The 243,145-nt window shown below is 42.4% G+C and overlaps 5 protein-coding genes across 21 annotated transcripts; 2 read left to right on the top strand and 3 right to left on the bottom strand.

Moving 5' to 3' along the window:
* Nucleotides 1-31,367: 31,367 nt before the first annotated feature.
* c1qtnf6b (C1q and TNF related 6b) lies at nucleotides 31,368-47,829 on the top strand. 2 transcript variants are annotated; one of them, XM_086294939.1, is made up of 3 exons: nucleotides 31,368-31,641; nucleotides 36,809-37,001; nucleotides 45,435-47,829. In XM_086294939.1, exons 2-3 carry the CDS (start codon nucleotides 36,821-36,823, stop codon nucleotides 45,980-45,982), a joined length of 729 nt encoding a protein of 242 aa, XP_086151065.1. In that variant the 5' UTR covers nucleotides 31,368-31,641; nucleotides 36,809-36,820; the 3' UTR covers nucleotides 45,983-47,829. The 2 variants fall into 2 exon arrangements, with proteins under 2 accessions (XP_086151065.1, XP_086151064.1); XM_086294938.1 differs by lacking the exon at nucleotides 31,368-31,641 and adding an exon at nucleotides 31,647-31,754.
* Nucleotides 47,830-90,671: 42,842 nt separating this feature from the next.
* mgat3b (beta-1,4-mannosyl-glycoprotein 4-beta-N-acetylglucosaminyltransferase b) lies at nucleotides 90,672-146,348 on the bottom strand. 6 transcript variants are annotated; one of them, XM_086294933.1, is made up of 7 exons: nucleotides 146,186-146,348; nucleotides 140,051-140,780; nucleotides 101,750-101,910; nucleotides 97,515-97,944; nucleotides 94,413-95,050; nucleotides 91,976-92,258; nucleotides 90,672-91,813 (listed from the first exon to the last, which is right to left on the bottom strand). In XM_086294933.1, the coding sequence occupies exons 3-7, from the start codon at nucleotides 101,824-101,826 to the stop codon at nucleotides 91,316-91,318; spliced, it is 1,926 nt and encodes a 641-aa protein (XP_086151059.1). In that variant the 5' UTR covers nucleotides 101,827-101,910; nucleotides 140,051-140,780; nucleotides 146,186-146,348; the 3' UTR covers nucleotides 90,672-91,315. The 6 variants fall into 6 exon arrangements, with proteins under 6 accessions (XP_086151059.1, XP_086151061.1, XP_086151057.1 ...); XM_086294935.1 differs by lacking the exon at nucleotides 140,051-140,780; XM_086294931.1 differs by lacking the exon at nucleotides 146,186-146,348 and having other exon boundaries at nucleotides 140,051-141,668.
* A 5,563-nt stretch (nucleotides 146,349-151,911) lies between these two features.
* Nucleotides 151,912-177,941, bottom strand: tab1 (TGF-beta activated kinase 1/MAP3K7 binding protein 1). Of its 9 annotated transcripts, none has more exons than XM_086294922.1 (11): nucleotides 177,818-177,941; nucleotides 175,257-175,390; nucleotides 174,465-174,618; nucleotides 172,051-172,146; nucleotides 171,619-171,757; nucleotides 166,132-166,248; nucleotides 163,419-163,530; nucleotides 158,070-158,214; nucleotides 157,618-157,831; nucleotides 156,573-156,726; nucleotides 151,912-154,234 (listed from the first exon to the last, which is right to left on the bottom strand). In XM_086294922.1, the coding sequence occupies exons 1-11, from the start codon at nucleotides 177,848-177,850 to the stop codon at nucleotides 153,670-153,672; spliced, it is 1,863 nt and encodes a 620-aa protein (XP_086151048.1). In that variant the 5' UTR covers nucleotides 177,851-177,941; the 3' UTR covers nucleotides 151,912-153,669. The 9 variants fall into 9 exon arrangements, with proteins under 9 accessions (XP_086151048.1, XP_086151050.1, XP_086151051.1 ...); XM_086294924.1 differs by having other exon boundaries at nucleotides 151,912-153,895; XM_086294925.1 differs by having other exon boundaries at nucleotides 151,912-153,892.
* Nucleotides 177,942-179,616: 1,675 nt separating this feature from the next.
* Nucleotides 179,617-211,002, bottom strand: syngr1b (synaptogyrin 1b). Of its 2 annotated transcripts, none has more exons than XM_086294917.1 (4): nucleotides 210,284-210,992; nucleotides 186,602-186,839; nucleotides 184,615-184,754; nucleotides 179,617-182,542 (listed from the first exon to the last, which is right to left on the bottom strand). In XM_086294917.1, exons 1-4 carry the CDS (start codon nucleotides 210,383-210,385, stop codon nucleotides 182,327-182,329), a joined length of 696 nt encoding a protein of 231 aa, XP_086151043.1. In that variant the 5' UTR covers nucleotides 210,386-210,992; the 3' UTR covers nucleotides 179,617-182,326. The 2 variants fall into 2 exon arrangements, with proteins under 2 accessions (XP_086151043.1, XP_086151045.1); XM_086294919.1 differs by lacking the exon at nucleotides 179,617-182,542 and adding an exon at nucleotides 182,553-184,411 and having other exon boundaries at nucleotides 210,284-211,002.
* A 375-nt stretch (nucleotides 211,003-211,377) lies between these two features.
* On the top strand, nucleotides 211,378-226,514 carry ift27 (intraflagellar transport 27 homolog (Chlamydomonas)). Of its 2 annotated transcripts, none has more exons than XM_086294920.1 (7): nucleotides 211,378-211,562; nucleotides 212,007-212,086; nucleotides 221,875-221,934; nucleotides 222,436-222,495; nucleotides 222,717-222,834; nucleotides 224,136-224,245; nucleotides 224,379-226,514. In XM_086294920.1, the coding sequence occupies exons 1-7, from the start codon at nucleotides 211,529-211,531 to the stop codon at nucleotides 224,481-224,483; spliced, it is 567 nt and encodes a 188-aa protein (XP_086151046.1). In that variant the 5' UTR covers nucleotides 211,378-211,528; the 3' UTR covers nucleotides 224,484-226,514. The 2 variants fall into 2 exon arrangements, with proteins under 2 accessions (XP_086151046.1, XP_086151047.1); XM_086294921.1 differs by having other exon boundaries at nucleotides 211,396-211,585.
* The last annotated feature ends 16,631 nt before the right edge of the window (nucleotides 226,515-243,145 follow it).

Below are 243,145 nucleotides of genomic sequence, written 5' to 3'. Positions count from 1 at the left end.
TTAAGCTGGTTTCAGTGCCCTACAGTTTGCCATTATTCTACACTACAGAAAACTCTGTCAGCACAACTCTTTCAGCTTAAACTGTGAGAGATAAATGTTTAAAATTACAGAAATGTTTTGGTAGATCATTGCAAAGACCACTCTGTAAGTATAAAACTGAAAGTTTTTTTGGTTAATTAACAGAAGTCCAGTGTTTTTGCTATTTTTGGGAGGACATAGGAGTGTTTTTACTGTGGATCCACTGGTAAGAAACAGAAATTTCTATAGTAGATAGATTACTTTGGTGTGACCTTGGGAGCATAACAGTCAGGAAAAAAAATTAAAACTTGTGACAATACAGTTAAAATCTATGACTTCTTTCAGATTTTCTAAAGATGTCCTCCACGCCTTATGTGTGACACCCCTGATCTAAACTTCATAGTGTCTAAAGTATCTTAAGAGACACAATTACAATAACAAGCAGGTGGGTTACGGTTGCCTTCTTAATTAGGACACAGAAAAGTGAGTTTTTGGTTAAACGATGGATCATTCTGGAGAAAAAGTGGGGGGAAGCCATAGCAATCATGTAGGAGTTGCATATACAAAAAATGTTAATATTTTTTTCAAGCCATTTGTGACAAATACATAATGCACACTTCACACAGTGCACATGTCTGTGAGCAACATTTACCTCCATGCAGCTCCTGCTGAGGTAAAACTTCATGCTTTGGAGGTACAAGATACAATATCATACGTTACACTTTGGATGTTGGTTTACACCAGGACTATTTTATGAGCTGCCATAAGCAACATTCGTAAGTGTTAAAAATATGACTTTATCAGAAAGTTATTTTGACAGAGATGGAATAGTTACGTATTTTAACACAGTATTAAAATAAGGTACAAAGAGGTATTTGTGTTGGGGTGGCTGTAGCTCGGTGGTAGAGCAGGTCAGCCACTAATCAGAAGATCCGTGGTTTGATCCCAGTCTGCTCCAGTCTGTATGCCAAATATCCTTGGGAAAGATGCTAATCCCATGTTGCTCTCCGATGCATGCATCGTATAGTGTCAATGTGTGAATGGTAGATAGAGCTTTGAAGAAGTGAATGAATTAGTTGTGTAAAGTGCTTTGAGTGCTCAGACAGAGTAGGAAAGCGCCGTTTACGTTTACCTTGTTTTGAGCAGACAACTGTCCCACATGGTGATATAACACATGGGATTATGCAGACATGACAATGTCGTGTGGCTAACTCCTCAGCTTAAGACAAGATGACGGCTCAAAAATATTCAGAAAACAAAGTAAATTAAAATGCACCAAATTTCAAACCACCCCTAATTGTGTGGCATCATTAAATGTACTGAAACTACTCCATGCAAAAAAGGAAAATTCTGCTGATTAGAGGAGCTCAGGTGGCAACTTGTTTCAGATTGGGTTGATTTTATTTGGAGTGACCCAGGTGCAAGGTTTAATGGGCTCTCACATGACAGACGGTTTTTCTTTTCAATTGATTTTATCATGTATAACAACAACATTCTCAAAGGGACTGGGAGCAGGTGTTTGGCATAACTCCCTGTTCTTGGATTCTCATGAGTCACTGTGATCTTTTCTTTTTAATCGGATGAAGGGCGATGTTCTCAAAAGGTAGATTTGATTACAGATATTAACATCTATCTGTCTATTGGTAATTGTGCTCACTCCAAAGAAACCAACCATCTCTCCTAAAACACACATTACATAAAAGTTATAAATTGATTTTCAAATAAGTATTTTGACTCCATAGCAAAACACAGCTTAGTACTTGGTGGAAAGATCTTTGTTGGTAAGCACAGCAGGGTATCTATCTATCTATCTATCTATCTATCTATCTATCTATCTATCTATCTATCTATCTATCTATCTATCTATCTATCTGTCTATCTGTCTATCTATCTATCTATCTATCTATCTATCTATCTATCTATCTATCTATCTGTCTATCTGTCTATCTGTCTATCTGTCTATCTATCTATCTATCTATCTATCTATCTGTCTATCTGTCTATCTGTCTATCTATCTATCTATCTATCTATCTATCTATCTATCTATCTATCTGTCTATCTGTCTATCTATCTATCTATCTATCTATCTATCTATCTATCTGTCTATCTGTCTATCTATCTATCTATCTATCTATCTATCTATCTGTCTATCTGTCTATCTATCTATCTATCTATCTATCTATCTATCTATCTATCTATCTATCTGTCTATCTGTCTATCTATCTATCTATCTATCTATCTATCTATCTGTCTATCTGTCTGTCTGTCTACCTTGTCCTCTGTGTCTCTTGCCCATCTGAGAAATGAGCCCTGATCCTCGGGGGATATTTCAATATTTTGAAGTTTCCATTTTCAGTGTAATTTCTCTTTTATCAGGTTGTAAACTATAATAGCAGTTCTGCTCTATCAAGCATAACTACAGTGCTCAAACAGGCCTTTGGGGGCCACGAAGAACAATCCATCAGTGGTGTGTTGCCTGCCCCATAATGTATAATGTTTATAATTGACCTTCACAGATTTTGTTTATTTTAATTTATTTATTTTGTAGCCCATGCATTAAAGGGTGACTGCCAATCATGTCTGATGTCTTGAATGTATAAAACAGGTTTAATTTCACTTTTGTACAGCATTAAAAATGACACCAGTTTGCGTGATTCTTAGATCATGATATTTCAATCATTCCATCCTGGCCACCATTAGGGGGAGACATTACACACAAGTGGCAAATAGAGATTTAATTGATGAATAAAAAAATGACTCATAATTGATACCCATTTTCATCAGATGTTTGTGATGACACATGTCACTAACATGACTGACAAACTCCAGACGCTGAGGCCGCTGAGATGCTGACTCACAGTGATGTGTCATAGAAAGAGACTAACAGAAGGACAGTTAGACAAGATAATCAAAATTCAAGACTGTCTCCTGTTTATGTTTGCAAATTTTACACACTACTGAGAAAACAAAGACTTTTTTCCTCAGCTGCTACCTTTGGAAATACCAAATCTAGTGAGCTGTGTACACCAGATAAAACATAAAAAGCCTGTAGACTTTCCTACTTTCCCACATAACACAACACAAACTCCCCGAGGTCCCAAAATAAGATCCTTGTGTCTGTTAATGTTCTTAAAATATGTTTATTCTCATAAAACAAAAGTCTGAATTTGTAGAAAAAGAAGCTGAGGAACTTTCAGGTGTGAACTGATGCTTAGCTCATCATTATCAAACAGTTAAGCATATACCGTATACAGGAACAAGAAACCAGTACATTCATTCAAAAGTAGAAGGACATAAATCAGATGAGAGAGCCTGAAAGAACAGGCCAGCTCGCTTGGCCTGAGATGTTGATTAAGTTATGGACATCGGCCATCTCGCTGCTCTTATGTTTTGCTTTCCCTGCGAAAACAGTCAGAGGAGGACAGATGGGGTTCGTTTCATTCCAACTACGATACCACCATACTGTGTGTCCTGTCTGTACTGAGCCTTTTTGAGACATTAGCAACAATATTTACATTACAGTTTTTCTCAGTCGCTTTGGTGCATTTCTCACAACAGAATTAAACATTGCACAACAGTTAGTTCAACCACCACAACATGTAGTCGTTTTGGCACAACCCTGTGGCGGTTTCACGTTCACTGCGTCCAAAGGCAAATGCCTTTGGACATGAAGCAGTTGAGTGAGTACAAATATCTAAAGAATGGTCACGTTTGACTTCCTATTCATCACTATCTCCTTTCTTTCATCATGAATGTCACAATTATTCATACTTGTACCGGCTGTCATTGTCCTTACAACTAATAGTCTTCATTGCATTGCTTGTGTCAGTGCACTCAAAATTGCTGAACAGCTTGTCAAACGATTCATACACCCATTTTGAAAACCCTATTTTGGAGGAGTTCCCATGAAAATCTCCATAAACTACATGTCTCAGGTGAACCTTATCTCACACTAATGAAAATTGGTGTGTGTCACTCCTACTTGCAACCAATGAAAAGCCTCTCCTACCCAGTCACAGGTGAACCGCGGCACAGCATCCCCCACTCCACAAGTACATATATACTGTAATGTAAACCAACAGACAGGATTGGCATGAGGTGCATACTGAATCTACAAAACAGCAGAACATGGAACGTCAGCCTCGTGGAAGAGGAGTGAGGATCGGTGGAGGACGAGGACAAAACCGGGTGAGAAGAGGCCAACCACATAGACACGTTCCTGACGAAATCAGGGCAACACTTGTGGATCATGTGATAAACCATGGCCTCACAATGGCCGAGGCTGGTCGAAGGGTGCAGCCAAATGTTGGGAGAACTACTGTAAGTTCTATCATCCAGACATTTCGTCGGGAAAACAGGTGAGCACACCGTAATCTAGTTACAGTATGCAGCACAAACTAATTTGCTCTGCACTTTCATAGTCATACAGGAGACTTGCATTAGGACATGACCTTACAGATCCTTACACATAGACGTACTGTAACTGAAGCGCAGACTTGGCCCAGGTGTGGCATAGTGTGCTGTGGTACAATACAGTAATGCTGTAAAGAAAGGAGTTTTGAATGATAGTCCTGTGACAATCACTGTAAGCATGTTTGCGCTTACATGTGTGTGTTTTCCCATCTGCATCCCAAAAAGGACTGCCAGACAACCTAGAGGAGGTGGAAGAGGTCCACTTATGACTCCGCAGCAAGAGGAAAGAATTTGTGCAATGGTGGCTGCAAACAACGCTTTGAGACTGAGAGAAATACAAAGAACTGTCGTAAACGATGACACCATCTTCGGAAATATTCAGTCAATATCAATTTCCACCATAGACAGAGTCCTCAGACGGAATGAAATGTCCATGAAGCAATTGTACAGAGTGCCATTTGAACGGAACAGTGATCGAGTGAAGGAGCTCCGTCACCAGTATGTACAGGTAACACATGTTCGCATATGTACCTCTGTTCACTGTAACAGTTTAGGCCATGTACTCAACCTACATTTATGCATGTTACTGTAATCCTATGTACAATTCCAACTGTACAATCTGTTCTGCCAAATGCACCATTACAGACCTGTCTGATTCTCATCCTTTGTAAAGAATATCCTGGAGTTGGAGGCCAGGGAACCCCTGCACATGTTTGTATATCTTGACGAAGCGGGATTCAATCTCGCAAAAGGCAGACGGCGTGGACGGAATCACATTGGAGAAAGAGCCACCATTGATGTCCCAGGCCAACGAGGAGGGAATATTACAATGTGTGCCGCAATCTCAGAGAATGGTGTTCACACCCATATTCCTCGTATTGGTGCATACAATTCACAACACCTGTTGGCTTTTCTGGATGCTCTTCATAGGGACCTGATCCCACAAAATGGAAGGGATGATCCTGGTGACAATCGGACAATGTATGTAGTGGTTTGGGATAATGTAAGCTTCCATCACTCTGCTGTAGTCAGGCAGTGGTTTGCAGCACACGACAGGATGCTTATGGAGTTTCTTCCTCCTTACAGTCCATTCCTGAATCCAATTGAGGAGTTTTTCTCTTCCTGGAGGTGGAAGGTATATGACAGGCATCCACATACCCAAATGACCCTGCTAGCAGCTATGGATGCAGCTTGTGATGACATCACAGCAGAGTCCTGCAGAGGGTGGATTCGACACTCCAGAAGATACTTTCCCCGATGCATCGATAGAGCTGACATACGCTGTGATGTTGATGCAAATATGTGGGCAGACAGACGGGAGCGTCTAGATATCAATGATTGATATGCAGCAGTGTCTGTTTTTCAGTTTGTTTTTTTTGAGTCGTAACTACTGCAGTGAGGTTTACTGTCTAGGTGAGTTTGTTTGCTGTAAAATGTTTGATTTACTGTATTTCCCCAGTTTGCACAATGCTGTGAACAGTTTCAATTAAATATTATCAAGAGTGCATATGGAGTGTCTTGATTGTCCTTTACAATTTATGGTTTTCAACATGCCATGCATGCGGTCCGGACTTGACATGTCATTGGGAAGCACCTACAAAGACATCCGTCACAATGGGAACATGTTCAGACCATGTGATTTTGTGACCAAAGGTGCTGGTGTAATGACTTGTAATTGTGACAGCCCTGACACTTTGTTTGGTATCAGTACTTGCTTTTGATGAATGTATTGTCTGTTTTGCTCAAGGGATTTGTTGTTGATGCATTGACAACTTATTTTGGACACCTGACTTTTCTTTTTGATGGAGTGACTCACTTTTGCAAGTTATCCACCATGTTTTGCAGTTTGCACTAATTGTTTTGAGAAGTGCCTTAGTAGTGGTGGAGAGTTCAATTCTGTTGTGAGAAATGCACCAAAGCGACTGAGAAAAACTGTAAATATAAACACACATGTAGGGATGGGTACCGGTGTCCGGTGCGTTCTGACATAAACGGTAGTAACCAGACCGAAAAGCAGCGCACATTTTGGTGCTTTATTTCGGTGCTTTTTTTTCCTGAGCTGTGATACACTTCTAGCCAATCATTTTATGTTTCCGAGGATAGTAGGGGGGCCCAGGTACGTAGTTCTTTTAGAGCAGAGCTACAGATTAAAAATGCCCAAGGCGAAGCGGTCAAAAGTCAGGCTGTACTTCACAGCAAAATATGCAAACTCAGCAGCCTGCAACAAGTGCTTTAAGCTGATACTGTGATACTGTCAAAGGAGGTAACACCTCGAATCCGATGAAACACCTGGCGACGCATAGCGTTTTTTTTTTTTTTAAGCCAAGAAATGCGCTGTATTTGATAGCTTGCTGCGAGACCTCACACCGAGCGCATCTACTGCGGGTGTGGTGCCTGTTATCAGACCCGGAGTTAGCAACATCCCCAAAAACCAGGTAAAGGGCCTCCTTGACGAGCTCAAACCAGCGTTGCTCCTCATCATTGAAAGATTGTCCACTGGCCTGCAGGTCTGAATAGACTCCGAGGTCTTTGCCCTGATGAGTTAGCTCTTCTGTGTTGTGCCATCCACTTCGCCAGAGGTCATTTGGTTTCCCCAATGTATAAATCATGGCAATCCTCCTGGCACTTCCTATATTCTGTTGCCCTCTCTTGCTACATCACACCACACTCTTCTCTTCCTTTTCTGTGAGCAGGCTCCTCCACGTCCACATATTTTTCTCATTCTGTCATGCTCAATCTCTCTGAATACACTTTGCAAAACTAACACTCAGCACTTCTACCCGTTGCTTCAGCAAGTTATGATAATCAAAGTGTTCTGGGTGTGATAATTTATGCAATTGTGTTTTTTGTAATGTTCAAATGCTGGAGACATTGGTACAAGACGCAGTCACCGAACTTTACCGGTGTGTAGTTGGGATCAAAATGAATACTGAGTATGAAAATAGGTGTGATGCAACAACTCCTTGCTGTTGTGCCAATGTCAATATAAGATGTTTTTTTAATAACATAATGTGAAGTTTGCAGTTGGCTAACAAAAAGAGTAACTTGGGTCTGCAACAAAGAGCTGAGTTTAACTGTGATAGATTCCAGCTGTTTGGTTTATGATTTATAAATTACCACTTACATTCGCCAATCTCTTTGCCAGTTACATCTTGCTTGTACCAAATTAAACCCTCTTTTCCCTTCAGAACTATTTTAATTATTCTTTACAGAGATTCAGAAAGGTTGCTGCAGTAAGGTCATTCATGAGAGACTTTGGTCCATACTGACATGATAGCTGCAGACTTGTTGACTGCACATCGATAATGCAAAACTGTGTGTTTTACTGCTGAAAGCAGCCCAGATGGATGCACTGTGGTCATAAAGGGATGGACATGGTCAGCAACAATACCCAGGTAGGCTGTGGCAGTCAAACAATGCTCAGTTGGTACTAAATGACTCAAACATTTTCAAACAATGATTATTACACCACCAGAATCCCGAACTGTTGATTTAAGGTAGGGTGGATACATACTTTTTTTTTTTTTTCTTTTTTTTTTTTGGCCTGTCCCGTTTGGCTCTTTTGCCATCAGAATTGTTGTCTAAAGGCAAAGAAAGATGCCCAACGGATTTACTTTACCAAATTGACCATCCCAGCCTTGCCGTAATGGTCCATTTGATTCACCTTTTATTGTTCATTTTATTTTCACTTACTGAATACGGGACAGACTTGACTGGGGGAAAGAAGGGGAGAAAGAAAGAGGGAAAGAGAAACAGCTGAGAAGAGGGACAGGGGAGAAGGGCAAAAGACAAAAACCAACAGAACGGGCAGAGAAAAAAAATGCATATATCAATCACCTGGATCACCTGCTGAGAAAGAAAAAAGAAAACAAGCAGAGGAGAACAAGAGTAATAGAATAAACAACATCACAATGATATATGGGAATATGACAGTAAATACTAAATATTAAACATTATTGTGCAGCACATAAGATCAACAGAACACAGTGTGCTTTGAGGTAGGAGCCAAAAAGGGTGTAGTTTGTGGGTGTGATCACCCGTGTGTACACCTGTGAGCATGGACGCGCTTGTTTTTTTTTTTGTTTTTTTTTTAAAGGTTCCTTCATGTAATAATCTGCTAGAGGGTGTGGGGGGGCCACAGCCCCGTCCTCCAGGGCATGAAGCAGGTATGGAGAGATCAAAACTCCGGACATCCAGAGGCCCCCAGAACACAAGAGACCAAGGAAGACCAACAGAGGGGCAGCTGCGCCACTGTCCCAGAAAGAGCTGAGGAGAGTCCCAGATGAGGGCTCACTCAGCAGCCGCGGAGCAGAAGCCAGAGGAAGTTGCAGTGACGCGCCCGTGAGCTCCGCCGGCAGCCAGCCGTGCCTGAGTGACCGAGCCCCAGGCCGAGAGGCCGGGGGCACCCCACCTCCGAAGTGGCCCGAGCGAGCCCCAGGCTCCAGGCCCCGATAAGCGGCCGCCAAGGAGTGAGCCGGTGTGTACCTGGACCCCCATCCCCGGACACAAAGAACCACCAACGCACCGATGTCTGAGGGAGTCCGCCACTGGCAGGGGAAGTGGTGGTAGGGGGAGATAGGCCTCCAAACCTTGGAGGGCCTGAGGTGTCCCCAGAGAGGTGGCGCCTGACACCCAACCTGACATATAGACACAGACATACAGGCACACACAGATACAAACATCCATTCCCACCCTCATGCTCTCATATGCACTTACTCCACACTCAACCAACGTGGAGACAGACATAAAGAGACGCTGTACACACGATCACACTCCCCAAGCGTACTCTACAAACCGGGTCTAGGTACCCTTGCCCCTGGAGGGGGGAACTGCACCCAGGGTGGATACATACTTTCATTTCGACTCTACAGTCTGAATGTTGCAGCAGAAATTAAGACTTATCAGACCAGGCTATGTTTCCATTCTTCTATTGAGTGGATTGTAATCTCAGTTTCCTGTGGTGACAGAAGGTGCTAACAGGGTGATCTGTCTTTCTTCTGACCTCTGGGATTAACAAGGTAATTTCACCCAGAGAACTGAAACTCACTTGATACGTTCTTCTTTTTGGACCATTTTCTGTAAACCCCAGAGACGGCTGTGTGGGAAAATCCCAGCAGATTAGCAGTTTCTGAATTACTCAGACCAGCACCAGGGACACCAACAATCATGTCACGTTCAATGTCAGTTAAATCACCTTTTTTCTCCATTCTGATTCTCAGTTTGAACGTCAGCACGCCACATCTACATTTCTAAATGCATTGAGTTGCTGCCATGTGACTGGCTGATACTACATATAGAGATTTGCTTTAAGGAGAAGTTGAACACATATATTTAAGTAAGTGGCCAATAAATGTAGTAAAACCTCTAATATTGTCTTTGTCTTCCAAAGAAATGCTGCTGGATGGAGATTTTGAGTATTTAGGCCAAGTATGAAAACGCCCTGTGACAGAATTAAATGACTCAGCAATTCCAGTGAACCCCCCTGACTTCAACATGAGCTAATAGCTCTCATTTTACATTGCACAGCTGAACAACCATGTCAAACTCTGACCAGCTGGCCAATTTTCACAAAAGCACAAGTAGAGCAGAGAAAACTAAGACCTGATATTTACATAGTTGTCTCGAATACATGGACATTCCAACAAAACACTCTTTGGAAGCTTTTATATGTGCCAACACGCAAACCACAAACCACTAAGATAAGATAAGATAGAACTTTATTAATCCCTCGGGTGGGTTCCTCTGGGAAATTCGACTTCCAAAAAGCACAGCAACGACCGAAGTTACAGTTACAGAATTGTTATATATATATATATATATATATATATATATATATATATATATATATATATATATATATATACATACACACACACACACACACATATATAAATACAGAGACAAATATAAATAAAATATACAAAGGGGATAAATAGAATAAATAGGAATAAAAAATAAAAATACAAGTGAATTGCACATTTCAAGTATTGAGTCTATTGCACTGTTGACTATTTACAAAAAGTATTGCACAAGGTATTGTACAGTGAGGTGAAGAGGCACTACAGCTTAGTTGTTCCCCCCTCCTTTGTCCTCCTGTTTCCCCTCCCTCTCCCCTCCAGAGAGGAGTTAAACAGTTTGATGGCGTGTGGGACAAAGGAGTTTTTAAGTCTGTTAGTTCTTGTTAGTTCTATTGCTGGCTGCAGTATCAAATGCCACTTAAAAATGGGGTCAAACCCAAAATAAATCTATACTAAATAGCGTAGGTATAACTAAAGGCTCGTGTGGGTGTGTGTGTGCAGTAATAACATTGTCCATAGCAACATGAAATCCACTTAATCTCAATCCAGTAGTTAACTTGCTGTCCTCGGGGCTGCTACATTAAAACATCTTCACTGCGCTCACTCAGCCGTGAATACTGGCTTTGCAGCAGTGTGAGAAGCGTCATCATGCACAATAGGATTTATTTACAAACCAATTTTTCACAGTTAAGGAAAGAACTGAGTAGATGCCATGGATGCAGGCTAAGATGCAGTGTATTTATCTTCATTTAAAAAAGAGCATCAAAGAAAACCATGAAGGAAACTGCTCGGCAAAGACAGCGAGACGGTGAGAAAGTTGTGTATGTCCTGCTCAACAATCAGTTTTCAGATACTTTGATCACTGTTTCTGTCATGGTACCCAAATTGTTTACACACTTGCCATGAACTGAGTGACACAATGTGAAGCTGGGGACTTAGCTTCACTTTCCTACCCATGGACAAGTGCACAGACTGGGAACCAAAACGCCAAACCTGTGATTGAACAACCAACATTGCTCCCAGAGCCACAGCTGCCAACCTTTTGTTGTGAAATTCTGGTAAATTAGAGTCTTAAAAGTAGAAATGTGAAAAATCGTAAACTTGATAGACTGACAGATGGCTACAGTGAGTCTTTACATGCAATGAAAATGATCATGAGTCTCACCCAAGGAGATATTTGCAGATTAAAGCAGACTAGTTATGCTCATTTCAAACTCCAAATGTTTCATCTTTTTATTTTGGACACTACTTGAGCAGCTCAATAGTTTCCTCCCTTTTAAACCTGCTTTCTTCTGATTGGCTGCCCCTTGCAAACTGAAGGTTTAAACAACAAGTGGGTGGGGCTGCTCAGAATGACCATGTCTGCTCTCACTTATATCATACAGAGATTAAAAACCTGAAGCCTAGCGCTTGACCTTTTGTACAGTGGCCCTGAAAGGTCAAATGTCCCCGCCACCCCACTATCAGTCACTCTTCCTGTTGAAAGGGAGTTTTTCTGTTCCATATACGCACACACACACACACACACACACACATATATATATATATATATATATATATATATATATATATATATATATATATATATATATATATGTAAACAAAATGAAATTGAAAAAGTCTGCAAAAGCACACAAGACACTATCAATGACAGTGGTATTGGAAGGTGTTATGTCAATCAGAATAAGACCTTCTTGGTCACACAGTTTACTTTGGGTCCCGCCCACTTTTGGTCAGCAGCAGTTTTTTTGCCCACAGTGCTTGAAATTGTCAAATATCTTTCTATGGTCTCTGGTCACTCTAGTCTCTGCAAATCACTTCCAGTGTGTGTATCTACACAGCTTTAGTGATTAGTGTGCAGTTTGACCATGATGATCCATTGTAATGGACCACCGTAACAGGAAAATATGAAAGAAAAAAGAGTGGAAAAACAACAGGTCATATATGGTTTTCATCACTGAGCATCATGTTGTTATTCAATCATAGCTTCACATGAGTTCCTTCCACCTCTGTTCATGTTTGGGTTATTGCCAGAAATGATTCAGAATCTACTGCATCTGAAGTGTCTTTTACTTAGAAAGTGGAGAGCAAGGAGAAAGCCAGTGTCTGTGGATTTATGTGGATAACAGATTTCACAATTCACAATTACTGAGCTGTGATCCATTTACTAATAATGACATGCACTCTCTCTGAAAACAAACTGACCAATATTTCCATGGAAACTAGTGGATAAAGACAGCTGCATTTTTCACTTCTTCTGTATTGCCAAATTTAAAAACTGTCTCCAAAACTCAAAGCTCTAAAACCTTATCCATCAAATAATTTTCTGCCTTATCCATTAAAATGATAATAATAATAATAATCAAAGCATTGTTTAAGATCGGTCCCGCACACGAGCAGTTCTGTTAAATTAATGGAATACAACAAAGTAAATGGTAATACAGCTTTCTTGGAACTCATTTACTTCACTCTTGTGTCTCAATGAATACAAAATATTGAGCAATGAAAAAGCAAAAGAAATAAAGTGTTGAATAATTACTGTAATTTTAAACCAAACTTGTCATAAATCTTGGTTTTAATTATTGTTATGGGGTATAAGGCTGTTATTCAGTTGATCTCTCCATTGTTGCCCTTAGCTTCTTTCTCAATGGTTTGAACATCTTAAGGCTTTGTGTGTTTAGACAGGAAGAGAAGGGTAGTCTGGGAGGAGAACACTTGTGCGGAAATCAATCAGGAAACACGAAAGGGAGCAAAAACACAAAAATAAAAGACTGGTAGCTAAGGCAAAAATCTTTTTAATAGAGTTAAAATCCTGCCCTCTCTGGCTGCATGCACAATATTCCAGTTTTATTCTCTTCACCTTTTGTTGTTGAGATTCATATAATGTTGTCACGCTAATAAAAAAGCTAAAAGTAATGTAGCTAATGTAATAATAACTGGTCTGCTACCAATGCATCTTGTTTAACTAACATTATATGACATTAATTTCAGTCAGAAGATATCCTAGAGCTGCTACCCATGGTCAGAACAATCATACAAAAATCAGTTTATGAGGTGGTTCTAACATTACAAGTCACTAGCTTGATGGCTAGCAAGAATATAAAATATATGACGCCATTAACGAGGGACCAAATGAAATGAAATTGAATAAAATTACAGATTTCTGTAGATTTGTTAGAAATATTTAGGTTATTGTAAAAGTATAGGACAATAAGAGAAATTGAATTAAAGTCAAATGAAAAATAATGTGGCAGGATGAATAATCAAAAAGTCCAATCAGTCCAGTATAGTTACTTACAATGAAAGTAACTGTACTTACAAAGGAAGCGGAGGCTGATACCCAAGCTTTGCAGTGAACTGAGAAGATGAGAAACAGGTGTGCAGAAGACTCACTGCTGTGGTCCTCATTCAGGGTGAGCAAGAGGAGGTAAGAGAGACAGAGACGCAAAAGCTGCAATGGAGATGTCAAGACCAGGACAAGCCTAGCTTTAAAAAAATGACCAACTCAGTATTACGTTTGATGAGAAACTGTAATAATTTCTAAACTAGACACCTTAGACACCAAGCAAATTTCCAAGTTCATAGAATATGCTAACATTAAGTATCGACAAAAAGTGTTTAGGATATAACTACAGCCAACTAAGTACCAACATTAGCATATTGGCTGTCTCCATGTTTTGTTTTGTTTTTTAAGACAAAAGTTACCGTCTGTAGATTAAAGTGTGGAGTAGTGATTTATCAGCTAACGCAAGCTGGATTGATAAACCGCACAGGTGCAGTGCAGACACACACATATGAGCTAAATAACGAACAAGTAAAATACTAGAATTTTACTTTTTAAACAACACTGTAATTATTTATGCTTCAAATAATAATAATTATAAATAATAATAATAAAATACTTTATTGCCATTGTCCAAGAATGTACAATGAAATTATACATTTTATTATATATACATTGAATGCTATAAGTTGAACATTTGAACACTGGAGTATGTAGGGTTTTTAACATGTGACCATAATAATTAGCAGGGCACATAATGCTGTAATTCCATCCAGTTGTAAAGTTGGTGTCTAACCAGTTATGTAATGGAAAAAAGACGTTGGTATTTCTGGGAACCATGTGGGGTCCCTGGCATGAATCATCCTAATCCTCCTAAAGCTATTATGACATGTTTTAGCCTTAACATTATGACTTTGAAGTAAGTTGCTGTGATGGGATGCAGTATGTTTGTATACATAAATGAGCTCACATGTGTGTCAGTTTCAAGCTGGGGTGCCCACAGTCTTTCGTGCTGTTGGCCGTCACTAATTTCATTTAGGATTTTTCTTTACTTTTTTTTTTTTTACAGAAAAATGTTGACAGTTTTACAGCTTCAGTGTTTTTAGCTTTCATGTGAAAAATAAAGTTTTATAAGAGGAGTCCTGTGAAAAACTACACCCCATGATTCAGCTGCTTGTAGACTCACCTGTACAAGTAACAATGTGAAGTAATTATTTCCTGTATGACTTTATCAGTTTTTCCACATCATTATGGATGAATTTTGGCCCATCTTCTTTCCACCGTTGCTTCAGTTCATTGTGGGCATCCATTAGCATTCTTCACAAAATTTTAATTGGGTTAAGTTCTGGACCTTTACAAGGTTTGTTGCAGCAATGTGATTGAACAAGTATGGCAGCTACAAAATAAGACAATATGAAGCCTTCCATTCAGTAAGGTCAGCTTGGCACAGAGGAGCAGCAGAGTCTCAAAAGTTTCCACTCTGAGTCTGGTGTACACTGAACCAACTGTATCAGCCTCAGACATGGTGCTACAAAACAGAGAAACAGGGCTGGAATGATAAGCACGATTATCATTGGAGTGGAGAGCCAGCCTCGAAACAAAGAATCTAACAGGGGGTTTGTGTTAGAACTGAGTTTTAGAGACTAAGACCAAACTCCAGACTGCAGCCCTGCTACGATTCTATCAAAAGAGTCATGCTCAGAGTGAATGCTGAGGCTTTTCACAGAGTCACGGTTTCCACCGCTGGGCCGAGTCGCTACATTTCTGCATGTCTCCACACCTGCTGGTAATTGAGCTGCCAGTACTTAGACCAGCACGCAACACTACTCTTTGCCAAGTCATCAGCTAATAGCAATTAGTGCTGACCGTCATAGTGTTTCACAGAAAGAGTTTTGTTTATAGTAATATTTATTCACCTTGTGTTTTCCTACCCTCAGCCATCCTGTCACTTCCCTCTGGCAATACACTCTTTTATCCAGACACTGGTTTGTACTCGGCAGCTCTTTGCATCACAGCACCTTTTGGATTCACTCACCTGCCTGTCCTCCTGTCACAGTACTCGACTGATCCCCTCTTCCTGTAGCCCACACTGCCTCACTCAGACCACTTATCCCTCTCTTGCCATTGCTCCACCTGCTAAAGTAAGATAAAATCTGTTTATGGTTCATACTCACCAGGACTTCACAGACCCAGCCACTAAACCTTGTCTTCTCTCTTTCTAGTGTTCAGAGCGTCCTGATCGTGTTTCCTGTTCCTATTCCCTTGTCACAGTCCCCAAGTGCCTTTTTGTAAATCTAGTATTTCACATAGTTTAGTATCACTTGTGTTTGCTAATGTTGTTAGAGTCTCATGTTATTTGTCATAGTTCACAGTTTACAGTCGAATCACCTTCGTTATTATCTTGGGCTTGTAAATAAAGTTCTGTAAATGACGCTCACAAGTGCCTCCGTGTGTGATCAGCAGAATCTCAAAAGTTTCCACTCTGAGTCTGGTGTACACTGAACCAACTGTATCAGCCTCAGACATGGTGCTACAAAACAGAGAAACAGGGCTGGAATGATAAGCACGATTATCACTGGAGTGGAGACCCAGCCTCGAAATAAAGAATCTAATCAGAGGGTTTGTGTTAGAACTGAGTTGATCAGCCAATGTTTCCAATTTATCATCAGTGACGAGGATTGTCAAGAGAAAACAGGAGAAAACGATCATGACAGCGTGGCTTAGGTGACAGCATGGCTTAGGAACAAGGTGGTGATGTTTGCCCACAATGCTCAGTTTCACATTTGATGAAAACCACAGCATATCAGCACAAACACCTCATACTAACTGTCAAACATGGTGGTGGAGGTGTGATGATTCAGGTTTGTTTTATAGTCACAGGACCTGAGGACCCTGCAGTCAGTGAGTCAACTGTGAACTCCTCTGTATACCACAGTATTCTAGAGCAAATGTGTGGCTGAAACTGAGTCATGAAACAGGGCAGTCTACAACAGAATGGCTGAAAAAGAAACGAATGAAGGTGTTTTAGTGACTAAGACCAAACTCCAGACTTCAGCATTGCTAGGATTCTATCAAAAGCTGTGATGGGACCTTAAGAGAGACCTTATGAAATATGTAGCACTGGAACAGAGAGGTGATGGGTTGCACGTTTTACCACAGAACAAGGCCTCAAACTCAAAAGTCAAACGTGGGCAGTTGTGAGTCATACAAATGTGTTGCAAAGCCTAGGCACAAGATTTCCAAATATATCTAGATTTTATCAGTGTTGGTCATTTATAGAATATGATGACTTTAGTTTATATAGGTGTAATGTTTGTGAAAGGGAAATATTAGCTAATGGTAGCAAAGAAAAATAACATTTTCATGTCCAGATTCTTAATGATTGATGGTTTCAGAAGTAAACTTTCTAAGCTAGTATTATTCAGTAAACTTATGGAAATGATTAATGTAATGGTGACATAATACTATGCACTATGGAAAGGAGAGGAAGAATATGAATTATCAGAGGAACATAGGCTAAAGTTCAATAAATGAGCTGAGGGAACAGCTCAACTAAAGGGAGAGGGAAGACAGGGCACAGAAAGATATAAAAAAGGAAGGAAAACAGTTCAAAAAAAGATGGGAAATGAGGAATATAGTAGGAGGATAGACAGATAGAAAATGACCCCAAAGCTAAAGAATGAAATTCCATAAAGGCAAGCTCCAATCAAATAGACAGCATGACCGAGAGATGAAAAGACCTAAATGATGTGAGGGAGTGGGGGCGGACAGTGAGGAGGACAAGGGATGACAGAATGGAGGAAGAGGAGAAAATTGGATTGAAAGAGTGAGGGAGATATTAGGGTGGAAAGAAGAAGATATGGAGGAGGAGGTGAATGAGGGGGCGTTGCAAGCAGAAAAGTTTGGCAATATCTCTGATTAGTTTGATACAAGACATATTAAAGTTTTCCAATACAAAAGTGAACTTCAATGTAGAGCATGGGAAAAAAACAAGCCACTGCATGTGACTTGGAATTTAAAATCCTTCTCATCACATACACGGTCTTGAATAATCAGGCCCCATCTTATCTTAATGATGCCATAGTACCGTATCACCCTATTAGAGCACTTTGTTCTCAGACTGCAGGCTTACTTGTGGTTTGTAGCATATTAAAAAGAATGGGAGGTAGAGCCTTTTGGTTTCCAGACCCATCTTCTGTGGAAACAGCTTCCAGCTTTGATTTGGGAGACAGATAAAGTCTCAATTTTTAAGATTAGGCTTAAAGCTTTCCTTTTTGATAAACCATAGAGTTATAGGACCCTGAATTCTTCCCTAGTTACACTGCAGTAGGTCTAGGCTGCAGGTTGTTTCTTCTTCACTTACTTTTTTCACTCACTCATGTGTTTATACACCCCTCTGCATTTAATCAGTACTTATTATTAATCTCTGGTTCTGTTCCACAGTGGGTCTTTGCCATCTTCTTTCCCTCACCCCCAACTGGATGTGTCAGATGGCTGTCCCTCCCTGAGCCTGGTTCCGCTGCAGGTTTCTGGTAGAGGGAGTTTTTCCTTCCCACTGTCACCAAAGCATTTGCTGATAGGGGGTCATATGATTGTTTGGATTTTCTCTGTTACCTGTATTACTGTAGGGTCTTTACCTTACGATGTAAAGTGCCTTGAACTGTTGGATTAATGTATATAAACAAAACTGAATTGAATTGAACTCATTCAAGGCAACACAATCACATTTAGTCCTTTTTCATTAATATCTACTCTGATTGGCTCAGCGTGACTCATTTTTGAGTTATGGTGAGTAATGTGCGTTGGGTTATTACCCAAAAGTCCCGTGATGTCATTTGTATGCAACACGAGGCGATGGTATAGCAGCTGCTCAGTCTGTGGCTTTTGTCAGACTCAGGGACCTTTCTCTGCTTGTCCATCACTACTATGTGCAACCCTTATATTGTCATTAAAAATTGTGTCTTAATGGGCTACAGACAAGTTTGCTTCCCAGATATCATTAGATGATGAATAAATATGTTAACATATAGATCCACATTCATATTCAAAGTTAACATAGACTGTATATCGAACCTTTGTGTCAGTATAGGTTTTGGAGACAGTTACAAAACATTGTTCTCCATTGTTTGAGGTAAAAACCTGTCATATAGAGAGGAAACTGTAATCCCATAGACACGTATCCAGACTGACAGAAACGAGACATTTCTGCAGCGAGCAGATTGCGGTTTGATTTAATTGATTTGGATTTACAAATGATGACTAGAAACCATTTTAAAGCCTATCTTAAATAGATTTTAAATAGAACCTTAAATAAGCACTAAAACATACTGACATATTTCCCACAATGAATACACAAATCCATTTTTTTTCCAACGCCCAAGAATTACACATGAAAGTTTGGCAGGTTTGACAAATCTTTTTTTTTTTTTTTCATATTTTTTCTGCATCGAAGCATCTGAACGGAACGGAAATCAAATTTGCGAGTGACACAGAAACTAAAGAAAAGCACAGAGAGAGAGAAAGAGTGAAGTGTAAAAATTTTGGCCCAGCTCTGCAACTGTAGCAATAAATCATCTCGGTGCTAAGTTCACTAACTGGAGCTCAGCTGTAGCAGTGAAACAGTATTTTAAAGGGACAGAGCAGGATGCAAAATTGAGCAAACTTTCAAAACTTTTAAGGTGACATAACTTTAACATCTGATAAATCTCCAAAAGCTGTGCACACACATTGCACGGGTAACGTTGCAGTTATTAACTTTGCACAAGAACACACAGCTGGCTGCTGCAGCAAAGAACATAACCTAATGTATTATGTATCATGGTGGTGTCTAGCTGTGTGCCTGAGGTAAAAAAAATATTACTTTACCATTTCCATGTGATTGTATATTCAGTGAACTACGAGGACACTTCTTGGCAAATGCAGTGGTCTGATTGGTTCGATCTGTTTATTCACACACGAAATGGAAATTATTCATTGTCAGTATGGATGGCTGCATCAACAATAGGTGGGTCAAAATATTATGAACGTGCAAATTTTACTTTACACGTCTGCTGCTAAAAGAGTCTTACAGCCAACACTCATGCTGGATGTGGGAGGTAAACACAGGAGAGATAAATAAAAATTAGTGGAACAACAGAATTACTTTTTGACAGAAACCATTGTGTCAAGGTTCAAGGTTCAAGGTTCTTTATTTGTCACATGCATAGTTATACAAGTATAACACACAGTGAAATGTAGCCTGACACGCTCCTCGACATGTGCAAAAATGGGGGAGGGGGGGGGGGGGTGTAGAGGAAGAACATTATATATATATATATACATACACTGGGTGAATGTGCAGTAGTAGCAGCAAGCAGGTGAATTCTGTACATTAATATGAATAGACATCTGACTATTTTACAGGATAGACAATATAAACATATTTAAAATTAAAGGAATTGAAATGTACATTGTGCCTTGGTTTAGAGTGTCTGGAGTGTCTGGAGTGTCATCTCTAATTACTCAGAACTTTAGGTTATATGGAGCTCCTAGAATTATTACTGTCAACTAACCAACATAAAGAGATACATCCACATAGAGAGACTGCAGAAACTGCAGTCCAGATTACATTCTCACTCTCACACACACACACACACACACACACATAATGTTAAGTCCCCCTGTCTGCCCCACCATCTGTTTAATTTTCTTCCATGCTGAGTGTCCACAGATGGGACCCGAGGAATCATGCAGAGCTGGGAAATAACATAACTCGATGCAAGAAAGAAAATCGCTGGTAAAGCTATCGACAGATACAGACACAGACCAAAGGATAAAAATAAAGTAGCAGAAAGAAAGGAAGTGTTATATTCATGCAGGTGACCAGAGGAAATGGATTGTGGATGATTTTGAGAAGTGGAGTCGAGTGGAAAAACACTTATCACCAGCCTGAAGTGGAATATAATACTTACACTGAATGTCTCCACAAAGATCACAGCTACACTAAGTACGATCTTGGAGGAGAGTGCAGCGGTTTGTGGGGGTGTGTTTCACCTTTTCAAATTAGTGTGAGCTTTGATTTACGCTGGTGTTGGCTGTAATTTATTTGGCGTCACTGAGCAAAATAACCTTTCAGTGTACTGTCTGCAGTCTGCGAGAGAAATAAGCCGCTCCTTTTCATTTTGACTTTGTTTTCTAGGCTTTAGAAAATGTATCCCACAATGAGAGATTTTAAACCAACTGCAGCTATAGGCATCTTTTTTTTTTTGACCATGGAGGTCCGGTGGGAGAGAAAGAACTACGTGATCTCTGAAACTGATACTCACCATCTCTCCCCTGCAAAATCGAGATTTTTAGATATTTCGAAAAGACTCTTAGAAACAAATCATGTTCAGCCAACATATATTCACCTATTTGAAAATCTGGATTCATTAATACTCTTGTCTGGTTATAGATGGCATCACATCTGTTAAAAAAGACCTCAAGACACCCCAACCTCCAGGCTAACTATAACTATTTTCTCCAAGGTCACTGTTTGTCATAAGCTGAACAGCTAAACAGGCTTCATAGAAAGGCACATCTGCAGCCAAGTCATGGAGCACTCCTCTGTTAATAGTAATTATGTAAACCAGATAATGTAGCTGGAAGGCGATGAATGGATGGAAATCTGAGAAGATTAACTTTAACATTAAAGAGAAAGTGAAAATGAAAGACCGACTTTGCCAAACATACTTGTTTTGTTAAGATTATGTACCAAAATACCTGCTCTGAAGATTGGAAGATGGTTGGTTATCTGGCCCCTCGTGCTGAAGGTCCCAAAAGACTGAGATTGTGTTTACTGCATGTGATACTGTGACATGGATCTAATCATTTTGTTTATTAAATAAACTTTATGTATACTGTATAATGATAAAACCAGTGACTGTATAAAAGACCCCAAGTCTGTTTTTTATCGACTATGACAGTTGTGCTAATCATGCAAACATTTTTTTCTTGGCTGGAAGCCCCCCAATTTATTTTTTCTGGGTTTGATTCTTTCTCTCAGAATTTTGTCCCAAGTTATCGTTGGACTGTTACAATGGCCAACTTTAAGCTTTCTCACAGGTCAACCGAGGACTCTCACCATGAAACCACAGTCCCAGTCTTATACTAGAGCATCTCAAATGATTTCAGTATAATGAGAATGCAATTTTTCTGGGTAATTCATTTTGTTTTAATGGCTCATGAAAATCAGAAAAAAATTGAAACATTATTAGAATATTTCATTTTGAGTTTGAGTACTAGTGCTAGTAGTACTATTCAAAGAGTGTAAATGCAGTCTTTTTGGTCCAGTGCAGTATATGTAACCATGGACAGTGGGAAGTTGTCCAAATTCAATTCAGTTCAGATCACAGTTCAAATTTAGGTTTATTTATATAGCGCATTGACCGTTATTGTGATTAGGAAATGATAATAACAGTACTGCAAGGTACAGACCCTAAAGTATTTTGCAGAAAAGAATCACACGATCCCCTTTCAGCAAGCAGTTGGCAACAGTGGGAAGGAAAAACTCCTTTTTAAGAGGAAGAAAACTCCTGCAGAGCCAGGCTCAGAGGGGAAGCTATGTGGTATGAAGGGTTGGTGGCGTGATGGAAAAGTGAAAAGAAGAGCATGAAGAAGATGATCATCAACATGGAAGGAAGAAGCATGGTAAATTAAAAAAAAAGATGCTAAAGCAGTAGGGATGACTTGGGAGGATTGTCATGAAAAGTTAATTCAAGAACTTGGGAGAGTTTTGCAAGGAGTGGACTGAAGCTGCTGCCAGTGCATCAAGAAGTCTTCCAAAAAACAGCTACAACTGTCACTTATATGAAGCCATTCTGAATCAGAAACAAGTAGAGTTACATCAGATGCGTCTTACCTGGGCTACAGAAAAAAAAAAAGAAGTGGAGCATCAGTCAGTGGTTTAAAATACTCTTTTCAGATTAAAGTAAATTCTTCATTTCATTTGTAAATCAAAGTCCTGGATTCTGTAGGAAGAGGCTCAATCCAAGGTTTCTGAAGTCCAGTGTGACGTTTTGGTATCTGTGATGATTTAAGGTTTCATCTGTTGCTGTTGGTGGTGGTTGGTCTGCTCTGCTTTGTCAAGTCCAAAGTCAACACTGCCATCTGCATGGAGACTTCATAGCACTTCATGCTTCCATCTGTTGACACACTCTGAGTGCCAAAACTAATACCAAATCGTTCGCTGACCATCTTCTCACACTGCTTGATTGGCCAGTCATCTCCTCCGACCTGAGAGCCACGGAGAATCTTCTGGATTGATGAAAAACACCTGAACCAAAAATAAAAAGAGCTGAAGGCTGCTATCAAAGCAGACGGTGCTTCAACAATATCTCAGCAACCCAAAACAAGTATCAGTTGTATAAAAAAGATTATTGTCAGCAGCTGGAAGTACTGTACCTAACTCTCATCTTCTTCCTCTTCTGCTCCCCCTTTCTTACATCTTTCTCCATCTTGGAAAGTTGCATTTGAAATTGCCTGGCACTTAAAAAAGCTTTACTCTATTTATGCCACCCTCCTTTGTAGATCCTCAAGTACTGTGACCAACTCTATTTGACTGCATCATAGGGATTAGAAAAAAACGATGCGAGCGAGCCACAGGATGTCATTATTTTCATTATTGTCTTATTACTCAACTCCAAGCCATCATTGGAAGCAACGCCAGGCTGCAGGACACAAAAAATGAACTCACTCGACAGTAATCTTCATTAGCTGCAGATCAGATTTAAATGCTCATTAACTGAATGCTGTTTAACCCCTGGGCTTGTCATTTTGATTGCAGCGGAGTTGTTGCACAAACAGAAGACAGCCTCTGTAGTTCATTTAGTCACAAACTGAATTCCTCAGTTGTGTTCCTGTCGATATTAATGTCAACATGGCTCTTCGTGAGCCAACAAAATGTGGATAACTCTAACAATAAATTAAGACTGAAAAAAGAAAGAAGAAAAAGAGCTTTTATAAGTAAACAGTCCCCCTGACTTGAGAGAACATGAGCCCACTTCTTTCACAGTTTAAGGCAACTAAAACCACTGCTAAAAATGTGATGTGGTTCAGAAAAGTCAAACAGCACGGACTGAAACGGGTCAAAAGTTGATCAAAGTTTGCAAATGAGCTGAGAAGAGCCAACTAAAAATGGAGTTCTACAATAACAAGCAGAAATAAAAGGCAAGCAACAACAACTTAACAACTCACTCACACACAAAGAGTAAAGAGGCAGAAAAGCACAGGCGTCATTCTCAGACACAAGCTATGAGTGAATGGAGGTGAGTAGGAAAGTGGAAAAGAAATGAGCTGCTTTTGTCTCCAACAAAACAAAGCAAAACATTTGATCAAAGCAAGCGATGCTACATTGGACACACTGTTATATTACCCGAGTGTTGCACCAGAGGCCGCTGATTCATTGGGCCAATTTAACCCTGGCCCTGCGTTCCCAAAGCACACAAAGGGAACAATTCATTTGTGCTTTCAAATGTTGAGTCTGGTCCGAGCCAAACCAGATCTTCTTTGCACAGTGAGATTTATATACATGTTGCTGCTGACTCTATAACACTTCTGAGAGAGAACAGGTTCCTCAAAGACCACTCCCCACTCCTGTTGCACATTCTTACTGTAATAACCAAGCAGCAGCCTGTTGGCTGGCACCAACACAACAGAGCCAAATTGTTCATTTCCTGGAGGCGTCACTTGAGACTGACTTCAAAACAAAGTCGGCACCCATACGTGTTCAAATGACCAATATAACTGCAATAAAAAGCATTTCTACAGCCTGCATAAAAATAGTTTTGGTCTAAATGGATCACTTTTATTTCAGTCAATTCCATAAATCAGTAAGTGACATAAATGTGGCCACATAAACGTTTCACATCATTTTTTATTATTTTATATTATAAAGAGAACATTGCACGTGATCATCTGTTTGAATGGCTTGACTGAGAAAATGTAACCCAGGCAACCAAAACAAAATGAATACTGAGACGTAAAACCGTGACTCTTGTTTACGTGACTGCAGTGTGAGGTTTTATATCTTTATGTATCATTATGCATTCACATTTACAGTCTTGAACTTCTGAACTAGTGTGCTCTGCAGAGCTGCCAAAACAAACATGTCTAAATGACGTTTTTCAGAAATACTTTTTTTTCCTCAGAAGTGCTGATGGCTGTGTTACATTTTTAAAATAAACATATAATAATGGAGTGAATTTATATAGCGCTTTTCAAGGCACCCAAAGCGCTTTACAATACCACTATTCATTCACTCTCACATTCACACACTGATGGAGGCAGCTACAGTTGTAGCCACAGCTGCCCTGGGGCAGACTGACAGAAGCCAGGCTGCCATATCGCGCCATCGGCCCCTCTGGCCAACACCAGTAGGCAAGTAGGGTAAAGTGTCTTGCCCAAGGACACAACGACCAGGACAGAGAGCCCAGGGATCGAACTGGCGACCTTCCGGTTACAGATGCGATTCCCAACCCCCTGAGCCACGGTCGCCCATTAAATATGACAGAGAGTAATTTATTGGTAGGGAACCCAACTTCCACTCCTTTCTCCCAGCATACAGCACGGTCCTACATGCTCAAGGCCATCACCGTTTGGGTCAGTCAGAAGCTCTTGACACAGATTTCATGAGTATTCTCTGTGTTTTTGCTTTGTTTTCTACTTTCACTTCTGTGGCGTCTGGTTGGCTGAGGGCTCAGCACTGACCTGGACAGGAAGCAAAACATGAAGGACCCAATCAAAAACCCCGGAGAATAGACGAAAGCCCGTGTGATGGAATGCTAGAAGGAGGAGGAGGGGGAGGAGGAAGCAGGGCTGTGAGTTTAGACAAAGATAGATCATGGGAAGTTTTGGGAGGTAACTCTTTTTTTTTTTTTGGCCTGTCCCGTTTGGCTCTTTTGCCATCAGAATTGTTGTCTAAAGGCAAAGAAAGATGCCCAACGGATTTACTTTACCAAACTGACCATCCCAGCCTTGCCGTGGGAGGTAACTCTAACGAAACACAGTTTGATTTTTCTAAACCCTGTTGCTGTCTTGCTTCTAGACTAGAAAAGTAAAAAAAATGACCAAATTAGTGTCTAAACCCCAAAACCCATGACATCATCACTAAGCCTGTAAGCTGGGTGTACTTAGGGTTTTAAAAGCCTCTGACCGCGTTTGCTGCTGAAGCGTCATGAAGACTTCAGTGAAGCAGGGACCTGGTAAAAGAGAACGGATCAAAGGCAAAGGATCTTTATAAAACAGCACCTGGGTACGCTTGCTTTATAATTAGCTGTTTTTACCATCACAGCTATCCTTTTGTGTGGGTGTTATCCAAAGAATGTGCTAAGTAAGTACTAGCTGGTTGATCTGATATCCTCGTGTTGGTGTTGTTCCCAGATCATCATACTAAATGTTGTTCCAGGATCAACATTGCAAGTGACCAATCAGAATGTTGTGACGTCATACTTTTGCGACTTCGGGAAAAACTGGCGTAAAACAAAAACCTGTACTAAAGCTGCGTGAAACCGCCTCTGTCCGCCGATCAACGGACCCTGACACTAACCCTAACCGTAACCCTTTAATAAACAGTAAGCAGAATTGATATTGTCCTTGCAACATTGGAATTTCATAAATGCACGAATGGCTTGGCGCGCAAAAGAATAACGTCACAACAATGTGATAGGTCTGTACTTCACAATTTCCACCGTAATGTGAAGTGTGCTACCAGAGGAGATAGAACGTTGGACCAGGTGTACACCAACATGGCGAATGCATACAGAGCCCAGGCTTATCCCCACCTGGGTCTGTCAGACCATCTCTCCCTTCTGCTACACCCAATATACACACAAAAGATCAAGAGCACTGGGATTACAACCAAAACCGTGAGAACATGGCCGCAGGATGCTATTCCGATGCTTCAGGACTGTTTCCACTGCACAGACTGGGATGTATTCAAGGTGCAGGACACTGACAATCGTGTCGCATTGGACAGTTACACCTCCACTGTCTTGGACTACATCTGTTTCTGTGTGGACAATGTAACAACTTGGAAACGATTCCGTGTGTTCCCTAATAATCCACCCTGGATGACACACGGAGTTCAACAACTTATTCGAACAAGGAACAACGCTTTCAAATCCGGGGACCAGGAAGCATACAGTGCTGCCAGGGCCAACCTGAGAAGAGGCATCAAGACTGCCAAGCAGCAGCACAGGAGGCGTATCGAGGCCAGGTTTGAGAACAACACAAACCCAAGGCAGGTCTGGGAGGGCATCAGGGCTATCACGGACTACAAAAGGAGAACACCCTCAGCCGACAGTTCTACTCTGGCTGAGGATCTAAATCTCTTTTATGCCCGTTTTGACAGGGAGAACACCGACCCTGTCCTGTCCCCTCTCCCCTCAACCGACCCTGCTCCGGTCCTGAGCACTTATGAGCTGAGGCGTGTGTTCCGGAGCATTAACACCAGGAAGGCGGCCGGGCCGGATGGAGTGCTGGGCTGGGTGCTAAAAGACTGTGCTGCGGACCTGGCGGACGTCTTCACCTCTATATATAACACCTCGTTGTCCTGTTCACTGGTACCATCCTGTTTCAAAGCAGCAACCATCGTTCCCATCCCAAAACAGTCAAATGTCACATGTCTGAACGATTTCAGACCTGTGGCACTCACCCCCATTCCCGCCAAATGCCTGGAGAGACTGGTCATTAAACACATCAGAGCTGCTTTTCCACCATCCCTGGACTCGCACCAGTTTGCATACAGGGAGAACCGGTCAACCGAGGATGCGATCGCCACAGTGCTGCACACATTACTGAAGCACTTGGAACACAGGAACACCTATGCACGGCTCCTCTTTGTAGACTACAGCTCGGCTTTTAATACCATCCGGCCATACAAACTCCGTCCCAAACTCCACCAACTGGGACTTAACTCCTCTCTGTGCAACTGGATTGTGGACTTCCTCACTAACCGTAGACAGAGTGTCAGAGTGGGTAAGAACACCTCTTCCACCCTTGTGGTCAACACCGGTGCCCCTCAGGGGTGTGTTCTGAGCCCTCTGCTATACACTCTCTTCACCCATGACTGTATTTCCTCCTGCGCGTCCAATCTCATTGTTAAGTTTGCAGATGACACTACAGTGCTCGGACTTATATCCAACAACGATGAGACAAACTACAGGACAGAGGTGCAACAACTAGAGTCATGGTGCCACGACAATAACTTGGTCTTAAACACCAAAAAGACCAAGGAGATCATTGTAGATTTCCGGAAGAGGGGTCATAACAACCATCTGCCTCTCTTCATTGGCAGTGAGGCGGTGGAGAGGGTGAGCAGTTTTAAATTCTTGGGGGTAACTGTGACCGAGGACCTGTCCTGGGGCAACCATATCACCTCAGTTGTACGGAAAGCCCAACAGCGCCTCTACTACCTGAGGAGACTGCGGAGCGCACACATTCCCAGATCTCTGATGTTGAACTTCTACAACTGTGCCATCAGCAGCGTTCTGACGTATGGATTTCTAGTGTGGTTCCCCAGCTGCACCAAGGCCGATCAGCAAGCACTCCAGCGGGTGGTGAAAGAAGCTGGCAGAATTATTGGAACAAGTCTGCCAGAGATCAGTAATATCTTCCCCACTCGCTGTCTGAGGAGGGTGCACAGTATCCTGCGGGACCAACATCACCCTGCGCGCCACCTTTTCCATCTGCTGCCCTCAGGGAGAAGGTACAGGTCTATACAGGCCAGAACATCCAGACTGGCCAACAGCCTGTATCCACAGGCTGTGAGGCTCCTGAACTCTCTGCCCCCCTCTCACGGACAATAACCATATCCAACTTCTTAATAGCAATGAACTGGTCTGCATTGGTGCATCATATCTTTATTCTCTTCCCCCTCCTGCCCCCCCCCCCCTCTTTCTTAAATAGATAACTATCATATCTGATATCATATCTCACAGTACAATAATATTGAATGGGTTGCATTGTTGTATTTTGTCATGTTTCTCAGGTCTTTGTCTGAATTTCTACGAACATTATTGCTAAGGATTGTCTTATTGCATTGGAGTCACACTGGGTTAAATATGTACACTTGGGTTTTAAGGGGTATTTATTATTTTCTTCTTTTTTCTTTTTTTTTTTTTTTTTTGGGTTGTATGGAAGCCCCAAACGCAATTTCATTGTTCTTGACAATGACAATAAATAAATAAATACTAAATACTAAATACTAAATAGGTCACTTGCAATGTTGAACCTGGAACAACATTTTCATGATGGTCTGGGAACAACACCAACACGAGGATATCAGATCATCCGTACTAGCTGGCTTCAGGTAGAGGCAACTAAAAAGTGACTTTATTACTTACTTACTTTCACTTTTGACTCTAATCAGTGCTAATAGCAGGGAATTTCCCCTCTGTTGATCTTACAGAGATAGCCTAAATGAATGCTTCTCTGAGTACAGATGCACTAGGCTAATTTATTTTTCCCAAAAAACAAAAACACCCAAACTAATCATGTCTGTTAATGATTCTAGCCAGACTAGCAAAGGCAGAGGATCTTTTTTCCAAAGTAAAGGTGTTACCACTTGAGAATGAAAGCAAGATAACTGACAAACAGAAAACTGTAGAGTAGACCTGGGGAAATAAAAGCTCCATAATGCTTTCATGTATTTGGCTTGAAGGAAGGTGCCTAATCAGGTGGCCTAAATGGTGGGGCAGTGGATTCATTCAAATGGACTTATTTGAGGAAATCCCAAAAAGTTGATTCTGTTGATCTGGATGCAGCGTTTTCAGTGAAAAAAACGTTTTGTCACTCATCCAAGTGACTTCTCCAGTCTCCAGAGACTTAAGAAGTTTGAAGAAGTCACTTGGATGAGTGACATCTGCATCCAGATGAACAGAATCAATTTTTTGGCATGGTTTGCATCATGGTTCCTAGTTAATACTCATCCATCCTTCCATCCATTTTCTTCCACTTAGCCAGTTCTGGGTTGTATGGGGCAAGAGGTACACCCTGAACAGGTTGCCAGTCTGTAGGGCTAAGACAAGGAGACAGCCAACCCTTAACACTCACATTCAATCCTATGGCTAATTTAGAATCACCATTTAACCAAACTCTGTCACCCTTTCCTCCAGGAGAAAGGTAATTTGAGGCCTTGGACAAAAAAGCTGCAGGGTATCTATCTTCCCTTTACCAGAGTCACTGTGCTTCACCCCTGATGGATTTGAAACACCAGTTTATACCTATCTCAAGAGAAGAAAGCTCATCTGAGACCACTGTCATGGCAGTAACTGATAAGGCACACACAAAGATCATATCTGGAAGGTGAACATTATTAACAGTTAAAGTGAGGGAAGACACGGAGGATACAGATGTCCACTGTGGCCCCTGTGATAGACTGGCGAGCTGTCCATGCTGTAACCCGCCTCTCGCTCTGTGACATCTGGTCACAGCTTCCAGTTTACAAAAGAGATGGATCGATAGTTTGGCATCCAATGAACTTAGCTCTCAGTTTGTAGAAATCTACACAACACCATCCAGGCCTCAGCATGAGCAAAATGTTCTTTTGAGAAACAGGAATGACCTTGTTTGTACAGGTGAAGAGCTAAATTATTAGCTAATGATAGCAATAGCGATTTGAACTACAGAGACCAGCATTTTGTACCAGGATGTAAATACGTTATTTTCATAGCTAAAGACGTGAGATGGGGACAGAGTCCTGTGTGTGCAGCCGGCCTCAGCTGGCTTTTGGAGGAACTATAATTTTTGGTAGGTCTGCACTGGCTTCATTTTTCTGCCATTCGGGTTGCTGCTTAGTTAAGAGCTCACTTTCACTGCTATCAGCTCTTTTTCAGTCTTTGCACTGCAATATCAGCTGACTGAAATCTCTGAGAACAGTGGTTTCTCACTGGGCATGGAAGCCACCCATTTGGTGTTTCAGAATGTGTTTACTTTATGATCCCTAAGGAGGAGTTTTGGACTTTTGGACTTCAAATCCAAGTTTACAGTACAGCCTTTAAAACTACCAAGAATACCAATCACAACAAATCACATTTTAATAACACTAATCAACATGAACAATAATTGTACGTGTAACTGATAGGTTGCTCTCACCCAATGACCTCCACACTACACAGTGCTGTTCAGAGCATCAATTGAACAAGCAACTGATGACTTTCAGTCTGTCAAACTTACAGTGTGGAACTTTGTATCTTCTGCCAGAAAGTACAAAGTTCATATTGTGAGAACAGGATGTGAGTTGGGTCACACGAAATTCCCCAGGCTTATTGTAACACACTGTCCATAAAGGGACTGAGGTCTTTGATGAGCTGTCTGACCTATGATTTTCATGGCTGCCTGCCACTTTTAGTAATGTTGTTTTTTAAAGACACCAAGAAAATGTCAATAACATTTTTGTTAAGAACTAGAACAATTTGATATACCAATAAAACAAAATAAACAGAATCTAAATTGGCTAAATTATTTATTTTGTGCACACATGCGCTTGGACCACCAGGACACCCAGATGATAGATACTCCCATGCCTGCTGAATTCATTCTGATATTCTGCAGCACATGTTTTAGAAAAGAAAATGCTGGTTATGCATTTTCACAGTCTTAACAGCAGCTACAGCAGGACTTTATGACGGTGATAGTTTTGAAATGGAACAAATTAAATGAAAGTATGTTGCTGCAGTCCAGAATCTGAGTCATGGGCATCTGCGCTGCCTGAACAGAGGAGAGCGATGACCTATATTAGAGTTTGGGTGGTGACAGCTCCTCGTGCCACTTTGAGCTCCCTGTTATAAAACTCCTGGATGGAAACGCAGCTATCTTGACTCTCTGTTAAGTAAGAATGATGGATCTGGAGTTTAAGGAGAGAGAGATTGTGTGGAGGAGGGGCTGCAGGAAATGAACACACCAGGGAGAAGGGAGTAACACTGACTTTATGTTATTTGATGAAAGAGGAGGATTTGTTGTGCTGTGTGTGTGTGAGGGTAGGTTATATACAGGAGTGGGAGGGAGGAATGTGTGTGTATAGGAGAGAGAGTGAGAGAGGTTTCTTCTCAGTTGTTCCTCCTCTCAGTCTGACACCAGCAGTCTGCTTTTCCTCCTCGTCTGAGACTCCTGCAGGTAAGAAAAGCGACCAGACACTCTGACAAGATGTGACAGCGACTTTATGACAATCGACCGACTCTGCATCGTAATGCTGTACAAAAAAAAAGGAAAAGAAACGGTGAATGAAGGTAAAGAAAAAAGCAGCCGGCGGTGCGCTTGCAGAGACGTGCAGAGGCTGAAGAAGTTATTCACAAGTCGCCAACTCAGCAGTAGCTTTTTTTTTCTTTTGCAAACTTACCCCGGCAGCTATATCACCGCGCACGCTCTCACGCGCCGGCCTACTGCCCGACATTGAGTGCGTGTGCGCGCGTATGTGCTTTATCCGGAGTGCAGATGCATGCCAAGTTGATGCTCTGGCGTTGTAGACGTGGCTTCTTAAACCAATTCATTATAACAGCTGCATGAGTGCAGTGTGTGTTGATCAGCTGATTAGTGGTTGTTACTTGTTATGATTCACAGACACACACGCGCGCACACACACGCAGGCACGCATTGGGGTGATGTTTGTTGGTAGAGTATGATGTAAGAGATTAATTTTTGTTCCCGTTTGATGATATTAAACCAGCTATAAAATCTGACTAATTGTTATTGCCTTTGTAGTTGCACAGCTTTCAGTAACTTTAAAACGTCTGTTGCACACTTTCTTTTCCTGCCTTAAAGCAAGCTGAACGTGTGGCCTAATCAATTTGACAGCATGTTGCATAATAAAATAAGGCCAAGGGTGTGTCAGCCTGCTGTGTGTTTGCCCGAAATCTTCAAGTGTAACTCATGTTTCTGTTTATCCCCCTTAACATTTCTGCAGTATTTTCAAATTTTGCCAAAATGCAGAAACACACTGAATGGAAGGTTACCACATAGTCTTCAGTAAGGCAGGTCATTAATGTGGTCATTAGTTTTCAAAAACCTAAGCATGTAAATGTAGAACTTATTAAAGACAGGTGGAGATTTGATTCTGAAACTGCAACAAGCAATTTAGTAAGAACTGGCTGCATCCTCTGCCACGGAGATCTGTGACAAATGTTACGGTCATGCCAAGACGTGTTACCAAAAGCCACAAAAGGATAACACATGGTGCTGGAGGAAATGTCACTTCATTTTTTGGAGACCATGATATTAATTATTAAAAATCAATCAATCAGTAAATAAATAAATATTCTTGCCAATCGGGTGAGTACTGGATGGGATATACCAGGTTAGACCAACGTGGAGGACCTCAAGTGGTACTTTTAGGGGCAAATCCTAAACAATACCTTTAAATGCACTCATGCATCAAATAATGTTGCTACCCATGCTCGACCCTCACCTTTGCCATTTACAATGATTGGCCTGAAGCCACATGATCACATTTCCAACCCATCCTTTGAAGCAGAATTGATATAACCTTGTTGGTGTTCATTTGTGTTGATATTCAGCTATCAGGGTGAAGGATGTGAGATATGCATCCTATACGTATGTGGTTGCATGCAGTCCTACAAAAAGCAACAGTGCTGGCCTGAAGGTGAGGATGGCATACATGGGTCAAAAGCTGATTGGTTTAATAGTGAGCCCCACAGACACTGCCCCCTGGTGATAGTTAATAGCTACAATATGTGGACATGGTCTGAAAAGCTATGCATAGGCGCTACGTAGGACACACGCATGACACCATGATAGTCCCTCTAGTTGGTTCGCTGATATGCATGTAGGCATTTGTACAGTATTTTTATATGGCACAAATATTGCTGAAGTTTTGACCTGTTCAGGCTGTTTTCATGAACACGCTGGAGCCCTGAACTGTTTTAGGACTTGTTAAGACAGAGGTACACACGTTCTCCTCCTGCCTGTGTTGGTCCTTTCTGGTAACTTTGGTTTTCGCTCACAGTGCAAACACATGCTTGTTACAGGTGAAATGCTAATTCTAAATGGATGTATCTGATATCCCCGTGTTGGTGTTGTTCCCATCATAATAATGTTGGTCCAGGATCAACATTGTAATTGTAATTTTTGTAATGTCATAACTTTGAGTTTTATATAAAACTCTCTTTAAGAACAAATGGTCAACATTTTAAGCATTTTCTTCATTCATTTATACAACGAACAAATATTTTATTTAGTTTGCTTTGTTGTTGGCCAAATGTAGGTTTGCTAGCGATAGTTTTTAAGTACGTTAGCTAACTTCTTGGCTGCTGCCAGTTGATCCTTGACCAGTGCTAGTGTCATAATATAAGAGCAACACCAACACAGAGATATCAGCTCATGCTTCTGAATGAGCCATAGGTGTGAGTGAGTGTCCTTGTCTCTGTGTTCAGTCCTACATTAGTGAGAACACATATGTTTCCTTCTGCACGCCACATGAGAGAAAGGACATCAGAATGACACGATTCTTCTCAATATCTAAGGTTGAGGTGCAAAAGCTGCTTCAGAAAACCCAAGAAGATGCATCTTTTCTTCATCTCGGTGCACAGCGGCTGGGCACTGCCTCCACTGACCAAAACCTATAATTTCAACAAGTGTTTCCTATCTTGGGACTGTAGAAATATTACTTCCTGTCACTAAGGGTTGGCTTTTTATAAGCTGACAGGTTGCCAGTCAGTCAAGCAGAGTGCCTGCTGAGCGCTTCCCTGTCCTGTGCACTGCGTTCCTGTGACACTGTAAAAATAAGCCACCCATTCAGGGACACTCTGGTAACTGGAGAGCAAATATACAGTAGCATGTGGGATTCTTTGAAGTCTGCAAAATATTTTTTGTGTGTCAACTGCAGTGAATCCACAGTTGACAGCTTTCCAAGAAAAAAATCCAAATAATCACTTGGATTTTCCACACCAGCTCAACGTTCCAACGTAAGCACTTTCAAGCTGCACCACTCATCCTCTTCTTATGGTTACTGCTTTGTGACAGAAATACAGCTTTAGTCTGGATTGTCTTTAAAAGGAACCGAAGGCCATTTCTTGTTGCATTTGCCGCTGAATATTGCCAAAATGACAGAAATACAAATTCATATGATAAATCTGAGCCTAATTTTTCAGACATGTTGGAGAACAGAGCAGAGATGCGTTGCGTGACATCTGACAGGCTGTAATAGCGAGGCAGATAATAACTGTTATATTTTACTATCAGTAGTCAGATAAAAACGTTGGGGCAGCGCTCCAGTTATTTCATTTTTCTCACAGTCATGCGCCATCTGTCATCTCAAATCCTTTTAACATTCATCCATCACTGTAAAAACCTCAGGGAATCTCTCATCTGTCTCTTCCCTGTTTATTTCATTTCCTCAGTTTTCTCCTTTCTCACACAAACATTTCCTCTCGTTCTGTTATGCTTTTCCTTTTCAGAGGCGTTGCGTTTGAGGATGAAAATGAAATAGATAAGAGCGAATGAGAGGAAAAGGTGAAAAATGCAGACCAGACAAGCACATGCAGTTTTGTTTTTATGGCCTAAGAATACAACTCTCATGGGCTTCATTTCCTGCAGCAGCAGGCCTCTAATTCTATCAAATAAAGTTTTTTATTAAGACTTTTTTCAGAGACTTAGATGCTTCTCTGAGAAAACAGAAAATTACAACACATGTAAATGGAAAAATATTAGATCAATATTCAGATTTTTATTGATTAATTGTTGATGGACTATTTTCTGTTGCTGGTCATGTTAGGGAAAACGAGCACTCAAAGCACTTTATACAACATGTGTCATTCAGAAGCAAATCAGGGTTCAGTATCAAGGATACTTTGGCATGCAGACTGGAACAGCCAGGGATCAATCAACCAACCTTTAAGTATGTAGATGGCCTGCTCTAATTCCTGAGCCACAGGCGCCAATATGTAGTTAACAACAAACTGGGCAATTGTTTCCAGTTCAATTTAATTTTTTATAGTGCCAAATCACAACAACAGCTGCCTCGAGCAAAGCAAAGATAATACAATAATAAAGACAAAAGCCAGATGACCCCCTATGAGCTAGCACTTGGTGATGGTGGGAAGGAAAATCTCCCTTTTAACAGGAAGAAACCTTGAGCAGAACCAGGCTGAGGGCAGCAGAAAACAAAATGTGCTGAGATCCATCATGAGGGGTGCTCACTGTCCACCAGTCAGTTGGTCAGTGTTACATCCCCTGCTCCTTAGGGCTCACTGTAGAACCCAATGTAGACTAATCTTGAGATTTTTATTTAATATAACATCAAAGTTTGTGTCTCTAGTTGTGTAAGGAAGCTCAAAGGAAAAGATTGTAGCATTCCCCTTTTAACCAGATGGATTTTATGGTCTTGTGTTTCTCAGTGGTTACAGTTTCGGGGTGGGAGGGTCTGGCTGACTCTGGGTTGTGCATCTTGGAAACATATGTACTCACGTTACCATAAAGCACTCTGGGTAAAGCATCAATCAAGTGTCATATTGTCTGTGCTATGGTTACTGTTACACAGGCACATAATGATGGACACATTTGGGTCTTTTTCTTCATAACCTTCAATTATGTAGTCAAGTTTCATTTGTAGTGAACAGCTTTGAAAAGATTCTCAACCAAAATATTAATTTTGTTTTATATTGTGATCAAAGTTCCAGCCTCAGAAAACTTTCTCACTCTTGTTTTTAGTCTATAGAAAGGCTTATATTTCACTTCTTGATCCTCTGGATACTATACGATAATCCTAAAATAACATAATCTGGTCTGTCAAGTTGACCTTAAGTTCTTACATTTCAAAATGCCAAACATACTTTTAAGAAGTAGTACGGTTTTTTCAAGCCTTTGTTTTTGAATACTTCTTGCTGCAACTCTAAAACCACAATGTCATGGTAAAATTGCATTGTAGTATATTACATCTTGTATAGATCACTAGATGTAGGTGCACAATGGCTAATAAGGGCTGCAAGAGAAACCTGAGAAATACTGTCAATATCATTGTCTCCTGAGAAGATGCAGTTACAGTCCAGATTTATAGACCAGATTTCCACAGGAATGTGAAAAATACGGCACACCAACAAACAACATAACTAACCAAAAAATGTTGGTTTGGGGGCTGATCGTTTTTCACTTTCAAATTCCTCTTTATCAGAGAGTAAAAACACCATTATTATTATATGAGCCATAAAGTTGCATGCATCTGTAAACATCTGCCATCACTGTGGCCTCATATGGACATACAGTTTAACATTGTCCTGGAGCATTACCATTATTTTGATTGCTTATTTCTTTTCTTTCCTTCCATCCTCAGGTTGAGACAGCCATGTTGTCGGGGTGTTTTGGGCTGCTGTTGCTCCTTCCCTTGGTTTGCTGTGTCCCCTCCCCCTCCAGGTCTCCTTCCAGACTCTGCAGACGATGCTGCGACCAGCAAGATTCTCCCGCAGCCACGGCTCAGTATCAAATGCCTGAAGTCCGAACTGTCATTAACATGACCATCCTCAAAGGTACCAGGGACTTGAAAAGCATCTGTTAAGCTCTGAAACACTGCTGATTACAGACTGCGTTCAGTTGATAATTGCAGCTTCACTTTGATGGTCAATCATGCAAATGATACCATGACTGGAGAATCGTTGCTTGTTAATTTACTAAAAAAAAATCATTCACTCTTTAAAGTGTGTACTACGAGGGCTCTATTTTAAGCTGCATTTACAAAGTCTGCGCTTTTCCTTTTCCAGGTGTGTGTGTGTGTGTGTGTGTGTGTGTGTGTGTGTGTGTGTGTGTGTGTGTGTGTGTGTGTGTGTGTGTGTGTGTGTGTGTGTGTGTGTGTGTGTGTGTGTACTCCTTAATCAGGAGAGTAATCACATATCTATAATAATGGAATAGAGCTACTAAGTGTAGCCATGCAGTGATGGCTAAGTGGAACTGAGAGTAAAATGAGAGATTGTCAGTGAAAAGGAAATTAGATACTCGCGCAACAGAAGGAATCTGGAACCACTTCAAAAATCAGCCGCTTTTTAACATTTTGTAAAGCAGCAGGCAGCCAAATACTAGTGACAATGGTGGCTTTTCACAGTATCTGTGGTAGGAAATGTATATCAGCATCAAAATATGAATGTATGCAAGGATTTCATTAAGGTGGAATGACATTTTGTTATAATAAATGCATCAGTCAACAAGCCAAAGCCCAAAGGCCAAACGAGGGAAGTTTGCAGTTTGTTAAAAAGCACGTCACAATAATATATACAGCTATAAACTGTATAGTAAAGTCTCCTGTCTTCTGCCACATAGAGGCCTCTCTGATAGATAGTCAGGAATCCAGGCAACATACTGGCCATCACAGACTTCTTGGATATTCTGTTCGGTAACTGGGCAAATAATATTACTTTTAATACAGTTGCAAATATTTAATAAAAGCACCAACACCACAAACATCAAAGAGGTCCAGTTCACTGATTTAAACAGACCGAGGGGTATTGTTGCCAACGTGCCAGCTGGATGGGTGGGTAGCATGAACACCCGACTTCGTATCTACTGAGGACCAGCACTGGTGGCTGCTAGTATTTTTTATGTATCTTCCTCTAAACATGTTTGTTTCTGCAGTAAAGACATTTTAACTTGGAGTCTACATAAACAGACTGTTCCCTGTCTGTTACCTCTGACTTACATGGTACTGTGTTACTGGAGGTTACTAAGAGTCTTCATGGGGTTCAGAGTTTGAACCAATGGCAGGTTGACCATACATCCAATTCTGGACTGCATCTAACCTGAACCTGATATTCGTGCAATGAGTTTTAAGAGAATGGGCAACTTCATTTGAAACGGGCTGCAGGATACTCAGACTTGGTCTAAACTAAACTCAAAGATAATTACACTACAAAATGACCCATTTAGAGAGAGAAAAACAATGCTTGCCACAGTATAATTCACCAGGCTCTAGACTGCATTGCCAAATAAGCAGGCAGTTACTTTGGTGTCCCAGATTTTCAGTGGTCCAAAAAGTCCTAGGTTGTCTTGTTGCACTAGCTTCTACTAATACTTACCAATTACAGGGCAATATTAAAATAAATGTGAGAAACCTTAAAGCTTACCTGATCTTAAAGCTCTTTGTCACAACCCACTTTCAACATCACAAATATTTCCGAGCAAATTGTTCCTACATTGTGTATTTTCTTTAAAAAACCAAAACCGTGGTTACTTCAATAACCACAAATTAACACCAGTAAACGTGGGCTCGGTTACACAGCTATAGACACACATCAAGCAGAACGTGGGGGAAAAGGACCAACAAAACATGTCCTACTAACCTCAGGCCCACTTTAAATTAAAAAGAAGCAGATTAAATAAAACTTGGAAGTGGTCCAGTTTGACTCCTTAATCTGCCGTCCTATAAACACTGTGGATCCTGTGCTTACTACACCTGCTTACACAGTCAAATCCATGACAGCTTGTTTGAGTTACTGTTACTGCAGGCAGTGAGGAAGGCCAACAGTGAAGACTTTGAGTGTCAGTGTTTGTGCATCTGTGTGGCTTTATCTGTGCGTGCACATACTAGTACATATATATATATATATATATATATATATATATATATATATATATATACAATGAAGGTAAGAGAAAGAGGGGGAAGTGTTGTGAGAGAATCAGTGGGGTTAAAAAGTGGGAATCAGTGGGATTTCCCAATGCAAGAGATCGAGTTGGAGAGGGATTTGCAAGAACATGTGTGTTTAATATGATAAGTCAGTCAGCCAACTCAGCCAGAGCGATCCAGATGATGTGTCATCACTCTGTTGTTTTATCTGTTGGTTCTTTGATTACCGGACGTGCCAAGTCTGTTCTGACCCGTAAACCAGTCCAACCATTGAACCACAAAAATGTCTCTGCTGGTCTATCATTAAGCTTCTCACATGCAAACACAGTTCAAGTGTTTTTGTGCCATGTCACAACTTTCCTCATCGAAGTCCAACTGTAATTTCATGGACTCAGTGGGAAGTCAAAATGTGAAGCAACTTTGCGTTGCACAGCAAGCAAACTGAACTAAGTGCATGATCAAAAATGCAGCAGTATGTGCTGTTGGTTTTACTCAAACAGTGTAACCATAGTCAGTAAGTCAATCTCAGTTTGCCAAATTTCTCAAAAGAAACACGAACCTTCAGTCACGGGCAAATCAGAATTTACACCCACACATTTTCCTTTAGTAGCATTACATTGAAAAGTTAATTTGGTGTCTTGATCCATCCTCAAAATCCCAGAAACCTGATTCTGTTCATCTGGACATTGTGTTTTTATTGGTAGAAACAAGGAGGGGGCCTAATGGTGCATTTTGAAACGTCTTACAACTGCAGCATTTAACCAGCTCTCTGTGAATGGTACTCATGGCCATTCATCAAAGGTCATGACAATTTGTATATTAATGATCATAATACTGAACTCACGGCCTATAATGTACTTTTTATAAGGTTGGGGAAACCTGCAGTCAACTGACACTGAAGAAATCACCTGGATGACTGACTGAAAATGCAACATTCAGGTGATTTCTTCAGTGTCAGTTGACTGCACTCGGGGAAAAAGTTCTGTTGTTCACCTTTAGGGCTGTGCATGGTGAATCGCCCACCTATATTAGCAAACGTTTGTATCCATATGTCACCAGCAGGACTCACAGGTCTTCTGATCAGGGCTTGTCACTCATCCTAACATATTAGCCATCATAATAATTACTTTGTGCCTCTGACGGCTTCTTCAAGGTCAAATAAGACCAAACTTTCATAAAATGTCTTTTATCTCTAAAACTATGCTTAAAAATCTGTTGCCTTAGTTTGTATTTGCAACATTTAGGTATTGTTTAAATACACGTTATAGTTTCCATCCAATTATCAGGTCACATTTGACCTCTGACCTTTCATGTCTGCCTTTCTGTCAAGTTGATTCCAAAATGCATGACTTTGGAGTTAAGTCTTGGTGTCGTGCAATGTTGCTTAATTTTAGTAATAGGATCTTATGTTTGTTTCTATGAAACCCTGCAGTTTAACGTTTGCTGCTTTCAGTGTCAGTGTACTTTCAGTTCCCAAATTAACATGTTTATCTAAAATTTATCTTTTAAGTTGCTCAACTTGTGGGTCTTGATCCACTTTCGGACTCTAGATTCATCCCAAGTAAATCAAAAGCAAATAAAAAGAAGTGTTGCTTGATGTACTTGATACATGGAACAGCAGTGTCCACATTCCAGCTGCATAGTTGTAAAGAAAAGCAACAATACCATTGGCTAATTGGTGCTTTTTTAAGTGCATGTGACTCTCTTTGATAACAAGTTTATTGTTGCAGTCATTCCTGAATCTGTGCAGCAATTCTCATCTCTTTAACTTTCCACTTGTAACTGCTGTTACAATCTCCGCCCATACCGCCATGTATACTACTTTTGAGGCCTCGGGCCTGGGAAAGGAGCAACGTCTGTGATCTTTTTCCAGACATTCAGTGACTCATAACCATCTGATCGTAATATCCTAAACCTACAGTGTCATAGACCTATATTTGCCTACAAGAAGAGCAACAGCAAGTCTTAGTGATATTTAAAATACTATTCTATGTTGTATATAGTGTATGTATTAAAATGAGCACATGAAAGTTAGTAATTAAATTAAAACCCATGACGTAAACGTGTATATTTCACACTTAGAACCATTTCCTTGTTTGCCATTATATTTTTTTATATTTTTATTTTTTGTTAAAAATAGGTTAAAAAACATGTAAAGGTTTCCAAACCAAAGAAACAATGGGTTTTTTCTCATCTAAGTATTTTGCAACATGTAACAGTAACTGTGTATTATTGCCGGATAAGTCACTCACTGTAGGTCATTGTGACCAGATGTGCTGCTAAGCTACTGTTTGTGGAAACTGCTGTAACTCTGCTCGGGACTTTTTTGCTTGGACGCTGGTCACAGCTGGAGACGTCACTGTGGCTCTGTGGAGAGGATGAGCAGTGCTTACCTCTACAGGAAGTGTTGGTCATGGTTAAAGAGGGAAGCACTGTGGCTTCTTCCTGTGGGGTTTAGCGATCCCAGAGGTGTTTAACTCATAACTGAAGTTTTAGTTGCCTAAAATAATGCAGAGCAAGCTCAGCAAGACTTCGCAAGAAAGTCATATTTACAGGTTTCTTTTTATCACCCTATAACCTCAGAGCCTCTCAAAACTGACGAAACTATCATACACCAGTTTTTTTTCTAAAAGCTATAGTGTAATCTCTTTGTACAGGCACTACAGTATTTAGGAGAAAACCCAACCAATAATATGATCCCCAGTATCTTCCAAACAGTTAACACCACTAGCCTGAACTCTTGATCATGAACTCTTGGCATGTGGTCCTAAACTTTTGATAAACAGCCTGTTTCCGTTTAAACGTTGTTTCTAATAAATTGCATGCTCAAAATATGTTTTGTCTCACTCCCATTTCTTCTTGTTGCATGTTGAAGCTCTGCTTGGAACCTTGTCAAGATCCAACAATGCAAAATATGATTTTCTGCCATTTTTTAAGTGGTCTTAAATTTTTGATTGGGACAGTACAAGGCAGGATGGAGCCATAGTTTCATGTTGTTTACGCCAAGTTCTGACCATCTGAAAGTTGCATCAGAAATTGAGATTGAGGTTCATCAGACCAGGCAACATTTTTTCAATCTTCTATTGACCGATTTTGGTGAGCCTGTGTCAAAAATTGTAGTCCTTTGCTGCTGTAGCCATTCTGCTGCAAGGGAGAAGCATCTCTGCATTCCTTGGTTGTGATTAATGTTTTTTTGAGTTACTGTTGCCTTCTTATCAGCTCAAAGCTGTGTGGCCATTTCCCGCTGACCTCTGACATTAACAAGTCAGTTTCACCCAGAGAACTGCTGTTCACTGGATATTTTCTCTGTTTTGGACCATTCTCTGTAAACCCTACAGATGGTTGTTTTGGAAAATCCCAGAAGATCATCAGTTTCTGCAATAATCAGCCCATCTAGAACTAATGCCAGTTTTAGAGTCACGTAAATCATCTTTCTTCTCCATTCTGATTCTCAGTTTTAAACTCAGCAGGTTGTCTCGACCACGTCTACATTCCTAAATGCACTAGGCTTCCTCCATGTGACAGGCTGATTAGATATTTGCATTAACGAGCAGTTGAATAGGTGTAATGAAGCGGCCAGTCAGTATGTATGGCAGAAAATAGGGAGCACAAGTGCTTGCCTTTAGGCTTGTCAAGCCATCTTCGAATTGGCCTAGAATATTGCTGTAATAAAGTTGCACGTAGATCCTTGATGATAGATAGATTTGAGCCAACTCTGCTGTCAGCTGAAAGTGAAAATGGTCACCCACTTTTCATCCCATAATTTCAGTAAGCTGCACTGCTCCTAAATTAGCTTCTGTTTATGTATTCCTGAGCCTTTTCTTGGCTCACATCTTTTTACAGCTGTTCCACAGCGATATGGTGATGGCATGTAGGAAGGCTTACCGAATAAGCAGTGTCACTTGACATGCAAATGTACAATCAGCTCAAAAGTATTCTCTTGTGTTTCAGGAATAATAGCACCATTCAAAATGTTCGCTTAAATAGAGACATTTCAGTCAGTAGTCACAAAATCGCATTAATCATTTTTAGAGCTTGTTGTCACATCGCATTTAAATTTAAAATCAAGAGGACGTTTTGGTGGCGTGTGGTGGCAGCTTAGCAGAATCCAGGGAAGACAGATATAAACAAGAAAAGAGCAAATAAAAACTAGGAAAACATATCCAAGTAATTTTTTTAAAAACATATTTTAAGCTGAACATGCACCAATCAGGTAAAGTGATGAAGTGAATAAAACTGATTATCTTTTCACCTGCTAGTGGCTGGGATATATTAGGGAGCAAGAAAACATTGTGTTCTCACAGTTCATGTGCTTGATAGAAGGGCCATACTGCGATGACTTGGTCAGAGCATCTTCAAAATTGCAGCTCTTGTGTGGTGTTCCTGGTCTGCAGTGGTCAGTCTATCAATCTATCAAAAGTGTTCTAGTAGTGAACCAGCGACACGGTCGTGGGCAGCCAAGGCTCACTGATGCACGTGGGGAGCGAAGGCTGGTCCTTTTGATCCAATCCAACCGATGAGCTACTGTAGCTTAAAAATGTAATGCTGTTTTTGATAGAAAGATGTCAGTGCATCGCAGGCTGTTATGTAGAAGACTGTACAGCCACCAATCAGGGTGACCATGCTGACTCCTGGAAACAATGGGTATGTGAGCAACAGAACTGGATACCAGAGCAATGGAAGAAGATGACCTGGTCTCATGAATCACGTTTTCTTTTAAATCAAGCAGATGGCAGTGTGAGAGTGATGCACTATGGGAAGAAGACAAGCTGGCAGAGGCAGTGTGATGGGCAATGTTCTGCTGAGAAACCTTGTACCACCTACCTAAGCACTGCTACAGACCATGTACACCCTTTCATGGAAATGGTGTTCCCTGATGACTGGAGGCTCATCCAGCAGGATAATGCTCCCTGCCACAAAGCAAAAGTTCTTCATGAATGGTTTGAGGAGCACAACAACGAGTTTGGGGTGTTGGCTTGAACTCCAAATTCCCCAGATCTCAATTTAATTGAGCGACTGTGTGATGTGCTGGACAAACAAGGCCAATCCACGGAGGTCGCACCTAGCAACTTCCAGGACATAAAGTGTCTGCTGCTAACATTTTGGCGCCAGATACCACAGCACACCTTCAGGAGTCTAGTGGAGTCCGTGCCTTGATGGGTCAGGGAAGATTTAGCAGCAAAAGGGGGGCCAACACAATATTAGACAGGTGGTGTTGTTATGTTATGACTGATTGGTGCATTTAATTCATACACCAATCAGTTTGTATGGCCAAAAGGGAGGCAATTTGAAGGAAGCAAGGCTAGATGACCATTTTGATACCTTTGGATTGCACCAACCCCTACTTGTTCTTTTAAGGGAGATTTTATGAAACAGTGCGTCATCACGAAAGCTCCAAGTCAGTTTTAGAAGAATGATGCTCATTCCTCCAGTAGAGCTCATGTGCTGTCTCAGGGTGTCAGCAGTAGTAGTTCACCTTCAGATGCCTAGAACAGCAGCAGAAAAAGGAGAAATAAATGTGTTTAACTGAAATGATTACAGTTCCTTCTGGTCTTTGGCTGTGATTACTTCAAATTTAATGAGGCAGTAGATTCTGGAAACAAACTGCTTTTTACAGACATGCTGTCCTCACAAGGTCTACCCGAACATTTCGTCTTAAAGTCCACGAGGAGGTCAAGTTTAAAATAAGCACTACTTTGAATGAAAGAGTTCCTTTAGATTTATAAGCAGGATTTGAAATGTCAGATATAAAAGGTTTACTGGAATTTGTTGCTGCTTCTAGATTTGTAGCCACTATGAAAAAGTTCAGGCAGGTACTGTGCGCACAATAAAACGGAGACCTGAAAATGGAAGAGTTGAGAGAAAATCTTTGAATCCAACTAAATGCTGCACTTTGCTAAATGGCAAGATCACTTTGAGTTCTTGGAAGAAAGAAACATCTGGTGCAGCCAGCTGGGAATAAATTAATGTGGTCTTGACATGCCTTTGCTATTAATGGGTACAGTGAGCAGTAGTATATCTCATTTTGCAAAAGCTAACCTCTTCTTTATTAAAATGTCTGTTAAGAGCTTTACTTTTAACCCTGTTAAGCCAAGTGTATCACATTTGATACATGTGTTGAGCCTGTGAGTTTTTGAGACTTCTACTCATATAAAATCATTTATGAAATTTAAAAATGAAAGATTTCATCAGAAGGTTTACTAAACACTATATTTTCAAGAATATAGAATTTTCTGGCAATTATTTCATGGTTCAGGCTTTAAAGGGTTAAAATATTCAAACATGCAAGTCACGCGTGTGGGTTTTCTGTCTTCCTCCCTGTTCATGTTTCATTTTGTCCCTTTAGGTGATAAAGGAGACAAAGGAGACAAAGGTACACCCGGAAAACCAGGTCTGGAGGGCGCTCCTGGCTACCGAGGCCCCATGGGCCCTAAAGGCAGCAAAGGCCAAGCAGGTGCACCCGGAGACGCCTGCAAGATCCCTCACTCTTCTTTCTCTGTGGGACGCCGCAAATCCCTGCACAGCCTGGACTACTACCAGGCGCTGGTGTTTGACACTGTGTTTGTCAACCTCTACGAGCACTTTAACATGTTCAAAGGCAAGTTCTACTGCTACGTGCCCGGGATCTACTTCTTCAACGTCAATATCCACACGTGGAACTTTAAGGAGACATACCTCCACCTGATGCACAACGACAAGGAGCAGGTGATCCTGTACGCTCAGCCCAGCGAGCGGTCCATCATGCAGAGTCAGAGCGTCATGCTGGATCTGGCTCTGAATGACGAGGTCTGGGTGCGGCTCTACAAAAGGGAGCGGGACAACGCCATTTACAGCGACGACGTGGATGTTTACATCACCTTCAACGGATACCTGGTGGCTCCCAGCATCCAGTGAGGAGAAGGCAGGATGGAGAGGCTGTGTGGGTCCAATTACTAAGTCTTTTTCCCAGGGATATTACTTTGTGCCAAGAAACAGGTACTTATTAGCGCACAAAACAATTTAGGTGCTTAAATATTCCTTTCAACCCAGAGAGGAAAATGCTGTTTTGTTAAATAAAGACTGCCCAAAATGCTTAAATCTAAACCTTAAAAAGAAAAAGGAAATAGGAGGCACAACTGGTACAGCATAGGGGAAAAAAGTTTAAATAATTACTTTGTACTAGAAATACTTTATCGTACAAAGATCTTACTTTTTGTGCCATTTCCCATGATCACCTGCTTTCAGGTACTTTTTAATCAGACGTCACACCAATTTTTCAGGAGTTTAAAATCTGTGCAATCAGTTTTACGTGACATTTATGGTGCGATGCCTCTTAGCAACATAGAATCTGTCAGAGTGAAATGTATTGTGGCAGTCGGCTATTCATTAAACAAATGTCCTCTTTCACAGAAGCAATTTAAAATGTCAGTTCATCCAAATTACAAAAATGTCCCACAGCCGCCACCATTCCACCATCTGTATGGAGCCATGCAGAAATGGAAATGCTGAATCTAAAAGATCCACTGTCCTAATATAAAATGATTGCATACACATTATGCAACTCCACGAAACACCAGCTAACAGACAACAGGGTCGATTTTAAGCATTGCATATCCTCAGGTGCTTTACAGGAAATTATTACATTATGGAGGGACTTAAACACATTTGACTTCCAGGCTTTACACATTATACTGTAATTTACTCAAAGTATAATTTACTCACTGCAAGTAACCGAATACTTAAAATTACTTTACAGGTTTCTTGCAAAAGCCTGACTTGTTACCCTCTTATGTACCTGCCGGTAAATATAATTACATTGTAATTTCATATAAAATACATTGAATTACACCCTTAGTTGTGAGTTTTATTACAAAAATGCTACCAAATATTTGCAGAATTTTTGTGGAACAAATTCTACAGGGATGCACCCAAACACAAGACATCAGGTAAAAGTCCAAACATCCCAATCTTTAATGCAAAACACTGTCAGAGATCACACTGTCAGAATCAGACAGCACAGCAAACGATCCAAATGAGGTGCAGGGAAAAGGCAAAGATCATGGAGCAGTTCAGAGGTCATGCATGAGAATGCAAAATACGAACATCGGGGACAAGGCACAGGGAAGATGAGCAATAATAAAACAAATACAAAAGAAATCAGAGTGGGTCGTTCAATCTCAAAAGAAGAAGAAAAATAATACAGATAAATATTTGCATACATCATAATTTGTTTGTCAAAACAAAACAAGCAGTTGTAATTATATTTACCTACAAATACTTAACGGCAGTGAGATCGTTGAGGTCGAGTCATTCTCATTCTCACTCCTTCACATTTCTTCTTTGCTAGTGAGCTCCAGCCCGTTTTTTTTTTTTTCAAGTGGATCACAATGGCTGTGAGCATCTGCTCTCATACATAACGAAAATCATAATCCAACTCGAGTGCTTATATTTGCAGTGACGTGGCAGGAAAATATTGCACAACTGGATTTACATTATTGTCTTTTTGTAATTTTGGTGAGCTGACCACTTTCCCAGCATATGAAAATACATACGGTGCTTTTATCAAATTCAGGAATGTATTTGACAGTTATTGTTTATTGTTTTAGGGACTTGAGGCTGCAGAGCAGTTTATGTAAATGTCTGTAAATGAGCTTTCTATAATAGCTTTAATATGTTTTACCACTTAAGCTGTTGGGTCTGGACTGTGTATGTCTACGTGTGTTTGTTTATATAACATATAAAAACAGTATTCCCTTCACAAACCAAGTCTCTCCTCATTTGTATTAGTGAGCAACAAAAGGGCTTGTAGTTTTATATCAAATGAAGAGCTCTATACTGTGTCAAGATTCAAAAGAGCTTTTTTGTGTGTTAACAATTCTGGAAGATTTTCCTCACCTGTCTAATTCTCTTCATGTTGCACCCTCCAGATTAGTGCTTGGCCACTCAACCTTATGAGGGGAATGACACTTGTGATCAAGTCTGAAAACTGGCCAGATTTCTAAAATAAACAAACAAACTAGCAAACAAAAACCCATCTCAAACTCTGAGAGACAGCGGATGAGTCCACAGCATGCCAGCTCCATCTGTTTGGCCATATATCTCCCATTAGCTGTAATGCCGTCCTCAGGGAGGCTCGGGGAGGAAGCCTTCGATGGAGATCTGAAAACTGTGATGGGAAACAAAGCAGGACAGCTTTCCTGGATCATTTGCCCAGACTAGTGGAGCCTGTTCCAACATGCACAGCAGGCAAGCTGTTAGTTCAAATGAGTACTTTAGGGGTTTAATTTGGTTTGGTTTAGCTTTTCCTACTATGTTTTGCCATTACAGACAGAATATTTACGTGCAAATAAATGGGTCAAAATATATATTTGAGTAAAAGATACTCTTTACATCAAAGGCAATTAAATGCACCATTAGAGAGAGAAATAAATCAGCAGTGAACCAGTGGCAAAACCAGCAAAACTATTGGCAATAAGAAGTCTAATGGGAAAAGCTTTACACATAGTGTGTAAACTGGCTCACTATGTTGCCCATTAACAACAACAGCACTTAAAATAAATACTCTCACAGTCGGTTAAAGCGATAAGCTCAATTAACTTCAAGTTTACAGGATTCATGAAAACAACCGTCCGGTTCAGGCTGTTTCAACTAATCCCATTAAACTTAAACAATGAACAAGCAACTGAGACACATTTTCCTTCCAATTATCCCCGATGAGTGAAAAACACCAGCTATCACTGCAGTAATGAAATTCTCATTTTGCGTCTGGCAGCATTCTTCAGGTAGAAAGGTGGGCTACAGATTCATTTAGATGATCTATAATAATCATCGCACACAGTACAAACTCCACTTTACCCCCTGCTCTTTGAAGCACCTGAAGACTATTACAAACTAACCAGTTATCGGACTCATCTCGGACGGGGTTGAGTCTGCCCACAGCAGGGGTGTCAAACTCCAGGCCTCGAGGGCTGGTGTCCTGCTGGTTTTAGATGTCACCCTGGGTCAACACACCTGAATCAAATGATTAGTTCATTACCAGGCCTCTGGGGAACTTCAGGACATGTTGAGGAGGTAATTTAGCCATTTAAATCAGCTGTGTTGGATCAAGGACGCATCTAAAAGCTGCAGGACACCGGCTCTCGAGGCCTGGAGTTCGACACCTGTGGCCCAACAGGATGGAGGCTGAACGTCTGGTGTGCTGAATGCCCAGAAGACAGTGGAGATTACTGTGGACTTCAGGAAGCACGCAGCCCCACTCCCCCCCCCCATCATCCTGACTGCCACCCTCATCACCACTGTGGACTCATTCCACTTCCATGGTACCACCATCACACAGGACCTGAAGTGGGAGCCCACCATCACCTCTGTCATAAAGAAAGCCCAGCAGAGGATGTACTTCCTGAGGCAGCTGAAGAAATTCAACCTGCCGGCCCAGACGATGATGCAATTCTACATTTTTTTGTAAACAGAGTTTTTGGTTGACTCAGTGACTCCAAGGTGCCCAGGTCCTGTGACTGCAAAACAAGCCCAAACCATCACCTCTCCACCATTGTGCTGATAGTTGGTGTGAGGTGTTTGCGTTGATCTGTGGTGTTTAGATTTCATCAAGTGTGTGCATTATGGCCAAATATCGCCACTTGGTCCAAATGTCCAAAGTGGAGACATGCAAAAGACATTGTTCTTCTAGAAGAACTTTGCAAACTAAAGAGCATAGAGATGAGACGTAACTCTTGGTTTGTTTGTTTTTTCAGTTTCTGTGAGCACTGCACAGCCTGACCTTGGGCTGAATTTGCTGGTACCATGAGAGACATTCAAAATAAACAGATGATGCTAAAAACACCCTTTGTGTGTTTTGGCAGTTGTAGATGATGCTAACTGCTTCAGCTCAATTTGAGTCATTTAATGACATCAATGACTTCATTTATTGCATACAAGAATTACACCAGTCCTCAGTGGAGAGGAAAATAGTACCATTTTGTGTAAAGTTGTAAAAAAAGACAAAGAAGAGAGCTACTCATTAGATATCGTCGTCCATTTTTATTTGTTTGCGCTCGAATAATAATCAAAAAGAAAAAAATTCCCATATAACGTAAATCCGTTGATGAACTGCTTCTGTCACGGCTGATGTTGGTTCCCTAGATTAAACGTTTTTTTATGCTGACAGACTTAGAAGAAATAAACCACTGAAGGCTGGAAAAATCCACAAAGACTAAACCAGCGTAATAAGAACCACCTGAAGAGCAAAGTGAGTTGGAAACAGGCCCAAAGATGCTGGAAATAGTTAATCTATAAAAAAAAAGAAGCAAAGGACATAAAAAATGGGGCTTGTTATCAGTATGAGTGTATCATTTCTGAAGCCTTGAGCATTCCTGTGTCTTAGTCGTTCTGCAGTTATGTAACAGGCAAAGCAAAAGGAAGTCAGTGTGTGGAGCCGGTGTGGTGGAGGACAAGGTTTTGATAAATGTTATGAGACTGAAGACAGGTTAAAGACAGTTTTATTTAAGTTGTGGCATTTGAAGGCTGAGCCTGAGGCTAACAGCTGTTTTCAGGGCTGATTGAACTGCAGTCTGTTCCCCCTGTAGATTAGAAACAGGAAACAGGGCCGAGTGCTGAGGCAGGGCTCACCTAATTACAAACACATGACCTCTGACCACACTCATCTGTCACAAGGAGATGGGAAAGAAAGAGGAGCTGGAAGGAGGAAAAGGAAACAAGGCAGAAGCAAGGAGCCTCATGGAAAGAAAATAATAATAATTAACTGGACGTTGAAAAAAAAATAAGTATGGATCAAAAGACAGCCCAGTTCCTGACAGATTCTTGAAATCACAAAATTACAGCTCACTGAAACAGAAAACCCCAGGATATAAATCTCGAAAATGTAGAATTTCTAGCTCTACAATCCACCACTGCAGCATAAATAGAGCAGACAGGAAGGCATGCTGACAGAGCCAACTGCCCTTTCATACTCACTCCAAAGTAAGCAACATAATTTCAGAGTGGCCGAGAGTTATGCCGCTTGTAGATGGAGTGTGCATGCAATACCAGTGAGCTACACAGTGTCAGTGTGTGCGTGTGCTCCTTAACGGAGACACATTGAGGTCATTCAGAGTCTCATGTTGGCAACAGTCTGCAGCTGCATTTGCTTTTTGTTACTGACAGATGGAAGTAAAGGAATCACCCAAAAAACAAGTGCCTCAGCAGGTTTATGTTGGTGGGCTTTAGCATAAACACGTGAGAATAAATACAGAAAGAAACAATAATTTACAAACTTTCCACTGTTTGCTAGCTGGTTTGTGCTTGTTTTGCTTTACAGTCATGGTTACGGTCATAGGGAGGAAACTTTTTTTTCAATAATAATGTACAAAGACTGCAAAAAGGGGGGGAAAGTGCAACATATAAAATTATGTAGGACATTACAAATGCTTGACAGCTTTCTGCCCATAACAGTTTGATCAGAGTTGCAATAACGTCAACACTAGCATGAAAGGTTTAGGTATGTTCACTGAAATAAACAAAAAAACATGAGATTATTTGGAAATGTAGCTAATTCTGTTAAGGTGAAAGTTAAAGGTCAAATAAAAAGTCTGTACTTCTGCTTTCTCCAAAGTACAGGTTTAGACCACAGTACCAGCTGTGATGGCTTAAGTTAGAGGGCTGTCAGTCCTCCTGCAGGCAGATAACCAACATACTGACAAACTGTTTTACATCTGTACTGTTATAGAGCTACTTTTACAGCAAATCATCCTGTTTAATGTTTAATCTCAAACATCTCAGAAGCATTGAAGAAAGTAGAAATTTGGACCTGAGGATGACGCTATAATTAACAGTAACTGAATGTTTGTACTGTTTGTATCTCGCTGAACGCTTATCGGCGTGATTTTGCACTGCTGTCAGGAGCTCTGCATACTCGTTGCATATTCAGGCTGACAGTAGTCTGTTTACTGGATTATAATAATCTTCTTGCTAATTTGTTGTTTTGTTCCGATTTGTTTTGGTATTTATTCCCATCAGTTCTTCATTTCTTCTTGGATTTCAAAAGCAGATCTTTTTATATTAGTGTAACCTACAAGAGTTTATTTTAATAGTTATGGTAAAAAAGAAGTTTACTCTCTTTCACTTACAAGGTTTTACCTATCAGGAGTTGATGACAATAGCCTGGTCCTTGGCAGGTTTAAAATGAGGTAAACACGACCTCAGAAATGAAATCAAAAATACAGAAAGTAGCAGCCAGACGCTGCTAATCGAATGCACTTTATTGACCTCGTCGTCAGCAGGTGTGGCCAGTGTGTAAAGTGGGATTTCAGATGTAGCAGGGCAGTGCAGTCAGCTACATTTTGCATTTGTAATTATGGTTTCATCCCAACTCCACATCAGTGTGAAGCAAAAATTTGGCAGCTGTTACTAAACAACACAATTTTAAATGAAAACTAATCACATCTTCTAGAAGGAGATCCTGTGATATTGAAAAGCATCTGAGCATTTATAGTTACAATTATTTTTGAAGCATTATATAAATTGTCTTTCATTTCAAAGACCAACAGGATGTAAAAACTTTATGTACAGAATATTCTGCCAAAGTTTATTGGCTTTGCACACAAAGATGATTTTAAAAGTTTCTCCACTATTGTTTCATCTAAAATTCTCATACATTTCTGTTGAATGAGTGCCATATCTCTCTTTTAAAGGTTTCGACTTCTACCTAGGTCAGGGTTGGGCTCGAGGGCCGGTGTCCTGCAGGGTTTAGATGTGTCCTTGATCCAACACAGCTGATTTAAATGGCTAAATTACCTCCTCAACATGTCTTGTAGTTCTCCAGAGGCCTGGTAATGAACTAATCGTTTAATTCAGGTGTGTTGACCCAGGGTGAGATCTAAAACCTGCAGGACACCAGCCCTCGAGGCCTGGAGTTGCCCACCCCTGACCTAGGACCTAAGCTAGCAGTGACCCAGGGTATAACAGTCCATATGTGAAAAACACTGTATGTATGTTTTTCACACTTAAATGTTTCAGGTCATCAAAGAAATGTAATTTATTTAAAAAAATTTGACAAAGATAAGGTAAGCAAACACAAAATGCAGTTTCTAAATGAAGGTATTTATTATTATATAAGGGGGAAAAAATCTACATGGCCCTGTGTAAAAAAGCAATTGGCCTCTAGACCTAAAAACTGATTCTGCAGCAACAACTGCAATCGAGCGTTTGCAGTAACTGGCAATTAGTCTTTTAGAGTGCAGTGGAGGAATTTGTCGCACTTATCTTTTCAAAATGTTAGGGTTTTCAAGCATGAACCACCTTTTGTCATGCCACAGCATCTCCAAAGCTTCATTTTGTTTTCCTTAAGCCATTCAGAGGTGGCCTTGCTGGCGTGTTTTAGATCCTTGTCCTGCTGCAGAACCCAAATGCACTTCAGCTTGAGGTCACAAACAGGTAGCCGAACATTTTCCTTCAGGATGTTTTGGTAAACAGCAGAATTCACGGTTCCATTGACCACAGCAAGTCATCCTGGTCTCGAGGCAGCAAAACAGCCCCGGACCATCACACTACCACAACCATGTTTTACTGTTGGTATCATGTCTCTATTCTGAAATGCTGCGGTAGTTTTGTGCCAGATGCAATGGGACACATCAACCTTTCAAAGAAATTAAACTTTTGTCACATCAGTCCACGAGCCTTCATGTTCCTCTTGCTCAGCAGTGGTTTTCATCTTGGATACAGGCCATCTTAGCTGAGTCTCTTTCTTATGGTGGAGTCATGAAGAGACAAATGAGATTTGCAGCTCTTTGGCTGTTGTTCTGGGGTCTTTTGTGACCTCTTCGGTGAGTCATGGCTGGGCTTTTGGGGTAATTTCAGTCGGCCAGCCACTCCTGCCCATGGGAGACTGTTCCATGTTTTCTTTGTGGTAATGTCTCTCACGGTGGTTCGCTGGAGTCCCACAGCTTTAGAAATGGCTCTATAACCTTTTCCAGACTGAGAGATCTCAATTACCTTCTTTCTCATTTGTACCTGAATTTCCTTGGCTGACGGCATGATGTCTGGCTTTGGAGGATCTTTTGGTCTACTCTACTTTGTCAGGCAGGTTGCATTTAAGTGATTTCTTGACTGAGAACAGGTGTGGCAGTAATCAGTCCGGGATGTGGCTGCAGAAATTGAACTCAGCTTTCCAAAGATGCGATACACCACATTAATAATAAACACCTTCAGTTAGAAACTGCATTTTGTGTTTACTTGTGTTATTGTTTGTTGAATATTTACGTTTGTTTGATGATCTGTGAAAAACATACAAAAAAATAAATCAGGAAACTGAACCACAACACTGCAACCTTTGAATAACATGCGGTTTAATTTGCTGTCAAAATTGCTTTCAAAAACATTTTATAATTTTTAATGTAAACACTGAGATGACTTCATGTCAGGGTTCCAGTGTTTTGTGTTTACTGTGTTTTGGTGTCTTGTCTTCATTTTGTTCTCTGTGCATCTTACATTTCCCAGTTTAGTTTGCTTACACTCTTGTGTTCATCCAGTGTTTCTAGTCTTAGTTAGTATTCCCAGTGTAGTTTTCTATTCCTCCATCCATCACTAAAGCTGAGTTTTGAGTTCAGTTCTGCCTGATGAGTCTGGATTTTGGGTCCAATCTCCTTCCCTCTTCTCACCATGCACGACACTTCAGTAAGCAGTCATACATAGATCCAATTTTTACTCTAAAATGAATTTTTAACATTACATGTAAATGACCTGTATTTGTTTAGCGCTTTTACTAGTCCCCCAAAGCGCTTTACACACTCAGTCATCCACCCACAGGTAGAGGCAAGCTACAGTTGTAGCCACAGCTGCCCTGGGGCAGACTGACAGAAGCAAGGCTGCCATATCGCATCATTGGCCCTTCTGGCCAACACCAGTAGGCGGTAGGTGAAGTGTCTTGCCCAAGGACACAATGACCAAGACTGTCCGAGCCGGGGCTCGAACCAGCAACCTTCCGATTACAAGGCAAACTCCCAACTCTTGAGCCACGATCGCCCCAGATTTGCGGGGCGTGTACATGGAAACAGGAGTCATTTCACCAACTTTTGTTCCAACTTTGGCAACCACCAGAGCAGATTTCAAATCAAATAATTAACACGAACATTAATTAAGTTCGTCTTGCGCCGAACTTGATTAATGAAAACATTCTTGGCAAATGCTTTCGCTTTCGTCCGTCTTGCGCCGGTCCAAGAATTTCACCTCTAGCGGCACAATACGAATGTACGCTTTAATTTTCTAGTTTATCTGATGGCACATGATGAGCATCTACCTTAGAAAATAATCTCTCATCTTCCTCTTTTTACATCGTTAGACATCTCAGAGAGCAGAATTCCCTTTTTTAGGGACATACAGCCGCAATATCCTTAACTAGCAAAGAAATGTTGTGCCCAGTGGCACAGGATATGGTTTGTGTGCCATTTATATTGAGCTACTTGAAACATTGAATTTGCCTCTCGTTTCTATAAAATTACACTGAATGTTCTCACTTTTCTGCGGCACAAGCTAGAAGTTTAAGTACCTCGAACACACACCGTCACAAATGTAGCGTGCGAAAGCCACCGAGTAACCGCTAAGGGCCTCTATACTACTTGTGCAAACTTTCAGGCCCAAAGCTCTCACAGGAACGAGCCCAGAATAAACAGGACAAGAGGGTCAATATCAGTCAGGTATGTTAAAATTTATTATTTTAAAAGAACAAAGGGTTTGCAAAAGGCCTAAAACATCAAAATGGTAAAGGTCACTAACGACCACAAGATAGTGTTATTGGTGCAACCTGCCAGCAATGCAACCATCACCTGAGGGCTTGCTCTCCCTTGGCGGTCCCAGATGCTCGTTGCTTTAAAAGAAACAAATCCACCCCAAATAAATACGAGCCCAACAGAACACTTATCGCATGCACTAAGTGCTAGTTCAGGCAATAATCGGTGGCACTAAAAATCACTCTTAATAAAAACTTATTCACTGCAAATCCACACAGAGCACCTCTAAAGATCCTAATTCCCCTAAGGTAAGAGCCCCACTCAGGGATTGCACATTGCCCGACTAATATTGCACCAGCCCAGTAGAAATAAAAACAAACCCGGCATAAAAAAACAGTTTTAAAAGGTGACCCTACCAAAACCAAAAACACAACAACAAGGAGAAGGAGGAGAAAACAGTGACAAATTCACATGTGCAGCCTGCCCTCCAGCAAACAACTGTGTTTGCTGCACACCTGGCTTATCTTGTAAAAATCACTACTAAAACATAAAATACAATAAACATCAAATACATTTCAACAAATTTAAAAAAAACACTAAAAGAAAAACGGCCTGTACCTCAAACCTCTGCTGTAGAGGTTTAAAACAACTGTTTGTGTAGCAGACAATTAAAACTTCTCAGGCTCTTCACCTACTCACACAACCATTGTTCACAGCCGCTCGTCAGTGGAAATGAAGAGCACCTGCTGCTACTTCCTCTTTTATACCCTCCATTGGGTCCCCTGGGTCCTAAAGACTTCCCCATTACACAAAGACAAGAAGGAAAAAGCATGCGTGCAAGTGGGATCTCTGGGATTCTAGAGTCCTAAAATACAGAAAGTTAATGATGTAGTGTATTTTAACTAAAATCATCTCTCCCTAACCTTAACCAGCTGAGGTACTTAAACCCAGCCAAGCAGCCAATGACAAGAAAACTTGTCAGTGATTGAAACTGATGACTGATCTCCCAGAACAGTATTCAACACCCTGGAATGAGATGACAGTCATCCTCATAGAGCCGCAGTCTGAGCAAGACTTAAAAGTGCAATTGTTTGCAAGTGGCCTGCTCAGTGTTGATCTAGCAGAAAGCTTCCACAATTCTCAAATGTATTGCTCTCTACAGCACAGACCTAAATACTGTCAGCTAACTTCTGAGAAACTCCATAAAATCTCAAATCAAGAAAGTAGTGAGAGTAAAGGGAAAAATGTTGGCAAGAAATTGAGAGTGATGGATGCAGCTGAATGGAGAAGGATCGTTGCTTTGCTCAGCTGCAGTAAAATATAGCAGATTTTTTCCCCCTTCAAAAATAGAAACAGTGACGTATTGCACACCCAGTTGTGTTAACCAAGGCTCACCCCAGTGGCGTGTCTAGAAAATTTTTGTTGGGGGGGCCAGGTAGGGGCACAGATTTGGAGAAGGGTGGCAGATTTAATTGGCAGATAATGTTTTAAAAAAAAAATTCTACCAACCCTTAACCATAATTCAATAATCCTATAAACCTAATAACCAAATGCACTTTTAACTCTTATTAGAATGAGATTTTAACCACTACGGTGCAAAGTTTTTAGATACTGCGTTGATAAAGTACAAGAGATACAATCAGTGCTTTGTCAGTGTTTACTCAGCATTCAAGGACAGCAATATTTGCATAGTATTTTTACTGACATATACTGCACATATGTTTTGGGCAAAAACATTTTTGAATATTAAAATACGAACATTTGTAGCAAACAATTGACAAATTAGCCAATGCCAATGCAAAACTTTATCTGCCTGTTAAAAAAAGAAGATAATCTTCTCACAAACTGGTGTTTGATTTTGAAACAGGAAAAAAGTGGAGAAACAACTGAAAAGACTAATATTTGAATAAAACCTGAAAGCAAGTAAATACTTTCTATGCTGCCTTATGGTAAACTTTGGTAATATTGATAAAGAACAACACTGGCTGATGATGAAATACATTCAGCTGGCATGGTGACACTGCCAGTATAACCTGCAGGGCTGGACTGGGACAGAAAATCGGGCATTTTGACTACAGACCGACCCACCAGGTATTAAAGCCATAAAGCCTTTGAATGAAAACAAACCCTGTTGTGACAGTGATGTACAGTCTTTTTGGTATATGTATGATTTCTATACATTTTACGTCAGATAAAAACTTTGGTTGTAAGATTTAGATAATTATTTAATAAAAGCTAGATATTTTAAATGAGAATAGGAAAGAAAAGTATTTCTTTGTGCCCCCTTTCCCTGTTAATGCCCTACCTGGCCCCCTGGCAAAACTTTGCTAGACCCGCCCCTGCACAGTTACCAGCTGTCAGCTACATAAAAAAGGATCCTGGTGGGTGGTCTTCACGTTTCCCTCTCACCAGATATCCAAACCGACATCATGACCAGCAGCTTTACAGCTGTGGCTCCAGCAAACATCAGCTGATACTAGAAATTAATATTAAATAAATTCTAACAACAGCCGATCAAGCTTAAACGTGCTGCTGTTGTTTAGCGCGACATCTGCTGGTTTCGTCTTTCTGGCGCAAAGTGGGCGATAAACAAACAAGAGAGAAAAGCCGATCAGCTGATCATTGATCAGTTTCATGATTGAAGTAGCAACAGGAGAGGGAGGATGAGAGAAGAGGCAGCTGTGCAGCGTAAAGACAGAATAAATCCAGCTTTGTGTCTTTTTCCATTCTAGCTGAAGTTCGGGACAAACTGCGTCTCTTCTCAGCTCAATACGAAACGTGTAATATTTTCTCTGATTGAGGGACCATTCCATTTTTTTAAGGAGCCGTTGGCAACTCTACTAACCTTATGAATAAAATAAAGTTCACTATCAGTAACATCATAGCAACCGAACAGCTGTATAAAAACTCCAAGCTGGCTAGAACGCAGTATGAGTTATTGCAACTGACAGTAAAAAGTCAGCACAACGAAAATAAACTCCACCTAAACTTAGTTCATATCTGACCCAGAGAGACTGCAGGTCATAACTTCTTACCTGAAGTTCAGTTCACCTGACACTCGGACTGGCGGCTGCCTCGGGGCTCTCCTCCTGCCTCCCCTTCCCTCATCCACCTGCTGGCCTCTGTGGAAGCCCCGCCATAGCCACCACCAAACAACGGAGTTATTTCTACACATCGACCTGCATCTGGCCAATCCACCACCTCTCATTGTTCATGCCGTTACAAAAAAAATAAAAAATAAGTCAAATAAGCCCGATGGCCAGTCCAGCTATGTTAACCTGCAACCAAATCTGCAGCTCCATACAGCAATGTTACGACTTAGATTACATCTTATAACTCATAACTCTTATGTTAGCTGCCCTCTGTAGCATACTGTCTGAAATATTCCACGGCTGCAATAATTCTTTAAGTGTTATTTTTTCCTTGGTATTCTAATTTCGCCGAAGTTTACTAAACTCAACAAACTTAATATTACTTACCAGGACATTTATTCTGTCCTCATTTTCTTTCACCGAAAAATTGTTTCCTGCAGTGACGTCTTTCGTGCTTGGCTCTCCTACCTTTGCTAACATGATGCACATAGCGCAGAAGCCGATGCTGCATTCACTTACACTCGGATATCTGAGCGTCACCGTGAAAACATAATCGGACATTTGATATTTGATTGAATTTTATTGTTTTGCCTTTGGGGTGGCACCTGGGGTGGCCAGTCTGGTTGGGGGGGTGGCCTGTGCCCCCCCAGGCCACCCCGCTGGACACGCCATTGGCTCACCCCTCTGACAGCTCATTTATTGAGTGCACTGGCTTTTTAATACAGCAGGGCTTATATACACATCACTGCAGACAGGATAACTCTTCTGACATACCTGCCAAATGAGAGAAAATGCATTTCAAACCCCAATGGACACAGTTTCTTGGAAATATGCTGTTCGACTGTAAAATGCAACAAATTGCCCTGAGGTTTCAGACTCAATGTGCCCCACGTGATGTTACTAGCGAGGAGGGTGGGAGTGACAGGGCCTGTAATGACAGGACAGTTAGTCTTGGGAACCAACTAGACTAAACATGGAGGCAGAACACTGTACTGTGACAATAACACATGGTAACATATTCAGAAAGAATAATAAAGAAGATCATCTGTCACTAGCCTAATGTTTAAGCCTTACTGTCATGTATTTGCTTCCTTTCAGTGGTTCCCAGTTTGTTATTCACTGCTATGACTTGGCTTCTTGTGTTATTGTATGACAGAGAAGGATAAGACCATCACAGTGTTTACTGGTAGTAAAACCACAATAAAATTCAGAGCCTTGAAAACAAAAGCATTAAAAGTGGAAGTCTGGAAGCTCAAGCACCTTGTAACCTTTTATGTGAAAATATTAAAGACGCTTTAAGGTAGTGGGTTGAGTGATGCTTGAGCTCATGGTTTCAAACTTTTATGGATGTTGATCATACTTGATTGTTATCAAGAGACACCACAGTGCACCGTGAGGGTTCACAGAAACTCTTGATGTGCATTATACTCCATGCATAATGCATGCGAAATTGCTCCAGTCAGCTACAGAGTCTGGATTCTTACACAGTTAAGGTAAAGTTTGGAATATTAGTTGATGTTGGGATTTTCCAAGTGTTGTCGGGAATAAACATTAACCGTTCAAGCGTTATAGGAAATGACTGTAGAGGCTACAGTTCCACTGATTCTCTAGTCTTTTAAAGATGGCCTCTTTCTGTAGTTTATTGGTTTTGTTTAAAAGAAAGACTGCAGTCAAACTGCATTATTGTTTCTGACTAATCAAACAAGCGTCCACTTACATTTAACTTAAAGTGAATTTAGCCATTAAGACGCAAGACTGACTAAAGTTTTTCAGGCTCTAACTGCCGTCTCGCTGTCTCCATTATATATTTTCTGTCTGTCCTTCCATCATCCCTCACTCCTCTCCATTCAGCTTGTAAAAGCATCACTTCTTAATAATTGGGTAATGGCTCTTAGGAGAGCACTGCCAGAGCGCTGCTGCATGAGTCAGATACGAGACAGGGGAGGGGGGTATATGGCACTGCCAGACAGGCTCCGCTGGCTTTATTTTATCTTGCTGTGAAGGTCATGAGTTGAGCAAAGACAAGCAGATTCAGGTCTGTGCAAATGAGGTAAAGTCTTGTTCAACTGAGCTGGCGAGTCAAGTGAGGACAGCGGCAGCAGGAGTTCTTCAAAACGCCATTTAAACTTTTAATGACAAACTCCAGCGTCTATGCACACTCAGTTTAAGTCTGAGAAGTTGGTGCCATTCGGTTCATGTGGGGGACATTTAGCAGAAAGATTGCAAGGAAGTCAACAGAGCCATTTGACTGTGTGCATGTTTTTGTTGATGAAAATAGGCTTCTGTAAGTTCCCTTTTCCAACTGCTGGTGGGTTGCATGTGTAGAATACTAATGGTATCATCAGGAAGAGCACAGTACCGGAGCTGAAATAACATTTGTTTTCAGTCCTTGTAAATTTTAATGTTTTCCTTTGAACATTTACTAGGAAGTAAAGTGTTATAGCTAAAAAGGCAACACTGATCAGTGCCAAAGAAAATGCTTCACCAGGTAGAACTCTAGAGTTTGTCTGAAATTCTATACCTTTATTGTATTTTGTATGCAAAAATATTAGTTTTTTCATTACCTCACAAACCTTGGTATGTGGCGAGGTTTTAGAAATAACTTTCAAGGATCCAGCTGTCTTAGGGCGAGAGGCAGGGTACGGTACACCCTGGACAGGTCACCAGTCTGTCGCAGGGCCAACACATAGAGACAGACATTCACACCAATTTAGACTTACCCCACTAACCACATGTCGTTGGACTGTGGGAGGAAGTCGGAGTACCCACACATGGAGAACAGGCAAACTCCACATAGCAAGACCTCAGCCTGATGGTGGAATTGAACTCAGGACCTTCTTGCTGAATTTGTAAGTAAATATAATTACATTGTAACTTAAAATAAACTCAAAATAAACACTTCTTTCTTTGGCTCTCGGAGGAGGTGGACGCACTTTTTCTCCTCTCCCTTATCTTCCCTGCTTAGTTCTTCTGTCCTTGTCTAGTCTCGTGTCTTTTTTGTATTGCTTTCCCTGGAACAGTCTCTCACAGTCTGTGTCTAAAACCTAAAAGAGAATTATGGATTTGATCAACTGGTCTCTGAATGCTATTGACACCCTTTAACGAGAAGTCTGGGCTCGGGAGAGCCCAAGCGTCCTGGAGGGACTTTCCCTGCCGGATACACGATGGACGGGTGGCAGAGGATCGTGTGCCTGGCGGGATTGTCGATCGAGGACTCTGAAGATATCTACCCATTCGGAACCATGATAACAGGGTTCTTGCTGATCGGAGCTGGCTTGGCCCTGGCTTATCGGAGAATTAAGAGAGCAGAACCGGCTGTTCAACCCCCCACAAGGCTGCCCGCTGGGATTGGAACGACAAGTGCGACTTCTCAGAAAGGGCTCACTGAAGGCAGCATGGTTAAGAGCTTGGAGGCGCTTACAACTGCAGTGAATGCTCAGAATAACACCTCTGAGCGTATGTATGTTGGATTACATCAGGAAAGAATCCACTCGGAGCAACGCCTCTGGGCGGAAGCTGGATTACATCGCGGATCAGTTGGCTGCGGTCGTGAGGTCTCAGAATCTGCTCTGTGAGCAAAAGCCTGAAAAGACCACAGAATTGAAGGTAAATAACATCATGGAGAGACTCGCAGCTGTTAACAGGAGATTGAGAGACCAGTGTCGCTGTCGGAGTGTTAAAAACAGCTTGAAATTCTCATGAGTTGTTTGTAAAAGAAAAATCACCATCATAATGCGGCTACCCCTTCGGCGCCAGCTGTGAGCTCAAGGCCGGAGCCGAACAAAAACTCCCTGATAACGACTGTGTTGAGTCTGTTCCTTCCCATTCCATGCAAGGCCACCTGGGTTGGCTGGGAGACTGTTTACTTAGCCTGGCAGGGCGAAGGACACTGTCTCAGCTGAACTATGGACACGCACACACATACATATACTGATACTGATAAGCACTCACTGACGCATCACCCTCCCTACCCCGGATCCAACGCCACCTCCAACGCTTACCTCCCCTCTGATGTGGACACCGGGTCAGCTGGAGGCGCAGTCGAAAGATTGCAGCGGTCCCAGATCAGATGTACACACTGGAACACTTTCCCATGTTGCTGTCTGTGTTTATTGTGTTATGGTGTGATGATATCTGTGCATTCCTGTATTATCCTTCTGTGTTGCACATTTCGATGTTTTTTTCCTCACTACCTAGCCTGACCTGTCTCCCCAATGTGATGTTTGTGTATTGTATGTACTGTCGGCAAGGTCTGTCATCACAGTTGTGGGCAAAAGACCTGCAACTGCTAATAAAGGCTATCTCATCTCATCTATCTCTCTCAATTTAATTATAGTGGAATTACACCCTGAGTTATAAAGTGTTGCAAAAAAACCTCCTGGAGGTGCATAGACATTGCTAGATATTGATCAATGCTAACGTCATGTGGGATTCAAAAGGCCTGTGATTGTAGGCTTGATGCTCTAAAGCCTCACACGTTGTTCAGTCACAACGTGCTAAAATGTTTTGTGTCCTCTGACAACAAAACGCATTCAGCAGCTGTAGTTTTTAAGACATACATGGATTTTTTTAAAACATATTTATGTAAATACTTTTTTGTATGTTAGGGTATGATCCTACAAGTATGAGTTCTACTAAAAATCTTTTACTTTTTCACAATCCCACACTCTGAGTTTCTGAAGTTTGTAAAATATCATCCCAGTAAAACCAACGGTGCTTTCTCTGCTGCATTTGTAGAGGCAGAAAAAAGTGCGTCTGTGTTTGACTCATCTTTTTATCAGAGGCTAATTTAATCGTTTGGTTGTCTAAGCCAGGGAAGCCAACTGACAGGGGGATCCTAGAGGCGACAGATAAGGTTCCCCCTCTGATCCAGATCCATCTCTCTTGTCCTAAACATCTGCCCCAGGTCAGAGCTCTTATCTGCTACCTACACAGTGTCTGGTGTTGAGCTGGGAAAGAGAAAACAGATTCTCTGGGTCAGTATAGATACTTCTGTGTCAGTGCATTTGGGAGGTATGTGTATGTTGCGCTGCCAAAGAGCTCCAGTGCATGTAAAGGTTATCTATGCTTGAAAAGAAGATATGTCTCATTTGTCAAAGACTAAAAGAATGCTTTGCACAGGAAGGTCTTAACCAGGTGTTCATTTGAAGTCAAGAACTCCCTTTCAATCACAGATTTTATTCATCTGAGAACATCCTGAGGTCTTCTGAGGCCCTGGCATGTTTTGGGTCTTCCCCTACGTTTAAAGGAATGATCAGATGCCTGAACTGTCTCAGCAGGCTATACATGAAGGAGCAATAGAGCAGCTTCTCCTGAATGCTATTTCTGCAGCAATAAACAGTTTGGTTCATAGCTGTAACGAGGGGGTAAATATAAACAGTCTTTATTAGAGGTAAGTCAAATGAAATCTCAGGTTCTGCTTTAAAGTAGGCTACTCGTTAAGTTTCTGTGTTGATTACTCTCGTGTGCATTCATCTAAATACTGAATGCAAACTAAAGGTTTCATAGTAAAAACAATAATAAGCAGCTTTTCTCTTTCAGGTAGCCCAGTGAGCCTCAGGCGGCTACATGTCGATCGCAGCCGAGCAATTTGCAACCATGACAGGCCGCTAACAAACCATCTCCCTGCTGCTGTTGCTTGAGGGCTGGAGGCTGGTGTGGAGTATAAAGAACAGCTTAAAACCGACGACACAATATCAATGTCTGACTTTGGCCATAAATCCTTGATGCCTGAGACACGCCCCAACAGCTGCTTTGATTTTAAAGTTATGATGCAAACTTTAAAGGCAGTTTGTAGTTGGAACTTGTCATCTGTAAGATGACACCTGGTTTTTCCCAAGGTCTCCATCAGTACTGACAGCTTCACCTCCCAGATACTGGATCAGCTTACCAAAACAGACTTGGCATCTTCAGTAATAGTTTATTTTTATACCAACATTTAAAACATGTCAGTAGTGCAGTCTTAACTACCATTTTACGTTGTTGTTGTTTTTAAATAGGTTTTGTGGCTGCAGCTGCCGTTGTAGCTCCTTCTTTCTGCAGCACCACCTGCAATTACATGTGCATTTTAGATAAAGTTTGTTTGCTTTTGTAGTCCTCATTTACAGAAGTGTAGAGATCAGTCAGCGACGTGCTGACAACTACCAGATTTCTGATTTCGCCATGATACAGATACAGTTATGTGAACAATGAAATAAATGTTATTTGTTGCTCTGAATTGCTAAACAAAAACACAGATGAACAGAAACACAGACACACAAAGAAGGATCAACTGTAGACCTGCCCTAGAAGACAGATAGCACTATCAGCTCAAGAAAACACCAGCAAATAAAAAATAGCTACAAAGGTGATTAACACGGACACTAACCTGCATCGTTGTCTGCCTCAAAACACTCATGAAATCTCCACATTATTTCCGCAGCATCACGTGCTGCATCACGTTTTGTGCGATTTTGTTTTTTTCAACTTCAGTTGTGCTTTGTGTGCTTTTTCCCCCCATTTTCCCAGTGTTTTCTTAAGATGCAGTTCATTTGACCTTTCAGAGCCACCGTACATCTATCCTGTTGTTGAGTTGTACGCAAGGCTGACCCTAAGCCTTGTTCTGCATGTGTCTGTATTGACTCTCTCGAGGTACTCTGATTCCTCCCACCTTCCAAGGACATGGAGTTAGCAGAGCTAGGTTAATTGGGGATTCCAGATTACCAGTAGGTGTAAAAGTGATTGTGAATGGATGTCTGTCTCTCTAGTTTGCTGTATGACTGACCTATCCATGATGTATCCAGCCTCTTCTCTAATAGCAGCTGCGATAGGCCCCCACATGATCCTGAATTGGATAAAAAAGGATGGATGGAAGTTGCTGAGCACAAAGCCTTTTTCTTCTTTTCACACGTTTTCTTTACAACCTGTAGTTTTTATAGTTAAAGTTAGTAAGACGCTCTTTAGAAATCATGCAAAGTTTCTCTGAAAACCTAATAATGTGCTCAAAATGTCCTCATTATCTTACAAACCTAAACAACCATAACAACAGCTGCATACGAAGTCAGCAAAGACACAAACACATACAGTACACGTATACACAGTAGTCTGCAGGTACTCCTTCAGTCATGCACGTGCGCGCACTCACACACACACACACACGCTCACACAAAATGACGGGCTGTCTGGCTTCAGTTTTGGGTTCCGAATTAAAGACTTTCGCTTGCCCTACTTGCCTGACTCCACCCTGTTCTTTTCTGAGAAGCTGCACACACACACACACACACACACACACACACACACACACACACACACACAAACATGCCTCCACTGCCACCACCATGCAATACAGGCGCAATACAGATTCATTCAGCCTCAGGCCTTCTGTAATTTCTGTCATCCGGTGCTGCAGCAGCTATCTAGAGTCTTCCATCTGCAGGAGGTTTATAGAAGTTACTGTCATAAATGCTGACACGCACAGGGCCCTCTGGCTCTAGTCTGCTTGATTTTCCTGTAATTATTGTGACTTTTCCACTTAATGTAGTACACTGTCGAGAATTTCAGGAAAAGTACTGCAGGACTGAGGGACTACATAATATACACTAAATGTAACCCGCTGAATGCTGTGGAGGATGTGTGTGTGGGTCCATCGCTGAAGGGATACATACTACATGTTTCTAAACCTAGCAACAAGTGAAACTGTGGCTGAGTGATATATTGAAGCAACAGAAATATTTGTTCTAATTTTAACTTGGTGAAAAACTAAAATTTCAAAAGGAATTTGTGCTTTGTTGTTAGAAAAAAACAAGAAATATTAGATTCCTGAAGATCCACCCATAAAGCAAAAAAAAGAGACGACTAGTCAACAAGTTCACTCAGTCCAAGTTTTAAAAGCAGCACATCAGGTCAGGAGTCTAACCAGGTGCTTTCTAAGCATTTATGGGGTTCCACACAGAGAAATCATCCCAAAGGTGACTGTGAAGAGATCGATTGTTGATATTGTTGATACATTTTTGAGAGTTGCTGAAAACCACAAAAACTGTATGGAATCCCAAAGTCCTTCGGAAATGAATCAGGAGCTCTGTGAATGTTGCAAGTGAGGTGAAGATGTGAACAAATCAGGGTTTTGGTTTTTATGGGTAGAACTGCAGAATCTGGACAAGTGGGGATTTGCTTGGAGTCACTTGCACAGTGAGCTTTGCCAGTCAAGCACACTTTGGTCCTGCTCGCGTACAATTTGTGGGATCATGATAAACTTGTTCCTGCACCTGATCTGCAGTAAGATGTGAACAATAGGGAGCTTTTTGAGATTCTGTTCAGATTCTGTTCTAAAACCACAACTGAACTGGAGTTAGGATTAGTTGCCTCACTTATTTAGTTTATTAGTTTTAATCTTTTAACTTTATGCACATTGCATTAAGCAAAAGTGCAACAGTCTTTGACTTGAAAAAAATTATTTAACATTTAAACCTAGTTTCCGCCTATTCCAGCATATCAAATAAAACATTTTTTTAGTGTTTACACTCACTCTTTCAAATAGTTGCAAGTAAAACACAACAAAAAATAAATAAAATCAAAGAGTCCTGTCGCTCTTAAATCTATTTTTACCTGTTTAGCAGGAGTGGGGCGGGTGGAGGTTTGCCACAGCAGTCATGTCAGTGGGGGGCTCCGGGGGTTTCTCTGTGAATTTCAGATTTGAAGTGTAATTTTCGCTGTGGAAAGAAGTTGTTTCCCATACAGAGTGAACAGTGGACGCTAATGTTTTAGTCACTTTTTACAGAATTGATCAGCTCGTACATCAATTGTCATGAGACACTCTCACAAACAACATGACTGTTTAGTAACACAGTAACGCAGCGTGCTTACGGGAAAGTAACAGTAATCTAATTACTTTTTTGCATCAGTAATCGCTTACTTTACTCGTTACTTGAAAAAAGTCATCGGATTACAGTTACTTCCCACCTCTGCTAGTGGGGCTTTTCTTCTGCTGTTCCTGCAAATATCTTCAGTTACTCAGCTACTCTTTTCAGGCATGTCTTGAGTTTCTTTTGCAAGAAATATGATTGAAATATTCATCGTGTTTTCTGCATATTTTGACATATTACTTTTTGGTAATTGTGTGGTGTCTAACCGTGTGTACTTACACTGTTTGTGCTTTGGTCCTTAAGTAGAACAAAGGCAATGTGCAATTGCCACTAAACAATAGAGCCTATGAAGCAGCCTGATTATTAAGCAGAACATGTGCACGTACTCTAGTTTTAAGTATCCTGGTTATAATTCTGTATTGTTTTCAGCAAAGCTGGTTTCTATGTGTCATTTTTTTCTTTCCTATTCTCTACATGTAAACACTGTGAGGCAGCAGACTTGAGTCATAATACATTTCCTTGCAAATTGTTTTCATTCCTTTAAAACGTTCATTTCTGTGATTATCCGGTGCTTGGTATTGCAAAGCAAAACACACATAACAGATAAACGATGTAGAATCTAACAAGGCTTTTAAATATTTGCTGTTCTGCTTCATCGTTTCTGTGGGAAAAATCACAGTTTTTCCTGTTGATTTTTTTACCTTCTTTTTTCTTGCACTTGGGGCCGTGCATTTCCTGCTTCATAATTCATTTTCGCACTACAGCACATTTAATTATCCATCTTGGCTCCAGATATATAGCGTGTCTACTGTAATTCTGGAGAAAGAGCTATTTAATTGAAAGGTCATTAAGTGCTGGGACAGAAGTGCAAGTCATTAGCAATTAGGGAAAACACAAAAGGATATTACAAGATGATGAGTGGAACTTTATCGCTTGGAAAATGAGGGATGTGGTAAATAAAGACAACAAAGGACCAATAAACAGAAACGCAAACCTTGTAAGGATATGACTCAAATCCTGTGTTTTTATGTTTAGTGAAGTGTGGCGTCCATTGTTTCTCTCTGATAGTCAAAGATTAAGAGCTTTAACTGTGGATCACTAATGATTTGAAGGCAAAATGGGAGCAGAGCTGTGCTTTGTGTGAGTTATGACACAGCGCTGTGCCTATGGCTATTCAGATGTGAATTACCTCTGTGAGTTATTATTCAGATTTCAATTTTAATAATGTACCTCTGCTGATTTCTGCTATTATTCAAATGCAACCTGTGAAGGAAACCGCAGAGAAGTTCTCCCCTGACAGGAACACCACCTCAGCATGTAGCCCGTATCAATAATGGAAGATGGATTATAGCTTTGGACCGATGACCATGTCTGTCAGGAGACCAGATGTGGAGAGGGGGTTTCACAATAAAGGCCCAGCTTAGATTTAAAGACTGCAATCTGACTTTTGTTTATACAGTACACCTGACATGCTGCACAAACAGAGATCTGTTAAGTGCAGAAGTAAAGAGAAAACTCGGACTTCTAATCAAATACCAAATCTTAATTGAGAAGATTGTTAAAAAAAATGAAATAAAAATGAAGGTTTCATCAGTTGTGTTGACCCAGGTAGGGCTCCCTTATTTCTTAGGGCTCACCACAGTGGATGGATTCACATATTTGATTTGGCGCTCCTCTTATTTATCTGGGCTCTGAGTGTTATCACAGTAGCTTGTGACTCCCCTGAGGCTGAGCTCTGTGTCTCCTCGTGCATCTTTTTGATCTTCATCACTTAGGCCTACAGCAGGCAAAAATCCAGGAAAGCCTGGGTCTGCCTCTCCTGCAGTTCTTAGCCCCGCCCACTAAGCAAACCATGCTATATGCCTCTTAAATGGATTTTAAAAAAATTAAACTCCCTGCTGACTTTTGGTTCCTCACTGGACCATATTCCAACTTCTATGTGAAATTATTTTACTTTCCCAGTATGAGATTTTTGTGGACCAAGTCATATTCAGGAGTTTACTATGATTCGAGTTCCATTTTTAAGTTGCATTGTAGTAATAAATGATAAAGGCACAGCTATGTATGTCTAAATTGAGTTATTTTACAATCATTTTGCTTCACTTGAAACAACAGGTCAAGAAATAAACATACGCATATGAAAATCCAGGGCACTGAGTGTGCTGTGCGTGTACAGTTGTAATATAACTTATGTGAGTGCAAGTGCAGTTTTTCGTGATTTGAGCCAAACACCGCCATCAAGCTTATACAGTGTTCAGCCAACCCTGCATACAGGTACCTAAACTCTGCCTACAGTAAAACTGGCGATCTTGGACGGATGTTTTGGGTGATGACTCAGAAAATTATTATACACCCTAACAGATATTTGTATCCTGTGCTGCTTAAAAAAATGTTTTTCTCTATAAACCTAATAAAAGTCCTTGTCAACTGATAGCTGATGGCTTTGAGTTTGTGCTTCATGAATCTGTTCCCTCATTTGTTCCTTCACAGACTGCTAGGAAAGTTCAGGTTGTCAGAACGTTTGTCTGAAAGTGTAAATCTCGGTAACATCAAGAAAGTGTTTGAATCACTTGATATTTAGAATTTTCAGGGCTACAGTGGAAATAGGAAAGCTTTCTGAATAATGCTGCATATTCATATACAGATACCTATCTATAGAGATTCCTGATCAGCTCATTGGGACTGGAAAAATCCCTGGTGAGGTCAGCTTCTGTCAGACCACTTTAAATACAACACGCTGACAGTTCTGAATGTGTAATAATACAGAAAAATATGTTACCTTCTTCAGCTTTGAACTGATGTATTCATTTGGGATGCAGAGAATACTGTTGGTATAAGATAATACTACTACAAACAGTTTAGGTAATGTTTTAGTGGAAACACGCTGCAAACACAACACTAGACATCAAGTAAACTGTTTAAAGTCCAGATGAAAAAAGTAAGGCCAGCATGTGCTGCCCTTTCACCTCTGTGTCTCGTCCACATTAACATGATAAATATAATAGCTGATAGATCAGCGGCTGTTCTGGCCCCAAAGTGCTTCAGAAAGCTGAAAGAGAAACACAAAGCTGACTCATCCTCTGACTTCTATCATATTACACATAAAAAAAAATCACATATTTACCCCCAACCCTGGTTCTGCCAGAGATTTCTTCCTGTTAAACGAGAGTTTTTCCTTTCCACTGTTGTCAAGTGCTTGCTTATTATTATTGTAGGGCCTTTACCTCACAGTGTGTGTGTGTATATATATATATATATATATATATAGCGTAGTGGTTAAACTACACGCCTTTGGAACAGAGGATCGCAAGTTCGATTCCTGCCTGGGGCGTCTGTATCCAGTAAGGGTCCTAAGGCTAGACCCCCTATGCTAAGCAAGCCTACCGCAGACATGAGCGAGACAGATAAATATGAAGGCATGCCGGCTCGGACGTCGCCCGGATCAACAAGGTCCGCGTCAGGTGTTGAGGAACCAGGGCACCCTGACGAAAAGTGGGCTACTGGAACAAGAAGGCATCGGTGGGCAAGGGACGAAAACAGGGCGTTGTTGGAATGCTACTACGCAAGTAACCCCGGCGGAAGGGGCTACATGAATAGGATGAGGGACCTATGGATTCTTCGATACCCAACATCCACAATGACGGCGAAACAACTAGTAGCTCAGTGTTCCAACATTCGAAAGAAGGGACTGCTCTCACAGCTAGAGATTGACGAGGTACAACACAAATGCTACGGCAAGGAGGAGTCAGGACGCCAGGTCAGGGGGGAGATTACGTGAAGTTCCCTCAGAAGGTCTGCTAGATGATGTTAATGCAGCACTACGGGCAATACCTACAACCACGATTACCGACACTAACAAGCTGATCTACAATACGGCAACAGTGATCAGTGAGATGCTTGGCTACAAGTTGAACAGCGACAAGGGGCAGTACCCTCCATGGAGAAGGAGGCTAGAGGGCAAGATCAAAGTAGCACGGAGGGAGGTTAGCCAACTAACGGAGTTGCAGAAAGGTGCGACAAATAAGGTGCCTAAGAAATACAGCAAGCTGTCCATACCTGAGGCCTTGGAAACTGCCAAGCAAAGACTCACAGCCTTGGCCAGCCGCTTGAGGAGGTACACCAGAGAGATAGAAGGCAGGAGAATAAACCAGCTGTTCTCCACAGAACCAGCAAAGGTGTACTCTCAGTGGCAAGGGAACAATAAGAGAACAGCACCACCAAGGCTGGAGACGGAGCAATACTGGAAGAGCATATGGGAGAAGGATGCAACCCATAACGGCAATGCTCAGTGGCTAGAGGATCTGAGGGCTGACCACAGCGACCTCCCTGAACAGGGTCCAGTAACCATCACAGTGGCAGATATCCAAGAAAGGGTCTCCAGTATGAAGAGTTGGACAGCACCAGGGCCCGACATGGTTCACGCCTACTGGCTGAAGAAGCTGACTGCACTCCACGAGCGTCTGGCAGCACAAATGAACCAGCTGCTAGTTAACGAGAGACACCCGGAATGGCTAACTGAAGGCCGGACGGTCCTGATCCCCAAGGACCCCAAGAAGGGACCGGTCCCCTCCAACTACCGACCAATAACCTGCCTCAGTACTACATGGAAGCTCCTGTCAGGCATCATATCGGCTAAGATGAACAGGCACATGGGTCAATACATGAGCGGGACACAGAAAGGAATTGGCAAGAATACCAGAGGCGCAAAACACCAGCTACTGGTAGACAGAACAATCAGCCGAGACTGCAAGACCAGACTGACCAACCTGTGCACTGCCTGGATTGATTACAAGAAGGCCTATGACTCAATGCCCCACAGCTGGATACTGGAATGCCTAGAATTGTACAAGATCAATGGGACCCTAAGAGCCTTCATCAGGAACTCAATGGGGATGTGGCGTACAACACTAGAGGCCAACTCCAAGCCCATAGCACAAGTCACCATCAAGTGCGGGATCTACCAAGGAGATGCTCTGTCCCCACTGCTGTTCTGCATAGGCCTGAACCCCCTCAGTGAGATCATTAACAAGACTGGCTACGGATACCGACTACGGAACGGAGCAGTTGTCAGCCACCTCCTGTACATGGATGACATCAAGCTGTATGCCAAGAGTGAACGAGACATCGATTCACTGATCCACACTACCAGGCTATACAGCAATGACATTGGAATGTCGTTCGGACTGGAGAAGTGTAGTCGGATGGTAACAAAGAGAGGGAAGGTAGTCAGAACTGAGGGGATTGAACTACCAGAAGGCAACATTGCAGACATAGAGGACAGTTACAAGTACCTGGGGATCCCGCAGGCGAATGGGAACCATGAAGAGGCCGCTAGAAAGGCTGCAACCACCAAGTACCTGCAGAGGGTCAGGCAAGTCCTGAGGAGTCAGCTGAATGGTAAGAACAAGATCCGGGCCATCAACACGTACGCCCTGCCCGTGATCAGGTACCCTGCTGGGGTAATAGGCTGGCCAAAGGAGGAGATAGAAGCCACTGACATAAAGACAAGAAAGCTCCTGACCATGCATGGAGGGTTTCACCCCAAGTCCAGCACCCTGAGGCTGTACGCTAAGCGGAAGGAAGGGGGCCGGGGACTGGTGAGTGTCAGCACCACAGTCCAGGATGAGACAAGGAACATCCAAGAATACATTGGGAAGATGGCCCCAACTGACCGAGTGCTCAGTGAATACCTCAGGCAGCAGAAACCCAAGAATGAGGAGGGAGACGAGGAACCATCATGGAAGGACAGGCCCCTGCACGGTATGTACCACCGGCAGATAGAGGAGGTGGCTGATATCCAGAAATCCTACCAGTGGCTGGACAAAGCTGGACTGAAAGACAGCACAGAGGCACTAATCATGGCAGCACAAGAACAAGCTCTGAGTACAAGATCCATAGAGGCTGGGGTCTATCACACCAGGCAAGACCCCAGGTGCAGGCTGTGTAAAGATGCCCCAGAGACTATCCAGCACATAACAGCAGGGTGCAAGATGCTAGCAGGCAAGGCATACATGGAACGCCATAACCAAGTGGCCGGCATAGTGTACAGGAACATCTGTGTCGAGTATAACCTAGAAGTCCCGAGGTCAAAATGGGAGATGCCCCCAAGGGTGGTGGAGAATGACCGAGCTAAGATCCTGTGGGACTTCCAGATACAGACGGACAAAATGGTGGTGGGTAACCAACCGGACATAGTGGTGGTAGACAAACAGAAGAAGACGGCCGTAGTGATCGATGTAGCGGTTCCCAATGACAGCAATATCAGGAAGAAGGAACACGAGAAGCTGGAGAAATACCAAGGGCTCAGAGAAGAGCTCGAGAGGATGTGGAGGGTGAAGGTAACGGTGGTCCCCGTGGTAATCGGAGCACTAGGTGCGGTGACTCCCAAGCTAGGCGAGTGGCTCCAGCAGATCCCGGGAAAAACATCGGAGATCTCTGTCCAGAAGAGCGCAGTCCTGGGAACAGCTAAGATACTGCGCAGGACCCTCAAGCTCCCAGGCCTCTGGTAGAGGACCCGAGCTTGAAGGATAAACCGCCCGCAGGGGCGTGCTGGGTGTTTTTTTTTTTTTTTTTATTGTAACGATGGTTAAGTGTTACTGGACAGTGACATGTTGGTTTTCTCTGCACACTTTTGTTGTTCCTTTAAGATTCATGTTTGGTTGGGCTGCAGGAAGTAGTGAGGGTGGTGTACAGGAAGGGGTGGGGGGACCTGGTTGTTCTGTGTGTGTGCCAGGCTGAAGAGAGGTGTAGTTCGAGAGCGCTTCCCCCTGAGTTAACAACCCGCTGGCTTATGTGCCGAATAAACGGACAAACTGAGACCCCAACCGTCTGGTTCTTGTGAACGTTACATTGGTGTCAGAAGTGAAGAAAGAAAAAAGAACCCCAGAACGCCCGAGACCCTGTTGCCGGCGACGCTTGCCGTTACGAGACGAGGATGTTGCTGGGCAGGATTAAGAAGGAGACGGAGGAGAGGGAGGTTCGTCCGCGCTCGCCCGCCCATGGAGTGAGGGAAACGGCGCTGCGGCTGTCTGCCGAGGCTGGATTTTCTCCAGGTTTGACTAGGCTCGGGAACTGTTCGCACAGCGGCCGCGATTCCGGCGGGAAGGAGTCGACCTCGCTTGGCGCGCCGTCACGTGATGTAAACAAACATGGCGGCGCCCAGCAAGCTGCAGCGAATATAAAAACGCCTAAGTTCAGCGGCAAGACGCCATGGGAAGTGTTTATCGCACAGTTCGAGCTGTTAGCTGTTGCAGCTGGCTGGTCTGAGGAACATAAAGCTCTCCAATTGGCTTTGTGCCTGTGTGAGGATGCAGCTGCATGCCTGCTGCTGCTGACCGAGGAGCAGAGGGGAGATTATAATGCTCTGGTCGGAGCACTTCAGAGGCACTTCGGGCAGTATAACCAACCAGTGCTGCTGAGGTCGGAGTTCCACAACAGACGCAGATTGCCAGGTGAGCCCCTCCGCATTTTGGCCCATGAAGTCGAGTGCCTTTGCCGGAGGGCATATGACAGCATGCCACCATCAGTGCAGGCAGAGTTAGCTCGGGACCAGTTCCTGCAGGCCCTGAGCCCTAAAGAGCTCCGCATGCAAACTCAGCTTGCTCGGCCGGCCACACTCAGTGCAGCCCTGGAGCTAGCGTTGGAGAGGGAGATGCTTGCAGGATCCTCTGGGGGCGCTGACGACGCACACGTGGTGAGGGCTGTGTCAGCACCTGTGGAACAGATGGAGACGCCAGCGGGCCTGTGCAGTTTGGTGCAGACAGCTTCGCTGCAGTCGCCTTCCCCTCGGGCTGGCCCACACCGCCGACCTCAGAGCTGCTGGGGATGTGGACAAGTCGGACATCTCATCAGGCAGTGCCCCAAGCTTGCAGCGGTTCAGGGAAACGCCCACGGGCCCGTGTAGGCGGGAGTACACGGGCCTGGGAGAACGACATCCCCACACCACCGCCACCTCCACCCGGTGCGGCCATCACTGTGGGCTGGACCCAGGTTGGCGGCTTTTGCCATGTTCCAGTGACGATTGCGGGGGTGTCCTGTACGGCCCTGCTGGACACGGGATCCAATGCAACGCTGGTCCGACCCGATATTGTCCCAACCGGAGCTGCTGTACAACCGACTAACGTGCAACTTAAGACTGTGACCGGTGATCTGGCCCCAATGAGAGGGAAGGGAGTGTTCCAGTTCAAGGTGGGGGACCTCGGTGTGTCTTATGCTGCCTGGGTGGCTGACGTGCAGGACGCCTGCATCCTTGGGCTGGATTTTTTACGAGCCATTGGTGGTGTACTGGACTTAGGCAAAGGCCTCCTCGTACTCCCTGATGGGAAGAAGGTGCCGCTTATTCCTCCCCCGGTCTGCACAGCATCTGCCACGGCGTCCACCTCCACCGCAGAGACCCCTGCAGACCCGCCAGCAGAACAGCGAGCGGAGGAGGAGGAGGAGGAGAGGCTCTCAGCAGTGAGGAGTATCTGGTCAAAGAACTGTGAGGGGCTGACTCCACAGCAGCAAGAGAGTCTATGGCAGGTACTAAAAGAGTTTAGTGACATTTTTGCCCTGAAAGAAAGTGATGTTGGCTTGACACACTTGGTAGAGCACGTCATTGAGACCGGGGATGCCCAGCCTATTAAAGTGCGCCCCCGCCGCCTGCCCCTGGCTCATCAGGAGGCTGCAGACAGGGAGCTGTGTGAAATGATGAAGGCGGGCATCATAGAACCATCTGATAGCCCGTGGGCCTCCGCGGTGGTGATGGTGCCTAAGAAAAAAAGTCCTAGGATGCGTTTCTGTGTGGACTACAGACCACTCAACAAAGTGACGAAGAAAGACTCTTACCCCCTTCCCAGGATTGATGAGTCCCTCGACTTAGTAGCCGGGTCCTCCTGGTTTTCCACCCTGGACCTGCGGAGTGGCTACTGGCAGGTGCCACTGTCCCCGGAATCCAGACCGAAGACAGCCTTCTGCACTAACAGGGGACTATGGCAGTTCAAAGTCCTGAGTTTTGGCCTTTGCAACGCTCCTGCGACCTTCGAGAGGCTCATGGACAGTGTGCTGGCTGGCGTCCCACGGCAACGGTGTCTGGTTTACCTGGATGATCTTCTAGTGCACGGGAGCTCCTTTGATGCTGCCCTGGATGCCCTGAGACAAGTGTTGGAGAGGGTGGCGGCTGCAGGCCTGAAGCTGCATCCCGACAAGTGCCACTTCATGAGGAGGGAGGTGGAGTTTCTGGGCCACAAGCTGGGTCGTGAGGGCATCAGCACTTTGGAGGAAAAAATTCACACCATTACCGAGTGGCCCACACCAGCAGACCAGAAACAGCTCAAAAGCTTCCTAGGACTGGCGTCTTATTACAGGAGGTTTGTGAAGGGCTTTTCCTCCATAGCCGCACCACTCTTCCACCTGCTGCAGAAGGACCGTGACTTCATCTGGACCCAGGACTGTCAGCAGGCGTTCGACACCCTCCGCAGATCGCTGACAGAGTCCCCAGTCCTTGCCCCCCCTGACCCCGCCCTGCCTTTTGTCCTGGACACTGACGCAAGTAATGTGGGGCTGGGAGCGGTGTTGTCGCAGGTTGGACCGGAAGGGGAGAAGGTGGTGGCGTACTTCAGCCGGGTCCTGAACAGGAGCGAGCGGCGCTACTGTGTCACACGACGAGAGCTGTTGGCTGTGGTGGCGGGGGTGAGACACTTTAAGTACTACCTGTGCGGCACAGCATTTGTTGTCAGAACTGATCATGCTGCCCTTCAGTGGCTGATGTCTTTCAGGGAGCCAGAGGGACAGGTGGCTCGCTGGCTGGAGGAGCTCCAAGCCTTCAATTTCACCGTGGAGCACAGAGCAGGGACGCACCATTCTAACGCAGACGCCCTCTCTCGCCGCCCATGTGCTGCAGCTGGCTGCCGTTACTGTGAGAAGCGAGAGGAAATAGAGCGGGAACTCACGACAATAGACGGAGCAGCACAGCTCGCCTGCAGGGTTCTTCTGGTGGTGGATGCAGCGGAGTGGAGGGCACGGCAGGAACAAGACACAGACCTGCTGCCGGTCCTGCAGTGGCTGGAGAAGGGGGAGCAACCCCTTTGGGATGAGGTCACTGGGTTTTCCATCTGTACCAGGGGGCTGTGGGCCAAGTTTGCAGCTCTCAGGCTGAAGGAGGGGGTGTTGGAGCGTGCCTGGAAGGATCCTGCCACGGGGGAGGAGAGGTGGCAGGTTGTGGTGCCAAGGTCGCTGAGGTCAGCTGTGCTGGGAGCCTGCCATGGGAGCACTGGCTCTGGCCACTTTGGGGTCTCCAAGACTCTTCGCCGCCTCCGCCAGGGCTATTACTGGGGTCAACAGCGGAGGGATGTGGAGGACTTTTGCCGCAGCTGTGATGCATGTTCCTCACACAAAGGGCCACAAGACCAGTCCCGGGCTCAGCTTCAGCAGCAACCAGCAGGAGCCCCAATGGAGCGAGTAGCTGTGGACGTCATGGGCCCATTTCCTCGCACAGACAGAGGAAACCGCTATGTTCTTGTGGCCATGGACTATTTTACCAAGTGGCCGGAAGCATACGCCATCCCAGATCAGGAGGCTGAGACGGTCGCTGATGTATTAGTGGAGGGGATGTTCAGCCGCTTTGGAACAGCAGAGACCCTCCACAGTGACCAGGGGCGTAACTTTGAGTCCAAGGTATTTGCTGCCATGTGTGAACGCCTTGGGACTAAGAAAACCCGCACCACCCCACTTCACCCCCAAAGCGATGGGCTGGTGGAAAGGTTTAACAGGACGCTGGCCCAGCAGCTAGCCATCCTTACCTCAGAACACCAACGGGACTGGGATTACCATCTTCCCCTTACCCTCATGGCCTACAGGTCGGCAGTGCAGGACTCCACCCAATGTACGCCTGCCCTGCTCATGTTAGGGAGAGAGCTGAGAACTCCTGCAGAGTTGGCTTTTGGGAAACCCCCGGACGCGCCAGAGGCACCACCGGGCCGGGACTACGCAAGGAAGCTGCAGGACCGGCTGGATTCTGCACATTCCTACGCCCGAGAGCAGCTGGCGAAGGCAGGCCTGCGCCAAAAGAGGAAGTACGACATCACCACTAAAGGGAGGCACTTCCGTGCTGGGGAGCTGGTGTGGGTCTACAGCCCAAAGAGGAAGAAGGGACGGTGTCCTAAACTGGATAGCAGCTGGGTGGGGCCTTGCAGCGTCCTAGAGCGAGTGGGGGAGGTTGTTTACAGGGTGCAGTTGCCTCCTAGGGGGAGGATAGTAGCGCTGCACAGAGACCGGATGGCCCCCTACAGAGGACAGTCCCTCCCCTCCTTTCCAGAGGGACGTGTACAGAGCGTCCATGACCCTGCTCAGAGGGGCCCCTGACCGGGGCTGCGTTCCCCCCCCTCGGACTCTTCACCCCAAAGCCCCGAAGCTCCGCGTCCTCCTCAGGGGCTCAGGAGGTCAAGGAGGGAACGTAGGCTACCGCCCCGCCTCAGAGACTGTGTCGTTCCCTCGGGGACGAGGAACTTATTGCTGGGGGGGCAGTGTAACGATGGTTAAGTGTTACTGGACAGTGACATGTTGGTTTTCTCTGCACACTGTTGTTGTTCCTTTAAGATTCATGTTTGGTTGGGCTGCAGGAAGTAGTGAGGGTGGTGTACAGGAAGGGGTGGGGGGACCTGGTTGTTCTGTGTGTGTGCCAGGCTGAAGAGAGGTGTAGTTCGAGAGCGCTTCCCCCTGAGTTAACAACCCGCTGGCTTATGTGCCGAATAAACGGACAAACTGAGACCCCAACCGTCTGGTTCTTGTGAACGTTACAATATATATATATATATATATAGTAGCTTTAAGGAGGGAAAAGTTCATAGCATATTAGAAACTGTGGATATGTTCTTGGAGGCTGTGTAACAGCCAGTGGTTTGTGCCTTTGATTTGAATGTCCTATTTGTTTTACAGTGACATTTGTTGTTCTCGATTACTCTCGTGCAGCACATCCACGGTTGTTGATGTCAGTGTGTGTTTTCATGCATCCTGCTGGCTGAAAGTATTAATGTTTATTTTAAGTCCGTACTGTGCCTGCAGCTGTTGGCGTCAGTGTGCCTGCGTGTGTGTGAGTGTCTTCAGATATTTAAAGACCTTTTGTTTGTGGTTGCCTCCACTTCAGATTGAGAAAAACAGCAGCAGTACATTCCTTGGTGTGTGTGGTTGGGCTGGGAGCCGTTACACCCTGGTCCACTGTGGCTGATCTGGCACTTAAACTCAACATTAACCAAAGATTTAGACATAAAGTGGCTCCCTCTGTCCAGCTGAATGCATCGTGACCTCAAAGCTTTTTGTTTTCGTCTCTTTTGTTTTCAAAAATGAACACCCTTAACTGATGTGGTAGAGGTTTAGGGCTTTGAGTAGTTTGCCAGCCTTTTATTGCTGTTGTTGTTTTTGTTTTATAACTTTGAACTTTTTACACATGAAAATGAGTTTTGTGGGTTCTGTTCTGTTTTCGGAGCAGGTCATAATCCCAGTGGAGGTGTGAGACTATTAGAAGTGGAGCAAAAATGAACCAACAGGTGATACAAATATAAATATAGTGCCAAACGACTATGTTGCAGCGTAGCACAGGTTAATCCCTCTCCTTAAAACTGTCAGGCCTCTCTGCATTTATAGAAACTAGCAAACGACCCTCACCCCGCTATAAAAGGGAGCTGGCAGTAACCCATCAATAACTTGGTGAAGTGAACACTTCATCGGTCAGGTACTAATAGTATCTCTTCATCATGGCACCTGTTAGTGGGTGGGATATATTAGGGAACAAGAGAACGTTTTGTCTTTAAAGTTGGTGAGTTAGAAGCAGAAAACTGGGCAAGCATGAGGATAACAGCTAGTTTGATGATGACCCAGTCTGTGATGGCTAGATGACTGGGTCATCTCCAAACCTGCAGCTTTCCCTGTCATGGAAACCGTATTCCCTGATGGCTGTGGCCTCTTTCAGCAGGATAATGCTGAACAAAACAAAGGTTCAGGAATCATTTGAGGATCACAACAAGTTTGAGGTGTTGACTTGGTGAAACTCCCCATATATCAACCTAGTTGTGGATCTGTGGGATGTGCTGGACAAACAATTCCAATGCATGGAGGCCCCACTTCAAAACGTCCACTACATATAGGATCTGCTGCTAGCGTCTTGGTGCAGATACCACAGCACACCTTCAGGGGTCCAGCGGAGTCTTCAGCAGGTCCGGGCTGTTTTGGCAGCAAAAAAGGGGGGCAACACAATATTAGGCAGGTGGTCATAATGTTATGTCTGATCAGAGCTCCCTATTTATTACATGTTATGATGCAATCATTTGCACATTTAAACTAAAGATGCTTAATAACCTGCATTGTTCCTTGAGCTCCAACCCTAAAGTGTTTACTCTGTCAAAATCTTTGTGATTTAAGACTTCTAGTTAAAAGTAACTGGAACACTTTAAATGATAGATTTGTTAATGATCGTTGCAGAGGTGCACAAATGTTCATTCTGCAGCACTTAGAATTTCTCATCATTAAAAGTTTGCTATTAAAATGTGTCCAGAGCCTCTAAAGTGATGCATCCTAATGAGATGTAATGATGTGTGTTGCAGTGCTGCCCTCTAGTGAGATGATGCAAGTCGCCGTAATTTATTAAACACACTTCCCATCAGCCAAACACCTTCAACCAAAGCCTCGAAGAACTCAGAGTTAAAATTTTAAAATTAATTTATTATATGTCTTTGTCATAGAAGTCATTACTTTTTGTTCATGGTTAACATAGTCATTCATATAGAGAACAAATGATTTTTTTTTTTATTCATCATTTTCAGTTAATTTAAAAATTTACACTCTTCATTGTGACCCAGCAGAGGAGAAAAATATCTTTTTTTCTTCTCTCAAAAGTATGTTCTCTTGGTTGTTTTTTCCCCCCCTTTCTGAGGGGAAAAGCCCCTCTGCACTCTCCTCTTCCACATCCTCCATCTCCTGTTCTCTCCCTCGCTCTTCTTTTGGATGAATGGACGCAGAGGCGTGGGAACACCTGAACACACTGGAACGATGATGAACACGGGCAAAGGGGCCGATGTGCAGCGGGAGCCACGAAACAACGTACACCCTGCATCATCCCTCGCACGCATACAGTAAGACACGTAACTACACGCACGCACACACACACTTTCCCCACAGACACCCATTAACTGTTCTAAAACAAAAAGATAAAAAGAAGAAACTAAATTTAAGCCCCAACAATGATATAAAAAATAAAACTATGTGAACATTTACAATCATCATCAGTGCTCGGGGACAGGAAGAGGCAGGGGCGGCAGTAATTCTGTAATTATATTACATACGTCCCAGGTGGTAAAGTCATATGATGCCACTGCACAACAAAGAAAAACCTTACAGTCTCTGCAAACATGTTTTGAGTTCTTAAACAATGCAATCATTTAGCAAAAGACTAATAATAATATTAAAAAAAAGAAAACAAAACAAAAAAAACCCAAAAAAACAAAACAAAGTGCTGAAACCCAGACATTTCACTGGGATCTTTCCAACAAAAACACCCCTCAAAAACATTTTCAGTATCCCTGTCATGTAGCGTTTTAAATTCCTTTCTTATTAACCAAACGCAGTCTGTGTAAACAGGGGAAAGCTAAATCTGGCACACTGGCAGGAGGTTGGTGAGCATCAGATGGGTATGGATGTGGCTGACTGCCCTGTTGATTAATTGGCTGCAGACATGACTCTGCCCCTGGGGACACGAGGCCGGGTGGCAACGCCGTGGTGAGTGCCAATCATCTGCTGACGCTCCACTGTAGATATGTGCACGTGTGTGTTGTGTATGCTAGCGTAATTTTTAAATTTTCACAAGGACAAGATGGACGGCAGGTAGATGTGCTTTATGACAGGGATGAGCAGAAAACCTCTTAACGGTCACCGTGTGAGGCCAGGCCAATGAAAGCAGATGCAGATGTTACTTTGTTGATAACTTGTTGGATTAATGCTGTGTTAAGTTTTTAGGCCACTGACTGTATATAGAAGATGGATAGCCACATTTCTTCTGATGGCCAGCAGGGGGCGAACCATCTGGCAGCAAAAAGAATCATCTTTTAAATACAGTCTGTTTTTTTTTTGAATAAAATCAATTTTTATAAAAACCCGTAAGCACTGATTATTGTTTTGTTTGAAAAAAGCATGTTCTGAAGCTGCTTATTGAAGCCATCGTGCCCCAAACACCGGTGACTGAATCAATTACAGTGAAATCTGGCATTGATAAGCACAACAAAACAACCCTGTTTTACGATATACAGATTTCCTGACACGCTGACAATTACGTGTTTTATCTCAGAAGTACACAAACAGTTCACGCTCCCCCCCCCCCCCATGCATTTATTTGTGTGTATGCAAAAAAAAAACAACAAAAACAAACCAAAAAAAAAACACCTAAAAGAAAAACACATCCCTCCAGTTAAGGTGCAATTCATAGTTTTGTAGGCAGAAGTAGTCTCTGTGTTTCAGCATGCAATTCAAAATTTAAAAAAAGCTATTCTTCCAAATATGTTTTGATCATTTTTGACATCTTTGTCTGTTTGAAGGAAAAAAAAAAAAAAAAAGCAAAAAAAAAGCAAACACCACACACAAAGCAGGAAGGAAAGCATCAAATCAGCACCACACTGCTGTGTGACAGACACAGGAACACCAAACATGAGGAGATAAATGGCATTTGGGTTGTTCTTGGGTCAAGACTCTGGCCCAAACCGGTTCTGAGTGGCTGAGCAACGACAAAAATGCTTTTTGGTCACACAATGGCGAGCCTTCATAGCGATCGCATAAAAGCGAGGGCACAAACAGAGCGCCTACAGTAGTCTGACTGTTCGACCAGCAGAGGACTCGGACACAATCAGAGCACAGTAAGAATACAACAAAAAAACAGAGGCTGGACTGTGTGCGTCTCTGTGAGCATGTACGTAGACTGTGAGTGTGTGTGAATGAGTGCGAGTGTGTCGGTCCTACTATGGGAACATAAATCAACATAGTAAGGAAAAAAAGATTTAAACACACATACATGAATCAGGTGGTTATGTTGTGCTGTCACAAGGAAAGGATGATGTCATAAAATTTAAAAAAAGCCCAAAAAATAAACAATCCCAGAGAAAACAACAACAAAAAAAGATGGCCGCCACAGTGCGACGTCCCCTTTATGGCATCAAAAGAGGTAAAAGATCTGTGAGGTTGAGAGGGAAGTTAATCTAGAATCTAGCAGTAGACTAAGACAGTGCTATTGAGCAGACACACACACACACACACACACACACACACACACAGCCTTTAAAAGACATTAAATATCAAGCTGCCAAGAGGATGAAATTACAAAAAAAAAAAAAAAAGTACAAAAACAAAGTCAAATAGAAAAACAGAGACACTCGTCATCTCTGCATTTCTCAGATGTTCACAAAACCCCCGAAAACAATATAAGAACTTAAAAAGCAAAAACTCCACAAGGACAAACACACTGATTGACTTCACATGAAGGGGGAGGGGGGGGGGGTGTTAATGTGGAAATGATGTGTCTGATTGTAAGGCTCTCTCTTTCCCTCGTTCTTGTTTTAGCGGCATACACCGCTACTCCACCAAAGCTCCCATGAGCGCCCTCGAGGTGAACTGCAGCCATTTTCAGTGTGGCAGCATTGCTGAAAAGCAAAGAGGCTCTTTTAAGACGGACTCCAGTTAAACCAAACCCGGAGTTATTTTTGTTGTAAACTCGGAATAAATAGTGCTTTTAATTTTAGTATTCTAGTCCCAGGTATTTAATTTATTTATTTCCAAAACCAGGCTGCGAGAAAAACCTCCCTGCGAGCAGCAAGCATAAACGCATAAACGCACTGACGAGGGGATGTCGTCGTACTTTTGGCCACAGAGTGTCGTCAATGGCACACAAACGCGTACGCGCCAACCTCCGCCTCAGTTTCTGACTGCGTTTGATCTGCAGCCAGGTGTCGGCCTGTCTGCTTGCCCGACTTTTCTCGCACGTACAGTATGTGTCACCGCGTCCATCTGTCTCCGCGGTGCTCCGCTGACTTTCATCTTTTTGATCTGCAGTGTCACAACATATGGACGCCTGGACTTGCCAACAATCTGTCCTGGAACACATTCACAAGTGTTATGACTCCTGACTTACAAGCATGTACACTCGCGCACCCGCACATACACACACCCAGACACGCTCACCTGTCCTATAAATTCCAGGCACATTCCTTTGATAAAGCCCGTTATGTTTACAGAGGTTGAATTTGCCAGCCAATTCCACTATTTCACATTCAACAGAGCTTCTAAACTGCTGGTTAATATGTTAATGTGCTTCTTTGTTGATGTGACATTGTGTGACAGAGCAATTTATTTTCTTTTACACCAGTCGGCTGCTCTGCTTAACTGCAGCGAGTGCGTCCACTCGATGAACTGTAAACAAAAAAAAAAGGGAGCTTTTACTTGACAGTGAATGCAACTTTTGAATGCTTTAAAGGACTCGTTCACTGAAATAGTCTTGCTTGCAACTAGTTTCCGTTGTCGTTGCGTGTGTGGGATATCGTAAAAATAGAGATTGCTGTTGATTCTCCATCAGAAATCAGTGCTTGCTCCAGCTAATCCACAGGACTCACTGTCAATAGTTGTCGTAAGGACCGGTTCTTTGGTATTTCCAAGCAAAACTGAAGTGACACTAATCTTTAAATGCTGTAAGCACCAAAAACGATACATGAAATCCCGTTCACAGCTAATCCCGCATTAAGGGGGCGGCAGAAATCTCACGTCACGAAATGTGGGCAAATAAAACCATATTTAAAACACAGCATCGTCACATAGAAGTGGAAAAAGCTCCTTTTTTTTCTTGTTTGAGTGAGCCGGCCATTTATTGGTTTGGATTACAAATTGGTGCATCACTGACAAATCAAAGCTAACTGCAGAAACACTGGGGTAGAGACTGGTTTCCCTGTAGCGCTTGTGGTTTAACACAGAGTTCTTTCCAATTAGCGACACATCGAAGTGCAGCTGCCAGAGTGAATCCGATTGCTCAGTTTGTGGAATGTGAACGCTTCCGTCTATTACATGGGGAGAATAATTATGTGTTTACAGCTGAGACGACAGCAGCTCGATGGCAGGCATGTTCCTCTCTCTACAGAGCACACGTGTTTCCATACATTCCATCCATGCTTCCCAGATTTGTGTAGGAGGCATTAATGAGACATGAATAAAGTTTGACTTAAAAAAAAAAAAAAAAAAAGACCTCTCTAAAAGGAGCACTACTTTCCCCACTTACCCCTCCTCTCTTTCTGGCCTACTTCCTGCTAATGTTTCTCGGAAAACATCAATCGGTGGGGGCCACGGGCCTGGCGGGGGGCCAGAGCCATGATGGCATGTTAGCCCGTTCGGGCAGTCGGTCGGCTACTCTGTGAGCACAACAGCAGATGGGTGTGGGTGGTGCAGAAACACATCTGTGCACGATACACACGAAAGCCAAATGCTACAAAACATATGTGGATGATTAGCATACATGCACTGAAAAGAGGGCGGAGCCGACACGTTTACTCTGGCGATGTCACGGTAACAGGATCATCACCTCTCTTAACCCGGGCCTTGGAGATGTCTTTTAACAAGGTTGTGGTGTAAACTGGCAGCACTGAATGTGAAAGACATGAATATTTAACATGGAAGCAAAAAGAAGTCACAGAGGTGCGTTATGGGAAATGTAGGATCTGTAAGCTTGGAGGCTATCTCAACACCTCCAACAGCAGTCGTGTGTACGGGAAAGGAAGCGGTGGAAGTGCAGAGCACACACACACACACACACACCCTCAGCAAACAGCCCTGACAGCACTTACAGCCAATGTTCAGACTTCTCCAGTTCAAAACAGAGTTTTTCTCAGTGGTTATTTCCTGTCATTAATATCAATAACTGAAAGCAAAAAAAGAGATGACACCGAGCTCTTTCCTACTAATAACCCCAAAGCGGACTGGACAGTGCTGCGGTGTTACTGCAGGTTATTTGTTGTCAGACTGCCAAAAAACAAAAACCTGATCAGAGTAAAATTCAAACTTTTTATCTTTGGTAAAACGCCCGTCACAGATATTGAAAATGTTCACATTCTTAAGGTCAGGCGAGATTGGGAGTTATAGATCGGCTATTCCAAAAATAATAACGTAAGCGCACAACATCCAAGGCAGGAAAAGGGCAGCCTGTGGGCCAAAAACAAGCTAACAACAATGGAAAAGAAAAAACAAATGGCAAGGATCCAGTTCTCTCATTTATAGAAAAGGAAAAAAAAGAAAAACTGAGGGAGGGGTTGAGGGTTAAAAACTTTAGAGCCGAAATAAACAAGTGTGACACATAAATTTATCATTAAGGCTTTTAAGTGTGGCTGCTTTGAGTGGAAAGGTGAGTGCTGACTGGGCTTCATCTCATCTAATCCAAGCCAGTGAACTGGACCTCCACTGTATTTATATTGGAGGTTTCTGTGGGAACATTTTTAAATGTCATTTCCAGAGAAATAAGCTTGCTGTGCAGTTATTTAACTAACCAAGTAACAACTATGTCTAAAAAGATGGCTTCAAAAGCACACTACGTCAAAGGCTGAGGCCACAATGGCTGTGCCCGTTCTTTTATACGAGTCTGCACTTCAACTACAGCCGCTGTTACTGCTTTAAAGGCTTTACGTTTGACGGTGTCTAAAAAAACCCAAGAGAAAGCAACAGGCCAGAGCTGTCCAAAAACATAAGTGCCTCAGTGCTTTAATGCCTGCTGAGTGGTCACAATCAAGTGTCCTTGAGCAAGAAAGACACCCCTATTTGGCACTCCTGCCAGCCTCTTTAAAAATCACCGCAAGTCCCGGGAGGCAGCGTGGACAACACACGAGCCAGTCAGCCTCATCTTCACTTAAACTGTCACTGCTTTATAGATTTGTCTTTTTACGGGGAGGATGAGGCGCTCCCTTCATTTGGAATGGTTTTTATTTCATCGCCATGATGACTCCCTCTCCCTCATCAAAGTGGAAAAACCGAAGCCGTTCCGTCAAGCGTATTACCTCCCTCCTCCGCACTCATCCAATGAGTCCGTCACTGGGACCAGCAGCGGAAGGATTATTTCCAAAATGTCTCTTTCTGGATTCCAGTCTCCATTCATCAAGCTTCGACTTTGTATACTGGGAAAAACCCACTGCTGCTGCTTCTTCGTTTCTTTGTCTTTTTTATATTTTCCTGTTTCTGCTCAGTCTGAAATATGTTTCCCTTCTTGGTTCTTCTCTGGCTTGTACTTACAAAAAACACAAACTGATTAATTTAGGGACATTTCTGCCTCTCATGCAAACTGGCATACTTTGATGAACCAGGGAAAACACAAAAGATATAAAAGAAAACCCACGGGTGTGTGCTGGGTAATGGTGAGTATGTGTGTGTGTGTGACACTGTGCCCAGCTCTGCAGCGCTGTGACATTTAGTGATAAGGATTGAGTGATGAGAGGCTCTGCATTTTTCTTTCTTACTCACGTCTGGTTCTGCATGAGGAATTAAGGGGAAAACTGCATGCGCATTCCCTCACCTGTTATTACACTGGCCGGCCGGCCATCTTGGCCGGTGACCTCAGCCTGTTGTAGATCTCAGGAGCGTGTCGTGGCGACCTAAGTGATAACAGTTCAACAGGCCAAGCGAGGTAAACCTGACTCGTCTTTCAGCAGTCCACACATCCTTATCTGTCAGCCGACACGCAGATATGCAAGATGTGCAAAGTGATTGCAGCAGTGAGTCTTCCTATGAGTGCAGTCTGAGGCCCTGAAATCAGAGGCTGGCAGGTTTTGTTTGTTTAAAGTGAGTCACATTAGAAACTTTAGTCAGATCTAGTCTCAAATGAAAACATCAGTCAGTGCTTTTTGCAAGAAGACTGAAGAAAATGAGAGCTTTAGTACAAAAATGTGACACCTCATTCATTACTTGACCTAGAGTCGTACTATGAGTATGTTACCCACGTTCTATTTAAAAAATAAATAAAAATAAATAAATCTCATTTTGAGACAAAGGGCGTTGAATCTCGCATTATCGTCGCTTCCTCTCCCATCAAATCCTGCTTAAAGCTCTTTTTCTCGCCGCAGCCCCTCTGGGTTTGGATCAGGATTTGGCTCCCAGCATCAAAACCAAAACCCTAACAGATGCCGGCACAGACTGCGCTGCCATCGAGGCAGCGACACGGGCCCTGACACAACTGTCGGCGGCCTGCTGGCTAATCTAATTTTCCCCACCAAGTGGTCTCCCAGCTCTGAGAAGGGAACCAATTTATGGAAATAAGTCCCCAAAAACATATTAATGGCATTGGAACTGTATGATTGAGGAGTTTGGAGGTGAAAATAATGGGGACAAAAAGCATTTGAGGCATTCGATGCATGGCTGTGTCAGCGTCTGATGAAATTAAAGCCACAAAATAATGTTTGATATGATCTCAGGCGGCGTCAGCGACAGGCGGTGTTTACTACAAGAAAAGTGGTTTTTATACCTCTAGAGGTCTTAACCTCGAAAGAAGCCAGAAGCTAAAGTAAAGCCCAGACAGGTTTGAAGAGTAGATGGTGGATATGGTCAATCTGCAGTTAAAACAAAAATCAATGTGCTCATAATTTCTTGATCGCTGCTCGTCTGCCCGGCGCACATCTTTAACTGCTCCGCAGCACGGTAAATATTCCAGCTACGACTTCCACGCCCTCAACAAGAACTAATCCTTGTCCCACTGGGCTACCCATGTACTCATACCAAGGCTCTACATCATCATCAACTTCTGCCAGACAACTTGGGCGGATGGGTGGGTGTCTGTGTGTGTTGGGGTGGGGGTGATCTAGGCATCCATTCCACATCGACAGCTGTTTACGACAGAAAGAAGGCAAGAGGCATGAGCGCTCCTGCCTAAATGTTTATGATGATAATCATCTGTAGGGCATCAGAAAAGGCATCGCCATGGCAACTTCTGCCCCAAAACAAAGGGAAAGAAACGAGGCAGAGAGAAGATAAACAGACCCCTGTTATTGAAATGGTGCATTCCTGTGAGGATAACAGAAAACACACAGAATAGATAGGATCCACAGTGTGTGTGTGTGTGTGTGTGTGTGTGTGTGTGTGTGTGTGTGTGTGTGTGTGTGTGTGTGTGTGTGTGTGTGTTGGAGGATGACTTGGGAGATTTTGCAAAATAGAGAAAGCTGAAAACACAGACTTGAGGAGGGGGAGGAAAAAAAATCAGGATGATAAGTGAAAGAAAAAGACGATCTGTGATTGGCAGCTGAGCAGAAAGCTGAGTATCTAACCGAAGGGACTCAACGTCGGGGTCGACCTCATCCGAATGCTGCAGCTCCTTGCCTGATATGAACCCACCCACTCGTCTTAACAACACCCATCCCCATTTCCTCTTTTCCACATAGTTTCCAAGGAAACAAAGTTATCTGAGGCGCTAGATGGAGAGAGAAAGAGAGGGAGAGAGAGAGATGAAAAACTGAAGGGTGATATTCTTCCAGCTGCTATCGGACTGGACGAACAATAATGGCAGTAACTGCCGTAGATGCCATAGACGGGGCATGATTTATTCAGAGCTGCCTGTAAGCTCTGGGAAACGCACTCTCTTGCTCGCTCTCTCACTCACACACACACACACACACACACACACACACACACACTCTCCTCACTCATTATACTCCCCTCACACTCTCTCCTGCCTTCTCTCTCAGGTTCTCATCCCAGTTTCATCCTCCTTTCCTGTTCCCATCAGTTTCTTTCTTCCTTTCCATTTTCTCAAAATATGATACAAATAAAAACCCCATATAGCCCACCCCCAATCCCGCGCTTCCTTTTTCAAGCACACACAGACAACTCTAAGGCGCATGTAGATGAACGTGAGCATATGTATGAGCTGAAACATCTCTACTGAGTCATTCCCTTTCATTTGGCTGTCGGTGCTCCAGTGAGAGGGGGGGGGGGGGGGGGGGGGGGGGGTTCTGTAATGTCCTACCGACACTCGGGAGCAATGAAAGTATCTGAGCAGGAGTTTATGTCTGGAAGGAGGTCACCAAATATGACAGGAAGACATCTGGAGGTGGAGAGTGAAGTGGGAACATCGGTCAATCTGTAAACTTCAGTAAACACAGACAAAACCAAAACGGTCCTTCCCTTCAGAGTTTGTCAGATCCATGGAGGGGTTTCACCTGCCGGCGATAGACCCCTGGCTTTTTCTTGCTGCCATTTTCTCTCAGAGAACAGGCGCGTCGAATCGGTGGGTGACAAAAGGAAGGACGGGTGACAAATAGAGAGATAGCGCGGGGCCTCCCGGAAAAGGGGAGGAATGAGGAAATCTAAGATTCAGTGGTTATTATCCTCTCATCTCAAAGCTCCCTCTCAAAATCCATGGATGTGATTCAGTGTTCCCTTTTTTCTGACCCCAATGTAATGACTTTAAAGAGCAGCATCAGTGCTGCCTGGTGGAGATACATTTAGTTTCACTCCAATGAGAGAAGCAGTTCATCAGTATCGTTCCACCCCCCAAAATCACTTGGGCCCTACGAGCGTTTTGTTTTTTTTTTTTCACATATGTTTTTCATTTAAATTTTTTTGGCCACCTGACACCTAGCCTTCATTCGCTCTGGACTCTTTTCTGTAAGGGTTTTCCAAGAGGTAGCGATACCTGTCGTAGTTCTCCAGCATGTACTTGGGGGCGTACATGTGCTCTTTGGGGTCCACTGGGGGATACTCCTGCAGCGAGCCGTCAAACCAGCCGCCAGTCCGGATGAGATCGCGGATGTAGTTGAGGTCGCGTTTGTCCTCGTAGTCGCCCCACCGCGGGAAGTCTCCGTTCTGCGCCGACACCAGCTTAAAGTAGATCCCCTCGGGTGTGAAGCACCAGGAGCAGTGCCACCCTGCGAAGTGGAACGGGCTTCCCACCGACCACTGCACCAGGATGTGGCCGGTGTCATTCTCGTATTTGCGGAAACCCGGCATAGTGTAATATTCGCGACGACGCAGTTTGATGCCGTCGCCATCGTACACGTCGTGCAGCATCCTCAACGTGCAGCCCGACACCACCTCCAGAGACCCGAACTGCTTCCAGAAAAAGCCATACAACGACTGCACACACAGAGAAAAGAGTACAGGAGAATTGCAAGAAGAATGAGATACTGTTACCACATTTATTCTTCCCTTAATCTTACATGGTGAAAAAGATCTTAATTTCACGTAACAAACTGGCTGCTTGTAGAAAACACACGAAAGCTGAGATACTTCTGTTACCTTGCGCATGTGGATGGCGAAAGGCTCTGTCCACCCGTCGAACAGCTTGAGGAAAAGTAGTCCTTCGTGTGCTGGGATTTCGTCGGCATCGTTGATGACGAAAACATCGTCTGATCGCGCACCGACCACCCTGGACATGCCATTGCGCGTCAGGAAGGTACGCAGGTAGTCATCGGCGATCCAGCCATCCTGCCGACCCCCATCCGGAAAGTGGTTGAGGAACACGTACAGGATCTTGTGACGTATGTAGTCATAGGTACCGTTTAGAAGGAGCCGCAGGAAACTGAGGGAGGGATTACAAAAATGTAATTACGTGGATTCTTTGATCCAAACGAAAATTAACAGGATTTTTTTTTTAAGCTCAGCATTTTAAGTAACACAGTTGCATTTAGATTAATTTTACCTACTGTTCCAGGCAGCCATTGCTTTCCTTTACTGACATGTAGCAGACATAAGTTAGCAAGAGCGTAGATTCTTCTTGTCAAAGTAAGGCTGCCACTTGCAATTTTAGTTTTCCTAAACTTCGAACACTGAGAATTTTCAGTTTCAATAACACCTACTTACACTTTCTACATTTTGAGCTAGCAAGTGCACACCAAAGTTAGCTTGACTATTAGCAGTTACCCGTTAGCCACATTAGCCAATCTGCTATTATAAGGGTAGCTATTATTAGCTATGGCTAATATTAATAAGGCTAACAATGTTGGTAATGTTATTAACAAGAGCAGCAAAAGTTACAAGACATGTCCGTCTGTGACGTTAGGATTGTGTTAAAGGGTAACACAAATGCTTATTATTTAGAATTATTAATAATTATTCAACAATTAGTCCCCCTGTGAAAATTTCCCTTTTAAAACTATTATTGAACTGAGAAGTGAATAGCAGTTTTAAATTTCTTGATGATACTTCTTACTCCAGTTCTTGACACTTGAAACACTATTTTAAATTTGTATATCCATCTCCTGTGTTTGTGATTGAAAACCGTTATTCTCTACTCTAAACAGATGTTTTTTTTTAGTGTGATGCTTTCTCCAGTGACAGCTAAAGAGTTTTCACGGTTTGTAAATTGTAAGGTTGTCCTCCGTTTTAGATTTTACAAGCTATGAACATTAAAAATAAATATGCTACAGCTAAAAAAAACAAAAAAACAAAAAGACAGTTTTTCAGTTTCTAATAATGACTCTGGTCTTTTTTCTGAAATAATTTGATCTCTACAGAAACTTAGTATGCTGTCTTGGGAAGATTTGGACAAAAACTTTAAATTTCATAGGGGTACTAATCATTTGTGTATTAGCATGTTGCTGACACAGTCTACAGTTGTGCCGAGTTTCCCCATCTCTGAGTGGCATTAGGTGACTGTGCCAAGAAACAAAATTAATGAAGGAAACTGATTCACTGCATTTATTACACGATGCCTTCTGGTGGGAAACACACCAACAGAACTGCAGTATCATGCATCCATAATGTGACGTTCCCTGTAATGGATTTCACAAATTTAAAAGGCTTATAATTATAATTTTTTGCCCCTCTGAAGAAAAATAAAAAATAAAAAATTGCAAACCAATATCGCATTAAACGGTCAACAAAATACATTCCAGCTGTGGCCCATTTATAAAAGGTTGTCAAAATGTGGCAGAAGAGATAAAGAAACAGTTCAGAAAGGCACTTGTTTGACAAATGGCACCTTTCAGCAGAGAAAAGCCGTTCTCCTCACGCCAAACTGTCCAGAAGAACAACTCAATTAACCTGTTGATATGCATAGCGAAAGACGGCGATCGCAGAACATAGCCGCTTTCATGCAGTGTCACATCCGATGATTGAACACACCGATCTCTCCCTTCAAGGCTACACGCAGAGTCAATCATGCTGCTCTTGTCATAATCTGCTGTAAAATTTGCCCTCGAGGCGTTTCATGTCGTCGCCACAGGAAGCTAACTGTAATTGTTATTCCGCACGCGGATACTCGAGGAGCACGAGTAGGGCTGGCTGTAAACAAAGAGGGTAAGCTGCAAACAATAACGACTCATTGAAACGGCGCCGTCACAACTTGGATAAAGGAGAAAAAAAAAGGGGGAAGTATGTGTGTGTGTGTGTTTGTAACCAAGCAGCTGGGAGAAAAAAAAAAATGAGCACAAATGGAGCTTCTATTGTTTAGCAGTGTGTCCTCATGTGAGCTCATTTATCATTATAAAGACATAAAGATGACATAACATGGCCTTTGTAACATATACACACTGTTCTTGTGACTTAATCCAGTTTAAAGTTTGCCGAGTTTGCACTTTATTTCACAATGCGTACTGTCGGGCACTACAGAGTCATAAACTGAAGGCCACAGAGGACTACACATCTCACACAAATACACCTTGACCGCGGGGGGTTGGGCGGTTTTTATAATCCCTTCACATGCACCTGTCCAAAAAACAACTTTGAATCATACCTGAGAGGCCGTTTCTCTCCGTAGGCGGTGAAGTTCGATTCGCACACGAGGAACAAATCCACGGCCTCTGAGAGCTCATGAAAGCGTGCGTGCAGCAGATCAAACTCGTGGTTGACGTTGATGGCGTTGATCACCCTCCGCGGGGTTTCTCTGGGCGTCAGCCGCTCCTTAGTTGGCAGATTGGAGTGGTACACCATTGTGGGAACCCCGCAGTAAGGTCCGTGCCACCCAGGCCGACAAACGCACTTGACCAGCCGCTTCCCGTTGCCCTTGGCCCGAGCTTTGACCTTTGGCACAATGGTGGGCTGCTGCTGGAGCTCCAGAGGTTTCCGTTGCCCGGCAGCAACAGCCCGACCAACTGCTCCGTTAGCCGCAGACCCCCCTGATTTTCCATAGTACTCTTTAGGAGTAGCTACCTCTGTCCCCTGCCTGAAGCAAAGGGCTCCAGCTTTGGTGCGCACAAAGTAAGGGGTTTTGTCATCTTGAAGCTGGAAAGTGCGAGTATGGAGGTCTCCCATGGATTCTATGGGATCCCTGAAATGATGCTCTTTTCTTGCTGGTTCCTGTGGAGGGTCTAGCCTATCGGGCGGTGCAGGGTGGGCGGGATTCCACCGCTTTAAGCGGTCCTCAGCTCTAATCTGGATAAAAGAGAGTAACGGGAAACAGTTACACAACTCTGCCTTGAAATAAAAACACCAGCTTTACTCATTATACTCTTCACTGTAAGATTCACATTAAAGCGAAATTGTATTTAACAAACACGACAAACCCGTGTCCTGTCAGGTACAAGCAGGAGACTAATTAGTTTCTTCTAATTTTGGTGGTTACGCAAATTGTGTAGTGCGGTGTATTTCAGGTTTTCCTGCCTGATTTACACCCAGTCTGTCCATTTTGGCAACCAAAAAAGATCCACAGTGATAGTGAGTCCGAATTACATGCTCTCCATAGCATCTAGGAAAACTCAAAGACTAATATGAGTCATTCTTTTTTGACAGCACCATTTGTGTCCAGGTGCCTGGGAACAGCAGGTACAATTTAAACTTCAGAGACCCAAGTCTTAAAGTCTAAACACAACGGTTAGCCAATATAAATTAGGGCAAATTAATATTAATGTTTAGCATTGAATTCTTTTTACTGTTTCTTGCAGTAAATCACTGCATGAACACTAAATATTCCCTCCTTATTACAAAACAAATGGATTTGGTGATGTTGAGCATGCATTTGGTAGCTGTTCACCTGAACTCTCGTTATGAAGAATGCCATGAGTGACAGCAAAAAACATGGTTAAGATAAAACCCTTCACAACATGTAATCAGAGTCACGTACAGAGAGTTTCCAACGAGGTGCACACCCCTGGGAACACTCAAGGGCGAGACGGTCAGATGAACTGAAGTGTACATGGCTATACCTCCTGCTCAGATTCAGCCAAATGCTGCAATGATCAGATGACACTGCACAGTGGAAACAGATAATGACCCGCAGCATACTGCAAAAGCAACCCTAGAGTTTCTCAAGGCAAAGAAATAAGATATTCTTGGGTGGCCAAGTCAGTTACATTAGTGCAATAGAGCATGTTATTCAGTAATTGAACGAAAAACTGAAGCAGAGAGTCAGAAAAACAGGCAGCAACTGTAGGTGGCAGCAGTAAAGGTCTGGAAGAGCATCTCAAGGAAGGAAACGCAACATTTGCTGCTCTCCACGAGCTCTCGACTTCAGGCAGTCTGCCTGAATCAAAGCTAAAAGTCCGCACTTCATTTACATCTTGATTGTTTGGTTTAAAACCCTCCGTGGGGGTATATAGAGGTAACACTATAAAGACAGTGTTGAGATAAGCCGCTTTGAAAGTACTAACCTCACATTACATGAGGCTAAATTGCATGAGCACACATTCAGTGAAGCACCAGACATGCTGCAATTTGTTTATGGCACAAGTGATACTGTAATGCTGTTGAGACATGCTGGTGCAGTAGGCAAGCAAGGTAAACATGAGCAGAAACATTTAGAGATGCTTATGCTTCAACTTGTTCAGCAGCTGCTGGAGAAACATGTTGCATGTATGGCTTTAAATAGATTTTGTTGATTTGAGTCAGCTCTGTGTGCATGCGTGTGTGTAGTGAATCACCACTCTGAGTCTGGATTTAAGTGATGTTATTAGCTCACAGCATGCTCTGCAAGATTTCATTTCACATTAAATTATTTTAGGTACCTAAGTGCAACCCCCCTTTAAATGATGTCACTTCCTGTTTCGGGCAGGACATGGCAGACATGCGATAGTTCGCGCTGATGGACGTAGGAAGTGTTACAAACAGCTGATCGGATAAGCGTGTTTCTGGAATATTGTGTGTGTGTGTGTGTGTGTGTGTGTGTGTGTGTGTGTGTGTGTGTGTGTGTGTGTATATATATATATATATATATATATATAGCTGCAAGTGCTTTTGTACAGTTTTTGCAAAGCTATATGTGGAAGGAAACCGTGACGTAGGACAAGCTGATGGCATAAGATGTAAGTACAACTCCTCCGGTTTCATATGCAAAAAACATTATTGCGCTAGCTCACGTGGTTGCAGTGCTACCAGGATTTAAAAATAGTTACCCAAAACGGAGCGTGCTGCTCTGACCAGCTTTAAAGGGTTAAGATCCCCAGGTAAAGAAGCACAGGATTACACCAACACATTTTAATATACTGGAGGTCTGGGGAAATCTCATCTGGTTGCACAATGCATCACATCAGTCTTGGAGAAAAGTCAAATACTGCTGCCTTGGCTGGTTGCTTGCTTGCCCTGCCATGTGACTCTGACGTTTTAACACAACAGTTGTGATGCAAACTAACATCTTAAAAGAAACAGAGTCACCCGGGTCTAGAAAAACAAACCCAGGTGCGCTGTGAGGTAAAATTTGCATTTTTAATAGCGCACGTTTGGTGGCTTTAGAGAGAAAGCAAAACAACAGTCCTGGGAATGGATGAGAAACAGGGCTCAGATCCAGGGATCTGTGTGGGAGTTTGAGCTGAAAGCTTGAAATACATAAACATAAATTTGTCTGAAGGTGTAAATTGTGAGGCGTTCGACACCGCGCTGTTGCGTTCGGGTTTACCCATCTTACCTCATTTGCTGCGTCTCCCAGCTGGTTTTCCTTTGGTTTCTCCCAGGGATGTGGTGGTGCTGGCTCCTCTCGTTGCCTCATCTCCTCATCTCCACCTCCAGCTATGGCCTCTGGGATCCCTGGGCCAAATCCTTGCCCTCCGCCTCCTCCCCCGAGACCCGGCACGCCTCTAGCTTTGGCATCTGACTGCCGGAGACCGGGTAGAGGGGGGGCCTCTTCAGGAGAAGCTGGGCTGAGCGGGGTGGTGGCCATACCCTTCTCCCTCCAGAAGAAGCCGGTCACCATGATGAAGGACTTGATGTTGGGGTATGGAGCCGAGAGCTCCCGCAGCAGGGAGACGTAATGGAGGGCCTTGTAGTAGTGGAGGAAGGAGATGACACACAGGCCCACCGTGCACAGCAAGAACACCCTGTGCCGCCGCATTTTCATCCTGGAACAAATGGAAAAGGAAGAGACATCAGTGCACCATTTACCTCCACCGGTGAGGCACAAGTCATGAGAAGCAACAAGCTTTCAAGTTAAAAACAGAGCCACAAACCTGCCTTTTCTCCCTCTAATATTACACACACTTGCCAATGTTCACTTTGTGGAGTCATCTTAGAGCCCTTTCTTCCCTTAGCTGAATGCTTGTAGTATAAAGATATAGAAAAAAAACAAAAACAATCTTGGGGATCCGTGGTCTTTGTACATTGAGGTTCGCTTAAAAGGATTGTGCATGATTTGACGAGATGTGTTTCCAAAGAGTAAAATATGGGAGAGAAAAAAAAAAAAAACACTTTTCAAACAGAACAGAAAATAGCGGAAATAAAAACTGCTTATTTAGCAGCTAAAGAGCCATAAATGTCAACAAAGACCAAAGTGGAGCTCAAATTTAAAAAAACAAACCCCAACAGGCTTCTTCACGGCAGCGCTTTGGCCTCACTCAGTCCAGTGAACTGTGGATAATTCATGCTGATAATCGTGCAGAGTTAACGTGAATTAATTTCAATCCTGTAGCTTTTTTCTTCTTTTTTAATTAACACACACAAACAACCAGGCATCCAGTGTGTATCATTAATAATCCTGACGTAGCTGCTAATGGACGATTTTCCTAATATGGATGAGATGAGAACAAAAATAAGAAAGTGTCCCTACTAATGGATGATTATGACGTCCAAAGCTACAAAGCATAACAGAAAAGTTGCTTTCAAGTTCAAACACACTCCTTTATGTCCACGTCCACTTGATATTAAGCATTTCACCCAGATTTCCATGTTTGAGCCAAAAAAAGCAGCTCTGAAGCAGGATTTCTCAGTCGAGTAACGGTGACGGCCCGTGCTTACACGGCAAAATTTATTCTTACATTTAAGCCAGTCTTTAAAAAATAGTGTTGGCCAGAAAATGTTAAGCTCAGATGAATAAGGGATAAAGTACTGAGGAAGGAAAAGAAAGACATTTCCCAGCAGTGCATGAAATGAACTTGAAGCTTGCTCAGCACAGCTCTTCCACTGGATGTGAAACGAATGTGAAGAGGAGCAGGAAGAAGTGAGGTCCAGCTGGGCGGACGAGAGGATGTGATGTCGTGGGATGCAGATTTGTTTTACTCAAATGAGGAGGACAATGATTGAAGAACTTTTTTCCAACAGTCAGGTTAAAGTTGGAAACTTTGTGTTTCAAAAAGCTGCTAAGGTGTTTGCAAGCAGCTTAGCATTAAATAAAAAAAAAAATCCAGGTAACTTCTGCATTAACTCGAGTTTGTTACCAGGGTGCATCGCCATGGTAACCCATGCTGCAGCTCTAACCTGTTGCAGAGCAGGTTAATGTTGTCGCCGTCTACGGCACAAACAGAGCTTCTGCAATCCTAGAAGGTTTCTTAAACCTCTGGGTGTGACACCGCAGGCTGCACACAGCCCACTTCGATCTTAAGTGGGTGAGATTATAGATGACTGGAATAATCATTAAATATGAAATAAAGCAAGCGACACAAACAAAGAGCTTGTCATTGTGAGGTTTGCAAAGGGCTCAAACAACAATAGAGCTCAATTGCAGTCTGCACCACTGTTTCACAACAAGAAGCACAAAATTATAGCAACAAGTTATCTCCCTGCCGCGGTCACACGACACAATCTGATCTCCAGCTTGCACAGAGGCTCATATGAAGGGAAAAACATGACACTACAGAGCCTTCCATTCAGCCCCATCCACAAAAATACTGAGAAGGTCAAAATCTTGAAATGTCCCATCAGAGGGGGCAGTTTGGCATGTTAGCGTTTACACTGACGAATTGGATATTAGAGTGCAGATAAGCATCTACGGATCGCGGGTTAATACCAGGTACAAACAGAGCACATTTACAGGCAAACAGCCTTTCCACCTGCCACATATCAGTTTAAGTGTACATGACAGAACACAAAAAAGGATTATTTAATTCAAGTAACTGAATGCAGAGCCGCAAAAGTTAAAAAAAATTCATAATTTAATAGTAAATAACAGATAACAAGCGCCGCACCTTTTCAATTTGCATGCTAATGAACACAATTCTCCTCAAACTTAATCGCAGCGACACCAGGTTAATGAAATACGCTGCTAACTAAAAGGTCACATGAGACTGTAACGAGTAACTTCCAGCCCAACAACAAGAAGATAAAAGCGATCCTCAAATAAGACGTCGGTGCCGTTTTGGGGGAATGCTGTGAGAAAGCATCCTCCGGCACATCGCGCCGTTAACGAGCCCCGATACTGCAGAAACTCGGAGAAATACGCAACTACTGTCTTTTCCCATTTTAGATGACAGCACAAAAGATCTCAGTGAATTGGGCCTACGGGTGGAGAAAGGGGGAAGAGGTCAAAGGTAAAGCAGGCATATGATGAGGTCAAAGCTGGTGCTGCTTGGTTTATTACTGAAGCGCCGCCGCTCCACATCCTCCCTCCAAACCCTTTCAATTCCCGACTTTATTTATCATCTCTAATTCCCCTTCACATTCACTCCCTCTCCCCGTTCAGCTCGTCTCCGTTTCCCACACAACTTGACATGAAACGAAATGCAAGAAAGGAGGAAGTGAGGACTGAAAGCCCCCCCACCACACACACACACACACACACACACACACGCAGAGAAATTGAAAGAAGCAGTTACAGAGAGGGAAGTAAACATGATTTCTTTCCTCCTTTTTTGAGCACTTTGGTTTCACATGAGCACAGATTCCACTTGAAGATTCGCAGATGACCAGATAAAGAGTCGGCTTAACGCACACTAATCGTCCTGGGTGGCATCAGCAGAGTCAAGACTCAAGAGGACTGCAGGCAGGAAGCGAACATTAAAGTTAACAGTGTGTGTGGATAAGGTGTGTCTCGGGTTTTTTTGTTTTGTGTTTTTTTGCCTAGACACTCTGGCCTCTTGGAACTGATTCAATTAGCATCCGAATAATGACTAAAGACTTTAGGGGCAAGAAGGCATCTCTTGAATCTTTTCTGCACCAGCACTTGTTGACCTTGTGTCCCAGCACGAGTCTAGACTTCAGTTTTGCCTACAATGACAACCTTTGCATAGCTTCAACTTGCAAATAAAAGAAATTGAAATGACGACTATATAAATGTCGTGCTGTTACTCCTCTTACTTTTATCCACCGTCTGACACGAGCCATTTTACCTTCCTTTTAGGCCGCTTTGCAAGCCCGGCTGCTCTTCGCAGACAAAAGATATAAAGGGCAGGTCGGTGGGTGGGGTGTGCAGACCAAGCCCAAACATTAGAGAAAAACAAAAGCTGTCTGAAGTGTTTGGAGCACTGAAGCCAGAGCTTCAGGCAGTATTAGTGAAAACAAGAAAAATGGTTTTGCACCATTATCTGAGCTTTTCAGTGTGTGTGGATGAGGAGTGAGTGTGAGGATTTCACATCCTGCTGCTGTGGCTTTCATTGTCTGAGAAGAAGGTGCTGCAACAGGACAAGACGTATAACACAGAGCTGACATCAACAGGCACTCCTTTCCACTAATCTGACGAGGTTTCATTTTAACAAACAGAGCGAGCACAACCATACTGTACGATTCTAGCAACATCACTGGATCCGAGCTATGAAGAGAGGTTAATTCACTAAGAGACTAACAGCTACCTTCATTTAAGAGCTCACATCTCTGCTTTTAGGGATATTTTATTTTACATTTCATTTCACAGAGAAATCACAGAAAGAACGTTTGTACTGATTTAGCCCATCACCAGTTTGCACAGCCCACCACCAATCCATATACAAAAGCACTTACAAACACAGCAACCGCCCGCATCGTGCCGGGATTTTGTGCAGATTCGTGGATGCCCTGGTACCTCTAAGCCAAGACATCAGTGCAGAACTTATTCCAGTGTGCTCATGCCAGCGCTCGCTGTCAGTCTGCTGTTGCAACCTTCCTTGCCCCGGAGGTGCCGCCTGTCAGATAGTGCAATGCAAAAGGTTGAAGCTTACAGGGCACAGAGTCTGTCCACCTGTAACACATGTAATTCTACTTTTAATGACCTGAAAAATAATCTTTCTGGTTTGTGTTTACCACAAACCAGAAAAATATATATTTTTTAAATAGTCAGTGGTGCCTCAAGATAAGAGGGTTTAAATATTATAAAAGCAATTCATTAATATATATGTAAATTTCTTATATTATTAAAATATCTTATTGCGGGTCACCATAACACTCGTGACTAGTTAAAGAGGTTATATCTGTCAATGTAAGACGCTTCCAGCAACAGAAAAAATGCTGAAGTTAAGACAAAGAAAAAAAAAGCATAAAAACAAAGCCAAGAAGAGAAAAAGTCACATGCTTCAGCTAAACTTGTCTGAATGTCTTTAAGGCGTGAGTGGGAAAACACTGCTCACTGGGAAAACTGGGGAGAATTCACTGCAACCAGAACGTGCTGAAGTGAAGGAAAAGGGAAACTTCAGCCAAAACATTTATCAGACGACAATCTGATAACAGTGAAGGTGGAGAGAACGTAGCTCCTCCCTGTAACACCGCCTGTGTAAATTTCACACTTTGTAAAATTTAACTTTTGGAATCTCTAATTTTCTCTCTTTAATGGAGCTCTGTGGGATGTTTTTAAGAGTAAAACCTAAAAGGTTTAGAAAAACCCAAACTGCCGGCTGACGAAAGCAGCACAAACATTTGGTTTGTGCTGCTTGAAAGCCAAGCCAAGAGATAAACAGTTGCAGATATGAGGTCTGTGTGCTGGGAGGAGGAGGAGGAATTCCCCCTGTAAACTAATCTTAATTATACGTAGTATGCGTGTCACTATGGCAAAAAAGTAAAAGAAACAAAACAAGTCCTGTGACACCCACTGACCCACAGAAGTGCTCTGTGGAGAACTCTGTGTTTACACAGTCCCGTCTGGATGTCTGAGGACAGACTTCATCAGTGCAATAGTGTAACTAAAGAACAACAGTGTTACTCAGTCTGATTTATGAGAATTCAAGTACACAAAATTATTTTGCCCGATGACAAACGCACCCTTTGTGTAGTACGCGAAGCGAGGATCAGTGAGGCGCTTTGTGCCGTTTGTGTTTGAACATTACCGTAGACGCTTTTGTCTGAGCATTCTGGCTTTGTAAATATTTGAAATACCTCTCAAAATGCAGTATTGTGCACAAGTCTAGAGCTACCTCTCATTTCTTTATACTCTGAGAAAATATTTGTTATGACCATCTTCATTCTTCAACAGTCTGAACTCTCTTAGGCAGCTTTCTTTTCATTTCCTTAAGTGTTCTTCAAGAACAGGATAGTTCTGCAGGCTGTTCGAAGGACATTCAAAGCTTTCTTCTGTTCTTGTCAACATGAAATTAAACTGCTGAGCTCATGGGAGGCCAATCTATGATTGATAGAAAAACACACAATGGGACACCGAGTGTTTCACTACTGGCAGCGTCATACTGAAAAGCCGTTTCCAAACAGATGCTTTCTCGATGGAATTGCACGGTGCATCTGTATTCCATCAATTTGAAAAGATGCCCAACACCACTGACTGAAATGCAGCCAAAAACCATGACAGAGCCTCCACTGTGCTTTAGAAGTCTTCGTGCATCGTCCAGTTTCCTCTATTTTTTTAAGGACATGCTGCACACTGTGCCAAGTTTTTAAGCTAATAGCTCTTTAGGAATCACTTTGAAAGACCTTCAAAAACCCAAAGTCTGACTCCTTAGAAGCAAATTATAAAAAAATGTGAGCTGGCTCAAGACTTCTGTCACAGTTCTGCACATCAATTAAGCCATTCAAACAACTGTTAACATTCTCGCCCGTCCAAACAGTGTTTAGACGCCTCATTCTTGCATTAGACTTGCTCATTACACTTCCCATCGCCACTTAAAAACAATGACAAAATTGCATGAATCACACACTAAAGACCGTTTTACACACATGATTGTTTCCGTACTCAAACAGATCAAGAGCTGGACTTGTGTGAACCCTGAACAAACATGGACAAGTGGCTATGAAAATGTTACCACATCAGCAAAATATTTCATAGGTCGAATGATAAATGAGATCCAGATTCTCCGAAAGGCTCACAGGCTTTCTGCGGTGTGTGTGTGCAGCCTCGAAATCCACTTTTCTTATCTTTGATCACACACACAGACGCACAGGCACACAAATATTTTTCCACATGGGAAAGTCTCTCGCATTGTCTCATCTGGACAAAGAATTTCTCAGCTTATTCAGCACCACACTAAGTCTCTGAGCAGTCTGCTGGCCTCACCTAACAAGCTCTCTGGGGAGACATCAAAACAAAACAAAGCACCTTGGGTGCAGCAGTTAGTGAGACCAGCTCCCAACCAAACAATCAGAAGCACAGCCCAATCAGAGGGTCTTTAGTTAAGGGTCTCAACTGTCAGCCGCAGACGTGCTTCTCACAAAAAACAAACACCTAATTGCGCCGAACTGGAATTGCCAAACTTCTTAATTGTGTCCTTGGGCAATATTTGCAATACAAAGTTATTGGCTGAAGAGCTGTCAGTATCAAAATAGTGCATCAGTATCATGTGGGTGGACGGGGGATTATCAAGATGCTGAAAATGACACCAAGCAGATTCACATAAGGAATGCTCGAGCTATCAAGACAGTCCTGTTTTAAGTCTTGTGACCACATTATCAGTGGGAGTAATGGCAGAAAAACTGAAACAGAATAGTAAAAATACTTGTAATGATGTGGATTTTCAAGCATCAGGCAGCGACTTCTTCCTAAATGGAAGAGTTTTAAAATGAAACAGCACCCATAAAGTTTTATTGGCCTCACTCTTACTCCCAGAGTATCGCAGTAAATCTGTCGCCGCGCACCGCTGATCACAGCTTCTCTTGATCCTGCTTTTAATGCCTGCTGAGGCGCCTATCGTACAGGTAGCTCCTCCATTAGCAAACAAGTGTCCTGCACTAGAGGGATTCTGAGCAAGTCCAAGGTTTAAGTCAATACTTTTGCATTTCTTTACTCACTTGATGCACGGGGAATGACTGAAGCTGTTGCTCAGTCATTTCGTTGCTTTGAGTCTCTAATTTTAGATGAAAGGCACAGTTTTCATGTGCAAGAGCAGAATCTGAGAAAAGTACTTCTCTTTGCACAAGTTGTTTCAAATGCACGCTGCAGGTAATCTGATGGTGCAGATACGCCCTTGTCTTAACTCGATCCATTTCAGTCTACACATGAAGCATAACAGTACGTGTTGTACTCGTGCTGTAAACGCCAGTTTTTGTACTTTCTGCACAGCGACTCCAAAAAAATGAGCTCTGAAGCCCTTCTGGAACACAGCTCACCTGCAGCTCCAGATTGTGCTTAAAAAGTGTTGTCTAGACCAGTGAGGGACTGCTGGCCAGTAGAGTCACCTCTCCGACAAAGTGGCTTTCTGCCAGTTCCTCTTACATTTACAAATAAAACACGAATCCTGGACCAAAACGCAGAGCGCTCTACCCCGATCTCTTGCTTGATTCAATTGCTCCGAGCTAACGGTCGATGGACAAAGATGTTACTTATGGATCATCATTTTGTGGAATTGCCTGCCATTTTCCAAGAATCATAGTTCTGCGTAACAAACCATCTGGCTTAACAACCATCCGGAGCATCATTTCAGGGTAGGTGGGATCATAAAACTGAATCATGAGATTATCACAAGGTCGTAAAACCTGAAGTTCGTCACCATCACACTATGTGAGTCCATATCAGTTTTGAGGTTGACTGTGGTATTGAAAACATCCATGTGCGTCATGGAAACCAAAAACTATTTTTAATAGCTCCCATTGGTTAGCTTAACACAGGTTTCGATCACCACAAATGACTTTCAGCATACTTACCCATATGGGAAAGATATATATAAATCTTATAAAGTTTGTATCTGTCTTGTATGAAAAGCATATAAGTGTGAAAACAGATATAAGATCCCTTGAAAAATTATATAATGAAACTTGTATGTTTTGGATACTTCCTAAAACAATATATGAAAGTAATGCGAAAGTGGCCACTTTCATGAGTAAATCATGTAAGTTTTTACTATTTCTTTTCCGTATGGGTGATTTTGCCACTTTTGTACACTTGTGGTTAAAAATGGTTAATATTTGGAAACTGCTTCACCCATATTGCCATACATTATACTTCGTTCCTCGTTCAAACTTCCTACATAGGCACACGCTGGCAGGTAGCTAAATGCAGCCCCTCTTCGCTCGTCTCTTTGGCAGCAGAATCAGGAAATCCCACTCGTCTCCTCTCGGCTCACGGGTCACTGCTTTGGTGAGCGAGACTTCAGGAGAAAGCCAGAGTGCTAAATGGATTTCAATAATGCAAGCCCAGTGAGAGCCTCAGAAAGGTTGTGTGCATGTGCCGACTGCATGTTATGATGGAGCTGGGGTTTAGGTGGACATGAATATTGGGAAGCGAGCTGCGGTGTGAATGCGTGCTGCCTCTGAGGGGACCTGATAGGTGAGTGATAAGAATTACCGCTTCAGGTGCAGCAGACGTGAACGTGCATGCATGCGTGCGTGACTGAGCACGGATTGAGGTGAGAGGATGGGAAAAGCCTGCAGAGTGCCTCTATTCCTCCGATCTCATCTATAATTCAGCACTGTAGCGGTCTGTGAGGTCTTTTTCTCGATCCTCTGCTGTTTACCTTCAGTAATGAAGGTGGAGACGAGTGTTCTACGGTACATCTCACCATTTCTCCCCATCTACCGCCAACTCTCTGGAGGCCATACAGCTGTGAGCAGCAGCTCAGCGCGTTTCACTGAATGAAGTCCTTCTGAATCCAGAGAATGTGTTGAACTGGGTAAGGCCTGCCTGCTTCAGCCTTAAAGCCATCTAGAGCAGGGGTGTCAAACATAAGGTTCGGGGTCCAGAATCGGCCCCGCCAAGACTCTAATCCGGCCCACTGGACAGATTTGAATAATGTGAAGGAGGGCATCAATTTTTGGATTTTTTTTTTTTTTTTTTTTTTTTATGTATTTAAAACGGTTTTGCAGTTTTTCCTGGCGATAAAGCGTTAACCCAGAGTCATTCATATTACACCACAGTTATATCTTAGTGGAAAAACAAACAAAAAAAACCAACCAAAAAACCCCAAAAAAAACAAAAACCAGGAACTTTTCTATTGTTTAATTATTTATCTATTCACCTTTTTTAAACAAATGTGTCCACACATGAAAAAGACCATTTTCTGCAAATGAACAGAAACGTTCTGTTTTATAATTACAGCGCTCTCTCGGCAAGGAGCTAACAGAACTACTTTTTCTGTAATTTTACACATTTATTTCTTACAATTTAAGCCCAAACAGTCATGCAAAACATTTATTTCCTTTAATACAGCAGCATTTATTTAACAGATGGGAAAAATCTGAGACATACTGTTGAGACTGCATGTCTTTTTCTTATATGAAGATATCTCAGGGCTGGTCCGGACCACTTAAGATCAAAGTGAGCATTACTTTGCCCACAAAGTAAAAGGACATCTTTTACCTAGAATATTTCTAAAATGCTCTTGACTCAACATTTATGGATAATCTGAGTTCATCATAACAAAGCATGTGTCCCTGAGGTTATGGTAGCTCAGTCGATTGTGCATCTTTGCAGTGGCCATCCCCACAGTAGAGGTTTGGGACAAAACTATTTTTACTGAAGGAGAAACAGCACAAAACCACCTCCTGCTTTTCAACTACACGTGTAAAAAACAAAGAAACGCAATTTGTTTAAAAAAGGAAGCGGCTGCTAAATCTGAATGAATCGCGATTAAGTTATAGATACATTTCCACTCCTTTCATGCAGCAACCCTTCCTTATCTTTAAAGTTGAAACAAGGATTCAAGTCGATTTTGGCTCCACTGTATGGTTCAAGATCTGAAAACGCTGGATCCCACATTTCCTATAACATAACTCATTGGTTCCTTTCAGAGAGACGTTCTCTGCCCAAATACTTGCTCCTCCAAAAAAAAAAAAAAAAAAAAAAAAAGAGGGGGGGGGGGGGGGGGGGGGGGGGGAATAAACAGTTTTTTTTTTCATTTTGTATAAAATAAAAAAAAAAAAGGAACATTTTACATATTATGCTGTACATATTTAAATGGTTGTAACAAAATCATAGTTATTTATATTCCTATATGTTGTCAATACAAACAACAGTAAGAAACGTGAAGACGTCAGAGGTCAAATGTGACATGATATACAAGCCTTTATTTTTAAGGCCATTTGTCAATTTCTGACTAATAAACCATCAAGTGATCCTTGAAGACCTTGATGGAAGACCTAAGCTAAATTTGAAGGCATTGTTAACACGACTCCGCTCTACATTCATTCAAAACTATGATGTTTACAGACAGAATAACGCCACCAGAAACACGACCCCCTTGGCAGAACGTGATAAACATCAAAGTCTGTTAAATTAAACCTGAACATGACAACCAAGATCACAAAGTCATCAGGAAAAGCGTAGCCAAAGTTGACGTTTCCCATACAACCAGCTGCCTTTTGGAAACCAGATGTTTGCCCCCTGCTGGCAATTAAAAAGAACTCCGTGTTAAGGCCCTTTTAGGACCTGGTAGTTGCATCCATCCTTCAAATACAGTCATGTGTAACAAAGATCTGTCATGTGGGAGACTGAAAAAAACAAAACTAAGGTTTCAGTTGATCGCATCAGTAAAAGCTCATCAGAAACAGAAGAGCCGTGTTTCCCCCGCCCCCCACAGCCCACGCTGCACCGCTCTTTCCTTTGTTTTGAACCACTGGAGGAAGTTTACACTAGAAATTTGTTATTATTAATCTAAGGAAGTACATGGCACTGTATATTGTTTCAGTGTTATTAATGTGTGTTGTACTTCTGTATACTTGTAGATCCTCTTTTCTGTTTGTAACTGGAATAAGTGCACAGTGACTCCACCTCAGGGACAATCAAGCATCGCTCGGCTGAACTCTCCCCCCTCGCAGCTGATTCAGTCTCTTCTCACGCACGTCTTTCCTTCTATTCATTTCAGCTTTCTCTTAATGGATTTCTCAGCTAGGACCATCCGACCCCGGCGGTTTACAGAGACAGGTTGTGATCTCGTAGAGCCCCTCAGCCATGCCGAAACATTTTCCTCTGTTTTTAAGGTTCTTTCGCTCCGTTTCTACAAACGTCTCATTCCTGTCGAGGATGTGGCTCTGACTGTAATGGCGTTCTGTCCTCCTCGCACTTCCTCCGGTCACACTTGTAAAGGTCACATGTTCCTGTAGCCTGGAATGATTCAGATGCTGTCAGAAAATCTGTCAAGCTGTGCGAAACGCTGATTTAATACGGGGCCATTTATTTTCAGTAACAGACGTGACCGTGGTAACAACTGTACTTCATACGGCTTAGATCAGCAGTGTTCAAGTTACGTTTAATGGCTGTCAAGTACAATTTAACATCAGAATCACACAGACGACGGATCTGTGCGACTCCCGTGTACATACACTGACTATCGTAAAGACAGGAAAAGGCTGCGCAGATTAACCTCACCTTACCGTAAATATGAGAAAAGTTGCTCAGAGTAAAACACAAACAGACCATCAATGCCCACTAACAGATCTGAGTATGTAACAAACAGCATCTGGGTTCAGATCCGGACTGCAGTCTGCCTATTGGTGACCTAGAGACACTCCAGGCCTCAAAGGCCGGCGTCCTGCAGGTTGTAGATCGCACCCTGGGTCAACACACCTGAATCAAATGATTAGTTCATTACCAGCCTCTGGAGAACTTCAAGACATGTTGAGGAGGTCATTTAGCCATTTAAATCAGCTGTGTTGGATCAAGGACACGTGTTACTGTGTCGGCGGTCTTTAGCCAGGCAGACTGTGCCTGCGAAGTCCTGTTATCTGAAAACTGCAGTTTACAAATCGTCCATCAAAAGAATTTCCTCTTCAAAAACTTATTCGAAGATCAAATCTATTTTTATTTCGCTCTACAGTTCGTCTATCCAGAATTAGAATAGAACAGACAGCTACATGTACCCTTCAGGTACTGACGACATATCACATTTACGAGGAGGCAGATCAGACATCACTGTGACCTTCAGGTTAGACCTTTCTTTGTGATAAAAGCAAAATCCTACAAACACAATGCCACAGCTAGTGCTGGCTTCAAAGCACTAAAAAGGAGATAAATAGTTTGGTTTCTCCCAGGAAAACAATGACCTGCTGAAGGAGTGAGGGGAATATTGAGAGTGTGAACCTCGGGCTGAAGAGGTCACTGAAGCGTCTGAGCAGCTTGGCGCACAGAGAAGAAGGTTCACTATACAAACTTTGTATTTCTAGGCGTTACCATCACCTTAGTTCCCACCAGTTCCGACTTGCTAAATCTGTCACTTCTTCTCAGTTTCCTCTAACCTCCCACATCGCCGTGCTTCACTGTGCGGCGTCACCAACGACCGCAGTTCTCGCTGCAGTGATTCACCCCTTTAGTCACTTGCAGCATCCACCCCGTCTTTTGTTATCCGCGCCCACTCGCTTCCATTCTATTAGAGGTTAAAAGGCCAACTGCGAGATCTAGGCTGCTGCCGGCCCGTTACCGCCGCGCGTCGTGATTGCAGGGCGGGCTAAGCTGACTCACGCTAATGTTTTTGTATAATATCGGTGCGATAACGACAGGGCTCCGCAAATCAGCTTGACAACAAACAAAGATGTCTGGCTTGCAGCAAGGCTTATCCCCAAGGCGTGTGATTATAGGCGAGACAGAATTAAAACACCAAATCTCCTGTCAGGTTTTTCCCACCTTCCCCTCCTCCCCCTCGTCCCCACGCAGCCTGGTCTGAGACCCATTGCCTGTCGCTCTGCTTTCTGCCTGAAATACCGACGTGATTATTATTGTTTGGGGGGGCGGATGCTGGAGAGCAAGTGGATCTGTGTGTGCACGGGCTCGACTTGGAGAACACAACAGGTCCCATCGTGGGAGAAAACCAGCGGGTTTTCCTCGATCACCATCTCGCTCTCCTACTCGCCACACGCCTTCAGCTTTTTCCCGCCATCTTAAAGCGAAGCGTCAAGACAGCAGCCTTTAAAATTGCTTACTTGTAAATTGAGCCTAACATTGCAGGCGTGTGCACAGAGCTGGGATTAACTGAAGTAGGTCAACACCCAAAGAAAGGAAAAGAAAAAAAAAAAAAAAAAAAACCCAAAAAGCCCAACAACAACAAGGCTGGAAAATTCACTGACACGCTGCTATTGTCTGCACAGCTAACATTGTTATTATGGAAACAGGAAGATGGAGCCCATTAGAAAGCCTCCATTTCAGCTCCAGTTAAGCCTGATGGGTCTTTGCATTAGTCCACGGGGCAGGTGGTAATAGCTGAACGCAAAGAATCAGGCCCGATGGACCCAGAGAGCGTTCTGCTGCATTATGCATAACTGAAAAAGGCCACATCGGTTTAAAAAGCAGCCAAATCAACATCCAATATTTTGGGGGGGGCAGGCGTTGCTCAATTAAACTTTTCCCCCCTGTCTTGCATGACAGAGGCTAACGAAAGCAGCTCGTTCAACTGCTTTTAATCACCGAGCACTCGTTTGAGAAAGCCTGATCAGGGACAGGAATGAGATAAAGAAAAAAAAAGAAGCACGTAGAGGGAGAAACGGAGGCAGTTTGAAGCGAAAGCATGAGGGCGAGGAAAGAGGAAGATTAGCGCTAGAAGTGGTGCAGCAGGACGCTATGCGGCTTCAGATGTGAGCGAGGGAAGGAAGAGAGAGAAGCAGAGAAAGAGATGTGGGGGAGGAAAGCAACGGCAGAGCTGAACAAAATAAAGCCAGAGGTCATGTGTGATTTAGATCACAGGGAGGAGGAGAGCCAGGTCGAGGAACTCGTTTTGAGGGGGACACAGTTGAAACAGTGGGCACGTTTGCGAGCACATACATTAGCTAAGGTGGATATACACGTTCAAAATAGCAGCCCGGCTGAGGAGGCATTTTTTAAAAATAATATCACAGCAGCTGGATGATAAAACAGCTAAACCAAAAAAGTCCAACATGGTGTAATTTCTTTGCTGCTTCTCTCACCAGATGTTAACACAACTGCAGTCACTCGCAGCCTTAAAAATAGGCCTGTTTTTCTGCCACCGTGCAAAATACTGTTTTTCTTTCCCATCGCTGTTAGCAATGACAGTTTTTTTTTCCCCCACAGAAGGAACTCGCTAAGCTGTATAGGTGCCAAGAGGAATTTGAGTAATCCAGCTGGGTTAATCGAGTTCTGCTTCTGCGATTACAACCTTAATGCGAGTAAGATAACTCTTAAGGGGTTTATCTGACAGTTGCAATATTACCCCGCTGGTTCTAATCAAATTATTAAAATATGTGTAAACACAGCAAGTGACAGAGGAGCAGACGGTGAGGTAGACTGGTGCATGAGAAAAGGAAGTGAGATGCCCACAAAGATGAAAGAGGATCAGGTGATCACTGTCAGCTGTGTGAAAACGAAAAAGTAGAAAGCTGCTATCAGTCCTTACGCTCTATCAGGCTCAGTTCAAAAGCACAAGCAGTGAAAAAGTCTTTAAAAAAAAAAAAAGAAAAAAAGAAGAGCACTTGGCATCTGTACCGGTCCTTCGCGTGCCTTCAGACGTACTTAAAACCTTCGTGAGCATTTCCTGAAAAGGGGGGACGCAGGAGGGTGTAAAAAAGGTGAGATGTGCAGTGTGACACGGGTTATAGATGAGATGTGACTTCCTGTCAGACTCACAAATTCTTCATTTAAGGGCTTTGGTGGATTCTGTCTTGTGTTATAAAGTACATATATAAGAGATTCAGTTTGTCTGGGATAAACAGGAGGAGCATCTGCTCCCACAGCCGCCTCCTAACCTTCATCAACTAAAAAGCCAACAAGTGAGTGATTAGCACACAGGCAGAAATGTTACATATAGGACTTTAAAAACTGATACAGTGGCAATCTCTGATTATTTAAAATTAGGGACAAGGAAGATAAACAGATTTGCCATCATTTGTTAGGCTTCCTTGTTTATCCTCTTTCTGATTGCTCTGTAATCAGCTGTTTTTGTGTTTGTGGGGATCCAAACACTCTTGCCGGTATGCCTAACATGGCTCAAGGGTGTTTTTTTTCCTTAATTTTCCATTTATTAGCCATTATACACACACACACACACACACACACACACACACACACCAATATCCATAGATCAGCTAGTTGCTAATAAGTTGAGTAAGTAGAATACTGTCACTCCCCAGGAAAAAAGGGAGTTAATGTATAAATAAGTGCTGTGACAGCCACACATACACACTTTACAGTAAGAAATGAATAATACTGCAAACCAACAGTTGGCAATACTTTACTGTAAAGTCTGTATGCCAAACTGTTTCTATGTTGCCAGTAAATTCCTTGCTGGCAACATAAATCCTGCAGATAATCAAAGGTGGTTTCAAAGGTGATTAATATGTTGCTCGACTTGGCTGACCAACCTAAGCATCGGCATAGTGAAAGTATATTTTAGCTATTAGCACTGTCCACATCTATAACGTAGGCCTGAGCACATGAAGGGTGGGAGGTTGATGCTTTGAAAATATAAACTCATCCATCTCCACGGTGATATAAGCACAACAATAAAATGGTCAAATACAGAGAGAGAAACAAATAGCGGAAAAAATGAGTCAACTAAGACGAGTGTAAAATATAGGGCTGAACGATATATCGCATTTGCGATAATATCGCGACATGATCAAGTGCAATTTTCTAACCGCAAAGGCTGCGATTATAAGGCTGTCCAAATTACTACCATATCCCAGAATTCATAGCGCGGCCCAGCCAAACTCCAGTTTCCAACAATGGCGGCCGCTACTAAGTTTTAAAATTACTCATACTAATCTTTCTGGGTCACAAAATAAACTTTTAACATATTTTCAGGCGAGAAAGTAGTTGTGTAAACATCAAATATCTGCTCGGTTTATCAAGATATCCCATATTTGCAAAAGTGCTTCGACGTTTTCAGAGGCGTCTGCTACCCACCAGCTCGACAGCTAGCCGGGAGCTCGAGGGTTACTGATGCGGCCGAGAACGGCACAACTCCCGGCACATCATTTTCAGATCACCGCGGAGTTTCGCTGCTCGGGTTAAACGTAATATATAAGTCACTTAGACAACCTAAAAATGTTATTGTTGGGCTTTTTTCAGTGTTTTGTTTGTTCGTGAGTAAATCGGTTTGGCTGAGATTAAAGTTATTAGATTAGATAAAATAAAACTTTATTAATCCCCCGGGTGGGTTCCTCCTTGGTTTTCACACAGCTGACTAAACGTCAAACAGAAAACTTATTAAACAGAAGTATGAGACAGTCGAGAATTTACACCAGTGTCTGGTTATATTTTAGATAGCAAGAAGCAGACGGCCGAGTTTATTAAACTCCACCGAGACAGCGGTGACGCTAATCAGAACTAGCCTTCTGATTCAGAAGGCTAGACCGTCCAGTTTCACGCCTTTAAACTTTAAAGGCGTGTTTGTGTGTGTGTTTATACAATTGCTATTATGTTTGCACTTTATGTGTAATGTTACTGACTGCAGAGATCAGTAAGATGTGTGTATTTTTTATTTATTAGTTTTATTTATTTAATATTATTTTTTAATTGAATGACTGTCTAGTAGTTCACAGATGTCGAAAAACTGAGTGTGGTAAAGCCACTGATTTTGTTTATGTATATTTCTGCAATCTGCACATTGTACTGACTTTCATTTTAATGTTTACACCAGGGTTCCTTGTCAGCACTTTATGCTCAGATGTTTGTAAGCTAAAAATAAACTATTGTGTATGTTCAAATATACTGTTGTGATTGAAGAAGTTAAATAAAAATGTCAGTCATCAATTCATGCATCACCTCATGTCATCATAACAGAGGTCTGTCTTCCAGGAAAGAACAGTTTAAAATTAATGTAATATAGTATTGGCCATACTATATGATGTATTGCTTGTCTTTGTTTAATAATACAGAAGACAAAGACCTTAAAAAATAATCGCATATCGCATCGCAATCGCAATATTGGGGCAAAAAAATCGCAATTAGATTTTCCATAATCGTTCAGCCCTAGTAAAATAGATTCTGATATTAGCAGTTTGCAGAAAAGGACTGTAGTTTAAGTCTAAATGTCACTTTAAACACTACACTGGACGTATACAGGCTCATCTTCACTGCTGGATAAAGCACAATTCTGCACACAAACAGTGACTAAACTGTTGCTGGAGCCACTACAAAGCTGCAAATCTGGACTTGTTTACATTCAGAGCAATTTTCCAGCTAATGGTTGTCAGAGTGCTGCACAGACACAGCTCTGTCACAGCGGTGAACAGCTGGCAACATTTTAAAACCAAATGAAATCCTCATCAGGATTTTTCCCCCCAGATTCCACTCAGTTGGTCATTTGAGACTTATATTATAATAATAATAATAATAATAATAATAATAATAATAATAATAATAATAATAATAATAATAAAAAATGTCCTTCTCTTGTTCGGCTGGGCACCTGTAATTAAAACCCCCAGATTTCTTTGAAAGCTTTTCATTTGTCATGCACAGCTTTGAAAAAGTTGCTTGTAAAAGTTGACACGAGCTTTAAATTGCTTTAAAGTGCAGTCATCCCCCCGTATTTATATGAAACTGTCGATACATATGAGAGAGTGTAAGCCTGCCAGCTTAACCCATTTGTTGACTCATACCATAACCAGATGCCTCACCTTGTGCAACCCCGGGGTAAAAATAAGAAAAAACCTTTGTTTCCTGTCTCTCACCCTTACCACGGTTCTTTTTCCAGCCTGAGGCACAGTTTTCAAGCAGAGTGACAGATTGATCAGCAGTTGCTGTCGCACATGTGAGAGAGCAAGTGTCCGATTGAGTTTGGCACAATTTGGCACATCTATAACGTAGGCCTGAGCACATGAAGGGTGGGAGGTTGATGCATTGTGCAGACTTGTAGCAAGACCAGTGCCAACTGCAACCACAAGGCCTGTGTGTGCACGCCGCAGCTCACTTATCTGTTACAGGCACAGTTCAGGAAGTGCGCCGTGCACGGTGGGAATTCAAAGCTTCTGGGTTCCGTGTGTGTATTTGGAAAGTTGACCGCGTATCATCGCGGCAGGAGGAAAACCCCCACACCGCTTTCCTGCACTAGAGAGCACGATTTGGTTAAAAGAGACTTCGGCTCTTTGTCCGTTGCAGTTATCTCGCCAACACACCGTTCTTAACGCCACACCCTCTTTCATATTCAGGCTTGACATTTAGGCAGTTAATTTTAGGAACCGCACAGGGAAGCAGAGTCTGGAAGAAGCACTACGCCACAGTAAAAATGTCAGTGGAACTCTGTTTTAAGAACTCATATATGTTATATGAGTTCTTAAAACAGAGTTCCACTGCCTTTTCCCTGATCCATGACCGCCCTGTGGATTAAAGTCCCGCTTTAACCTCTCTGTGAACCATCCAAGAATGAAAAGGATCGTTTTAAAGAAAACAGCCAGGGAACTAGCTCGAGGCTTTTGTGATACTTCCAACAGCACCACGAGCGCTGTGCTCTGTTCCTAATTATGCCGATTCAACAGTGGCTCTAAAAGGTTGGGCAGATTTCTGAAAAAATGCACTGACCTTTGATCCATTTCCACTTCCAGAAACTTCCTGATTCGTGAATAGTGACAATGGACATCCCACCTATTGCCACTGTACTTACAATTGCAAAATACTGCTGACATGTTGCCATTCTGTGAGCTGGGAAACGGAAAGAGGGGAAAAAGAAAAGAAAGCAAACCACGAGAAAAGCTTGTGAAACAAGAGAAAAGACCTTGCAAGACACTGGTGCAACTCAAGAGCCACACTTATGACACCTCAGATCCGCCTCCAGCGGTGTTGCCATAGAAGCGTCACATTCGACAATAATAATAATGGATTGGATTTATATAGCGCTTTTCAAGGCACCCAAAGTGCTTTACAATACCACTATTCATTCACTCTCACATTCACACACTGGTGGAGGCAGCTACAGTTGTAGCCACAGCTGCCCTGGGGCAGACTGACAGAAGCGAGGCTGCCATATCGCGCCATCGGCCCCTCTGGCCAACACCAGTAGGCAAGTAGGGTAAAGTGTCTTGCCCAGGGACACAACGACCAGGACAGAGCCCAGGGATCGAACCGGCGACCTTCCGGTTACAGATGCGATTCCCAACCCCCTGAGCCACGGTCGCCCACGACGAGGCCTCTGAGGTGCATCAGTTTCTTCTTTGAGCGGATTTTGGTGATTTGATTTCACCTGAATAAGAAGTGCGCAGGCTCCAACCCTCCAGAGCAACAGTTAAGTGTTTTGCACATACTTCTGCTGGATGGCACCTCTGTGTGTAAGGAGCTGGTCACCTGCCCTGAAAATTACTGGTGAACTGCCAGTGCTACCCCTCAGCCTGCTAAGTAGGCATACCTATGGTATCAATTTCAAAATCCCACAGCACCTGGTTCTCTAGTTATCACTTTCACAAGATTTTCAGAAAACGTACTCTGATCTCGAGGTCAAGCACCGAGATTGGACCTGGTCCAAGATTTTTAATAGTTGAGCCTCTGGTATCAATATGAAGCTCCTACGTCACCTTGTTTTCACGTTATCACTTTTGCAAACTTTGGTGTTGCAACGATAATACCCGATTAGAATATGAGCGCTTCATTATTTACCCACTGATATTTCTCATGTCGTGCTGTTGTTCTATCATATTAAAAAAAAAAAACAAAAAAAAAAAAACATGTTCTTTCTCGATGCCTCTTTTTTCCCCCAATTTTCTTGTAGCAGCAGACGTGAGGACAAGCATCCATTCAATCCTTTTAGCTCTACATCTGGCTCACGTTTCCCTGCCAGCGTCCACCTTGACCATCTGGAGAGAGGAGCAAACCGACTTGCATCTCAAGTGCTCTTATCTCTGACGACCCCTTCTTCCCTTTCGTCAGCCCAAAAGCACCAACTGGAAAGGTCAGGAATGTAGAGGCAGAACGGTGTGTGTGTGTGTGTGTGTGTGTGTGTGTGTGTGTGTGTGGGGGAGGAAAATGTCAGGCAACCTGAGCTTCTTGTCAGCTGGATGTGCTTTTGTGCCGTGCTCCTTCGCCTGCTAGCGCTCATGCTACTCTTCCCAGAGATGAGAGCGCGCACACACACACACACACACACACACACACACACACACACCAACTACTATGAACATTTTTAAAGTTCCCCCAGCTGATACCTCATTGTCATTCTCCTTCCTTCCATCCTCTACCACCTCTGTCTTCCTCTTTCAGCTCTGTTTCAGGCCTTTAAACATAAAGTCTCCACTAGTTTCTGCTTCCCATGGCGGCTGGGGCAAAAGAGAGAAAAAAAAAAGGTTTGCAAAGCTTAACACATCAGCAGCTAAATCCTCAGAGCTCCCTGCGAAGCCATTCAGCACATCAACTCAACATGGCACATTTTTCATTATCGTTACCCTGACAAATCACCAGACAACACAACAATGAACTCCAAGGTGCGAGTGCTCCTGGAACACATTTTATTAATAGGTAATGTGCAAACAAAGTCAAATGATAATAATATATTGCAAGGAAGGAAATTATGACTGGTTCAGTCATCGGCTTGAAACCAAGTAGCAGCAGATCATGATGATGTGTCAGATTAGCTCCAAATTCACAAAGAGTTTCTGCTACATTTTCACTCTAGACCTCTACATGAACCTGGAAATGACTTATTGAAGACTGAAAACCTGGTCAAGTCACAACATGAAGGTATGAATACAGCTGTTGTGCATGAGCTCAGTGGAAACAGCCAGGTCACCTGGTTCGAGTTTGCACTCCGGAGCGCCATGACGAAGGGAAATAACTTTGTTTTACACATCTTTATCGAAATATGTCAACTAATATTTTGCCATGTGACTCGGGCCTCATCACACCTAGGCAACGAAATCGAGTTTTATTCTGTCGGCAGATGGAGGTGGCACAGCTTTCCTTCTTTAAACTATTGTCCACATAAAGACCGGTGCTGACCTTTTAAAATTCCCCTAGTTTGTCTCCGCCCTTTCACCGTTTGTGACATCTTCATTTGGAGAAACTAAATTCTTCAAACATCACAGTGTTGAATGAGCATCTACTCTCAGTGTTTCCCACACATTTAGATCCTTCCAGCGCCTTTCCAGTGCCCTTACCCTGCGGACTGTCCCCAACTCTTTGTTCTGCTCTCCGGCCCACGAATGACTTCTCCACCTGCTGTAGGTTTGCTGCAGTCCAAGAAGGTGGAGTTTGGAACACGTCTGACCAGAGGATGAGATCCTTCTGGGATAACGTCACAACAGCGATGCAGCCAAAAGCTGACTAGTAAGGAACTCGAGAGGGGGAATCATTGCAGAGATGGCAACATTCCCACAAGCACATATATACTTAACAAAAAGCTAAGCCCTGTCATATATAAGGACATACACAGATTAAAAACAAACACTAGCTCTACATCTACTTGGCTGCTGCTTCTTTTTTGGCTCATTCTACAAAATCAAACTGGAGCAGATGGCTGTCAGGGGTTTGATGAACCACTTAAGGCTTCTGCCTTGCTTTGCTTGATTGAAGGCAAATGGAACATTTTATTTTGAAATGCAAATGATCTCACTCTCTCTCTGCTTTTTTCCTGCTTTAATGGAGTGATTGCATTAGAAGAGGGAAGATGAAACTCACTTCTCTCAAGCATTCCCTGTGCTGGAGCACCGACAGTTTCACGAACCCATGTAAGTCTGGTCTCGCAAGAACTTTAATGTTTTTGTTGTTTTGTGGTTGTTTTTTGAGCACAGGCTAATTAATAACTACAAAATAGATTTTGCTATTCGTGACTGTACATTGAAAGCTTTAATCTCGTGAAACTGTGACATGAATTGTAAGTGTGCGTCTGTTCGCTGGAGCAACATAAAAAATGTTTTGTTTGAGGGTTTTTGGGTTCCTAACTCCACCGTAAAACATCAGCTTTGCATAAATTGCACGCAGAAGCAAGAACATAGGCAAATGATATATCCAGCCAATCCTGGCAACACACGTTGGGTGCTATATTTTTAATGCCAAATTACTGAGAGAGAATAAAACAAGCATGTGCAATTTGTGCCCACAAGCCACCACAATCCAGAAGTGATGACCTGCCACTGATAAGTCCTGAAAACCCTTTCTGTTGAGGTAAATATAGCCCCTCGTTGATAGACGCAGAATGTCACTTGGGTACAACCCTGAGTGACGGGAGACAAATTTAAAAAATAAAATAAGCAAATAAGCAAACGGTCCATCAGGCTTCTCCACCTGCCTCTGGAGAGAAAAGTGAAAGGAGGGAGAGGTGACTGGCAGCTCATTATACTCTGCAAGACAACCTGTTAATGATACAGGCAGTGGGTGAATGTGACACTCAGCTAGCGCCTTACCCCTACTAAGATGGGAGAAGATGTAATTACGCACACACAGGCAACTAAAGCAGACAAAAATAACACTGGAAATTTGGTCATTTTCTTAAGTAACCATCAGACTAGTTTCTGTGAAGGCGTAGCTGCTTTGGGACAGATGCTGCAGGCAGCGCTGAGAGCATAAATTAGAGATACTCGACTGACCGGCAGAAAACTCACGTGAAGTATATTTAGGCACAGATGCACTGCTCACACCTGATAAACAAATGAAGTCCAAGTTCCTGCAAATCGAGCTGTTGTATAGTTGCATGTGTGCCGTTTTGCATACATAAAAGCCACTGAAACTGAAAACTGAGAATTGGTAGTTTTGCTCAGCAGAAAGTTTGATTTTTAGAACGCTCGAGCCTAACGATAGCTGGCATACAGTTAGCCAGTAGCGTCCCTTTGCCGATTGGACGATAAAACCTCAACTTGATCTTTCATATCTTGAAACTGGAGGTTCAGGCATGAATTTCGATGTCTCTCCACAGCACGTGAACACCCATGACTCCTTTTCTCCTCCACTTTGTAAAATGCAGTTAGTGAGAAGGGAGATGCCATTCCCAGCAACTGTATAGAAACACAGTGGGTGAACATGGCGGCTTCCGAAAATCCCCAAACCCACTTCTAATTTTATCAGCTTGTTGGAACATATATAATTATGTAATTAAACACTATTCTGCGTATATCCACAAGTACAATATCCAACTTTACCTTTAAAAGAAACATTCTCCGACGGGTGACCATGAACAAAATAGATTTTCTCTCTCAGCTCTCTCCGTGGATGGACTGGATGTTTCTATAGTGACATCACCAGATATCATTTTTCAGTACATTTGCTGGGCTGGGATAAGCAGCCAAATCTGATTAAACCCTGGATGACCGTCCTCTGGGATTTGCGATTTCTAAATCATCCATCAGCTCGAGCTACCTGTTCCCAAAACCAAACACCTGCTTCTGACTCTATTCTTAGTTTAATAATAACATTTGTTGCTCCCAGTTCTTTTTTGTTTGCCATCTGCGTCCCATCTGACTATTTATGCCCGGAGGTTTCATGAACTGAGCCTCACTTAGAGTTAAAGCCAGTCTATAGCCTCGCTGATATGAGAACCTCTACAGCTACCCCAGTTGGAAACCCACTGTATGATAAATCATTCAAATAAAACCATCAGAGAAGTTGAATTACCTTCTTTAGTCGACGTACTCGCAGCCCACTGAACTCTATACGCTGACAACAGTTCACAAACCAAAGCCTGTGACTTATGCTTGCCGACAACAGTGTGCTGCAAAGTTTCACCTCTGAAACACACCAGCAGCCCTCCACTTCACTGCTCATTCAATTTCCTGCTCCTTTGCATTGCTTACATTTTACATTTTCTGGCACGAGGAGAAGAATAAGGTTCATTTCCTGGATCACTTCTGTTTCAATCAACCAGCTGTATTAAATGCAGAAGGAAAAGCTTCTGCTCCCCAGCAACCAAGAAGGAAAACAACATTCCTTTAACCTTAAAAAGGTTCGTGGCAGAAAGGACTCATGTGTGAAGAGTGAAGTAAGAGGGGTGGGTGGACTTCTTTAATGAGATTAATTAGCGCGAGTAGGAGGGGGACAATGTAGGAGACAAAACGTGATTCAGTGGGGTGAAATGAGTGCATTCTTAACATGATGAGTTTTCTGCATATAGCAACTCTCGCTTTGACGAAGGTCAACCCACCTCCATTGTTCATTTTAATGTGTCGCATTCATGTATATGTTATTGAGTGAGTGTGCATTGTGTTCATTGATTCGCTGCAAATGAAGTTTCCCGTTAAGGCACAAAGAAAGTTTTGAACTGACAACGCGACAACAAATTCTTGAATTAAGCTGACAATGGCGAGACAGTCCATCTGGTTGAATTGCAATTCGGTCTGAACACACACACACACACACACACACACACACACACACACACACACACACACACACACTCCGATAGATAAACTGGATCGTTTATACACACAGCCAGCCTCTCTCTTTTTGGATAAATGCAGCATTATGTGCCTGAAACAGTGAGGGGTACATAACAGTCGGGGCTTTCCTCCAACTTCATGCCCAGTCAATGAGTCTTTAAGAGCAAATTATGGACATTCAAATGTAACACACATCACTTTGAATACACAAACACACACAGTTCCTGTTTCTCATCAAGTCAAATTGCTCATAGATAAGCAGCAATAGCCAGAACGGTTTAAAAGTATGTTTTAAATACATCCTCTGTCATAAGGCATCTCAGTACAATCTTTTATTTTATGCTTAAAACTCGAGTCCGATTGACCGAAAGCTTCAGACTGAGGTTGACATTCAGCTTTCTAAATGTGTTGCCAACAAGAAGGAGAGTAGAGTTTCCTCTGGTAGGCAAACATCATCAACACCACGACCAGGCTGAAAGGCGTTTCTCCCACGTGATATTTTTTGCCAATACTGATAGCAAATAGCTAATATCAGTCAATGTTAGCTTCCAAATATATCAGTCAAAGGACCATTATTCAAACAGAAGAGTACATGCACGTTTTAATGTAAGAGATGTATTACTGCGGAACAGGAGTTGGGGAGCGAAAGTTGTGCGATGATCACTCCAGCTTTTAATCCAACATATCCTATTATTGGGAAATGTTCGTCGGGGAAGTGCTTTCTTACTTCAGCAAGACAATGCTAAGACACATTCGGAGGTAATCTGAAAGCATGAGTGCGTATTAAAGAGCTCAACAGCCAAGTGCAGATGCAAGAAATCATTTGCTGATTAATGAAAAATACAATCCTTCACTGACAAAAAACAGTGATGGCAGCTTGATAATGACGACCTGCAGAGTCAGCACAAGCTGTACCTCAGTCAGGGAAAAGGACAAACAAAAAAGGGGAAGCAGCTTGTGACAGGAAATAAGACGAGAAAGGAAATTTTGAATACATGTGTCACAACAAGTTTCTGATCAGACGCGCGGCCCTGTGATCGGAGAACAACTGCGCTTCTCAATTTAATATGCCAAACGTCCTCACAGGTCACGAGCAATACTTATCAAAAAAAAGAAACAAGCTTGTATGTTTCTGGTGTGATTAAGTCGAGCGGGTTGGCTTGACCCAGGCGACCACAGAGCAAGATCCTTCATAGCAGAGCCTCAGTGGAATAAACAGCTCAGTAAGCATCTGCTAATGACTGCGGTAATCTTGAAACTAAGAATCAATGCTTGTTAGCAAAAGCCTCTGCAAGAAGTTGAGTGAGCTTCGTTGAGATGTTATGGTTGATGTCAGAGATGTGAACGGCTGCTGTTATTCCTACTTTTTGTGTTTCAGGTATTCCGTACTGGGAAGCCTCTTTTTAGATATTCAGATAAAGAGCAAAGACATCATGAAAGTGAGTGTTGCTGGGAAACAGGTAGTGGGTCCTTTGTTGAAGAGGAAGCTTCCACCTGTTTCACCCCAGCTCAGATCCATCTCGTGCAGGTTGCATGTGTACAACACCAGAAAAAGCAGATATTTTCTTAAGCGAACTGTGCACAGCACGATTGCATACATGTAGTTATTTACGACCACTTCTACCACCTATGTGCAGCTTTATGTTTTGCAAGCTAATTTATATTGTTGTTTCCGTGTGGGTCAGAAACCCACAGATTGTGCTTCACAGTATCAAAGAACGACAGCAAAAAGAGGTCGCATTTCTGCATGACACGAATATAGACGTGTCAGAGCATATGTGAGTGTGAACAACAACACATCTAAAAGCATGTGTCCGCTTAAGAGTGTGTGTGTGTGTGCCCCCAACCTCAGTGTACTTTTTCCATCACACCTCTATTAACTCTTTTTGCCATCAGCGTAGATCCATAATATCTCCATGTCTCCTGCTCACAGCCATCAGCAGTTCAATAACACAGTCAAAATTAAGGTTGTTTTAAAAAAAAAAAAAAAAAAAGATTCTCAGATACTAATAAATATAAATTTTACCATCAGATTAGACACTTATTTGGAACAGCCGATATTAAATCGGACGATTCTTTTCAGAAAGGATGGACGTTCATATTACCAGCTACACGTGAAGCCAATCAGTTGCTTTTATTACTGATATAATCTTTATTCACGTACTTTTCTAAAGGAGAATGCTCAAACAGCGCTACAAAGACAGACATGCAGTGGATTAATTAGTTTCATTTAAAGTACGTCATATCTACGTCAAGTGCAGCATATCTGTGGTGATCAGAGGTCATGCGCTTTTCCTTTGTGCCATCTAAGTAAGCAGTGAGGGGCTGCATTAGTTTGACTACATTTGTTTGACAAATCTTATGTAAAGGAGATTGTGACAAATGAGTTGATATGCGTGATGTTATTTTACCAGTTTGAAATGAAAACAACAAAAACTAGGAAGGAATCAGTTCCCTGGAACACATTTATACTATTTTTAACCTTAAAAACTTCCAGATGCTCAACTTCCTCATCAGAATTCTTCACTTCCAAATGAGACGAGTGCTGACTTCTTGCTTTCATTTATGATAAGAAAACTTTGTCGGTTGAACATTATCATGTGTGTAGAACATTGACTGTAGTTCAAAATTCAGGCTTTTTATACCTGCAATAAAACAAAACAAATGACCTTTGTCAAATATTGCAACTGCTGTTAGTTACGCCTCTGTTTAAAAGGAAGGTAGGAGGTCAACAAGCTGAGAGATCATTAATAGATAACACAATCATTACTGGGTAATACAGTCAGCCCTTTAGCTTCAAGTTAAATTCTAATATCAGCACTGATAAGCCTGGGACACTTTACTATCAGGTTAGCCACTTATGTGGAGCTGCCAGCATAGAATTGTACATGTTATAACAAACAGTGTTAATTTATTGGGATAAAACTATTTTTTGTAACTAAAAAGTGTTAACAGTTCTCTTAAAGTTAGACGCTCAGGTCTCATCTGGACAGAAACAGTGGCAGTTTACATTACCAGCTACGCATGAAGCCAATCAGTCGCTGGTAAAATCTTTATCTTAGTTATATTTTTTAACGTTTTTCCAATAGAGACACATGCTAACAAGCCTGAGACAAACTGAAAGGCAGTTTCATGAAGATTGGTCCAGTAATCTAGGAGGAGATAAGGACCATAGATACACCAAGGCCACTCTAAATGAGGCTTTATTTATCAAGCACAAATTCACAACAGTTGCCTCGAGGTGCTATAAAGACCCTCCAATACTGGAGAGAAACCCCAACAATCAGATGATTCTCTATGATCGAACTCCTGGGTAAAGCAAGAAGGAAGAATTCCCTTTAACCAGGAAGACGCCTCCAGCAGAACGAGGCTCAGGGAAGGTCAGATGTCTACCGTGTATGTGAGGTGACGAAGAAAGGAAAGGGGGGGAAGGAGAGCATTGAGAAGAAGGTGAAATCTCAGTTAGATTTCCTCAGTAGACTCAAAGATAGATCAAGTTTAGCTAAATGGCTCTAAGAAACCAAAGCACATTTTTCCTGTGCATGATTTATTTTTCCTCCAGAAATAGCAACACAAGTAAAAACGAGTCCTTGTCTCCAACTCTAAACGAGCTCTTGATGCTAAACTACTGTCAAAACAACAGACTTCCACCAGGACACCAAGAAAACTGACTGCATTCCACGTTGTGCTTATGTGTCAAATGTCATATGAAGAATCTTAGACATAGGCAGACGCTGTGTGTGTGTGTGTGTGTGTGTGTGTGTGTGTGTGTGTGTCTCTTGACTCAAAGACAATAAAGCCCATTCAACTCTGGAACCACCTCCTGTCTCTGAAATAGTGCTGTGTCACAGCTGCTGGTGGGGAGGGACTGTGTGTGTCCGAACAGCCACAAACACATACACAGAAAACTTAAAAAGCCATCTTTGAATTTAAATTACATCAATGTAACCAGCTCCAATAAAAAAAAAGTAATGTGACTGCATCAGTACATGTAAGATTTTTCTAACATAATCTCTGTGTAGCTTAACGATCCTAAAATAACAATAGGTTGACGTGCACATTCAGGCATGTCACACAGAGGCTGAAACTCAGTTTGACTGATAGAAATCATTTGCTAAAAAAAAAATTTGTTTAACTTAAAAATAGATATTTTATCATAAGGCATGGTGTGCGACCTGGACACGCAAACCCCCGAACACACTGGGTCTCTCGCACAGCCTTTCTGCACAATCTGTCCTCCCTTAGCTGCTGATAGATAATAGTTGTGGTCCTGTGACACCCATTTCAGCTTTGTAGGTATGTGAAATCCAGTGCAAATGGGAGTGGTGTCAGTTTACGCAACCTTGACTGCACTTTGTGCGGTAAGCATTAAGAAGCATTATAAAAAAATAATAACTTAAAAAAGGAGACAGGAAGCGCATGATTGTTGCGCGGGGGGTTGCTGTTTCGCTGGAAACGTGCATCGCACTGTATAAAATCCATGGGGACAAAAAAAGTTTAGCATAACTGTAAGACTGATGCTGTACATGTCACTTAATCTGACTTTGCTGCATTTCCTCTTTTTGTAATTCTTAGGAAATGAATTTAAGAATGTCACAATCGCAGGACAAAGCTCTTCTGCAAAGGTATTAGCTGACATAAGCCAAAAAATAAAGTCATAAAACAATGTATTTAAGCTCTATTTATGCACGCATAATATGTACCATTGTTAAGGTTTTCTCTCGTATCCTGTGTTGGGATTCCCAGAAGATCATGTCACACTGAGATTGTCTGCGCTGTCAAATTTCCCAATTTTGAACATATGGACGCCAGATCAGTTTTACATTGAAGTGTTTTAATTTTGGTCCAAAATACAAAAAAACAGTCCTGGTCAAGACCAAAGCTTACTTTAAAAAACATTACATTTCAAATTAAATGTATGAATATTTGTATGGATATAAACATCTGGAGCAGCCTTTATAGTGCAGCTCAAATATTGGCTGATAATTTACCGAAGTGACTGTTTCAGAAGGGCAGGAGTCAACTGTGAATACGTAGTTTCCAGTTTTTAGCTTTACTTTTCTTTAGGGAGGAAGCAAACAGCTAAATGGGAAGCAAACAGCAGAGTTTATGGTTTTATAAATTACTCCAAAATTAAACGCAATTTAAGAAGAACAGTTTCTTAATACACCTTTTTGAATTCATTTAAGTGTCTCGCTAGAACATGGTTTAAAAGGGTAATGCAATATCTTAAGGCAAATTTTGTCAAATTACTTTTTAATTTTAGTTAACCTCAGTCTCCGTAACGTGTGTGCATTTGAATACAAGGCTTTTCATTTCTACGTAATGCTACTTTTAAAAATAGTGTCAAGAAAACTCTCTACAGGTGTAGAGCAGCAACAATATTTATAAGAAAAACCCAAAAAGTGAAATACACAAACCAAGAGCAGCTTGAGAGGCTGCCTGGGTGTACGGGGGGAGAAAATACATTTCCTAGAAGTGGATTAAAAATATTAACAGAAAAGATTTTGTTCCCAGTAAAACCACAGAAACCTTTAGCCAACAGTAGTGAAACTCATACAGACTACTATACAGCCAACTACCTTCAGAAAAATAAATAAATAAAAAAAATTGCTACACAAGGTTATAATAAAACTTTCAGAGTATGTTTATGCTGAAATTAATGATAAATGAATAAAAAAAATGAAGGTAGAGTTTATGGTGAACTGCTAATGTCAGTGAAGTTCAGATTGCATAGCTAGCTAACACTAGCAGGCTAAGGCTCAGCGGCTAAATTACATCAACTATGAGCAACACAGGGAAATTTAACAGTAAAGGGTGAAATGGGCTTTCAATTCTGAATGTTAAGATCTTTACAGCGTGGAGAGTATTGATAAAACAAAAAGGAGTTTTGTTTAAGTTTATCAAAAAACAAAACAAGCACGTTTCAGTTGTACGACTTCATCAACGCTACCAAAGTAGACTCATTAGTGAGTTCCAATATTTTGCTAGTAGCAGTAACATGAATGACCAGAGTTACAACAAAAATGACCACACGTATAAGCCACATTCAACCGGGTGGTACCACTAAATGCTGTAAACCCTTGTGTACCCCTGCTGCTGTCACTACCAGCGGTCAGCGGTGAATACTATGGTTAAAGCCACGGATGAAACTTTATTAAAACATAGACAGCTTCTATTTTTCAGGTAATTAATTAGGTGACTGGATAAGTTGTTGTCTCAAAGATTGTCAGACACTGATCTATGTGCTATGATATGGAAAATGTTATAAATACATAAATTCATGTTTTAATTGAGAACTAATTATTTACTTTGTAAGACAAATTTTTGAATATAATCATTAAAAATGCTTAGAGTACCAAAAAAGAAAAGGTACCGCTGGGTATCGATACCAAATTCCAGGTAACGACATCAGTTCAATTGTGAACAGTACCAAACCCTAGTAATGTCACTACCACTTACAAAGCAATAATGACTGTGCTGCTAAATGGTACAAGATACATTTGGCCATTAGGTCTATACATCACAGAATCATGATTCTTCAGACATGCATGAGAGGGGTTTTTATGCTCCGTACTGGATGTAAGAACACTGCCAGGATTTAACCAAAGACTAAGTTTAAGTACAGGATCTAAGAACTTTTTTAATGAGGCCCCTGGCCTCGAGCTTCCACGTGTAGCTACAGAATACAAAGCAGCAAGCTGCTATCAAGGCTTTCCTCCTGGCTGCGGTGCACCGAGGGTGGGCAGGAGTTTGGAGATACACAATGAATAAACAGTAAAATCAGGTAGGAGGAAATCCACTGAGATTCAGTGAGGATAACAAACAAATGACCTGTGCACACACACACAGTCACAACATCCAGCAACATTTCTTGAGGGGCGTGTAGCAAGCAGCTTTAAAGAGGGGCTTTCCTGGGCAAACTGAGGTGAAGTACAGCTTTTCCAGTTTTTGCAGCCTCCTGCGGCATTGTGTCTGTGTGTGTCTGTGTCTGCGCGTTTGTGTGATCGGTAAGCACTGGGCCACTTTCCCAGATGAGATTCTGGGCTGGAGGATAATCCTGATGAAAATGTCTTTGCTTGTCCTCTCCCTCTCATTCTCTCCATCCATTCAGCCGGCCGTCCATCCGCAGACAAAGAGTTGGCCTTCATCTTCCTCTCCCACCCTCGTGTTCACGTCTCACCTCCCTCACATTACTGGTGACAGCCTCCTCATTGACGTACGCATCTCTCAACAGCCAAAATGATGTGATGTGATAGCCATGCGTCACCCTTACAAATCTCATTGAATCACCGGACTGCTTTATTTGTTGGTGAATATGAATCATAATCCCCTCCTCCATCTCATATCTGTGGCTCTAATAGCCTTTTTTCTTCTTTGTTTCCAGTCCAGCTAGGGCTGTGCGATATGACCAAAATCTCATATCCCGATATAAGACGTTCCGACGACGATATAAATCACAAAAATGTAACATTTTCTGTAAATTCTGTGAATCTCGGGCAGCTCGACTTGCGTGAAGTGTTTGCAGCTGGGCCTCGTGTACCTGGAGTCGAGTGTTTTAACCGATGCATGAAACTATACATTTTTAGACGCAAGTTGTAACGGCCGGCGTTTTCTTTGTGAGTATTTATTACACGTCGTGCTGCGGGGAAGAGCCTGTTCTAACGTTTGAGTCTAAGGTTGATTTTTTTTAGCACCTGACGGCTCTTTTTTACTTCTCATCCGTAAACACTCTGCATCCTCTTTCACGTGATTCAGTTTATTTTAATAAACAAGCGGACACGCAGTGGTTTTACCGTCGTTGTTGCTAACAACAACGCATAAAAACAGGCGCTTGTCCGTCTGTAGTGTGGTTATATTAAATATAAGAGAAAGAGAGAACTTTAAGAAATTAATATAACCACTACAGTGACTTTCAAAACGATGAAAAAAATATTGCCGTAAACAGTTTATTTTGCGACACCACGCAACAAACAATAGCGTCAAATGAAACGATAGACGTTTTTATATCGTCATCCGATATATATCGTTATATCGAACAGCCCTAAGTCCAGCCTAAAGCCTCATCTGTGGTCACCGCATCCACTGTTATATGTGACAACTGTCATCGCAGCCCTGTGACGATTTGTCAGATTTGCGTCAGAGTGGCTGCGGCCTTCGCCTGAATAGCAGGTGTCGCCACCCACAGAAAATCCTTTTCAACCTCAGTCTGTTGTAGCATCTCGGTTATCTTTATATATTATGAAAATCTGACTTCCTGAATCACTGAGTCGTTAAGTGAATGGCTAATTTGCAAAGTAGATAATGACAAGGCAAGCTACAAACAAAAAGCAAGTGATGAGGAGCATAAAGTCAGAGGCTTCGCCCTGACAGACCTAAGGCATGTTTCGGTTGAATTTACTGTTCATTAGGGCTGCCACAAACGATTATTTTGATAGTCGACTAGTCACCGATTATTTTTGCGATTAGTCGACTAATCAGATCATCATCCATTGGACGTACAGCGTACAGCTTATTGCACCAGCAGCATCTGGTCTTATATAACTATCATTAGCTTACAGCTTGAAGTGTTTGTGCTAACTAAAAATAAAGACAAGATGGTAGTTTATTAATTTTTAATGAAATTTGCAGATTGTTTCGGTGAAGTTTAATAAACTCCTTGCTTTCTAAAATATAACAGGACACCGGAGTATATTCTCCAGCGTCTCACACTTCTGATAATCAGCTGTCTGCTTGACAGTTTTAGCTGTGCAAAAAACTATAACTTTAATCTCAGCCAAACCGATTTACTCAGGAACAAATAAAATACTAAAGAAAGCCAAACAATAACATTTTTAAGTTATCTAAGTGACTTATATATATGTTTAACCTGACTAGCGAAAGACGGCGGTGGGTTTGAAAACGATTTGCCGGGAGTCCGGTGTTCTCACGGCTCTAGTTAGCCTAGCCCCCGCCTAGCTAACGAGCTAGTGGGTAACAGACGTCTCCGAAAACGTCGGAGCGCTTTTGAAAATATGTGGTGTCCTGATAAACTGAGCAGATATTTGAGGTTTACACAGCTACATTCAAGCCTGAAAATATGTTAAACGTTTATTTTGTGACCCAGAAAGAATAATAAGAGTAAAGTTAAAACTAACTAGCTGCCGCCATTGTTGACAGCTCCGCTATGAATTCTGGGACACAGCTTCTTCTTCTTCGGGGTTTAACGGCAGCTGGCATCCTTGTACATGCAGTGCTGCCATCTTCTGTTTCAGTCCGTTATTACACTCTTAAATCCTACTATTATTATTCCTGCGTCCTTTGTGATCTTACAAAGCTTCAAACGATGCGTCGACTATTAAATTAGTCGTCGACGATTTTAATAGTCGACATAATCGTGACTAGTCGACTAATCGTGGCAGCCCTACTGTTCATGTACCCATGCTCAAACATTCCAAGTCGTAACTGAGCCTACGTTTTCTATATTTTCCTCTATATAAAATGGTAAGTGGGACTAGTAGGAATGCATACACTGCAGCGCAACGACACACGTAAAGATTGGAAACCCACTCGAAGAATTTTGACACATAATTATTACGTGTGGTTTTCTCTGTAATGCAAATGTGCACATATGCATATTTGACCTGCATGACATTAGGGAACAAAAGTGACCCCAAGGGTCAAAATAAAGTCACTGAAATGATGAAACAGTGTTTGCACACAAAGTGAGTTTTTCACCTAAATACACAGATGTCGTTTAATCTGCAAAACCGCCAAAACTGTGCTTACCCAGCAGAGAACTCGATACTTTATCTCAACTTCCTCTTTTTTGTTCTGGATAGCCAAATGCAAACCATCTGGGTCCACAGCACAGGCAAAACACACAGAGACATCTCTGCATATTCATTTCTGACCCAGGCATGAACTGTGCGTCATTTCCAGCTGGCATACAACTGACACCCACCCCCATAAAACGAGTGGCAGTGGTACATTCCGGCACTGCAGCCTTAATAAACACACATGCCAGGCTGAGGGCAGGTCAGGACCATTTCCTCACCTAGGTGGGTCTCCTGTCTCCACAGCGTAGACGTGGCTGTAAGGTGACACTAAGGTGACCGAGCATGGAAGAGGGTAGGGGAAAAAAAAAAAAAAAAAAAAAAAAACAAAAACAAGAAAAACAGAGAGGGCGAGAAGTGGGTGAGAGAGAAAATGGGGCGATGAAGAAAAAAAAAAAAAAAAAAGGAAGCGATACATGCTCAGGGACAAACAACTTCTATTTTGGCCTGCCGTGTGTGTCTGTGTGCAAGAGGAGGGGTGAGGACATGAGGGGAGAAAGTGCCTTTTTTTAGAACGGGGGAGTACCAACCAAACAGTGTGAGGTAAGGGACAGACAGGGGAGAGAGGGAGAGCAAGCAAGAGAAGGGAAATGTTGCTCCTTTGATGGTCAGTACCATCCGTGACAAGGAGCAGCGGTACGAGGAGTGCTCTTCATACACCCACACATACAGCCCAGCCGCACTCAAGTTTGACCTGCCAGAGCAGAAATCCATATTTAATCATCACAACAAGCACCCTAAAGACCCTGCCTGGGAGACAGAGTGTGTGTGTGTTTGTCTGTGTGTGTGTGCTTTTGAAGGAGGATTTATTAACTAGAACCAGCACTGTATTATAAGTCTGAGCTTTAAAATACAGCATGAATAATATCTCAGACTCTGTGAGAGATGCCCGTTGGTACAATATTGATTAACACACTTGAGAAGAACAAGTTGTTTTTTTTAATTAATCCGAAGATTTGTTCAGGACGAAAGCACCTTCAGCTTCTCGTAAAACTATTTGCATCGGAAATGAGTCCGACAGCAATCTTTATAGGCTAGCAGATGTCACAAGACAAAGACTGCTGAATGCTGCTGTAAGCCAAAGCAAACAAAGGCAGAGTAAGCGCACATACGACAGCGAGCAATAGTCGGGTCTCGGTAAACACAAAGCTCAGAAGGCTGATACGTCAAGCCTTCAAATTTTCATAACCGGTGAGCAAGACTCATATATGCTTGAGAGACCTTTGTACATGCATACAACATATCATTATGATATTTTGTGTGGTAACATTGTATCGATACAGGGACACCAAATATCACTATTAATGATAACAAGAGGGCTCGTTTTACCTGCTAGGAAGCAACCTGTCTGCAAACAGTTGCATTCTTATTTGGACTGATTGCAATCACTCTCAGAGAGATGGTCCAGTGTTTGCAAATAATCCACCAAATTGTAAACACAGATTGCCAACATGTTGCCATCAGTGTGAATGAGTCTGTCAATGAGTACAAGTTGGACTCTACTTAACTGTCCGCATGCTGGTTGTATTCTGGTTATATTTCTATTAGTGCTGTCAGCGTTAATCTCGTTAAAGTCAAGTTAACACCATAACCGCATTAACGCGGCAAATCCCAGTTAGCGAGTTACTGCAGATTGCCCCGTGCGTGGGGTTGCATGGCGCCACAAAGTTTAACTTTGTGGACAATCTGTAGTTGGAAAAAAGCTGATAAATTGTAATATATGTTTTGCAATACACAGTATAATCACAGATTATTAAAAACTGCAATAATATCGTGAAGTATGTAACAATTGTGCGGTGTCTAATCTAATGAACTGGAAAAGAAAGACTTGCAGAGCCTGCAAAGCATTTGATGAACTCTAAATAAACCAAGTGATCAAAAATCATCTGACAATACATAAAAAAAAAACTTTTGCAAAATGACAACTAAAGCAAACTAAGGCTGTGTGTGAACGTCCCATCCTGCACTCGCTATCATGAACCTATCACCATCAGGAAACACTGCCTTCTCTGTACGAGGTGTGAAAGTTACCACATTAACACTTGCTCGTCACTTTCAGCACAGCAAATTTACTGCACGCGTAAATTAACAGTGGCACGCAAAACAACCACCGCGTGTCTTTCGTGGCGAGTGAGCTCTTTTTCTAGTTTGCAATGAGATTAAAACAGACACACTGTGGGGGATCCAGAGAACCGAACATTCATGATCCGTAATTAGATACTGACAATACTCGTTGCCATGAGCGCAAATATGGCGTGCAAACACACAAACACACAAAAAAAAACAGAAAGAGAGAAGAACAAATATTGTATTATGACTGTCTCTGTCACTGTGGAGAGTTTCTGTGAATGAACCTGTAAGAATTACTAATATAAAAGTGACCACTGAAAGAAGGCCGCGCGACAGGCCTACATCAGGGATGGCAAACTTGTTTGACATCGTGGGCCACACACAGCCCACTTTGATCTTAAGTGGGTCAGATGAGTGAAAACGCTTCCTTCTGTTATTGTAAAGATGTTTAGCTACTCAATGAGTCCCTAAAATAACATTAAAGAAGATTTCAGCAGCGCATCTCACTTTTTCTACATGACAAATGCAGAAAATTACAGCAGTAGTTCTGGCAGCTCAGCGCCCAGATTGTCCTGTATTTATGAAACAAAGTTTTTAGTGATTCATCAACAGACGGTGAAAAAACAGAATCCTCTGCGTCATTTAAATGTCACGTTGCTGCTTGTTGCCCATTATTTATTTCCTGTCAGTGTGCATTAACGGCCACGGTGCAGCTCTTTATCAACAGGAAACGCTGTAAAACGGATTCAAATGCAGCAAAAACTCCACAAATTTAAAACCACCAGTGTTTTTATTTAATAGACCTGGCCTCGAACACACACACACACACACACACACACACACACACACCTGACATGATAGCTTCTCAGCTCTCAGCATAGAACACCAGAGCGCCACCTTTCACCTGTTGAGCGGCGAGATGTTATTTTTATCAGCGCAGCTCGTCGCGTGACAGCGACAGTGGCGGGAAAACTCTGTAGCTGTTCGTTCATCCAGGCATCAAACACTCCCCGACCGTCTAATGAGGACTGGGAACACTCAAGCCTAAGGCGAGGTGGGGGGGTGCACCTTCCCACTTCCCCCAAATACCCCTTCCCGAGTGCTGTCTTTAAACACTTGATCCTGCAGCACATGTGGGCAGAAGGGGCTGATCGTGATGCAGGTATGTGCAGGAGATCTGGATTAGATTACACTGGATAAACACATGAGAGGGATTCCAAATCAGCACTCTCCTTTTTTATCCACGTTTCATGCAACGCTCAGTCTTTTCTAGGGCAGGGTCTGTATGCACATGGCGTGAAATAAGATGTCAAACAAGGAAAGAGATGTATGTGTTTGTCAGACTGACTCTCCAGGAATAGTGGGAGCACAGCCAGCAGGCCCAGCCCAGTGAGTGAGTGTGCGCGTTTGTCTACAGATGCCAGATCAGAGGTGGAACACAGCTCAATTCCCCCAGCAGCAGCAGAGGCAAGCTGTGCACGTAACCTGCTAGTGGGGTGAGCTCAGTACGATCTTCACATCCTGGAAGCTGGGACGACTCCAGCTTGTGCACAGCACAGATTACAGCCATGGCGGTAATGATGCAACATAGATATTGTATGATCCAGGTACATTTACACTGATTATTTTGAAGCTTTTCCTGTCGTGTTGCTGAGTCGTTTACCCGCCGGCTGGAGGAGACAATGGCTTCTAACTGCTTTAGTGCTCGCCCTGTGCCTCAGCACTGAAAACAACGCACTCACAACAAACGGAATAAAGATCATGTTAGCAGTAACTGCTGGGACCAACGTGGCCTCCAGGATAATTCGGCTTCCCTCAGCTCCAGTTTCATCAGCAGCACTCCTCAGTGTGGAGGTGAGCTAGAGTTACTCTAAGCAGGAGCCAGTCATCCTTTACATTCCCTTCAACATCGTTCTCCATTTTAAACCCGCTCAGCAGGAAACTTGCTTCCCCCAAACGAGTGATGGCGACCGGGATCCATTTACATTCATCCAGCAGCTGCTGAACCGGGCTACAACTGTTCCACTTCAGGAGCGTGCAGAAAATGTGGCACGGGCTAAAACTGCATGCTCCAGAATCAGAACTAGTTTCAGTTGCAACACTTTTTGGTTACCACTTTTGACACTTCTCACTTCATCCCTCACTGCACATGCACGCGTTTCTCAAAGATCCCTTCAAGACCCGTTTCAGATCACTTTGAAAACAGCTCTGCTTAAACGGCGCAACATTCTGGACCCCGGTCCACCTTGCAGGCCACTTTAAAAAGGGGGCCTGAGGAGGCATTCACACAAACATTTTTCAGGCTTCTTACCTCAACCCGCTCTGTGCCCTCACACACGGTCACGCTGAACTGTGAATTTGTCACTTTTTGCTTTCACTTCTTAGGCTGAAACCCAAGAAAAGCGGAACTTTTCAAGCAATCTGTGAAAAAAAACAAAACAAGAGGTCGAAGCAGCTGCATGTGCAGCCAGCTGTTGGGCATCAGGAAGTGACGATGGTGGCGGCGAGTTAGCGCATGAACAGAGCTGGCAGCAGGCAGCTGGCCTGCTTCATGCTGAGTGCTAATCAAAGCTCTGTTAACTTGGTGAGCGACTGATTGGCACTAACATGATCACACCTGTTGGGCACACCCACTGCCAGCAGCTAAAGCAACACATGCAGGTGGCTCCACCCTAATTCTGAAAATAGTATTCCTTTGTGTGTGTTTTGTGGGTTGTTGCACAACCCGTGTTTACATCCACTCTACTGCAATACTAGAAAGCCAATCCTAGTGAACAAAAGTCAGCCAGCTCTTGCTTTGTTTGGGATTTTCCTTCGTTCATGCAAATCTGTCTTCACTGCCCTTTTGCTGTCCTTCAGTGGCGTTCACACACTGCAGGATATCAGATGTCCGCCTCCATCTGCTTATAACAACAAGACTGGTTTGTGGCCGTTTCCTGCACACATTCTCGCTTTTTAAAAAAAATTCTTATTACAAATTTCAGCGCATTTGACTCAAGAAGCAACGGAGAGGCTGCCGTTTCCTTCTGAGATTCGAGAGCGTCAAAATCCTTCTCGAACTTGATCTGCAGTCAATGCAATATTATCATTACAAGACATTTGACTCTTGGGCGAGTTGGCACTAACAGCTGATTTCCTAACAAAAAAAGGAAGAACAAAGAAGAAAAGAAAAGGGAGAGCCTGCGAAACAGGATGTAGTGCAACAGGAAAAAGGCTGCTGATCTGGGCGCGTAAACCCAGATCACCCCTGGCAATTTTAACTGACAGCCTCTCTGTGTGCCAGCAAAGCCATTTGTTTCGGCCTTGCAACCTGAGTCGCAGGCTGGGGGGGGTGGCGGCGGGGGAAGATAGAGGGCACACATTAAGGAAAAAACTGTATGAGAGGAGAAAAGGATGAAAGAATGCATGCTGATTGAACTACAGAGAAGAGGTTTTGTGTATACTATAACCTAAAATTTGATCACGTTTTGAAAAAGCTTCAGCATTCCTCGTATTAGAAACCGGGCGGATGATGGGACCAGCAGCGAAGTTTGTTTTCTGCTGCCGCTGGGAAAAACAGACAGAGGACAAATCATCTGTCGGTCTGCGTTTCGCGGCCTTAAACGACAGGTTCAACGCTTATTCGCCTCTTTGTCAGGAGTTAGACACAAGTCAGGGGTTCCTGCATTTGCAGGGTAAAAAAAAACAAAACGTGAGATTTGGCAGATTAGGATTTACCCGTAACGGTCGCGGCACGCTTCACGTTTTCGACTCCCTTATCTGAGGTTTCCTCTCTCTTATACGTGCCAGTAAAGCAGACCTGAAGAGAAACTCACAGCGTATGAGCGACAGCGGGAGAAATCTCTTGAGTGTGCTCTTAATCAAATCTGGCAAATGATGCGAGCTTCAGCTGTGGGGCTCAGGTGGATCTGCCGAGTCCAGGCAGTTTTTAAGGGCCCCCCTCTCTCCACCCAGGCCTACCGAGTACTAATCCCTCATCCTCACTAGTCATCCAGTGCATCCGTTCGCTCCCTGTCTTGCTCGCTGCACGTCTTCATTCTGACTACAGTGTGTTTCAAACCCTTTCAGTTTCTGCTCCTCCTCCTGCAAACACTACCACCGTTACCACACACACACACACCTCACAGACTCTTGCACGAGGCCCTGTCTCTCAGCATCAGCATCAACTGTGAAGTTAAAAGGCCAGCATTCCCGTGAGAGACGGTCTTTGTTGATGCTGCTGTTTGAAACGTGGGGCTGTGGGATGTTTGTTAGGACATCGGTGGACCATTTGAACGCACGTCGTGATAACTGCAGACAACCGCAGCAGCAGAAATCCTTCTGTAAGCTGTAAGCATGGTGAGAAACTTCCTGCTGCCCTCTAGCTCAAATTCATTTCCTGCCTGCTCTCTTTACACCCTGCCAGGTACTGATCTGGTACCAAACAGCTGCCAGGAAAAGTCGAAGTGTTAGCCCACTATCTCACTGTGGATTCAACTTAGACCTGCTTAGACCAACTTAGAACTTCTCAAATTTGTGTCGTTACTAAACAGACATTGTAAAAAAGAAAAAGCCCAAAAGAAGCATCTTTATCCTCGGAGAACTGAATGAGCGCGCTCATCACTGACGCACCGCTTCGTGTAGTCGCACCTGGGATCTGCCAGGTAGTGCAGTCTGCTATTGTTGCACCACAGAGCCTCTCTAATGGAGCTACAGCCGATTAATTGTTATGCTCCAGAGTAACGGCTGACGTATTGAAACAGGAAGAGGTTTACTGTTTTCTTTCCACAGAACTCTAATAGTCAAAACCTTCGATCAAGCTCACGCAAAGCCTGCTCAATGGTGGATCAGCTTATTCAACCCCGTAGTACTCGCACCCCCACCGCAGCAGGGTTGGATATCCCAAAGCACCAGTCAGGGAGCAGCAGACTCACTCCTGTGGGAAATTAGAAAAGAATTCAGCTAGCAGAGGTTGTGTTCTGGTTTTGGTTTCACTTTGACGAGACATGGAAAGTAGAGTTATTCAGTGAAGGCCTCAGCTGTCGCAAACAGAAGTCAGCTGCTTGGAAAAGGATGATTCAGACCTCTAAGGTCATGTGCTGGGAGAACTTTACGCTGAGCTGTGAGCAGCGGTGACAAGACTCACGGCTTCCATCGTTTCAGGTGTTTGAAACGGCTGAAATTAGCCTCTACGGAGGTTCTGCTCTCATTCTTCCTGTTAAGAGGAGTTCTTCTGTTGCCAGCTGATTGCCAATTGGTTCCTTCCGTTATGCTGCCCGATCTTTACCTCACAATTTAGACAGCCTGAAGAAGAGTACTGTTGGGAATCTAATGGATGTATCTTAATGAGAATTAAATGCCAAAACCTTAAAGTTCCAGTGCACCGTCAACCCACTGAGTGACGTGAAACATGAGCACGATTAGCCTCAGCTTTAGTCTTTAGCATCTTGTATCGCTGCTTCTTTGAGGCTGATACATCTCTGCACATATTTCGCATCTCCTTCCAGTGCCCAGAATGGCCAGCAGACTAGCCTGTCATGGTGCTTGAACATCAAGTCTAACATACACAGGACAAAACATTTCCAATGAACCCAGTAAGGAACAATCATGTCTACACATCTGCTCCTGTCTTCTTCTGTTTTCAGCAACTTCCACAACCTGACTCGGGCACAAACACACCTTCTTACATTGCAGTCTTATACCCTGGGCTCAGTGCAATGGCAGGGGTCTTCTACACGTCACAACCTGCCCCTGCCCACCCCACCCATGCACACTCCCCGCCCAACCTCCACATCCCGGAATCAACATAAAGGGAAAAGACAACAGGAAAGAAAAAAAAGAGTGGAGCATCTCTTACCCATCTGTGCCGGATGTCTTTCAGAGGGTCATGGTGGATGAGAGCCCTGCTGATCGGAGTCGAGCCTGTCGGTTGCACTGCAGAAGCCACTATGCCATCGCATCGGTGATGCTGGAGACTGGCTGATAACTGGGGCCGGGGTCTCTCTCTCTCACTCTGCTGAAGGCGGGTTACTGTGCGGTTATCTCGCCTTCGCTGTTTTTGTTTTTTTCCTTTATCCGCCGGATCGGATGTGCAGATAATCGTCCCAAGCTGGACCCGACTGGGGGTGGGCGGGGGGATCCTATGGGTGATGGCTCACAGCCTCCTCTCCTAGCTCAGCCCCTGATGCTGCTCCTCCGACAGACACGAGCAGCGGTTCGCCCCACAGATACTCACAGCAGAGGCACGGAAAGCAAAAGCCAAACAGCAATAACGTACAAAAATAGGATGGAGACGGAATGATGCGAAGGGACTCGGGGGTGTCACTAGTGTCGATGGTGCTGGTGGTGCCAGGCGGGAGATAGAGGGGGTGATAGCTGCTTTCTGCCGCGCTGATTGCCGTTTTCCGTCGTGTTTACGAGCCGCTGTCGCCTCCTCCCTCCGTCTCCTCGGTCTCTGTCCACGATGCGTCCCTCTCTCTCCCGTCCTCCGCGACGCCTTTTCCGCTCACAGGAGGAGAAGAACCCCCGCTACTCCTCGGCGTTCACGTATATTCTCATAATCTGCCCTCTATTCCTCTCGATCGGAGCTGCGAAGAGCAGGAGGAGGTGCAGATGAGTGTGCGTGCGTGCGTGTGTGTGTGTGTGTAGGGGGGGTGGGTGGCGTTGGGGGGAGCAAGTGGAAGAAAACTAAGGGAGCGGAAGGAGGAGCCCCGTGAGGAGAGAGCTCCTCCCCCCGTTATGCTGCTTATCAGCGGGACGGAGGGGGCGCCCATCATGAGATTTGAAAAATGAGATATGACCGTGCAGCGGCTGGAACATATAAGACTGTTATTGCTGTGACCTCACCTGTGATCCACGCAGAGCTCGCCTGTAAACGCTGCCTGTATTTAAGACACCCCACCCCCTTTTTTTCTGCAGAACTGCAAGAAAACTGTATGTCCATATAGCAGGGACCCCGTGAGGCACACCAGACCCTGTTGTTGGATACAGTGTGAGGAGACACACACACCGACTGCTGTCAGGCAATGTGATGTATGTCCTGAAGGGGGCGCCAGAGAAACAGCAGGTTGTAACTCGGAGCTCACCTCGGGCAATGTTGCCCTTCAGTTAAACGCAAACGGTGCAGCTCTTATATTCGTTCAGTGTTATTGAACTAGGAGCTGGTTATGTGTAAATAGTGGAAAAAGTGGAACATAGGGAATTTTTCTCTCAGTTTTAGTATTTTTTTAAAGTAATAACATGTGATTTTCAGTCATGAGCGGGTTAAAATGATGGCCCAGTTCAGTATAATACTATCCATTACACATGTGTTTAGATAGCTGAACGGCCGCTTTGCTGCTATGACAAATCCATATTTGGCTCTTTAGGCACCATTAAGTGCAGAGCTGGATGTAAACCTGCACCTTTCCCAAACAAATCCAACACATATACACTACACTGCCCAGTGTCACCTGCCTTTACACACACACACACACACACACACACACACACACACACACACACACACACACACACACACACACACACACACCATTTTTAATCCGTAACTATTCCTACTCTGTTTTTTTAATTCCTGCCTTCGCCCTGGCTTGTTTTCTTTTCATTTCTAATCCTACTGCCTTTTATTATTATAATGTTTACTATTAGTAGTAGTAGAAGGAGTAGCAGCAATCTCCCCATTGCTTCCAATTGTCCCTCTTTGTCTCCAAAGTTATTCTATCAGTCTCTTTTGTTGGCTTCCTGTTTTATTTTGGAGGTTACTGTTACTGGTACTTCCTGTCTGGCCCCTGATTCCCTCATTCCTTCCACCTGTTGCTCATTGCATGCACCTGTGTTTCGTGTGTTTAGCATGTGTGCGTGCGTGCATCCTGAATTCCCTTCCCCATGTGTTTGTCGTGCTCTTCCTTTCTTCTGGCTGATCGTTGCCTCTGTGCTCATTCTGCCTGTTTAGATTGCACATTTCTGTTGGTCTTCTTGTTTGTTTTTTCTTTGTTTTGGCAATGTTTAGATATTATGTAGACTTTGTGTATTTTTTTTTTTTGGGGGTATATCTATCAGCTACAACAAAGGCTCACTTCTGATTTAGTGTTCTGCGTCCTGTATCTGGGTCCTCTATACGCCACAGCTTGCACATATGCAGACTTCAAAACTTCAAATTTGATGTATGCAGTAAACGAGGAAGAGCTGAAGGCGTGGGACGATGTATTTCTTTTTCTAAAAATCCCTTTAATAATGATGCTTCAGGTCAGATTTAATGTAAGTGTGCTGATTATGTTTCTTTATCCCTTTATGGCAAATGAATTACACTCAGGATATGAGCGTAGGTAGGAGGAGAGAGTGTCTGCTACCATGACTATCAGCAGGCAAACAAATGCAATGTTTAGCATCTGCTGAGAGCTGGAGTGTGCAAACACATTTGTGTATCATTAACATTTTTTTAAATGACACGATTATGTTCTACGCTAGTATGTAACAAAAGCATGTCTATCTGGTTTTGTGATTACTCTGTGCCACGCAAGAGAGTCCAGGCAGAAGCTAAAGTTGGTTCATCCTGAGTTATTCTGCACCAAGAAATGACAGATGTAGTCAGAATAAGCACACAAAGTGTGAGTCTGTATCTCCATTGTTATCGTCAGCTACAGTCTTCATAGTTTGTACTTTACTAACATCATGGCTCTGGTACCGAACAAGTGTGGACAAGCGTTGCACGTCGAGCCCCTCCCTTATCCCCACGTCTCTATTAAGACGCATTACATGCAAAATAAATAAATAAATAAATAAATCAGAGAAAGAATTTAAAACTAATAAAAAAATAAAATATCTAAAGTTTCCATTGGTTTAATTAGCTTACCAAAGTAAATCTCAAACAAACACAAATGTTTTTTTGGAGAAAAAGTCAAATTCCTGCATGCACACAGTGTGAAGCGTAAGAGTTAATCTAGCAAAAATTAATGGCTATCTGTAATAAGCTGGTTATTGTTCTAACATGTCTACCAACTTGTGTCCTCCTCCTGCCTGTGGCAAAGGGTGGAGGACTATTCATGCTATTTGTGGCTATGCATGCTTGAATAAACTGGAACAATAAACTGCACCGACCCTTAAAAGGAAACAACCTCCGAGGGGTGAATGTTCCTCTTTGTCACATTGCTTAACTTAACTCAGGGTTTCACTGAAGTCATGCAGTGAGACCAGGCCCGAAAGCCTCTTGCTTAAAGAAGAAAGAACATCTCTGCTTGTTCTTTTCAAGACTGACAGAAACAGGGGAAGTGATTCCTAATGCACCTAATGTGCACATTACAAGCTCACGTTGCACAAGTTTGCCTCAGTACCCGAGACCGCCATCGCTTCAATGTAGATCTGTAGCCTAAAGACCTTCACACGCCGAGCGCGTTTAGAAAGAGACGTAAATCAGAATGTCAGTGAGGTAGTTTGAGCTGTTGTTATCAGAGTTAGCACCAGAGCAGGTAGAGAGCTGATTGTCCAGAGAGCAGCGCCTGGTAAAACAGTATTATTTTGTGTCTATATAAGTAGCAGTGCGCACTTTGATCTACGAGTCCACTTGTTGCCAGTCACTGCCAGATTGCAGTGATCTGATTGGTCAGATCTTTTTATTTGCATGTGAAAAATTGGAAACGTTTACTCAGTGGGTGTAAACAGCTGCATTAACAACAGGTGAGTCAGAAAAACATTTTGAACCCATGAATTTTCTCATGAATCTTACACGTCCGGTGTGTAGATGCCTTACAGCAATCGAAGCTGTGAGTTACAATAATAAGAGGCTCAATGAGTTGATCACGCAAACGTTTTTATACAAACCGATGCTGTCAAGCATCAGAAGCTGCCCTCTGGTTTCTACTTCATGTGGATAAACAAAGCCCGCTGTCCTTCACAAATTTAGTCCAGGGTTTTTGAAAGGAACACCTGAGAGATCTAAAGTCAGCTAGTATTTCATCCTTTGTACATCTGCCTGGCGCTAGCAGGTGTAACAAAGGATTTACATATCTCCCCAACTTTGTGTGACTTCACCCGTTTCCATTTTAGTTTCAGGTTACACTTGAGTCCCTTTTTCTGAGACTCGGGTCTCGAGGGAGCTCAAGGAGTCTAGATGCTCATTATTTGGCAGCTGTGATATGGTTCAGATTTTAAATAGCCTGTGATCCATTGCTTTTTAACAAGTGTCTGTATCAGTAAGCCAGTGAAGTTGGCAACATCTCTGCTTATTAGTGATACAGTAAATACAGCTGGATGCTAAGCCCCCTAGAGCGTAACATCCCTCATAACAGCCTGAGATCTTCAACCTCAAAGCCTCACTTTGTTCGCCCTCTGAGCAATCAGCAGCCACTGTGGGGTGGGGGGAGGGGGGTTAGAGACCTACACTGTGTCTGCACTTTAAATATTGATATCAGCCTGTCAGCAGTCTGAGTGCGACACTTTTTTTTTTTATGGCTCACACCAGAAGTCTGTCCTGTCTCACGAAGCAGGATTATGAAGATGCTTTTAATGATAGCTAGAGCCAAAGCAGATCTGACACATACTGTCACTCTGCTGTCGGGGTCATAGCTTCTGTTAAAGTACCCAAAGCTACACCCTCTGATTCATCTGGGTCAATCATGGGTACGTTGGCTGATTTCAGGGATTATTTTATGCTCACTGCACTAAAACTGTCTCTGGAAAAACATATATATGTCTTGACCCTTGTGCCTTACCATGTAACATCAGCAAAACTGTGTTAACCTGGTTACTTTCTGCAAGTCGCTGGAAAAACTGGTATGGTTAGGGTTAGGCTCTGTTTTAAGCCATGAATGAAACAAGTGTTTTCAGGAACTATGAGATGTTATCTTTTGGCCTTATAGTTGTTAATAATTCCTTTCAGCTTTCCGAAAATAAGTGAGAAGTCTGAACCAAACCAGGTCACTGCTATCCTGGTCGATGTTAGGAAGTTCTGCATGTAACAGAACGCGTTCAGGGCTCTAACATGAGCACAGAACAGGAGAAACACCAGCGTGCCTTTCCAGAGGAAAATCTACCGGGTGAACCAGATAGTCATTTAATCTCCATCTCACATCCAGAACACAATCACACCTTTATACCAGCAGATTTAAACGGTTCATGAAACTGGAACAAAACAGTCTCTGTAAATATAGAAAAGCCAGAAAAGTCTCAGTTTAAAAGAAACGGGACAAACAAAGATCCAGTTCTCAACACGCATCTCATTTTCACAGAAGTTTCCTAGAATGTCTGCACCCAAGGCAACACACACAGGATAAAATATTCAGCAAAAGACTCTTCTCAGATGACACCTTTGTTCCAAGTTTTCCTTGGATACAATTTTAGGGCGACAGGAATCTGGATATGGAGACAGAGCGAGAGCACTGGACTTTCCAGACGGATATAGTGTGTAAACCAAATACAAGGGAAAGATCAATGCTTTATGAGACAGGAAGAGAAGCATTTAATTGCTTCTGTTTTTTTCATGGAGCCAGGGTGTGGTTAGGGTCCCGTAAAACCTGGAAGTCAGTCATCTGTAGGTGGATTTGTAATGTGTTCAATGTGTAGGAGATTACTGCTGACTGGGAAACGCTTCCTGCGCTTGCTTATCACTATTGCTCGGGGCTGTTTGATTACGAGGGAAACGTTACGAGTGGGGAGACAAAAGGGCGGAAAGAGAAACTGAGGACTAATTTCTGCTCTTCCATACTTCCAGTGACTTTTTCCCCCTTTGTGTTCATCAGCACACTCTGAACGAGCAGGTTTTGCTGTGTCGTTTACTCTGAGAGACAAAAGTGTCAGACTTCATTACAGCACACAGGAAGCATTTCAAAACGCTTGACAGAATAAAAACCACAGAACTTTCTCACGCTATCAAAATAGTGGCAGACGTGCTGTCACGGCTGCATCTTTTTAAACACACGGACTAACAGCTCTCCGCTTTTCCTCCACATAGATATTTCAGTTTGCGGCGTTTTTAAATATTAAAGTGGTGCATGTTTACCTTTCCCAGTTTTCTCCTGCCTCTCGCAGCCACAGTCAGCGGTCCAGGATCAGGTAGACAGCGTCCTGTCTGTTGTGCTCTCTTTTTTTTTTTTCCAGGCAGGTAATGAGCTCTTCCATTAAAGGTGAGAAGTATCAGGTGAGCGTGGGCTGAACAAACACAGCATTCTGCAATCTCCTTGGTCACAAAGTACAGCAAATATTACACTCCAGTGGTTTTGCTTACGCCCTAAACACACCCACGTGGTGATGGTCTATCAAGTCACTGTTTAACACCATGCCTGAGAATGTTAACAAAACCTGAGGACACGGTATGATGTGCTGTGGTGACAGTTACTGCTCTTCTATTTTTTTTTAAATGCTGAATTACAGAAAGAAGAGGGTTGAAAACATATTTGATCTACTGCACAATGGTTAATGGTTATCAACCGACTCACACTATAACCAGGGTTTGCCTCTTAACTTCATTTAATTTTACAGTACTCTGTTTTTGAACAGATGGGGTAGCCTGACCTCATTTTTATCTGTAGTTAAATCAACGTTAAGCTACTGCTGCAGGAATCATAAAAACAACAACACAAAAATAACACAAAACTATCGATTGTCACGTATTTTGATTCAAAAACATGTCAACACCTTGTTTTTTTTTTACAGCACTTTTGACTGACTTTTATCAGATGATCTTGAAAAGGTTTGTTTCTAAGATAACTGCGTAAGCACTGCACATATCTTTATGTCGAATTGCTGAGACTACTTGAAGTAAAACTTGTATGCAGACACCTGTTCACACTGACAGTTTAAAAAGAATAAACCTCCAAAAACTCTGTATGTAAAGGATGGAGGGAAAAATGGAGCCAGTGCAGAAATGACTGACTTGCCTACCTTACCTCATAAAAAGGGAGTCAAAGGCTTGTTTTACCATAAATGTCTATAAAACCTTTTTCTTTATTATCCAGAGGAATCGCCTCCCTCTTGGTATAAAAAAGAATGCAGACTACAGTCGTTTCCTCACTGGCTCCACTTTTTACACACAGAGCTTTCAATAGAAACAAGGTGTTGACAATGATGAATCATGGCTCAATGTTCTACACGTTTTTCCTGTTTTTTGTGACCTGCTGCTTCATAGTTTAAAGTTGATTTAACTACAGATTAAAACGAGGTCCAGTTACACCATCTGTTCATGTACATCTGTGTTTTAACACGTTATGCGTTTCCTTAATAAGGTTTCTGTGCCTTTAAAAGCATTTTTATAAACTTTAATAGAATTCAGCTTTGAAACATCGATTTCTCTTCGCTTTCTTAAGCGTCCGCACATTCTGCTGCTCTCTGGCTTTAATGTTGCTACACAAGCGTAATTAGGTTCTTAGTCAATCACATGATTGGGTATAAAAAGAGCATCTAAGAGAAGGACAGTTTCTCAGAAGTAAAGATGGGAAGAGGTTCACCTCTGTTCAAAACTCTCTACAAAGGGTGGGACATATTTCTTCTGCAAGTGAAGACACTGAATATCATCTGCAATACATAACGTCATCAAAAGATTCACAGAATGTGGAGAAATCTCTGTGAAAGAGACAAATAGTGCCAAAATACGATCTCTGCCTGTGATCTTTGTAAAAACAGGCATTATTCTGTGACAAAGTTTGTGGTGCCACCACAAGGTTAAAGCTCTGTGATGCAAAGAAGCAGCCCTATGTTAATACGATGCAGTAACCCCGCTGTCTCCTCTGGGCCAAAGCTCATCTAAAATGGACTGAAGCAAAGGGGAAAACTCTAGTTAGATGAATAAATTGTGAAATTATTTCCTGGGAACATGGAAATTGGGCTTGTTATCAGAGGTCAGTTCTGAAACGCTTCCATCAGCTTGTATATCTGGAAAGGCACCATCATTGCTGAAAGGCATAAACAGGTTTTAGAGCAACATTTGCTCCCATCCAGATAATGTCTCTTACAGGGTGGGCCTTGTGAAGTCTTAAGCAAGACAATAACAAAACCACATGCTGCATCTCATATAAAAGCATGGCTTTGGACTAGAAGAGTCCTGGGGTTAACTTTCAACAATTTGGCCCACCATCAAATGAAAAATTTGACAAATTTGTTCTATTATAGTCGACAATTAATAAAACATGGGTGTATGAGACCCTGCTACTGTCACCCCAAGACTCACAGGTACAGCTGGGCTAAGACCTAGACATTAGAAACTCGACAACAAGGAGCTAACCTTGGGTCACTAAAGCAGACAAATATTGCTTATATATGCTGAGAAAAAAGTGGATGAATTATTTCAGAAAGGAACAGCTGTCATCCTCCAAGGCCACACATGCCTACATCTGGCTCATCCTGCAACCGCATCAAACAACACAGTCGGTCATATTTTACACGACACAGTACGTTGCTTCTTCAGCAAAGCAGCGGCAGCAAAAGGGACACAGTATGCACTGTGATGTGGGTCTGACATTCAAAAAATAAATAAAAATGGTTGATTGTATAGTAAAGTAGCAAAATGCCAATAACACTCATGGCATGAAATGAAGAATGAAGCTCGTCCAGAGTCCGAAAGTCCACACGAGGAATCTATTGAGATCCACAAAGAAACTGAAATTTGTTTGGATTACATTCGCTGAGCTAATTGTGATTGAAGATGGAAGAAAAACAAGAGCCAAGAAGAGGAAAATTATTCAGAAAAAGCATGCAAGTTTTTTTTTCCCCACCAAAGATATCAGCATGCACTCCTCCGGCGAAGAAAATCAATAACTTTATTAGCATTAACAAATTAAAATGTGCAAGTACAGGGAGTGTAAGAATCATCTGGAAGACAAAGCAAGAGTTTTAAAGGTTGGCTGCAAAGTAATCAATGTACATAATCAATATATGTCTGCGGTTTGATTCATAATTTTAAGTGGTGAATCGGGAAAGCTTGTTTTCTAATCTATAACGGTGTGTAAAAACCTGCGGACCAGAAGGTTGTGTTACAGGAATTTGACATGTGACCATTAGTCAGATATGAATTCATGAAGTGGGTCTTTGTTGTAACCTTATACATAAATTTAGAAAACCACTTTTTTTGTCAGAGATATATGATAGGAAGAAGAAATGGCCACTTCATTAGGTGCACCTCACTAGTGCCTTCAGAACTGCCTCGGTTCTTGGAAACAGTCCTGGAAACATCTCTTAGAGACTTTCATCCATATTGACATGATAGGATCACACAGTTGCTGCAGATGTGAATCTCCTGTTCCATCCCATCGGTGCTCTGTTGTACTGGGATATGGTGATTGTGGAGGTCATTTGAGCACAGTGAACTCAGCGTCATGTTTAAGAAACCACTCAGAGATGATTTGAGCTTTGTGACAACGGTGTGTTATCCTGCTGAAAGCAGCCATCAGAAGATGGTCAGTAGCAACACTCAGATAGGCTGTGGTGTTCAAATGATGTAGCATTAAGAGGCCCACAGTGTACCACGAAAATATCCCCCAGACCATTACAGCCTGAATTACTGATACAAAACAGGCTGGATTAATGCCTTTATGTTATTTACACCTAATTCTGCTCCTGATATCTGAGGGTTGCAGCAGCTCAGGAGACTCATAAGACCAGACGACATTTTTCTGATCTGTTGTTCAATTTTGGTGAGGCTGTGTGAATCGTAGCGCCAGTTTTCTGCTGCTCTACATGTATAAATGCACTGAGTTGATGCTATGTAATTGCCACCGGGTTGTGGTCTTCAGCTGTTGTAAAAAGTGGTCATTTGAGTTACTGTTCCTTCCTCTCTAGCTATTCTCCTCTGACCTCTGCCATCAACAAAACATTCTTACTAAGAGAAATGCCCCTTGCTGCATATTTCCAGAATTATTTACTATTCTCTGTAAACTCTAGATACAGCTGTGATTGGAAATCCCAGTTCCTGAAATACTCAGACTCTGGCACCAACAACCATGTCAGATGCAAAATCACTTAAATCACTTTTTTTCTGATGCTTGGTCTGATCCAACATTGGCCAGTGAGTTTATATTTAACTACTCACTAGTCAAAGCCAAAACACTTTTCATACAATAGGTATGGCAGCTGTATAACTATATTTAACATGGAAGTAAATAATATTTGTTAAAGAGTTCCTAAAGTCAGTCAGCACTTCATTAGCGAGGCGTGTACACCTGCTTAGTTTTGCACTGATATGGCCCCTCCAGTCAGGATTTCATTTAATGTTAGCGTCCGAATCACCTCTCTGACGAGGACCCAAACCAGTCGTGGCACATGGCTGCCCTTGAGGCGACTGTTGATGTGATTTGGCTTTATACACATAAAACCGGACCCTCCTACAGGACTTTTGGGGCTTTGATCGACATGAATGGAAAGCTGAGCAGATATTTGTTGACTGCTATGTGAGCAAAGCTTTCAAAGTGCATCCATAAGAACAAACAGAGGCTTCAAGCAGAGTGCAGTGAAGATCATTTAGAAGTCTCATTGCCAGCTTGAACTTTTTACATTTCCATGAAAATGAGCTTTTAAACGAGCAATTAGCAACATTCCTGCGTTGGCTTTGATACCGAGCACTCTGCTGCGGTACAGTTTGAACTTGTGACTTGAGGGTTTAATGCGACACGATTCTTCTTCCATTTATTGCTTCTTCGTGTTCTAATCACTTCTCTGATTAAACCAATTAGAGCTTCATAACAGTGTGAAGTTAATTTAGGCAGAGATAACATCCTGACTTCCAAGAAGGGGGGCTGTGCAAAATAAGCTGCATGATGATAAATGTACTAACGTTTTTAATTCTATCAGACTCGCACAACGACACGTTAAGACATTTCAAGTCTCCTAGCTGGAGAATTTTCAGCTATTAGGTAAGACTCTCTGGGAAAGGGTTCACGGCCTCAGTACCCCAGAGTGCCGCGCAGTTACAGTTTGCATATTTGTACATCTGACACTGACAGAATATGTGAAAGAATGTGAAGCTTTTCTCGGCTCGAAGAGCCCCTCCTGCTCTCTGAAAGTAATTTTGTAAAACAGGAAATCAGAGGCACGCAGAGTTGCAGTCAGCCAAGTGTCTGTATTTCTTGAAATACAAAGCAGATGGAGAGAAAAAAAAGATTTCCAACAGTGTTGGATTAAGATGAACATTTTAATTTTAAACTTTCAGGTTTGCAAGCAACGTCTTATTGTTTAGTCTGACATCATGGCGACACGGGACAATAAAGCAAAGAGCAATGGCTCAGTTTGACTTTTATGGATGGCTCCATTTACTCCACTAATCTCACTAAGCTCTTCTTCTAGATCCTCCCCAGCCTTACCCATCACACCGCTGCACATCAGTGTTTACTTCAATGCACTGCGAGCACAGTGTGCTGCTTCTACAGTCACTATGCCCACCATCTATCAATGTCCCACGAAGCTGCTGGAGAGTCAGGGATCTTCCTGTTCCTTGTCATGTTGATGGAGCGGCCCACACTTCGTATCCGAGACTCAAAACTGTAATTATGGTCCAGCTTACCTATTTCTCATACGTAAAGCGTGTCTTAAAATACATCACCACTAAATGTGCTCATGGCTGATGCTAAAGAGCTTTGGTTGTTAGCAACAGTTGTCAGTAACTTACACATACAGGGGCCTCATTATCAGAAACTCGTGTATCCTGCATTTTAAAAATGTGCATATATACACACACAAACCCAAAAAGTTGGGATACTGTCTGTAATGTAAACAATAACAGAAAGCAATGTTTAGCAAATCTCATAAACCAGTATTTTTATTAACCACAGAACACAGAAAACAAATTAAATGTTTGAACTGAGGAAAAACAACCTTTTATATATATCTAAAAAAAACTCTATTAGCTTAGTTTAAATTGATTGCAGCAAAAAGGTTAAAAAGGTTGGGCAACAAACGTCAAAGTGAGAGTAAAAAGCTTGGAGGAATATTTTACAGCTAATTTGGTTATTTGCCAACAGGTCAGAAACACTGTTTGGTACAAAGAGTCTTAGAGAGGCAGAGGTTCACCTGCATTTGCATCATCTTGAGAAAAAGATTTCAGATGATCGTCAACCTGTGAGGATTTTTAGTATCTCATGATTTATAGTACATAATATCATCACAAGAATCAGAACACCTTGAGAAATCTCTGTGTGTAAGGGACAAGGCCAAAAACGATACCAGATGTCTGATGTTTGGGCCATCAGGCGGCACTGCATTAAAACTAGCACGAGCTGAGGTCAGATACAATATCTAGCTTGTTACCAGTGCTCAGTTCTAGAGCACCATATGGTCCCATCCAGACCCCCTTTTTCAGGGAAGGACTGTGTGGCTCAGAAAGACAATGCAAAACTGCAGCCATTGGAACGGTATGGCTTTGTAGTAGACGAGTTTGGGTGCTGACCTTTCATCAACAATCAAGTGGCACATGATCAAACAAAACAGAACAAAGCAGACCCGAGCTGGAATCCTCCATCAGACAAGAATGGGACAATATTCGTCTGCCAGAAGTCCAGCTGCTCTCCTCAGTTTTCCAAAATTTAGGGTCTGCTGTCAAAAGAACAGATGCTACACAGTGGTGAACATGGCCCTGCCATCAAATCCAAATTGAGCTAAGATTTTTTCTAAAATGGTAATTATCTTTTTTCAGTTGAAACAGTTGCTATTTTTTACTGTGTTCTATTGTGATAAAATATGGGTCTATGACATTTCCAAATTCATTCATCTTTATTTACATCTTACACAGCGTCACAACTTTAAGTACTCGTGGTAGATAAAAAAACATCATAGGTCCACTTTAAAGCAAGTTATTTATTACCAGCTTCAGTCCCAGCTGGTAGCTGGTTGTAATATCATAATGAAATCCCTAATAAGCCCTGCTGTACATGTTGTGTTTATATTCTAAACTGTCAATCCCTGAATAGACCTCTGAGCTGTGTAGAAATGACAACACAATGATGCAGTGTGACCGCTAGTTACATTACTTGCTGCCATAACAACCATATAAGCAGACCGTTGAGGTCTTTAACGAAGGTCAGGACGTCAAAGCAACGAATTATTGAAGAACTCTTTGGGAAAATGAAAGCTGATGGGAATTAATCTGGAGATATACTGTCATTACAACTTAAACAGTACTTTATAAAGCATTCATTTATTCAGTTTTAAGGCCTTACAGTATATAATAACTCACAGCTCCACAAGCTCCCCAGTCCATGAGATTCCCCTTTTGGTGCCTTTACATCTGAAAATAATTTTGTCAATCTGGATTACATGGATTCACTCACTCACCTTTGTCTTTTACAAATGACCAAACATCAATTTGGAGTGAAGTGACAATGTTTTCCCAGCATTTCATTGTCTTCAACTTCTGTTGAGAAGTTCATCCCCATGCACCTTTAGGTCACTTATATGTAGTAACATTACATTAACAGCATATTATAAGACGTCCCATCACGTCCCTAAATCTTTGTCCCTTTAAAAAAATCCATGTGTCAGCTTTGCTGGGAACTCCAGTGGGTCTCACTGCGGTCCCAGGCCTCCTTGCATGCTCTGGCCATCGCCATGGTCGCTCCCCCACAGTCGGTAAAACTGACTGAAGTCCACGTAGGGTGGGACCCTGCCCGTCTCGTCAGGCTGCGCCGCTTGACTCCCTCTCTGGCGGAACAGGCTTCCATCTCCTGAGCTGGAGCTGGAGCTCTGCGTCTGGGTGTTGGTGGACTGCAGAGTGGCTGTGGGGCTCTGACTGCTGGGGAGCGTGGAGGAGCAGAAGGAGGAGGAGAAAGGTGGGTGGTTGGAGAGGATGAGGGAAGAGGAAGACACAGGTATGAGGGTTGGAATAGAGGAGGAAGAGGATGAGAAGCACCAAGAGGAGGGGAAGAGGTCCATGTCACGAGTGGAGAGACAAAGGAGAGAGGTGGATGAAGGGAGAGGCCGAGCAGGACGAGGCATGGTGGAAAGAGAAAGGAGGGAGGTGGAGGAGGGGAGGGGGGGAAGGGGCGAGAGGGGAAAAAGAGGGGAAAGAGGGAGTTCAATTATGGGCTGTAGGATGTTGACGGAAGCTTGGCTGGTAGTGGGGTGAAACGTGCTGCAGGAGCGGAAAACGGAGAGGCAAGGACACAGTGAAGGGCACAGGATGGATATTGGCAAGTTGGGAACCAAGAGGAAGAGAAATATGGCTGTGAGTCAGACGGCGAGTGACAGACGGGAGCAGAGTGGAAATCATAGAGGAAGAAGAGCTGAAGAAACAATCTTGGAGGACGACGATGCAAAGGGAAGAATCAAAACGTGCACTTGTATCAATCAAAGCAGCGGGAACGTTTAGGAAATGCACTCGCACACAGAGAGCTCTTCATGCTCGCTCACTTTATAAAGCAGGCGGTTTTGAGCAAGTAGTCTGACAAGGCAAGTGCACACTTCAGGTATGCTAGGAGAGGCTGTCAATCATCCGTGCATTCCAGTAAGCACATATATAATTAACAAAGCACAATTACCACCTATGCACACAGCAAAAGAGTTTTACATGAGGAGAAAAAATAGCCTCTGTGGCTCAACAAGAACGTTTTAGGGCAGAGTGCAGCTCTAAGTCATAAACGTCAATAACATGTATTACCACTGTAAATCAGTTATAAATGGCTGTTGTTTCTGACACTATATGTTGACCTTGACTATAAATATGTCATAATGAGTGTGCCGATGATGGATGACGGGATCCGAGAAGGTGCTAAGAAATGATGGAACTGAAGCATCAAGTTTGGTAGAGGAAACAAGATCTAGTGCACTGACATCCTGATCCAAGTAAATATGTGTAAGCACATCTAAATATGCAACTTTAAAAAAAGAAAGAAAAAGATTTGGACAAAAATTGGAAAATAATTGCAGTTAAAATTAAAGGCATCAAACTCTGCTCTTCTAGAGTGATGTTTCCACCCCAAGTGTTTTGGTTCTAACTAGGTTTTTAAAAATAAGTCAGCCACCAAAAGAAGCTGAGCAAATCCTTTAAATTTACAACCTGACAAAGGCCGCGGTCAGACCAAAGTTATTGGAGTTAACTAAAACTAAACTACAAAATAAAACTACATGTCGGGAAAAACATTTTAGTTCACTAACATTTACACACACACACACACACACATATATGTGTGTGTGTGTGTGTGTGTAAATGTTAGTGAACTAAAATGTTTTTCCCGACATGTAGTTTTATTTTGTAGTTTAGTTATATATATATATATATATATATATATATATATATATATTTTTTTTTTTTTTGCCTAATTAGAATAAAAAAGCGCTATATAAAAGTTGTAAAAACTACATTAAATTATCAAACTCCCTCAGGAAAACAACTGAAACTGAAAGAAAACCAAAAACAGCAAAAAGTCCAAACAAAATAAATCTAATTTGAAATTACAGAACTATAATTCTTATTCAGACTGTTCAGCACGCTGTTGCATGTGCAGCACATGTACTAACGCATGAGTCCCAAAAAGAAGAAGGAAACTGCTTCATCATGCTACGTTACAGTGAGGTGCAGGTACAGGTTACAGGTATTTTGTTGGCTGATCAAGTCCACATAGACTGCTCTGGAACATAAATATAAGCATTATTATAAATTCTGTCTGTCAGTATTCCCAAATTGGTATGCAGTTCCAGCTGTTCCACCTGACATGATCCAGATCTATATTCCTATAGTCTGTACCCGTATTCAGTCTCTCAGCAGTGCAACCCCTCTGCGCTGGTGCAACACAACTCTTTTCCGTCTGCATCTCATTCATCTCTGCTGCACAGCTTGTGCGGGACTGCTTGTCCCCGTCAGCCAGCAGTGGCAGCAGGACTGAGGACATTTAAGCAGCTTTTGTTCTACAACACTCAATTTCTTGGAAAAAGTATTAACAGGCACCTGCATTATCTCTATCTCTACACTGACATTTAAAAATAAAGAAAAGCAAAACAAAAGAAACAAGCTGTGGAATGAGGAAGTGGAGTTTTAAAATACATTTTATCTGCACGTGTTATCTTCTGAGTTTCAAGTGAAATTAATCATGGCGTGCCATCCCAACAGCAACAGCAGAGCGAAAGCCATGCTAACATATAAATAAGCATAGCAGTGCAGGAACACAAGGGTGTGTGAAAATAAGACCTAAAGACTCAAAATAAGTATAGCATGTGAGGGAGGACTTTCTGCTTATTTAAAAGACAGCAAAAATAAACCTAACAGCAGGGAGTGAAGAGTGAAAGCAGAACAAAGCTCGCACAGAGGATCTGCCCCACAGCAGTGCAAACAAGGGAGTTAAAATTGAGCTTATGAAACAAAAACAGGGCAGAGGTGCGTCAAAGTGAAAAAGAGGCTAATTCAAAGTATGCCCAGCAGGGGAGAAGGAGTGAGGACCCAGAGCAGGCAGGGACTCAAGACAATGCAGGCTTACCCAGGTGTCGGGGTGCCTTCCTCCAGGGTGGAGGCCGTGTTGGTTCCATTGGTCAGGGTGCTTTGTGAGGGCATGACCAGCGAGAGGGTGACACTGGTTTTACTGGTGCTCTGGCTGTTTGAGTAGGGCACAGACACGGGACAGATACGGCCGCCTGAAAGATGAAGTAGAAGAAAGCTGAGTCATGTATATTTGTGAGCCGCCAACTAATTTCAACAAGGACTTTAGAAAAGCAAAGGTCCTGGCTCTGGGAGTAAACCCGATATTCTTCTCAAAAGCCTGATTGTTTAGGCTCTATTTGATATTCTTTTTAACAGCTCGACTCAAGGATCAGATGTTATTTTCTGATTATTTTCCAGGAAACCGGTCTGAGTTTAAACTGGGTATCTAATAACTGTGATCCGATGCTTTGGGATCACACTGATACACTGCTCCCTCTTCTGATACAAATGCCAATGCACAATCGTCAAATATAAAAATTTTATCTGATCTTCGGTTAAAATTTTTATTTAACATTCAATGAACCTCGTAAGGACAAGAACAAGATGTCCGGCATCAACCTTGCACGGCGGCTGAAACCAGATCCTACCAAAGAACGCCTGCAGAAGCACAGGAAGGACAAGCCAAGTGCACAAACACAAACAAGGACCCTAGATAGTCTTGCTTCAAAGAGACTGGCCTGGGGCATGAGCCACTTCATGCCACCTCATGATGTTGCTTTTCAAACACATGAGGGTAAAGTAAACAGAAGTTAATATGTTTATAGCAACAAAGACAGACACCTGCACAGGAAAGCGGCAGACAACCAGGGAAGTAAACCGGAGATATTCCTTGTATGGGGAATCATGCAAAATCCTTCGCCTGACACTTGTGCCTGAGGTCAGGAGCCTTTTTTTAACGGTACAGTATGAATAATGCATTCTAATGTGACTAACTCGCTAAAGTTTTAAATGAGGTAACTGTGTTGGTGTAGCTACAGCAGAAGGCCGCTTCTTAGACGTGCTTTCCTTGAGATATGAATCAATGCCTAAATGCCAGATCCTACCCTGCGTGGGCGTGAGCGCTGCATCAGCCAGTGGGTAGTTGAGCGTGCGGATGAGCAGGGTCATGTCTTCGTGTCGAGAGCAGTAAGTCGCCCTCTGACGGCCGGACACGAACACATCGTGGTGAAGCCGCTTGACCCGATCAACCACAGACTGAGCCACCGCCTCCAGACTGGTCTGCTGGGCTAGCTCTGCTGCTACCATGGCAACAATTTCCTACAATAGACAGCGGGGTCAGAGAAAGAAAAGGTTAATGTAAGAGTGGAAGAAGTAAGGAAAGGATTAGACCTAAGGACAGAAAAAGGAGCCTAGGAGAATAAAGGAAACAGAAATAGACTCAAACTAGGCAAGAAAACAAAACTCGAAAGAAAAAAATATTAGTGAAAGTAAGGAAGAAGAGGAAGGAATGAGGATAAATGAGGTGAAAGTAGCTTATCAGAATGAATCTGCTAACCTGATTAGCCTGTTCGGGACCATGGGCGGACTCGAGGGCATTTATCAGTCCCTCTGACATCAGCAACAAGAAGCCTGTGACGCCTTCCAAAGACTGGCCGCCGTGAATCTCTGGCTCCGCAACAACTGGCTTTGACTTGGCTGCGCTGTCGTAGGAGACGGACAGCACTTAAATTAATATTAGACACATAAAAGGAAAGACGGTACGGGTCAAGTCTGCAAGATATGCTGGGGGAAGGCGACAGAGGGAGAACCCAGGATGAAAAGCAGACATAAGAGCCCCTGACCTCCATATAATAAACTAATCTTATAGATCCAAAGAAGCGCTTACATTGTTCACATCACATTTCCTGCACTCCCTTTGATGCTACAAAGGAGGAAATTCTATACAGACTCTATTATGTGTTTTATTGAGGATCATAATTGGAATGACTCAAGGGTTTTTTTTTTTTTTATTCAGTTGGCCTCGACAACAATAGGAAGAGAGAGGTGTGAGATAGAAGAGAGCACGGGGCCCCCGGATAACAGAATTTCATACAATACAATACAGTTTTATTTATATAGCACATTTAAAACCTGAAGGCACACCAAAGGGCTTCACAGTAATATGGAAAATCAACATAAGTCAATAACAGGGTACAAATCGGGCACTAGCACAGACAGGATAGAGGCACTAACAGACCAGAAGAGTTAGATAAATACAAAATCCACTAAGAAGACAAAAACAGCAGTAAAATTAATAATAAGATAATAAATTTAATAACATTTAATAAAAAATGTAAACAATTTAAAAGTTTAAAGTTTAAAAGATTTAAAAGGGTATTAACTGGTCCTGAAAGCCAAGTCAAATAGATATGCTTTCAATCTTGATTTAAAGGATTGGATTGAGTCCAAGGCTCGAATAGAAGCAGGGAGGCTATTCCAAAGGTTGGGTGCAGCTGAAGCAAAGGCACGATCGCCTCTGGTCTTCAGTCTAAACTTGGGTTGGGCCAGGAGTAATTGACCTGATGATCTTAATGGCCGACAAGGAGTGTACAGATTGAGGAGGTCAGTGAGGTAGCTGGGCGCAATGTTATTCAGGATTTTAAAAGTGAGTAGCAAGATTTTAAACTCAATGCGATATTTGATTGGTAACCAGTGTAGATCAACAAGAGCCGGAGTAATAGGGTCAAATTTTCTAGCTCCAGTAAGAAGGCGAGCCGCAGCATTCTGAACGAGTTGCAGCCTTCGAAGAGAGAAGGCTTGGAGACCACAGTAGAGAGAATTACAATAATCTAACCTGGAGGTCACAAAAGCGTGGATACGTTTTTCCAGGTCCCTGTGTGGTATATAATGCTTAGCTTTAGAGATGTGGCGCAGTTGGAAAAAAACAAAACAAAAAACAGATTTAACTACAGATGATACTTGCTTATCGAGCTTAAAGGAGCTATCCAAATAGACACCCAGGTTACGTATAGAATCAGAGAGAGAGTTAGCTAAGGGCCCCAGCAGGGCAACAAGCTGGTCTCGAGGAATATGGCTGTCGAACACCATAACTTCAGTTTTTTTTCTCATTTAAAATGAGAGAATTATCTGACAGCCAATCTTTAACCTCTCTCAGTCAATCGTACAGGGAGTTCAGTGATGCTGACAAATCATCAGTCAGTTGACAATAGATTTGAATGTCATCAGCGTAAAAGTGATAAGAAATATTATATTTTTCCAAATATGAAGCCCAAGGGTAGCATATACAAAGAGAATAATAAAGGGCCCAATACAGACCCCTGGGGCACACCACAGCAGAGAGGGGCAACAGAGGAAGAGTATCCTCCCATCACAACAGAGAAGGATCTATCTGTGAGGTAAGAGTTAAACCAGTTAAGGGCAGAACCCTTGATGCCTACAACATGCTCTCCTCAAGAGAATATTATGATCAACCATGTCAAAGGCTGAAGACAGATCCAATAAAACTAAAACGGCAGGGCGACCAGAGTCAGCAAATACAAGAAGATCATGATAGACTCTTAGCAGGGCCGTTTCAGTGCTATGGTGTGGCTTAAAGCCAGACTGTATTTGTCAGTAATATTATTTGCAACTAAGTAAGCCTGCATTTGGAGAAAGACGGCTTTCTCTAGAACTTTTGATAAAAACGGAAGTTTCGAGATGTGTAAGGTTAAAAGAGTCAATTAGGGCAAGGAAATCGTTGGCTAGGGGGTCATCAGCACAGCAAATATGTATGTTAAAATCGCCAGTAATAAGAGCTTAGTCATAACTCAATAAAAATGAACCTAAGAAGTCAGCAAAATCACAAATAAAAGACCTATTATATTTAGGTGGTCGATAAATCGCAGCACATAGAATCGTTGGGGGTCCAGCAAGCTCCAATAGTTGAACCTCAAAACTAGAATAAGTAGGAGAGGGCAGTTGCCGAACTTTAAGTCCATCCATTCGCTTCCGCTTATCCTTTTCAGGATCGCGGGGGGCGCTGGAGCCTATCCCAGCTGTCATAGGGCGAGAGGCAGGGTACACCCTGGACAGGTCGCCAGTCTGTCGCAGGGCCGAACTTTAAGTTTGTTTTTAAAAACAGAGGCCACGCCTCCACCTCTTCCCGAGGGTCTCGGTGAACTGAAGGTAAGGAAGCGGCTGATCTGATAATAGTTATACAGAAGTACCACCGTGCAGTTATATGCCTCCACCAGCTGGTGAAGCTGCGCTTTACATCTACAATCTCACGAGATTTATTCAGTGTAGTCCACCTCCAAACCACAGGTCACAGGATAGAGGATGTAGTCTGCCTGAGATAAATGTGATTTCTCACAGAAAATTATCAAACTAAAATGAAATGGTGTGTTGGTCCTACGCAGAGCCTGCACACAGCTTTCTGACCATCTCAGTATCTGAGCTGAGTTCTGGACACAGACGAAGCCTCTGTTTGTGAAGCAGTGCTGACACAGAGCGCCTGACAGGTGTTTTTTGTAGGGGTGAATAAAGCTATTAAAATATCTCTGGTGTTTCAGTTCTCAAGCTGGTGGACGTGTAATGAATATTGACTGTCTGCCTTGAAAGGTGAAGCAACAGCTCTAAGTTGTCAAGTTTGCAAAAATAAGGTGATCTAAAGCATAATGATCACTGCTGTACATAACAGGAAACTGACACCATGTGAGATGTCAACAAGGGACTCAAGAAAAAACAAAAACAAAACAAAACAAACAAACGTAGATACCAGACCCTTCATTAGTTACACCTTGCTACTACTGAGCTGGAACTCCCTTTTTTCCTTCAGAAGCGCCTTAATTCTTCATGGTTGTAAACATTCCTCACAGGTTTTGCAGCGCGTCCTTGATGTAAATCCCTCATTTAAACATCCCAAAGATGCTATTCAGCATTGAGATCCGGAGGCCGTGGAGGCCATTCGAGTACAGGACACTTATCTTTGAGGTAAAGAAACCAGTTTAAGATGATCTGAGCTTTGTGACAATGACTGTGGCTTTTAAACAATCCTCCACTGGTAGAGAGGAGGTAGAGAGGAGGACTGTTACAGGATGGATCCATGCTTTAATGTATACCAAACTTTGACCCTACATCTGAATGTCACAGCAGAAATCGAGGCATACTTTTCTTCCAGTCCTTTGTTGTGCATTTTTGTTGAGTCTGTGTGAATTGTAGCCTCTTTCTGTTCACAGATGAGAGGAGTGTTTAGCCTAACTCTGCTATAACAATTGAGCCTTTCAGTTAGCTCGAAGCAGACTGGTCCTTCTTCTCTGACCTCTGCATCAACAAATCATTTTCACTGTCACTCACTGCACATCTTCTGGTTTTCAGACCATTCTCTGTAAACCCTACAGATGGCCATGTGGGGAAAATCCCAGTAGATCAACAGTTTCTGAAATAGTCAGACCAACAACCAAATCACATTCAAAGTCACTTAAATCACTTTTCTTCCCCATTCTGATGATCTGTTTGGACTTCAGCAGGTAGACTTGACCATGTCTACATGCATAAACACATCAAGTTGATTGGCTCATTAGAGATTTGCATTAACGAGCAGATGAACAGATGTAACTAATGAAGTGGCCATTGAGTGCAAATTCCCATTTTAAAAAAATATCAAAAGAACCACCAATAAACAGCTCTAAAATCAGGATGCCACACACACACACACACACACACACACACACACACACACACACACACACACACACGCACACGCACACACACACCTCAGCTCAGAGGTTTCAAGACGGGCACCCAAGATCAGCCTCACTGCTTCACTATTATACCACTGGAAATATGTCCTTAAATATGTCCAAAAGTGGATTTTTGGAGGTCATGCTGACCTCGGTCTTTTACCGGAAAACTGTGAATCCAAGCTGACGCTTATGACACATTTAATGAAATTCCCTCCAGGCGTTCTTCAGCTATTGTGTGCACAAAAACTGGGCGGATGTTGTGGCTTTGATCTTTTAAACACTAAAATCTAAATCAGTTAATCATGAGTCACAGTGAATGGATGTAGCAAAATTAACAGGAACTTCCACAGTCAGACAGACGGAGCCGTTGCTATCACGGCACACAAAGAAGGTACGATACATTAAAAAGTTCCAGTATCTGGCCGACTTCCTTTTGAAGCACAAAGTCTTTTTTTTTTCACTGCCGGAGGGGTTTGAGGAGATCGATACTACTGTCCTGCTGCACAAATTCAAACTATATCCAAAAGCTAAGCTTAACACAAAGGCTGGCAGCAGTAGGAAATGACTCGCACATTTCTTGAAAGCTTGAATGCTAAAACCTCTAAACGTTTGAATTTGTATAGTGTTGCCCCTTTTTCACATGCAACATAGAACAGGAAATGGTTCATTAGTCACTGAATAATCTCATGTAGGCACAATCGAACAAAACACAGACTTTGGAAACGACAGCAAGCAGGTTAAAATAGACGCACCATGCTTAGTACTGTCTCTCAGTGACCTCATGCAGAGCCAAGAGTTGAAAAACTGGTGAAAACGGAGCATCTAGAGCAGTCTGAGGGATTTTTTTTATACACTTTGCTCAGGACTGCAGTGCCAGCTGAAAAGGTTAGAACTGGTCACATGGTGACAGGTCAAACTTCACAGTTTTTGTTGATTGTGTACCACGTCTTATCTTGTGATACTGGATATTTCTTCTAATCTTTCATCATAACCTCAAAACACAGGAACACAAGCTAAGCAGATGAAGAATGAGAATGGAGGAAGACAAAGAGAAGAAAACAAGTGACACAGATAGTTGAATATTTCTAGACAGCCTGGTGTTTTAGTGTATCCTTTTCAAGTTTTTGCATTTGACAAATTGAAAGAAAGAAAACGCATATTTTGTGTTTTTTCGGCTTCACCTGAGCACGTCAATCTCGTTGTAGTTAAATTTGACTCGGTAGTCTCCAAGCCTTCTGCTGCTGCTCTGTCCCGCTATCTGGCCCGCTTGTCTTATCCGAGCTGAATCCAGTCCTGCAGGAGATGAGGGAAAACGGACACATGGACGGTGAATGCTTATAGGAGATGATTTTAAGAGAGAGGAAAATTTAGCAGAAGAGGTGAAGGGGAGGATGGAGCAAAAGCACACAACCGATAAGCAGAAGCAGAGGTGGGGACGGGAAGGGAGAGGGGTGCATCTGTGTGTTTGAGCCTGGATGAAAATGCGAGGGGTGAGAGGTCACCTTGGTCTGGGTAAATGGAACGACTGTCATTTTTTCCAATCATTAAGAGAAGGACCTGAACAATGGAATAATAATGTGAATCCCAGCAAGAGACAAGAGAACAAAGCAAGGCAGAGAGCTCGGTCTCCTCTAATGGTGTGCTGTGAAACGGCGAAAACACCCCCACACACAACAAAAACACACAAAAATGCGTCCGTTTCCCCATTTCATCCATTACAGGCCAGGCTGCACCTACTGCTCTATTGGCAAAGCTAATTACGATGTATGCATTTTCTGTTATATACACAACCCTCATTACTGGACCATTAGCCTGCTCTGTCCACCACGGATGAGCAACTGTGTGCTTTCTCTAATGGCTGTGTCTGTGCTGAGCGTTATATCAAGCACAACATGCAGGGAATGTAAGACGAGGTGTGTCTGACACTGTCAATCCAAAACCCTCCAATAGTAATGTGCCAAAAATCTATTTCTGTCCATCAGTCAGAACCAAGAAGAGTTAAAAAGAAATGTCAAGATTCCCTGACTGTATCTGAAAAGTACTTAAACTCTGAGTGATAAGTTCATCGTTTATACACCCACACCGAGCAGCTTTATTTCCCCCCATCTAATAAACACCAGTAAACTGAGAGCTATAGTTTTCATGAGAACAGCTAGAGATGCTCATCTCTCTTTTCCTATTGGCTACTGCTGTGCATTTTTCTTCTCACTTGCGAGCCCCAGGTCGCTTGCGGGCTCTTCAGGATGCTGCTGCTACATTGCTAACTTGGTCTTACAGATGGTCTCATTACTTGCGTCCCTTCACTGGCTCCCAGTTGTATTCAGGGTCCAGTTTAAAGCTCTCAACCTCACATACTGAGCATCAGCATTTCACTCTTTTTATTTATTGTGTAGCTTCTTTTTTTAAATTCTAGTGTTTGTTTTATGGAAAATTTCTTGTTTTGCTGTTATTTCCAGTTTAGTTTTAGGGATATCCAAGTATGTATACCGTGAGGAATGAGTTGTTATTTGTAGTTTGCTCACTCACAAAGAAATGAACAGTCTCTCATTTTTATGGTAGTGTCATAATGGAGAGACAGAATATCAATCAAAAATCTAGAAAAACACATATCACATAAAAGTTATAACACGGATGATGAGTATAACAATGCAGTCAGGTTTCTGGCTCCCACAGCCTGGCTGTGTGCCACTATTACTATCAGTCACTTACAAATACTCCTGGTCTCAACTTGTGTGTGTGTGTAAAGCACATCTGTCCACAGATGCAGCTTCTTCCCACCTCATCACCAACATGTGCAAGACCCAAGAGCTGTCAAAGGACATCAGGGACCAAACTGTAAACCAGCACCAGGCTGGAATGGACAACAAGACCATCAGCAAGAAGCTTAGTGAGAAGCTTCAAACTGCTGGTGTGATTATCTGAAAATAGAAATATTTTCAACATCAAGCACACTCTGTCTGAGCTTATGCAAGATCTTGCCCGAAGATGGAGGATAATCACGTGAAAGGTAGTTGATTAGCTCAAAACTACACATGAGGAGCTTTTTAATGGTCTGATGGCAGCTGGGACAACAGTCACCAAGAACAAATTCAGTAACACACCGGTTACAAGTTTTAGACACCTAATGGACTCAAAAGGCTTGGGTGCAGGGAAGGTTCTGGGGTCAGATGAAACCAAAATAATGCTATTTGGCATAAACTCAAAGTGCTGTGTTTAGAGGAAGACCCAAAGAACATCCATACAGTCAAGCACAGAGGTGGGAACAATAATGTATGAGGTACAGGAAGACTTCAGTGCACTGAGGGGTCAAACAAAGAAAAATCTTGATGAGAACCTCCTTCTCTTAACCAGAACAAAAGTGAAGATGTGTCTTCCAGCATGACAATGACCCAGAGGGTAGATAAGGAGTAGATCAAGAAAACATTAAGGTTATGTAGTGGTTAGCCAGTCTCCTCAGTCCTATAATAAATCTGTGGAGGGAGATGAAGCTTCCAGTTGTGAAGCAGCAGCCAAGAAACCTAAACGATTTAGAGATTCTCTGTAAAGACGAGTGGTTCAAAATCCCTCCTAAGATGTGTGAAAACCTGGTGACCAACTACAATTTTTTTTTTATTGCTGTGGTTAGCAACACGGTTTTTTCCATCAAGCACTAAGTCATGCATTGCTTGGAAATCAAATACCTGTTTCACTTTAATGAGATGTGCTTTATAACTTTAATGTAATGATTAATTTTCTGGATCTTTGGCTGATAATCTGTCTCTCTAAATAAAACTCAAATTAAAAAAATAAATAGACTGTTTATTTCTTTGTAAGTGAGTAAACGTACATGTTCAGCAGCAAATTCGGGATCAAATAATGATTTTTCTCCACTATGCCACATATAATGTGTCTCACCCAGTGCAGCCAGTCTCTGCAGCTCATCCTCGTTGTCGGTACTGTGCGGTCGGCCGATCTGAAGCACCTGGTTCTGGCCGTCACTGCTGGACTTGCACAGCAGGACTCGGTTCGTCCCTGAAACCAAAGGAAAACATGCTTGAAGGTAACTTGAAATCAGCAAGAGGTAAAACTGTTAGTTGAGTCGGTTGAAGTAGATACACTAAACTGTATAAATGATCTGCTTTCCCAAGAAGAAGAAGACACATTTTCTGAGGTCTTTCAATCACAGGTGCAGTTAGTAATACAAGTGACTGTATTTCCCTCTGATGTGTCGAGGTATAAAGTATGTTTGATCAGTGGATCAGCTAACAGTGAACTGGAACACAGCAAACATTAACAGTATTAGTTGCTCCTATGTTGTTGTTTTTGCTTAAAGACATTTAAATGTTATGCAAATATTAAGGCTCTACTGGATCATGAAACTGAAAGCAGCCATTATTGTTATACTTTACCCTGTGTTCAACAAGTCTAAATATCTGCTATTAACAAGGCCCCATTGTGCCTCCGATGTTTTCACTGAAGCTCTCAGCTAAGAGCTGATTCACCTCCAGGCCTTTTTCGACTTTAGTTGTTGTGGTTACTGGGGTGAATCATACTGAAAACTAATTTCAGTGTTTCTTGTCAAACCAAACTTTGAATGGTTGTATGTGTTACTTTTACAAGGAGAACAGCACCACACACACGATCAATACTTTATTATTTTTTTACTATCTGTAAAAAGCACTTATGTGTTTTCATTACTCACCAAAGCTAATGCTGACTTAATTCCTGTTAAATTTTAATTAATTTTACTCAGCGTTGGCTAATGAACATCTGGTCGACAAACTGGTTTTTTTTTAAAGGTTGTAGAGGTAAGTCATCAAATGGTAAAATAAGCTGTAATGACCAAAAGCATCTTTGTAAGCATATTGAGGCAAAATTGGGCCTTTTAGCATACTGTTTTTTCTGCACTATAAGGCGCACTTAAAGTCCTTTAATTTTCCCAAAAAACGACAGTGTGCCTTATGTATGAATTCTGGTTGTGCTTACTGACCTCAAACCGATTTTATGTGATACACGGCGCTCAAACATCTGTCAAAAAATGTTTTAGTACGACTTTGGTAAGCAAGAAGCAGCACCGCTCGATGGATTGTCGGAGCGTTACGGCTACTGTAGTCAGGAGCCTTGTGGAGTAATCTGCGTCCAAAACTCCGTCTGCTTCAGGTCCCAAAGTCAAACGAACACTGCGGCACACTGTGAGTTAAAAACTGTCTAAATTCTTTCATCTTTAATAAAATGATCAGCGCTGCTGCTTTACCAGGTGTAAAAATTAAGTTTAACATCCATGAAAACAGAATTTATTAAATTTAACAGAGTTAGACGTTAGAAGGAAGTTAGCTCGCTAGTTTCCACCTAAACATATAGCATGTTCTGACAGAGATTTCTGAAAAAATTTAAATGTACAGCTCTGTCATCACTTCCAACATAAATGAAGACGGAAAACTAAACAGCAGTGATGTTTGTAGGATTACTGACTGCTTAATGTGATTTATAATCCGGTGCGTCTTACGGTCCAAAAATACGGTACAAGTCAAAGGAGCTGCACAGTTTTTGGCACATCTGGATTTTCTTTATTCTTCAGCCCTGCTGGTTGCTCTTTGGTGTAGCCTTTTTTTTTTAAAAAAGACCACAGAGCTAACATGTCTCTTTTAGCATCAAAAACAAAGGATTGCTTTTAAAATATTATATACATGTCAATAAACAGGTGCCATAAGGTGCACCTTCCATATAAAAGTTTATATAAAAAAGTTTTATGAAATAAAAACAAGACAAAAAATGTTAATTACAAAAAAAAAAATACTGTCTCATCTTTCTCAGCCCCTATCCATATTCATGAGACATTTGGACTTCTAATTTTTGCACGCATTAATCATGCAGAGGCTTTGATGTTGCTCTGAGGTTACTCACAGGTCCGACTCTCCACCAATTAACGAGCTAAGACACTGTGGTACTTTTAAAAAGCTAAATATTAATTATTTGCCTCTGCAACCACACAAAAGCTGAGCAGGGAGAGATCAATGATTAATTCACTTTTATATTAATAGTTTGGGGCCGCTGAGCCGAAGCACGGTGCAGTTCCACGCTGCCCCCGCCTCCGGCCAAATCTTATGTTCGGCTGTGTGTGTGTGTGTGTATGTGTGCATTATTCATATAATCCGCACATAAGGGCATCCGGATCAGCCCCAATACACAGGGAGGGGTCCGTGTCACCTTCTGTGTTAATCAGGTAGTGTTGGGTTTAAATCTGATGTGATAGCCAGGAAAACGCACGTCTGTTAATCTGTAAAGAGCAGCCAACCATTTCTGATATTGAGCGTTTACATATCGGCGCCCTTCCCCCTTTCTCCAAACACTCCAACTTGCAGCTCAAACTGTGACTCACATGACCTTAACTGTCAAACTGCGTTTCACATCAACACACAGCTGGGAGTGATTTTCAAGCACACTTACTCCTATGTTTAAACATCCCTGGGCCTCATGTTCTGTCAACTTTGAACTCTTGACCTCCCCCCCCCCTCCCCCCTCACTCACACAAAGCACCAGAGGGGACAACAGTCCCTCCTTTCTACCATCTACTAATTACTACCCACCTCCCCATATTGTGCCCTGTTCCACGTCCTCAAGGACAAAAGAAAAATCCAACTGAGAGGGAGGGGCTCTTTTCCTGTGTGTGCCCCAGCATCAAATCAGGAAGCTAAAAGAAAGAAACGTGAAGCAGTGCTTTTAAAGGGTTTTGCAAAACTGAGGTATTTCCAATAGGTAAGATTCATCCCCTGGATTAGTGAATAAATCCACCAAAAATAGGAATATCCAGTGTTCACATTTATCTGAAACAAAGCTCAATATGCAGCAGCCTTTGGCAGCAGCTTTGATGATTATTAGACTGAAATCCTTCTGGGGGAAAATCGCTGTCGCTCTTCAAAGTTGGTGCGTCTGTGTGGGAAGAACTGCGCCCTGCTGCCTTGTTTGAACTTTCTTACAGTTAAGGATCTAAAATGGCCTGCGGGTTTGTGTATTCAGATATTAACAGTAGATGCTCGTTTTCCACTCTGAAGCTTAAAGAACACATAAACACACACAATAAATCATGCAGGCAGAACTAGCTGTTATGATGCTAGTACTGCAGCTGTTGTCCGCGGGAGCCGAGTCGGCAAGCTGGGATTTAAAAATATTGATGGACACTGTTGGTATGGTTTGAATGAAAAGAGTCAATATCATTCTATAACTCCATCTGTCTGTGGGCTGCTGGAAACACAGCATGTGGAAATGCTGTGATGGCATTTGGTTATATACTAACCAAATCACCATCTCTGACGAGGCTTCAGCATTGACATATAGCATATATTACATTGCCAAAACTATGTTTGACTGCTTTTACATGCATCTAACTCGAGTAACATCCCATTCCCGTTTAACGTGATGTTGACCCCTTTGCAACTATATCAGCTTCAACTCTTCTGCAAAGGCTTTCCTCAAGGTTTCGGAGTGATTATGGGAATTTTTGACCATTCTTCAGATGCAAATTTGTGAGGTCAGACACTGATGTTGGACGAGCAGTCCCAGCTCACAGTCTAAGCTCTAATTCATCCCAAAGGTGTTCTGTTGGGTTGATGTCAGGAAACTGTAGAAGCCAGTCAAGTTCTCCCACTAAAATTCGCTTATTCATAGACCTTGCTTTGTGCACTTATTTGCAGTCATATTAGAACAGGAAGGGGCCATCTCCAAACTGTTCCCATGAAGTTGGGAACATGAAATTGTCCAAAATGTCCTGGTACGCTGAAGCATTAAGAGTTCCTTTTACAGGAACTAAGCCCAACTCCTGATCAATAACCCCACACCATAATCCTGCCTCCACTAAACTTTACACTTGACACAAAGCAGTCAGACAAGTAACGTTCTCCCGACAACCACCAAACCCATGCTTGTCCATCAGAACTGCTAGACGGAGAGGTGTGATTCGTTACTCCAGAGAACACATCTGCACTGCAGAACATTTCAGCTGGACTACTCCTAGTACCTACAGCTGATGCTGAGCATTCAGCATCAGCTCACATAGTTGGTTAAAAACAAGAAAACCCCAAATACCCTCTTTGAAGAGATGGAGGTTTCATGGCTTTAAAAGAGAGTCTGGCAGCACTCTTTAGAAAGAGAAGTCACATAGGAGTCTGCAGAATCTGCCACACAAGTTTAAATCTACTATTTATGAGTGTTACGATTTTTTCTCAGTGCTGTCAGGTAGCTATCAAGTTCCATGGCAGCTGGCATAGATTTATATGTATGTTTTGTCTTCACTAAACCTTTCTGCGTGTGGATTAACAACTCATTTTCCCCCTCCTTTACCTAGTTGATAGGCAATGAAATGACACAAAAATGTTCCCTGCTTGTGTTCGTTTGCTTTGTTTAAATAAGAATACTTTAAAAGTGGGACTATTATACTCTTTCTTAGTGCCACCCTTTCAGACAGCTTTCTTCTCATCAGCTTCACTCGAAAAAAAAGTCTGAACAACAGGTGGGAAAGGCCTCTGTGATCAGTTTTCCAAACGTCAGATCTAGCAGATCCCCAACACCACTGGCTGATTTGAAGTGTCACATTATAACAGAGCCGGCACCTTATTTTATAGATGGCTGCAGACACTCACTGTTGTACCTCTCCCCTGACCTTCTCTGTACATACTGATGATGACTTGAACCAAAGATATTACATTTCAAATGGATTAATCACTGCATATTTTGTGTTGCCACGGTTTGTTATTGTGTAATTTGGCATGCCTCAGCCTTTTCTTCCTGTTTCCCTTCCTCAAAAATGCCTTCTTGACAGCCAGCCTTCCACTGAGACCATCTCTGATGAGGCTTCACCATTTCTTTGGAAGTTCAGTTTAGGAAATGGGAACAAATTCTGTGTTTTAGTGCCAAGCTTCTAGTAACAAAGTGCCTAAAGATACAATTTAAAATGAGTTCTTTATCAAGTTGTTATGTGTAGACACTGCACTGCTTCATCCTTTGACACAAACTATTATTCCCTAATGTAACACTATATTGGCTCTCAACTGCATCAGGATGCAATACAGCCATTTCTCCAACCTTTAATAAGGAAGGCATTATTCTCCGTCAGTGAACAAGTGCATTCCATAAGTATATATAGAGACTGTGACACTGTGGAGCTAACATGGATTTTCATGCTGAAAGCGGCCTCGGTCATTTCCACAGAGTGGCCAGTAACCAAACACAAATCTGTGTGAAGCCTGACATCTGCTGGTGCAAAGCAGACTGTGTCATGGCTGTCTGTTACTGGCTGGCCTTTTGGTGGTTTTGCTGCCAACTGTTTCTGTTGCAAATGATCGAGTGCGATCACACATTAAACAGGAAATCAAAGCGTCATCGCTGACATAACCAGAATCAACTTACCAACGTTTGCAATGTAGAGCTTGTTATTGAGAATGAGCGCCACCGCAACCGTGGCGCCTCCTGACACCTCCTGCTCTAGCTCCTTCAGCCGCTCCATCACCTTTTGACTCTGAGGAGAAAGCTGGTGGAACGGAACATTCTGGTTGGCCGAGAGGTGAAGGCACAGAGTAAAAGATGGAAAGGAAGAGGAAAATGAAGCAAGTAGGAGCAGGACAGATGATAGGAAATGAAGGGAAAAAAGAGAGAATTAGACAAATGATAAAAAAGCAAGAAAAGAATAAGAGCTGAGTATCTTATCTGACGAAAGAGAGTGATGAGCCCAAATAAAAGAATAACAAGCTCATTCTCCCGTGGCTAAATACTTGCTCACATCAAAGCCTAAATCTGTGGTTGTTATGGAAACCAAAAGAGAAAAGAAAAAAGTGTTCCTACCTCATTGTGCGGTAGGAGGTAGTTGCTCAGGTTAGCCTTCTCAGCCAGAGCATCATCTATGGTTTCAAAGTAGCTCTTCTCCACCACATCAAAGGCCTGCAGTGCAGCAACAACAGCGTGTATAATGTCAAGTGTCAACACACGTGAGAGCGAGCGTCACTACTGAACACTTAATGCTACTGAAATGTCAACTCAGGCTTAATGGGCCTGGACCGCAGCTGGCAGTGATGGTCCTTGTTTTGCTCGTGACCAGAGCAGAACAAGGACCATCACTGCCAGCTGCAGGCCAAGAAGCTACAGTTGGAGATTCAATGAATGAAAACAAGGACCACGAGATCAGCAGGTAGAGGAAGTAGAGAGTGAACTTGAGTGAACTTTCAGAACAGCAACGAGGGGATTGTCTGCTACTGAATGAATTGCAGATGGCACTGAAGACATGACAAACATAAGATAAGAACACACATGCAGCCCGCGTTCACACAAAAAAATACTTATTACATATGTGCACAGAAAATCTATAATCTATGAACTACAACAGAGAATTTTTACTGACTGAGTAGTGAAAAGTGAAAAACACCTGGGAGACCTGCTATGTGAGGGAAGCACAGTGTATGAATACGGTTCATTTATGCCACAGTAGTGCATAATGACCCACACAGAGCATCTTTCTATAATCTGACTAGCCCTTAAATGCACTGCACGGTTATGTTTCGTTTTTTGTTTAACGCAAAAAGCTTTAAGTCGCATTAAACGATCGTTAAAAAGTGAAACAGGCATTTCACATTAATATGATTTAAATAATATCCATAAATGTTTTTGTAATGTGGGGGAAAATAAAACCGCTGGCTTAAGTATTAAATCAAAATATGTAGCGGCAGCAAACGCAAGCAATGTCTTTGAGGCAAGAATGAGATTTTACACTTTTATTCATTTATTAAAATAATCAGCGCAGTTTCTGCCTCAAGGAACTGCGCTGATTATTTTAATAAATGATAAGGCTGGCGTTTCTCCAGATTAGCTTATTAATGACATGTTTCCGAAAAGTTTTATACAGCATGTCTGAGTATATATTTTTTTCCATATGAAAATAAAGCCTTGTTTATAATGTATTAGTATTATTTATATACTAAAAGGTAATAACTTCAATGTAGCTTTATTTTAAACATATCTGAGGGTAGTTTAAACATTTAACCCTCACATAGCGACCACGGTGGGCCAGTGCGTTTCTATGATTTTGTATAAAACACCCTGTATTTTAACATTTTTGAATAATATCAACACTTAGCAAAGGACCAGGACTAAAAATAAAAACGTGAAGATGAAATATTTTGTGATCTTTCACAGTTTTACCCCTGAGGCACCTCAAACACTGCGGTCAGTGTTTCTCTCAGATCACCGGTTACCTCGTAATACCAGGTGTGGAGCATCCACAACTATTTACTATGGAGGAGGCTGCTTGTGAAAGGAAAGCGATACAAGTCGCTGAGTCAGTGAACCTCACTTCTTCCTAAACACAGCAATACTGAACTGAGTTGTTGAGGATTTCCAGAACCTTTCCGTAAGTGTGTGCTGCTGTTTTTGGCACTGTTAGCTGCTGTTAGCCTGTGTTACTGAAACCTCCTTCACAGTGGAAGTACAAGGCTGGACTTGGACTTTTAGTGAATAAACTCCCATACAACCTGAGAATGTAATCAAACTGTTTAGCAGAGGGAAAGCGTGCTTTTTTAGGACACTCTAGCCTGTTTTCTGGCATAACGTTAGCTTATAATTAGCAACTGCCGTCACAGCTGGCTCTTGTCTGCTGTCGGGAGACATGAGGGGTCACATGTCTGATCTGCTGAAAATCAGCAACTACAACAATACTAGGAATAAATAAGAACGTTCATAAACATTTTGCGTGTAAGATCCCTGTATTCAGTTCAGGACATGGGGCTTCAGGTGAGCATGGAGCTGGAGGAGGCAGATGAAGAAGAGGAGGATGACAAAGAGATGATGAAATGTACAAAAATAAAAATAAAAATGACCCAATTTCTGTCATCGTCAATAAAATGATCAGTGTGGCTGCTCTACCAGGAGCTCTACCAGCTCTACTTTGATCCACCTGCCACCAACACAAGGTTAGTCATTGTGCACGGTTTTGACGACTCGCTGTGAAAAAATTCCTGATCTTAAGCTACATGTTCCAACTGAAAGCCTCAGAATGATTCTTTCATGGATCGCTCATATATTTGGTTATTAAACGCAGTAAGAGCTTGGGACCAGAAGCAGGGCTGACACAGACTGGGCTAAAGAGGCTTAAAGATTCATTTTGTGTGTGCAGTGTTTTGTCACAGGCTCTGCCTTAACAGACTGCAAAAGCAAGAAAATGTTTCTAGTTTCTTTCCTCAACAGTTACAGCAGTTAACTTAACAGACCTGTGTGAGGATCCTGCGGACGTCGTTGTCTGTGTGACCGGAGTTTAGCTGCCCCAGGAGCAGTTCCGCTGTCAGACACTGGGAAGCAAAGTTGGCCACTCTGCTGCCATCGTAACCATTAAAAACCCCGTACAGGAAACAGCCATCGTCACCTCTGTGGGAAAAAAAAAAGAAAAGCTCAACAAACATGGCACCTATGTTTGAAAAAACTATGGATTACTCTCAGAGCCGTGCTATCTTTTCACGTTTTCGCTGTGTTTGTTGCAGTAACAAATGTAAGAACATTTGTATAAAAATGATTCATTTACAAATAATTAGACGAGCAAAGTCACAACGATGAAACACATTTCTCTGGCAGAGCCTGAGCCTCTATAAAAAGGGACATATACCAACTACCTATTTCTTTACCGCTTCAGTGACTCAGACATTACCAGTGCACATTTAAAGCTACATGTTTATGTGCTCTGCCCAGGCATTGCTGTGTTTTCCTGCTAAGTCCAAGATCTTTGTTTTTCTGTGAGATTAAATAAGAAACTATTCAGGATTTTACTGGTAAGAAACACTGCTACCGATAAGTTTGATCATAAATCTCAGTACAGTTTTAAGTCAGCAAGTTTCCTTACAACATTAGCAAGGACTGGCCCAAGTAAACAGACAAACTCAAAGTGGATGCATTATGCATGTTCCCTGCGCAGTATTAGTTTAATTCTTGCACTTTCTAAAGCAGCTCTGAACAAGTTCACAGTTCAAAACGATGACCCTTATTTGTCTCACACTGGACGAATCGTGTACCTGAACCTGAGGTGTCCATCCTCATTGGGGTGGCTCTGAGTTCCTTTGCCATCAGGGCCGTACACACAGTTGGGTGCTGTTCCGACCCCACACATCTGACACAGAGGTAGGTCATCTGTCCAGCTTTGATGCTGCTAATAAAAAAAAAAGAAAGAAATCAAAAAAGAAAAATCAAACAAATACTTGGCCTACGTGCTAAACTCAAGTTTGAAAGCAGTATTTGTTTAAAATAAAAGATTTAAACCGACACAGAAATGAATTAAACTGTCATCACAGATATTTTCCCTACACCTTTATCCTATAAAGTTGCCATAATGAAGACAACCAGCTTTGATATGATGAGGTTTCATTGACATTTGAATTTATTAAATGGTCCAACAGGAAATTACAAACACTTCTGTCAGATGCAGCAACACACTCAGCACCGATGGTGCTTTTGTTTGTACTGCAGCCTCCCTGAGCCAGAAAAATAGGTCATTCATCATTAGGTGCTCCTATTATACTATACTATACGATTTATTTTGCATTACTCTTAAGCATATTTCACTGTTAACATTGTAGATGACGTTCCTGGTGTCAGTCACTATAAACACATTCAGTATACTTGTAATGGAAAGTGTCGCACACAGTCGTGGTGAAAACAAAGCACATCCTCTTTCAATTCTAAAGTTTTATTATTATAAAGTTAAGTTTTTATTATTTACACAAATTAAGCCAAAATGGAGAAACTGTGTGTGAATAAACTAAGCACACCGTTACTTACACTGCTTCCAAGTGAACACCTCTATAACATCAGACATTTTGGCTGTTGAGATGTGTGTCACAAGCATAAGGAAAGACGCTAGCGATGATCTTAGAGAAGTAAGTGCTGTCTCAATCAGTCTGGGGATGGTTGGAAAGGTTAGAAGTTCTTTTCTAAACAATTTGAAACTGGGTACAACTTTAGGACTGAAAGAGGGTGTGTTTACTTTTCACTGTGACTGTGAACGACACTTTCTATTACAGATAAGCCAATGTCTTTATAGTGATATTGATACAGCAGATTATAATCTACATGGGCAGGTTAATACTCTGAGGTTTTGCCACAGTGCACAGTGACATGTTTGGACAAAACCAAACACACCACATCAGCACAAATGCAACTCAAGAGGACAATGATCCAAGTAACAAGTCTACAGGAAAATGGTGGAAAAGGTGTGGGGGCTGTGGCTCAGTTGGTTTAGTGCAGGGGTGGGCAACTCCAGGCATCAAGGCCGGTGTCTTGCAGGTTTTAGATATCACCCTGGGTCAACACACCTGAATCAAATGACCAGTTCACCAGGCCTGTGGAGAACTTCAAGACATGCTGAGGACATAATTTAGCCATTTAAATCAGCTGTGTTGGATCAAGGACACATCTAAAACCTGCAACACACCGGCCCTTGAGGCCTGGAGTTGCCCACCCCTGCTTTAGTGGGCTGCCTGCCAATAGGAAAGTTGGTGGATCAATTCTCGACTTTGATGAGTGTGTGTTAACACTTAGGTGTAGACAAAAGAACTTTATAAATGTGTGTGTGTGAGAGAAAGAGAGATGGAGTGGCTATCACTTATAACAGAAGCACTTTCAGTGCTCAAATACAGCAGAAATGCGCTAAGAGCCAGTCCATTTATTTGTTGCAATAGTCCAGTCTTCAACCTGACTGAAATGCTGTGGTGGGGGATGTGCATAAAGAGATACTAATAAACCGAACAATGAAGTCAAACAGAGAAAAGTCAGCCAAAGTTCATCACAATGATGTGAGGTAGTGATAAAGTCGTACACAAAACTTCAACAACTACTGCTTAAGGTGGTTCAACAAGCTACTGAATCGTGGTCGCTTTCAGATTGCTTCTACATTTGAACTTATTTAACAAGAACTAATAACAGTGTGTCTGTCATGTGTTGTTGTTCATCTGAGGTTGTATTTACCTGCTCAGAAGGATAAACTGTGTACTTCCGTTTTACCACACCTGTATCTGCCTTACCTTGCCTAAAGTTTTAATGTGAATCATTGACGCCCAGGAGAGACCGATAGCATCTCCGCGTAGGGCAAATGGGAAGCAGTCTATGTAAAATTAAAAGTGTCATAAGATATCTACATAATCACAAAACGACTGAGAAAAGTTAGTCGCTCGGAAAAAGTCGTTTGTGTTGTTCACAATATGGCTAATTACCAGTTTGTGACTCTCAAGTTTAGCTAATTCACACAGGTTATATGGACGATATCCCAGGCACTGCAACTGCAACAACAGCATCGGTCGTGTTATTGTCTCCTCCTGCTTCAAGTGATAGCGTTTCTCGGTGCTGAATACAGACGCTAATAAATCGTATTAGTCCAATTTTTTTTTTCAATTAAGGTGCCTAGCTAACTGTTAGCCAAACACTCCATGAGCTCAACTAAATTAGCTACACAGGAAGCATTGGACCAAACAACCAGCGATGAACACCGAGAAAAAGACTGTAAGACGCCAGTCTTCAAAAGCAGAGGAACTTTGCACATATTGAGTTACTGAGAGTAACAAACGGCAGGCTTTTCACTTACGCTCTGCATCAAATTCCTACGCTGGGCCGCCATGTTGAACGGAACTCGTTACGTTCACGATTCAGCACAGAGGTAGAAAATCTTAGCTTCAAAGTCTGAAGTTGGAAGGCAAGCTATGCGAGAGTAAAATTGAACTAAAAATATATATCTAAACCGACAGCTAAATTCACCATTACCAGGTAGTATACGGATATAAAACGTATTCACATATTAAAATTATTGTTATCGCGTTTTAACAACAGGAACTGCATACACGTCTTGCTTTCTTATACCCGTCTTTCCTAATTCTTCCACATGCAAGTCTGTGAGCCATGATCCAAATTCAGGGGCTGCGTCCCTTGAAGGATATCGGAGACGGTAAGATTTACACTCGTCTGCTAAATTGCTACAGCAATTCTGATGGTATTTGAAGGCAGCATATAACGTCAAGCTCGTTTGTTTGTTTGGGCTTTTTTAAAATCTCTTTCTAAGCGTGCTTTGTATTTCCATAATACATTTTTGATTTGCCTCATTTATAAAGTGGAAAAGATAAGTAAATAATAATAAACTGAAAAAAACTGTTTAAATAAATAATAAAACGACAAAAAGAAAGGAAGAAAAACTCCCGACTTCTGCTTTTTTGCTGAAACGGATTTCTTTGACAATACCGCCACCATGTGTTTACCATAAACTACCTCTACCTACCACTTTTTGCTTTACACTTTTTATGTTTATTGTGATTGTAATTTCTTAAACTACCATACTAAACTTCTATATATTCAATCGCCCTTCCAAAAAAGTAGCACACATTCTTAATTTAGTATTTTGTGCTTAGACTATCTATTTTTCCATATTATAAAATTAGCCACACATGTGCTTAGCAGCTTTACTCTTCTCGAATTAACTATTTTAAAAGTACGTTAACTGTGTGAACTAAAACAAAAGAAAGAGCAAGTTTTTAAAAAAAAAGCTGAATAACTGCATTAAATTAAAAGCTGTCTTGCAGTTGAACTCGCGGGTAAAACTCCTGCCAGCAGGGGGAGCTGTGTCTTATAAATAGTGGACTAACCAGCCTGCTTGTGACCATTTACAGCTTTGAAAAATAAACGGATAAACGTTTCCTGCATAAGTAAGCTCACCCCAGGTGAAAAGTTGATATTTTTCAAGAGAGATACAACATTTAGAACTTAAATCTTGAGCCACCCCCACATCAAGTGGTCTTCAGCAATAGTTCTCCATGCTTTCTGACAGTCTTTCAAAATATTTCTTTTGCCATTGAGTGATTTTTTTTTTTTTTTTTTTTTTTTTTTTTTCGTTGCTGGCATATCCCAGCAATATGTTTAGTGTGCCCTCAGAAAATGTGAGGACACTGGATAAGAGGAGGACAAGATGTGAAGTGGCAGGCCTAAAAAATATCTACACGAGATGAATAAGATCTGTAAGTCATTTCGTTGATCCATCTGCTGTTCAACGAAACCTCATCAGAAACTGTTTGAGTGAACGGGTGGCTGACAAGAAGCCATTTTTAAGGAAGGGAAGAGAAAAGAAAAAAACGATTGGACTGTAAATCAGTGCCTACAGGTATCGCAGTGAGTGTCTACAGCCACCTGTAAAACCCAGTGGACGCTCTGTCCTTTTTGGGGGGCAGCATTTCAATCAGGGCTGTGGGGATCTTGTCAAAACTGCTAAAATTATGAACTCAGAGAAGTACTATTAGACCTTGAGCCAGATACAATAGCATCGGGAAAGCGTCTGATTGGGAAAGGATTCATTTTTCAGCACAAAAACAACCACACACACACTGCCAATGTATTTTAATTCTGAGGGTTGGCTCATAAAGTTTGCACAGTACTGTAATCCAAAAATCCAACACCAGAGATTCTCATCTCATCTTGCATTTTTGTTCAGTATTTTCTTTATTTTTATTGGTTAAAACCACATCAGAAACATACATTTGTACACAATTGTTTTTTCTTTAATCTTAATTTGCTTCATTTCACAGAGGAACATCACACATTTCTACATCTACACAGATGTACAGCATAAAGTATATATGTGCATATATACTTTGATAATTTGGTCACATTTTCCGTAGCCATATATATGTATGCATATTTTAATATTTAATATTGTTATCCCCAAAATAAAAACTTCTCCTTACCTCGAGAGCAACACAAAGGATGAGGCATGGATAACCTCACCATATATCTTATCACAATAACACTCAACAGACCACAGAGCTTTCTTTCTTTTGTCTTTTTTAAATATAGAACTAACTTAATGCCCTAAAATAAAGCAGAATCTTTTTCAAACACTGTTATATACTCAATTATAGATTTACATATGTTTATACAGACAGATACACTGGAGAAAAATGGAGCACATGGAGCAGCGATGCATGTTCATAAATATTGAGGATGCCTGCAGATTTGTTGACAACGAGCGGAAAACACAAGTTTTCCGCAGACCTGCTGATAAGGAACGCTCTATACTGATGACAAACGCTTGCTTTTGTAAAGTGGTTTGACGTGCTCAAGGACAAAACAGGACCAAATTCGTTTTGCTGTACATTAAGACTTTGAAAGAGAGCATCAGTGTGTTGTGGAGGCTTGTGTTCCTGCGTGATGGATTCTGCTTGGCAGTCAGCACTAAGGCAACAATTGAGGACAGAAAAAGCTTCACAGGGAAACATAAAAACATTTCAAGGAAAAAAGAAAAAAAGGACAAATTTCAATACAAACACAGTCTCATTATACAGGGGAGGGGATTAGTTGCCTGATACGCCACTGCTGCTTGTTTATCTATGCTGATATCCTGTAATGGCCCATCGACGAGTTCTGTCAGCAAAAACTTGTGTTCGCAGCATCGATAGGCTGTGAACCTGTGCGTGCGTGTCTGTTTGGGAGCGTTTTAGCTATCGCACTTATTTTGCTGACCAACTGAAGACCTCACAAGTTGAAGGCAGTGTGGTCACAAGCATTGATCAGCTACAGGGTGACCTGCCGATAGTTTCTAATCCACCCCCTGCCCCCAAACCCCGAATTAACACCTCCAGTAAAACCTGGCGTGTTTGCACTCTGTAGCTCCTTCCCAAGGATGAAGTGAACCCACTGATGTTTGTCTGCCTAACTGCAGATCACCACCTGTTACCTATGCATCCAAAATCTGGGGGATGCCCAAGATTTCTTTGTGGAGGTTTTTTTTTGACAAAAAGACAGATAAACTTGCCAGAATTGATGACATTAACTTCTTCTGATTACTACAGTGTTTGTCACATGGGATAAAAATCACCACCTAAATGCAGAGGCTGTTGTTAAGATCACAAAGTCAACTGAGCTGATCGTTGGTGTAAGTCTTAAATGTAAAATGTCATAATCTCTCCCTGTTCTTTTTAAAAGTACGCTCTTTTTTTGTTGTACTGACCTTTAATAATATGTTTTCTTTACATTATTTATTGTCACAGGCACATTATTTTGTGCACATAACCAGGGGTTAAAGTGGGTCTTAACAATTTTCTGGTAGCCTACCTTGAGTTAATAAATAATAAATGATTGTGGAATGAGTTCATTTTTCTTATGCTTCAGCCTGGTTTACTTCCAGTGATGGCCTGGAGACACTTGCTCAGTAGTAAGAAAATAACAACACACCACAGAGCTTTTACACATTAACACGTCCCCTTTTCCTTCTCATCCCTGTGATGTGTTCATGGTGCAGATGTAAAGTTGTGGTCGTGGTACTTCAGCATCTTCCTCGCACTAAAGACGAGGAGAATAAATGGAGCAACTTAGTGTACTTCCCAGAGAGAATTTCATCTCAGAGATGAAATTTAAAGCTGTAATAAAATTGGTTTCAGAGTTTTAAAATCTACACGTGTTGTCAAACTAATTGAAGTATACTCATTTTAGACAGTCAAAGACTGCAGGTTAGTGTAGTTAGTTTGCAGTTCTGTGATAGAGCTTACAATGATGCACTGTGTTAGACTGTTATAGGCTGTGGTGTTGTGGTGTTAGCTTACATCAGGTGTAGCAGACATCAATTTACATTTAAGGTGATGGCGTGGTGCACACTTACTCATAGAATCCGATCTTTTTATACTAACTTTTTACTGTCTAGGTGAAATCAGCCGTACATGCAGCTGCTTACATCTTGTGAATAACAGTGAATATCGAGTCACAGCATGAACACAAAGAAAAATCTGCTGGAACTCAAAAACCAAACAAGGATTTTATGTGAATTATTTCAAAGTAAATCTTTTCTCCCCATGCTGCACCGCTACACCCGATCTTCAGGTCTCCTCACCTGCCAGATCCCACTTTAACCCTTGCACGTAACAATAAAAACAGTAAATTGTAGCAATAAATTTGCAACTCAAAACTTGAGGTTGTTGGATCTAGGATGTGATAAAAGATCTGCCCAATACACTAAGTAATGGATTCAGTGTTTCTTGTGTAACACAAAACAGCACAAATATTATTTTGAAGTAGAAACCTTGGACAACTTCATCAGCATACTTAAATGTCTCCTAACATCTCAGTATTCTTGACGTTGGTAGCCTCCGGATCCATCGAAGGCCCCGTCACTGTTGGTCTGGCCTCCTCCTCCTCCCGGGCTCTCCAGGTCATCCCCACCGAATGAGGTGTAGGGGGCTCCGGCTGCATCCTGGCTGGGGTCTGTGTAGTCCTGGGAGAAGAGGGCCGAGTCGGCCCCTAGCTTGTATCTCTGGAAGGCCAGGAAAGACTGGCCCGCCTTGGCGATGAGGATCGTAAATGGGAAAGGACGAGGAGATGAATAGGAGGCGATTGAAGACAGATGATGAAACAGAGACGTGACGATGTTAGTGTGAGGAAGGGAGGGGTCAGACAACAAAAGACAGGAGGACACAGTGGTTAGTTGGCTGGAAAGCTTGACAACATTATTAGACAGCTTTAGTGAATCAGTCACAGTGAATTACTTCCTCAAGCAGCAGCACAAAAAACGCTGCTCGTACATTGTGTAGCTCTAGAAGAAGAGCACGAGTTCCTCTTGTGTTGATAATTCAGAAAGGAAATCGTGGGACAAGCCAGAGGTAAAACAGAGCAACACAGAGAAAGTTAAAATGATTCAAGTTACACGAGGAGATTTTCTTTATTATCGACTGCTCAGATGTTGCAGACACTTGAATAGCTGCAGTACTTTTGAACCTTTTTTGATTTTATAAGTCGATACATGACAGCGCATCAGGCCAGCTAACTGTCCAAAAGAAAACGTTCCACAGCACATACTTAGAGGAAATTTGCACTCATTGTAGTCTGAGTTACATGGACTGAACCCTGAATATTTCAGACTTTTTTGTAAATATGAATATAGAGCACCCGCATAATAAAACTTAGCCATAAAAGACAATGAATATTAAATGTTAAATGACTAAAATTGAAGCTCTAACACACCTCTACCATCTAAATTTAATAAAATGAAAGTGAAAGAGGGAGCCTGTGTGTGCAAACACAGAGGAAACTGACACCCCTATAAAATGTGTTAAATATGCTGGAGTCTGTAGCGAGACGACTCAGCTTAGCTTGTGTTCTCACTGTAAACGAGGCGAAACAGTTCTCGCTCCATCTGAACTTAACATCTTCCAACAGAAAGCTCTTTAACATTTCTCTGCTTGATTGATTGAGCCTGAAGTCCTACTGGAGAAACTGTCCAGCACATAAACAAAGTCGGTCATCTTGAAACAAGTTTGGTGTTACTAAGCATTAGCTAAATTAGCTTTCATTTCACTTGTCAGCAGTACATAGAGTCAGCAATCAGATCTTACACAACAGAAAAGGCTTAAAACATCCCCTATAAGTTACACTTCCACCAACGTCTGAGTGCTGTCGAATTCTCCCATTGATTTCAATTGAGGATTTTGAGTGCAACATATCTGTGTAATAATATATCTGAAAATAACCATCTCAACACTGCAATGTGCTCTAGATTGTGAGTAAGTATATATCAAATTATTCATTTAAGTGAGGAACTGAAAATTAGGGGGTGGGGGTGTAAGCAATTAATAATTTTATAAAAACTCATTACAATTAAGGACGTGAAAAAATGGTGTCCAGTCCTAAAAACTGAGACAGCAATTGCTCAGGGCTCCAGGTTTGGTGTTGCAGATACTCTGACTGTAACATCTGTTTCAACAAAAAAATTAAAAAAAATAATTTGGTGAAGCTTTTCTTCATAAATAAAATGAGACTTTCATGAAATTCCAACAGAAAAAGCTCTGATTTCACACCTGAGATATTTAGAGCTGCACATGTGTAAATTTAGCTGTTGAGTGTCTTGCGCTGATGAATGATAAGGTCAGCCTGCTTGTTAATGTGGGTGTTTGGAGGTGTTTGGATTAGTAAGTCTGCTTTTATGTCTCTGTGTCAGCAACGGCAGTATTTGCTGTAAGAGGGCGCCCAAATCAAGTGCAGTCTCAGTAAAGAAAGAGGAGCGTGTAGGACCTGCTGCAGATGGTTAAGGCAACAAAGAGAGAAGATAAAGTCAAACAAAAGACTGATGAGGCTGAGGAGGGAACAGCTTGGTGTATTCCTCTTCAAATGACACATTCTTTAACTTCTCCATAGAGAAGAGAGCCTGGGCCCCCTGTTGGAACAATATTTGTACAGTCATGAGTTCACATGTCAGAAACAGTAAGCAGTACTAAAAAAAAGATGAAGGGAGACACATTTATATAGCTCCCTGGCTATATAAGCAAGCTGAGGATAAAAGCCAAATAAGATTCAAGGTTTAAGGTTGTCAGTCCCGTCTTTGGTTACAGCACCGCATCAGGCCATTAAGGTCCTTACCCAAGTGAAGATGGAGAAGAAGGAGAAGGTGATGGCTGCTCGGGCAGCGTCCCCTCTCTCCTTAAATTGGTTGTCCTCAGACACCTGCCACTGGTTGGCCAAGAAACAGAAACCCACAAACCACATGAAGGACCAGAATGCTGGAATAAGAAAAAAAAACAGAGATTCGGAGTAAAATTGCTAAGAAATTCCTCTTGCTTAACTCCAAAATAACAGAATGGAACTCGTGTTGCAACTCAATATGAGCAAATTACAATGTTTGCAACTGAATTCATCTGTTAAAAGACTAGTTTAAGTATTTACAGTACTTACTTGATTAGATTACATCTGCATGGCTGTTTAGTTAGAATATGCACTAACAGCAGGGGAGAATAGGTAGCTGTCTTATAAAGGTGACAAAACTCAGCCAATCACCACCTTCACCTATAAGCTACTGGTTGATGAATATGTTGTATAACTGTAATTAAGCCAAACTAAACGTTCCCACCTGTTTCAACTCTTTTAGCTTAGCTAGGCTAAGTTCCTGCTGCCATTTGTTTAACAAAACAAGAACTGTTTTACTGAAGACTCTCATAAAAAAAGAGATATTTCTCAAATTGTCGAACACATAGTGCAGAAAAACAAAGCTCAGGTACCACAGCTGGATGACTAAAGCAGGTAATTAAGTCAGCATAAGAATGAAAAGGTGGAGGCAATCAACTGAGAACAGCAATGGGACCTAAAATGAGCCCTGTGGTATGCAAGATGAGCAGTCAGACAGCAGGATTCACTCATAAAATCAGATATGATTCTTTCCTGCTGGCTGGGGGAAACTGGAAGACGAGAGAGAAATTAAAAGAGCTGGAGTGTGGAGGCAATGTATAAAGCCTAATCAGAAATGCCCAGGGATTATCAGGTTCCCTTATTTCTTCAGTGTGGAAACCATCTCATATTACAACAGATACGGCAAGAAAATCAGAGAGTCAGAGAGTGTAGGTGACGAAAACAGGGAGGGCGAACTCTGTCTGTGACAGGAACTACCTCATTAACCGATCCGACACTTCACTGTCCTGTCATTATATTTGAGTTCATTGCAGTAGCAGTGCAGTGGAGAAGTAGTGGAAGCCACTGTCAGGGACGCCAACGCACAACATCTCAGAGACTTGTTAGTGTCAGATGAGTACTTGTCTACTTATTATCCCTGTCACACATCTCTCCTTTTGTTGTAAAAACCTAACTGCACGGCATTTTTATACATTACAAAAATCGCTGACAGGTTTTTGTTAGGTAGTATATTTTGAGCGGCTGGGATAATTTGCACAGAAAAAGGCCTATTTGGTTCGAGCATCCATGGGAAGTGAATTTAGGTATTTATGAAAGCTGTTTGTAGGAGTCTTTGTTGATCTCCAGACAAACAGACCCAGAGACTCATTGGCAATCACCTGTTGCTTGGAAGAAATGTGAACTCCATGAACAGATAGCAAGTGGTTGCTGACGCTTGCTATGCGAAACTGGTCGCAAAGAGGTATACGGTGCAAATACCCTTGTGATTGCTTTGGTTGCTAGCAGATTCCCACAGTTACTGTATTGTAGATGGAAGATGAAGTCTTGTTTGCAAACACTTGCCAACTACTCCCCAAGCAAGACTGTGAAACTGAAAAAAGTGTGGCGCAAACTGGAAATGTAGCACGCTCACCTTCAAAGTAAAACTTGCACCTTTTGACTCGTAGAAGTAAGGCGGGATTTTTATGAGTAGTTGGCAATCTGCTACCGACCAATCAATCAAGTTTTTTGGTGCAAGCACCATCTCTGCGGCCAGTATCACCCGGCGACAGACAGCAACCACTCACCAACTTGCATGTGATTGCACATGGTCCCCAAACCAGTCTCTAGGTCTGTGTAACTGAGGCTTTAGCACATCTGAAGGTAAAAATCCAAACTCAAACAAAATACTTCACAACTATAAAGTATTGTAAAGAAATACGGTATGAAAAGACAATGTGTTTACCTGACAACCCAATATCAGCCAGCACAGCTTTCTTGCGGTCTTTGACGCTGCTGATCTGAGGGAAATAGATGTCCAGAGCCAGGAAGCCCACACAGCAAAGAAATGCCATGGAGCCCATAAACACCCCATAATTGCAGGCGTTTTGGTTGCGGTTGAAGATGCAGTACTCCTCCTCTTCTTTGGCCTGGTTGATGTAGCCCTCATTGGCGATGCAGCCGAAGATCACAATGGAGAAGAGCTGGAAAGGAGAGAAGAAGGGATGAAAATGCACGAACAGATATGACTTTCAGGACTGTGGTAGAGTTTACAAGACAGAATTTAATGTCAGCACCTTTAGAACATCTGAACTGAGTGTGTACCATAGTGGCTCTGTAAAGTGCTTCTATATGTAAAGCAGCTTTGAGGTTTGCTACTGAATTCAGAAGTCAATGTTTCCATATTTTGAGCATTTGGAATGAGTGTCGTCACATTTGCCTCCACCTGGTTGCTCAAAGGTTGAAAGTCGAGTATTCAAATGGCGTCCCACTTCGTACACGTCAAACTTTTCTGGGAACTTCACAAACAGGTGCCACTATTATGTATGGCTTTTCTTAACTTCATGTCCACACAGCATTGCCAAAGGCTGGAGCCTATCCCAGACAGCACTAGGCGAGAAGTGTAGTACACCCCGTGTAGTGTCACTAGTTCTTTACAGAGACAACCAACCATTCGTATATCATTGTTTGTCTTTACCAAGATTGTGTCAATCCTTATAATATTTCCATGCTGCTGACTGAGTGTAAATAGCAAGAGAACCATCAATCTGACTTTCCTGCTTTATATTAGAGACGGACCGATCCGATATTACGTATCGGTATCGGTCCGATACTGACGTAAATCACTGGATCGGATATCGGAGAGAAATAAAAAATGTAATCCGATCCATGAAATATAAAAAAGCACCTCACAAAACTTGCTACACGGCGTAACTCGGCTCATAACCGTAGCACGGCTGTGTGTATTTGAAGCCTGCTACCAAACCAGCATTTCATCTCTGAGAAAGTGATCCCAGAGAGAAGTAAAGCAAGTGTGTAAGTTCATCTCTGAATGTTTGTAAAGCATTCCCGCGTTAAGCTTAACAACCAATACCTGGAGCGACTGCCTCTTCTTGCTGCTACTTCAATCGTGAAACTGCTTAACGATCAGCTGATCGGCTTTTCTGTCGCGACTCCGTCTCTCTTGTTTGTTTATTGCCCACTTCGCGCCAGAAAGAGGAAACCAGCAGCTGAACAACAGCAGCACGTTTAAGCTTAATAAGCTGTTGTTAGAATCTATTTATTATTACTTTCTACACCAGGATCTTTTTCTACGTAGCTGACAGCTGGTAACTGTGCAGGGGCGGATCTAGCAAAGTTTAGCCAGGGGGGCCGATAGGGCATGAACAGGGAAAAGGGGGCACAAAGACATACTTTTCTTTCTCATTCTCATTTAAAATGTTGAACTTTTAATAAATAATTATCTGAATCTTACACCCAAAGTCCATTACTGTATATAGTAACTGTTAAGTCTAATATACCCTAGTAAGCTATATTACTTTTTCCTTTGGGAAGATACCATCTGTGCAGTCTGCAGTTCTGTTGAAGCAAGATGTTGAATCTATTTAATATTTCTTGAAAAATAATTGATTTCTGTGCATTTTTTTCACACTGCATCAAATTAAAGTTGATTACGTCGATTAAGCATCATGAGGTGGAGCGTGAGGGGTGGTTCCCTATTTTTTATTTATTTATTTTTGTTGTTGCTGGGAGTTGGAACCCTATTAGTTAGGTTGCTTAATATTTATGCTAAGTACTCTTTAAAATACCAGAATAGGGAGGATGGAGCAGGTTTAAGTTTATTAGATTGATCAGTATTGCTGAACTATGAAATATTTTGGGTGCAGTGTATTTTTTACATACAGGTATAACAGAATACCTTTAATGTTGTTGTTTATTTAAACTTGAGTATGAACCTATACAAAATGCAGCAAGATATTAAAAAAACAGTTTTATTGATTAAAAAACACTATATCGGATTCATATCGGTATCGGCAGATATCCAAATTTATGATATCGGTATCGGACATAAAAAAGTGGTATCGTGCCATCTCTAGTTTATATTTGTGCTCCAGTGCTGCCTTCTATGTTTGCATGTTTTCTGAGTGTTTCATAAAAGCCATTTCCAGGCCATAAAACTCCTACTTGCTGCAGTAGGGTGATATATTTAGACTGACTGGGTAATGAAAAAATAGCTTTAGCTTGGTGTTTTCAGCCCATACTGTCAAAGAAATCCTGCAGTTATCATTTATTAAACATTTCTCGTGTCTTCTTCAAACAGTTTTGCTCACATGCCTCTTTTTTCTGAGAAGCTGGCGTTTTGCTGCATTTCTTTACTGCAATTTAACACAACAGCAACACACAAAAGCAAACTTTCTGGTTGTTCCACTTAATGAACATACAGGTGATACGATGCTTGTAATAATGGCTGCATGGTGAGAATCACCTTCTTTGACTTCTAAAACGCATTAAACACAACTGAGCCGCTGCTATTGAGAATGAAACGACAGGAAATAAAAGAAAACCCTTGCGGTAAATCATGAGATGCTGCACATTATATGAGAATGGGTTCTGTTCTGTCTGGCTTGGTGATGCACAGTACAGTAGCTCCACAGGAGACTGTGGAGCTTAGACTTTCAGTAGATCACCAGAGTGTGTCACCTACAGAAATACTGAGGTACAAGTAATGGGCTAAATGGGAAGACCAACACTGAGGAAGCTGAGATCCTTCACTGTGTGCAGCAAAATGATGGATTTTGTGATTGGCAGCAAACTGGACAGTTTTGAAGATGTAATGGAGAGGAGGACACAGACTATTGAGCTATAGTAGCTCAGGTCAACCTTCGCTCTCCACGTGAATCAGTGAGCCTTGGCCGCCCATGACCTTGTTGCTGGTTCACCACTGTTCCTTCCTTACACCATTTTTGATAAATACTGACCACTGCAGACCAGGAACATCACGCAAGAGCTGCAGTTTGGGAGATCCATCCATCCATTTTCTTTCATCCATTATTTCCTGTACATAATCTTGTACGGCATGCCTGCACATGCTTATAATGTTAACCCAAAACAATAGCATTCATTGCTCCTGCACTGCATCTACTACAGAACATCATTTCAATGTCATTTTGGAGGTATTTGCTACTGGCACTGTAATACTGATCTTCTGTAAAGCTGAACATGCTGGAGAGGATTTATCCTTCCTGCAGTAGTCGGTTAAGGTCGAGGCAGGGACCCTGACAGTGATAAAATGGAGCCAAAGAAAGGACAAGGTTACTGTGATAGCATCTGAGCCCTCTCTCCTTTGTCTTTTCCCTTATTTTCCTCTCTGCGTCTGTCTCGCTTTGCCTCAAGGAGCGCACACCCAAAGGGATACAAAATGGAGTCAATAACAGGAGCAGGTTAATAAGATATCATCAAATCCCTCTCTCCTCTTCTCCTTGCTCCTCTTCAGTGCAGTATCACGAAACAATATTCTCATGGCAACAAATGCAGTACAAACTGTGTAGCATGCTACTTTTAGTTGCTAACAGCAGATCAGATAACTTCATCCAGCTGACAAACCCTCAGACCAAACCTCCCGGGAGCTTTTTCTGTCTGGATAAGAGGCAGAGTGTGTTTATGTTTGTCTGTGTGTGGTCTTTGCTGTGGTGAGTGATGGATTCAGAGGGTATCTCTAAATGTGATCCAGTGTAAAAAGAGAGATAAAAAGCTAGAATTGAACCTTGGGTTGGTGTGTACAGTTTACCCAGCTGTCGTGTCTCTGGGTGTGAGATAAATGACAGCGATACAAAGACTGAATACAAAGCAAAGTGTACCTCCTCTGACAGCCCTGATCATGAAGGCTAGCTACCGGGCCGGGAGGAGACAGGGATGCCAGTCACGGTGGGATTACGGCACAGTTTTTTCTTCAGCTCCTTCCTTCTTTATCTGCTTTTGAGCCCTTCAGCTTCTCTGTACTGTCCGGTCCACGCTTGGGAAACCCCGATTTCATTTGACATTGAGTTCTTGCTTTCTATTAAATTTGACAGACTGGCATTTCTTTTCTCTTTAGATACAATCAGTTAGATTATGTGAAGGACAAAAGTTTAAAATCAAGTCACAATGACTTCATTTTTTATCTGTGGGTTGTGAAGCTTTAACCTATAGCGTCCCACTGATAAAAACAACTGCACTTCTAAGTCGTTTGCATATTTGTCAGACTTTACTTACTTTGTTTCAGATAATCAAACAAATGTTAATAATAGAAAAAGATAACCCAAAGATAAACCTGTCTGACAATGACAAGCAGGCTATAAGATCTCAAAAAGCAACACATCATGCCTCGTGCTTTTTCTAAAGGAAAGGCTGAGGAACAAAGTCAGTGACGTCTGTCGGTCTATAAAGGGTTACAAAGCCATTCCTAAGACTTTGGGACTCCAGCAAACCACAGTGAGAGCCTTTACCCAGCGAGCATAAAGGGAGTAACTTTTATAAATGGCAGGTAATTACAAATGTAACATTTATATCACCTCATCAAACATCAGCAAACACACACGCTGTGTTGCTAGCTTACGATCCAGCCGCCGTATTTCACAGCGAGAGAGCGCTAACTCCACTCAAAGACCGGACAGGAGAGGACGAAGGGAGGTTAGATTTAGAGGTAAGGATGCTCAGTCGTATTTGATAAACTGTAAAGTTAAAGCTTACATGTAAGTCCTCGTGTTTTTGAATGTGGCATTGTGTTTCTTCATATTGTGAAACACGCTGCAAATCAATAAGATAAGATAAGATAAGATAAGATAACCTTTATTAGTCCCACACGTGGGAAATTTGTTTTGTCACAGCAGGAAGTGGACAGTGCAAAAGTTATGAGGCAAAAATTAGAATACAATAAGAATAAATACAGTACACAACTGTACAGAATAGAATAAAATAAAATACTATATACAGTAGAATAAAATAAAATAAATATACAATAAGATAAAAATAGAATACAAATACAAATACTATATACAACTGAGTAAAAATACAACGATGACAGAAAGGATTATTGCACTTAGTGTTATTGCATATGTATGGATGTGTGTGTTTGATCAGTTAAAGTCTTTATTATGGAGTCTGACAGCAGTGGGGAGGAAAGACCTGCGAAATCTCTCCGTCCCACACCGTGGGTGCCGCAGTCTCCCACTGAAGGAGCTGCTCAGTGCTGTCACAGTCTGCTGCATGGGGTGGGAGATGTTGTCCAACAGGGATGACAGCTTAGCCGCCGTTCTCCTGTCACTCACCACCTCCACTGGGTCCAGAGGGCATCCTAGAACAGAGCTGGCCCTTCGGATCACCCTGTTCAGAGACTGAACAGGGTGATCCGAAGGGCCCGTTGTTTTGTTGAAGCTGGTTCTCCATCTTCTGCCTGTAGCTCTCCTTCCCATTCCTTATCAGTCCCCTCAGCTCTCTCTGCACCCTTTTCAACTCCTCTTTGTCTCTGGATTTGAAGGCCCTTTTCTGCTTGAGGACGGTTTTAATTTCTGGGGTAATCCAAGGTTTGTTGTTGGAGAAACACCGTACAGTCCTGGTAGGTACAGTGTTATCCACACAGAGGTTTATATAGTCAGTAATGCATGTAGTAAGGCTGTCGATGTCCTCACCGTGGTCATCACAAATCACCTCCCACACAGTTGACTCAAAACAATCCTTAAGAGCCTCCTCGCTCTCCTCTGACCATCTCTGTACTGTGCGGGTGGCTGGTGGCACCCTGCGCACTAAGGGCTCATACACAGGGACAAGGTGCACCAGGTTGTGATCAGATCTGCCCAGGGGAGGGAGAGGTGATGAACTGTATGCCTCTTCAGCATTGGCATACAGTAAGTCCAGTGTTTTATTGACTCTGGTTGGGCAGGTCACATACTGGGTGAAGGTGGGCAGTGTGGAGTCCAGTGAGGCATGATTGAAGTCCCCTGATATTATGAGAAGGGCTCTCGGTGATTGTGTTTGCAGTCTGCTGACCACAGAGTGGAGAGAGTCACAGGCTGCATCCGCGTTGGCCGAGGGGGGGACATACGCTGTTATCGCGATAACATGCGAGAACTCCCGGGGCAGGTAGTACGGACGCATGCTGAGACAGAATAACCGTGTTATTTAAAGGTTGTGTGAAAGGACTCTGCAGTATACTGTCAGAGGATGGAAATCTGCCAGGGCAACTCGTGAAACGTCTGCTGACATCTCGTTGAAATCAGTTTTGTAAATTTGCAAAGAGCAGCAGATCAGCTGATCACAGCGTGCACGTCAAGAAAATCTACCGGAGCTCTCAATAGAAATTGTGATTCTTTCCCTCACGTTGAGCCATTCCATCTGATTCCCCCACCTGCTGAATCCCACTTTAACCCCTTCCCTACATGTTTTCCTGTTTAGAGGCAAAGTCACCCTCTACAAGGCAGGCAACAGAAAATAAAGCAATTTTTTTATTTTGCTTCTTTTTCTCTGCTCATGTTCTTCTTATGATTCAAGAGTACCTTTATTAGAAATTAAATTTAGACTGAAATTAAACTTGTATTCCTATCTACTAATATTATTTTATTACAACAATAACTTAGCACAAGGTCCAGTTAGCTTTGCACAAAAGTATGTGGCATTAACGACGGACCCGACCACAGGCTTGTGCTTTTCAGCATCACTTTATTAACACTTTCACGGTTGCACACTTTCACCAACACACGGCTGCAGCTCTACAGCTGCCGCCACACACATCACCAACACCAATACTGCAGGACCCAGTGCAGACTTTAAGCCGGCGAGGCGGGATTGAGGATGGTGCATCCGCCTCCCCTGCAGCGGCACCACAGACCACGCCCCACCACAGAAGACCACGCCCAGCCACAGAGTACAGAGCTGGTAATTTTTCACTTTTACTCGAGTAAAAAAGTTGAATCGGTACTTTAACTTGTACCAGAATATTTTTTGACACAGGTACCTGTACTTCTACTTAAGGACAAAATGTCTGTACTTGTGCCACCTCTGCATGTCAGTGATGCGGCTCTGCACTGTGATGGTGTTAACACTGTGAACAGTCTCACTCGGGTCATAACAAAAGACAAAACAATTGAATCCATGTCCATGAATATGACCATGCACATGTTCATGAGTTATGTTTTTAAATAATGCTTTCATTCCTTCGCAGATCGTGCAGGATTGTATTTCGATGTTTAATAAGCATTTAAGTGGACGGCACAGCAGACTGACACAGAGTCTGGGACAATGACCTGGGTTTATTAAAAATATCTGTCATGGTTTCATCGCATATTTCTATTTTTTGTTCAACAGCAGCTTGTATCAAAAAAAATGTTCCCTGCCTCTGACAAAAAGCCTGAATCCCCAGAATAATGGCCACCGTCTCTTTCACCTACAGTGTTATAGTTTGACAGACTGGTGATGAGCTTATGAGCAATCACCTACCTGAATGAATGGAGAGTACGCACTTAAAACTGACCTTCCCTGGCTGTATTACTTATACTAATAAGCATTAATAAAAGTGATTCAGCAGACTATGTTAAGATAAACAGAGTAACACTCATTCATTTTGTTCTACACAGCAACAAAAGCCAAACTCTTATTTCCATTTTAAAGCTCCAGCACAGAGAGAAAGCTGGCATTTAAATCTGCGTCTCGATGGCAAACTCTAACAGTTTGTTACTAAGCATGCGCAACCTTTCTGTTTCCTCGCTCCTCCCTCGGTCCACTTTATGCCACTCTGGATTCTGGCCCATGCCACGCACTCCTCTTTCTGATTAAAGGATGTATGGGGGAGGGCAGTAGCACCTCAAACACCTCAATCCCATCATTCATCTACCTGCAGTTTTTGTTGTTGTCATGATGAAGAACTAAAGGAAGAGATGGTGGGATTGTGAAGGGGATAAGCAAAGAGAAGCATCGGGGGTAGAAGGGGCATGGAGGCGGTGCTATTTTTAGACCGGCTGCATCATTGCTCCCTCCCCCTCGTCTTTTCCCATCTCCCCTCGTTACTGGCCCTGCCTATGCCCACAAGCATTCTTCAGGAAAAAGGAGCACGCTCCGACACACATACTCATGCATACACAGCTCAAATGCACGCACAGTTTGTCCACTGCTTCACAGGGCTGGCTTAACGACTCAGGTCAGAAAATGCGCACACACAAGCATTGCAGCACAAACGCACAGGCATAAGGCCAATCCCATAATGTGGGATATTGTCAGAGCAATAATAACTTTATTTGCTCACTTAGTCTCTTTCCTCTTATAAAAACACGCTGCATGTATTTATTCATTTATTTAATCTCCATGTGACACAACGGATTTGTGGCGCTGGGTTTAAAGCTAAAGAAAAAGTGGCATATTTGCACGTGCAATAAAAATAAAAGACGTGGTGTCCAAAATGATTTCTGATGAGTTCGAAAAAGGCCAAAAACTGCAGGATTCACAACACTTCTGTGTTTCTCTCTTACCTTTGTGTCATCGCCAAAACCAGCACAGTAACTGTTCAAAATGTGTCTGTTTGGAGAAGCGTGAGGATCATTTACACCCTAAATACACAGACTCACCGCCTGGTCTAACTCCCAGCCTGACACATCAACTCTACTCTTCTGGGTCCTCGTGATATTTGTGAAGTACAAATGTGCACACTCTTCTTCTTCTTCTTTTATCTTTTAAAGAGATAAGCGCAGTGTCGCTAACACGCTTACCTGCAGGGTCATCGCTTCTTTGATATAGTAAAGGAAACCATAAAGATTCTTTTGAATCTTTTAAATCAATCTACTTGACTTTTATACATTGATTTGAAGATGCTTTTAAAGCACTAGTCACCAGAACAGCTTATAAGATTTGATGATTTTGTTCCACATGAAGGAATTTACACTTCCACCACCATTTTTTCCATAACAGAAGCCTTCCAGCCTCCCATTCAGGAATCTTTAACTGTCACGTCTCCTCCTTCTGATTAACATACAGGCAATATTACAATGTCTCTGGTTCACCCCTCACCTTCTGTTGACTCAATTCTGTCACATTGCGAGCATGACTGGATTCCACAGTAATCTATGAAGCATGTACAGCTGTGGCCCCTAACTTTTTTTATTTGAATACAGAAGGGAGTCTGAGTATCTGTAACAGGGACAAAAGTACCTGCAGGGCCACAAGTTTTTAGTGATGTGACACACTTTGGATTTGAAATGCTCGGAGAATCTGCACTGGGAAATAAACTCATCGCCAGGGACTCGCGTTCATCTTTCAAACTCTTTTTTTTCTTCTTTCTTTTCCAGCTACAGCTTCAAAGACACAAACACTGAATGCACAAACGCTATTCCTTGAAATATGGATTGGACTCGGCGTGACCTGGTTCACTAAGAAGGAAAACACGCACCATCTTCAGGATCACAATTATATTTGGTATCACATGGCAGGGGGCAGATTGAATTACAAAGCTTTTCTCTCCTGCTTGCAGCGAAAGTCCGACGAGGCTTGTGTAACGATTCGAGCTTGATCCACAAAAACACCCTTAAAAAATGCACAAAAAAATGTGAACTGCACCTAAACATTTCCCGAGAGCTTCGAAACCATAACCAGTGAATAGTGTGACATGGTTTCATATGTGACTTGACTCCTTTGAGTGGGTGTGTGTGCCTGGGTGAGGTGAAGGTACCCCACCCTGCTTAATCTGTAGAGAGATCACAAGGCTTCTGAATGTGGTGAAAGCAGGCACTGTGAAGAATCCCACGTGCTGTCTCTGGTCTTGTGACCATCAGAGGGTCCCTCACAAATTGCCCTTTAGCGATGCTGATTACAAGATGTGTGTGTGTGTGTGTGTGTGTGTGTGTGTGTGTGCTTCTGAAACGTTGTGCATTTGTGCGTGAAAGCATGTGCTTCCTGAGAATCTCCCTTTGAAATTGCTGCTGTGTCTCTCCATTCAGACCTTCTTTAGAGCTTTAAGCAGAAATTCTGATATTTGCACGTGATTGCAACAATGAAACACACTTACACACAAACACACACCCACAAACCCACAAACCAGCACCCATATCAGCTGCTACCTAGGCCTAAATCAGATCGGTTCAATCGGTCTGCTTGTGAATGATTTAAAGCTGCTGTTGTGCTGGCTGAAAGGCCTTTTGCATCCATTGTTGAGAACCAGACAATTGAGCCGGGCCTCATGTCACCCGGCTATTCACTGTACCTCACAAAATCCTGTACTAGAAGTAGCCATGCACACACAAATGCACAGACCGTGAGTTAGCAACGTGCAGCCTTTTCATAATAATAGCGTGCCCACATTTAAGGAACAAATCCTGTGAAAGTTATCACCTTTGTTGAATCACTCATTCGCTGATTTGAACTTATTTTAGAAATATTTTTACAATTCACACATGTAAAGTTGTAAATTACCACATTTTCATCTATTTTTAAATATAACCAAGTAGTTTAGATGCCTTCAAAATACCAAAAACGAGTAAAACATGAAAGCAACACGTAAGAGCAAAAACAACAGGACATGCATCTTGGTCGCTTGGTTCTGTTTTGGGTAAAATACTCCTTTTTTAAACGTTTGGATCTGTATGATGTCACAGAGAGGAGGATTTTAGCAAAGTTGGCTTAAAGGGGGAAAATTAGATGTATTTTCTTCAGTAAGTGTTTTGTGATTATGAACATATTTTAAAAATACAGGTTCAGAAATAGCTAATAATAATAAGCTAATCAGCTATGTAGTGTATCAGTGGAGCTTATGCTAAGTAGCCATGTGAAGCCATGTGGTGGTTGCCCATCTGGTAAAAGATAACACTTTTATAGAAAAATTCAAGAGTGAATGGGAAGGTCATGATAATATCTGAACATATTATCTTTTGTTCAGGATCCAGCCTTGATCAAATATTTATGCCTGCAGTAAAAATTACATTTTTAAAGGAAAAATATTAAGGATATTAAGGATAATTGTTTACAAGGGATTCTCAGTCAGCCTGAACACAATTCATGTTAATTAATGATGAATGGCTATGAGCACACTGTGTTGCAAATAAGCACAGGCTATGTGCACGTGTTCTCTGTGGAAACTGTATTAGATGAAGGCGAGGCAGCACAAAAACATGGCTATGTTATGATGCAGAAGCCATGAGAAACCTGGCTGAGAGGCCTGGCTGGGGTCTTGGAGGTCTGAGAGGTTGTTCTGCAGATAAATCCTAAGAGCTCAGGTGGAGCTCCAACATCTAAGCCTGAGCAATCTGGTGCTAATGGTTACTGCTGTTCTGCTACAGTATGTGCATACGTGTGCACACTGCAGCCATTTTTTCCCCCTGCATGCTACAGGCAGTAAATCCGTCCATCGATTTTTATTAACCACTTATCCAGTTCGGGGTTGCATGCTGGAGCCTTTCCCAGCTGTCACAGGGCCAATGCCATGGGAAAATAAGTTGAGAAAAGTCAATTTTAAGGTTAAGGCTGTGCAAACAAAACAGTTGGTGCTATAAGCCCACCATCCAAGAACACACCAACTAGGGCAGAGCAATATGGCCAAAAATATTTATCACGATATACATTTGAAAATTTGTGATAATGATATAACTGACGATATAATTGACACTAGACAAAATACTTTACAACTCCACAACTTTATTAGTGCAAAAACCCCATCAATGTATTTTCACTTAAACAAGCAGCTGTTTTTTATGTGCATTAAAGTTATATAAAAATGTAACAGTGAAAATGCAAATGCCTTGCTGACAGTTTAACCAAAAGGCATTTCCAGTGGAAATTGGCCGACATATCCTCAGCATAACCATGTATAATATCCACAAAACTTAAAAAGAGGTTATACACACACAATATGGTAATATTATGTTGAAGCACAGTACATATCACTCCGCGAGGCTCCAGCCTACGATAGCTGTAATGCTCCGACAATCCATCAAGCAGAGCGTAGCTTCGCACTAAAACATTTTTTGACAGATTTTCGAGCGCCGTGTACCACATAAAATCGGTTCAAGGTCAGTAAGCACAATCAGAATTCATACATAAGGCACACCGGATTATAAGGGGCACTGTCGATTTTTCAGAAAATCAAAGGATTGATTTTAAGTGTGCCGAGTTTACCGAAAAACACTGTAATAACAACAGCCCGCTTGCATGCTCTACCAAAACTGTGCTTTGGTGTGTATCTGACAGACGAAAGCTAAACCAGTTCCACACCACTGAAGTTGCAGCATTTTACAAACCAATTCTGGTTCATCCGTTTCATTCAACGATCCGCTTTCGCCCTTCTCATTCTCCGTCGCCGCCATGCTTTTTCCGCCATGTGCGTATGAAAACAAAGGCACTGCGCATGCGCGTTTTACCCATATTCTATGGCGATATTTCATTTTCTTATCGTTGCCTAACATTATACTGGTATTACTGTGAACAGTATGATATAACCCAGCTCTAACACCAGCCCATCAAAACAGGTAGAAAAAGAAATAAGGGTAGAACAATTTGTTTCTCATGACGCGTTCTAGACTATTAGGATGTGCAGGTCCTCTGAAGTGAGACAGCATTTTATCAATAGGTAGATACAGATCGAGGTCAGAACTAGACACAAGTGTCCAAACAGTTGTCTAATGAATAAAAAAGAACTTGAGATAAAAGCTTACATGTGGCCTATTTTGAACCTCGGCACACCCGACCAATCACTGTGTTTCATGGCCATTTATGTTACATGTTGTTTAGAGAAACTGTCAGAAGCAAAGGAACGTGGGGAACGTGTTGACTCTGAGACAGTAAGTGTAAAGCTTTCTAACATCAATGCCTTTGGATTTATGCCATTCTTTTGACATATAGGTAGTAATTAAAATATGGACTAAGGAAAAAGAAACATTTCAGCAGCACATCACCAGTATCTGACGTGTGTGCTGTGCTCTCAGTGACATTAATATATTATCTAATTGCAAAAACGGAGGAAATTTCCATTATTGCTTACCATAATGATGTAAGTACAGATAAAGAAGACAGCACTGTTGATGCAATCAGATCGTCCCAGAAAGAACATGTTCATTTCTGCAAATTCTTGCCTTTTATGTGCTTCAGAGCTTTTATCTGCTCTGAAGAGAACAAACCAAAGCGAATGCAGTGAATGATCAGTAAAAGTAAGTTATGACAGTGGGAAGTGAGCAGAGCTATCTGCTGCATAATACAGGATCACTGCTGGAGGATATTACATCCTCTGTGTGTGTGTGTGTGTGTGTGTGTGTGTGTGTGTGTGTGTGTGTGTGTGTGTGTGTGTGTGTGGGCTTATTGTCTGCTGCAGAATGTCAGCCCAGACTGGGGATACCTGATTGCTGCTGTCACCATGGCAGCAGCTGCTCATGTAATGAGAGAGAGAGTGAGAGAGACAGGAGACCTTGTCAAAGTACAATTCAAGGAGAGCCACTGCAGTACCAAGGGTACACAATGAGACAGACGGAAACACAAGTTCAGAGCACAACGGCACTCTGATGTCTGTTCTGTCGAGTCACTCAGTCACACACACAATGCTCTCCTCCATACGCCTCTGTGCCTTTTTTTTTGGGGGGGGGCATTATTATCTCGTTTCCATTTGAAATGTGGTGGCAGTCAGTGAGAACATGACCAGACGAGCCCAGAAAACAAGCATGTATCAGTGCAAGAAAACAGACGGTCCCTCAATCTTGTAAAGCCAAGCATAACAGAATCAAGGGAAAGTAGCACTGCAATCTGGTACGGGTGCTCATTCAGTTACAGGCCTGCTTTTTACGTTTTTTAATGGCAACAGCAAGTGAAACTGAAAGGGCAATTTTGTAGTGTGTTCAGCCAGTCCACAGGCAAGGAACAAAGATGGCTGTAGCCAAAGAGATTTGAAGTCTTATCTTAATGATTCAAGTTACGAGAGTTTACTCTCTTTTCTCATATGAGTTGCAAGGGAAACCGTGATCAGGTATTTGCATGAAGCAAAATGCTCCAAAAGTCACCAACACAAATAGCAAGGGTGTGAGGCCCAGTGGCTACAAAGGGCCACGCCTTAACAACAGGAACTATAAATCTTAAGAATAATTAACAATATATACTTCAACCCTCTATAAGGTTATCACTAATGGGAAAAATAACCATAGAGACCAAAAGTGTTTTTGTACCATTCTGTAAATACATTTATTTCTGATGTAAAGTTGGACACACAGGAATCTATTGAAAGTGACTTGCTTTTGGAGCCAGCCTGCATTATATGACACTAACTACATCAATGTACTGCACTATGATGATATACCCAAATAAAGTAGGGTTCAGCCTGCTCATGAACTATTCATGCTGAATTGAATCTCAACCAATCACCAAACTGAAAACGATCAGTTGGTTAAGTTAGAAGATGATTCATTTTTTCAGGCTTTATTTACCTGTGAACACAAGCAGTACAGGTACCCAGCGGTACCCTTTTCAGTACTTTACACACCACAACAGCTGCTGGTTACTGCCTGGCACTGTCTGTGATGCTGACGTCACTGTCACAGTGCTTGCACACTGCAGTATTTAAATGGTAGTGTGAGACAATTGTTGGTTATGTTTACATACTAAGGTTTTGTGTGTGTTTACAGTATACCATGCTGATATGACATTTCAGCGCTGCGAAACAAATGCTAAAAGTTAAAACGTCAACAGCACAGTGTCAAAAAGCCGTTTCTCTGACAACAGCTTTTCATCATCATCATTACCATTCCTGGGTTCACCTTCTTAACAGGCACGTTGATGTTACCTGCCGGTCTTTCAAATACGGTACACTTTGCAGCTTTCAGACATACTTTGTATTTGACCAGATGTTTCTTCAGATTAGATGTGTTCCCACGTTCAGCTTCTTATTTTACACTACAGATGTTACATTTTCCAACTGTTTTAGCATTGGATGCATGCTAATAATTAGGTCCAAACAGAGATTTATAACAAACAAAACTTTCCACTACACTGCGATTTCAAATATATAGCAGTCAGAAAAAGAATCACCCACAATCAGTCACAGCAGACAGCTGTCCCTCCCTGAGCCTGGTTCTGCTGGAGGTTTCTTCCTGTTAAAGGGAGCTTTTCCTTCCCACTGTTGCCAAGTACTTGCTAATGGTTCTGTTTTTTTAGGGTCTTAACCTGACAGTACACTGAGGCAACTATGGGTGTGATTATATAAATAAGAAACATCCATCCATCCATTCGCTTCTGCTTATCCTTTTCAGGGTCGCGGGGGGCGCTGGAGCCTATCCCAGCTGTCATAGGGCGAGAGGCAGGGTACACCCTGGACAGGTCGCCAGTCTGTCGCAGGGTGAGAAATAAGAAATAAGTGAACTGAATTTAATAATAAGATCTATCTCAACCGCAGTAAGAAGTTATATCAGTGGGGAGTTTAGGATGCTTGGCTGGCCAAAAAGCTGAGTAATTTGAATGATGTATAATAAACATTATTTGACAGGGCTTTAAGTTTTATGAATATTTAATGCAAACATCTGCAGACTTTATGTTCACAATTTCTACTACAGTCACATTAAGGCAGTCAAACAACATAAAAATGCAACTTGCTTCTTAAAATAGCTTTCGAACAACATCTGAATTTTGACATGTAGGTGCTGACACACTGTGGGTGTGTGAGTAACCAGGAGATGACGGAATGCCCTGCACTGCAACGGGTTTGTGCTGGTGACATAAAATAGTTACTCATCAAGCACAAAATCTCTTGACCTCTGCAATGCTAATCACCATCATGGCTAAATTTAAAACATTATCCAACGCTAGTTACGTAAGAGTGTTTTAATTACAGAGCAAATATCAGGACAGAAGAATTTTCCACAGCAGCTCATAGTTTATGTCCACTTTTAGATAGGATTCACCATGCTGGGAATGTCAGGTCTTTGGCTAAATGCTCTTTGGGAATCACATTGTTGGTGCAGACGTGCTATTTTATGTCAGTGAGACTCTTATCTTTAGCGTTTTTTTTACATTCTACTAAAGACATGGAGGGAAAAATATGTATCTTTGGGAGGCTGCTAGTAACATAATGTCTAAATATACCCTTTAAAATAGGTTCGTTCTTAGGTTGTTTGTTATGTGCAGGCTGGGTTATCCCTTGAGTTTGGGGCCTTTTTTGTGCTTGAATGATTCCTAGGTCAGTGTTAAGTGGTTTAACATGCAGTCACAAAAATGAACCGACTGGACTGTGAATGTGTAAAAATGTAAAAAAAACAAAAACACTTTATAACCTTCAGAAAGCCTTAAGAACTATTTCTTGAGACCCCTTTAAAAAATGACAAGAAACTGGATTCTTGGAAGCAAATACTTTAGGCCAGGCTGAAATAAGTAACATTATTAGCAGTTTTCAAGCCAGCTGTGTCTAATAGTTTGACTTTTAAAGACATGTTTATATTTAAAATAATCATGCCTATACGTATATATGTCTCTATGTTACTGTATTTTTGTCTTTTTTGAGAGTTAAATTGTGAACTTTAATCAGTGTTTTCATCCACAGGGCAGACAGAAGTTCTACTTTGGGCATGTTGACTTCTGAAAATAAAAATGCTTCTTTAGCACAGTCGAGCACAACACAGAACTAAACAGCATATTTAGGTGTATAGTGATGTGATGCTTTATGTTACCCCTGCGATAACCCGAATCCTTGAACAGCAGCAGAATTCAAGGAACTTCACTCAAGGGATCGATCCAAGTTTTGAAAGTAATTCTCTTTTATGCACAGATCAAAGTAGAACCACAGGCAAACAATGTCATGTTTACTTTGTGAGTCAGGTTGACCCTGTTCAGCTTACTTAAATCCAAATATTTTCATTTCCTCAATTAGAAAATTATCACGGCCACGTTACTCTCCCTGCACCTGTCACTGTGTTCGCTGTTCTTCTTTTCACCATCCAATACTCTCGTAACTAAAATCCGGCGCTGATTCTCTGAGGCGGACACGTCATTATCACCTCCACATTCAGCCCTCATGAGTCAGAACAAGTGGGAGATGGATGGAAAAGAGAGGGCAGAGAATCCTCGACCAACATTCATAAACTTTTCTCTTTCTTACTCATTCATTCTGGTCTCCTCTCTCTCATAAGCTCTTCTGTGACGTCGCCCATCAACAAATGTTTAAAGGAGAAATCCAATCACGTAAAGTGTCTACCCTTGCTCTGTGGGTGATGCTAACTTCATCGTTTTTAATGTTTGTGTTTCATGCAAAAGTCACTTTAGTGACTGTATTGGAGATCTCCATCCCAGGCGACCTAATCGCACAATAATTTACCTATCCTAGTTTGTTTCAACAATGATTTTCAGCTGTAAAACGTAATGACAGACCATTACCAGGATAATAACAGGTAAATTCAGTTTAACGGTTGGTTGTAATGGAACTTAAATCTGCAGCTGAGGACTCCTCAAAGTAAAGACAAAAGGAGATAAGAAACAGAGGAACAGAGGAAAACCTTCCAGAAAGACGAGGTAATGCTGGATCCAGGGTGTTCCTGTTGTCACTACTCAGTTGCTGACTAAAAAGAAAAAATTATGCTCCAAAGTGTAGATATCGTTGATGTTTTGAGAGTCTCAGTATCTGAATAAATCAGAGCAATCCCTTTCATGAAATGGTAGATCTGTGTCTTTGTTTTTCCCCTCACCAAAGTAAACCAGAAGACTAAGAAGACTTTTCATTGGAACAAACGTTTCGTCACTCATCCAAGTGACTTCTTAAGTCTCAGCTGAATGCAGGTTTCCCCAACGGCATAAATGGTACATTTGCATAATGACTTCCTTACCTGGATGAATTAGTACATTTGAGCCTAACAAACACCACCAATTCAGTGGTTCAGGTATGTAGATGACACCTGGGTAAAAATGTCAGGATGTACCATAATTGACTGATCACAGTAACTCAGTAGACATCAAGTTTGCCTGGAAGGATATGACAGGCTAGACTTGTTAGACTGTGAGATTTCCATCAGTAACGGAGGACATTTAAAAGTTAATGTGTACCATAAACAAATGTTCACGGATCAGAATTTAAGGTTTGACTCTTATCATCCACTGAAGCACAAACTGGGTGTCATCAGTATGCTACAACACAGAGCGAACACCATCGCCACAGATACAGCGGCCCTGAGTAAGTGTGGTTATCCCAGCTGGGAAGGCACCTAAAGAAAGCTCCGGGTGATCCAGACAAGAAAAAGCTGAAAACCCTTAGTGATGATCTCTTCCATGTCAGGAGTATCAGAAGAACTGAGACGCATTTTTTATAAGCAATCTGCCTGTGTGGCTTTCAAACACCAAAACACGCTGCGCCAAAAATTGGTCCACCCCAGGGATCGGGTCCCTCGACACAAACAGAGTAACATAGTGTACGCTGTTAATCGCCAGGACGATTGCCAGGATTTATACATCAGAAAAAACAAACAACCTCTGGCGAAGCGGATGGCACAACACATAAGAGCTAACTCGTCAGGCCAGGACCCCGCAGTCTACTTACACCTACAGGCCAGTAGCCACTCAAGACCATCTCTGAATTGAGGAGGGGGCCTAAGGGTACATCTTTCGCCATCTTACAATGCTGTGACTGCAGCCATTCCCCAACTCTCTGTGAGTGGCACTCATGGCCATTGATCAGTGGTTGTTGATCAGTCTTCATGAAGATTTGCATATTAATGATCATGAAACTGACCTACAGCCCATAGTTCGTTAGTAGTGCTAGTTTCAGTCATTATGCAAATGTACCGTTTATAAGGTTGGGGAAACCTGCGACTGAAAAATTCTCTTGGATGAGTGGAAAAACCGTTCTCCCACTGAAAACACTACGTCCAGATAAACAGAATCAACTTTCTGGCATTATCATTTTACCTGGTTTGCTCTTACCTCTACATTACAAACAGACATTAAATTTTACAGAATGGGATCTTAAATACTGTTCATCACTATAATGGACTTGCAGGAAAGTGCTAAGAAGTGCTTGACCTTTAAGCGATGTTCACATTGGAAGGGACAAAGTTTCATTATTGCTGAGCATGGCCTGCTACACTGTCAATGAATTGCTAACAAAATATTGTTAAATCCTCTGAGGTTGAAGATGTTAACTTCTATCTTTCGGATGCAAGCAAAAAGCACTTTTCTGGAAGAAAAAGTTTTGACACGTCCATTAAATTCATTGATGTTCTTTGTCTCCTGATTGCCAGAACGTAGGAGAACAAGTTTAACAAGAACATGATATGTAGCACAAGGATAGGGTCAGAGGTGACAAAAGCACAGACATCCTTTATTTAAGTAGTATAGATACTAGTATCAAAAATACTCTGGTAGAAGATGAAGTACCAATTCAACTTCTTTACTCAAGTAAAATAAAAAAGTATAGTTCTGAAATGTACTCAAAGCAAGAAAGTAAAAAGTAGCTCTTTGAAGGACATTACTACCAGCTATTCTTTTGTGAAGGACCTGGCACTTTGGGGTTATTGGAATGTGTGTGCACTGTTAGACATAAGATGCATAAATTATGTATTTTTGGTTATTTAATATCTTTCTATGCAATAATCCACAGTAATGGATATACTAACAGGATTGTCACATCACTGGATGTTTGGCATGCAGTGATGTGAAACAATATCGTCTCTTAAATGAGTCAAACCTAAAGAAACGAGGCTGTTTTGACAATCTCAGGAGTAGAAAGTAGATATTTGTGAAAAAAAATGCATGTTTGTTACATGTTTGTTACGTCTTACATGCTTCATATTATCCATCAGTTTGTGTGTGTTTTACAAATATGGAAGCATATGACCCACTGAAGTCTTGGAAAAAGCTGAAACTTTATTTGTTTGCATGTGTCAGTTTTTAACTTCCATTGAAAGTGTGACTTGAAGCCAACTGCCTTTTCACAATAAGAGCCACAACAGCTACACTATTGGGACATCTAGTATATGAACTAAGGAAGTCTCCTTTAAAGTGGTGAATGTTATAGTCTCCTCCCCCACAGACTGCTGCAGGCTCAATATGATACGATACATCACAAGCTAGGCTATGCCTGTTACTATGGCGACATGCTGCTGCTCTGATGACACCTCTGGACAGGGGATGTGGTGAAGAGTCATAAAGACACTCCATACCTGTAGAGTGTTGTCTTAGTGTCACTTAAGATGTCGCGGTAGTGTCAAATCAATAGAAAATTATAAATGTGTAAGAAAATCACTGCTGAAGCGATCTGTCACCTAAAAATGATCTTGAAAACATTTTTGAGGACCATAAAACTCTTCATTAAGACATTTAAACATGTGCTGTTTTGGTTTCTACTTTTAAGATTTTGAGTACTGAATGCTTGAAGAAACAACTTCAACCATTTAACCCCAACTATGTAACTTGAACATTAATAAACAGTCACATAACAGTAAAATGTATTGTTTAAATATACGATTTAACCCCCTTTGTAGCGCAGTAATTTAGTTAATTGAAATAGTAATAATAATATAAAGATTAAGAAATGAAGATAGAAAATAAAAAAGGAAAAAACTGCAACCCTAGATAATAAATACAGATTTTATAACTACAAATATCTACTGAGTTGTGCCATATACTTTCAACATAAAACCTTAAAACTCTCAAAAAAGGTGAAATAGCAGTGATCAGATTGTGCCATATTAAAATATGCTTTCCCTACGTGACTAAAAAAATATTCCTGCATACAGATGAATTTACAGCACAACATGTGTCATATGTTTAGAAAAATTCAGTGAAAGAAATGTAACTGCCAGGTTTACTAATATAAATGATACACAAAGTACGTCATCATATTAGTATACCTCGTATACAGCCAAAAATCTGACCTCACAACTAAGCTTTACAATGATTAAATTCATGATTTACAGACATATCACATCACTAGCCACTGGCCTTGTTATTTAAGGCTAACGGGTTAATAAACTCGGTTTATGTCACCACAAACTATGCATTTTCTTTGTATTTCTAATTATACAAAGAAAGTTTATGGCACTTTCAGGCAACAGAAACTTTTTCATTTATAATTTTTTAAAGAGGAAAACCTTAGCTCCCACTTTAGTGTCAGGACTGTACAATACAATACAAACCTTACCTTAGGTTTATATAGTTATAAGCATAATGTATTGACGCAACACTGGTCACTGACATTATATAACTGCTTACATTTTAGCTCTGAAAGCAACCTGTGGCTCTTAAGATGAAACTAAAATTTGAGAACCTGACTGACGCTAAAGTTCAGACTTTACGCTACAAAGGAAACACAATGAAATTTTAACTTTTTAACACTATAAAATCTTTGCAAGTGTTTTCTCTTAACCAACTGGTGCCTCAACAGAGACAAAATCAGTACAGTGAAAATATAGAGATGCAGGTAATACAGGAACAAAAAATCTGTTAGTCAGGCTTTTAAAGGCTATCCCGAGCTGCAGAGCGCCAAGGCTTAGTGGCACATTAGAGAAAATAGTCCCTTGTAATTTTATGTTACTGTGCAAAAGTCTTGAAGCACCTCTCATTTCTTCTTATTTTGTTTCCAAGCAGCTACACTTTCTTGTGATATTTTAAAACGCTCTTGAACAATGGTGCTCCAGACTTTCTGAGTCTTTCATTGCACAGTGGCTGCTTTTTCACTTATTTTCAGAGGAATGTTTCTTGTGTTTGTTAAGCCAATTATCACTGACCTGTGAATCAGCACAGTGTCTACACATAACACATAACTGAGGGGAAAAAACAATTTTAAATTGTATTTTTTGGCAGAAACACAAAATTTGTTCCCATTTCTTTAGTTGCGTCTACAAAAAAATGATGCCAAATATAACACATCTTAACAGACATAAACTAGTATTTTAGCACCACCACCACCCATTCAGTTACTTTCATTAACGGACAAAATCCCAAAACTCCAATCATGTCTTCCTACAACCTTTTGTTGTGGCTGTAGCCAACCTGTTGCGAGCACACAACTTCTAGCTGGCTAATACATCACATAAACATTCTTACTGATGTAAACTAAGAGAAATAATAACTAAAGGTAAGATGTTCTCCCAGTAGGTTGTTACCTTCAGGTAATCCCAACAACTGTGGTCAGGAAGTGCCTTTAGTCATGTGTAAGATAATTTGAATGAGTGCTAGATTAAAAAAAACTACAACTCATTTTTCTTATTAAAAAATATTGAAGTACACCTTTCCACATCCTTTCCTGTTTTTGCATAAAACAAGGAGACATCAAAAAGTTATTATTAAAACAAATAATAATATGCTCTTTGTAATAGATTGCACTGTTGTCAAAAATCAATCGTATAGTTCAAAATCTAAAACAACAACGTCTTGCTGAGTCGAGGAGTACTATCTGTTAACTTATTGTCCAAATATGTTAAAAATAACAAAAATATGAGTTGTTCTGAACAATATACCCATTGTCCAAAGTTTGAAACATCTCTGATATACAGCAATCTTCTTTGAAAGCTTACAACAGCTACACTATTGGGACTGCTGGGCCTAACCTTTGCACTGCTGCCTTTTGTTGAAAAAAATGTTTTAAAAAGTGCAATAATGCCTTCCTAATTGCTGCACATCACCAAATGTTCATCTAAAAAAATAAACTGTAACAATGTAATGTATAAATCTCCGTTGGATATTCATCACTTGATGCGGTTTATGAATGGAAGCAGTATATTTACTTCCTGTCTTTCTTAAATTACAACAATTTAAGAGAACGTTCTTGATGCTTTCTAATGAAAACACATAGAATTGCATTTTCCTCCTCTCAAAATATAAACGACACAAAAGGTACAGCTGCAAAAACTAGACACCCAAAACAAAAATCCTATAAAATACCACCTGGCAGTGCACTAAAAAGAAGAAAAGCTGCCCAAAATCCTGACTTTAACTCATTTAAATACATGTACATTTTCCATGTAATTACATAAGTACAATGTAAAACAATGGTCTGGTCAAATAAAATGAACTTGATTGTTATACATTCAGTTTATACCGAGCACATTTTCCTTAATGATTAATTATATGAATAAATAAACCTCCGGTTTCATACATTTCGGATGTATTTTCCTTAAAACTCAGCGTGGAGCCTACACTTTGGGGAGCACTTCTGTTGCCATCTGTTTACTATGCTTGTCAAAAGTGTTCTCCTACTGTTGCTACTTTCATTAGTGCTCCTCCTCCTCCTCAGAGCCCGGAGGGTGGACAGTTATTATGAAATTATTTTCTATGAAATCCAACAACTGTGTGACTGTGTTCTCACTGTGCTCATGAGAAAACATCCTCTGGTCACTAATGTATCATCTGTAGAAGGTGGATTTTGTACACAGCGATCGGGACTCTGTTCAATCAACCCATCAACCCACTGCGTGAGGAGAATATTATTAGTGAGATCAGGTAATAGCACCAAACACACAAGTGAAAACAAAAGTTAAAAGAACAAAACACCACAAAGCATGTTACAGCTTCCTTCAGTATCTATAGGAGCTCCTCTCTGAAATGAAGCCTGTGTGGGCCCTCAGTCGGCTAATTCAAACCCATATTTGACAACATATATGAACGATTTAAAAAGTGGTGGCCTCTGTAGCTAACTGTGTATCCAAGAACAAAGTTATTTTTCGTTTTTACGTCTCCAACTCACCCAAGACACTATGCGGAGAATGGTCTGAGGCTGCTGGAGGAAGGTGACGGGGTCGAAGGCTCCTCCGGCTTTCCCGGCTCCGTATGCCTGCATCCCCTCCATGGTCCTCCTCCTCCTCTCTCTCCCTCCCCGCTGCTGGCTCAAAGGCACAGGGTGTGTGGAGCACCGGGTAACCGAAACGGAAAATCCCCGAAACTGCTCCCTATCACCACTACTGTACTACCGCTGAATCTGCACGGCTGGGATGCGCGTCTCCCCCCACCCCCGGTCTCCTTTGGCGACCTGTTCTCTCGTGCTGTTGGTTTTAAATGTACCTCTAATATTTCTCCGTTATGTGTGGGTAAAGAAAGCTTTGTGATGGTGCTAGATAGGGATGCTTTCTCCCTTTAGTTCAGCGCAGAAGCCGGTGGCGACCCCGTGAACGCGCCTCCGTTGTCACGCCTCGGACGGAGCGCTCCTCGTCAAAACACCCGAGTAAAAAAAAAGAAAGAAAGAAAAACAGCGACGTACTCAGGACCACTACAGAGAGTCACGCGCTCTTCGTTTATCGACGGTGGGCGGAAAAACAGTGATTAAACCATTAAACCAGAACATGATATTAACTTAATCAACGTTATATGATAAAGTGTGTGAGCTGAAAATAAATATTGGTAAAGGGTTATTTTGTGCGACAGCACTTATTAAAACACTAGAATGCTTCTACACGAATAAACGACAGTATAACAGTACCACCACCCAACAACGTTGAACTCCATGATTGATGGTGCCGTTGGTAGGTGCAATAAATTCCGCCCTCTAGCGGTCTTACCGTATATTGCCTGAATGTGCAAGGACCTCACGCTTGTTTTCTCCTTCAGGCTTTATACGTGATATTGCTCTGTTCTTCAACAAGCTCCATCAATCTTTTGTCAAGTCGGCTTATTGGTGTTATAAATGGTTGTGCACACTGGTATTTACGTTTGTACACTGTTTCAGTAAGTTCTGTCTTACACACTCTGCAAAAGTAGCCTTTTGCTTCCTTTACGTCCTCACAGAAAGCCAATGAAAACGCGATTACGCGTTACGTCCACGCCGGCTGGACCAATGAAACATCCCCGTGGCTGGTTGCTAAGAGACGCTTTGTGTCCATGTTCCCGAGGCTGCAGGGAGGATAATCCAACGCATATGGACCGATAAACAGAGAAACATAGCTCGATTAGCTTCAAGAGAGTTTTACCTGACAGAGACCGGAAGTCATCCCATGTAATGGTCAAGTTAAGGGCGAGATGTCTGCTGGTCGGTAAGGTTTTCACCACCTGATATGTAAGCAACGGGGGCTAAAGCTAGCCTTTTACTACAGAAACATCCCCAGCCACAGGCTGTGTCCTTCTTATGTTTCAGATTCAACCTACTTGTTATAGGACTGACGAAAAATACAAGCCTGATACTATTCTAAATGTGAAAGATGACGTTTGTTGGGTCTATTTTATCATGTAGCTACAGTCATTTAGCTTACACAAACCAATCACTGCCGAGTGATGATGTTTCAACTTAAAAAAATGATGGTGAACCAGACACTAAACTCTAAAACTCCCTGATAATGAGGGGGGTTAATTATGAATTCTGTCGAGAACCAACTCCTTACACACAAATTAAACTATTAATTATTCATTCACAAAAACGACACCGTAAACACAACCACAGGACATTATATTTGTATTCTTCCGTGTGTGTGTGTCTGTAGGAGATGCTGCAGTGGGCAAAAGTGCTCTTTCTCATATGTTCTACAGCGATGGCACTCTCTTCCAGAAGAATTACAGCATGGTGAGAGCATTAACACACAGTCACTGAAAGGCTCATGGTTTGATCCCACAAGTGAAGTGAGTCTTCATACTTTAGATCAGATGTGTCCAACATAAGGCCATCCTTTCATAAGTTTTACAGCTTTTCCTATTAATGCAAAACAAAAGGAATTGACTAGGAGATAAACAACTGAATGATAGAAAAGTGCCTGTTTTTTTCCACACCATCTATAGAAATATGTAACAAAATCAACATTTACTGTGAATTAACAAAAAATGTGTTTTGTAAATACAGGACAGTTTGGTGAGCTACCACAGCTCTCTATGTGATCATTTGTAGTTAAACATCTTTACAATGACAGAAAGTTTTGCTCGTTAGGCCCACGTAAGATCAACGTGTGGTGTGTGTGGCCAACGGTATAAAATGAGTTTGACATCATTGCTTTAGACTAATCTGTAAGGGTTAGGACAGTCTTTTGTTTGGCTCATTGGTCATTTCATTCAGTTTATACAGTGGGGGTATCCGTATTCTCCTGAACGATAGATGTTGCCACTCAGACAAAATTTCCATATTGTCACTGGTACAGGAGAAGTCAAAACCAGAAGCATAGAAGTTATAAAAGCATATTCTTTTTTTCCTCATTTTTTTTTTATTTCTCTGCATAATCTGCGGATCTCCGAGCTCATGTACTGATATATCATTAAAATGGCAGAAAAAAACGGCACTCATATCTTCAACCTGCATTGGTTGGATTGCCTGCAGTGCCTCAGGTTCCAAAAATCAAAAGGTACTTGGCCGGCCGGAGCAACACTCAGGTGGTATTGTAGGCAAGTGGATGTGATGTCGGTTTGACATCATTTTTGTCACCTGGCAAATGGCGAGCTTTATTGTTGTTACCATGGTAGCAATCAGTGATACCGGTCTGGACTAGTGGCAATCAACACTTGGCGCTTTACACGTGTATAGACATGTGTATATGAAGTTTGGTTTATCTTTAGATAGTTTATATTAGGGGTGTCAACATAAGACTTCAGGGGCCAAAATCAGCTTGGAAAAGATTCCAAACTGGCCCACTAGAGGGCTTTGAAAAATTTAAAATAAGGAATAAATTTAATACGTTTTACAGCTTTTCCTGCTGGTAAAGACCTCCCCCGTGGCCATTCATACTACACCTATACCATTTAATTACTTACTTATAACCAATTAATTACTATAAGTGAATAAGTAATAGATAAATGTCAAAGGAGCTTGCAAAGAAAAGCGTCTGGACTTCTTTAAGTTGCTTGAAGACGTTTCACCTCTCATCCGAGAAGCTTCTTCAGTTCTAAGGTCAAATGGTGGAGAGTCCCAGATGTGAGTGGGCGTTCCCACTCACATCCTGGGCCATCTGACCTCAGGAATTCGCATGATAAGGTGGGGCCAGGTTTCACAATGAACACACCCGAAACTCTGGCTGATTGGGACCCACGCCCAGTTTCCCACCTTGGCTCAGGCGATTAGAGGATCATCAGGGGGTCCTTTGTCCCTCTGTGGGGGGTTACTCCCACTAGGTTTATATCTGGGACTCTCCACCATTTGACCTTAGAACTGAAGAAGCTTCTCGGATGAGAGGTGAAACGTCTTCAAGCAACTTAAAGAAGTCCAGACGCTTTTCTTTGCAAGCTCCTTTGACTACGATGACCTGGATGACTGAGAACCTTCACAGACATAATAGATAAATGGTTAATTTACAGAAAAGTTTCAGTTTTTCACTATTGACTGTTGACTTTGTTTTTGGTTTTTTTGGTCTTTATCTCATAGAAAAACTGAGACATAATGTTGAAATTGCTCTTCTTTTTTTAATATTAAGATTTCTCCGGGCTTAAATGTGTAGTTAGAATTCTTTACACAGACAGAAAGGATTTTTTCTGGTTTGGCTCACTGAAGATCATAATTAGTTGAATGTGGCCATGTAAAATGAGTTTGGCATCCCTGGTTCATATAGAGGAGCTGCTATACTTTGTGTATTTAAGTATACACTTGGTCCGATTCACTACTTTTGTTGTGTAAGGATGAATGTGAGGCTCGGAGCGCATGTCAGCACGCCTTTCAGTTTTTGCACCAATGTACCAGCTATGGATATGTCCTTCACGTGGACTTCAAGCAGGCTTGAACAAAGTATAATAGAATGACTACTTGTCTGTGACATCTGCAGCAGTCCACATCTGAGAAACTGCCCCCTGGTGTAGCACTGTCACATAACACAGAGAAAGCGAGCCCAATGCCAGAGATACTGCAGTGTATGTGGGGTAGGCAGCATAACATGTCTTATAACAGTAAGTAGGGATGTGTTGTACTCCATTCACACAATCAGCAGAGGAATGGAGCTGTAAAACAAGTTGTTCAGGGATTTACAGATCGGGGTGTACTCCGTGACTAGCCACAGGCTTATGTTTTTGTATTCAGGCTGGGTAAGTGAGGTGAATTGGGTTTGAAGGAGCAGCTCATGAAGTGCAATGCTGGCTCACTGCCAGCACAGAATAGATAGTAGTTTGTAGGGAATAGCGTTATCTGTGTGCTGTGAAGTGCTCAGAAATCCAGGCGTTCAGTCCTGCCTGACACTGCAGCAGCTAATCAGCATGTAATTGGCAAAATGTGCTTCTTTAGTAGGCACACTTGTTCTGATAACTAGTATTAACCTTCCTGAGACCCATTAAGGTCTTAGAACTCTACATGTATTTATAGATATAGAATCAGAATCAGAATCAGAATACTTTATTCATCCCGAGGGAAATTAGGGGTTACAGCAGGCAGCACGCTAATGGCGCATGCGCACTCACAAAGGAACCTTCTGACCAACTTTACACAAACATCACATTGGGCAGACATGTCAGAAGGTAGGCTGATAGGAAAAAAACAACGAAAATACACTACATGAGGTAAGAGGAGGAGAAAAAAAAACTCCACTCAGACTGAGCTCCTAGTGGGAGAACAGTTTGATAAAAGAAAAAACACCTCAGCACAAAAGCACATGACTATCAATACACCATAGAAACACGAGACAAGCAACAGGGGCGGGTAACGGGTAAGAGAGAGCCGGCGTAGACAGCGCATCCGGTCCTGCAGCATCTGTGCTGGTCCAGTTGACTGCTATCATCCCCGGTAGGGCACAAGCATCGAAGGCGTTGGAAAGGGAGGGGGATGAGTGAGTGCTTATCAGTGTAAGTGTGTGTGTGTGCGTGTCCATAGTTTAGCTGAGACAGTGTCCTTCGGCCTATCAGGCTAAGTAAACAGTCCTCCAGCCAATCCAGGTGTCCTTCATGGGGCGGGAAGAATAGTCATCACACAGTCGTTATCAGGGAGTTAGGCATAGCAGTTAAGCAGTGAGTAACCGTGCACAGTTAATCACATGTAGTCGTTTACTTCAGATTTGCTCAATCAGTCAAGAACTGTAGAATTTTCAAATTAATGAAACAGTAAGATGTAATTATACATCAATAGCAAATCAACATGTCTAATATTAGTCATAGAGGACTATGTTTACAGTGGGGCAAAAAAGTATTTAGTCAGCCACCGATTGTGCAAGTTCCCCCACTTAAAATGATGACAGAGGTCAGTAATTTGCACCAGAGGTACACTTCAACTGTGAGAGACAGAATGTGAAAAAAAAATCCATGAATCCACATGGTAGGATTTGTAAAGAATTTATTCGTAAATTAGGGTGGAAAATAAGTATTTGGTCACCTCAAACAAGGAAAATCTCTGGCTCTCACAGACCTGTAACGTCTTCTGTAAGAAGCTTTTCTGTCCCCCACTCGTTACCTGTATGAATGGCACCTGTTTGAACTCATCATCTGTATAAAAGACACCTGTCCATAGCCTCAAACAGTCAGACTCCAAACTCCGCCATGGCCAAGACCAAAGAGCTTTCGAAGGACACCAGGAAAAGTATTGTAGACCTGCACCAGACTGGGAAGAGTGAATCTACAATAGGCAAGCAGCTTGGTGTGAAAAAATCAACTGTGGGGGCAATCATCAGAAAATGGAAGACATACAAGACCACTGATAATCTCCCTCGATCTGGGGCTCCACGCAAGATCTCATCCCGTGGGGTCAAAATGATCATGAGAACGGTGAGCAAAGATCCCAGAACCACACGGGGGGACCTGGTGAATGACCTGCAGAGAGCTGGGACCAAAGTAACAAAGGTCACCATCAGTAACACACTACAATGGCAGGGAATCAAATCCCGCAGTGCCAGACGTGTTCCGCTGCTGAAGCCAGTGCATGTCCAGGCCCGTCTGAAGTTTGCCAGAGAGCACATGGATGATACAGCAGAGGATTGGGAGAATGTCATGTGGTCAGATGAAACCAAAGTAGAACTTTTTGGTATAAACTCAACTCGTCGTGTTTGGAGGAAGAAGAATACTGAGTTGCATCCCAAGAACACCATACCTACTGTGAAGCATGGGGGTGGAAACATCATGCTATGGGGCTGTTTTTCTGCCAAGGGGACAGGACGACTGATCCGTGTTAAGGACAGAATGAATGGGGCCATGTATCGTGAGATTTTGAGCCAAAACCTCCTTCCATCAGTGAGAACTTTGAAGATGAAACGAGGCTGGGTCTTCCAACATGACAATGATCCAAAACACACCGCCCGGGCAACAAAGGAGTGGCTCCGTAAGAAGCATTTGAAAGTCCTGGAGTGGCCTAGCCAGTCTCCAGACCTCAACCCCATAGAAAATCTGTGGCGGGAGTTGAAAGTCCGTGTTGCTCGGCGACAGCCCCAAAACATCACTGCTCTCGAGAAGATCTGCATGGAGGAATGGGCCAAAATACCAGCTACTGTGTGTGCAAACCTGGTAAAGACCTATAGTAAACGTTTGACCTCTGTTATTGCCAACAAAGGTTATGTTGCAAAGTATTGAGTTGTATTTTTGTTATTGACCAAATACTTATTTTCCACCCTGATTTACGAATAAATTCTTTACAAATCCTACCATGTGGATTCATGGATTTTTTTTTCACATTCTGTCTCTCACAGTTGAAGTGTACCTCTGGTGCAAATTACTGACCTCTGTCATCATTTTAGGTGGGGGAACTTGCACAATCGGTGGCTGACTAAATACTTTTTTGCCCCACTGTATATTGCATGTAGTTTCTTTAGTGGAACTTCTTGCAGGCTTTTCAAGGACCTGCAGAGGTCTTTACTACAGGACTCACTGAAGTGCACAACAGCATAATGTAGCAATTAATGCTGACGCAGAGAAGGACTAATCTGCATTATTTATGCTAATCTACACGAGAAAAGGAACCATGTCATTAACCTGACTCTGTGATATATGGCGGCATGGCTGTTCAGCGATTCCCTCAGTTTTCTAAAGGGCTAGGGCACTGCAAAAGTAAGAAAGTGTAGGTGCGGTACATGCATTAACTCGTGAGTATGGATATATATTCATGCAGGTTTCTCAACACACAGCCACTCACATTTAGTGAGTTTACCATAAAGTCGTGCAATGGTTATGGTACAGAACAGGTTGGTGTATGAATTACTGGACAAAGGCCAAGTGTGCGTGCATGCATGCGCCTGTGTGGTTGCTCAGATCCTGCTGTGTCAGCAGTTTTGGGGCTTCTGAGGTGACAGGAACGTCGATAATTAATACAGCAGGATTCTGGAAAGCCACCAGAACAGGTACTTAACTAGCAAACACACACACACCAGCATACACACAAAACAACAACAGGGATGAGTTTCTTCATACTGCATAGGCTTAATACAGTAGGCACTTGTTTGCGATGCTGTGTGTGTCTCTTCACCGTGAACTAGCGGGTCATTGACAAAGTAGAAAGAGGCTGCAATTGGGAGGCCTTTACAGTTTGTAATGGCCTAGCATGCACGATTGCTGAATGCCAGGTCAAACTATTAGACATCTTCTTAACTAATGCAGCTAATATGAGTAGATCTAAAGAAATGATACAGGTGGAGCTGTGTGAAAATCTTCAAATACATAGCAAACAGGAAAATAAGAAGAGAAGAAGTGATGCAACTTTGAAAGTAAGTGGAGAGAAATTCAGGTCTGCATTTGTGCCAGTAAATCAAGGCTCTGTGTCCAGTTGACACCACTTTATTAGCTGAATACTCTGAAAGAAATGCTCATGGGGAATTGCTGGTCACAGTCTTTGCTGTTGCCATGCAACTGTTAAAACACCTATTTGTAGCCAACCGCTTGCCTGATATTAGTTGAAATATTTTTAACTTCTTAACTCACTTGGTGTAAAGTGCTTCATGTAAAAGGAACTTGACTTTTGAAAAAAAAATTGAAGCTCTTAAACCACGAATTATTCATCCAGAAGTTACTTTGTATTTTCAAGAGGGTAGTAACAGTGAAATGTACAAATTTGGCTTCAATTCCAACATTTGCACAAGAAGTATGAATATTTACATCTACCGAGCTTCGCCCAAGAGGAAGAACCCTTACTCAGGACTGTTGAACACGTTAATGTTCCCTCTCGTTCTGACTCCATAGACCTTTCTTTGCTTCTCGTTACTTTGAACAGTGTTTTGAGTTGGGTTGTTTAACAGGACTCTTTGCACTCCTGTAAAAAATTAAGTACGCCCATTGATTCAGTAGCTTGTTGAACCACTTCTAGCAGCTTGAAGTAATCATTCTCTGTATGACTTTATCAGTTTCCTGCATCATTGTAGTTCAATAAGGAGAGATCATTAGAAGGAACTGAACATGATTTGTCGATGTAAAGAATTCAATTTGAGGCATTTGGCGGCTACACTCCGATGACCCATCACAGCAGAAGAACATCCCAGTGGTGATAAGGATTAGGACAAGATCCCCTGGAGTCTAGACTCTGGTGGTGGAGATGAAGATGGAGGCTTGAATAGGGCCTGAGTGACTAAGGAGAGGCGGTGATGAGGAGGTGGTGGAGTAGATGAAGGCGTCTGCAAAGGAGAATGACAGATACGCAGTGAGATTTAAAGTATGTGGAGTGAAGGCTGATTGGCCTAAAGAAGGCCGGCAGAAAGATGATTGGACTAGACCAGTGATGTCACAATCAGCTTGACAGTGTGGGAAAGTGGAGGTGATGTAAAGCTTAGATTAGCCGCCAATACCTGACAAGCATACAGATGTGTGACTACAGATCTCCCTTATTGAACTTACGTATGCTTCAAAATAATTTTTCCTTTACGAGTTTGCTTTAGTTTATTGAGATTTGTGACCACTTGTTTTCTTACTTTGACCACAGTATTTCAAATGGGTTGAGATCTGGGCTTGGACTGGGCCATTGTGCAACCCCTTGATTCTTTATTTTTTCTGTCGTTCTGCTCTAGATTTCCTAGATTTGTCCTGATCTGAATACATCTCAATACTTTGCCAGGTGCCCAGATGCAAAACAAGTCCAAATCATCACTCCTCTACTGCCATGCTTGACAGAGGGTATGAGTTGTGTTTCATTTTTGTTCGATGTTTGTACATTATGGCCAGTCATCTCCACTTTGGTCTCTACTGTCCAAAGGATATTGTTCAAGACAACTTGTGGTTCGTGGAGATGCAACTTTGCAAACCTAAGCTGTATTGCCATGTTGTTTTTAGAGAAAAGAGTCAGTCCTTGCAAACAAGCCGTACTTGTTCAGTTTTTATTCTGTCATGAACTTTAGCCTTTAGCATGCTAGCTGAGGCCGGTATAATCTAAGATGTAACTCTTGGGTTTTTTCGTGGTTTCTTTGAGGTCTGCACGATCTGACCTTTGGATGAATGGAGTGAATTTGCTGGGGTGCACATTCCTGGAGCTGATTAGCGTGTTTTTACAGGGATAGGATATTTTAAAAACTATAAATGGACAACAAAGTATTTACAAGGTCTTTTACTTCTACTTATTTTATTCCAGATTCTTCCAATAGCTAGGTTTGCTGCAAAACCTAGAGCAATATAAATTAGTGTCATTTTTAAAAATGTTAACTGATATCATGATTGTAAATCACTGATCCCTGGGGTACTCCATAGGTGACCTTTCTAATCTAATACCAGTAACTGTGTCCCACAGCTTTCAATTTAAGATTTAAATGCTGATGGAAACAGGACACAATATGTGTTTCTATATGGGGCTTAACCAGTGCTGTGAAGGGTTAATCCTTCTGCAGACGCCCAAGTCATCCCTCATGTTCTTCAACTTTTGATTTTGAAGGGTAGCCGAGGCTGTCAGCCATTCTGCTCACGTCCTCCTTTGAAAATGTCAGACAGCCTGTTAGCAATATTCCAAGCTTATTTGCTACTAATAGGCTCTCATTGACATTCCAGCAAGAAGCTTCCTATGCATCACACCAGCTCATTAGACTGCTCTGAAGTGGGACTGCAGCATGGTACTGCTGGATGCTTGTTATGAACTCTGCGTGTGTATGAATTGAGTAAATGTTGGTCGGAGGTGTGTGTGTGTGTGTGTATTTCACAGAGGCAGTGAGTGTCCACGGTGCGTTTGTGTGTGCGTGTGTGTTTGCAGGATTTTAGTCTCTTGCATTTGACATGCTTCGTTAAGTGTGAGCTCAGGAGATCAGATCAATTTAGAGTTAGATGCTGATGTGAAGAAACCTCAACTCACTTCTTCAAGGTCATCACTGATCTCATACCAGTGAATAGTTGGAGGGGGAAAGGCAGCCTGCAACTATCTGGTCCATTTAGGATTTCTTTAGATCTTGTAGCCTGTAAAGAAGGTGACTTCGTGATATCGTCCTTCCTCTCTACTGCCTGCACTTTATCTCCTTTAACAGCTACCTCTGTTTGCTCTGTACTAAAAGATCCCAACTACCTTCAGCAGTTTGTTTAACATTAAGACAGTTTGACCAAAGTTCAAATAGCTGATGTTTCCTGTAGTTTGGGGCAGATTCAAAAAACAGCTGCCTCCACCTTGCAAAGGAGGACGAAGGTTTGCAGCCACTACAGCTCTTTTTGTGTCATTCTTATTGTTTCGAAATATTTTTGCAGCTGCTTTTGTGTGACGAACATTCAACATTCATTTTAGTAAACAGCTATACCAGCTATTTGTTTTGACAAAAGAGAAAAACTCACACTGACTGTTTCTGTGTTTCTTTCACATAAACAGTCAGTTTTTTTCTCTTTCACAGTAGATATAACTCTAAAAAAGAAAAATTTACAGTTATACCTATTCTTTTTTTTTTTTAATGGCCTCTGTTGACTCCCTTTTTGAGTTAATGGCCAAGTTGTTTTTGCTTTGGTTTACTGTCATGTCAGTTTCGGTTGCTGTTGCAGCTGTTTTTAGTGAAATTGTTCTAAAAGTCCTTTGTAAAATACTTGCTTACCTCTAAATAACAGCACAAAGTAGGGAGCAAGAACTTAGAACATAGTAGACCATCAGAAGCTAAATAGTCAGATAAGAAAAAAGGAAACTGAACATGACACATATGTACATCAGTTCAGTATGGCTACAAACAAATGCTACCATAACATTAGGTGATTTAAAGGCTTAAAATACTTTAAATTCAATTAAATATAGCGCCAAATCAGAACAACAGTCAACATGTATTGACATTTGCCATACATCAGACTAGACAGTGGTAACTCCCCGACAACAAACTTCTCTTCTCTTCTCTTCTCTTCTCTTCTCTTCTCTTCTCTTCTCTTCTCTTCTCTTCTCTTCAGCTGTTGCAGATTGTAAATGCATTTTGACAGGCACGCCCATAATGTGACAGAAAGAGTGATTGTTTATGACAAAGGCATGCCAGATCCATCATGAAGAGGTTTATTTTAGCTTTACGTCACATAACTAATTTAACATTTGTAGCCTTGTTTGTTTGGCAGACAACAGGCGTGGAGCTGCTGATGAAGTGTATCAACATCCCAGCGACCAATGACAGCGTGGTGAGTCCAACCATGTGCCTAGAATCCATTGCAGGACTCTAGGTGGAGGCTACATTTTGTTGAATGAAGCAACAGATATTAGCCACCCAACCACAGCTTAAAGTTCATCTCTCAGCCATGGCTGTAAAAGGCTGATGGAGTATTGTCGTCACCCCGCCAAGTGGGCTGCATGGACACTTAAGTTTGTGAATGCAGTAACTAGAGAACAAGGCCATGTAGGATTTTGAAATTGATAGTTGTGTCGACTAGGAGGCTGAGGGGAAGCACTGGCAGCCGCCAGTCTGTTTTTAAAATGCTGACAGTTGGAATCCATCACTCAGTGTGGAAGAAGCTTTCCCAGACATATAATATTGTTATTTCTTCATCTGAATTCAGTATGCTATTTGGCAGTATTGTAGGTCTAAGATTAATGTCCTTATAAAAGATAATGTGAAGTAATTTGATTAACTTCCCGTGAATAACACTCGTCCGTCTCCCCCTTTCTCTGCTTTTCCCCACCAGGAGCTCTACATCATAGACTCTGCAGGGAAGGAGACATTAGTGGATTCCTGTGAGAAGATGGTGAGACTCGTTCCCTGGATTTTTTTTAATCTGCATGATACTAGATAAATTCATCATCTAGAGCTTCACCTCCTGTCATAGTAAAGTATTATTTGATTTGCTACACGAGTAGAGAAAAGTAAGCTGATGTGGGACCAATCATATGTCTGTCCCACTTCCCTCATTCCTTGTATATAAAAACCAACATTTCCCACCTCATCACCACTCGTTCCTTTCTGTAGTGGGGGGAACCTTCGCTGCTGTGCCTGGTTTTCGACCTGACTAGTGAGCAGTCTTTTGCTAACTGCAGCCGTTGGCTGGAACGAGTCCGTGCTCATTGCCAGGGTCTCCATGTTCCAGGTAACACCTCACAGAACATGAAATACTGGGAAACGGAAAATAAAAGGGAGGGAAATTAATCAAGACCACTGTGGTCAGAAGAAGACTGATATTACCAGCTGCGGTAATTTTAATATGGTTAAATGGTAAATGGCCTGTATTTACACACTGGTGATGGCAGCTACATTGTAGCCACAGCCACCCTGGGGCGCACTGACAGAGGCGAGGCTGCCAGACACTGGCGCCACCGGGCCCTCTGACCACCACCAGTAGGCAACGGGTGAAGTGTCTTGCCCGAGGACACAACGACCGAGACTGTCCGAGCCGGGGCTCGAACCGGCAACCTTCCGATTACAAGGCGAACTCCCAACTCTTGAGCCACGATCGCCCCACAATTGTTAAAGATAAAATGAGTATGTCAAATTGAGGTGGCTTACAGATGTGCAGCAACAGGAAGGCTAAAGCTGCATAAACAGCATGTGTTACATAAGATAGCCAGTTGTATGTGTAGAAGGGTATCAGCTGAGCCAACTTACACATGTAACCCACTTTGCAACCCACCATCTCCCTGAAAAAAAATACATTTGAGTACAAATCTGTGAAAAAAAAGTTTCAAAACATTAACTCACAAACCACAAGACTTATGTAACAAAATCTTTTAGACAGATGAAACCAAAGGGGATGTGTTTGCTCATAGTGCACAGTGTTTGGAGAAAAATGGAACTCTGAATTTGTTGAATAACTTATTGCTCTTTTTACTATTGGTGTACTTAGCTTTTCAGATATTGTTTCTGGATTTTGTTTGAATAAATAAGGAATAATGACAGTGTAATATGTCAGCAGTTGCCATTGATGTGAATTTATTTCAATAATTAACGAATTGGTAAGAATCAGATAAATTGTTCCGTTACTTTAACTTGTTAATAGTTAAATAAAGACCCACAATCTTTACAAACATCTCAAATGCATCACTTAGTCTGATGCCATAAAAGAAGAATTTTTGAATTTTTGGAACTTTTTGAATTTCCTGAGTATGTGGACCCAATGTCAGCCCAGATTAGACGATAGCGCAGATGATACCCATCTACCCTGTTAGTGTCATGTAAGGTGAGCTATTTGTGCAGCTTTAGCATTCCTGTTGCTGCACCCCTTTGTTGCCACTTTGCAACCCACCAAAAAAAAGACACGTTTAACTACAAATCTTTAAAAACAAGTTTCCAAGCATTAACTGAACAAACAACAACACTTCTGGAATAAGTCTTGAATCTGTGTTTACTGTATGTGCATCTCTAAGTGCATCTTTCTGTTTGCATGTGTTCCAGGTGTCCTGGTGGGCAACAAGTCAGATCTGTCTGCTAGAAGAGAGGTACAGGCATCTGTGGCCAAGGAATGGGCCCAGAGTCAGGGACTGGAGTACCACGAGACCTCAGCTGTGAGTGAGCAGCGTTCACGGCAAACTTTAACAGTTCCCACATCTGAAGGATGAACTATGCAGGAAAATATCCCATTCTTTATATCTTTTTATAATACAGTGACTACTGTCTGTTCATGTTTGTCTTTTACAGAAAGAGATGGAGAACTGTGATGCTCCTCTCCTCTGTTTAGCTCGGGCCTTCCATTCTCTGTACCAAGAGCACCGTGAGACCATCCAAAACCTTAATCCAGCCTAGACCACCGCCACCCTACCCCACTTACCACACACCTTGATTTTTCACCATTAGGAGGATACAAAGTATCTCTTCTGAGAGAATTTCATCGACTGAGGGCCTTTGAAACTTACAAATTCAGATAATACACAGCAAAACACTGTTTTCTACCACACATGCAAAGGGATAGCTTGTTCAGACAGATATTTTACTATGACCACAAATAAAGTTGTTTTTCTCTGATAATAAGTGATTAGCCGTGTTCTCTCTTATCCGTGTGTTTCCTCTGTGCTCAGATAGTGGAGGTTTTCTTTCACATCGATGGTTGGGTGATTACCAAAACCACAATAGCACTTCAGCTCATTGTGGGGGTGGGGGTGTCTGTACCTCCTTTTTTCTTCTTACAACTCCTCTTCTGTCGCAGTGGTTGTTCCTGATTTTAGGCAACGCAAATGTTTGATCTCCTCTTCTTATTTTCTGCCTCTTCCACTCGCCCTCCTTATCTTTTCTTTTTTTTATTTCCTGGCGTCAGCTTTGCCTCACTTGGCTGTTTTTTGGGGGGGTTTGCATTCACTGAATGCTATTTTCTGTTTCTTCTCTTTTCTGTTCAGTTTCTTTCTCCCGCTGTTCATCTACTGCTTTCTCCCTTGCTGTGTTAACTCCCTGGCTGCAGCCCTCGCACATCATTTCAGTCATGTCCCCTGTGCGGCGCTAACAACCAGTAATCACCGTTCTAATTAGCGCTCTCCCATTCAAACCAGGTCAAAGCCATGTCCTTGTTCTTTCTCTGCCTCTCAGACCAGCTGCTACCATTCAAATGAGGGCAGACTGGTTTGAGGCAGACACAATAGTTTTTATCTCATTATGCACCACATATAATAACTGCAGCATTTACTCATGACGACTCTGTCGTGTTTTGGAGTCCAAACTCAGTCGCAGAATTTGTTTTTTGTGTGGTCTTTAGAAAATCGCAGCTGTGTTTATTCCCCAAACATGTGCAGTAACTGGATAACACCTAAAGGAACTAATCTGGAAACTTTATCCCCTGCAAAATGGTTTGTAGTGAAGTTCTTACCAGAATCTGCATTAAACAACTTATAATTGTTATTGCAGCTTTTGTACTCATTGAGTGGGTGATTATAATTATAGCAATTAGGCTCTCTATCCTTCTCATTCTTTCTCTCCTTGTTGTTTTGTGTAGGTAATTGGTATGTGTGTTTGTGAGGGTGTCTGCATGTGTTCTTTCTCTTTGTGCCCAACAATGTGCGCTTGCATCTCCGTAAATGTATTGTGGCACTGGCAACTGCAGTTGGCTCTTCAATGTGGAACCTGTAATGTAAGTACTTGCGTGTGATGGATCTTTGGAAGTGTGAACTCATAAACCTGGAAGGCTTGGGCTTGGTGGAGCCTTTTTGAAGCGTAATTACGTAACTGTCTTCTGTTCTTCATCTACAGAAGCTTCAAGGACAACCTGGCTTATTGTTGATACTGTCATGGTCCTGGGTCGGTGACCCAGCGCTTTTAGTTTATCATTTTCTAGATGATTGTTTAAGTTCTGTGTTATTTTCGATCTGCCTCTGAGTCTGCGTCTGTATCTGTCTGTCTATGGTGTCTCCCCATCTGTTTGTGAATCTGTCTGTTTAGTTCAATGTCTTGTCTGGTTCCATGTATCTGAGTTTCCTGTTTTATTGTGAAGGTCCGTGTCGTATGTGAGTGTGATCAGTTTACGTTTCCCCTGTCCCGTCAGCCCAGATTCCTCCCAGCTGTGTTGCCCTCCTGTCTCTCATCCCCTGATTACTGGTGTGTGTATTTAAGCCCTGTGTGTTCTCCTGCCTGTTGCCGGTTCGTCTGTGTTCCTCCGTGTCAGTCTGTTACCCTGTGTTCCACGGTGTCCTGTTCCTCGTCTGCGTCTCTCTGCTATTCATCATCCGTTGTCATATGCTCCCAGGTCTGTTATTTTAGTTCTCCCAGTTTAGGTGTCTTTAGTTGTTTGTTATGCCCCACTGTTTGTTTGCCACTACACCTCTGTAAATAAAACCACCGGTATCTCATCCACTGCCTGCATCTTGGGTCCTCCTTCTAAATCCACACGGCTCGCCTCGGCAGCCGTGACAGTACGAACCGGCCACTATGGACCCAGCAGCATTCAACCCGCCCAAGGAGCTCCGGGAGGACATTGTTTACTCCGTGGACAAATTAATTAACGCGTGGCTGGAGCACGAGGGGAGAGAATTTTGCCAAGCCGTGGCTAATCGGCTACAGCGCTTGGTTTCTGGTCTCCCCTGGCTGCTCAGCTCACTTCACCCGCTCGCACAGAATTTCATTCTGAACGGACTCCGTCTTCACCCCCCGGCTGCTACCACCCACCCTGCAGCTCATGCTTCACTGCCCAGTCCGACAGAGGATGTTCTGCCCGGCCCGTCAACCCAGCCTTCAAGGGGGAAACGGCGCTCACGCTGCCGACGCTCCTCGCCACAGTTGGACCTGGGGATTTCCGAGCGGCCAGCTGTGGTGAGTGGACAGGACAGTATTATTGGTCTGAACTGTGGGACCGTTTACTCAGGGGTGATGTTCTGTACGGCACAGGACAAAAACTGTTTATCGCCTGAAGCTCAGTTAGCCGCCCGGCCAGAAGCTCAGTTAGCCGCCCGGCCAGAAGCTCAGTTAGCCGCCCGGCCAGAAGCCCAGTCGCCACCTCCGCCACATTCAGCCTCACAATCCATAGCTCAATTACAGTCACAGCCAGACTTATTACAAACCCTGTTACAATCCATGGCCCAGTCAGTAGCCCGGTTAGCAGAAGAATCATTAGCTTTATCTTCAGTTCAGCCTCCTGTTCAGCAGTCACCAGCCCTGCATCCTGTGTCAGTTGCTCCACCACCTGTTCAGCCATCACCTTCACCTACTCCTCCTGTACAGCAAGCCATGTCAGTCCAACCCATAACGGACAGTTCAACTACTTCGTACTCTAAGCAGAGAGACAAACCCAAGAACAATGGAAACATTCCTCAAGAGCTGGCCAGTTCTGAGACTGCGACACGCTCCAGGGCCTCCCCAGAGGCTGGGGTTGAGCCCCCAGCTGACTCTGGACCCCTGGAGGTTAAGAAGCCAGCTGAGGACTGCACAGAGCTGTCGCTGTCTGAGCAGGGTCAATGCTCTGCGCAGCTGCAGGCCGCTATGTGTTTGCCAGAGGCCCGTGTGCCTGCTGGTCCTGTTCTGTCCCTGCCAGAGGCCCGTGTGCCTGCTGGTCCTGTTCTGTCCCTGCCAGAGGCCCGTGTGCCTGCTGGTTCTGTTGCGTTCCTGCCAGAGGCCTCCGCACCTGCTGGTTCTGTTGCGTTCCTGCCAGAGGTCTCCGCACCTGCTGGTTCTGTTCTGTGGGTGCCAGGGGCTCCAGTGCCCACTGGTTCTGAGACTGTTTTTGCTGGGGGGCCCGAGGAGCCCGTCCAGCCATCTGCCTCGTCAGCTGGGGGGCCCGAGGAGCCCGTCCAGCCTCCTTTCTCGTCAGCTGGGGGGCCCGAGGAGCCCATCCAGCCACCAGCTGCTCCACCAGCAGCCTCATCCACGCTTGCAGCAGCAGTTTCATCCATGCCGCCACCTGCTGCAGCGCCTCCGTCTGCATCCTCCACGCCGTTGCCTGGCCCGGCCTCTGCTGCATCCTCCACGCCGTCGCCTGGTCCGGATTCAGCATCCTCAGCGTCGCCTGGTCCAGCGCATGCTTCGGCTTCATCCGCTTCACCTGGTCCAGCCTCCGTGTCTTCATCCTCGCCTGGTCCAGCCTCCGTGTCTTCATCCTCGTCTGGTCCAGCTCCCGCATCACCTGCAGTGGCCTCCTCTTCAGCTTCAGCTGCTTTGCCTGGTCCAGCTTCAGCATCCTCATCAGCTGCTTTGCCTGGTCCAGCTTCAGCATCCTCATCAGCTGCTTTGCCTGGTCCGGCCTCCGCTTCTGCTTCAGCCTCGCCTGGTCCGGCCTCCGCATCTGCTTCAGCCTCGCCTGGTCCGGCCTCCGCATCCTCATCAGCCTCGCCTGGTCCGGCCTCCGCATCCTCATCAGCCTCGCCTGGTCCGGCCTCCGCATCCTCATCAGCCTCGTCTGGTCCAGCCTCAGCTTGCGCCTCGTCTGGTCCAGCCTCAGCTTGCGCCTCGCCTGGGTCTGCAGGGGCCACGCAGCCTTCAGGTCCCCTACTACCACCTCCACATCGTCGGTCATCTGCCAGGCCACTTGTTGGGCATCTCCGCCACCGTGGACGCCCTCCTGAACGCCGCCACTGCCTTCCGCGTGGCCGGCCTCCGGACTTGTTTCCACGCCGCCGTTGCCGTCCGCACGGTCGGCCCCCAGAACTGTTTCCACGCCGCCGTTGCCGTCCGCACGGTCGGCCCCCAGAACTGTTTCCACGCCGCCGTTGCCGTCCGCACGGTCGGCCCCCAGAACTGTTTCCACGCCACTGCCTACTGCGTGGCCGGCATCCGGACCTGCCCCGTTGCCATTCGCATGGTCGGCCTCCTGAACTTGACCATCTGGGCCTTTTTGGACTCTGTCCCTCCGTCCTGGGCCCCCTCCGCCCGCCCTGGTCGGGTTGTTTTCTGTTTTGTTTTGGTCCGTTTTTTCATTTCTGCTGGGCTGTCTGGTGCCAGCCCTTGAGGGGGGGGGGGGGTACTGTCATGGTCCTGGGTCGGTGACCCAGCGCTTTTAGTTTATCATTTTCTAGATGATTGTTTAAGTTCTGTGTTATTTTCGATCTGCCTCTGAGTCTGTATCTGTCTGTCTATGGTGTCTCCCCATCTGTTTGTGAATCTGTCTGTTTAGTTCAATGTCTTGTCTGGTTCCATGTATCTGAGTTTCCTGTTTTATTGTGAAGGTCCGTGTCGTATGTGAGTGTGATCAGTTTACGTTTCCCCTGTCCCGTCAGCCCAGATTCCTCCCAGCTGTGTTGCCCTCCTGTCTCTCATCCCCTGATTACTGGTGTGTGTATTTAAGCCCTGTGTGTTCTCCTGCCTGTTGCCGGTTCGTCTGTGTTCCTCCGTGTCAGTCTGTTACCCTGTGTTCCACGGTGTCCTGTTCCTCGTCTGCGTCTCTCTGCTATTCATCATCCGTTGTCATATGCTCCCAGGTCTGTTATTTTAGTTCTCCCAGTTTAGGTGTCTTTAGTTGTTTGTTATGCCCCAAACAAACGTTTGCCACTACACCTCTGTAAATAAAACCACCGGTATCTCATCCACTGCCTGCATCTTGGGTCCTCCTTCTAAATCCACACGGCTCGCCTCGGCAGCCGTGACAGATACAGAAAATTGCTGTGTTCCCTTTATATTCAGGGGAGGGTAGACATACTGTAGAAGTAGGAGGTCTAAAAAAAGTCTCTGTGGAAGGTAGGTCATAGCTGCAGTAGCGGGTGTGTTCATCTTTGGACTTAGTTCTGACTGCCAAAAACTGCATTTGTCAGATGGCCACTTGAGGTTTGATCCAAAAAGAGTGACATAGCTTTACGGTCTGAAAATGAAAGCCTCAAACCTGCATCGTTTTTGATGACTGCCAGGTGGGAGGGGGAGGGGGTCCTCTGTTTCAAAAAGAAGTTGTATTTATTTTCCTCATATGGCATCATATTGCTCAAGAACTGTCCATCATATTTGGATGTGATGCAACCACCGGTTGCTAGGGAAAATTTGCATTGCCTGACTGGTTGGCAGTGGTTTCTGGAGGTTGCAGAGAAGGTGCTGCACCAAAAGCTTCACAGTGATTGCTGGAGTTTTTCATGTTTCATGCAAATATTATGCAAGTAGTAGCCCAGTGATAATGAAACTTGAAAAAGTGCAACAAAAACTACAAATGGCCCACAAAAAAAGTTGTCTGTTGTCTACAGCTCTGAGGCACAGCTTTTACTTTGAAGGCGGAATTTCACAAGGATTTCTTTATCAACTGGTTGAGAAATGCACATTTTTCTCTAGTGAAAGGTTGTTCCCAGGGGATCACTGATTGGTCTGTAGGCCTGTGTGGCTGAGACCAATATGACAGAAACCAGATTGCATGGATGTGATAAAACAAAGAACTAAAAGGCTACTTATTTTAAGTGAAAGAAAGATGTTTAGTGCAAAACTGACCTCTGAGGGCTTTTATGGAGCGCTGGCACTCTGAGCCAGGTGTTGAAAACAAGCCCCACCACCTCTCCAGTGGCTGCAGATGAGACCTGCCACACAAACAGGCCACAGGTGGAGCGTCACAAATCATTTTCCCCCGTCACTGTACCAGCTTCCAGCAGCCACTCACAAACGATTAGGGAATACTCCACTTTTCCTTCACGACAGGTGGTGGCCTGATGGTCACGGACAGGCGTGTGTGACAGGGGCCTTACTCACTTGAAAATACATTGTCATGCAATAAATGTCACATATTCAAAATGGCAGAGAAGCTCATGTCATGTGGTTATTGGTCAGATGTCTGCAAAACCTCAATCGAAGTCTGTGAAAATGGCCCTTGGCTCTCTTGCTCTATGACAACAATAAACATTTTCCTGATGAGCACAAGCCTACCTAATAATGAACAAGTTGCTGTTTCCTCGGGTCCCATATGAAAATACCAAGATGACGACTCTGAGAGCACTGGAGGATTCACAAAGGGACTAACCAAGGGACATCATTGGATTCATTTTTTATGTATGGTCTATGGTCAGTTCCCATAGAGTCCCATGTTTAAATTAGTCTTGGGCTGAGGTGAATTTTTATATAAATATATCTGTATTTTAAACTTCATTTGTGCATGAAGAAAACTTTAACTCATAAAATTTCCATAACGACACTTCCTGTCTGTATGAGGACACTCGGGGGGAAAAAAATTCCCTAAACAGCCCTTTGAAGTTGTCAAGAGGACATTCCAAATTTTCAAACTATGGTTTTGAGCTACAATTTATTCACACAAACATAAACACGCACACACACCAAGGTACAGTATAACACAAGCTCTTGACTATCCTAGAAAACCATTATTATTACTTAAACAGTATCCCTCCTGTCCTCTATTCAATTTAAATGGGGCATCATGCCTCGGGAATATCACTTAATATCATAAGACGGAGTGTGGGCTGGTTCTTATTGCTTCGGGAGACACTTCTTCATTTCCACAGATATTGAAACAGGGTTTTAGAGATCACGGCAAATGTCGAGCTCTTTGCTTTCGTGCTTCTCTAGCATGCTCAATCATCTTTCCTTACTAAACACAATCATTTCCTCTCAATGATTAGTATTCATAACAGGTTTGCTCGGCCTGTAATACAACACAGCAGGACAGATGCTTTTCACCTTCCAAGTATAAGTGAGGTAAATGTGGCACTAACACTCGTTCAAAGCAGACATGTTTGCAGCAGGTAATAGTGGTCGGCTTTATGATGTTTATAGCTGTTGACTCTTCAGGGGGTCCTCAAATTTTGTGTCACTATAACATTAATGCAATTTCTTTATGGCTTTAATTATTACTGGTGTAAAACACAATCATTTCTGTGTCTGGAGTTTGTTTGGCAATAGTTTTACATTAACCCTTCATAATTATAAACAGAGATGGGCAGTAACGCGTTACTATAATCTGATTACTTTTTTCAAGTAACAAGTAAAGTAAGGGATTACTATTGCAAAAACGGTAATTAGATTACCGTTACTTTGCCGTAGGAACGATGCGTTACTGCTGTGGTGTATTCATAATTGTCTCTGGTACATTTGTTGTATGGGCAGTATGTGTTCACTGTTTGATTGTGTAATTACGTGTTACGCACTGGCAATGCATGCCGGTAGATGGTAATACAGGAAGTAAAAGAGATGGTCTTACCGCACACAGTGGTCCCGCGTACTTATTCAGATTCAGAGTAAGAATCACACATGGTGTCAGAAGTGCTGTATGACTCGTAAGACTCCATACATCTGCCGAGTGTGAGGAGAAGGGGAAGGTGGAAACAAAATGCCGAATGACGACGTAGACGATCGTCCGAGGGCAGGAGTTAGCACCGCGGCTAGCACTCCCAGCGCTACGTTTAGCATCCAACCACCGGAGCCCTTTGATTTTTCCAAACCACACGAATGGACAAGATGGGTCCGTCGCTTCGAGAGATTCCGTCAGGCAAGTAATCTGTCTGCGAGCTCGGAGGAAAATCAAGTGAACACTCTCATATATTGTATGGGAGACGAAGCGGATGACGTCCTGAGAGGACTAAAGTTAAGTGATGTAGACCAACGGGACTATGCTAAAGTGAGAGATAGCTTCCACAACTTTTTCATTGTCAGGAAAAATGTTGTTTATGAGCGCGCACGTTTTAATATGCGCAAACAAGAGCCGAATGAGACTGTTGATGCATTCGTGACTGCCTTGCATGCATTAGCAGAGCACTGTAACTACGGACCGCTCCACGATGAGCTGATAAGAGACAGAATAGTAGTGGGCTTGGCCGACACGAGGCTGTCTGAGCGCATGCAGATGGAAAAAGACTTGGACTTGGATAAAGCTATAAATATGGCCAGGCAGTCAGAAGAAATCAAAAAGCAACAGTCAGCTTTGAGAAGTGAAACAAATGTAATGCATGTAAATGCGAAAACAGTTGACAGAGTGATACAAAAGCACGACAAAACAAAGTTCAACATGTTCAAAAATAAAACTGTCAAAACACAACAGCAATATAGCAAGAGACAAAGTAACAAATGCTACAAGTGCGGAGGCTCTCCACATCCGAAACCTGAGTGCCCAGCAAATGATGCAAAATGTCATTTATGTGGAAAAAAAAGGTCACTACCAGCGAGTCTGCAGACAAAGCAAGACAGTGCAAAGTATTGAGGAGGAAGAGGAGCAAGGTTTCTTCCTAGGCTCAGTTTCCAGTGACGGCCAGGCGTGGACAGCCAACATACAAGTGAAAGATGCAAAAATCACTTTCAAACTGGATACTGGAGCAGATGTGACTGTAATAGCTGACTCGGACTTATCAAAGATTTTTGCTAACGAACACAGACCAGTTCTCCAGCAGCCAGAAAAACCTTTGTTAGGCCCTGGAAAAACACCACTGGACGTTGCAGGTTTTACAAAGCTACAGCTCAACTACGGAGCGAAACAGACAACAGAGAAGGTCTATGTTGTAAGAAACCTGAGCACTCCACTGCTAGGCCTGCCCGCCATTACAGCTCTTGGCCTGCTGGTGCGAGTTGACGCGGTTTCAATGGACACTCTGAAGACTACTTACCCTAAACTTTGCAATGGTCTAGGGAAAGTGCAGCGGGCCTATCACATTAAACTCAAACCGAATGCTGTGCCGTACTCACTCAAAACTCCGCGAAGGCTTCCTCTGCCTCTGATGGGAAGGGTAAAAGAGGAACTCCAACGAATGGAAGAGCTTGGTGTCATTACCCGAGTTGAGGAACCAACGGATTGGTGTGCCGGCATGGTTGTTGTTCCAAAGAAAAACAGCCCTAGGCTAAGACTTTGCGTAGACTTTACCGGACTAAATGAGTATGTGTGCAGGGAAAAATATGTGCTGCCATCGGTTGAACAAAGTCTCGGAATGCTCGCAGGAGCCAAAGTGTTTAGCAAACTGGATGCCAACATGGGCTTCTGGCAGATTCCCCTGTCCGATGAGTCTGCCAAACTCACCACCTTCATCACACCCTTTGGGCGGTTCCACTTTAACCGCCTACCGTTTGGGATCAACTCAGCGCCCGAACACTTTCAGCGCATGATGGCGGAGGTCATCGAGGGTCTCGAAGGAGTGGTGTGTCACATTGACGATGTGTTGGTGTGGGGACGTAACCATCAGGAGCACGATTCCCGTCTCCATGCTACACTGCAAAGACTGGAAAAAGCAGGCATAACGCTGAATGTTGAAAAATGCGAGCTCTCCCAGAGCAAGGTTGCTTTCTTGGGTCACATCATAGCGGATACAGGAATCAGTCCTGACCCGAGGAAAACGGAGGCAATTACAGAAATGACAGAGCCAACTAATGTGTCAGAGTTGCGCAGTTTTCTGGGCATGGTGAATCAAGTGGGCAAGTTCATCCCCCATTTAGCTGAAAAAGACAAAGCCCTGCGAGATCTTCTTTCCAAAAAGAACGCATGGTATTGGGGAACTGACCAAGTGAGAGCTTTCAAAACATTACGAGATGCCCTGACCTCACCCCCAGTGCTCGCAATGTATGACCCCAACAGAGACATTAAAGTATCAGCAGATGCTTCATCCTATGGTCTCGGAGGTGTTCTTTTGCAGCTGTGGGAAGAAGGATGGCGACCAGTGGCGTATGCATCGAGGTCCCTTTCTCCTACAGAACAACGATACGCACAAGTGGAAAAAGAGGCACTGGCATCTACATGGGCGTGTGAGCGTTTTCGTGATTTCCTGATTGGTAAACATTTTTGTCTTGAAACGGACCACAAACCTCTCGTTTCCTTACTGGGAGGACAAGCTCTGGATCTCTTGCCACCCAGGATCCAGCGATTCAGAATGAGACTCATGTGTTACTCGTACACTGTGCAGTACGCCCCAGGGAAATCGCTCTGGACAGCAGATACTTTGTCCCGCTCACCTCTGAAAAAACCAATGAACCTGTCAGACAAAGAGCTAATGGAAAGCACAGACATATATGTCGACAGTATTGTAGCAAACATGCCTGTCAGTTCATCATATATGCAAACACTGAAGGAACAACTGAAAAGCGACAGTGTGTGTGCTCGCGTCATGGACATGTGCACCGAAGGCTGGCCAGAACATGCAAAACAAGAGCCTTTACTGCGAAATTACTGGCCTGACCGAGCCACGCTCACTGTTGAAGACGGCCTTTTGTTAAAAGACACACGGCTTGTCATTCCTTCAGCAATGAGAAACGAGGTGCTGGAAAAACTACACGAAGGACATCAAGGTGTTGTAAAATGTAAAGCTCGTGCACGCCAAACAGTGTGGTGGCCCGGGCTGAGTCAACAAATCTCTGAGATGGTGCTCAAGTGCAAAACGTGTATTCAAGAAAGACACAATAACAGTGAGCCACTCATGCCAACAGAATACCCTGCCCACCCATGGCAGAGAGTGGGCACAGATCTTTTCGAGCTGGGAGGGAAAACTTACCTTCTCGCTGTTGACTATCACTCTAGATTTGTTGAGATTGCTTTGTTAAACAGGACAAAATCAAACGATGTCATTACTCACCTGAAATCTTTCTTTGCCCGTCACGGCATCCCAGAGGTCCTCATGTCTGATAATGGACCACAGTATTCAGGTCAAATCTTTACAGACTTTGCAGCAGCATACGGCTTCAAACACATCACAAGCAGTCCCAAGTTTCCGCAAAGTAATGGAGAAGCAGAACGTGCTGTGCAGACTGTAAAAAATCTTCTGAAAAAAGCAGCTGATCCTTATCTAGCTCTTCTTGCCTATAGAGCTACACCACTGCAGTCCGGATACAGCCCTGCAGAGCTTTTAATGGACAGACGTCTGCGAACCACACTGCCGATGCTTCCATCGCAGCTGGAGCCCACACTGCCGGACAACGCACTGCTCGCTCGAAAGGAAAGGGAGAAGAGGATGATGGACATGGCAAACTTCAACAGGCGCCACCGCGCAAAACCTTTATGCAGCCTGTCCCCAGGAGAGCAAGTTTGGGTGACTGATGTCAAAACTACAGGCACTGTTATCCAAAATCACTCTACACCCCGATCATACACAGTGGAGTTACCACAAGGGACTGTGAGGCGTAATCGTGTGCATTTGATTCCTTTAAGTTCACCTGTGCATGAACCTGCTAATGTGCCTGTGTTGCAGAAGCCTCAAACACCCAGTGTGATCCCTGCTACACCTGTTAACACTGATGTGGTCAGAACCAAGTCAGGGAGGCCAATAGTTAAACCTAAAAAGTTAGATCTGTAAGAAAAAAAAAAAGGTTGTTGTTATGTAACTGTGTTATAAGGGTTTTGTAGAGCACAGTAAAATAAAGCTAAAAAGAACAAGAAAACAAAAACAAAAGGTTAAAAATGTAATGCAGATTGTTTGCCAGATGTTCTTGTATGGCTTTGAAAAAGAGAAGTTCTGTCCTGAGAAAAGGAATATTCTGTTTTTGTTTAAAAGGGGAGATGTGGTGTATTCATAATTGTCTCTGGTACATTTGTTGTATGGGCAGTATGTGTTCACTGTTTGATTGTGTAATTACGTGTTACGCACTGGCAATGCATGCCGGTAGATGGTAATACAGGAAGTAAAAGAGATGGTCTTACCGCACACAGTGGTCCCGCGTACTTATTCAGATTCAGAGTAAGAATCACACAACTGCGTTACTAAAACCGTGATTTTTTTGCGAGAATGTCTCACGACAGTGACGTAAGCGAGTGCGACGTTTGTGACAACAGCTGTGTGCGGATCAACAACGAATCATATATCGAGTGCGGGAGAGAGTATGAGCGTGCAGCGTTTAAAGCGTGGAAGTACTGACCTTACTTTGAGTTTGATTCCATAAAAAGTGACAAAAACATTAGCGTCCATTGTGCGTGGGAAGAAAACTTCTTTTTAAAGCGAAAAAACCCCCTAAACTTCCAAGCAAGCACCGAGTGCGCTACAACGTAATGGGAAACTCAGAGAAACTCGCGGATTCTTCCACTGACCGCTGCGGAACACCTGCACCAGGGTAAACCTCCGCCTACCCCACTCCTGCTTTACAGGTGAAAATAGAGCAACAGGACCGCTGAGTCTTTGATTTTATTTATTTTCTGCTGTGTTTTACTTGCATCTATTTGAAAGACTGAGTGTAAAAACAAAAAATATTTCATTTTATGTGCTGGAATGTACAGAAAATAGGTTTAAATGTTAAACTAATTTCTTCAAGTCAGAGAACGGTGCATATAATTTAATTTTTGCTTGATGCATAAAGTTAAAAGATTAAAACTAATAAAACAAGTTTTAAAAAGGGACTTTTCCATTTGATTACATTTTGTATGATGGATTATGCAGAAAAAGTAGAATTGGGCTGAAAGATCTATCGCTTTATCACCTATTCAGGTTGTAAATCGTGTTTTTAAAAAGTAACTAAGTAACTATGTAATTAATTACTTTTGAAAATAAGTAATCAGTAAAGTAACGGGATTACTTTTTTGGGGAAGTAATCAGTAATTAGTTACTAATTACTTTTTTCAAGTAACTTGACCAACACTGATTATAAAGCACTTATGATTCTCTAATATAATGAAGTATTTAATACTGTAAGTAATTCTGGGTGTTTTTTTGCAGTACTTAGCAAGAGCATTGACTTTAATTGTGTCTCGTATGGGACATAAAATTGCAATGCTGCTGCTTTTCCAAGTCGGTGAATAGTGAATGGCAAAAACAGTTCACATTCCTAAAATCAATTATTATTTTTGATTTGATTAAACTTTATTTATATACAACCAAATCACAACAGCAGTTGCCACAAGGTGCCTTATATTGTAAGCTAAAGACCTCTGCAATAATACAAAGGAAACCCCAATAATGAGATCACCGCCTGTGAGCAGCAGTTGATGGTAGTGGGACAGAAAAACTCCCTTGTAACAGGGAGTTTTTCTCTTCTCTTTTAACGTTAGAATAAGGATTGGGTTAACCAAACAAACACATGTACATGTATTTTGCCACTCCCCCTAAATACAGAGTGGAGTAGGGAATAGCCTCTCTATGGGAGAAAAAAAAAACACCCTGTAGCCAAAGTCTGAAAACTGCTCATACAAACTTCATCAACTTTGGCACTAGAGTCCCCAGCAACAAATTTTCCAAATTGAAGAGGATTATATGAACGGTTATTGAGATAAGTGAACAAAGAGATTTCTGAAATTACTACTCACGTGTGGGCCCACAGTGGGTAGCTGTGGATGAACTGTGGGGCTATGTGGGCAGCACAAAAACCACACTTATTCCACACAGCGCTCAAGGGGGGGTGCCTACACAGCCCCCACAGCAGTTTTGTCCTTTTGGATCACACACTTCTAGAAAACAGCAGAACATGGGCCTTCTTACAGAAAACTCATGTGGGGCCCATGTTGGCCCATATGGGGTACATAGAAGTTCTGACCCTCTGGACCTCCAAATCTCACTTTGCCCACACTGGGCAGCACACCATGCTGGCACTCTGTTGATACGCAGACACATATGTCACCTGCCTAAACTGCCTTTGTGCAAGTTCCACTAGTAGTTTCTCCAAAACGACATTTTGTCACAGTAACACAAAACAGCTGATCAACAGAAATTTGTGGATGCTGAGAATCGTGGATGAGAAAGTGTATGAAAATAAGCAGAAATTCTTAAGTGCAAGCCTTGACTGATGAATTTCTGATTCAATTTCACAGACAGTTGTCATCAGGTTTAATGCAGTGTGTTGAACTTAAAGCAGAGCCTAAGCTGCTGCATTGAAAATCCCCACATGTGCAAAGGTTGAGTAAACACTTGAAGCACTAATTGCTGTGTTTGGATACAACCTAATTGACACTTTGATTACCTTAAAATGCCACCATATGTTTATATTTGAGTCAATTATGCTTGCTGTGCTCTTTTACACTTAATAAAAACGCATCAGACATGTTTAATGGTTTGACAGCGACTTCATTAAAACCGATCCATGCTCTTGGCGTAGCACAACACAGCACATCATATCTGTGGAAGGTCTGAGTGTGCTTTGGGACCCGAGGACTTGATTTGAGCTACATTTCACTGCAGTGCTCCTCATCCAACACAGAGTTTTGTATTCATGACACAGCCTGAGCACAGGGCGGAGAGTTCCAACTCATATCTTACACCTACTCTGGCTGTTTTTCTGTTTCTGTCGCACTTTTCCTGCAGATCAGCTTTCTGCCTTTCTGGTGGCTTACTCTCTGAAAAATCTGTTTCCATTTGCTTAACACCTGTAGTTTTTAAAGTCGCTGCTGCTCTTTTACAATTTATATTCGTCTCATGCCACAGCAGAACAAGAAGATTGACGCCAGGCACAATTCTGTGCAGGTTTATAAAATTGACACACCAAATTATGCAATAATTATAAAAATATTCTAACTCACAATCTTATCATTTGATTTAATTTGAGGCGAACTGACCTCAACCTTGATTTCTCTTCTTTTTGCTTTTTTCGGTCTGTGTGTAGGCTTGAATCTAAGCATGGTTTGTTCTATAGCCTCTAACTGTCCATGACCTAAAAAGCTTACTAATTGCAGGTGAGGGAGGACACAGCAGCTGTTCCCCCAGATCTGCTTCCCTTACAATAATCAGCTACCGTGCCTCTGAGCTCATCTGCGTCACCACCAAATTTTTATGGTTGTTTGTCTTTTATTTCATTATCTTCCATTTGAGGTGCCATTTGTTATAATAGCAGTCATTGCATTTGCATTCTTAGATAATTAAGGTAACCTCCGGGCAGTATTGTAAGAATTGTAATATTACATTTGAGATAACCATTAACATTCATATGACAATAAAATTGCGAGCTCCCAGCCAGTAAGAGTGCAATACTGTGGAAAAAAATTCAACCAACCCTCAAACCAAGTTATTTTGTTCTTGAAACAGACCTGAAAAATAACAAAGTTCTCAATTGAGCAAAGCGAATAAAGGTAGGTAGTAGTAGGTTCAAAGGTAAAGATTTAAGAGGCCTGACACAAGACCTCATTTGATCCATCTACTGTCCACTGAAGCCTCATCAGAAATGGTCTCAGTGGAAGGTTAACTGTCAAGGAGCCATTATCAATATCAGTGGGGCAACAGTGATTGTCTACAGCCATCTGTAAAACATGGCAAAGGCTCTGTCATGGTTTGGGGCTGCATTTCAGCCATTGGTGTTGAGGATCTCGTCAAGATGAATAGAATTATAAATGCAGAAATGTACTGTCAGATTTTGAGCCACCATGCAGTTCCATCTGGAAAGTATCTGACTGGCAGCAGCCTCATTTCTCCCCACAACATGATCAAAAACACACTGGCAGTGCTTTAAAAGCACACCAGGACAGAAAAACACTCTCAGTCAGCCATGGATTGGCCTCTCCAGAGCCTGGACCTCAACATTATTTTAAAATTATTGTGCAATCATCTTGACAGACAACAGAACGAAAGACAGCCAACATCTGAAGAAGAGCTCTGAATGCCCTTAAAGAAGCTTAGAGAACTATTCCTGAATTCTACTTAAAGAAGGAAAAGGTGGTTATACCAGATACTGGCTTTGTGCAAACTCTAGAGAGCAGATTTGAAAGATGGCTGAGTGACAGATGAGGGAATGATGTAAAGTCTGCCTGCTCCTAGTCAAAAAAACCCCTTCCTCTAAGCATTTGATTATAGGGGTTGTTTCAGGGGTTGTTGGCTTTCTCCCTCTAATATTAAAGGGTCTTTACCTTACAGTATAAAGTACCTTGATGGCTTTTGTTGTGGAATGATGCTATAAATATATTTAAAATCTTTCTAGACTCTGTTGTGAATCAACAAAATTTAGCCTCCAATATATTCATGGTGCAAATGCTCTGTGGAAGATTTATGTTCCCTGCACTTCGGCGAGGTCACCAAGTTCAAATTTTGTGATGAAGAAAAATCATTATGTACCTCCGGTCCAGATGGGGGCAGCGTGCTGCTGTTTGAATAGAGCAGAACTGCTACTCCACTCCCTTTACTCTTTCCTCCTTCCCTCCCTCCCCCACTCGCTCACTGCTCTTCAGTGATCTCAGCAGTACTGCAGAGAGACATGCCAGCCACTTTGATCATCACACCGGGGGAGGAGAGAGAGTGGGACGGAGGAAAGAGAGGGACAGACAGCGCATGATGCAGACTTTCATGCAACATGCAGGACATCGAGGCTGATTTAAGAATTTGAGATTTATTCCAGAGCTCATGGAAATGGCAGGACAGACAGCTGATGAAGAGCTGACAGCAACAGAGAAAAAAGTGAAAGAATGACAGAAAGAGGGATGCTGAAGAGTGCTGTGAATGAGTGACTAAGAAGGCAAAGTCAAAGTGAATGAATGAAAGTGACCGAGTATCACCTGAGCCACTGTGAGCCAAACTGCTAGGATTGGCTGTTCCAGCTGAACCAGCTTTAACCATTTGGAAGTGTTTCACTCATGGCAGTAGGATCTCATCTAAATGTAGAGGCACTCCCTACAGTTTTCAGAACAATAAATGTCAGATTTAATTAGCTGATTTTATTTAGATTAGAGTTAGTGGCCCAACAGTTACGTGACACACCAGAGTGTAACGAAGCGGCCATTTGCCCACCTTTGCATTGCTCTGTACCTTATCAAAGAACGTGACATTTCATCTAATGCTTAAACAAGCGGTGAATATCAAATCTATGAAGTGTTTTTTAGATGTTACATCTTAGATTTATAAGTCATTTGTGGGAAAGGACACATTAGCAATGTCCTTCATTAGCAGTACAGCTAACATCAGTGATGCATCTATAATGTCAAGTAAGTAAATAACACATCCTTGAACATTAATGTTCTCATCTATCACATACTTAAATACCACATCATGAAAAAACAAAACTTCTGGGCTCATTTTCTTTTTAGCTCTTCTGGCTGAAAGACTCATGCGGTGGCGAGGCATCCGTGCAAACTTCCACAGAAGGATCACCAGTGCTGGGCATAATGTGTTCCAAAGTAATGCATTACTGTAGTCCCAAAATATTTTTCAGTAATGCAGTAATGTAACGTTAGTGGATTACTGTTAGTGTACTAAATGTATTAATATTTATTAATTACGTTATGGTTACAGTTATGCATTGCAAAGGTTATTTACACACCATGGCTACAAGGGAAATAAATCAAACAAAAATGCAGAAACAACTGTATCTGCTTAGTCAGCATGCTAACACAAAGCTAGCCATAAACCCAGAGTGATGATAAAGCTGAGTGCATGCTGACCCCCAGCCCAGCAGCCAGATCTTCAACAGCAGTTGGGCTTGTAGTCTCGGTTTCTACATGTTCATGTTTCACGTTCAGGTTAGATCAGATATAATACAACAAAGACTCATTCAGTTCCCTACGGGGGGTTCAATTTTTATTTGTCATCAGGACTTGATGCATCCAAGTTCAGAATCATTCAGTTTTGGCACCTTGAAAGACATTATGTTTTTTTGTTTTTTTGTTTTAATTTGTCATTTACAACAACACAAAGCAAAACCAAAGAACAAGAAAATGAGATAAAGAAAGAGACTAAGGCTGTGTGAAAGTCCAAAGTAATGGAGGAAATAAAATTAAATGAAAAGGCAAGATAAGATTCTCTTCTGTTTAAAAAAAAAGAGCCTTGATACGTTTTTCAAAGGTTGTTTTTTTTTTTTGTTTCAAGCATGATGAGACCCCACCCCAAATAACCCACTCAAAAAGAAAAACAAGATAAAGAAAAGTAGAAATTGACACAGTACTGTAACATTAATTACTACTTTTTTCACTCCCACTGCCCTTACATGGTATCATTGTTCAGTTGTTCAAAACATAGGTTTCTTAAAAGCAGATCGGATGATTTTAGATTAGCATGCATGAAAATTCTTAATTTTTTTTTGGAGTCACTTAGCTTCAGCTCACTCGTAGCCATGTTCTCACACGCACTACTTTGTGTCTTTGGCAGTAGTGACGATTCATTGTCCATAGTCATCTGCAAGTTTGCAGAGAGACCATCCATTACCCAGAGTTCTCTCTTCACTCCACCCCTGTATGGGGAAAAAGCAAGAGTGGCCAACTCACATCTAGCTGACCC

Source organism: Aulonocara sp. 'chitande type north' Nkhata Bay, linkage group LG6, assembly GCF_057382095.1.
Source record: "Aulonocara sp. 'chitande type north' Nkhata Bay isolate Kocher_YH1m ecotype deep benthic linkage group LG6, A_spYH_male_GT1.1, whole genome shotgun sequence".
Classification (NCBI taxonomy): domain Eukaryota; kingdom Metazoa; phylum Chordata; class Actinopteri; order Cichliformes; family Cichlidae; genus Aulonocara; species Aulonocara sp. 'chitande type north' Nkhata Bay.
The sequence above is the reverse complement of the archived record's forward strand: the minus strand, read 5'-3'. Positions and strand labels throughout refer to the sequence as shown.

Excerpts from the sequence above, each read along its gene's own strand:
- c1qtnf6b (XM_086294938.1), top strand. Across the intron at positions 37,002-45,434 it reads TAACATGACCATCCTCAAAG|GTGATAAAGGAGACAAAGGA; the intron begins GTACCAGGGACT and ends TTGTCCCTTTAG.
- mgat3b (XM_086294933.1), bottom strand. The coding sequence starts at position 101,826 with ATGTCTTGGCTTAGAGGTACCAGGGCATCCACGAATCTGCACAAAATC. Across the intron at positions 95,051-97,514 it reads TGGGAGACGCAGCAAATGAG|ATTAGAGCTGAGGACCGCTT; the intron begins GTAAGATGGGTA and ends TCTTTTATCCAG. Across the intron at positions 91,814-91,975 it reads TCGCCATCCACATGCGCAAG|TCGTTGTATGGCTTTTTCTG; the intron begins GTAACAGAAGTA and ends CTGTGTGTGCAG.
- tab1 (XM_086294922.1), bottom strand. The coding sequence starts at position 177,850 with ATGGCGGCCCAGCGTAGGAATTTGATGCAGAGC. Across the intron at positions 156,727-157,617 it reads AGCGCTCACGCCCACGCAGG|GCGGCCGTATCTGTCCCGTG; the intron begins GTAGGATCTGGC and ends TTCATCTTTCAG. Across the intron at positions 154,235-156,572 it reads GAAGGCACCCCGACACCTGG|CACGTTTCACCCCACTACCA; the intron begins GTAAGCCTGCAT and ends CCGCTCCTGCAG.
- syngr1b (XM_086294917.1), bottom strand. The coding sequence starts at position 210,385 with ATGGAGGGGATGCAGGCATACGGAGCCGGGAAAGCCGGAGGAGCCTTC. Across the intron at positions 186,840-210,283 it reads TTCTCCGCATAGTGTCTTGG|CTCTTCTCCATTGTGATCTT; the intron begins GTGAGTTGGAGA and ends TCTCCTTTCCAG. Across the intron at positions 182,543-184,614 it reads TCTTCTCCATCTTCACTTGG|GCGGGCCAGTCTTTCCTGGC; the intron begins GTAAGGACCTTA and ends CTCATCGCCAAG.
- ift27 (XM_086294920.1), top strand. The coding sequence starts at position 211,529 with ATGGTCAAGTTAAGGGCGAGATGTCTGCTGGTCG. Across the intron at positions 221,935-222,435 it reads CAGCGACCAATGACAGCGTG|GAGCTCTACATCATAGACTC; the intron begins GTGAGTCCAACC and ends TTTCCCCACCAG. Across the intron at positions 222,496-222,716 it reads TGGATTCCTGTGAGAAGATG|TGGGGGGAACCTTCGCTGCT; the intron begins GTGAGACTCGTT and ends TCCTTTCTGTAG.